General features: G+C 38.0%; 11 protein-coding genes across 14 annotated transcripts; 5 read left to right on the plus strand and 6 right to left on the minus strand.

Annotated features, from left to right (window-relative positions):
- Positions 1-1,577: 1,577 nt before the first annotated feature.
- LOC131979050 (mitogen-activated protein kinase kinase kinase 20-like) lies at positions 1,578-28,481 on the plus strand. The gene is made up of 12 exons (XM_059342937.1): positions 1,578-1,702; positions 3,385-3,574; positions 5,815-5,902; positions 13,503-13,604; positions 14,104-14,169; positions 14,291-14,319; positions 15,083-15,220; positions 18,524-18,610; positions 20,063-20,137; positions 20,228-20,334; positions 24,666-24,801; positions 25,553-28,481. Exons 2-12 carry the CDS (start codon positions 3,416-3,418, stop codon positions 25,862-25,864), a joined length of 1,299 nt encoding a protein of 432 aa, XP_059198920.1. The 5' UTR covers positions 1,578-1,702; positions 3,385-3,415; the 3' UTR covers positions 25,865-28,481.
- Positions 28,482-28,900: 419 nt separating this feature from the next.
- On the plus strand, positions 28,901-36,243 carry LOC131979284 (mitogen-activated protein kinase kinase kinase 20-like). Its single transcript, XM_059343229.1, has 9 exons — positions 28,901-29,126; positions 30,147-30,177; positions 30,264-30,403; positions 30,533-30,595; positions 30,695-30,784; positions 33,937-34,053; positions 34,169-34,243; positions 34,406-34,556; positions 35,486-36,243. Exons 1-9 carry the CDS (start codon positions 28,923-28,925, stop codon positions 36,241-36,243), a joined length of 1,629 nt encoding a protein of 542 aa, XP_059199212.1. The 5' UTR covers positions 28,901-28,922.
- Positions 36,244-37,653: 1,410 nt separating this feature from the next.
- Positions 37,654-42,031, plus strand: cdca7a (cell division cycle associated 7a). Its single transcript, XM_059342960.1, has 10 exons — positions 37,654-37,798; positions 38,829-38,969; positions 39,075-39,197; positions 39,286-39,486; positions 39,626-39,703; positions 39,885-40,076; positions 40,172-40,300; positions 40,397-40,546; positions 40,905-41,041; positions 41,134-42,031. The coding sequence occupies exons 1-10, from the start codon at positions 37,778-37,780 to the stop codon at positions 41,168-41,170; spliced, it is 1,209 nt and encodes a 402-aa protein (XP_059198943.1). The 5' UTR covers positions 37,654-37,777; the 3' UTR covers positions 41,171-42,031.
- A 45,841-nt stretch (positions 42,032-87,872) lies between these two features.
- sp3a (sp3a transcription factor) lies at positions 87,873-98,304 on the minus strand. Of its 3 annotated transcripts, none has more exons than XM_059343287.1 (7): positions 98,146-98,304; positions 96,593-96,690; positions 95,459-95,545; positions 92,541-93,774; positions 91,124-91,310; positions 90,840-91,036; positions 87,873-89,778 (listed from the first exon to the last, which is right to left on the minus strand). In XM_059343287.1, exons 1-7 carry the CDS (start codon positions 98,150-98,152, stop codon positions 89,486-89,488), a joined length of 2,103 nt encoding a protein of 700 aa, XP_059199270.1. In that variant the 5' UTR covers positions 98,153-98,304; the 3' UTR covers positions 87,873-89,485. The 3 variants fall into 3 exon arrangements, with proteins under 3 accessions (XP_059199270.1, XP_059199269.1, XP_059199271.1); XM_059343286.1 differs by having other exon boundaries at positions 95,459-95,554; XM_059343288.1 differs by lacking the exon at positions 95,459-95,545.
- Positions 98,305-105,915: 7,611 nt separating this feature from the next.
- On the minus strand, positions 105,916-161,463 carry LOC131979285 (obg-like ATPase 1). The gene is made up of 11 exons (XM_059343231.1): positions 161,449-161,463; positions 161,252-161,340; positions 154,326-154,469; positions 152,717-152,844; positions 136,155-136,330; positions 132,443-132,523; positions 131,978-132,075; positions 115,947-116,087; positions 115,304-115,400; positions 110,252-110,374; positions 105,916-106,238 (listed from the first exon to the last, which is right to left on the minus strand). Exons 1-11 carry the CDS (start codon positions 161,461-161,463, stop codon positions 106,137-106,139), a joined length of 1,194 nt encoding a protein of 397 aa, XP_059199214.1. The 3' UTR covers positions 105,916-106,136.
- A 3,353-nt stretch (positions 161,464-164,816) lies between these two features.
- Positions 164,817-166,763, plus strand: sp9 (sp9 transcription factor). Its single transcript, XM_059343131.1, has 2 exons — positions 164,817-164,937; positions 165,468-166,763. Exons 1-2 carry the CDS (start codon positions 164,917-164,919, stop codon positions 166,761-166,763), a joined length of 1,317 nt encoding a protein of 438 aa, XP_059199114.1. The 5' UTR covers positions 164,817-164,916.
- A 2,125-nt stretch (positions 166,764-168,888) lies between these two features.
- On the minus strand, positions 168,889-175,929 carry cir1 (corepressor interacting with RBPJ, CIR1). Its single transcript, XM_059343605.1, has 10 exons — positions 175,765-175,929; positions 174,489-174,583; positions 173,527-173,600; positions 173,376-173,389; positions 173,165-173,217; positions 173,016-173,064; positions 172,432-172,552; positions 170,922-171,028; positions 170,523-170,608; positions 168,889-170,094 (listed from the first exon to the last, which is right to left on the minus strand). Exons 1-10 carry the CDS (start codon positions 175,834-175,836, stop codon positions 169,374-169,376), a joined length of 1,392 nt encoding a protein of 463 aa, XP_059199588.1. The 5' UTR covers positions 175,837-175,929; the 3' UTR covers positions 168,889-169,373.
- A 916-nt stretch (positions 175,930-176,845) lies between these two features.
- On the plus strand, positions 176,846-181,784 carry scrn3 (secernin 3). The gene is made up of 8 exons (XM_059343028.1): positions 176,846-176,942; positions 177,780-177,952; positions 178,091-178,272; positions 179,106-179,305; positions 180,297-180,509; positions 180,610-180,772; positions 180,871-181,051; positions 181,163-181,784. The coding sequence occupies exons 2-8, from the start codon at positions 177,797-177,799 to the stop codon at positions 181,322-181,324; spliced, it is 1,257 nt and encodes a 418-aa protein (XP_059199011.1). The 5' UTR covers positions 176,846-176,942; positions 177,780-177,796; the 3' UTR covers positions 181,325-181,784.
- Positions 181,785-182,029: 245 nt separating this feature from the next.
- On the minus strand, positions 182,030-191,600 carry gpr155a (G protein-coupled receptor 155a). Its single transcript, XM_059343027.1, has 15 exons — positions 190,824-191,600; positions 189,672-190,071; positions 189,165-189,333; positions 188,898-189,053; positions 188,127-188,210; positions 187,891-188,011; positions 187,714-187,798; positions 187,327-187,417; positions 186,616-186,793; positions 185,377-185,466; positions 185,090-185,220; positions 184,554-184,649; positions 184,411-184,475; positions 184,141-184,278; positions 182,030-183,504 (listed from the first exon to the last, which is right to left on the minus strand). The coding sequence occupies exons 1-15, from the start codon at positions 191,284-191,286 to the stop codon at positions 183,309-183,311; spliced, it is 2,463 nt and encodes an 820-aa protein (XP_059199010.1). The 5' UTR covers positions 191,287-191,600; the 3' UTR covers positions 182,030-183,308.
- A 2,339-nt stretch (positions 191,601-193,939) lies between these two features.
- Positions 193,940-204,412, minus strand: LOC131979052 (acetylcholine receptor subunit alpha-like). Its single transcript, XM_059342940.1, has 9 exons — positions 204,370-204,412; positions 203,165-203,307; positions 203,031-203,075; positions 202,143-202,252; positions 201,475-201,670; positions 198,790-199,027; positions 195,310-195,533; positions 194,844-195,083; positions 193,940-194,758 (listed from the first exon to the last, which is right to left on the minus strand). Exons 1-9 carry the CDS (start codon positions 204,410-204,412, stop codon positions 194,630-194,632), a joined length of 1,368 nt encoding a protein of 455 aa, XP_059198923.1. The 3' UTR covers positions 193,940-194,629.
- A 5,661-nt stretch (positions 204,413-210,073) lies between these two features.
- chn1 (chimerin 1) lies at positions 210,074-227,352 on the minus strand. 2 transcript variants are annotated; one of them, XM_059342942.1, is made up of 7 exons: positions 227,233-227,352; positions 218,664-218,748; positions 215,496-215,669; positions 213,693-213,770; positions 212,726-212,863; positions 211,718-211,823; positions 210,074-210,888 (listed from the first exon to the last, which is right to left on the minus strand). In XM_059342942.1, exons 1-7 carry the CDS (start codon positions 227,245-227,247, stop codon positions 210,717-210,719), a joined length of 768 nt encoding a protein of 255 aa, XP_059198925.1. In that variant the 5' UTR covers positions 227,248-227,352; the 3' UTR covers positions 210,074-210,716. The 2 variants fall into 2 exon arrangements, with proteins under 2 accessions (XP_059198925.1, XP_059198924.1); XM_059342941.1 differs by lacking the exon at positions 227,233-227,352 and adding an exon at positions 220,593-221,404.
- Positions 227,353-227,842: the final 490 nt, after the last annotated feature.

The following is a 227,842-nucleotide window of genomic DNA, read 5'->3' on the forward strand; positions in this document are numbered from 1 at the left end:
TTTTCCACTCCATGCCTTAAACAAAATTTGTTTTATTTAAACATTTTTAAATGAACTGTCGTGTAAACAACAACCAACATATTTACATAAATAAAAAGAAGTCAAACCAGCCAAACAAATTTACTAACTTGAAGCTGACTCAATGAAGGACCCAAAAACATCTCTCCTCCTTTCATTTCCCTGAACACACTGCTGGGCAGTTTCTTGTCTGTCAGGATTTTCTGAGACTATGATGGGGGACCCAAACAAAGTAGGGGGGTCTGGGGGCGTGTTCCCCTGGAGAACATTTTTGCCCTAAAAGTCTAAATTTAGTGCCAAAAATTAAAGTTGTACTTAAGTACAGTATTTGAGTTACATTCCACCTCTGTTCCTAACATTTAACCCTCCTGTTATGTAGCGTGTCAAATTGACCCATTTCAAAGTTTAAAAAAAAAAAAAAAAAAAGGATTTTTTTTTCATAAAAATAAAAAAATAAAAAAAGTAAAATAACTTTTCTTTTTAAAAATCAACGTCATGTTAAATCATTGTATGTTATATGTAGATCTTTCCAATGTACATAAAAAAAGTTTTAACATGTATTTATATAATAATAACAATAATAATAATAATAATAATAATAATAAGGCCAGTATAATAATAGTACTATATCACAGTATATAGTAATAATAGTAATGGCAGCAACAGTATATGTATATAATAATAATAATAATAATAATAATAATTGATTTTTTTTGATTGATTGAGAATTTATTCGAACACAAAATAAAAGATGAACATTTAAAAACAAACGAACAACAATAAATACAAGGCAACAACACAAAATGAAACAACAAGACTCAACACTTATTTGTGTTCAAAAGGAGTGGGAAGAAGCCAAAGCTTATTAAATCCCACCCCTTCTCCCTATGTTAATTTACTATATTCAGTTATATAACAACAATAATATTTATATATATATATATGTATGTAGAACACATAGTAATGTAGTTTATAAACTCATTATTACCATTATTAACCCACATAACTTGTTATTAACTTACAAACACATAAGTACACATACACCCATGTAGTCATAATGAACAAACAACACACAAAAAAAGAAAAAAATAGTAATACATTTAAAAAATAAAACTAAACTAAAATAATAATAGTAATAATAGCATAATAATAATAATAATAATAATAATAATAATAATAATAATAATAATAATAATAATTATTATTATTATTATTATTATTATTATTATTATTATTATTATTAAAATAGTATTATTAGTAATAGTAGTTTCTGACACTTTTGGATAATTAAACATTATTGCTGTTCCTCATAAACGAACATAACAGGAGGGTTAAGGATGTGAAACAACATTTCAGTGGGGACCTCGACTGGTCCGCGGACCACACGTGGAGCTCCACCGTCCCAGGACAGTGTAGGAAACAACCAGTGAGGAGCTGGGAGTGTGTCCCGCTGCGGTCCGGCAGGGGGAGCTGTTGCCATCAGGAAAACAGAGACTCTGATGGGAGTCGGTCCAGTCGGTGTGAGCTGCCGCTGGAAGTTGTGCAACCAGTAAAACCACCGCGGAGTGAGTGGAAACATTAAAATAACGTCACATGAGATTTCCCGGAACTCGTAAGTTCATATCTGAAAGTTTGTAACCGGCGACGACCTGCTCTGAAGACGAAACATTCACACTTAATGTCGGTATGTATGTTTACAATGTCAGGGTGTGTAAAAGTTAGATACAGTTTTCACATGGAAGCTTTCAGACATCCATGCGAGTTAAGGCTGGCTCATAATGTGGACTAGCAGTAGGTTATACAGGATAATACACAGGTTTATTTTATCTTCTGGGCTGTTGGGTGTGACACATTTAAAGCAGTGTTTATAAAGGTCTGCTGTGGGAGAGTTATGACCGCACGTACAGTCATAATAACACTGAAAGGGATAGTAATGCATGTTTTTTCCCACTCTGGTATGTGTTGGTACAGTAAACTTTGGCTTTCTGAGGATTGTGTGTGCAGCACATCATGTTGTAGGATCAATCACAGTCCCTGAAAGTCAAAGGGGATGTCAGTATATTCAGTTTAATTTAGAATAAATCAGACAAAGGTAAGAATACTTAATATCTGGGAGAGAAAAACAGCATTTTTGCAATTTTTGCATGTAAAATTAACAATTAATTGGAGATTGAAACAATTGGCGACCTATCGATTAGTCGACTAATCCTTGCAGTTCTTAATGTCTGAATAAAGCCATGTAATCATGCAATTTAGCCCAATAATCTAACCCACACAGAGCATGACCAGCACAATGCACTGTAAGATAATTGATTACTATTAAAGTCTGCGTCTGTGTTTAAATATAACTCAATTTTTCAAATGTGATTTAGAAGCCGACAGCTCCGCCTACTATCTTCTCCCTTTGAGTGATTTATTCTTCATTTAGTTCTGATTACAGTAACTACCTGTGGTTTGACATCTGGCTATCAGGCCGTTATTGTTGCAATGTTTGCTATTAAGTGAGAACTGGCAGGAAGAAGTGCTGCCATATCCCAGTAACCCTGGCTTCTTGAGTGGACGGACAATACTGTGGGATGGTCCTCTGAGCAGATTGCTGTGAGGCTAAGTATAGCATGCATACAAGTAAATCAGCAGAAAGCAATGGCCCCCCTTTGTGACGATGGAGGCATTTCCCGCTGGGCTTGATAGCAATCCCAATGACGACCCAGGTAACAGCCTTTTAAAAGCCGTAATTGCATAGCTTGAAAAGGGAAACCTATGAACAAAAACAGAGCTACTATTTCCTGTAATGATGGAATTATGTCTTTTACAAGATGCTCTTATGCTCTTAGGGACAAACAAAAGGATGTGATAATCAATCTGTGTGGACTCCAGTTGGGGAGCATTACGTCTACACCAATACGGCAAGACGGCCTGAGAGAATTTGAGGTTTTCTCCATGTTTTTGCTCTCTCTGTTTGTGGCCTTACTTGTACCGAACACAGTAGACCATGCTGGAATAGTGTGTGACTTTGGCTCCATGCTCGCAGCATACCAGGCATGCCATCATCCTTATACAAGCAAAGTCTGGACCCTGAGCTCATTGCTTACTGGTACTGATGATGAGGAGTGCGTGCAGAGCAACAGCATGAAGAGATGGTCAGTAAATAACAGAGCTAAAGCCAGGGATATCATAGCGACACGGCATGCAGAATCAGCCTCGGTGGTCCCATTTCGGGCCATGTTGGAGTGTGCAGTCACACCCTCAAATGGGACGTTTCAGAGGAAGCTTTTCTTTGAAGCATCTTGCACAACAGGAGTACGTTTGTTTTACCACAGTTGAGTGAACCAGACTTCCTTCCTTCCCTGTGACCCCCTCTTTCAGAAGCAGAGTTGGTGCTGAGTGCCATTATGAGATGTCGTCTCCAAGCGCCTCCTTCGTGCAAATCAAGTTCGATGACATCCACTTCTACGAGAACTGTGGCGGTGGCAGCTTTGGGAGTGTGTACCGAGCCAGGTGGATCTCCCAGGACAAAGAGGTGGCAGTGAAGAAACTGCTCAAGATTGAAAACGAGGTAGGAGTCATAATTGCCTCTGCTTTTCATATACTTTTTAATTGTCAGTGTAGTAATCATTTTAATTGCCACCCCATTTAGCGGGATGTGGTGACTTCTGTACCCATCATTCATGGTCATTATACACCCCCTCTCTTACAAAAGTGCCGCGAAAAGAAACACTATTTCCAAATGAAAGAATGTATTTGGCCCAATTACAGCAGAGACTGTTCTTGAGATCTCTTTGAAAGCTCAGGCACATTGTCTTACAGACAAAAAAAGAATTATCTTTGAAATCTTTTCAGGGAAATTGTATTACATTTGTTGGCCTGTGATAGGACGTTCAGAAAGTGATTCATAGTTTCTTTTATGAAATTGTAAAAGATCACAGATATCCATTCATCTTCACTCAAGTGTTGGAGAGATGATTGTTCGGTGAAAATAATAATGTAATCCTTTCACATTGAACCAATTGTTCAGTTAATTACAGTGTTTGGCTACAATTAAATGAATTGGTTTTGTCAGGTTTTCTTTCTGGGCCAGTATTAAAGTGATAGTTCTGATTTTTTGAATTGGGGTTGTATGAGGTACTTACCTATATTCAGTGTAATACCAACAGTAGATGGCGGTCAGCAGACAGGAGTACTGGTATGGAAGCTAAGCTGTATTGTGCACAGGGGCAGCAGCTAAATGTATTTCATCCTAAAAAACATGATCTGTTTCATTTGTTATTTTACCTTGAAAAACACGTTGTTTGCTGGTCTACTGCTGCCTTAATCAGTTAGTTTGTTTGTGTTGTGTGACTTTGGTGAATTTTAACCAACCCTTTAATATTCAAAAGTGACAAAATAACACAAACAAATTAAAACAATCGAGGCAACAGCAAAATGACTGTTTTTGTCAAAGGTGTCTGGTCGCTTCAAAGAGAGCATAGACAAAGGCCTCAGCTCCCCGTCGAAAGGGCTCTCTGCTGGCAAATAAAAGTGGAGAAAATGTATTAAATATAGCCGAAACTGAAACAGATAGAGATTTCTTTAGGTGCTTCTCCAAACTGGGGGGCGTGTCTGCCGACTCCCATCTATTATAGGTAATACACTAAGAATGGATAAGTACCTCATACAACCCCACTTCAAAATCCAGTGCTGGAGACACTCCTTACTTTTTCTGTATTGTCAGCATGAGGTCGACATTTGTGCTTGCTAGTGAAATGCCAACAACTATTGGACGAATGTAACTTCACGCTCCACCAACCCTTTAACTTTTTATCTGGCACCATCAACAGGTTTGAATTTCAGTTTGTCCAGTACTATAGAGCATGACCATAAACTGTATAAAACTTCCATTCTTTCTAATGGCCAGCAGGGGGCGACTCCACAGATTGGATAAAAATCTATGTATAAAATGACCCTACTACCCACTTGATTTATTACCTCAGTAGACATTTTCTTAACAAGTATATGGCTGCAATTGCTAGGTCCCTACTTGACAGGTCCCTACTACAGCAATGTGTATCCTTGACACATTCAAATAGCAGTGAGCATTGTTCATTGTTTACTTCAAAAATATGGACGCTATCTTTGTTAGCAGCAACTTTGCATGCAGCCAGGTGCCGGGCGTGCACAGTGTTAACAAGTTCTGAGTCAAATCCACCCCCTCTTGTTTAAATATTGTCACTTCTGGCTCCAAAAAACAAAGATGCCGACCAAAATGCTAAACAAATATGTGACGTCACCTGCAAATCTGATTACATTTCCAGTTCCAGTTTAGTGCTAACAAATGCTAAACTCAGACATGTTACCTTGTTAGCATCAGCATGTTAGCATTGTGATTGTGAGCATGTTAGTATGCTGACATTAGCATTTAGCGTAACTGTATCCAAAATCATACAACCTTCGGCTAAGATTCTATCATAATTTCACATTAACTACTGTGTTCTTACTGCTTTCGCGTTGTAATTAGACATGTAAATCTTCATTTACATGAATGAAATTTCACATGTAGATTGTTAAATATGTATAAATTAATTATACCTACACAGGCGGTGGCGATCTTATTCGAAATAACCGTGAAAACACCGGAAAGTGCAGCATTGCAGATGTGTCCGATTTGGGATACAGTCTCTATAGCTTAAAGCACAGCCGGCTACTAGCATTGTTGAGTGTTTCTTTACACCCTGATATAATGATGTTCAGACATTTTTTTAGCAAAGACATTTATTTAAAAAATAATGTATGTTTTCATCTTGTGTGTTTGTTGTTCAGGCTGAAATCCTCAGTGTTCTCAGTCACCGTAACATCATCCAGTTTTATGGTGCGATTGTTGAGGCTCCCAACTATGGAATCGTCACTGGTAAGATTTTTATAATACTAAAGTCTTCTTATTGACTGTGTCATATGTACAGTATGTGTCAGTGATCATCAGTGTACAACAGAGCTGCAGCGCTACATCCTGATAGAAAAAGCAGCCGCTGAATCTGTTTGCATCAGTTGCAGTTTGCTCACCGCTGAATGGAGCAGAGGTTTCTATGGAAGCATCAGTGAATGCCAGAGGGTTCAGGAAGTGCACACATTGATACAGTAGTTGTGTGCCCGTGTTTTTTGTGTGTGTTCAGGTTAGAGGCTGAGAAGAATAAAGCTCATGTACCAAGGGGCCCTCGATGCCTCTGCACAAACTTTCACTTTACTGTGGAGGTGTCATCTAAGTTTTATTGTACTTTAAACTCTCTTTTCTGCTGCTGTTTTGTGCTTCTTAAAGTAATAGCATTGATCTCCCCTCAAAACTCCAATATTTGGATTTAAGATCATCAACTGGACTCTTTTGCCGTCCTACGTTCTCGTTTTTGGCAGTTTCTCAATTTGATTCTTTTGCAGTTTTGCTGACGAAGTATTTTTCTTTTTATACCCACATGCTGTTCAATGACACCCCAAACTACAGATCATAATATTTAGCATATAGTTTATGCAATAAGGGCTGCATCTCCCGATTACTTTCCAGATTATAAATAATCTGCCAATTATTGGGCTTCAACTAACAATTATTTTCATTTCATTTTTCTATCTCTAGATTACTTTGATTAAAAAAAGGTAAAAAATATTGATCAGTGTTTCCCTAAGCCCACAATGACATCCTCAGATGTCTTGTTTTGTCCACAATGCAAATATATTCAGTTTACCATCATATGAGCATAAAGAAACCAGAAGATATTCACATTTAAGAAGGCTGAATAAGAGAAATTCTGAAAGAATCGATTAATCGGGTTAATTTAATAGTTGACAACTAATTGATTAATCTTTGCAACTCTAGTTATTTTCTTTTTTGATAATTTCTTCATTGTTTTGTCTGTAAGATGTCAGAAAATAGTGGACAGGAGTCCCTTGGTAGGTGAACGGTTACAGTGTTTTGTCGCTGTTGCAAGCCATACCCCTCTCTACCTTTCTTCTTCTGTCTGCCGCTTTCCTGTAAACTGTCCAATAAAGATGGAATTGCCAAATTATATTATTTAAAAAACAGAAATTAGTGGCCAAATGTCCATCAAAATTTCTCAGAACCCGTTTTGTCCAACCAACAGCAGAAAGATATCCAATTAACAATTATATAAATCAACAAATGCAAACATTTTAGAAGCACCAACAACAGCAAATGTTTGAAAATGTTGCTTGATAAATGCATTTAAATGATTCATCAATTTCCAAAATTATTGGTAGTAGGTGTGTTGTTGATCAATAATCAGTTAATCAACTCATATTCAAGCACTACACGTCAGATTTACGACAGACACGTTAAGATTTAACTTGCAGTTGCACAAATGAAAAAAAAAATGAAACAAATAAAAGTCTTTTCATTAAATCATCAGAGCCCCTCCAGCTGAAAGTCCACCAGACAGCTCTGCAGCACAGATATCTCTCAGCCGACATGCAGATAGGAAGCAGCGCTATAGGCTCTTAATGTGTTTACTCTCTCTACGTCAAAGGCTGAACTACTGAGCCTCTTGGGCTGAAAGAAAAAATAGCACTTCTGTTCTGACATTGCCATTATTAAAAGGTCTGCGACATTCAAGGGTCACTGTGTGCTCCGGAAACCTTGTGACTCCCAACAGGACTTTAATTGTAGATTATTGCAGACAAAGATCGCTCTCACTCAAATCCTGAGCAGGGTGTATCAACTCCTCTCAACATGTGGCAATACAGACATCCCAGAGTGCAGCTCAAACACAGAAAGATGTGCTTTGTTCTGTTAGTCAATTAAACATAATTAAAGATCCAATATTCACGTTTCTCCTCACTAGATCTAATGTGTGTTTTATCTAATACAGTGAACTAAACTATTTCTTTACATTTATTGAAATAATCTATAATATAAAGCAAATGCATTCAAATACCAAGAACAAGAACAAGAGTTGGACAAATCCTACAAGCATGTTAAGTGATATTGTTTACAGAAAACATGTTCTTTAAAACGTGGCTTGATCTGTTGGATTTGTGCTGTTTGAGGTTGAAAGGTGAAAGATAAACGCTGAGAGATTGTGATTCTGCTTGTCTTCCTTTACCTTTGTACCTATAAAGATGTTGCAGGAAGAGCCCTGCATTAGTTTTTCTTTTTTTGGATTTGCAACAGACCTGATGTGAGGTGGTTTAGAGTGTGATGTGCAAATTGTAGAATTTAATTTTGCAGTGTTGGGCTGCTTATTGATGTAAGAGGTGTCAGTGTGAGGTTGTTGAAATGTCAGCGTCTTTATACTCCAGTGCTTCTTTCTTATTGGATGAATTATTAAGAAAATGTGGGTTTTGAGAGTAGGTGACACAAACACCAAAGCTGTGTTTAACTTATCAAAACAGCTAATTCAGAATTTTTTTTAGCTTTTCATACAATTAACAAAATTGGCATTAGAAAGAGAAAATGGTTTAACAAAATACTCCACAATCAAGACAAAAAGAAAAACATAATATAATTAAAATATAAAAAACTAAAGCCTTATTGTTGTTTTTGGCGGCCCCTGTGGACAAACCTGGTATTGTTTTCCTGAGCGTGTTGTAAAGATCTTGATCTTGTGCGTGCATTTATTTTGGAAGAGAGTAAATGAAAGACACAAATTATTTTTATTTGCACTTTTAATAGCAGATACTTACAGGATGCAGCGATGAGGTTATGTGTCGATTTGTGGCTATGTAGCATCAATAACTGTCATATGACGACAGTGTAATAAAGTTTTGTTATCGACCAGTGTAAACTCTGTGGACAGGCATTAAGAATAAATATATAGCAAAAGTAAATAATCTTCTGGCTGATGGTCTCGTTTGCTTATGTTGGTCATTTTCATGCATCAGTATTAAATTGAGACTCTTTAATAACAAGTTAAAAACTCCTTGTAGTTGCTTTAAAAAAGATAAGGAAAGTGGTTTCTACAGTTTAACTTTCCTGTCATCATGTTTACATCAGGATATATATTTTTCTCCACATCACCCACTGAAATATTTTTCCTCTGTGACATGTCCATTATTCTTTTTTTTTAATTTTGACAAAAGAAACGATTAAATGTGCAATTAAATGTGTTACAGTTAAACTGGTCTGACTCAATTCAAACTGGTTTGCCGCAGGTATCTGATCTGATACATTAACAAAGGTAGAACCACAGAACACAAGCAAGACAACAAGGAAGCATTAACAGCGATAAAGGCATTTAAAGGAATGAGCAAGATGGCAGATTTAAATCAGTGGTTGCAGGGTTTTTCCTGCTGAGGTCTATTTCTAAACCTCAGTGACAAATGAGGAATGCAGAGGTGACGCTCTGCTGAAATGTTGCATTACAGCATTATGAAACTTTGAGCAACTGCTGCCTCTAAAGAGTTTACATCTTGCAGGTTTATATCCTTCTCTGATTTATTTTCTTTCTTTCAACATTAGGTTATCTACCCGCTGTTGGTTGCATGTAAAGGTTTTGCACATTCTCAGGCTGTAAATGAGCCCAAAAGCTGAAACACATTTTTCTTCATTGGAAAAAGATTACGATCATTGTGGGCAGAAAAATCTAATTTGAAATCTTGTAGAGTCTGCACTTCCGTTAAATGTTTTGCAATACATTTTTGCTATGTAATAGCTGCGTGAGAGAAAACTTCATTCAAGGAGTTAAAACTCTTCAACAGTTGAAGGTATAATATGTCACATTTCAGCATTAAAATGTCTATAAAAAGACTAAACTAATATATTTTATTGGGTTGTGTACTTGCATTATCCCACAATGTTGAAACCCAGAAATCTGTAGTTTTATGTATATTTATTTTCATTATTTTGAGATCCACATTGGAAATAACTGTTGCATTACACTTCCTTGCTAACCTCTGGGTTTGACTAAGTACACAGTCGCCCATAAAGTTGGAATAAAATATTTTTACGTCTTTCCATGAAATGATTGTGACAATGTGATTTATTATTGACAGATAAAGTCTATATCTTCTCTTTATTAATTGTATTAATCAATCTCTTCCAAACATATCACACTGATATTAAAGCCACAATTAACAGAGGATTGTGTCTGAAAACAAACATATTTAACTTTATGGGCGACCGTGTATTTAAGCATGTTTTTTCATTCTCAACTCAGTCCAATCAATCAATCAATCAATTAAGGCAATGGTGCATTACATTTAGTCACCCCTCAATGGCATCAAATCCCTTTCAACAGCACAGAGACGTGTGTCGACCTGTAGGTCGGGTGGATTCTTTATACAGTCTGGAATTCAAGTTTACTAGAAAATATCACTGGTTTTGGGTGGGTTCCAGTAGTCCAACTTTCACTTCTTTCTTTTCTCTTTTTTTCTGTCTCACACACACACACACACACACACACACACACTCACACACACACACACACACACACACACACAGGAACACATGCTGACTGCATCTACATATTCTGCATAATTTACTCTGTCACATTATTAATTTTTAATTGTTAACATCTACAAAGATATAGTATATAACTATATAACTTTACAGCATTACATTAAAAAGCCTAAAAACGACTAGACCTGTGATATATATTTTTTTAAAGTTATCCACTGACATTATACCACATGTTTCCAGCAATGTAAAAACACAAAGAAATCTGTAATTTTATTAAAAGTTGCTTTGCGTTTCATTTGGTTGCCTGTCCTAATATTCCCTGTCAACACATGCTGAAACAATAATTCACGAGATGATGGCTCATTTGTCTCTGATATGGGGCTTTTGTCAAGGAGCTCCAAAAACTCTTTGCAAGTGTAAAATCAGGGCTGAAGTCGTGTTGCTGCTGTAGTATTTTGCAGCGGTGAAAGAGAAAGGTCTTGTTGTCAGGGAGCTGGTTGGTGTTTCTATTTATCAAATCAGAATGTAATTAGCACCAGATACAGGACCAATGTTTATGGCCATCCTGACTCTGCCATGTCTACATTCATCAGCTCTGTTATAAATTTCCTCTCTGTTGACATACAGCATCAGGCCGGGCATTTCCTTATTTCTAGCAGCCAATATATAATCTATCTGAGAAACCTGAGTGTAACAGGATCTGCTGTCACTCAGCCGCATCATAAAACTGATGAATTGAGGTTAGTTATTGTTTTGGGGTAAAGGTATATTTACCTGTGAGATTAAAACTATGATATTAGACTGATTCACACAGAAGAGGAAGATGAAATGAAAGTGCAGTGTAAACAGAGCTGCTGCAGGTAGCCATATTATCCGAGGAATGTGGATGAACTTATTAAAGTGCAAAGTGCAGAAGCAGACAAGTCTTCACCTGCACACACAGGTGGAGTCAGGTGAGCTTATTTATGTCTGCTGACAGCCAGCTCTAGCTATAATGAACATATGAAAACGCCATGCAGAATTTAATAACAATAAAAAACAATGCTGTGTTTTATGATTGTTAATTAGACTGCTGTCTTGGCGCCTGTGCATGTTTACATTACTCTGTTGGAACATGATTGGGTTATTATGCACAAACAGAGGTTTCCTGCTGTTTCAGCTGGTCTATCTTTATCCAAGCACTTTACCGCATCTGATCTCTTTCTACTAATAGCAAACATGTTGATTTGCCTGTTCTACATATCTTTGTGTTTGATCAAAGCTCTATCTGTTTGTCTTGGATTGTTCTGTGACTGTTTTTCAAAGACCAATAAGAAGTTCCCCATTTAAACACTAGAAGAAGGAGCAGAAAGTTTAAAGCTGGGTGTTGGAAAGCTTTTTTATGATCATTTACAGCATGTATCTGTTGGACTCAGCATGTGTGCACTTCAGGAACAGAGTTTACGTCTACAGTGTCAAACTTGAGGAAGTTGTTGCTTCTGAGTTGACAGGCTGACCATAAATGGACACATTCTTGTAATGCCTGAGGAACCGCCAATGCACAAGAATAGCTGGCTCTGAGCCACGACTATATAACATCTTCTGTCATGTATTCTTCATTCATTCTGCGGCACGAGAGAATTAAATCAGAGCTTGTGTGCATTAAATGTGTATTGAACGCCACCTCTCCTCTTTCATCATCATTTCAGCTGTGGTAGGCTTTTTTCTGGAAAAGGTAAAAAGATGAAAGAAGAAAAGAAAAAAAAAGGACAGAATTTGCAAAATTGTCTTAAGCTCCTCCCACCAGACGTGTATGGACATATGCATGTGCTTCATGCAGTAGCCTATGTTGTTATCCCGATGCAATTATATTGTAGCAAATAACGATTTTTGTCTTTATCCTTTAATGTGCTGATTATTTTGTTGATTAATCATGGTCTATAAACTGTCAGAAAATAGTGAAAAATGTTAATCTGCCTTAAAAATGTCTTGTTTTTTCAGTCCAAAACCCAAATATATTCAGTTTAATATGATAGAAAACAGAGGAAGTCTCCATATTTGAGTGGCTGAAAGCAAAATGTTTCTGCCTTTTTTGCATGAAAAATGACTGTATCGATTCATTGATTATTAAAGAAGTTGGTGATTATTTTTCTCTCTTTTTGACAAGTTGGCCTGCTCTGCAGTGTAGGCAGTTGTTTCTAATGCTGGAATACCAACCTGTTCTGCAGGATTTTGAATCCGGCTTTAACATCCAATGTGAACACACATCTGCATTTATAATAATATTAATAATAAACTTTATTTATATAGCACTTTTCAAAACAAAACGTTACAAAGTGCTAAACAACAAGTAAAACAAGCATACAAGACAGAAACAAGCACATACAAAAACCAACAAACAAAAAAAACACCAATCCCCCCCCCCCCCCCCCCCCCAAATTAGATAGGACAGTAAAGACATGTTAAAATTAGGCGATGTGGTAAAATTAGTAAAAGGCTTTTTGAAATAGATATGTGTCAAGAAGAGATTTAAAAGATGTCACTGATTTTGCAAGTTGAAGATCATGGGGCTCTGACCAAAAAGCCCAGTCACCTTTAGCATTTATAGAGCAACCAATAGGAGCGCCTATTACCAGAAATCACCTGTGATTAGCCAAAGTCCCCTGTCATGGGCTAGGTTTTCTAAAACTTAAAAACAGAGCTCAAAGGAGGTGCATAAGTCTAGTTTTCTTGCACATAAATTTAATTACAATAAGCTGAAAAGCGTTTATTGAATTTTGGCCCAATAACAAAACCCTGCCTCCTCTGGCTTTAATTTGTGTTGCAGAGTTGATAACTTGTGGGCTCCTTGCAGCTCCAGTTACAGTCCGTGATGATTCGAGCTCATCCACAGCGACAGCTCAGTGACAGCAGCGATCTGTAAACAAGACACTGTCAGCTGGCTTCCTGTACTCTGGCACAATCTCAATATTAAATTGTTTTCACGTAATGCTCTCACATATTGCACTCACACGTACAATATGACGCCTGAAGAGTGAACAGCTTTGTCTCTGCAAGACTTTTCACCATCACAAACTGTCAGTCGCTCCCAACGATACAAACTGAAACATGGTAATTGATTTCTCCACAGAGTACGCCAGCGGCGGGGCGTTGTATGATTACCTGTCCAGTGCTGAGAGTGAAGAAATGGACATGGGACAGATCATGACATGGGCTGCAGAGATCGCCAGAGGTAAACGTGACAATTATTTCATCTCTGTGATTGTATTAGGAACTAACAGCTAATCAGGTATGTTGTCACTGTGAAATAAAATGTATTTTTCTGTGGAATTTTTAAACTATTCGGTCTGTCAATATTGTGTATGGTGTTTGTAATTTTATATTTCTTATTATTTAAAGTTTTCATACTTTTTATATTTTGTTGCCTACATTTTTATTAATGATTTTATATTTCTTGTTAATATTGCTTGTTTCTATTTATTGTCATTTTATTGATGCTCCTTTCTATTTTTGCTGCTGTGACAATGGAAATTTCCCCATTGTGGGACTAATAAAGGATAAAATATCATATGTTATCTTATCTTATATTTTTTCTGAGGTAAGGCCTGTTTACAGAAATTTACAAAATAACAACAAATTACACACATCCAACTCTACAGATACAGCATTAAACAGCAAAAAAAGCAGTTTCCAGTGATCTGCCTCTGAAAAACTCTTTATTTCCACATTAGGAATGCACTATCTACATTCAGAGGCCCCTGTTAAGGTGATCCACAGAGACCTGAAGTCCAGGAATGGTAACAGATTTTCTTTCTTCTTTTTTGTGTACACCAAAAGCAATAATATTTGTGTAAACATTAATGCTTCATATTTTTCTAATGTGAATATACACTTTTAAAACCTTATTTTTTCTTGCAGTTGTTGTGGCAGCAGACAAGGTTCTCAAGGTAGGATTTCATTATGATTTAAAATCTGTAGAGTTTCATCTCAGATCCATTTTTCTGCACAATAAACCGTCTCCGATTCTTAGCTGAATGTTTAAACTTTTATCTCAGATTTTCAAAGTGAACGTGAGCATGAAATACTGGTGTGTTATTTACCTACAGTCTGTGGACACAAGAGGGCAGTGAATAACTTAACATGTTCAAAAAATCACTGTGAAAATCCAGTGAAAATGTATTCATTATGGTAGGTCAAAATGACCTCCGAGAGTGGAGACCTCTGCCAGCACCATGCATTACCTTATAATGGTAACAAAAGTGAAGGAAACTATGTCTCCGCCCTTCAAAAAATCACTGACAGAGACTAACAGGAAGAAGATTTAACAAAAAATAATGAAATTACATATTACCTTTTATATGCAAGACAGTCAGTATGATAGGGCAAACTATTCAGTTACTCCAAACACATTTTGAAACCTCTTTTGTGTCTGATGCATTATCGAGCCAATATATGAGAACAGAGTGTGCCAAACAGCAGATGAGTCCAGTCTAAATGATGTGATTACAGTATCAGTATCAGTAGAGACAGACATCTGTAGCAGCACCAGATGTACACTTGCAGATAGTTACAGACAGAAACTAATTCTGCATTGCTGGTTTGATGAGTGCATAGTATGCATGTTGTTGTATGGATGGTGGGTTTGGATACTAAAATCAACATTTTGATTTATTTGCAGTGATAATCTTGAGTCTGTTTTCGTCTCTTCAGATCTGTGATTTTGGGGCGTCCAAGTTCGTGACCCACACTACACACATGTCCCTGGTGGGCACGTTTCCCTGGATGGCTCCTGAGGTGATCCAGAGTCTGCCGGTGTCTGAGACCTGTGATACTTTCTCCTACGGTGTGGTGAGTGATGAGAAGGGAAGGAGGGGAAAGAAGAATTCTTATAACTCTGACACAAATTTTAAATTTCAAATGCTGCGAATACTTCAAGATTCAAAGCATAACCAAGCGGCAATCTCCGTGTCTGAGCAGGGAGGCAAAGCAGGAAGTGCCTTAAGCTGCATTCTACCGAAAATTCCAGCAGGGGGCGCTAAGTTTGGCTGCAAAAAAAATCTGTCCATTCATTTCAGTGCAAAATGAGAAAATTTCTCACTTGATTTATTATCTCAGAAATTTTTTTTAGGACAACACTAAAGTCTCAATCGCTAGCAAAAAAATTTCTTCAAGACAATTTGATGTTAATAGTTCTAATAATGGCCCCATTTAGAAGAAATTAGAAGATGAAGAATCATATGATTTGGGGCGTGGCTACCTTTGATTGACAGGTCACTAACAAGGCGAGCCGTCATCAGGAGAGAAGCAGTAGCAATTCGTATCCACGGCAACATGTCAATAAAGTTATATATAACATTATATAGATATAATATAATATAATCATTACTGAGTGACAAGAAGGGAAGGAGGGGAAAGAAGAATTCTTATAACTCTGACACATATTTTAAATTTCAAATGCTGCGAATATTTCAACTTTTTGTCAAAGTGTGACATTCAAATTCTAAATCAACATCTGAAGACTCATATTTTGGTGGTGGCTGTGCAGGATCGTTTCAGACTTGTGATCCAAAAATTTCCCAAAACTCCAGAATTCAAAACATAAATTTCCTCAGTACAATCAATACTTGTTTTTATGATTCTTACAATTGTGCATGTATCATTGGAATCATTAGGAAATTAAATAAAGTAGTGGGCAAATCAAAGTTGTCAAAATTCATTGAGAAACATAATCATTTCTAAACGTCACAACATGTTTTTATCCAACACAATATTCTGTTTCAGTGTATATTTGTTGGCATTTAACCAATCAATATAACAGCACCATAAAAAATTACATTTATATAACCACAATAATAAAAAAATTGGGTAACACTTTATATTAAGGTAAACAAATTCAACATTAATTAGTTGCTTATTAGCATGCAAATTAGTAACATACTGGCTCTTAATTAGTCATTATTAAGTACGTATTAATGCCTTGTTCTGCATGTCCTTATTATACAACCAGTAAGACATTAACTACGAGTTAATTCCCTCAATTACCTCAGATTTATTGCTTATTAATAGTAAGTAAGGAAGTTGTTGTATATGAGTTACAATCTCAATATGCTCTGCTTTGTATGGACTTTATAAGGTGTTAGTACCACAAGAATAGTTATTCTCCCTTAATAACACTCAATGAATATGGTCTGTTCTAACATGACAAAACACAAAACTACAAGCTGTAATAGAGTCCAAATAACTCTAAATTGAGTCTTTGTTACTTATAATATGTTCCCCACTAAAGTGACATCTTGATCATACTAATTTGCATGCTTATAATCAATTAATTAATGTTGAATACATGTACCTTAATATAAAGTGTTACCAAAAATAGAATTCAGGTCTTAAACTATTTAACCAATAAAGTTGACTTCATAAAAAAAAAGATCTGATTACTTACTTGACTAATTCAAATTGAGGATTTGTTCTTAAAAAATGTTTAGCCAGATAATGTCATGAAATATGACCAGAGACATTTGAAAAATTTGAAAATTTGAAAAATGTCAATACAAAAAGAGACATGCAGTACAGTCCTAAAGTCTCTGTCAGCCTTGTTCTTATAATTTAGAGTTCTGTGCACAAATGTGCCTAAGTATCACGACTTGGTCTCAGCAGCCAAATTGTCTTTCCGAGTCTACTGTCCGACTCTCTTTGTTCAGTTCAGTTTTGAAGAAGCGTACTGACCCTTTATACTACAAGAAGTAACTTTCAGCCTCTTTATACAAAGTTCAGAAGTTTGACTTACAAGCCAAAGTTGAGGAAAGCTCTGAAGAGTGTCTTTAAAGCTTTACTTTTACATTCTGGTTGATGTCTGTCATTTCTTTTATCAGTGAAAATCCAGTGAAAATGTATTCATTATGGTAGGTCAAAATGACCTCCGAATGTGGAGACCTCTGCCAGCACCATGCATTACCTTATAATGGTAACAAAAGTGAAGAAAACTATGTTTCCGCCCTGTGATTCAGATCTGCTCCATAATTTATCAGGTTCTTCTTTGGCTCTTGCTGCATCCTTCTACTAAGTTTTATGTAAATCATGTCATACGTCTGTAATCCTGCTCACAAACTGAACAAAAACATTGACAAGACCAGTGAGACTCAAAGCCTGACCCACTTATAAAACAATGCCTTTTATTTCTGTCTAAAAAAACAAACCTATGTTAAATTGAATCAAATATTATAAATACATTTGCAGAAGATGCCCTCAAGTCATTCATGTCTCAAAAAACACAACTGTCAGTCAGCCAATCCCACTGATATTTTCATTTCTGCATTTTTTTTCTTTGCTTAAGTGGACAATAGAAATTATTGTGACCTTTGCAGAAGCACAGCCTCCTTCTGTGTGTTTCGTCTTCTCTTGTGAAGTTGCAGTCGAAGGAAGGAAGTCGTTTCAAAATGGGAAGCAGCTACTCTTAGTCTTTAACATTCCAATTCCTGTTACAAAAGAGTAAATAACTAATAAAATTAATTAACAGAAATATGTTTCCTCAGGTTTATACAGGAGTTAGGATTTTACAAGCTTAACAGACAATGTTTATGATTGCAGTGAGTGCTTTCTATATCAGAGTTACTGCAAAATGAAAGCAAATTTACACTAAGTATCCAGTTTTCCTGCTCAAACACTTTTCTGAGGAGCTGATTTCTATAGTAAAACACATATGTGTAATGAGAGGCAGCTGGCAAGTGCAGAGATATGGTACACATATACAGTAGAGCCCTCAGGTGTTGGAAAAATGTCTCTCCTTCACCTTTCATGATCAATTTTTTCCAAAGACGCAGGTTGTTATTTCTGACTCGTGGCTGAATACCGACTGAAAAGCACCTAAATTATCAACGGAGAACTGTTCAAGAATCATGAGAGTCTTTAATTGTAGTTGAAAAATGTAAAATGATTCTTTTTGTCTATTTTGTATGTTGCATGTGGTCCCGAGGAAAGGCAGAAACATGTATTTAATGTTTATTTGAATGTTGAAACAGATAAAAAGCTCCTTATCTGTTAGCAATATTTATGTATTTATATAACTTTGTTTTTGTGTATACGCATACAGTGCATGTATGCGTGTAATTTTTACAGTATTACACTGACCTTTGCTCTTGCCTTCTGGGACAGGTGCTGTGGGAGATGCTCACCCGTGAGATCCCCTTCAAAGGTCTGGAAGGTTTACAAGTGGCCTGGCTCGTTGTGGAGAAAAATGAGGTAATCTGGAGTGTGATTGAGTGTGTAAACTATATATAGTATTGAACCTAGAAAGGGGGTAATCATTATTGTCCAGGTAAGTCAAAGTTTATTTATAGAGCACATTTAAAAACAACCTCAGTTGACCAAAGTGCTGTACAGTTATTACAATACAATAAAAATCATACACCAATACAGTAATAAATAGAAACAATGAAAACAATAAAATACTAAAAACAATAAAAAAAAGTAATAAAAACTCAATCTAAAAACAGAGTTAGAGATAAAAAAATAAAAGATTAAAAAGTTAAAAAAAGCAAAAGATTCTTGCCTAGCTGGGACTGAATGCCAAGCTGAATAAATAGATAAATAAACCTTCTTCACACTGAATCAATATTTTGGTATATTTGCAGCATACAGTGTGTGAAATATCTCGTTCAGGAAATAGTTTGCTTTCCTGACGAGAGTTAGATGACAAAAGGGAAACTACATACTATCATTATAGATAGTTTTGGTGTCAGTTACAGTTAGAGTGTTGGAGATATCAGCCGCCTCATCAGAACTATATGGCACTTTTGTTTTCTTGTGGTGCTTTAGCCGCCAAAAAATACAACTGAAACTCAACAGAAACGTCTCTGTCCAGAAATCATGAACCGGTTACTCAAAATAATCCACAGACCCTGTTGTGGATGGTTTCATATAGGAACTATTTTCTTTCTAAGAACTACGTCCGTCAACTGCATTATAGCAAAGAAGGAAGCGTGCACTCAGGTATGTATATGTGACAGCATGAAATTTAAACAATAACAGCGTCCTCCTTTGCTGGTCGAGCTATAAGTATCGAACTATTAGTTAAAATATAATCTTTATAAACAGATTATCTCTATGAATGCAAATTCTTCAGGCAACATTATCATAATTTGGTATCAAAAGTGCTCTGATTTCTGTTTTTATTCTGAGTATTAGCAGTGGTGGTGCAAAGTACATTTACTCAAATCCCACATATGTAACTTTATACTTCTACTCCACTACATTTTAGAGGCAAATATTGTACTTTTTACTCCACTACATTTAGCTGCCAGCTTTAGCTACTTTTCAGATCAAGATTTAACATGAAAAAATATGATCAAAGATTATGTATGTTTATTTAACCACATAAAAGTATATTAAGTAGTTAAAAATAGCTCTACCTTAACAGTAAAATGCTGCTTTCATAAATGCATCAATAATAATAATCCATTAATATATTTAGAATATATAAAACATTCATACTTGGGGGCATTCATACTTTTGATACTTTAAGTACATTTTGATGCTGATACTTTTTTTGAATTTTTTTTTATTGAATTACGTTTGAATGTAGGACTTTTACTTGTAGTGGAGTAATTCCACATTGTGGTATTTGTACTTTTACTTAAGTAAAAGTACAAAGCTCTGAATACTTCTTCCACCACCTCTGACTGTGTGTTTCAGAGGTTAACCATCCCAAGTGGCTGTCCTGCCAGCTTTGCTGAGCTCATGAGAAACTGCTGGAGAACGGAGCCAAAAGTAAGTGACACGCTAAGAAACATTAGCATGCGAACTGACAACACATGTTTTCATTTTAATAACAGAGCAAATGTTTGTGTGCTGATTTAGGAAAGGCCAATGTTCAAGCAGATCCTCTCCACTTTGGAGTCCATGTCTAATGACAGCCAACTTCCTCAACAGTGCAACTCTTTCCTTAACAACAAGGCTGAATGGAGGTAATGTGATCAGCTATTCTCCCAGGCCCAGTAAATGTATTTATAACTCTCTTTTTTCACCAATATACTGCCTCAGCTTAAGGAAATGTGCAACTGTTTTCAAAGAATGATGTGGAAATGTAGCTGATGGGGGCCGTGGAATACAAAAAAGGACTTGAGATCGTGCATATAGATCTTTAATAATTACACTGATAGCTCCATAAAGGCATGAAAACCTCCAAAGAATCATCCATCTGGATATACTTCCTCTCTTTACCCATAAGGCCCTAAAAATAATCACCATCTTTTTCAAGTAGAAGTGTTTAATTGGGTTGTATGAGCAGCTGGAGGTTTGGTGATGTTCAGCGCAGCCTGAGTCTCAGCTGTTACTTTATTCTCTGTCTGCCTCTCTGCGGGGCTTGTCTGTGCTCTGAGGTTTTTCCTCAGAAGTTGTGCTGCTGGTGGCATCATGTCCAGGCAGCCATCTGCAGGTGGAGCAGGTTGGAGTGAATCTCACTGCTGGAAAACAGAAAGTGAGAATGTGTGGCACAGAAAGATGCATTTGTTGTAGCTCAAGAGGTTTGATTGTATCAGCTTATCTGGCTGAAAGTGGAAGGAGAGGCGTGTGGGTGATCAGAGCAGGAGGAAGCTTCACCACAAAGAGGTGTTGTCTTGACCTCAGAGCAGCAAGATCTGCTGGAGCATCTCAGGTATCTGATTTTCATTACCCAGGAAGAAATATATAGAGCGTGTAGAGCAGGGCTATATGTTTATGGTTGAGGTGCTAACTTTTGGTCTGAGGGATGTTTGAGAAGACTTATATCCATACTGGCTGCACAGTACAGAAAAATAGTGACTGGGGTAGAAGTTGACCGATAGTATAATTTTTAAGGCTGATTTAATAACAATAGTCTGGATCTGGAAGATGCCAATTAATCAGATGATATCATCTTATCTCAGTTGTTCAGGACCACATTTTCTAAAATGCCAGAAAAATCTGTTAAATTGTTCAGGTTATTAGATTATAATGAGGAGTTTATCACATGCACAAAGATATTTTCAGCTAATTTTCAGCCCCATTGTCCCTCAGATGATCAGATATGGCCCATAGTATTGATACTTGTGCTTCGGCAGAGCAGGAGTAATCTTCAGTCTCATGCATTCGTAATTTTGGTAAATAAAAACTACACTGTTGCCCATAAAGTTGGAATTACCTTGTTTTCAGACACAAAATATTTTATTCCAACTTTATGGGAGACAGTGTATCTCAGGTTTGCAAAACATCGTTTTGGTGCCACTTAACTGATCAAACGATTAATTGGTCAACTTTTATTAGCGGGCGTATGCAGTATAACAAGTCGAAGAGACTATTGGTACATTTCCACCGGTCGATGGAGGCCATCTGAATGTTTTCTAAGGCGGTTGCGCAGTGTGTGGTGGGAGGCCGGTGGAGAGTTTAGAGGTGTGTTCGCCAGCATGAATTAGACAAGACCTCTTCTTTTTGCAAACCACGCCACGCAGCACGACGCAGCTGGCTCATGAAACCAAGTGGTCAACCTAGGCAATGTCGTTGTAAAATGAAACAAGTTTTAGCAGTGGCACTGCCTATTTCTTGCCTCAAATGTTTTCAGAACATTTTAGTGGATGGTTAGATTGAATAACACAAAGTTTGCAAACAAGTTGTTTCCTGTTTAAAATGTTAAACAGAGAACCAGGAGAACTAAACTGAAGTACAGCTGAGGCTGATGGGAATGTCTTTAATACAGTCAAGGATTACGTTAACATTAATAAACATTTCATGCTAGCTGAAAAGTTAAGGTAACTTTTATGTTGTTACACTTCATCCTGAGGGCGACATGAATGAAGAACAAAAACTTGATGTCAACCAGCATGTGTTGAGCAGTGCTACAGACTTTAATGTACACACTCACTCACTGTTAACTACTAAATAATAAAACATACTATTATTGGACTAAGAAGTAAATACAGATTGAGACACATTAGTTTAATAACTTGTCAAACTAAACAGGCATCTTCTGCTACACTCTGGACAAAATAAAAACAGACATTTCTTTGGTCATCTTGCAACAGTTTAAAAAACTCAATAAAAAAGAGAATTCTGCAACGTTCAGGACGACGTGGAATGCCAAATGGTTTGTCAGGAAAGTGGGAGGCCGGAGAACAAATTATTTGGGAAGTTGAGCAACAGTGGAAATTGTTTGAAGTGGGAAGCGTTGGGGTGGAGGCACCGGAGGACCGGGAGGAGTAAGGATGGGCTTTCCTGCCTGGACTACATGTGTTTATGAACAGAAAGTGTGAGAACTAAGTTTTTGTTGGGCTGGAGCACAGCATGGATTTCCACAACACACTGTGCAGCCCCACCTGCTGGGCAAAGCAAACTTCCCCCAACGTGAAGTGAACATGAGGCATCGTCCTGTCTTTGGCATTCAAAGCTTCAGATGAATCACCTTCTGACTGCAGGGCATCACTGGTGCACAGTTGATCTTGATTTAGTCTGTGTCACTGCTTACTGTCCTAGTCAGAAGAGTTTCACAACACAACTGCAGCAAAACATTGTTGAAACTCACATAATTTCCCTTTCTAGTGGAAATTCCAAAGTTTCCAAAACTGACAAATATCAAGTCAACTTTTTTATCAATGCTGCCACATGTACAGGACATACATAGAATTGAAATTGCGTTTCCCTCTTATCCCTGGTGCAAACAGCTGTAAACATGAAATATAAAATATAAGTAAAAGATATAAAATATAAATGTAGAAACGTATATACAAGCAAAAAGACATAGAAGAAAAGACAGTGGCAAATCTGTAAGATGTAAATAGCATAAATATGGCGGTATGATGACCATGGAATATTGTTATAATCCAAGATGTGCTGTGTTCTGTATGTTATGTGATCTTTGTTAAGTGTTCTTTTTTTTGCTTGTTTTGTTTCTGTTTGTTCGTTTTGTCTCTTGAAAATTAATAAACATATTTCTTTAAAAAAAGATGGCGTATGAACAGATTAACAGAATAAATATGGCGAATATTTCAAATAAACAGTATAAATAGAAACAACAGTCTCGATATCAGTATAAAGTATAAATAGAAATATGGCAGTATAACAGAATCTACAGTACAAACAGTGAGGTCTGTCAAAAAATAGAAGATGTTTACCGTGTAAAACAGTTGGTGCACAGCAGCATCATTTAATGGAATGATGCAGCCACAAAGCTCATAGAAAACACATAATGAGCCACATTGTTACACTGGATGAACATAAGCATTGTAGTTCACTGAGGGTGAGTAAATATACGGATTCTACCAAACTATTCTACTCCTTAGTGTGCCAGAAACATATTTAGTATGTCCCAATACATAGTATGTCAAATGCCAAAACTACCAGGATGACAGCTCATTGACAGAAGCTGCCACAGATAAATGAGCAAGTAGTTCAAGACACAGTATGACAGAGCAGTCTGCCCCAGTTGTATGCATACTGCATGCAACACTGTATACTTATACTACATAAGGGCAGCTGCAGTATGTACACTGTAAAAATGTTTGTAGAAATTATAGTAAAACACTTTCAATTTGCATTAGAAATAGGGCGTTCAATTAAAAACTAACCTTAGTAGACACTTAATTACCGTAAATCAAGGAATAATACAGAACTTAAACTGTAAAAATATAAAAAAACATTTATGTAAATGAATCAAGAAAAATACCATTATGTCACAAAGACACAATTACCCTAAAAATAACAGGATTAAAGTGTAAATTACAGTTTTTGCTGATATTTTCATTTAAATTTACAGTAGAAAACCCACTCACTGTATTTTTTTATGGTGAAGTTCTGGCAACCACAGCTGCCAGTTATTTACCGTAAATTCAACATTTTTTTTTTTTAAAGTGTACTAAAGGTAAGAGGAAAAGTATGTGATTTGGAACGCAACATGATGCAATCTCACATACAATCACTGCAGCAAAATCAGTCTCTCGGACACAAATTGTGTATGAGTCAACAGCTGAAATAGTCCCCAACAAGTGTACCATTTAGTCCTGTTGGAGACATTTTGCAAAACTACAGTGCCCAGCTGTTTTAGGACATAAATTACCTTTTTTTAAAATGTTATATGTCTGACCTATTGAAAAGAAATACAGAAATGGTCTTGGGGATGAAGGTGGACTAACACATTGTAGCTTACTGTAGCGTCTATGAAATGGAATATGTTGACAAAAATGAAAAATATTCAATCACACCAGCCTTAAATGGAAAAGTTTTTTTTCCCGTAATTTATGGGGAGATATCTGGTGCATTGATGACATTGCTCTCTCGCTGTGTGCTGCAGGTGTGAGATTGAAGCTACACTTGAGAGACTTAAGAAGCTGGAGAGAGACCTGAGCACCAAAGAGCAGGAGCTGAAGGAGCGAGAGCGCCGTCTAAAGATGTGGGAGCGCAAACTCATCGAGCAGTCCAACAGCCCGGTGAGTTCCTCATTATCTCCCCTCCACCTTGGTCCACCTTCACCCTCATGACGGCCACCACCAGCCGTCACGTGCTGACAGCAGCAGCGCCTCACGTCAACACTGCAGCGTGTTTCCTCAGTCCTGTCGGGAGAGGGACAGAATCCCCCTGATCTCCCTCTGGGGTGACGTGGAAATGAGAAAGCAATGAAATTAAAATAAAAAGTGTGTTAAGAAAAAAAAAACACATTAAGAGGACATCATGGGCAGTATATATTATTGGTAGGACTATTTATGTGCAGTGTCGTGCATGGTTGCCCAACAAGTATTTGCATCGTGATGCACAGAGTGGATTTCTCACTAGAATTCATATTGAATTGTGAGCGTTGCAGAATTGCATTTCACAGCTTTGCTGTTTGCTTTTGTGTCCTTGCATTTTATTTTATTTGCACGCAAAAGACACAACAAAGTGTATTCTGGTTTTCCTTGTTTGCACAAAAAACATGGTTTTCTCAAAATTGTGTGTGATCGAACACCTTTGAATCAAGTTGACTGTGTTTCCTTTCTCTTTCTATCTTGTTGTTCTGTTCGCTTCACTTTACCATCTAGTTTTCCTCTTGGGTTTGGGTTTAAATTGTCCACTTTTCTTATTTACACTTATTTTGTGGTTTAAAACTAATTACTTCCTTTTCTTTTCTTTTCTTTCTTTTCTTTTCTATCCTCTCTTCTCTTCTTCCGCCCCTGTGTCTCTCCACCTGTCTCTGCCTCTCAGCTCTTCTTACCTGCGGCTAAAAAGATAAGCGCTAAGTCGTTCTATCAGTCTAAGACGGAGGAATCAAACAGTTCACAGATGTCGTGTCAGATCACAACCTCCAGTAACGAGGAGGTCAATCTGCAGTCCATGATGAAAGGCTTTGAGGACATGTTTTCCTTGGACTTTGGCCGGCCCGTCCTGCACTCGGGCATGCAGGTCAACATGCAGGCCAGGCAGAACTCCTCCGTGTCGAGCAGTGTCAGAGAAGGACACAAAATCAACATGACTCTGGGGATGGGACGCTTCACTTGGTCTGACGACAGTGAATAAAGCTCTCTGTGTTGCCAACTGTCACATACTGTAATCCCACTTAATGCATTATTGGTGTCGTGGAAGCATTATTTCTAAATGAATTGCTTGTTAAGTCTTGATTACTCTAATAATCATGAGAAACACCAGAAACACATCTTGGCTTACTATTTCTTCTGCTTTGTTCAAGTTGTATTAAGGAATTGCTCAATGTAGCACAGCACAATATTATAGAATATATTTGTAGCCCTCCACCTATGGATATTATAGATGTACTTTGCTTTATGCCTAATGTACTGGATGTATAGTGCCATGCTGTGAAGAAAAAGCCACGTGAGCCAGTTGCTTAGAGGAGGCCAGGCTTTTATGATGAAGTGACATTTTGCTGACATTAAGATTGGCCAATTTGTTCTGGATGTGGTGGAGTGCAGTTGTTGAGAAGCAGTCTCTTACCAGGACGAGAAAGTACATGTTTTTTCCTCTGACTGACCCAGGTTCAAAACAGCAGGAGAGGGACTTTGCTGTGTGACTGTCAGCTTCATTCTCTCATTTCACATTTTACCTTTCAAACAGACTTATTTCTTAGGCCTTCACGTGTTTTAAAATATGAAAAATAAAATTCTGCACTTAATCATAAAGTGACTAATTTGACCAAATATGGATTTAAATTAGAGCTGGGCAATATATTGATATCATAATATGAGACCAGACATCATCTTAGATCATAATATGGCATAAGTATTGTCTCTTTGTTTTAAAAACTGCATTACAGAAAAGGGATGTTATTCTCTGATCTTACCAGCCTCTTGGAGCTGTTTGCCTTTGACCACTTAGTCAGTATATTCACATTACTGGTAATTATTTATCAAAAATATCTACCCTTTTTTATCCTAATTTTATCTTTTTATTGAGTTAAATCACAGTCCAGACCATCAAAGTAAACATTCATATATAGCTTATTAGCCTCCCTTATCTGGTCCTTATGTGAAAAATTGGTATAACAGAAAGTCATAATACTAAATTCACATATGTAATACAGAGGTAAGGACCAGTATTGTACACAGAATACAGGAATAATTAGACATAAATTGAAATGAAACACGCAACACGAACTGGGTGTGTCTTAATGTAATGACAACAAAGCGTAGATCATAAAAAAACAATGAACAGATGCAGACAACCTCACTTTAAACAAATGATGGTCGCACATTTGTAATGTACTCAGTCCAACATCCCCCTCTTTTCGAAAACACATCCTGTTGGAGATAAAATCGAAAAAGTAATCCTTTCCATCTTAAGAATGTAATAAATTAAGTCAATCCAGTCATCAATTGTCGGTATTTCTGGTCTTCGCCACTTCCTAGTAATAGCTTTCCTATCAGCAGCACTTAATCTCTTAAATAGGTATCAAGCCAGTAGCATGATGTAGCAATTCCTACTGGAAGGTTAAAAAATCTCTCTTCTATCTATTTAAGAAAGCACCAAATTGTCAACTCTTCAATATCATCACAATCAATATCAACTTGAGATATTGGGTCAAAATATTGTGATTTCCTCCATATCACCCAGCCCTTATTTTAATAGAATAAAAGTCTTCTGTCTGAATATTTTACGTACAGTATCACATCATAGGTCTAGCTGAATATTCGCCTAAAGAAAAATAATTAGCAATAATATCAATGTTTCTGCACAAAAAATGCCTCAGCCAGAAGTTTCAGTTTTGACCAAATACTGATTTTAACAGAATCCTTTCCTTCTGCAGACACTTTTTACGCAGAGTATCACATCTAACTGAATATTAGCCTCGAGACCTGCACTTTACAGTAGAGAAAATCGTATTAGCATTAGTGTTCAGTTAGGTATTAGGCTTCATCTGGGGGAAGGACATGCTTCCTTGAGCATAGCCCATTAAATTGTCCCCTTCGCTTGTTATCATCAGTCAGTCTCATGAGGATGTAATCCTCTGTATTCCTGTGTTGTTGCTTGTTAGCATCCTGCCATGAACTAATATTCCTATTCAAACGTCGCCTGTACTCCGGTGCCTTCAAGCCCTATACACACTAGACTAGACATAACAATTACCACTTACTAATATTTACATTTCCCTTTGTGAGATCCAGACACAATGGAAACATTCAGCCGCCTCGAGCTTCAAAAATCACACGACCAGCAGCTTCTTGATGTGACTTCTTTTCTCTCACTGTTTTGTCAATAAATCTTTCAACTCTATCTGTTTCATGAGAATCATGTTGTATTGCTACGATCATTACCAAACTCTTTATGGTAGAAGGCAGAACAGAGCGTGGATAATACCATTTCTATAAAATTGTAAAATATATCACTTCACTGGGGATTTATGTTGAGCTTTTTCTTGTGATATTAACTTTGTAACTCCCAGTGTTCATGCTCTGGTTACCCATCATCCACTTAGTCCACATGGGGGCAGAATTGTGTGAACTAAACCCAACTCTGAGACTTTTTTTTCTCCACACACACAAATCACAAACACAAAAACTGAGCTCCCCATTTTGAGTTTGAGAAAGGAGCACGGCAGCACGTTTGTGAAACACAATATGCTGCTTGAAAAGTGATGCTAAGTCACTCCAATGAGACTTTGGCAGCGGCAGAGTGTTTCTGAATCTGTTTACTTCCGAACCGCAGCACTGGAGGAGGCGGAAAACGCTGCAGGGCTGAGTGGCTTTATGAGGCGGCGGGCTGCACTGAAATGTATGGCAGCGACTGTCTATTGAGACCCGGCATTCAGCTCATAATCTGAGCTGTTATCAGATGTCGTGGGAAGAACACAGTGAATGGGGGATTACTCATTCATTTAGTCATCTTTCCTCCAATTTTCCATGGCATTATTTCTGTCATTACACACCAGTCTCATGATCACAATGATGAAATCTTTATTTTGGCTGGCAAGTTTCTGCCTGATTACATTTAATGAGCAATAAATGATTTATCATTCAAACAGATCACGTTAGATCAGTCAGATGGACATTTCAGTTTGATATAGACCATTAGAGGCAAGTTAATCGCACAGCACAATAACCGGAAAAGTAATAGCTTAGCAGACATGGAAAACATGGCTATTTTCCATTTTAATAACATTTGCTTAAGTTTTCTGATTTTTACTTTAAATTCTGTCTGTCATGAATACATTCATGTTTCATACTGTCTGTTTCCATCCATATGCTGCTGCTGTTACTTCTGTTTGTCTTTTGTTTTAATGCAGTTGCTGCCCACACTCGACATCTATACATGGACAGAGGAGCACGTGGTCAGTGTCATTATATTTACCTCATTTTACTCAGATATTAACACTGTTAGGACGGTTACTTTTCTATTGTAAGAGGTTACAGACTACTAGTTACCCTTTAAATGCATAATATAACTATTGCTTAATTATTATTTCATCAATGTAATGCAAATTATTACTTTTGATTTGTTTTGATGAGCAATAAAGCTGAAAAGTCCTGAAAAAGCATATATTTAAATAAACCATGCAGCGTTTAAAGTTCTTAACACTGATTTCTGCCAAACTTCTGTCACTGGTAAACAAACTAATGTAACGTTAGAGGCCTTTATTGATTTCAGAAGAAAAATACTGTTGAACAACAGCACTGAAAGGTGTTTTTGCTCAACACAGGTGTAAAACAATAGAACTGATCAAATATAACCTCCAAATTTGAGTTACAAGTTCTAGAAATGAGCTTTTTAGTTTGTAATCACCAACATTTTGACTAGTAACTGTAATTCAATTAGATATTTGTTTCCCAGTAACTGAAGTCAAGTCAAGTTTATTTATATGGCACAATTCATACGACAGGCGTAGACTCAGTGTGCTCAAATAAATGTAAACAAAACAAACTAAAGAAAATAGGAAAATATCAAACAGGACAAAATAAACAAAAATACAAATATAAAAGCATACAGTATAAGGTTAGATAACATGAAGTAGGTTATTACAGATATCAAACATTAAAATGAACATGACACATGTGTGATGCAAATGTATTACAATTAAAAGGATATACAATTCATATAAAAGGGAAATTAAAAACTCAACTAAAAGCTCATGAAAACAGATATGCTTTTAGTCTGCTTTTAGAAGAAGACACAGATGTAGCAGATTATTTCATGTGGAAGCAAGTTGGTTGTGCATTAGAATGAGCTACATTTATCTTGTAGTTAACTTATGTAAGTCCATTAGATATAACTAGTTACTCCCCAACACTGTATTTATTAGTGTACGTACCGTTACCATTAAAACTAATATATAACTGTTTAATTCCTTCAGTATTTCTGGATGCAGCAGATATTTGGAGCAGGTTTGTTCATTTACTTCTTTGCTATTTTCAGACTCTTTATTTGAGTTCTGTGGACTAAAAACTGTCCGTATCCTTTTCTCTCTCAGGCGAGGGAACCTGTGACATGCAGCTGTATGCCGACCTGTTTCAACAGAACGACATCACTGGGAAGAGGCTGCTACTGCTCACAGAAAACGACATGCGGGACATGGGGGTCAAATCACAGGGTCACATCATGCACCTCAAGGTAAGCCACAGCTCACCATTAACTGTCTTATTTCTCCTCATTCATCTATCATTTACTGGATGAGATCTGTGCTGGCTAATGTTTGGAATTATGAGGAATTATGTGAATCTCACATTTTCTCTTTGGCAGATTGAAATCGAAAAGCTAACGAATGATTACCTCGGGATGGTCCACTTCCCTCCTCTGTTGAAGGTATTTCTCCTTTATCTTCAGGACGAGTTGTATTACTGTTACTACTATTACTGTTGTATTACGTATTTGGTGCCTAAACTTTGTTTTTGTTCTCTCCAGGATGAGCTGGAGCAGGAGGTGCAGAAGAGTAAAACTGTAAATCTGGAGCTGGTGTTTGGGTACCACTGGAAACCAGGAACTGGGAAATCTGTAAGTTTGTAGTGTGACACACACACACACGCACACACACACACACACACACACACACAAACACATGCTGACTGCATCTACATATTCTGCAGCTGTGAGCATCAGATTGACTTCATCATTTGCTCTGTGAAGGGCAACCAAGGACAGTCACAGATAAATATTGTGTCCACCTGGGGCTGGGCGACATATCGATATATATTTAAATGTGAAATGGAATTAGACCATATCGTATATATCTATATAGTTCAAATTTGAGCTGTGATCCTTGCTTTATATATAAATGCAGCCCTTACTAAGGTTTGTCATATTTAGTTCTTTTGTAATGTTTGTTATTCTTTTCTCATATAAATATCTTTATTTCAGAAAAAGATTGGCCTATTTTATTTCATAGGCTATTTTTATTTAAGATATTTATTTATTTAAATGTGCTCTTTATGGAGCTTTGATTTTTTAAAAAGGTACTCCTGTTGTTATACAGTATTTATGTTCACTTAAAAAAATGGTTTTAATAAAACAACTTGTGACATGTCACATTTGGCGTATGTTTGACTGAACATTTGCTCTCACTTTGCAATAAAAACATCAGGATATATATCGTATATCGATATTCAGCCTAAATATATCGGGATATGACTTTTGGTCCACATCGCCCAGCCGTAGGTCTACCTAGATTAATAATTGTTAACATCTTCAAAGATGTAATATATAACTATATAACTTTACAGTATTAAAAAGACTAAAAATGACTAGACCAGTGTTTTATATTTTTTTAGTTATCCACTCACATTATCCCAAATGCTTCCAACAATGTACAAGTCTGTCATTTTATTAAAGGTCATGGTGCGTTTCATTTGGTCACCTGCTGTTGGCTTCATATCTCCTCTAGTTGCTTTAATTTATGGGAAAACACGGGAACACCAGCTAATATGTCAGAGATTATTAATAAATGGTACAATGTCACAGAATTACACTAAGTAACAGTAATACACCATTGTTTCTATCTCACAGCATAATTTTTCATTAATTGCTGCCATTTTGCATCTTACCTTATTATTATATCTTATTTATTGATAAGATATTTCAGTCAAATAATGTTAGCTACGGTAGCTGTATAGATAGTCGTATCATCTGATGGTAAGTTAGCAAGTTAGCATTATGTTAGCTCACATTACATTACTACTACATTAGAATGAAATGACATAACGTCAATAAACATAACGTCAATAAATCTTTAATGTCATCTATTATTTCTGTCACATTATACAGATTTACAGCAGCAGTGGTGGTTGTTTAACAGTGAAGACAACAATTCCCATGATCCCACGCTAATCACAACGTCGTTGAAGTCTATATTATTCTGATTGAGCGCCCCCTAGCGGCAGAAATTGCACACTGTGTGTTGAATAAGTTGGTGATAATTGTTCCTTCGTAAATAGCTGTAGAGAATTATGTTTTTGCCGTGATTGAATCAGCCTCCTTGTGCTGAAGCTGTTTGTTCTGAGGATTCATGATGATGGCAGTTACGCTGACCATTGAAGGCATCACTAGACATCCATAAAACCAGACAAATAAACATTTCATTCTCAGCCATGTACCACATCCACCTCGACTTGCTCTCAGCCCTTTGTTAGGGTCTCAAACTGTGGAGAAAGGGTGGCTCTTCACTTGCTGTTTGAATTTAATCAAAAATAGCCCATTTAGCCAGAAGTCATTTTCTTTTTAAAAGGCAAACGTTATTTAATCTTTCAGCTGTTCATTGTCCCATCATAAATAGTCCTCTTTCAGTGTGTTCGGCAGGGCTGAAACGAGCCTGCTAATTGCCTCCCATTTCTTCTGACATGTGGTGGTTTAGTGGGTAGAAAACACAGCAGGGAGAAGGAAACAGGAGGCTGAGAAAATGAGAGCTAATTATTTTCCCCTGCCTGGTGTCAGGTTCCGTGTCAGCCTTGTTTTTACAAACTGGAAGGTTTTTTGCACTAAATAAAACAAACCCGCACTGCATTTTTTTCTTCGCCCCTCTTTGCTGGCGATGTCATGGAAGCAGCTGCACTTCTCAAAGACAAAATGAGGGCCTGCGATTGTGCGGCCACCATCTGACAGCCACTGAGGGTCCCCTACTAATGAGGATATCACCGTGCAGCCAAGTGAAAGGTGCTGAATTATGTATGAGTTGTCATTAGACGCACTCGGGTCCTAGGCATCATTACCAGACATTGTTTCTGCTGGAGTGATTAGACTAGCACGGACCTGGGAGCCCCGGTGCGACCGTCCAGTGCCGACACCAGGCCAGCGCGGGGCCACTGGTGTGTTTCTGAGCCAGAGGCTTGCTGAAGCTTCCCCTTTGAGTCGTTTCCAGCCCCTGGGGACAATGCAGGAGAGGGCGAAGGCTCCTCAGACGAGTGTGTTAGTGCCACTCCTCTGATGTCTTTCTCTGTGATCACTACACAATGGATTGGCCTGTGCCATGAACCCTGTGTGGTTAAGCGGTGACCTGTAGCTCCGTGGACGGCTTTTGGGGATTGGCAGAATCATTACTGCTTCGTCAGCATTCAGTATGCAGGAGAAGAGGGCTGGGGAATTGAGATTTGTGCCTCCTAGTGAGGATTTGATGTGTGCCGCATGCAGCAACTCATGAGGAAAAACCTTCACCTTTATCACCTAAAATCGACCAGATTCCTGCTCCAAGAAATTAATCCTGGATCCCACCGAGAATAAAAACATCAAATGTTTGACAACGAATTTGCACTGCCTACATAAAAATATTTGCTGCTCTGTCTGTTTGTGTGTGTTATAGTATTTTATGAAATGTGATAATTCTCTGCAACATTAAGACATTAGTGCTGATTTTCATTAATTTTCTCAATGCTTTCATTATTGCATATAATTATGTTTAATATCATTAATATCATATCTTATTTTCCGTCCACTTGCAATGTTAGAATTCCTGTCCTCCCCCCACAATAAGAGGCTTTGTGGCCAATAACTGGCCACTACCACTGAACTACCTCTAGGTTGTGCTGTTGGTTTATATACAGTCACCAAGTTCTCCACACAGAATCCTGCAATTATAAACTTTTTTACAATCAGGTGTTGTGTCTGAGTTCACCAGACCAGACCTACATTATCTCACCATTGGGTTTTTTTCTTCCAAGGACTGCAAATGGAAAATGTACATGGAACTTGATGGCGATGACGTGGCAGTAACCTACATCAAAGATGTTGTCTTTAATGCCAACAGACAGGACATGGAGATCATGCGTATGACTAAGGTGCCGTAAAAACACACAATGTTGTCTTTGTGTCTGGTCGCATTTTATCCACATGATTGTTGTATTTTGGCTGCCGTAGTCAGATGTTTTATGAACTAATGTCATTGTAATGCAGCCCCCTTTTGTGATGGATAAATGGATCGTTGGAATACAGCAGAACCAGAAAGTAGAATACACAGTCAATTATGAGGTGAGTCATTTCAGCAGCTGTGAGAGGCTTCTCATGAAACAAAGCATCACATCAGACATTTAAAATATACATTTGAAAATGCATCAAATGACACCCCTGTGGAAGAAGAATTTGACACTAAATATCCTCATATTGTCCCTCTCTGTTGACGTCACACTTCAGAATGATGTCAAGGCACCAAAGTCGACCAGACACAGCTGTGCTGTGACGTGGAGTCACAGCGGTGGTCAAGACGAGATCAAGACTGTGGAGCTGCTCATCGAGACGACGCCAGCCAACATCGACTGGAGCCCCATGGACAAGTCTGTCCCTGGTAATTGTTTTATTTATTGTTTTTTATTTGTGACTTCCTAAAAACTTTTGGATAAGCCTGCAATACTGTAATCGAAAAAGTTGTTAATCATCCGAATGTTTGCCTCAAATTGACCATCATAACATTATAAGTACAAGAAAAAATGCACGACTGAATAATGCTCAAATATATTAACATTTAAATGGACTCAATCGTATCCAACAACAAATAATCCACTCATATGGTGGGTGTCTATATTCTGATATCAATTTAGTATGACGCATCAATAAATGCCTCAACAGGCTTACAAGGCAGACAATCAATTCCATGTACATTGTTCAGATGAAATACACAATGCCTTCATACTCGACATGCATCAAATAAACTCATCTCATGTTGTATATACTGTATGTATGATTCAGCTTGTTTGCTTAATTTTCCAATCTGTAGAATTAAAATCAGTCTTTACTCACTGAGTCCAACTTCTATTGTTGTGTTGGTCAGTTTGAGAGTTTATCAGCAGTCAGGTACTGTAAAAGTCATTTGAAAATCTGCAGAGAAGCCTAGTCCCTGTTGTAGCCATGCAGCAGTGCAAGGAGCTAAATTTATGCTCACAAAAAATAAAAAAGCCTCCCTGTTTGAAGCTCCACTTAGGACATATGGCACATGTTATGGCATTCTAATGCAAACATGAATGGAAAAGTGCAAATTAAAAGTAGTTACCTACATTACTTGTCTAAACTGTAACTCAATCTCTAACGTGAGAAACTCATGACCGTGACTCCACCTGTCAAGGTACTACAGAGAGTCACAGTTCTGTGACCTAAAGCATTTTCACAGCAAATTATGATTGTTGCTGTTTAATTAAATTCAATATATCACAACTATGTTAAACAGTATTGAACACAGACTATGCTCTTATTTTGGTTAATACCTATGTTCCTTTTTAGAAATTGATCCCACATGGATGTACGATGTAAGGAAGAGGCAGCTGATGACCCAGAATTCCCAGCCGACGACTGCTGCTCTGACTGCCTTCACCCGCTCCGATGCCCGCACTCTGCCTCAGTTCCTGTCTGCACATGAAAGCCAGGGGTTTTCTTATGCTGCAGCTGTGCGTCGCTCTCCAAACCGGGCCCATGTCTCTCCTTGGATCGACTCACGCAGCTCCTCGCCAACTACCGGCATGTCGGCCAAACTTTCCTCGCTCCATCTTGGTTCAAAGGGCAGCAGCCCTTCCAGCACTACGTCAGAGAGCGCCTCGGAGAGGGATCGAGACCGGCCACTCAGTGCGGGAGCAGTGTGCGACCACCGCAGAAACTGCTACTTCGGTAACACATTAACTGTGGGAGGGGGGCAGGGTAGGGGGCATGCATGGACCAATACAAGAGGTAACTATATTCATAATAAAACCAGCAAAACGTCACGACAGCCAGGGAGGCCACGCTCCAACAGTTACAGTGTCCCAGCACAGAACCGCCCCTCCACGATACCAGGTATATTGTCTGTGACTGGAAACCCCTGTGAGGAAAAAGAGGGGGCCAAAGCCAGCGATGGAGGGTGGATCAAAGTGGAGCGTCAGAAAAGATTATCACGTCCGGACAATAAACAAGTCAGAGGTCGACCGAGGAGGGGGGGGCAGGGGAGGAGGCCGCGGTGCTGGTGGGCGACATGTGAACTAACAGCCTCAAAACATATCATGCTCTGAAAAGGTTTTACATATGAATTATGTCTGCTTACTCAAAAATGAACTGCTTGTAAGAGAATCACACTGATGTATATATGTATAAGTTGTTTTTTTAAACTGAATCCTGTCAGGTTAATATATGATTTATTATTATAAAAATGCACAATTTAGTGTTCTTCTCTTTCTTCCTTCCTTCCACTACACTATCAGATGGCCACCGTTATTATGGTTGCAAGAGATTGTGTTTATTTATCTGCCCAGTGTTTCTCAAGTATTGAAATAAACTGTTGTAACACCCTTACCCCGAGATAAAGTGTTCATCTCCATGCTTGTCTGAGTTGCCTCTCTAGCGTCGTGCCTTTTTTGGCACAGAAATATTACATACTGATTCCATTGTTTGAAGTCATAAAAGATAAGATAAGATTGTCCTGCTAAACCCCAGAGGGAAAATTTAGTTGTTGCAGCAACAAGGACAGAGGTAAGTAAAGATAAATAAATAAAGTAATACATTAATAATATTGGTATTTAAAACTTAATTAAGAATAGACATCAAAGTATACAAGAGCAATTAAAGACAAAATTAAGAAAGTGGTGTAATAAGATCACTCATTATGCATATAAAATATTTAGCGTTTGTGTGTATTCATATATAAATAGACTAGTATTTAATGCACTACAACAGTCCAAGTTCTAGTATTGTATTAGGTAAAAGTACATTTTATGAATCCAGAAGTGCAAAGTTTCTTAAGATCTGGCATGCCCAACCACAGCCCTGCTATTGTGTTCTTGCTTCAATCATATCCACTTCCTGTTGTTTGTGTCACCTTTTTTTTGGGGCTCATCTCATTTTTGTTGCCAGTCTTTAGTGCCATCTTTTATTATTATACCCTTGCATTTAGCTTTATCAAGTTAAATTCCAATACCTCTTTCTTTGTTCCTTTGCCAATTAATCTCCCTCTTTTTATTCCTTTATGGATTGTAACACATAAAGTATAACATAAACATTGTTATTTAAAGTCTTCAAGTTTAGTTTGAGTTAAAGTTTCATATATTTCATTACTATGGCTTTTCTGCCAAAACATTAAAGTGACTGCAAAAGTGCAGTTTAAAACCCAAATGGTCTTTTAAAACGTGACCTCCTTGCAGTTGCAAAGTTGGACAGAGCTCAACATTTTCCGCGCCTTGCATGCAAATTCACAAATAAAAAATTCGCGCCACGACACAGAGCATGGAAGATATACCAATCCCATTGCTCAAATACCTTATAAATGAACACGTTTGTTACGTTTTATTATGTAAAGAAATACCTAAAACATACTTAAAATCTTATTTAAGAACGTCGGTTAATAATTTGACATCGGTTTTCTTAAAAAAGGGCGTTATTTAGTTAAAGTACGTGACTACATTTTATACACCTTCCAGGACTTTCCAGTGGCGCGGGAAATGAACATAGTGCTTGCTGGCTGCAGCTGCAGGTCCTGCATTGTTCACTGCAGAGCTGCTGCACGCTGTAACTCTGTACTTCTGTTTATGTGCAAAGACTATTAAAAGAATAATGCCTGCCACCCGCTCCAAGGTAAGAAAAACAACCTAACATTTTCATAACATTTTGCATAATCAGCACTATTGTGTTTTATTGCTTTTTGATTAAACTTCCTGTTATGACCACTTTGTGACGGTTAGGTTACAATTTAAATCCCACGTTACTTACTACCAACGGTTAACTTCTCTAACGTTTATTCAACGACTTTACTGACCTGAAACAGGATCAAATCAAGCAATCAAAGGATGTTAATGTTATTAAAATTGGCAAAATAAGCTATAACTAGTCTGTTGAATTATATAAGATAAAAATGAAGTTGCACCATTTAGGAACGTAAGTCAACTTACAAAAGTAAAAACTCGCCGGTAATGCTAGCTTGTTAATAGAAATAAAAGGGTCCATAACTTCACAATGCTTACATCTGGCTTGGTTTGCCAACAGGGGTGTGTCCAAGGGCGCAACTAAGTTAGACCTGAAACATGAGTTTATCGATTAACTCACCCAACCATTTAACAGTTATAACACCTTGACAAATTAAATAAGTAACGGTTAAGGCAAAAAACAAATGATTGATTCCATCTTTTTAAACGTTAATCTGTAATGGTAACATTAAACCGAACTGATAATATCAGTCACCTGATATCTTCAGTTAATATGTAAGTGATAATGTACAGCAGACAGGTAGTTATTGCAAAATAAACCCATATTGAGTAACGTTGAATCATCCTGAAGGGTTTATTTGGTGGTATGATCTGCTTGCTGTACATTATCTTGCTTATTACACAAGTACTTGCTAAATAGATAGATTATTTAAATCAAAATATTGATTTGATTTCTGATTTTGTGGTCTGTAATTCACAGCAGCAGTCTGCTATTGAGGAATAACAGACTGTAGAATACTGTAGTTGACCAATTAGAATTGAGTATTCGACCAAGCCATGTAATTATGAAGTCTAATGTTCTGTATTAACCATAGGTATTAACACAGAAACCTCCCTGTGCACTTTTATAGCCCTTTGTGAAAGGCTCTTATGTTTTCTTAACTTACCTGTATCACTTACAGACACTGGCAACCCAGTCTCTGTCCACCAGGATGAGTCTGAGGAGCTTCCGCGAGGTCCCTCTGGTGCGAATGGAGTCCTCCTCCTCGTGCTCTGATGACAGCTGTGACAGCTTTGGCTCCGATGGAGGCTTCGCAAACACGGTAAGGATAAAATATCTAAAAGTCTTCCCATTCCTATCAAATGTTGGTGAATATGTGGGGTCTTTGCAACACCATCTGTAACTAAAAATTGTGTCTGTGTTTCAGAGGAGCAACTTGAGGCCAACGAGGAGAATGGCGGCTAAACCAAAGGTGTTTAAATCTTCATCAGAGGAGGATGCTTGCAGCGGGTTTGACGAGAGTGTCATCAACAGTCGGATGAAAGCCATGGTAAGGTTAAAGGAGAACTATGATCGCAACATATTTAATTTTCTTCATGAGAAAGCTTTGTCTAAGCATTTATCACATTTTCTTTCAGAAAGTAGTCTCTGACTCTCCGAGACGTGGCCGCAGGTCCACCGTTCTGAAGGTTGCAATGACATTTCCCACCAAGAAGGTGGGCAAGAAGAGGCCTGCATCTGAACCGCTCCCTCAGCCGAAAGTACAAGACTCCGACTCTGAGGGAGAGGAGAACTTCATTAACAAGAGAGCCCTGAATATCAAGGAGAACAAAGCAATGGTACAGTTAGCTCTGTTTATTTAACATTGACAGCATGTGGTTCTTTAAACTGAACTCTAACCAGAACACTCTTATTACTCTCTCTATTGTCCTTTGTCTACTCATTCACTCATAATTTATTCTTCTTTTTTTTTTTTAGCTTGCCAAGCTCATGGCAGAGCTGAATAAAGTTCCTGGACTCTTCCCAGGACGGACAGCAATGTCCGCATCCACTACGGTAATTAAACCTGACAATAAATATTTACACACATCACTGCACAGGCTGTTTTCCTTTTATAGTTATACCCACGGAAAGTAATGCAATCACAGAAGTTTACTAGATTTGTCATATATTGTCAGACATCGTACAAACACATCGTTGCTGTCTGTTGATCAGTACTTTTTTTAAATGTCTTCAGCCTCGTCAGGCCCCTCGCCGCTCCATGGCAACTCCTAGAGCTCTCAGGAGAAAATCAGAGCGCCTGTCTCGACCCCACACACGGTCCCGCACACTGGTGGACGGACCTCCCAGCCCGCCTCCAGAGGAAGAGCCAGAGGACAAGTTCAGTCTGGTCCGCAAGAGCCGCTTCTACGAGGAATTTGACGAGCCAGTGAGTCATCACAAACAGTCTTTGTTGCCCTTTACTTTGCATCAAATTATTGTCCTATACAGTACAGACACTAACTGCTTTTATTTCATGTGCAGCCCCGCCGCCGTTCCTTCACCGGTATGAAGGCCATCCCTCATGTAGTGAGGCCTGTGGACGACATCACAGAGCTCGAGCTGCAGAGGATCTGCACCAACGTGCGGGAGAAAGTCTACAACAGAGACACTGTAGGTCCCACCGTCACTGTTATGATTAAAAGATTTGAGCAAATGCTTGTATAGCTCTTTGGCTGAATTAAAACATTTTTTTCTCTTATTTTTCAGGGATCCACTTGCCACCAGTGCCGCCAGAAAACAACAGACACCAAAACCAACTGCCGCAATCCAGAGTGTATGGGAGTGAGGGGTCAGTTCTGTGGGCCCTGTCTCCGTAACCGCTACGGAGAGGAGGTCCGCGATGCTCTGCTTGATCCTGTGAGTATCTAAACGTACAAGCTTTTTTTTTTAAACACTTGTATTCTAATGTGGTGGCTTAAAGTGCTTGAAATTAAGGTTGTATAGGACACCAGGGCTATTAACAGACACATTTTGAAACGCATAATTTTTATTTCTCTTCCGTAAGGGTGTCACAAAACACAATTTTGGTTGTTTACAGCACAAACACCTTGTTCAATGTGACAAAGAAGTGAAATACTCAGTGTACAGTATGTTATGTATATAAATATGTAATAAATCACAGCTGTAAGGTGCTGGAAAAGATTGACAATGCACTAAAAATGCTTGAAACAGTGTTTGTGAGTCTGACTGACGTGTTCATCCTTGTTCCCGGTAGGAGTGGCAGTGTCCGCCATGCAGAGGGATCTGCAACTGCAGCTTCTGTCGTGCCAGGGACGGCCGCTGTGCTACAGGAGTGCTGGTGTACCTGGCTAAATATCATGGATACGATAATGTGCACGCCTACCTGAAAAGGTGACTGAAACATTTGTATAATTAGAAATTTGTGTGCGTTTGTTTGTTGTGTCTATTTTTAACACAGAGGGTTCTCTTTGTCTTCTGTGCAGCTTGAAGAAGGAGATGGAGGAGGAGAGCGGCGAGTGACGTGTGGAGGAAGGAGCTGCTCCTGATTCTGATCCCGATCCCGGACCTGACTGACATTCTCTATGACCATTTTTAGATACGCACAGTCCTAATATTGTTCACGGCGTTTCAAGCATTATAACACAATGCTCATTGTTCCTGTTTGTGAAATTTCACAATGTTTTAGCGTTGACTGACATCTGGAGGAGGCGCACACAGCCAGGCCTCTCCAGCCTAAAGCTTGCTTTGTTTATGTTCTGCCACATATTTTCCTGCCTGTTTTTAAAGAGCTGAGCCGTCATTAAGACTGGTTGATTGTAAGCGAAGGTGGACCAAATGAAATTTTAGGAAAATGCCACAACCATAAGTTTCCCAAACATTCCTCTGTGATTTGAAATGTTTAATGATGATTGATGTACATATTCACATTACCTGTAAGCTAAATCATCCTTCCTGCTGCACAGAAATCAGGCTTGTTTAGATGATATACTGTATTTTACATTGTTTTAAATGTATACATTTTACGCTGCCCACTTGGACATGAATTTGGATTCATTAGTGCCTTTTTTTTCTTGCAAATTTATGCTTGTGTTTTTACAAGTTGTGTACAAAAAAACAATGTTTTCTGTGGTTGGGGTGTCCTGTAGAAGTGGCCCAGTGATCTGCATGCTGCTGAGGTGGTGCAGGTGGAAAGGGCATAGACTCTGGGGTCCACTGCGTCTCACTTCTAAACCGAGAGGAACTGTGTGATATACTACAGCGCCTGGTTAAATATCCTTCATTAGATAACTGTCACTAATGGTGTGGAAACAATTAGCACACTCTAATGGGAATCTCATACCTGTAAATCATTTTATCCTGTTAAAGCACATTCCCGCTCTGCTCCAGTCTCTTTGGCTCATTTTCTGCCTTACACTGTTAAGTAGGAATGGTTGAAGGTGCCACTGAAGTGGCAATAGAGTTATGGCCTGCATTTTCTGTTCAGAAGTGCGATACTCTACGCCGAATGACATGGAATTAACCTTTGTGTCGCTCATCGTGGAAATGTACTTCATTCGACCTGCACCAGGACGCACTCACATATCATACTGTTTCAAAATAATCAACGGTTGAGATTTCTTCTTCAGTGTAATGGCAGGTGGAGGTTATATTACTGCTGCTTGTGTTTATCAGGCAGGAAGAGTAATGCTGATGGGGTTCTCTGCTGTGGTGATGCTTGCTTTGTGCTCGTTGGGTTTACTGTACATTTTCATTAAAGTGTTAATCGCTGCAGAATCATGTTCTCAATTTTCTTTGACTTGACCATCGCTCCATCAGGAACAGTGGCAGCTGTAATTACTGCTATTGGAACATGGAGGAGAAATGGTGATGGAGGATGTTAAGCAGAGTGAAGGCTGGAAGTTTATTAACATTTCCACCACTGTTAGAATACAATGTGTGGTTATAGCAAGTTTGAATCCCTAATTTTATCTAGTCAAAAAGGTGACACCAGTTGAATTGGGCTAAATACACGGTTACAGAGTAGAACAGCACTAAGCTGCATTTAAGGTGCCACACAAACAAATATAATGATAGATGAATGATAAATTGATAACTTCTGGGAAGACAAACTTGTAGATATCACCATGAAACTATCCCCAGCTAATAACATTTCTTGACGAGTGTTATTGTATTAAGGTTAAGTTAAAATTAGTAAATTGTCTTATTAAATATGTGCTAATTTGTATATATTTTCCAGAAAAAAAATCTGAACATTGGATGAAGCCGGCTTCAAAATTCTTGGTTAGTTTTGCTGACAATTCAGATTTTGGAGTTTTGGATATATCTTTTTTAAATCATATATCAGAAATTACTGAGAAATGCCAATAAAAACGTGGTTGTCTTGCTTTTAAGTATAAAATGCTATAACACCATATTATAGATAGGAATGAAACTGGAAAGCTTGGTGTATGTAAGTGCAACTGAAATTGAGATTTTAACTATATGTATTGTAATATTCCATACAGTACAGGTGAATAGGGTAGATATTTTTAACTAATAGACAGCAACATGTAACCTCCCTGGTTGATAACTTAGATTAAGGCGTAAGTTTTTAACGTTAACGTTTAATTTTGCAAGTCAGTTTTTATCTCATGCTAACTTTTGTTGAATTTAGGAGAAACCTACAGATACAAATAGACTAATTGTAGCAACAATAAACATCTAAATGTGTCCTTTGGATGTTTTCTTGCCTCCAGTCTGAAAGAAGACATGTTGTGGATGCAAATAATCCAAAATTTTAGAAATTACTCACTGCATGAAAAAATATGCTTCTGCCTTTAGTGTTTCTGTCAGGAAAGCAACAGGAAAGTATGTTCACTGCCTTGCACAATTTAATGTTATTCAGTAAATAAAAAATAATGTTGAAATCAGGTAGGGTAGCAAACAGTGATTGTTTTATCTGAAATTAAAATTATTCTTTTGATTAAAAGTATAGTTTATAAAATATGAAAATTGCCTATTTTAAATTTTCAGAAGCAAAGGTGACATCTGACCAACTGTACAAACCCAAACATATTCAATGTAAAATGCTCTGAACTACAAAAGGCATTTACATTTTGGAGGGAAAAACACAAACATTTTTCAAAATTGTTGTTGTTGTTGCATTAAAATCAAGTCTAGTTTTTTAAATTAGTAACTAAATGCTTTCTGTGCAGTACAGTATTTAGCTCCATTACAATTTTTAGTAGAAAATGTCGCTGTGGCAGGCGAATAGGTGTCTGACTTTATGTCTTTGTGGTCTTAGTCTCACAGTGGCTCTGAGAAGATTTATTCTGTGTTCACGTTTTGGTTCTGGAGGCTGGTGCTAGGATCTGGCTCAGGGAATGAATATATATGTGTGTTGCTGGGAAGTTTATCTGCACAAAATTGACTTTGCCTTCTCACACACCCAGGTCGTGGACAAATGTGCAAAGGGAACCCCACACCCACCATGACTCAACATCCAGACTTTGAAGCAGTGTCCATTGGTCTTCCAGGTCGAGTCTGCACACATGGTCCAGTACTGAGGTGACTTTAAATTCACAAATAAGATTTTTCACACAGAACCAGCAGAAATGCCTTATAATGATCCCATGCAGGATCATTATATGTGCAGATTGATCCTATAACTGCTCTACTTAATCAATGGATGTTTTAATGATAATTAATTAAATAATTATTGGATTGCAGATGCAGCGATGACATTACCTGGAAAATGCACTTTTATCTCATCTCATTTTACAAATTCAAATCAGACTTACTGTTTGCTTTATGTCATTTATGGTGCTGGATAAAATAAAACACATTATTAGCCTTCTGCTATTTAAACTATCAATCAATAGTAAAATGATGCGCTGCACACACAAACACACACACACACACACACACACACACACACACACACACACACTTTACTTTATCTGCCATGTTTCTCTTTCTTGTTATCAGCTCATTCGTGGCCCCTGTGGCCACACAGTTTGTCTGGATCGGCAGTCCAACACTAAATGACATGCATTTCACAGCAGGTGTTGCAATGTGTTTGAGGTAAATGAAATGTGTTTTAGTCATATGGCTGGTCTTCACAGTCAAAGGTAGCTAATTACCTAGTCCTTATTTGACCCTCTCATGTATTACAATTAAAGGAGTGATGTGTAGGATTTATCTAATGGGGATATTACAGATTGTAACCAACTGAACACCCCTCCCCCGACCCTCCCTTGGAGAACTATGGTGGATTTTAGGTAACAACAGAACAAGAGCCAGTGTTTGGTTTGTCCATTCTGGGCTCCTGTAGAAACATGGCAGACTCAGTGGAAAGGACCCGCTCCCTGTGTAGATATGCAGGGTTTTTTCTCAGATTAACAAAAACAATTCTTAGTTTCAGTTGATTATACAAGTGACAATTTAATTACGGATATCATATTCCATTTTAGCCAATATATCACCCTGATGAGTTTGGTGGCAAAATCGATAACGTGATGTAATTATATAACGTAATGTCTGTACGGTAAACCTGGAGCCAGCAGCTGGTTAGCTTAGCATGAAGAAAGGAAACCATGGATGCATTAAGATTAAACAGAGAGACAGCTAGCCTTTTAAACAAATTAAATACATTAGTGTTAGTGAGTTTTAGGGGATAATTTCTTACCGTTGGACAGACCCCGGCTAGGTGTTCTCTCTGTCTGCCGTTGTTCCCCGGTGGCTTTGGATAAAAGCGCTATATAAGTGCACTCCATGGTGGAACGATTTACCAAAATCCATCCAATCTGCACAGTCTCTCTCAAGATTGCAAAGACCCGGCTCTTATGTAAACACCTTGAGTTTGTTATCGACTAATTACTACATAGTCAAGTCGAGTGATTGAGCCATTTAATGGTTTTTAGTCACTTTCTAGAAACAGTGTGTGTGCAAGTGAATAAAGTGACTAAACTGTAACGAGCTCAGAAGATTAAATAACTTACAAATCTGATAAGCAGTCTGCTATCATCACTAATTCCTTTTTAATTATTATCAAGTTTGTAAATCTGGTGTGTATTGATTACACAACTGTTGGCACAACAATGACACAAAACAATAAATAGAATATTATTGATGCTGCAGTTCGACACAGATATCGACACAACAATAAAGAACATAAAAAATGCCGGGTCATATTTTACCAGGCACACAAAAGGATAATTAAATACAATAATTAATAACCAGTTTATTGCATACACGTGTAGTAATTGTTATATTTTGTCCAGTAGAGCAATATATATGGAATAGTTAATTAAAACACTAATTATGGTAAATACTTACCATGACCGCACAGTTGAACTGACCCCTCTCTGACACAAATACATAGTAAATATATTGCAGTTTTTTATTGACTGTACTGCATTTATGTGATGGTATTTATACATAAAAATCATTACTACATGATGCTCATACTTTGTAACTTCTAATAAACAACTCCTCTTTTTTTCCCTTCAAAAGGAACATTTCAAAAACCATTATTAGTATAATAAAGATGCACTTGAAAATACTAGTCCTGGATTAAATACCAATGATCATCCACTTTGGGGTGATGAATATTTAGGGAAGTAATTGTTTACAACGCTCAAGCATTGAGCTGATCTGGTAATCAGGCTATGAAATACAATATTTATTCATTAGAGCAGATTTAATGAGGCCTTGCGGCGCTAATTATGAAAACCAGTGTAGCAGTAAATGAGTAGCGCACGGTGGCGGGCTGCGGGGTACCTGTAAGGAGGGACTGGGGGTTGAAGTGCCCTGAGTGCCATGGCACACTGAGCAGCAACACGCAGCCCTGACTGTGGCCGTCCAGCCCACAGCTATACATCACCGGACCTGCAGACAGGTCGCAGATGGGCCCCACTTCCCAGCATGCCCTGCTCTCCTGTACCTCCAGGAATAAAGCCTGGATTTCCCCCAAAGCAACCTAATGTCCAGATTATCCGTTTTTATCGCACGTCAGCAGACAACAAAGTGGGAAACGTGAGAACAGTGGTGCTTGAGGTGGACATGCTCGGCGCAGTGAGGCTTTCAAATATTGTGTCACTGATCTACTGCCAGCCATAAAGCTGAAACAGGTTCAGCGCTTATTCTGCAATTTCTATTTGTATGCAGGTCTTGGAGATATGTGGTAGGATTTCACAGCATAATATGGGTTTTGATTGACTGATATTTTCATTATGGCTGCAGGGTAGCGTGAAGACTGTTAATTTGCTTGGGAGTCCTGCAGGTCTACGGTGATTGTAGTAGAGCCAAAAGAAAAGCTGAATAAATGAAACTCACAGGGCACAATCACAATCTGTGGGTCAAAATCAACTGATTAATTATAATTTAGAATCAATCTGTCAGGCCTCTGTAATAAACACCCTTTCAGGCTTGCTGCTTAATAACCAGCTTTACATGGTACAAATGTAACGTGGTATACTGCGATACAGGCAAAAAGGCAGAGGTGTTACAGAGAAAACGTATGGGATAATTGGATAAATACAGATCCTGATGATAAAACGAGGAGTTATATCGACTGTTTCGTCATTTCTTTTGATGTAGCTCAGTAAGACAACTTTCCACACAAGAATCTCCCTCCTGCCTCTGACCTCTACATCCTGGAAAGTGTAGTGAGGAGAGTGCTGTTAAATGCACAGTGAGTGACTCTGGGTGGCAGGAGGCTTATGACATGTTCCTTTCCTCCTGTTCCAGCCTGCAAAGTGATGGAAACAGCAGTTTGGTCCAGGTGTCAGGGACATTATCAAAGAAAAGGGCTGCCTGCAGTTGCTCCATCTCACAGGAAATTGCCAACTCACCCTAACAAAGAAAGGCATAAGTGCACTTGCTGCTGCCTTCAAGGGGAGCATGATAAGATGACATTATAAATACAGAATTGTTCATGGAGGTGGAGGGGCAGCCACATCAGGCAGCTGAACTTGACAATTCTGTTTTTTGTGTGCGTCTAAAGCCCATATGGGGTTTATCTAAAACAAAATCAGCTTCTTATCCACTTGGGATTCATACATTTCGTGTTAAGCTGTAATTGTGAATGTTTGTATATGAAAGAACTCAAAGCTTTATGTAGTTTACAACTTCAGCTGCAAGAGGAGGAAGACAACTGACAGAGAAAAAAACTATACAGAGCATATGGAAATCATGCAAATTACATTATGCATGCTTAAAATACAATGAGTTTGCTGTATATAATCCGTTAACAGTGAGCCAAAAATAATAATGTTGAATTTTCATGTTTCTGCACATTTTGCACAGTATAAAATAGGGCTGCAGAAAACAATTGCTTTCATTATTTCATTTCATTGTTATCCAAATATTTTCTTGATTCATTGTGTATAAAATGTTACAAAATCATTTTAAAATGTCCATCCCAGTTGCTCTAAGTTCAAGTTGATGTCTTTTAATGTTTTGTTTCGTCAGTGTAATACCAAAAGATGCTCAGTTTAATATAATATAAAATAGACAAAAGCAGGAAATCTCCATATTCAAAAGGCAGAAAACAGCATTTTCTACAATTTTTGCATGAAAATTTAATCAAATATCAAAATAGTTGATTATTTATGCCGACTGACTAAGCAATTAGTTGACTAATTATTGCAGCTATAATATATACAACATGCATGATGGAGGTTTTGATTGCATATTCAATTAGACACAAAGTCTTTTCCACCAAAATACTTAGGAGTGGTCGTTGTCAGAACGATTTTTTTTTTAAAAAGAAAGAAAGAAAGGAAATAAGCCAATGTAATACATGCTTATGCTAAATAATGTGGACACGCTGCTACTGCTCATCAGTTCACTCTCATGATTCATAGTTCTGCATGGCACCTGAAGGGGGAGCTCTAATACAGGCAACTTGCTGCACTTTATCTTCCTTCAACTTTCAACAAGTCTGCAGGAAGTGGAGAAGAAAGTGAACGGGCTATCTGAGGTTTACCTCAAGTATCAGATACATTTAACTAAATAAAAAGACACTTTTAAAGAGTCTCATAGCTTAAAATCAGTACGGTTTGGTGCACATTTTGCCTCAAAAAAGAAGAGGTTGAGACTGTTTTTGCACCTGCAGCATCCAAGCTGAATATTCAGCGATGTGACAGGAGGACGATGACATTGTCTGTGCACGGTGTTGTGAAACTTCACATTCAATTACCTGGAGGAGTCCAGCACAGCAGCACACTTTGACTGTAGGAGGGGGAGGTGGGTGTAATTATGACCAGGGGAACACAGGGCTGTAATCTGTAAATCTATTCTTACCCTAAGTGAGAACTGGTACATTGGATTGATTTTATTGAGATCATACATTATAAATGGGGCATGGAGGAGCTTACAGCCTTGAGATGGTGGTGCTCACGTGCTTCATTAATTTTTACTTCATTAACTCTCTCCTTCAGACCCTTCAACTCACAATTCATTGCCGACCATGAATCCAGACTCACAGGCAAATGGACAAGCCCGGGACGACTTTCAGTGGAGTGGATACACTGAAGTAACGCTGTCAAAACAAATCAGTAACACATGAAATATACATAACCTCAGATCAATCCGTAGTCATGCGTTGAACTTGTGGCTTTACATAAAAAAAACCCAAACATGTTCATAAAGAGTAAAAGTATTCATTCCAGTCACAATAAGATGAAGTGCTATATCAATTTAGCTGTCAGAAAGTCATTATGGCCACAGAAACAAAATGCATTTGAACAAAAACACTGAGGAGAAAGAGTTCACCAGAAATCTTATACATACAGTGGGTCTTGTTAATTCCGACTATTGACAACAGGGCATTTTGGAACAATTATGAGTGTCACTGTTATTTTCAAAAATCAGAGACTGGTTTAAAATCCAGCATGATAATTACAGAGTCACATCTTTATATAGCGACTGTATTCCTGCAGTGTGATCACTTATTTCCGTGTTTACCACTTCACAAACCAAAAGGTGCTGCGGCAGTGGGCCTTTGTTTCACAGCAAGGTGTTTCAGAAAAAATTCCCCTTGGGCCCCTTTAGAATGGGCCATTTGTTTAATATTATAGCCTTAAACCCAACAATATCAATCAGTCATGAAAGCACCTATGCATGCTGCTCTGCTCTGCGTCACCATTAACTCCAGACAAGTGACGGCCTTCGCTGGCTTGCAAGGCGAGAGGAGGGAGGGTGTGCCGAGGTAAAGAGGGATAAATGGATGGTGTTGGTTTTCTTTTGACTGTTTTTTTTCTTTCTATTTTTTAAGTGGAAGTGCGTGTTTCGTTCTGAACAATAGGTGCAGAACTGAGAAAAGTTGTGGATTTTAACTAAACACATTTACTCAAACACAATTTGAAGGTATTTATTCATTTCATACAACTTTATACTTCCACTTCTCTTTTATTTTAAAGCTTTAATAACTAGTTTTGATCCTCTCGTGTTTATTTAAATGTTGTATCAATAATCGTATTGCTCTATGATATTACTAAATGTATATCATTATAGGTGACGCCACCCAGCTGTATATAAATGAGCTCCGCCTTTACCAGCTGCAACATTAAAGCGATGTAATAAATGCATCAATAATTATTAGAGATGCTCAATATGTATGCTTTTTCAACCCATATCGATAAATCCTTGTTTCTCATGGCTGATTCCAATAAGATAACCAATAATTTCACAATATTCATTTTAAAAACAAGTTCAGAATCTGTAATTGAGGGGTCAGAAAGTCTTAGATGTAGTGAGCAAAGATGGATGATTTCATATTTAATTGTTCAGACCAAACACAACAAAAACTCTTGTGTTCTTTTGATTTTTCTAGTAAAATACTTTTTTTTAGAGTGTTTTGCTTAAGAATTCAAATTAACACTGACATTATCTGTCAAATCAGACATGTCAATATATTAAATACTCAATACTACTGACCAGCTTTGTATTATCTGCCAATAAATTATTTGCTATAATTGAATTATTAGAATAATATAATATACAATATAAATTCACCATAAGTAGTTCAGATAAATATATCACGCATCCCTAAAAACATGATCAAATAATACAATATATAAGATTCTGCAACAGGCCATTCTGCATGATGCTTTTACTCAAGTAAAAAATCTGAATATTTCCTTCACTGGCTGAGTCTGAGTGTGTTTGGTGTTTTCACTAAAGCTGCAGGTGAGAAACAGTCTGTGAGATGAAATGTGAGATTACTGTAAAGATCCCCTCCAGAGAGACATGTTTTAATACATATATAATACTCCTCTCAGGGTACTGATTTGTGTCTGCCATGTTTTTCCCCCCATATAACTAGTTCAATTACTTCATTAAGAATACTTCTTCTCCCTTGTTGAAAAATGCAGAATATATGAATATGCAAACATGTTCACTAGTGCCTCATACTTCATCCACTCTCAGTGTAAGCATGCACATCCACACTATGAATACTAGGTGCTGGCCAGAAGAACATGAGAAATAGAGACTGCACACTAGATAATACTCTCATGAACATTATTTATTTATTTTACCACGAACGTGACGGTTTTAGCGTCATGCATCTGCAGACCTGAAGAAGTCTGAATAGACGCATGATGCTTGAAATGTTACCTTGATGGCAACATAAAGAAATATTATGATGATGGGAGTATTATCGAGTGTGCAGACTGTTTTTCTTTGTTGTTTTTCTAGTTTGGGATCATGCAAAACTAGTAGATGTGACAAAAATCCTGCTCAAATGTTCATGTTTTACACTCTTTAATTTTAATTTAATAACTCTTTGATTTAAGGTAAGCACAGAAAACATTTCCTCCTTGTGAAAACTTCTTCTAGGGTCAAACTCTGCAACTATGGTCAAACATTCAAAACAATAAGCAATACACATTTTGAGTCAAAGACATAGTTAAAGTCAATCATGCATATTTTTTACCCTATGAGGCTAAAATATCCTTACATGCTGAATCTGAGGCTTTGCTATGTGGCTTGAGTGCATCTGCGTTGAGTCCCGTATGGAACCTGTGAAGTTATTCAAGCTTCAAACCTGTTGTCAGACTCTTCCCTCACTGAGCATGAGAACAACACACATCAGTGAGCAGGCGCTAAGTGCTTCTCCTCTGAGGCAGCATAAACTTCTTAACATTTCAAATCTGTTACGACAGCTGTCCCGCAGAACATTTGTGAGCTCTGTTTCACCACACATGTTGAAATGATGATTCCCTCATTACATTTGCCATCAAACAATATCTCCAAAGCTAACAGTTGACAAAATCCAGTTAAAACATTCGAGGGGGAAAGCTCTTAAAGGAAGAATTAATGGGAGCAAAAGAAAAACAGCTCTTAGACAATTAGCACCAGAGACCACTCTATAATCTTAAGATTATTTTCACCACTTAAAAGCAGCACACATGGTTTGTATTGTGGCGGGGCAGAATGAACAACACTTGAGTGGATTTGATTTGGTCTCCCTAATCTGCATTTCCTTTAACATGCCTTTCTTCTGTTCCAAAATGTCAGCGTTGATCAAATCCAGCTGGAATAAGCCAGTGTGTGTCATCCCAGTTGCAAAATCCTTCACAACATTTTTCCCAAGAAGAGAGAAGAAAGCGTTTGTTCTGAGACGTGTTTCTAGTTGTCGCTTGTGACTCAGTGTTTATTTAATTTTCTTTGTGTGTGTTTTTGTGCATAAATCCTCTTGAAGTGAAGATGCATTTTACTGGAATCCCTAATATATGTATGTATACTGTAAGTGTTGCAAACATTTAACCCATAATGTAAACATCATTTTTCTGCAATAAAGTATTAGGGCAACTGTAGAAAGAAAAAAAGAAGTATGTCTTGGGAGGGGCAAAAATCTGCGGGAAAAAAAAGATTTCCAAAATGAAAGTCCATATTTACAATCTTACAAAACGAAGCGATGAGGAACTTAAAAAAAAAAAAGATTACATTTTATTTTTTATTTTTATTTTTTAATTTTATGACTTCATAATATGAATATTCAGATTTTTTCTTGTAAATTGGTTGTTTTTTCTGGAAAATGTAATAGTTTAAAGTGGCTGGACACTAAATTCAGAGCTTATGGATCGCCTGCATGCGGCACATGGCAGTTGCAGAGCTGGCGGCTAGGCTAACAGTGCTAACGCCAGTGCAAAGTCCTAAGAATAGCACAGTAGGATCAAAGCTAACAGTGTAACCTGAGGTGGAACTAGTGGGTGGCCATTAGGCCTCTGCAACAATCGTGTGTGTCTTGAAGGCGTTATTATCGATAACTGCTGTATGAAAGCAGTGCAGAGCGGTGGCGAGTGGGACACACATACAAGCACTAACATGCACATACGGCCAAACTGGCTTCCTGAACAATTTGTTGTTGTTTGAACAGAGAATCTCAGATTAAAACCTATTTTATACAGTCTATGATTAAAACACACAGCGGGTGTGTGACTTCATTCTCAGGTCAGGACACCATTACTCCACTATATCTTTACATAGTAAATAGTTATTTACTGCTATATTAATGTTCTGAATGTCCTGTACAGGCATGTTTTTTATTCTTAATGTCACAGAATATCTTTTGATTTTTTCTTACAAATTTATGACAAACTCAGAGAATATTCAAGTTTTTAAAATTATTATTATTATTATTATTATTATTATTATTAATAATAATAATAATAATAATAATAATAATAATAATAATACATTTCATTTATATGCGCTTTTCTAACACTCAAGGACACTGTACAATAGTTTTAACAAGACAAAACAGGGAATGAAAACAAGACACAAGAAATAAAACAAAACAAAGAAAGTGAGGTACGGTTACAGAAAATAATAAAACAAAGACAAAAGGAAGTGCAGTCAAACGGCTAATTTGAACAGATGAGTTTTGAGTCTGGATTTGAATAGTGGGAGAGAGTCAGTGTTTCTCATAAAGTTGTTGTGGTTTCAATTGTTCTAAAATGTAGACAGATCTAACCTAAACATCATCTATTATTTAAAATATTATGGATTCTTACTCATTTCATCAAGACCTTCATTATATCTGTATATAGAGACGTCTCATCGATGACCCAAAAACAGACAATCTAGTCTCCCCGTATGAAATTATGAGTTAAAATGGAGTGAAATTAATCTACAATTCATTTTTCCAGAGAACCCCCAGGGCAATCCGGAGAGGGCCCTCAGGGGTCCCCAGACCTCACTTTGAGAACCTCTATATTGGATCAGGTTAACAGAAACATCCCAAAGCTATGTTCATTTAAATAACACGATGTATTTTTGTGGATATTAAAAAAAAAACTGTAATTGCAAAATCAGAAATTTAACCCTGGGGCTGGTTGCTTAACCAAACATGCTTTGGCTGGTTAGGCTTAGTCACAGAGGAAATGTCTGGCACACAGATTGAATTTGTTCTCTCTGAAGTCAAAGGCAGGAAAACAATTAAGTGTCTGCCGCACATTTCACTGTGTACCACTTGACACAGTTTTTCACATCACTGGGGCAATTGTCTGCAGAGAGAGACGAGACAAAGCCATTACTTCCAATGTCTCGAAAAGATGGCATTGTTATTTTCAGATTTTGAAACATTTCAATTAAGCCACTGATGGAGATAATAAACATAATGACGGGAGACTTGTACTGTTGTCTTTTGTGCTGTCACGTCCATTCTCAGGATGGTTACTGCTGTTAAACCAAGGTGCATCAGAGGGAGCTTTGGTCCCAGAGGTAGATAGGTGTGTCTGTGTGTGTGTGTGTGTGTGTGTGTGTGTGTGTGTGTCGCTATCCTCCAGAGCCCCTTCTTTGCCTCCTCAACCTTCGTCTTTCATTCAACGTCGAGTCCTTTCAAAACAAGGTGAAGTTCAGCAAAGTTTCTCTGCAGAGATGATCAAACAGTCACATCACTAATGGCGACGGGTGACAGGGCCAGTGAATACAGATCAGCTTTAATTGTGGTGGGTCTTACTGCCACTGTCTGTCAATCTGAGCCTTTGAATTGGTGAAAATTTGCTCTGTTCATTCTGTTAAATGACGTATCCAATTAAATGCTTTAGAATTCATGATCTTCAGTCAAGGTTAAATGAAAGCAGTTACTCCTGTCAGTAAGGTGATTAAAAGCTGACTACATCAGGCACATTTTGTGCAAAAATTTAAATTTGGAACTAAAGCATGAATCTTTATTCATTATGTGCAGTCCTGCTATATAAATGTCCAGCACGGTCGCTCTTAATCACCTTGTTCATTTTAAATCTCACTTTAGTCCTTTTTATTAAAAGGCATCCCGGTATTTAAATGACAGTGTTTTACATATTCAGATCAAACTGTGGACAATTCAAAGAACTTTCTCTTCAGCAAACACGTCTTTAAAAAGCACTTTTTAAAAATCTTTTTTTACACCACAAACCCACATGTTTGTTGTGGAGAAAAAAACTGGCTAAGACCTTGATAGCCAGCCAGTTTAATATAATATAATGCAAAATAATATTTGTCCCATTACCTTTTTAACTATGATTGAAAGGATAGAGCACTTTCTGCGCAGCAAAACAAAGAAAAAAATGTTTTTGACAATTGGTTTAAATGAACAAGTGCACCACAGCAAGGAAATTAATTTCCCTCCAGCAAGATGAATGTTGTAGCGGGTTATTAATGAGCATATAATGTGCTTGTGCAAGTAAGTTTTCTGTGTCGTGATAAATGTGACGATGGAGGTGAAGAGCATGTTGACTAATGAGTGTTGTCCAGGGATCTGATCTCAGTGCCCACTGGGGAGAAAGCAACCGTCTGGATTTCACACTCCACATGATGTTAATACCCCGAGGTCCAGCAGTCAAGCTGCTTGTTAAAGAATCACCTCTGTCATTTCTGCGTTCCCTCTGACCCGTCCACGTCCAGGTTCAATTTATACTGTATATAATTGAAAGTTGTGTACTCACAGCTTCTGATACGATCTTATTTGCTTTGAAACAGCATTAACTGGTGATATGAAGTCAAAATCAAAGTCCTCCTCGCCCCCCAGTGAGGCTGTAACCTTTGGGAACTAATGAGAAAACTAATATTCAACCTTAGGGTCCCATGCATATTTAATAATATCTAAAAAAAAAAAAGATTGTATTTGCCTGAGAAGTAAATTCTTAGCAGATGTCAAAATAAACAGGCAAATTAAAGGGACTGTTCACAAAACAAAACCAATGTGAATATACAGTATATGTTTGTTTTAATAAGAAAACCTGAGATTTACTATTTCCCTTAAAAAAAAAATCACATTTCCACCTATAGGTTGTTTGATTGCAGATGAAGATACGTCAAGCAGAAACAATCAAATGTAAACTTTTTATTCTTTGTCTTACATCTATTAAAACTGTCACAAACAGCCAATTACAATAAGGAAAAAGGGCAAAAATCAGATATGATTTTTTTTGTGTTTACACAAAGTGTATTGTAAAAATTCTGAGAATGAGCAGCAATTGTTTAATATTTTCATATGTATAAAGGAGGCCCAAAAATTTGACTTTGGATCAATTGTTCAAGCAGCTTTTTACGACCAATATTTACATTTCATGTTAGACAGCGACCTCTAGTGGTCGTAGTAATTATGACGAGAGCAAAGCAGGAGCTCAGGTGACGTAGTTTAAAGATTGAGAAACTCGGTTTAGGATGGTCGGGTGAAACAAACAAAAGACTTTGGCCGATGTTTGTGTTCCATTTGAAACAAAAAGTTAACGTGGAGTTATTTCAACTTTACGCAAAAAAAATTACCTATGTCACTTTCTACGACATGTACATAATCACGCAACCCAAGTGTCATAATAAAATGTTATCATTGTATGTTTCTGCAAACACAAATTTCCAGATGCAACCAGCTCTAAGTAACACTAATTTTACAGCAGACTACAATCTTTCCTGAACCTAACCAAGTAGGTTTGTTACCTAAACCTGAAGTATGACCGTTTCACAGCATTAACCATTTAATTAAAACTGGGACTGTCACGTTTAAGTGAGAGGACGTGTTGATCTCTGCTTCAGGAAGCTCGTATTAAAGGGTAGGAACAATCGATCGATGTGGTTGTGTGAGTTGGAGGACTTGTTATGAAGTTATTTCATGCACAAGTTAAAATGATCATACTAAAGCTGTCACTTTGGTTTGTGTTAGCAAAAAGCATGGCGCAGCTTGTCATAAAAGTTACAAGGGAGAAAGAATGCAGCAGCAAACAAACATCAAAGGGAACAAAATTAAACCTCCATAGGTTCCTCTGTATTGACTCCTTTAGATACATAATGGGACACAGGCCTGAGGGCCAAGATGCACATTTGAATGACTGCCAAAAACATAAACTAGGCTCACTCAGGGGTTCATGGTGAATAAATAAGGCTGCGGATTACATCAAATCTCTTCTCAAACCACTACTCCTGCATGCCGCTCCCAGTGTAGAGACCATTTAAACTCTAGAAGGGGCCAAACATCAGCAGTTGGTCTCCTTTAAACAAGTCTGACTAAAGTAGAAAAATAAATAAAGCCTCCGGCGCTCTACTTTAATGTATTCAATTAACTGGGGTCCCTCTAGAGAACTCCAGCGCACACTTGGATAAAGAGAGAGCATATCGCCTGGAGATGAATACGCTGAATGCACTCATTCTGAAGACCATGATTGGAAATCTTCCTCAACAGGTTCTTACTTAATTAAACTTCCCTTCATCTGACTTTCTGTCGCTTTCGAGGGAAAATTGGGAGAGGCATATTGAAAGCCAGGGAAACTTTGTTCACTATTGCATGTTGTTTATAGGGCAATCGGGGGGACTTGTAGGGCCTGTGATAACCTCCACCATCGCCGTAGAAAGTCAACTCAGCCTGAAAGAACAGAGAAGTATATGAAATCTCCAATTCAATCATAGACAATTATGTGGTGAAATGAGAGAAATTCAGCAGCCGTCAAGTCTGAGTGGGAGGGATAATTATCTGGCAGTCATTACTGCTCCCATAATAGCATTTAACGACATTCATATACTGTATGAACATATTGCGCTTGCTGGAAACATGTAAGTTGAAAATAATCAGACCAAGCTTGAAAATATATGAAGTCCTCTGCTGTATGCTGGGAAATGTAACATGTTCATAATGTCCTTGAGTGAATGATGTGTGTTAGTGTGAAATTTATCTAATTATCTCAAATGTGTCTCGTGAGAATCCATTCAGCATCCCTTTGTACCTTATTTTCCCTCTGCAGCCCCATTGTGCAGCAAAGCCCCAACAGAGTTTCCTATCTATTAAAATCAATCTCTCATCACATCGCCTACCATCCACCATGTGCTGCACTTTTTCCATAACAAATCAACTTAATCAAGCTCATTAAGTGTCATTATTAGCTATTTATTGTTATCTCCCTCAATGTAGCACTGACAGGTCCACCCCGCCCACGCGTGTCCCCCCTGATACCGGGACATTTTGCTTGTCACAACGGTTCCGCACTCAGTTCTAATTGGCCTTTATTGTGTTGTTCCTGCAAGAAAGAGGACAAATGTGGCATCGTCTGCATGCAGAAGTTGCTAAAAAACAAAATCTGGTGAGGGAATAATGCAGGAAAATGAAGTGATATGGCGCAAGGACGCGGAAAATAGGCATGAAGAAGGTGCCCCAGATTCCTTTTGTGTTTTAAGTGTGGTGTTAAACACTGTGGACGATCCTTAATGCACCATGGCAAATGTATTTCCACAGCTGTCAGGATGATGGACAGAGGGGCAAGTCTCTCCATTGCAGCGGCGTGCCTCTACCTGCACACAATAGACCTGCAGGATGGGAGCGTAGACTGGTGAGAGAGAGGGAGGAGGATATATATGTGGAGGAAGAGGAGGAGGGGGGGTTTGAAGGGTGCGGGGAAGTTTGTCCCATCGCAGGAGTTATTAAGTTTGTCTCTCGGACACACTTGGTTTCACCAGGGTGCTCGTCCCTCATTCATAATAGATGCTAATCTGTTCAGGGCTGACTGATGACAGAGCTTCCTGCCCTTCATAGAATTAGTCCTCAGCTTTATCAAAGGACCCAAACTGCCTGCTAATTAGACTCATTTCCTCCAGCATGAATTATTTATTTCCATTGTAACTGATCAGAGGCGATTGTGACGCATCATGCTGCCACCAGTTTTCACACAGATGCGCATGCCACCACAAGTTCTCAAACTCTCAGCTCAGTACACAGAGTTTAATGGGAGCAGGGAGCGGTTCGACTGCTTCCTCACTAAATGAAAGGTTTGCATAGTAGTTTAAATGATACAACACCAATGAGCAGGTTCAAGGTACACATTAGTATTCGGGAGAGGTATACTTCATTATGAAAACACTCTGTATTTAAGTGCGTTGTGTTGCAATTAAGGGATACGTTTGCTTCTTTTTTTAGACAATACTAACATGATCAGCACTAAAAATGTACTCATGCTGTGTACTTTTTTGCGGTACTTCTCCTTTGACTAATTATTAAAGGTTAAGATAAGACTCTGCTGATCCTCAGGGGAAATACAAGCTACACAGCAGTATGTAAAGAAATTAAAATTAGATATCCACTGCAGCATTAAAGGGATATAACTTAATGCATCAATAATGTTAGTACTTTTACCTTTGGTAGCCCTCCTACAGACATGTTTTGAAATGACCCTGATATGATTAATATTTTCTTTAGCATTGTTTTCCCACAATAAAAGTATATTTTGAGGTTAATACTTTTGTATTTTTACTTGTAACACAGCATTTATATTGTGGTATTGCTACTTGTACATTAATGAAAATATAGGACCTTTTCTACCAATGTACATGCCAATATAAATATTATTACGTTGCTTTTTTGATTATTATTATAATTATTATTCCACAGTGGGAAAATGCAAAGTTTAACCAAAGTTAATATTTGGCTTTAGGAGCTACAACTAGTCAAATCATACCATCTTTTTGTTGTTGTTATTGTGTCTTCCTGCAGCTCAGCTAGAAACAAAAAAGAAGGAATTCTGCACAAAAATGAACAAAACTTGCCAAGAAACAGACTTATTTTTCCCAGTTATATTATATCAGCTTAAAACGAGGACTCAGTAACTAGCACTGTAAATACGAGGAACAATTACAGCAACCAATAATGCTTCCAGTCTACATATGAGCATAAAACAGTGTTTATAAATGTAAAGCAGTCCTTTAAATGAGAGACACTACATAAAGTTACACATGCACACCTCCTATAGCTACTGTATGCAGAGTGAAGGTTTATGGATATATTCCATAAGTTCTGTTCTCCTCATCAAAACATCCACTCCCTAATTACATCTACTTAAGCAATTTTGTCGAGGGAAAAAAAAAATGTTGTGCTTAATTGCATTACTATCTGGAAGGCAGAAATATGCAGAGCGAAAAAACGTATAGCAACGTGAGGGAACTGCTAATTAGTCGGATATTTGGTTTGCATTACCAAATAGCACATTACGCCCCGTGCAGATAGGAGGCTAAAGAGAGTGAGGCTTCTGTTCTTGAAACTGTAATCAAACAAAGACAGATGTACGGATAAACACTAGAGGGAAAGTTTGGAATAATTGTTCATCTGCTCCCTCTGTTCACGCTGATTCTTCTTCTTCTTCTGGCTTGTTATTGAAGCTCTGTTCTCTGTGATCTATAGGTGCCAGGTATCAGATAAATCGCTTCATATATATATCCAACCACAATACCTACTGATAAGGTTAATAAAAACAGTTCAAGGATTACAATAGCATGAATTGTGCAATAGCTGAAATATTCATGATGGAGCATTGTGCTGCATTACCAAAGCTTATATTTACAAATCAGCCCAATACAATGTGCTCCACAAGCCTGCCATTTTCTCCCTCGGAAGGGTTCTGTGCACAATGAGGCTCAGTTTAATCTCATAATTTGAAAGTTTATTCAGACTTTGAAGCGGTCTTTGTATAAAAAAAAAAAGAGATGCCCTTCTCTCCACAATAACACTTTAAATGCTCTTTTGCCCGCCGTTTTCACACGAACAATAGGAAATTATGTCAAGGCACGAAAAAAAAAATCTTTTATAATGAATACCACATTTAGTGATTGCAAATAATTGCGTTAAGTGGCTTATTTGCCTTAGGTCGGGGAGGGTGACTCCTGTATAACTAATATAAGGATCTGAACCCTCACCCTCACTGATGAGGCCTATTCACAGCTCGGCTGCCCTGCGCCCCCTCCCAGCTCCTTATTCTCCAACCTGATGAGGAGTGTGTTGTTAAAGTTTCAAAGCGAATGATTTCACACAACGATATTCATCCCTCTGCTGTGGAAGTAACGGACCGGTGTCGCTTCTGTTCTTGGATAAAAGACGCACCGGAAACTGAATGAGAGCATGTTGTTCATAAAATCTAAAAACCCTGCGTGAGTCAATGCTAAAACTACGTTAGCAGGTAGAAAAAACTATTGTGGACTTAAAAATCGGCCTTAAGTGAATAAGTGGAAATCTGAAATTTAAAAAACACGTCCTCCATTTTCACAAACCACTGACTTTTTAAATCCCTTGAGTGCAAAGTAAATACATTTTTCCATTGGCGGTACAGGGGGTTTCATTCAAATTACCTGTTTTGTGCTTTATTTTGCATTAAAAAATGTTCAGTCTATTCATTACGAATATGTCTGACTTAATTAGGGCCCGAGCAGGCAACGACCTGCGAGGTCCCTATTGTATTTCGAATGATTCTTTATTTTTATTCTTTGTCCCAAATGATCGCATTTTTCACTGCCTGAACATACCCCAAAACTCATGAAACTTTAAATATAAGTCACACCAGGCGAAAAATTTTATAATCTATTGTCATCCTGAATTTTCACCACTAGGTGGCGCTATTATAAAGGAAGGTGCGTTTTGGCTAATAACTCCCACATACTTCATCGAACATTCAAAATATCTACGCGTTCACTGAGTTTTGCTGAATCTCGTGATATAGCCCACGCCCATTTTCGCCTAGAGTTTTTTTTTCCGCAAATTCGCGAAATGTCGCAAACCTACTTTTTCGAACTCCTCCGAGGCAATTTCATCGTTTTGCACCAAACTTTGCACACAGCATCTATGGACCCTTCAAAAAGTTATTAAAAGAATTTTGATAACCCAAAGAATACTGAAGTTATTAAATAACAACAAAACAACAAGTTTTGTATAATAATGCACAAACTATCCCTTTAATCCTCAGACAGGACTCTTAACTGATATGTATAAGTTAGAAGAGGCAGGTAGCAATGGTGGAAAGTAACTATGTACATTTACTCAAGTACTGGACTTAAAGTACAATTTTGAGGTACTTTTATGTAACTTTATACTTCTACTCCACTACATTTTGAGGCATATATTGTACTTTTTACTCCTCTACATTTAGCTGACAGCTTTAATTACTTTTCAGGTCAAGATTTAAAATAAAAAACATGATACATTTAAAATGATTACCCATTTCTATAAATGTCCTTTTTACTTCTTCACATTTTTTTCAAATTCTTTTTTTTTTTAATTTTTAATTTTAAAATTTTATTTAATTTTACTTTTTGACTTTTTTTTTTCACGCAATACGCATGCGCGGCCCCGCTGCGCAATGTGTTTATGGATATGAGCTTTGGCTAAAAATAATATGCGCAATACTCTGAATACTTCTTCCACCACTGTCCTTTTTACTTCTTTACTTTTTTATTCTTTATTCTTTATTATTTTTTTTATTTTTTATTGATTTATTTTTTTAATTATTTTTTTTACATGTTTAATTTTTTAATATTTTAATATTTTAATATTTTTTAATAAAAAAAAAAATGTCTGCGCAACGGGGCCGCGCATGCGCAGAAGTGAAACAGGGCCGCGCATGCGCTGAAGCGAAACAAGGCCGCGCATGCGCTGAAGTGCAACAAGGCCGCGCATGCGCAGAAGCGCAGAGGGGCCGCGCATGCGTAGATACATAAAAGGTACATAAAAGTACCTCAAAATTGTACTTTAAGTCCAGTACTTGAGTAAATGTACATAGTTACTTTCCACCATTGCTACCTGCCTCTTCTAACTTATACATATCAGTTAAGAGTCTTCCTTCAGACACTGCAAGAGGATTAAAGGGATAGTTTGTGCATTATTATACAAAACTTGGTACAATTATTGTCAATGCCCTCCTGAGGATAACCCTTTAAGGTTTTATTGATCGGCCCCTAGGTGGCACTGTAGTGGCAGTCTAATTTCATATTTGGTACCGTGGCCACACTATAACACTTAAGGCAATGAAATTCATAGGGGTGGTATAGACTGGCCCCTGTAACGCAGACACCCCGACGGCAGCATGCCCCGACACGCGTGTACTGCGAGGGCCCGTTCAGTACTGCTTGCAGTCCTAGTTAGATTCATAACTGTGTGATTATAAAAATTGTAGAGAAATGCAAATATTTCGTATTCAGAAACTGTTCCTTTAAAGAGCCGCCAGGACTTCAGTAAGGTTGTGATGTCACATGTATACTAAATATAGATATAAAGTTACAACGCAGTTACAGTCATTCCCCGGCTGTAATGATGGTGCAGAGAGACCCAGAAACACTGACCAATCAGAGCAGAGCAGGCTTTTTAAGGAGGGGTTTTTAAAGAGACAGGCACAAGTGTTTCAGACAGAGAGGAAATACAGATGGACAGTATGAGGAAAATAAAGTGTTTTTGGAATATTAAAAGCCTATAAACATGTTCACGTAGAAATCCAAAGTACAAGTATGAACCTTAAAGTGAGTATAATATGTCCCCTTTAAAATTTTTAAACTCTGCATAAAGCGTACTTTTTTCTTCTTATACTTTGAGAACAGCTGATGAAACTTTTACTTGATCTCTTCCTGATGCAGGACCTTAGCTTGCAGGTTACTCTAAACTATTTTAATTAGTGCAAGAACAAACCTGAATAACTTCAAAACAGAACTATATTGCTTTCAGACTGACGTAAGAAACTCCTCTTTATTTTTAAAAAAATGTAATTCACCTCATACTGGTCTGCAGTATCGTTCACTCTGGCCCACATGATTTTAATGCAGTGCGAGTTAATAAAGTCCTAATCCCCACAGCTGTAAAGAGGCAGATGCAACATGTTTTCAGTTTGCTGTACCTCACACTGAGCTGTCTTTTTGCAAGTGAAATGAAAACTTTTGCAACATAAACGTCATTACAAAAAGACAAGGTTTTCCACGTGCAGTCAACATCTGTTTATCTCCTCTGAACACTTCAGCATGGTCTTGAAGCAATCTTTGGAAATAAATTGTGCTGTCTATTATTCATGGACACACGCCATGCAACATGAAGCCTACTATAAACACGGTTTCAAAACAAAAAAACTTGATCTGTTTTGTTTTCGGCGCTGACCCTTCCCATTTGGCTGTGTTCAGTTACAGTTTACCTTACAGAGAAAAAAGGCCTTCATGGATTATTAGCAGTATTCTGGCTGATGGTGGAAAACAAAAATATAGAAATGATTGCGCACATTGTCCTCCATTTGAAAAGAGATACCCAGGGAAATCATCAAGAGAACAAAAAAACACAAAAATTCAGGATGCTGCAATAATTACTTTAGGGTATCCAGTACTCTCTCATGGAATATATCAGTGGCCACCATGTCTGGGGTTTGACCCACAGTTGCTGGTGAAATCTCAAGCAAACAAGGGACAAGAAAGGAACCTCCCATTATGGACAGCTAAAACAGTCCCTGGATGAAAATTAAAGCCTGCACAAACTGACCACCTGGACAATAAACACACAGACTGTCAACAAGCCTCACAGTCAACTGTCTTCAATGGAAGAAAAGAAAATGTATTCAGCTGCTTATTATTTATATAAAAAAATATTTTGTAAGAATCAGAAGTTTGAAGGTCCTAATGTTCCAGAAGAGCAATTTGGATGTGTAAAATTTGGAAAAATTTGACATTTTATATTAAGGTCACATTTGCATTAGATTTGATGAATGTAGCAGCACAAAGCACTCTATCATATTATGTAAGCCTGAATGTATACATGTGATAATTGTTACACACGGTCGCCCATAAAGTTGTAAAAATGTTTTCAGACAAATCCACATTGTCACCATCATTTCATGATCAATTTATTTCAACTTTATGAGCGACTGTGTACATATTTCATTTACTTATGTGTGTTTATATTGGCAAATTCCTATTAACTCCGTTGACATAGCAACAAAGAATTAGACTCCTAAAGTATTTAGTAGATTTAATGTTAATCATGTCAAATATCTTAATGCACTTTTAGCAAATATCCCTATTTTAATTTCACTCTGTGAATAGACAGATTTTTTTGTTTTACTATTATGCTGTCAAATACACTTTTTTATTGTGTGCTCCAGTATCATAAGGTCAAAAGAGCTGTTTCTGTGGTTGGAGCCAGGTTGGACACACTGGAGGAGGTGGTGGAGAGATGCACTGTCAAGATGTTCCAGGCCATCCTGAAATACCCAGATTATCGACTACACAAAACCTTTATGGACCAAAAAAACAGCAGTGGACGGCTCCTCTCTCTCCGTTGCAGGATGGAGGGATTTAAAAGATCCTTTGCTCCTATACAGCCATCAGGCTGTCTCATTTCCCCCTGGGGATAAATAAAGTAATTTTGATTTGATTGATTGATTTGATTAGCAACGAACTGTGATTTTTAATAAATGCAATTTGGGGTTATTCACCAACACCAGCTCCTCTCTTGTGTGAATCAGAACTAACACAATAATCAAAAAAAGTAACTGACCGAAGAAGCAGTAAACCAGCAACTCCTGTGTTCTGCGAGGTAAAATTATGTTTTTTGTCAATGGAGCCTGGTGGCTTCGAAGAAAGCATATATATAACGGCTTCAGTTCCCCATCAGAAAGGGCTGTCTGGCGGCAAAGCTGTGAAAATATTCTAAATATAGCTTACACATAAATTAACTTGGCTTTTTTTAGGTTTCTTAAATATGCTTGGCTGCTGCCCCCATCCACAGCAGTACAATGTTTAGGTTCTGTGTAGTACACCTGCCTTTTTTACCAAACTGTGGGTGTGCCGACCGCCATCTACTGCAGGTAATACACTGACTTTGGATAAGTACCTCATAAAAGCTCACTTAAAAAAATCTGAACTCTCCCTTTAAATGGCTCTCGTGAGCCTCTGTTGAGCCTGTTGGACTGCCTGACCCGAACGCTGTTGGAACATTTGGAGGAAACTTAAATCCAAACCACAACACATTATCACGAGTGCAATACATTTGGCCATGAATGCACTCTGCGGGAACTTAAGCACACATTTTGGCAGCAGTAGTGTCATACTGAGCTCACCAGGACCGTTACACATAGTAGCACACTTCTTGGGATCCGTCTTCAAATACACCTGAGTGAATTTCATTCTGAAGTTACCGCACATTTACTAGAAATAAATCTTGTTTCAGATTTTACAAATGATAAACATGACCTCCATTGATGTACACAGTGTGCACGACGATTCTTTCATTTCTATTTCACTGAAATTAAATATGACTGATTCTTTGTCACGCATTTAAGAAGTCCTTAATGGAAATATTTGTAAGGAAGGAATGCTTTTATCTGTAATTTATGTGCAAATTTGCATAAATCTAACAGAAAGTGTGATTTCTAAGATGCAGGAAGGAGGAAAGTTTTGCAGTTCATATACAGTTCATGTAGTCACCGTAGGAGCCCGCACTTAGCCTATTAGGACTAGTGCCTCAGCAGCACGCAATTAAATGTCTCCATGCAAAATGAGCACTCAGGTCATGTTTAATGGGCAGAGAGCTAATAAAGGTTGGGGCTGAGCGGGAGGAGAGGTGACTCACCCTACAGTAGCAGCCCAAAGGTGTCTCGCAGACAAGAGCAGGGAGGGCCGCTGGTCGCCGTGCGGACTCCGGCAGGAACCCTATCATCAGAGACACATCTCATCAAGCAGCTTGCAAGAGCACACAGACTGAAATATGAATCTGTTCAGTGTGCTCGAATCACCTCAGCAACATGAATAAACAGCTCAAATGAAGATATTAACATGCACATGCACTCAAATTAGGGGTCTTGCAATATATCTCTATAACAACTGTGATATTTAAGAAAATCAAATATTGATATCATGTTAATACCACACACACACACACACACACACACACACACACACATATATATATATATATATATATATATATATATATAGGCATTTCCATGTTTTTCTTGATAATAACCAAAATGATTATCAAGAAAACCATGGAAAATGTCTAGATATCAGCTCTTAAATTAAACTCTTATGAGCAATTTTGTTTTTATCATTATATTTGTCTAAACAAATGTACCTTTAGTTGTACGGGTAATTAAAATGAACAAAAAATTGGAGTAAACAGGGGTGGTCTAATAATTTTTTCCATTTAAATAATCTAGCACGTCTGTTTCTTTCAGATTTTTAAAATCTGTTAAATGTTAAATGTAAAATGTATAACAAGTTAACAAAGAATTTGACATTTTTATCAAGATGATATTGTCTTCATGAATTATTTTGGCCTCAATAATCATGAAGTGAAATTCGTTCCTTTTAGTTTCAGCTCTTCTGATGTTATAAATGTGATATTTGCTCTGGCTGACATGTGCAGCATTACTGTTGGTGTTGTGCATCATGCTGGATGTTCATCAGCTGCAGCCACGGGGCTCACACGTCCCCAGTAATAGTGTAGACAAAGAGACAACATGACACAAAACATAAACCTTTGAGTCGATACTTTGCTTTTAATGGAGAAAGATGAAAATATCAATACCAGCTCATTTACAAATGCGTTTTGTTGCCCAGTTACTTATAGTTAATTGATTTTAACAACCACATGGGAGACGTAGCAAGAAATCAATTGAAGGGCCAAGTTAAGTGACTGCGTGACAGCTCATATTGTGGCCAATTCCACGTAGTCTAATCTGAAAAGACAATAATCCAAAGAGGACAAGCAGGCAGGAGGAGTGAATGTTCCAGCCTCCTTCCACAACAGCAATACCAAGCTGTCTGCCGAGGAAACATGAGATGAAGTGGAATAAATTCTCCTGGTAAATGTTATTACAAACAATATGCCTTCATGAAAAAGAAAAAGGGGAGAGCAATCTGCGCCGACTGACCATTCTTCGAACCGTTTATCAGCTTGAAATGCTATTTCATGCATTAATACTCCACAAACTGCATTCCCCCCAACACTTTGAGTACAAAAGCCCTCCGATTTATGATTACCAGTCAACTAAGCAATAGCCTGTGGCCCCCGCCGACACTCCACTTCCTTTTACTTCCCTCTACGGCAGCTCGTCTCAGGGCCCCTGCAGGTTCAGAGACAAGGCTGTCAGGGTAATGTGATCAAGGTGGATGCAGGCAGAGAGAAGCTAAATCGTGGCTGGGGGATGACATTCTTTGATTTTTAACCATTACAGAGTTTTCATAGAGCTGCAGTCAATTTATTTTATTTATTCTAATGAAGAGCATTAGGAGTGCCATACTGTGCTGCACTGCACATTGATCGCCTCGTTAATCACACTTTGCAGACACTCGCAAATCAAGTTCTAACAGCAAGCACTGAATCAAGTGCAATGAAGCATAAGCTCCTTCACAATTTATGATCTTTCAAATTGCATCTTTTCAACCATTAAATTGCAAGATACCATAAATTTTTATCCTCTCTTCTTCAGTCCTGGTATTGATTCTGTCGTGTGAAAAATAGAAGAGTAGTAAATTCAGGCAGTTAGACAGAATTTAAGCCTTGTCTTCGGAAAGGAAACTGAATGGCACAAGGAAGGCTGTTAATTTGCCATCGAGAACAAATATCAGGTGTGATAAAAATTTAAAAGTCCAACAGGGGCTTCAGAGACGTGGCTCAGATGGGTTTCAGTCCTCTACAACCTTGAGTTCTTTTACTTCACTACCTCTGAAATGCCAGTGCACCTTCAGGGTCTTTTACCTACCATTTTTTAAGATTAGGTACCTGATGTGCTGCAGAATTAGAATTAAGTCCTCAGTATGTATGAAAATGACTCGCAGACAGTCACAGAAGAAAGGACAAGAAGTGAGGACATGAGTACGAGCAGTCCATATCTGATGCTATATCTGCATATATAAACGTACACAGCGCCAATATTTCCTTATACTTATAATACTTCCCCTCCCTCTGAGCAAAAGCAGTCAGATTTGACTATAAAAAAATCCCAACACTTAGTTAGAGTAGTTAGAGTGGTCATTACATTTAACCCGTGCAAATCTAAAATGAGTCTTACCTGCCCCATACTGTTCTCAGAAAATGGCATAATTGTTCTCAGATTGCATCTCACTAACACCAAGCTGTAAGGAACACTTCAGACGCGTCAAACAATACAGTCAAATTAGTTCTCTGTGATTGAGCATGTTGAAAATCTATCCGGTACATTACATGTCCAGGAAAAGAAATAGAAGTGCTGTGAAAGAGTCTCAATTACCTTGATAAAGTAAAGGAGAGGCGAGAAAACCAGTCAAAGGCTTCCAAATGCGAAGGGTTAACCTCTTCACATCTGTATGGGGACCAACTCTTATGTTATGATTAAAAAGAGGGCCTGCTGTTACATGCTGCATGAAAATAACAATGCCTGCGATGTAAGACCCCATGTCACAAGTCAGACACATCTGCATGCCTGTGTGTTTTTAAAATCTGATTCATGTTACAAGAGAGCAGCAGCTTGATGGTTCAGGTACATGGATATCTTAATGTAAAGCGAGGAGAGACTGCAAAGGTTGATCCCTGCAAGTTTTAAAAAGCTAAGAGAATTCAAATGGTTTTGCAGACGCAAAAATGACATTTTCAAATGTCTAAATTAATTTTTTTACTCCTCAGAAGTGTGGAGAAGAAAGCCTTCACTGACCTCTGCACACAGGAAAGCAGAGCAGCCTTAATCATATAGCGCCGTGCCAGACAACTGCTCTGAAAAGGTGAACAGTAAAACTGCAGCGGCATGGCAGACAGGCGTGGAAGATAATGCTGCTCCAGTCACTTTCATGGGAGGTGCAGCCCCAACTCAGACGGCACACAATGTGACTCCACATCCCGGGAGAAGTAACGCTGGTGAGGCAGCAAAAGTGTTTTTGACACAGACCCTCCCCAAGGGAAGGCAAATCAGCAGAGGAAATAGCACGTAAGGAAAACAAACCATAATAAAAGGCATAAAAGCTCACAAACATTGGATTGATCAGACAATTACAACCCATCTGGCTTGTTAAACTCAATCTGCTATCACACACAAGCTGGCACTTTGGCTTTTTGCAGTTGGCGGTGCAGTTGGACTGTTCCCAGATCTGCTAACAGCTGAGACGTAAAGGGCGAGTCTGGTGGTAATCTATGTTCTTCTTATTATCAACAAACCCCATGAAAAGAGCAAACAAACAATGAGTTGATGCGATAAATGAAACGGCAACAAAGACTGCAGCGTCCTTCTTCGTCAGCCAGCAAATCAGACAGTTAAATCCATGATAACAAATGTTAACTAGGGTTGCAGCAGTATACCAGTTTTACAATATACGGTGGCATGAACATTGCCTGTTATAATACCATGAAGCTTTAGCTTACAGTATTAAAAAAACATGCAACTGAGACTTGCAAGTGCAAACTAAATTATCTGTATTTGTACTCAGAATGGGCTGAGCTTAAACCAAAACTGGGTGGGACTTAAATCAGAAGTGTGTGGGACCTAACCATAGACTGTATTTAGATGGATGACCTAACAGCTCTGCAAAGTGAAGCCAAAACATCTCCATCACCCCCTGGTGGCTGGCTGCAGTAAAAGCCATAAACTCCGCCCTCTTCATGCTAGCAGATGGTACATGGGGCAAACTAAAAAGTACACGTCTATTACATTTTTTTCAAAAGATGGTTCCTGTTATTTTAGGTAGTTGATATCATGCTGATGTAGCTTAAAAACAATTTTGATGAGTTGTAATTAGTTACTTGATGCTACAAAACCGGAGTGTAATGCCATGATGGACAGCTCGCATTTTGCTCTGATTGTGCCAGGCGGGGGTTTTGGGCGGGAACTTTTTACAGCGTCTCACTACTGCAACTCCAAATGAGGTCACCAGCATAAGATGGCAGCGACGAAACAAGCATAATGTGGTCTTATTTTATTATTTTAATTAATGAAATGGTCGTATTGTATCTTCATAGTGTCTATTTTGGGGTCAACTGTCCATTTGCAACTGACAATAGTCCCACAGTAAATGAACCTGTTTGAACAACAAAAAATGAAATCATACATTAGCGACTCATTTTTAAATATTATATATATAAATATAATATATTAAATATATCTTTAGTAAGAATAAAGGAGCTTGGGTTAATATAAGTGCCACAGACAATCTGGAGAAATCAGAAAGTATTATATTACAGCATTGTTGGTTTTGGCCTTTTCATGGGATTTGTTGACAAAAACAAAAATATAGATAATCTCCAGCATTGTTTGAAGTGCATGAATCAGGCTGAAAGTTTAAATCTAAGCAGGATGTTTAGCCAAAACACAACAGAACAAGCACCGCGTTCGTATCTCAATTTGACGACTAAGGGATCTTCTGACGCTCTGATCCATAGTCGCATCTGAACTCTACACAATATACTGCGCTCCTCTTGTGATGACTCAAATAGATAACTGGACCAAAACACAGTCTGACTCTATAGGCAAGCACATATCAACAAGCACACAATAGTGCACTCAAAAAGACACTTTCACCAGGCCAACAAAGGGAGATGCTACGGGGTATGACAACTTCTTGTGAACGACAAAATGCCGCCTGACAAGCTTTCAAGGGATGGTTGAGCTCTGGCAGATTACAGAGATCTTTATCTTTTCATAAAACGGAGTGCAGCATTTAAGTGCCAATGACTGAGAATACAATCTGAATTGTAAAGTGTGTCACAGCCATTACATGGAGATGTAGGGCCAGTAATGGTGAGAGTAATTGTGTGATGACAGTTTCACTGCACAGTGACATTCTCCAGGGCATTGTCATCATCCCTGACAGGTAATACGGGTCCACTGGGAATTGGGTATGTCTTACAGTTGGAGTTTCTTCTTCATAAACACCCACCAACCCCCAACCCATCTTTACTTACAGCTTTGTCAAACCCCAGAACTCGCAGTGGCTTTTCAATATAGCTGCGGGTCTGAGTGAGGTAATTAGATGTTAATGTGAAATAATGGAATCATGGCGGGTTGTTACATAGGGAGAAATGCAGACCTTGGCGTGATCTCTGAGTGAAAAGCACAATTGCTTTAAAATCAAAACATGCTGTCAGCGGCTCACCTAAGCAGCAGAAAATGCCCTGACTTTGGAATACATTACAATGGTAATTGCTCTGACAAAATTACCTTGTCTAAGATGAGCTCGACCAGACATCTGAGACATGCATGTCGATTGGCTCAATTTCATGATCATTGGGAGGCTGAAATCAAGGCCTTTATGTGAGAGAAAATCAACAGGGAAATTGACATAAACATCTCATCGGAGACATTACGCTGAATGGTGGAGGGAGCTTCGGTTTTACACGGCATTGTTACGAATCTATTTAAAGTGAAGCTATACTTTGAAAAACCCATTCTTCAGGAAGTGAGCATTTCTGCAAGACCTCAATGTGCGGTAAGTGAAAATTAAACACTGTGCATAAATTCTTAATCTGATATCTTGATTCGAGATCAATGCATGCTGCTCCCTCTAGTGGTTAATTCACCTTTTGTGTTTTTAATAAAATGTGTTTAACGTACAGCTGGATGTCACTGCCTCTGTCTTCGCTGCTGCATTAGATACCAAACCTGTTCTCTTGCATGTTTAAGAGTAACAAAAGGGGTTGAACAACAGCCAAGGCTGAGTGAAATGACTTAATAAACAAAAACATAGCATCATACACGGACTCCACCTTTGATTGTTAGTTGTGGCTCTTTCTGTCTGGGCTTTTCTTCACACGTATCAGGACGGGGGAGAGTTAAAATGCCTCTCGTGTCTGTGATCTGATGAGGATCACCTTCATCCATTTGAAAGGTGATTTCCGAGCAAAATTGTTTCTCCGAACACATGCTGCTTGAGCCGAGAGCACATTTTTCCAGCATGTTAACAAACATGTAATTTCCATAAACACGTCCAGTAATTGACAGCTTGATTTGGGCTCTGCCAGGGAGCTGACAGACAGTTCTTGGCTGCTTTAATGCAGGCAGCACAGGCTTAAGGCCTCACCAGGCTGTAATGAGCTTCTCAGGGCTTTGTCTGGATTAGACCAACAAGCACAGAAAAATATCACACAAATCCAATTCAACATTCTTCATCTTGTTAGATTACACTATGTACTGTAATCCTGAATTACAGCCACATTTTTAAATAAGAATTGTGACTAAAATTACATTTAAATCTAAAGTAAAGGCTGCCCTCACGTAAGGAACCTGCAGATATCAGAGCATAAGACTTTTTAAGACTAAATACTGGTTTCCAGGTAAATCATGTGGTGTGTTTAAAATGATTTCTCTCTGCAGGAACAATAGCATGAGTAAGAATGAACAGAAGTTTATCTTAAACTGAAACAGAGATGCATGGCAGTTAAGTATACTCTGTGCATGTTTGGATCAATGTAAAGGTAAACATTAAGGTTTATAAGATTTAATAATATATTATCTTAATATAAAACTATTAGACATAAATACATCAAATAAGATAAAATGTTTATGTTGGAATTCAAGATCTAATGAGTTCAAATAAAAGACAATTTGCTGTTTGTAATTCTACATTAATTACATTTTTAGACTTTTTAGGGACTTGAAGCATTAGTTCATTCATTCATTCGACCCTTATTGACATAAAATATTTCCTCATTTTTCTTTATGCTAACACTAGTTGTGACACAACTACACAACTACTGGTCACACTGTGAAATGTTTCAATATGGAAAAAACACTTGAAGCACAATGAAGCTTATAAAGATACTTCTACTGTGTTATAATTTGTTATAACATTGTATAAAAATAGTTAAAAGTACTCAAAATATAAAATATTCATCACACTTTATGAAATACATCATTACACACAATAAGGCATTTTATAATGTATATTTATAACTTATAAATATCATAATACTTCACAGCTGCTGGTCACTCACTGTCTTGTTTTTGTTAGTCTATAACGTATTATAAACATACTTATAATGTGTTATAGATTGAGGATTAGCTTAACCCTATACTCACATTATAATGTATTATAACACTGATTATACTGCAGTATAAAAAATATTATAATGTATGACAACTATGAGAAGTATAATGAACCTATAATGAGTGAGTGACCAGCAGTTATAAAGTATTATGATACTTGACCTTATAAAACAATACAAATGCTTTTTAATTATGATTACGATGATGATCACTATTAAAAGGCCTTATGAATATTCATGAGAGCCTATAACTATAATAACACAGTACTATTAGAAGGTTATAATACGTTATAAGTATGTAAATAATGCATTATAGACATGGCCTTCATATAGAGTGTTACCAAAAATATTTACAAAATGTTCACAACTGAATTGGATCAATAAACTACAAGAAGATTCCCAAAAAGGTTGGACAGTGTAAAAACAGAATGCAATGATTTCAATTCAATTCAGAAATTCAATGATTTCAATGCAAAGACTCATCATCAAACTGGGAAAATTGTTTTTTTTTGTACATTTTTACACTCATTCTGGATTTGATGCATTTTCTTTATACATTTTTTGCACATCGTCCCACTGTTATATGATGGATTTGCTCTCGTCTGTGTGCTGCGGCTGCAGACTATCTGTGGTCTCTACAGTGAAGCCTGCAGGATCTACAGGCAAAGGTTTGCAGCCTGAACACCAGCAGCACATTCAGGTCTTTTCTCCTTATAGAAAGTTGCGGTTGAAGAGCAGCAGAGAGATGATGGCGAGCACAAGAGGAAAAATAGAGTCTGATAAATCTGTATTGAACAGTGTGTGAAGGATGTTAATACATATTAATGGTGACAGGAATATTTGCAAGTGAATACACTGGCAAAGGGGATTAAACATAACTCTCCATAGAAGGGGAGGTATCATCACTCCCATTCTGGCGTGGGACTCGGCCGTATCAGATTCATCCCCATGCACATTGCCAGCAAACACTAAGCCCTTATCTCTCCACTGGGCCTCTCCGGAGAGTTTACAATTTCTCGCTTCGTTGGAGCCTGAGCTGAGCTTGTTACTGGCACAAAGGCTGAGAGGTGGCCTGGTTGAGAGCACAAAGCCGCCCTCACCTCTGGACGGACACATTTCCCTCAGATAACGGACGACTTGTTGGACAGCGGCACTAGAGTGTCCCTATACATTAGAATGACAGCCACACATCCCCCCCCACACACACTGGGACTCACAACAAAGTTAAAGTTCAGAGAAATACATGACACAGTGACATGGCTTCAGTAAAAGCTCCTTATTAATGAGTTGTGTTAGACGGGGCAGAGGGACGTGAACTCAGCAGATGTGCTCTGGTCCCTCGGAGACACTTTACCGTCCCGCCATGGCCGCTATTCTCCGAGGGCACAAGCATCAGAGACAACGTCCCATTTGCTACTCGGCTGATCGGGTTAACTCCCGAGGGGATTAATGATAGGAACACAGACATGAAATTTAGGGTAAATGTGCCTTTTAACCACACCAAAATGTATGTTCGGCCATTTGTAGACGAATGAGCCCATTTAGTAGTTAAACTTATCAGGGTAATGTCCATATATCGCTCTAAAACCTGCTCTTTATTAGCTTCAGTGTGAAAACCACACACACTGCTATCAATATCAGTGAATTTTACAGAAACAAACAACAAAAACAAGGTAATTATTTCCTGAGGCTGACCCTTTTCACAGTTGAGACACTGCAATGAAAAATACTTCATGAAAAGGCAACAGCTAATTAATCAACAAACAACTCCGACTTTGGATAAAACATAAACTAGTAAATTACGATTTCATTTCATCAGCGGCAAAGACGCAATGTAGCCTGATTTATTTTAGTGATGCTAATTGAAGCAATTTAAAGTAAAAAAAAAGGCTTTGAGCTTAATCAGGCGGTGATTTTACAGGGAAAAATAAAAACAAAACTAGGATTAAAATGTCATTTCAGTACCAAAGTATGGCTGGTTTTATTAAAATATGACTGAATTCTTCCTCGGAGCATAAGCCTTGTATATATTAATGTCCAGGGCAAATTAATACATGTGAAAAAAGTGAATTATTCATGTGTGGGTGACCCACAGAACTGTGCCATTTCTCAACATAAAGGTAATTCAAAATAAATAATAATTACTGGAGCAAGAAGTGTCTGTTAAGTAACATAAAGCTACTGTGATTTCAGGAGAGTTTCTTTATGTTTCACTGTCTCAGACTACAGAAAGAGATAACTTCTAACACTCAGTGACAGTAAATGATCAGAATACAGAAAACACTAAGGGATTAAGGGGTGGAAGATTTGGTCAAAATCTTCTTTCCTGACATAAGTAATTTCATATCTCAAAATATACCCGGTTGCCCATAAAGTTGGAATAATTTTGTTTTCAGACACAATCCTCTGTTAATTGTGGTTTCATTCTCATTGTGACATATTTGGAAGATATTGATTAATAAAGTTTTGAGAAGATATACACTTTATCTGTTAAATCACATTTCATGACAATAATTTCATGGAAAGAGATAAAAAATACATATTTTACTCCAACTTTATGGGTGACCGTGTATCAAGATACAGCATGTTTTCTGGTAATTTAAATAAATAATCTTTATGAAATAAGCAAAAAGCAAAGGCTCTTTTTGTATTCTCCTGTGTCAATAAACACTGAAAAGTACAGAGTATGTCCTAACTATAGCAATAGAAGCATCAGCCAAATGGTGAAAATATTTCCATAACACAGTTTGGCCTTTGTTTTTTCAACATTGTGATAGAAACAATATAGAACAACATATACAGCAGACATATTGTTTGATGATCGTGGTATATATCGTCATATTGCCCATCCCTACAGAGACTCACAAAAACAGGTTAAATGTAACAGAGTACATTTACACAGGTACTGAACTTATAAATTTGACATACTTGTACTGCCCTACAAAATCTAACTGCAGTAACTACACAAAGGGTGAAACTAAGAAAAACTGCTTTAAAGTTTTTTACTGGCCAGCCAAATGGATTATAGGTAGGTTAGTGATATGACACCTATTTGCACATGTATTGATGATGTAATTTTTGCGTTAAAAAATACTGACTGTTTATTTGACCTTTGACCCCAAACATGTAGAAACTGCACTCTGGTTTTCCTGTAAAAGGTTGAAATAGTAATGCATAAACAGAGTGCAGTAACTTCAATGTTGTTTCTTCTTTCAGCTTTTATATTTTGTTTTCAGTGAATGAACATTTTCAAATTGATTTTGTTATAATTGTATATTGTCTAAAAGTGTTAAACAACTCTATTCAAATATTTGTGTATTTTAGACTTGATATTATAAAGTGATGTTATATTTTAGCCTTAAATTCATTTTCTCTCACTTTTTTACTTGATCTCTATCTAGATAATAATTTCCCTATCAAATAAACTTATAATCTATATTACTCTTGTCTTCACGATTCAACACAATGAAGAAATACAAGGCTACACTGTATCACAGTCAAAGCAGACTGCTGTAAGTTTTGCTTTGGTTTTGAGTTGGATTTTGTAGTTACTGCAATTTTATATATCATTATTTCTCTGAAATAAAGCAAAATTGAAATCTAAAACATTTCCACCAGATAAAACGCTTCATCATCAAGGGGTTCATTTATAGTTATTGCTCATTTTCGACCAAAAATGTAGTTACTGCAGTTAGGCTTTGTAGGGCAGTGTACTTCAGAGGGAAATATTGTAAATTTTACTCCACTTCATTTATCTTCAAGTTTAAGTTACAGGTTCCTTTCAGATTAAAATTATACCTACAAAACATATAATGAATGTATGAAACATGATAACAATGCTTCATGTTTTATACGTTAAATATATGAAACAACCTTGGAGTAATATAATAGATCAAATCAGATCCACCTTGATGAAGTATGACAGCATCAGGCTAAATACACATGAGTGCAGTAACAATAACAATCCAATATATAATGGTAAAACACTGGATCTGTGCTATAATGTTAAATACTCTTTAATAAAGGTATTAGTTTTGTAAAGCAGCCTTCTCAGCACCTTTGGAGAGTCATATCAGCACAAAATTGGTGCACAATCCAAATGGACAAGATCTTTTTTCATTCCAGCCCAAAAGTTCACTGTATCAGCCGGCGTATTGGTATTCAGTATTTTTTTCTGCTCTTAAATCAATATCAGCTTAAAAAAATCCCCTATCAGTCAAGCTCCAGATCAATAAGATAAGTTACAGGTTCCTTTCTGATTAAAATTTCACCTACAAAACATATAATGAATCTATGAAACATGACAACAATGCTTCACGTTTTATATGTTAAATATATTAAACTACCCTGCAGTACATATTATAGATCAACTCAGATCGACCTCATTAAACTAAGACAGCATCATGCCAATTACACATGAATGCAGTAGTTATAACAATTCAATATATAATGGTAAAACACACAAAAGGGTATTTTTTGTTTATTAGCATAATGGGAACTTTTACTTTTTTATACTTTAAGTGCATTTCCAAAAAACCTAATAAAACTTGCATATTTGTACCTAATTAATATTTTTAATGCAGGACTTGCATTCTTGCAGTAGAGTATTTTCACAATATGGTATTGCTACATTCTACTTAATTATATACTTCTACCTGGATATAATACTGCATAAACTGTGCAGAAAAGCTCAAAGTGAGTTGTTGTATACAGGTTTGCATGCAGCCTTGCTTTGCTGCAGAGGACAATGACAGCATGAAAAATGCAAGTTATTTTATAAAAGAAGAGAATGGCAATATGGTTTCAGTAGGTTTTAAGTTGACAAGTAATATTGGATTGCTGCTTGTCTTACAGTAGGTCTCCCAGTCACAGCAATTTCAGCAGACATGTTGCTGAGACAGCTCTGGCATTGTTTTCTGGGACACAGTGAAATTCTATTTTCAGTTTTACTTGGTGCAGTAATTATCTGCATTGTTGGTGAGAATAAAGAAAATAAAGTGCATGAATATGTGCCGGTCAATTGGATTCTGTCAGTTCAAGCAGAATTGGGTACACAAGCGAGCAGCTTGCCAGCTTGTAATAACGATGGTGTTTGCGTGGAACAATTTCCTCTCTAAAACAGCTCATCAACAGCAGAGAGAGTCTGTCACCCAGGGTACGGAGTGACAAGTCTTCTGCATCTCCGTCTGTTATTAACATGTCTCTTACGACAAGCTCAATTATCTGACACTGCCCGTAATTTCCATTCCTTTTTCTGGCACAATGTAAAGTTCCTCTCCTTCATTTTCGAAGCTGGTCGTTTTGGATCCGGCAAATACTGATATAAGACATGTGTGGGAGGAGGAAGTGAAAACTGAGGGAAAAACATCTGCAAGTCAGAGCGAAGTTGCTGCAGGCTCGCTGTGCTGAGGCCTTCATCATTTGTTCTGTGAAAAAAGCCTGAATGCTGAACATGTTTTTATTACAAAAATGTAATTTGTTGGTTGAGGAAAATATAACGCAGAGAATATCTGTTAGATTCAGGATACAGATTTAATTGGTTACTTCCATTATTCTTTGTAACTTTAGCTAATATTAAATCTGATCAAAGATTTTATAAAAACATTCTGAGATCTGATCCATTACATGAATTTCTTATTATTATCTGCAGTTTTTGGCCTATCACAGATATATCAGTATTGTACATGTTTTTTTATGCGCCAATGTGAAAAGATTTTTTTTTTATTAAAAAGAAAAAGATTATTGTGCTGTCATATGTAGAAATGGTGTCATATAGCTATTTATTACTGAAATGGTCATCTATTGACTTATACTGAACACACAGTACTCATGATTATTTAGCTATTTTAGCTATTAGCTTTTTTATTTTCTCAGTGTTCATTTCTAGGTTTGGTTAATACACTGTATCTGTGCTATAATGTTCAATACTCTTTAATAAAGGTATTTGTTTTGTAAAGCAGCCTTCTCAGCACCTTTGGAGAGTCATATCAGCACAAAATTGGTGCACAATCCACATGGACAAGATCTATTTTCATTCCAGCTCAAAAGTTCACTGTATCAGCCGGTATATTGTTATTCAGTATTTTATTCTGCTCTTAAAATGATATCAGCCTCAAAAATCCCCTATCGGTCGAGCTCTATAAGAGATCCACCCAGAGCAGTGTACAAACGTCCCCCTAACTTGAGATAAATGCTGGTAAAATCTAATCTCATCCCTAAAAAATAATACTTTCCTTGATCCTTTGCCAGGAAGTTATGCTATTTCACATTATGCAGTATCAGATAAATAGATCTGTGGCAAGAAGGAATTGTATAATATCTATTTTATACAGTCTATGTATAATACCAATGAAGAGGCCGGCCTTCAGACTTCCCCTGTAACTATGAAGTGTATAAATACATAAACAAACATACATCCAACCACCAAATAACAGGAAAGTAAGAGATACTATATCTGGTTGCACATGTAAACTATATTATCAAATGCTCATGTGATTGTGCATTTCAGGGAGGCGAATCACCCAGTGACCTCTCTCAGATACTTTGGCAACAAGCAGTTAGATTTCCGAAAAGAGGAGGCGATTTAAAGACCCTCGAACTACAAGGAGAAACTGCTTATATTTTCACCCTCCAGACTGAATCGGGATTAAGCATTTTCTCGAAAAGAAAAAAGAAAAAATGGTGGTTTTATCATACTGGCCCTTCCAATACATATATACAGTCATGGAAAAATAATTAGACCCTTGTTTTATTCCATTTCTTGTTCAATTTAATGCCTGGTAAAACTAAAGGTACATTTGTTTGGACAAATATAATGAAAACAACAAATGAAATGGGAAAAAAAAATAATAATAATAAAAAAAAAATATATATATATATATATATATATATATATATATATATATATATGTGTGTATGTTTATAGAGAGAGAATGACAAATTCATCCTTTTACTAAATACAATATATTGTTAAAAGTTGGTGATGTAGAGTTTGATATATTGGGTGATTAATGCAATATAATGCTTCTCAATAAGATATATGTATGATATTTTAAAGCAAAGCTATTACTGTTTTAATTTTTTATTTGAATCTACTTTTGGATGTTTTATCCCCCTGGGTGTTTCGGAGGAACTCCATCTTATATCTTGTCAGACTGCATGTGTATAAATATGACTGTTTCCATTTTTTTTAAGCATTTCAACTTGATAGGATGAAAGCATTGTCATTATTAAACTTTTTTGGCATGAAATAAGTGTGAAAATGTGACCTTTCTTTCTTCATTAAAACTAATCAAGTGCTCAGAAAGAAGTAAAGATCTACATTAGTATCACTAAAAATCAATTTGATATCTGGAAAGCTCCTGAGCAGCTACTAAATGAACCTTGTGAAATTATTTTGTCAACATAACACAAATTGTTAAGGGAAAATTAAGTTCTTAATATTGTAACCACTGTTAACAAAAGGACAAAAGCAATTGTTGCAAATGTTAATCAGACAAGATTTCAGACGGCTTTGTAATCAGAAAGCTGGATATGTGCGACGTCTGACCTCAACAGTTTTTATCCCTGACCTGTATGTAGTGGAGCTGCACTCATTTACAATTTCTGAAAGGTTTGTACTAATGAAAAGGAAAGATGAAAAAATACAAATTGAGATGAAGGTGCTGCTTAACAGCAAGTCTTGATTAACTAAATAATGTAGAAGCTTTTGATTCATTGTAATGAACCATTCAAACAGCTTGTTTAAAAAAAAAAATTGAACTGCCTAATGATTATTTTCAGACTGTACAATCTTACAATCATTTTAAATAACTCGACTGAAATAGAGGATAAATGCCATTGAAATGACTGACCTCATAGTCTTCATATTTTGACACGGAGAAAATTTGGGTAGACACCTTTTCTCACCTCATATCTTCAAGATTTTTCTTTTTTGCCAAGCACGGCTCTCAATCTGGAAAGTTTAAGTCAGAAGCATAGCTGGTGACTGGGAGCGATTTGGGAAACGTTATGTTTTAGTGCGGACCCCGAAGGCCTGTCAGAGGTTACCTTACTGCTTCAAATCTTACAGCTCGACTGCCGCCACTCGTGTACGGAGGGGTGCATGATAAAAAGTGAAAATGTTCCACCAAAGTGAAATATCGCTGTAAGTGGGAGTGTCTGGGTTGCTGTGGGGGAACGTTAGAGGAAGTGGTAATGATGACAGCTCTAACTCAGTGCAGGTGCAGTAAAGCATGGCAGGTTGGTCAATTGCCCAGAACCCATTACTTCTCCCCCGAGACCAACCTTGTAATGTGCTAGGTAACTTCTGTAAAGGATTGACCTACTGTCAACAGAGAAACCTCTTAGGTTTTACATAAAGACACAAGTGTACCTCACAAGGTTACGAAGGCAGGTTAAGAGCGTGTTGAATATTGGAGTGTGCCGTTTGCAAACATTATATACTAAAATAGTGGTTTGCCTTACTATTAAACCAGCATAGCACATCTTTCTGCAGAGAACAATGGAGTAGTACAGCTACCAGCAATATATGCTTTGTCTGCATTTCATGGTTTATCCTGTAGGACAGGTTTGGCCTCTTGAACCGTAAGAGATACTTTGCATCTTGTAATCGCCGTGCTGGTGAATGTAAAATGCATGATATTGTTTCTCTCTTTGTGGCTTTACAGGAGCACTAAGCATTTGCGACAGTGCTGCAGATGGGAATAGGATGACCTTGGGTGTCAGATACATCTCTGTTCCTGTGTCATCTTCAGACAGCCACTGTTTGACCACTATCTACCAGATGCATTCCATCCGACACTTGTAACAATAGTGTAAATGGGACGAAAATTGAGCTCACCTTAAAGGCGGACTCCAGTCCTCTTGAAGGCTGAAAGCCCTGGATGAGTCCAGTGCCCAGTGGCAGCTCAGAGTCCTTGTTTTGCTCCCTGAGACGTGTGTAATCAGAGAGAAAGTCCAGCACAGATTACAGTCTTCAATCAGTCAGGGAGGAAAATGATATGTACATCATTGTCTCTGCCGCACATCCCAGGCACTGTCAGCCTGCATGCATATTACCTGTGTCAAAGCTGCCAGGGACATGACGAGAGAAACTGAGAGCCATCACGGAGCCGCCACTCAGGGGGGTGTCGAGTCTTCGAGCGCAGCAGCCAGATTCAGTCTCCATGGGGACTCTACTCTGACCTCCAGGATGTTGTTGACACCATTTAATGTACATTTTCAGATACAAAACGTCTCCTTTCATATCTGAAATCGTTTTCAATGGGCTGAATAACACTGAAGGCCAGCTCTTGTCACCAAAAGAGAATATTGAGCACACGCTTTCAGTTTATCCTCGACTCCAGTGTGGAGAAGTTGAAGCCGTTGTCACATTTGACCTTGAGGAGCAAAATAAAGACAAAGTTATTACATGCAGTGGGGGGAAAACTTTACGACTGCTGCGAAGAGCGGCTAAAAATTATCCCTCATAATCTTCTCATGGATCTCAACATCATCTTATGCAATTGTCTCCTTACTAAAAACAGACGCACGCTGCGTATGAGTACAAAGAACAACATAATGTGGAGAATTTGACGGAGGTGTCTCATTGTTGTCGATTCAATTTTCACAGTTGGATGTTGAAAAAAAAACATACATACAGTAAATGCAAAACCAGCAGGAGAGAGAAATTTTACAATAAAGACGGCAAAGACTGATCACATCTGAATCCCACCCTCCTGAAATAGAACACAGTCACACCATAATTTCCCTGAAACAAGAGTGTTTAATTTGAAGCTATGAATGGCACCTCTGCATATAAAAGGATGATGGAAGATGATTTGCACAGACACCATACTTTTAAACCCAGTGGACATCTTAAAGTTTAAACATCCACCCTGACTGACGCCGCCAATAATTGCCAAAAAATACATGAAAACTAAAGCTGTGGTTGAGGTTTGCATAATAGCCTCCCTGTCCCTCACCAGGTATCTGTTCACCTTGAGAAGTCCAACACCTAAACACAATGTCAACACAAGCACTTTCTAGCTCGACGATTCTGTTTGTCCTGCTGGGGCTCCAGAGGGAGGTCACCAAATTGTCTCTGGAATAAAAAAAAAAGGCGCTGACCTTCTGCTAAATTGGCCACACTCAGTAGACAGGGAATATCAGGTTATTGAGTTGATCCATGCTGTGTTTCCCTGCCTGGGGAAAATGATCTGCGCTATTGTCTGCCTTCTACAGTTGATCAAGGGCAAGAATGTGTCAGGAATGTAGAAACACGGGACACTTTTTTATTTATTTTACATCGTTTCAAACGTCCTAATGGTTTAAGAGAAAAACACCATTAGCACACTGCTGTAAACAAAATATTAAGCAGGGCGGTAAGTGCTTTTCACTTATAAAGAGACTTTCAGTTCATATCCAAGAGGAAATTAAATAAAGGTTTATGCTCCTCACAGAGGAGACATATTGTAAATAAATGCAGCTGCAGAACCCCAACAATTCATTGCACTGTACTTTCAAGTTGTTGATTCCTTGAGAACGGCAAATAATAGTCACTTTGCAAAATTGCAGGCCTATCCTTCAACAACTGGGGAAAACAGTTAAAATTGGGCAGGGATAGAGTAGAAAGCAGCCCTCTCGCTGAAGTATTTTGTATATTTGGGACGGTATAATGAAAGAAGTCATTTCTGCCAACAGTTCACATTACCTCCCAATGGTTAAGAACCATAATCCCAATAGCATTTTGAATTCTATCACAAATACAGTTGGAAATATTATTGCATGATTACAGTGTTTCTCTCTTCCTCTGCATAGTTATTGTATTTATGCATTTTGCACATGAATTGGAAGAGAAGTTGAGCACGATGTACAATTGCACCGCTATTCAAACTGAGCTAGAAAGAACCAAAGCTATTTGCTGCAATAAAAACACACAAACAACTTGTAGAGTAAACACTGTTTTTCTATCACAAAAACACAATACTGGAGGCGCATTATTGAAAAAGCTTTCCTTCTCTCCAAAATAAGACTCAAGTTGAATTGTGTTTCACTTCGCTTTTGCAAAATTCGCTCCACATAATGTTCAAACTACTCCAGTAACAACGAGGAACTAAGTGTGTGCAGTAAACACTTTGCCTCAACAAATCAAAGCACGTTGAAGATTGAAGCTACTTGTCTCGTACAGCTTTTTAAGGGGCAAATTCAAGCACTTTTCAAGCATTCTCAAGGTACCTAACCAAAGATTTCCAGACTCTCAGAGCTTTTATCATCCGAGCAAAATCATAGAGAAAGATTGATACATCGGTCAGCCGATATTGACAGAACATCAGTATATGTTGCTGATATACACAGTCAGAAAAACCTTCTTCTACAGAACATGTAATGTAAAAAAAAATTAAACTTGAGGTGACTCAGAAATGAGAAGTAGAATAAAATGTTCTTTTCTCTCACCTGCAGATGGCTGAAAAACAAAAGCAAACAGGCAGAAATGTGTGGAACTACTTCTCCAAAGATGATGATGTAGTAAATATGATACAATGTATAATATTGTTAAATATTCTTTAAGAGGTTTTTTTGGTGAAGAATCCAAATAGAAAAGTTGTATTTTCATTCCAGATCAAAGATTCATGACATCAGCTGCCATATCTGTCATTTTAGATTTTTCCCCTCTAAATTTGGTATCAGTCTCAAAAATCCTGTGTCAATCAATCAATCAATCATGAATTTAATTGTGAAAAACAAAGTTTACTGAATCTCTTTTACCCTCAGCAATTACTGTATATTATCACTTTGTAGCTACTTATATTAACTTTGTGTGTTTTGTCGGTTTAAATATTAAAAGAATTTGACTGAGTAGATGAAACACCAGATCATGTTGCAAATTAAGCATTTTTCAATTACAATAATTCATTAGAATTCAAGCACATTCATAACCTTGAAAACATAACAGCTAAAATTAAACATTTTCCAAACGTTTTACTTTTTACGAACCCTGTGCATCAGTGATTTTTTTGTCATAATTTAGAAACTACACATGGAAACTAGCTCAGAGGTAAACTGTTCTCTGCTCATTTTGTTGCAGGCCAATGCTGATGTAAATATTAAAATACACTAATAGAGATCTACAACAGCTTGTTGACAAAGTTGGCCTGCAGGTGGTCAGTTAAAATGATCATGTGGACAGTGTCATGCTCAGCAGCCACCCGATCTCTCTCCCTTCCTTTAACCTGCCGAGCTGCAGAGGAGGATCGCCCACTGATGGCAGCCTTTATCTGCAACGGCCAGAAGAGCCTTTCCTCTTCCTGTTACAATGCAATGGCACTTTGTCAAGCAAGACAAAGTTATCCTGGCTCTGGCACCGGACAATCGCCCTCTGTTTCCTCAATACATTTCCAACTGTGGGTGTGATTTGCATCATAAAAGCTGAAGGCAGACCATACACTTCCTCTAGTAAACAATATTCTAGCAGAGTATAAATCCCCCCTGAAAATTGCAGGAATATTCCTGAATTTGAGACCTGAGAAAAATATTTCAAAGGCACTCACGTTTTTCATATCTGCCGCACGTTTCAACTGGAAAACCCACGATTCTGTGCACAGATTGTCCCAGAGGTCTGTGTATCACAGATTCATTCCTGCAGGGGAGCAAAGATTATTACAATATTCAGATTACCGAGCAGGGGAAATTAATTGGACTAATTAACATACAAGTAAATGATGATACCGTTAACACATTTCATTAACTCAAACTGTCATTCTATGTTCCTGGTGCACTTGGTATTGCATTACAATGAATTGGATTCATTAAATTATGCAAATGAAAGGAACGAAAAAACGGACGAGTCCTTTTTAACGTTATAGACCACATTTTCTTACTCGTTTTCAGCAAATTGACTAAGACTCAAAAAGCATGTGCTTCTCACTCTGATTTACCAGATAAAGCTTTTCATAGACTACCATTTTAATTATGTTCACAGGCACTAAAACCAGGTAGGCTATAATACATTTTTAACTCCCTTATGCCGCCGTCTTGAGCTGCATATTAAAGAAAAAATAGCAACAGTACCTAATTAGTAAAATGTCCCATTTAGTGTAAGAGGCACAGATAGTGATGCAGCATGTGTGTGCTGCTGTGGGAAGGTAATATCGGGCTGATATATCCAAATATTAAGAAATTAGGCTGCAATTAAGGATTATTTTTATTATTGATTAATTTGGCAATTATTTTCTAAATTAATCAATTAATCACATGAAGTTTAAAATGTCGGAAAATAGTGAAAAAATGTCCATCACCGTTTCTTGGACTCTACGGTGATGGCTTTAAAACCCCAAAGATATTTTTAATAAATATGATATAAAACAGAGAAAAGCAGGAAATCTCCATTATTGAGAAGCTAAAAACAGTCTTTTCTGACAATATCTTTCTGTTGATCGACTAATCAATTAGTCAAATAATTGTTTAAGCTCCATAATAAAATTCTGCTACTTCTGGCAAATGATAGTGACAGAAAACTGTGGACACTATAAAATCAGAAACAAACCAGAGATGGTTTGTTCACTAAATTATACATGAACCTAAGGGATTAAACAAGAAGCCGGTGCCTCTCATGCTTCAGTGGGGTTTGTTCAAAGTCATGAGACAGTTATTTGTTCTCCAGCAGCAGAATATGTTCCTGACATTTCTGTGTGACATTAACTTGTGGTTAATTGAGGGTCCACACCTCCTGTTGGCCTCTGTGACTTCTGTCTTTATCTTAGCAGCGCTGCATGGGGGAGGTCAAGAGGTCAGACATACCTCTCGTCCTGCTCCCTTGGCTGTAGTGACATCTACTGGACTACAAATCCAGAAGGAAAGCTGTGGGGGGAGAGTGAACCTCCTGGCTTGGTGACAAGTCTTCGAAAAAACACAAAACAAAAGGTTTCAAGTAAAAGGAAAAATTCAAAGTTGTTCACTCATTTTAGTATGAAATATCAGACTGCTCTTGGAAAGCAGACATTGAACAACTGCCATAAAAGTGAAATAAAATAAAGAGAAAATGAAAGTAAATTCAAGTGTAACAGAAAGATTTATATTGATGTTATACTGACATAATTATACAGAAGATTTTTGAGTGAAACAAATCTTCAGTGTTTAGTACAGAATATAAAGTTGCTGTTCTAATGGGGGTAAAGTATAACCTCCTGAAGAGGACAACGAGTCCATGTGAGCAAAAAAACCCATAATATTTCATTATGTTTCACAAATATCTAATCAAATATGCCACCATAATTCACTGTTCAGTGTGTATTCAATTTAACAATTCAACAGTTGGAGGGGATCAAATAAAAAACAACCTAGAACAGGGGAATGCAACATACAGAAAAAGAAAACGTATCAACAGAAAGACAGAAACATTGTACATTTACTGACAATGAATATAAATGACAGTTTCTTGGGAAGTATACAAAACACTTTTTTATACAAAAGGATGAAAGTGGTGAGAATAGTGCTGTTAAAAAGAGTACCGCTTTCAGTAATACACTACATTTTTCCAACTGCATGATGGAGCAAGATACTGGTGAGAATTCTGCAAAGCTGTTTCTAGAACATGAAGAGGGGCTGAATTCAACGAGCACTGGTAACACGGTGACAGCTTCACCTCAGCTTTTGGTCCATCATCTTCATCATCAAATAACATTTCTTCACAACATCACCACCATGGCCCGAGAAGCTATATGGGTGATTTACTCTAACTATATCACACAGTCACAAGTCACCTGAGTTTGTAGTCAAATTTGGCCAAAAATTACCTCCAAAAAAGAAATGGCTTTACTTCTTCATATTACAATGCATGTTTTTTTAAGTCCTCCAGAAAAGATTTTTTACAAAAAACACATTTAAATTACATATAATGGAGCTATTTGAAATATTTTGGACTTTTTATATCACAAATGCATCATCTATGTAAAGCCCAAATATAAATAGCTGTTCAGTCAAAAATATTTAATAAGCAAATAATGTGTATCATATCAACAGTGTATGTTCAAGAGGAACTAGAATACAAAATTTTGATTGTTTTGATTTTCACTTGCAAAGTGTAGCAGGTGTGAGCAAAGTTAAAAAAGAAAAAAAAACAGGACTGCGAGGAGGACACTGAAAAAAAGACTGCATCATATTAAAAAAAAAGAACAAATAACATGAATAAATCTGCATGGACGTAAGCAATAACATGACTTCAGTTGAATAACATTAGCTCTACTGTGAGATTTCGTTTTTGCTCAAAAGGATGGAACAAACCTTTCCAACGACATCATTAGAATATACCATCAAAAAAGAGCGAGGAGAAAATTGCTCAACTTACCAATAATTTTTTGTGAAAAACACATTAACAAAAAAAAAAAAAAGCAGATTCAAAACTGAATGGCATCCTACATTTCCAACAACACAATATTGTACAAAATAAGGCATTTCCTTGTGTGTTTACTGCAATGTCTTTTTCCATCTTCTTTTAGTCTCCACGACTAGTTTTTCCTCAGTACAAACCGAGTGTGGACATGGACTGACTATTTCTGTGTTAAAATATATATATATTTATAATTTTTCTTCAAAACTCGAATAAAAATGCAGGTAGGAGTATACAGTATGAGAGAGGTTGTAGAAGTTCATAAGTGGAGTGTAAATCACTCCATGACTTCGCTGGCTGCGACCGTGGTGACGAGCTGGAGAGGGATCTCTGCGTTGGCCAGGATGTCCTGGGCGTTGCTGGAACCCTGCTGGATGTTGGTGAGGATGAGGGTGGTCCCGCCTGCCGTGGTGATGATACTGTCTGAGGACCCCGCGGATTCCATCGAGGCCACCACAGCGCTGCCAGAGTTCACGCCTTTTTTGTTCTGATGAGTTTTAATGTGCTTCGCCAGGTGGTCGCTCCGCATGAAACGCTTGGAACATTCTGGGCAGACAAACTTCTTCTCTCCTGCCAGACAGAAAATATAGTTTGGAAGATAAAGAGTTTGAAGCTGAATACATTTGGAGGGTCAAACATGACATTTGGCTCAAAGGGAGTGTTTCATAGGTGAGGTTTAAGAAAGTGGCACATAAGTTCAATGTTTGTTTCATGAATAAAATAATAAATGGCAGAAATGTCTAAATTCTTATTAAACTGATTTTTTTTTTTTATCAGTAGGGCTGTACTGAACAGTTTGAAGCTTCATTCATAGCATTGACATTCAACTGAATGAATCATTGTCCTGCACTACGATGAAATATGATTTTAAATGGCATTAAAATAGTAAATCAATCGAGGACTTTCAATATTTTTGAGGTTGATAACATCATATAAGATGATGCTTCTGATGTAAACAAAGTTTGAATTCCAGTCGGAAAAACAGACAATTAAATTGATGACAAATTGATACTATACGACCTTAAATTGAATTTATACTTGTAAAGTTAACTGTTAATACTTGCTCTTAATATTTGAGCTTGCAGCTGACAGCATAATGAAAGGCTACTTTAGCCCGTTCTGTCAGAGGCCTCACTCAGCCAGTGATACAGCCAGGGTTTATGAATTGGTCATATCTCTTACAGAAGTTTATCCTGGCAGTAAATGTCATCGGATACTGTATATCATTATGTCAACTGCAGGGAAATAATCCATAAAATTAAAAACAGTTTATGTGAGCTGATATGTTCAGACTGAAAGGGGAATCACGGGATGACAAAGCTGAAGAGCTAAACAGCTCTCTACCAGCATTTTGTGTTCTATGAATCTGATGTAGCAGATCCTGCAAATTAGACTCCAAAACAAACAGTTTTAACCCAATTCTGAACTGGAAAATTGCCACTAAGTCTTTGAAATCTGGATATGTTTTTTCACGACGGCCTCCAAACCTAACCTGACATTTTACATGTAAATCCAGAAGGGGACAAATGCTGTTATTTCCTACATGACTCGCACTTTGCAGGGCACAAATTAACACATTTTACTGATGTTTCCCTGATGTGCAAACACTGAGGGAGCAAAAAAAAGGGCACCTGTGTGTGTTCTCCTGTGTCTCTGCAGCTCGTCGCTGCGTGTGAACCTCTTCCCACAGAACATCCAGCTGCAAACAAAAGGTCGCTCCCCTGAATGCCAGCGCAGGTGTGCTCGCAGGTGCGATGTCTTTCCGTATACTTTCCCACAGCCGGCAATGTGGCAGATGTGCTGCTTCTTCTTCCCCGTGCTGGATCCCCTGAGAAACACAGGTAGGGGCGGTTAGGGTCCGAATGTGTTTATTTCCTATACAGAGCTGTAAGAAGCACAAAGCCGGCTTACTCACCTCCCACCTGACTCTTTACAGTTGGGGCAGGTACACGCCACCCTGCGCAGCCTCTTGCCCTCCTGACCCATCTGATCGTCCTCGTCCACCAGCCTGACGTGAAGGTGAGACAGATCGCTCGTGTTCAGGGTGGAGTCGGTGCTTAACTGCCAGTCCCCGGTGTCTGGCTCCTCTTTTATCCGAATGTCTGGAATGTGTACGTTAAAATTAAGCTCTGGTAAACTTATCAAAACGCCTTCACAGTGAGAGCTGCTTTATTATTCTGTGTGACTGACAGCATGGCAGCAGATTTCACAAGTAAAGCTCTATATTAAGCACAGTGATAAAATAATTAGTTGATTGACAGAAAATATATCAATGGCAATTTTGATACTTAATTAAACGTACCCCATGGACTTTTTAGCCCACATGAGTGGCAGGAAATGGATGGAAGGACTTTGCTACAATCAAAAACTTCATCACAATGTTTTGATAGCTATAATTACATAAAAACTCAACAAAAGGCGGCTTTTAGGTTTGGAGCCCGACCGATATGGGATTTTTGAGACCGATACTGGTTGCAGAAGGGGAAAATCCACAGATTATCAATATGGTAGTGAATTTTTGAGCTGCAGTTAAGATAGACCTTTTCTATGTCAATTCACCTAATTTTACATGTATACATCATCCATACAATGTATAACCATGTCAATCAATTCCAGAAATGAACAGTGGGAAAAAAAGAATACATATAATTTAAATAAACCACATGTTCTATATCAGTCAACTGATGACCATTTAAATAAATAATTAAAATAAAATAAATTGTTATCACCATTTCCAGGTTACCTCAAGCATAATTTTCTGCATTACATGTTCTATTAAAGAGGTTTTCATATCAGTGATAGATAATATTGGCCGACAAAATCGGCTGACCGACAAATCGGTTAGGCTCTCACATACACACAATGTATTTTAATGAGATGCTGAATGTCAGTTTTTCAAATGTCCCAGTAAGCCATGGCAGTGTGACAGTCAGCATGCACATTACCAGGACAGTAAAACTGAAGCAGCTTAATGAAATTTAACCATCATTAAGTTTATGATTTACACCTGCTGTGACATGTCAAAATGTCTTCAGTGAAAAAGGTCTATTGACTGATTTAGTGAGAAAAAGTTAGATTAATTGAACTGATTGTCACCGTAGTACAGATAATTTTACACAGCTGTCACTATGACCTGCTTTCAGCACCACAAACAAACATCCATTCACCTTTATTGCATTTGTGTAATAAGTGCAGTAATTAAGTACAGAATGGCATTTTAGAAGTAATTTGCTGAAGATGGGCCCTTTTGAAAGATGTCAAAGTGGCACGACTTTTAAACACAATTGCTAGAAAATAAAAATGAAGTATTAGTAATAAAAAAGCTACTGTACCTCCAAGGTTGTCTGTGTCTCCTTCATTTTGGGCCATTGTGTTGACCGTCACCGTCTGCAGGTTGGGGATCTGTCCTGTGCTGATGTTGACTTGACCGGAGCCCAGTGACAGGGTCTGGACTGGAGCCAGGGTTATCTGCTGGGGTGGTGTTGTGGGCAGCTGCAGGTTCTGCAGGTTCTGCACTCCCTGCACCTGAAAGGTCTGCCACTGTATCTGACCTGACGGCGTGACCGTCTGGGCTTGGATGATGAAGGTTCCCGGGTTGATCAGCTGCACGTTCTGCCCGCCTGCCGACACGGACTGGACCACCTGACCGTTGGTGGTCTGGATCGGTACCTGCTGCAGCTGGATGATGGGCTGAGCCGAGGACACCTGGATGCTCTGCTCCTGATTCTGTTGGATGTAGCCCTCCTGGAGACCAGAACTTGCGTCGGCTTGCTCTGATGACAATGAAGTGTTTTGTGTCAGCAGACCTGATTCGTTCACTGGAATGTGTAGCTGAGAGGAAGACGTTGGCACATATATCTCATGATTTGCATTCGAGTCATTTACTGATATTGTCTGTGAGAGGTGATTATCTGACTTCGCCAGACTCTCAGAGCCATCCACGGGCTGACTCGCCATAATTAGCTGGCCATCAGCAGTGACCCCTGTTGCTATAGTCTGAGCACCAGAAAGGCCGAGGGAGTCCAAGTCCACGCTGTTTATAGGAACAAAAGTGATGTTCCCGGGCAAACCCAGAGGCACATTAGTAACAACCTGACCCTGGTTGTTGAAGGTGGAGCTGCCAAGAGAAACCCCCTGCAGCTGCTGGACATTACCAGTCTGTGATATGAGGTTCTGGTTGTTATTAAGGATGTTTGCAGTTGATGTGACACTGAGACTCTGGCTACCGTCAGGCAAGATCTGGATCTGCCCCGTGGCGTCCTGAGTCAGAGTAGCTCCTTCCACGGCGGATGTGGAGAAGCTCAGCTGTCCATCTGCTGTCTGAATCTGAGGAATTACTTGGTACTGAATGTTAGGCACTGAATTGGCAGAGGAGGCGTCCGTTCCCGACGTCACGAAGATTGGCTGACTCTGTAAGTTCTGGAGAGGAAGAACATACTGTCCGTTGGATGTTAATATTCCTTGACTTTGGATCTGTATCATTCCAGCTTCCTCCTTTGTTGCTGTCGTGGGGGTTAACACCTCCCATTTATCAGTCCCAGTAAGCTGCACAGATGGATCTGATGTCTGAAAAAATAAATTATTGAAATTTAGAAAGGGATTAGGCACCTGTTGTTAATAAGTTATCTTAAGCAATGCAAAGCTCTACAAACTTATTGTCTAGCCTTTGTATACAGCCCAGTATTTTAAACAAAATAAAATTGGTGTAAGCCATTCACTCAATCAGCGTCAGGAAGTTGATGAGGCAAAGTGCAGAATGAGTAAAATTCTTTATGTAGGTAGATGTACCATATGAGCAAGAGTGTTTATTTGTTGCTGTGATGTCTTCTAGGTATCTATAGCTGCAATTCCGCTGCAACTACTCAACTCGTCCGTTTTATTTTTGTTTTCCCCATTAGCAAAAGTTATGGATACCATTCTGTACTCTTTTTGATACCACTTTGGTGGAGGTTCCAGCTGACTGATTGGTCAGAGAGAATCATCACTCCGTCTGAGATCCGCAATTTTTAAATAGCCATTTAATTAATTAATTAAATAGCTTAATTTAGAAACGTAACTTTATTCATTCTGATTTAGAATTGCCCATTTTCTATATATTGCCAATGACTGTCCTCTACATAGTTGCTGATCATGGATTCAGCCTATGTGTAATCTTTCTTCTGAGTAAGACACAATTAATCACTGAATAACATTAAACATTAAAACGTATAACCACTGAAAATAAGCTTTACAATTTAGCAACTACAGCATTAACATGTATAAATATACATCCCAATAAAGGTCTGAAGAACATCTGAGGACAACAACCTCTTTATAAGGCTTCCGCTGGCTCTTCTGAGTACCAACAGATACAGATAACCATGCAGTTGCTGATAAGCCTCTCATGAATAACCTCAAACGCCTAATCACACCTAACAAAAGAAACAATGACACTTCATCTTGACTTGCATTAACTTATCTTGAGTTTGTTAAAAGCTTCATTTAATTCCCTGATGCACTTGTGGTTGATGCTGCCATTTTATTGGAATACCTAAATATTAAGCTTGAAATAATAGAATATGTGTCAGCTGCATAAACAGCATCACATTAGGATTCCAAAATGTTAAAGTTTGATACAATACTTGATATCTGTTTTGGTGGCATGGTTTTTGAAAAAGGCACATAAAATAGGTGAATTTATCTCTTTTTCTTTTTCAAGAATCTACCCAGTGCTGGTACAGAAAAAGGCACTGAACCCATACCAACATGGTCATTGGGCTAAAATGTGACTGTAGCTATTTGTATGTTTTTTATAAATAATTAAAGAAGATTGCCTCATAAAAGATACTTTAGACAACCTTTCATTAAATATGGAATATCTGATTAAACTGCACTTAGAGCAATAACTGTATTTGCATTCAATATGTCATATATAGGGGGCACTGGGTTGAGCCCATGGACTGTATACAACGATTTGATACAGTTTGTTGTTTAGCCCCAGTAAATTTAGTCACATGACCAGAAAGTTAAGGGTGCCCTTTTTGAATCTGTTTCAGAAGTTTAACTGGTAGTTAAACTGGTAGTTTAACTAAAATCATTACAGTTGTAGCAATGAGATATACTCCCATTTTATGCCAAAATATAAAAGCTATAATCTCATGAAAACAAGTGCAAGCTTTAACTACACTCCCACCACCAATTTGGCTCAGCTGTGCCTGAGGACTTCACTTCTGCTGTAACTGTGTCGGATCAAGCAGAGGTGCTGACTTACCACATCAGCGGCAGCACCTCTGTCCACCTCTGACGACGGAGACCCAACCTTAGTGCAGGTGGTTGCGAGCAGGTCGAGGGGTGATGGCTGAGTGTCCTTCCCACAACGGGCAAATTTAAAAGGAAGAAAGTGGGTGACCATTAGTCTGGGCCACATAGAAAGTAAGACTCATTGCCAAAGAGCAAAGTCTGAAGGGAGGAGGTTAAAGGACTTACATGCCCTGTGTTAACCCCCCTGTGCTACTCTTCCTGATAGGGAATGTTAACTCTATGGAGTCTTTGGCTATTTAGTCCATTTTTGAATCCTTTTCATCCTGCCTGTATACACCACTGGTTAAATGCCATGTTGGTATATTTTTTTCAGCACGACTTTTTTTTAAAGCACAACTATATGACCTAATAATAATTGATTTTTTATTCTGACTTACTGGATCAACATTTTGAACCAAAAAGAAACAAAGAAAAACCAACATAAATGTGATCTTGTGATTGTGTGTGATCTTGTCATCCAACTCTGGTTTTTATTCTAGTGTGACTCTAGTGTGTTTAGCGTAACAATTATGGTTATTTTGTGTCTTTTTAGTGATTTTGTGTCTTTGCAAGTTATTTTATGTCGTTTTTAGTGATTTTGTGTCTTCTTCTGTGTTTTTTGTGTGGTTATTTTGTCTTCTTATTTTGTGTCTTCTTTTGGTCATTTTGTGTCTTTTGTGTCATTTAGTCCAACATAAAATGTGATTTTTATACAAAATATATTTGACCTTGTCTCCAGTTTTACTTGGTATATCATCATCAAACTGAAACTGGCCTCATGGAGTTTACAGCCAGAACTTTAGAGGTAAATTTACAGTAGGGCTGCACGCTGCTTTGTTTTTACGTCTGAATGTGATGAAGAAGTCATGCTTTGGCGCTTTTGGTGACTCCAGAGGGTTAGGGTCAGACTGGAGTTTACAGCCTGTCACTTCAATCACAGCTAAAGAGGCGGGATTTGTAAGCTGCCTGAAAGGAAGTTTAGCCTGAGAGAGTGAGAGATGTTCAAATGTTTGAAATGTGTGAACTTCAGTAAGCACCACTCAGTTGAAGTGGAACCGTAGCCACGACGTATAATATATTCATAACACCGAGAGGAAAACCTTACCTGATTGCCCCTGTCTTGCTCCTGCTGCAGAAAATCTCTTTGACTGCTGTCCACGTCCAAGGCAGCCATATCTTCTGGTTTCATCGGCTGTTCTGGGGCTGTGTAGTAAAAATCATATCGTCACAATGTTAAAATAATCGCCTAACTCATTTTTTCAAGTTTCGCAGGAAACACAAAAAACTTCACCAAAAGTGTAACATATGACATTTATTGATCATTTCACTCAGAAAGGATGTAACAGAGGGTGGCTATTGGCATAGTAATAACACTGTGTGTAAATTATGTGACTTAAGATAAATAAATGACTTAGGCAATTTTTTAAACATGCATTTGTGACATAAGCAAGATATGGTAACACACAGAGTCACACAAGCCTGTCAGAAACATGACATGACAAGTATCATGAGCATTAATGTTACTTCAAAGTGTCATTAATGTTCAAGACACATCCCATGTCATGTTTATGACACACTCATGTCACTCTTGTGTAGACACCTTCAAAATAAAGTGTTACCATATCGTCACACTGTTAAAATAAGTCATTTTTTGTCATAATTGTTTTTTTGGCCTAAATCATCTCCTCATGACGCCGGCCACCTATGGTAAAATCACCTACATCCTCAGTTGATCAGATCATGTGATTTCCTGTTTAAGATCATCACTTCTTTGACAATTTGCCACATTCATAGGCATCAGATAAGAACCCAGCAAAGACGAGCTAGACGGAGATGGTTTACTTATCAGTTTAGTTTATCAGTGTTTTATTGTTGACACTAATATTGGTAACACTTTACTCTAAGGTGTCTACATAAGAGTTACATGAGGGTGTAAAAAACATGACATGGGATGTGACATGAACATTAATGACACTTTGAAGTAACATTAATGCTCATGATACTTGTCATGCCATGTTTCTGACAGGCTTCTGTGACTCTTATGTAGACACCTTCAAAATAAAGTGTTACCATATCTTGCTTAAGTCCCAAAGGTATGTTCAAAAAAATTACCTAAGTCACATTTTATTTTGATTTAGGCATAATAAATCCGCTTAAGTCACACACTTGACATAGGCCATTATCTTAAAGGGGTAAAATCACATGATCTGATCAACTGAGGGTGTAGGCGATTTTACCATAGTTGACCGGCGTCATGAGGAGATAATTTAGGCAAAATGAACCTAATTTTGACAAAAATGACTTTGGCGATTATTTTAACAGTGTGACGATATAGCTTAGAGTGGGAACAGCCGAAGCTAACGTTAGCCAAACAAGCGTGATATTCAGACAACTAAAGCACTACCAAACGTTCGTAACGTTAATATAACATCTATAGACGAGCTAACAAGCCAATTGCACCAATTCACACAAGCATTAGTTTAAGGAGAGCCTAAACAAGCTAACAAGGTTAGCGAAGCTAACGAGCGCAGCTAACTTAGCCGGCGATGATTAGCACTATCAACGACCAGAATCCCTGCTAGCCTGCTAGCGAGCTAATTTAGCCTGAGGATGCTGTTAGCTTCACGTTGCTGAGAAATAAGGTGAGATATTACGTACCAGTCATTACGTGACTTGTCGTGAAATGGAGAGTCCTGATAGTCACAAGCCGCCGGACATGATCAGCACATTAAACTGATTGTTTGCGCCTAGAAATAAGTGATAACTGTCAGAATTGTTTCTATTTTGATTGACGGGCGGTAGGTAACACAAAGGGTGGGGCCTCCTGTGTTGACTGGGAGTGCTTGCGTCACACACAGGAAATCCCGCCCTCCTTCTTACAGATGATTGGTTGCTCGTTTTGAACGCCGTGTTGTAATTCGTCAGTTGGCACGTCAATCATCCTTTGTTGGATTCTTTTCCTGTTTATTATGCATTTTCAGATTTACAGTACTGGTGAACATAATACTGTTTGATTTCACTGACTTTCCTTTTGCAAAAGAAAACAATACTATATCATCAATCTCTCTTTCTTGTCTTTGAAAATTAAACCAAGCAATATATTAGGTCTATTAAGAAATCTACCAACACGAAAGCTATAAAAACTTTGAATTTATGTACACTTTACAATGTTTTTGTATGAAAGTTTGCCTCTATATTGTTGAAACCCCATGACGGCGTTTTGTTGGTGTATTGTCTTGTATTGCACCATGTTGCTTTAATAAAGTAAAAAAAAAAAAAAGATTTACAGAACTGGTGATGATGGGATCAAACCTAAATCAAACCTGTTCAGTGAGACAGCTGCTTGTATATTTGGTTACAATCAGCTGCATGTAACCAGGTTTGTGTCAAATTACTTTGAATTGTGGACTATTCAGTTACTAAATAGAAATTGCACAAACTTTTTTACTAACATCATCCTTTAAATGACAAAAATATAATCTAATCCAGAGTTTGTCAAACTGTGTTGAGCCAAGGGCCCCTTAGAAGATATAGAATATACAAGGGAGTCCCCCATGTATGTCCCTTGGAATAATTTGAAGTAAGCTATTCATTACACATCTTAGTTGCATATATATATATATATATATATATATATATATATATATATATATATATATATATATATATATATATATATATATATAAACATAATAGGCTTAATCTTAAAATATGCGTACTATAAAATAATAATAAATAAATAAACAACGATAGTAGCCCTGGGGCGTCCCGGTGGCTCACACTGGTAGAGAGCGTATCATTAAAGCCGAGTCCCTGCTGCAGCAGTCCTGGGTTCCAATCCAGCCTGAGGTCCCCCTGCCGCATGTCTTCCCCTCTGACTCCCCCCTTCTATCTGTCACTATCTAATGAAGCAGTAAAATGGCCAAAAATAATCTTTGAAAAACAAAACAAAACAAAAGTAGCCCTAGCCTGGGGCCTGGATAAAATAGGGTTAGTCTATAGAAACTATAAAGTAGTTTGTGTAAATAAGTGATGACTGATAAAAGTCTAATCATAAAATAAATGCGAGCCATAATAGATGTTATATTCTATTCTATTCTTTATATTATATTTATATAGAGTACCACAGACCCACTTTGAGAATCTGATTTACTCTTAATTCTCTTGGATTACTTTAAAGTCACACAATGAAAATATAGTACCCTGTACTGAAACATTTATATTTCTCAAAAAAAAAAAAATTCTTAAAAACATCTTGAAACATTTTTATTGTGAATAAAAAACAAAAAAATAAAAAATAAAATAAAATCTGATCAATTAAATTACCCTGGCATCAACAACATGTACTGTTTGTATTTGACATGTGAGATGCTCTTTCTTTAGTTTTGCCACATGGACGACTTTGCTTTTGTAACACAAGAAGAGCAACAACTCAGTCCTGGTTGATTACAGTTTCGTGTTATTTGTAATCTGATTACATAAACCACATTACATGAAATCCTTTACCCGAACCAGAGGCCTTATTAGATCTATAAGATACAGACACAGAAGTGCAATCACATTATTTTCCAGATACATGGGATTCATCTTCTTCATTTAACTCATTCTAACTAAACCTCAGGACAAACCACCTGTACAATCAGTGACCTGCTAGCTCTCACAATACAACCTTTTGTAAGGAAATACCATTATACCATGTGAGCATTAAGAATTTTAAATTTTAATTTTTTCTTCTAAATGTTAATGTCAACGTGCCATCACACTCAAACAATTTAATCAGTCATGTTGTGCTCAAAAAACAAAAAAGCAGATAAATAATTTCTTATTTAATATACCAATCCAATAAATTCTCTCTCCATTTTCTGAAACACAAAGATCTAATACCAGTGCTCTTTTCCCCAAATGTATACCCCACTGCGTTGCGCTTATTGTAATGTTTTTACAGAATGTACGATAACACAAAGGATTTTATTGCTTTAAAACCTGAGCTGCTGCTGTGACTGAATAAATGTAACTGATGCCACATAACAATACAAAAATGATAATGAAACAGATTTAATGATTACAAAAAATGGATTTAGTGTTTTTAAAGCACTGATACATGCCATTTGAATGAATCAGTGATGAATCTGAATGGTGGCGTTTATCATGGCAGGTTTTCTTTCTTGTGTTTCTGAAAACAAATCGTGGCACTTTCTTACCTGTGAAGAAGAAAGTGATCAGCAATTGAGTTTGTAAGATAAGATTTATGTTGATTACTTAGGAAAAAGAGGAACACAATCGAGACACAATCTGCGTTTGTATTTGACCAGATTTCTTCCCCTCCATCTGATTGTGCACAGTACAACATTGTGTAAGTGCATTGAAATGAGAGCCTGCATGCTATTGTACCTGCTCTGTGGCTGTGATGCTATCAGGACCCCACTTCTGAGTATTATTTGTGGTGTGTCAGTTCCTCACAGCGCGCGACTGCAGTGAGGCTATTTCTTTCAACCTTCAATTCAAACTTGGCCCATTACAGCCAGACTACAAAAGCACTTTCCGTGCACTCAGGAGCTCACGGCAGTGAATGGTGGATATTTCCAATCACTCTGCTGTCAATCCAAGTGTCAGGTAAACACAGGCCAATGGAAACAGCTTTAGAAAAACCTCGCAGCTGTGTCTGTCTTACTCCAGGAGTCCTTGGAAACGTATCAACAATTTCTACAAAGACCTCCAAGTTAAAGGGAAAAGTCAAATATCCTAAAAGCAGCTCAGATGCAACACCCGGTGGACGCAGTGGCCTACACGAGACATATAACTGCCACGGTGTTTGTCTTCAGACCTGTTAGTGTCTCCAGCTCGAGCTGCAAACAGAGGAAATGAGATTGTATTGACAGACCTCATATTCACCTCATGAGAGGAATCTGTGAAGTCTGTGGAACAATTACCCAGTGGGAGTTTCAGCACATCTAAAAGGATCCAGTGTGAAAGATATAACTGCAAATATGGGCAGCAATGATCTTCTCACTGCAAAGACCTGTCAGCTTTTAACTTTCTTTTAGTATTCATGTTGGGAAACATGATACAAATTAGATTGCATTATATTTTTTTAACAAATCTTCACAAAATAAATAAATCAGTAATAGAAATCAAACTTTATTTTTCAATGCATAAGCCTTATCTCTCTGTCGTCTAGAAGTGGACGTTTTTGTTTTGGCACAGAGGAAAAAATAAAATGAGTAACAGAGTCCACAATGGCTGTGTGTGTTTCATATTAACATATTGACAGTTGTTTTCATGATGGCCAGTCCAAGAGAGAGTGACCCCACCGAGAGAAACTGCCCTGCTGGAGACACCTCGTGGGACACTGTAAATGGGTCCTGGGAGAGATAAGAGAATTGAAACTGGTGCAGCACAGAGAAGTGTGGATGGAATACCAAATGTGTGTTATAGACTATAACTCTGAAGCACCTGAGAAACAATCATACTGTTCTTTGTTTGAGGAACTCAGGATTTAACTGTTATACATACAGACAGAGTTGCAGGAAAGGGTTTTTTAAATAATAATTTTGACTGTTGAAGTGCAAATACTATTAATATGGATGTAACATATTTAAACATTTTTTCATATGCATCTAGTATCAGAAGACAGGTCACTAATATGGCCGATACATATATAACATTTAGACAACAAACATACATTATCTAAAGTCATGGAAAAAAGTATTAGACCATTGTTTTCTTCAATTTCTTGTTCATTTTAATGCCCAGTACCACTAAAGGTACATTTGTTTGGAAAAATATAATGATAACACCAAAAATAACTCATAATAGTTTAATTTAAGAGCTGATCTAAACATTTTCCTTCAAGAAACCATGAAAAATGGCTAGATATCAGCTCTTGAATTAAACTCTTATGAGCTACTTTTGTTGTTATCGTTATATTTGTCCAAACAAATGTACCTTCAGTTGTACCATTTATTAAAATGAACAAGAAATTGAAGAAAACATGAGTGGTATCATAATTTTCCCATGACTGTACATATAGATTTATTGTTGAAAAGGGCGGTTGAGGTCTGGTTGGTACTTCAGTACTTTTTGGTGCCGACCAAACTGCCTCTATAGTATCAAGTATTGAAAATGCCTTGTCATTCAATATGAAATTTTTATTACCTAATGAGTAAATCTCAGTAAGCCAATAAGCATGCAGCATGCTTGTACCAAGATCAAATAATGCTGGTGATTGGCTGGTGCTTCTGTGCAAAAGGACACTAAATGCTTTGAGCAGAATGGAAACGATGTAAATAAAAAGCTATGGCATTTTGTGTGCAAAATCTAAACACTTCACTTGTTGAAAGTGCCATAATAACACAATTACCCATTAAAAGTAATGTGTGTAGTTCAGAATCGGACTATAGGCAATAAGAAATGCAGAAGTAAATGAAACTACATTTGTCAACTTTATATTGTAATTTATTTATGATTTACAGGCCTATTTCTGTCTCAGTTATAGTTATACCATTTAGAGATTTGCTTGTCCCACTGCTTTGGCCTTACTTGACCCACTTCATCATGCTGCTTTGAGATTTATTTCAAACTTGGGCTGCAGAACTCATCACTGCACATTTTATTCTCTGGTGGGATGATCTTCACTTGCTAAATATGAACAGGATGCAGAAGGCCATTCTAGGCAGATTAACCATGAATGCATGCTTTAAGTTGATAAATCTACAATCTTAGATAATTAGCCAGGTACGTGTGTAGAAAAAGGAGTCTGTTTTATTTTGGAATGACCTTCAGACTAGACTGCATTTAGACTCACTCATATCTCTTTTTGCCACAAAATGTTTCTGCTACAATGCATTACTAATGTGACATGTCTTGATGGCTTTTTGTCTGTACATGTTAAACACTATCTGTGTACATTTAAGCTCTTTGGTTGTGTGCATGTATTGTTTTGTATTTTGTTGCATGTAAGTAATCAAAACATATTCAACATGTAACTCTGCTGCCTAGGTCACCATTGAAAAATAGATTTTTATCTCAATTAACTCAGTTTTACCTGGTAAAATAAAGGCTAAAATAAATTCAACACTGAGCTGTTATGGCATTTGTTTCAACAAATAAATTATATATTGATAATACAACAGAAGTGAGAGGAAATTGTTGCATAAATTCTCATAAATGAACATGACGTGTTATTTTAGTCAAATCCTGATTCTATATTTTTCATGTCTGTTCTGTGCACAGTATATAGTGCATGTGTCAGACAGAGAAGTCACACAATAGCAATAATTACAACATGGCAACACTTTTATTGTCATCCAAAATAGAGATAATTTCCTCTCTGTAATGATATGATACAAAGCGTTTACAATAACCATTGAATTTCCCAACACAATCCCTTGTGCATTGTAACTGCTCCAAAAAATGGCGCAGTTATTTATATGTTTATTTGTTATAACTCATACATTCCTTTTTTTTAAGTTCTTCAAAGGTCTTTGGTGTGCGTGTGATTTACAACAGCAGGCCGTGGTCTTTTTTTTTCTTCCTGGGTGTGTATTTGAAAGCGAGCTTTCCACTCTGTGTCCTTCTTGGTTTGATGCCACTGTGGTTTGCCTCGGGGCAGAGTGGCACCGCCTGATTGATGGTGCTGACAGAACATTTGTACCAACAGAGAATCTGTCACATTTCTGGACTTGTTTTTATTACTTAAAGGTTGTACCAGTTCGCCTGCTTTAACAGCCCTCCTACGTCACCTGATACCATTTAGGAATACTTTATTAACTGGTACTTATGTTTGCATGAAAACTGAATAAAGAGTATTATAATTCATTAATTCTTGCCTCTCCTGACAGCAAAATTGCAGGTATGTAACCTCGAACCAGCCTGTTGAGGACATACTCACAGAACAAGATACTTTTTTTATGGTGTTTTGCTCCTATACAACATCTGCATGATTCTAAATAGCTTTATTACTCGCCCTGAGAAGATTTATTGTCACTTTATGAAAAACAAAATAGTCCTCGACCCAGACCACTGGGAACAACTCGTCAATCCCCGAGCCTCAAAACTACAGCAGATGAATAATCTTCTATGTGGGGTTTAAGTTGGCCAACACCACCACCACCCCGAGAGGAATGCAAAAACAGTTTTGTCTCAAGCCCCCATTGTGCTCTCCAGAGGATCTGTATGGTTTCACTTAGAAAACAGTGAGCCAAAAACAGCCTGTTGTTGTATAGAAGGCAGTATGTGAGAGCTGTAAATGTTGGTAGCAGCGACTTCTTTGGTCTGAAATATCTTAAAGTGATTAAAATCAGTGGTTAATGCTAAAGCCACCAAGCTTAATGTTATTTTATACACATGTTGTCATCCATCTTTCGTTGCATCTAACCACAATAAACACTATCCTATATTTTGCCACTGATCTCAAACCTTAAAGACTATAATCCACCTTATTTCCATGACAAACACTGTGCTTTGTAGTGCTAGCAGAGGCTCAGCTCCTTTCCAAAACTTGGATATGCAATACTATCTCCGTAAAATGACCATTTTTATTCAATCTTTTTGTTCCCATCAAAAGGCCATTTTGTTCTCTGCAGTCTTAATGGTTACAAGATATTCACCAAAGCACTGCTGATCTACAGCTCTTTGTTCGGACTCCCACGGAGAATACAATCTTACTTTGGAGCACTGCGGCTGCAGCCATACAATTCCATCAGCATAAACGCTTCACAAACACTTACACACAAAGTATAGGGGCGAGAAAAACACTACTTCAGACAACAGGAATCGTTTTCTGGTTGTAGACTGTGTCAACCTCTATTTTCATACTATACAGAATATCATAAAATGTGGACTTTTTTTGTGAAAGTATGGTTCAAATGAATATTTCTTTTATTTATTTGTAGGTGTGTATTTGCCTTCATTGTTCAAAGAGAAACTGTAAACATAACAAGGATGGCATTTTTTGTTAATAATTGAGGATTGTAGCAGAGTACTGTAAGCACAGTGAGAGAGAAAGGATATTCATCAATCATAAATGATTACTGCAAATGAAAGGTTAACTCAATCACTTTACAAATAATCACTTAGACTGACCAGTTCTTTTGGCCGAAACACCTGCATCCTGCATGTGCCCTTCTAAAATCAGCATCACTTAACAGATTTAATTATAATTGTCCCCTCTCGGCTACAGTCAATGTCAGCTGTGTCTTTTAATTCTCTAATCAGTGGTCGGCAGGACCGCTATCACCATCCCCATGCAGCTTCCCACTCAATACAGACATCCCAAAACACACACAGACTGGTTTTGTCAAATGTTTTATTGAGTGTAGACATCTGGGCTACTGTAAAACATGCATTATCTGCAGAAGGGGGAGAAGAGCAGGTGGCATTGTCCCCGCTGTCAGCTGTGTCAGGGCTGGCACCCGTGATGGAGATTAATGAGGTATCTGGAGAGTAATATGCTCCTTCAAATGCTGCTACAATTTGGAGTGGGGGCCGATCCTGATCTTAAATAGCAAAGCTGTCAGAGTTTACTGAACCTGTGCTTTGGATCAGAGGGGGATTTGATCCTACAGAAAGTAAGAGTGTGGCCAAAAGGGGGAAGAAAAGGGGGGTAACAAGCCCAAGTCAGATATGTAAACAAAGCCATTGTTCTTAGGTCACTTTTTCTTTGGTGCATTTGGTGCGTTGAACTTGAAAAAGATGATGTCTCCATCTTCAACAACATAGTTTCTTCCCTGTTGTCTGTATTTGCCTGCTGCCTGTAAGATAACAAAGAGAAACACATTAATGGTAGAGTACGTAGTACAACCCTGATTCCAAAGAAGCTGGGATGCTTTGTAAAACATACATTTTCTATTAGATGCAGGTGGGTTTAGTGGTAGGAGAAGGGTTTAGATTGGACCAAAAAAAGGAATTGAGCCAAAGCTTATAACAGAAAACTGTAAGGCCAAAATACATGTATTTATTCTGCAATTGTGCAGAATTGTACCTAGCTTGTGGCTAAAACACAACTGAAACTACATCTATTCAAAAAACAAAAAGGTATTTTGGTCTAATTCTACCCTTACCATTGGGTGGACAGATGGGGATAAAAGGTTAAATATATTGTTTGTTTTTAATTGAATATATGTCACAAAGGATAAGAAAATTATCACATACTGTTTTATTTATGTTTAAGACAGATATCTCAACCTTTTTGGAATCAGGGTTGTAACTGTATACATAATAAATAATAAAAGAAAATAATATAGTTCAGGATTAATATCCAATCTATTTTATCACCTACAATAACTTTACCCCAATTGCAAATGCCATATTCTCCCGCTTTCTCTCTTTCTCTGTCCCCCCTTCTCCCTCTCTGTCCAACACACACACAGACACACACAGACACACTTGCATCCATGTTTTGCTCAAGGGGTGCCTGAATTCCCACTGAGTGAATAATCCTCTCTTCTGCCCATTTCAGTTTCATGTGCACAAGCATAAAATGTTAATAAGTCTTTGATTACAGCACTATCAAACTTCTCAAGGAAACAAAATAAGTTCTAACATTTCTTTTGTATACAGTAAGTGTTTGTTCTCCTTCCCGGCAAACTCAAAAATAATTGACTTGAAGTGCTAATACGGACAGGTTTATGCATTCTGGTTCTGCACAGCGCACAATTAATTAGAAGAATCAATGTCCCTTTAAAGGCTCAGGAGACCATTTAATCCAAGCTCAATACCACCAGAAACACTGGATGGAGAGGGAGACAGGAAAAAAAAAAATCAATGGCTATTTGTGATTCCTGAGTATGTATTAAACCAGACACGTCTAACTGGTTCATTTGCACTTGAAAGCAGCCATCTGGAGCAGCAAGCTTGGCTTAAGCAGATATGATTACTAATAATGTGATATCCCCGTACACTGGCCCTATTCACACAGCCTATTCCCACAACTGGCATTAAATAGCACAGACTTTAATGCCACAGTCAAAAACGCTCCATGTTCTTATGAGGCCCAAAAAGGGATTAGTAAGAGAGCATGCAGTAAGGACCCGACACTCAGATCTCAACCTTGGATAACAATGGCAGAACTCCCCAGAGACCCACGCGTTTCACACTCTGTTTGCAGCTTATGATGGGTGTGGACAATACACTGCCGCTGCATTAAATTCTAAATACTTATTAAAAAAGGGCTTGAATAGTAAAGGGATTTAAATGTTTTCATAGTGCTTCCTTTTCCACACTGGTCCCCGCAGGTCCCTGTGTGTCAACGTAATTACATTAGTTGAGTCTGTAAGTGGGCACATGGAGTTGATGGTGGTGATAGTGGGGACTGTAACAGCATGGCTTACAGCTGCTGCTCACAAATGTCACACATAGCAAGGTTTAAGTCACTTCTGCTTTCATTTAATTAACGGAGAATTCAATTTTTAAATGTGTCTGTGGAGAAATTAAAGTGTAAAAAAAAGAAGCATCTTTGATTTGAAAGACATCCTACAGCGTTGATTAACGGATTATTACCTTCAATTACTAAATTACAGTTTGCTGATATGAAACTAAATTAATGACAAACCTAAAAACAACACTTGGAGCAGGAAGGAGATTTTGAAGCACTTTGCAAAGTACCTTGCAAAGGGTGGGGGGAAATGAATCGATACAATATAGTATCATGATACCTTATGTGGCAACAATGTATTGATACATGACATCAATATAATATTATATACATTATTAATATTGAAAATGCAAATTCAACTTTCTGGTTTCAGTCCATTAGATGGTGCAGGGTTGAGATGTTTTATTTGATCTATTTTCATTAAATAATTGAAATCAAAGAAAACTAAATCAGGACTGGGCGAAACAGCAAAAATCTCAATCTCAATCTCTTGATAACAATATATCAAGTTTTATTGTAAATCAAGGCTTATATAGTCTATATGGAATAACTAGTACATAGTAAAGCCTGTTGTTGTATACTACTGTGAATTAATTATTTGACAAATGAAAAGTACTGTTTATTTTCTCATTTAATTCACAACTTAAGTGCAAAATCGACATAAAAGTGAAATATTAGGAAAAAAAAGATAAATGCTCTTACATACATATCAGATTTTCTGTGAAATTTGAGGTTGTATACTATTGATTTAGACACTACATTTGTGTTTCACGATATCTCGATATATGATTTCATCACAATATTATTCCATTATAGGCCAATAAATGATCATATTGATTTATCACCCAGATAATAATTTTGCATTATTGAAATTAGCTGTAGAGTAGTCCACATGTTGGCATTCAGTTAAGTTTGAACTGTTTCTATTTAAGTATAGTCTGTATGTCAGGTGCAACATTTCTAACAGTTTTTTATGACAGCGTTGGTCAGTGTATCTGCTTGAAAATTTATTTTTGCTGTAATAAAAATGATTTAAGTTAAATAAACAGACTGACACAGTGTTCTTTTTGGGACATAATGTAATATATTCACATAATGATGCATGTAATGTCGTAATATATGCGTTTGCAATGCTCATTATATTGCAAAATGTATAAAATCCTAATCATATTGTAGCATGAATTAGGTGTTATGATATTGCCATATTGTAGGGCCTCTGGTGATTCCAATTATTGTACATTTCTGCAAACCACAGATATATTAAATCTCAGTGTTTCTGAACCACTGCATGGGTCACACATGGTTAATGTTGTGAATTTTATTTGGTTTGAGTTTGGCAACATAATTACTTTGTCAAGGTAAGGAAATAAACTAAGTTATATACGAAAGGTTCATATACAGCTTAACTTAAAACTTAAGGTAAATATTGCACAATATTTATAATTGCAATAAAGTATTAGTTAGTATTAGTTACTTAGTTAGTTATTATCATGATTATATCTATAGTAACTTAATTGTTATGTTAATATTGTGCAACCTTGATCCAAAAGAGTTGGGCCACTGTGTAAAATGTAAAAAAAATTAATCAAATTCAGAATTGTATATTGAAGTGTATAAAAAAACTAATTACATTACAACATTAGATATGTTGTTGTTTTACAGTTTTAAATTCAATATATGTCAAAAAGGATTAGCAACTTATGACTGTTTCTGTTTTATTTATGTTTTAGACAATGTCCCAGATATTTTGGAGTCACAGTTGCTTGATGGGGCCTGTGGTGATTCCCACATCTTGTACCTGCTGCAGTTGTTGTCTTTACAAATCCACCATGAAATCAGTTATTACCTCTGACAGCAGTGTGCACATGAACAACCCTACCCCAGTTAAAAGGTCAAAAACAAACACTGGCCATCATAAAAATAAGATATGCAAGTCACATTTCTGCACTACCCATCCATGAAACAGTCCTTATTTGAGGAATTTCACACTTTATTTAACTTGCCGCTTTCTATCACTGTCACATGCCCACAGTGGCTTGGGGATTTGGCAACAGAGAGCTCTAAGCTAACAGCGCACTCTATAGATCAGATAAATGCCTGGTGAGGTGGTGAAGTGCTACCTCTGAGAGAGACTGTGCTGAGCCGCGAGCAAGAGCTGCCGTCAGCCAGTTAAGACACATTGTGATAAAGATATGCACAGCTGGAGCAGAATGGCAGTGTTTAGAGCCAGAATCAGTTGGCTTGTCAGGAGTGGTGCTGGAGTGTGTGCAGTAATTTCTTCCCCTGAGTAAAGGTGAAGAGCAGTTTGCAGTTAGGAGCTGTGTGGTGACTGTCAGCTCCACTGATCACAGGAGACTTCCCCTCATCTCCTCTGGCACCCTGACTGCTCACCTTGACAGCGTTCTCACTGCCTTCCTCTTTAAAATCCTGGAATTTCATTACTTCCGCCATAATGAAGCCCTTCTCAAAGTCTGTGTGGATCTTCCCCGCAGCCTGTGGAGCCTTAGTTCCTTTCTGTCACGAGGAAGGAAAAGAGAGGACAAATGAATTGTTTTGGAGAAGATGGATTACAGCATGCGAGCGACATGGTGTTTGATAGGGTGATAGCGTTGTGAGCATCACTCAGGGGTGTTTTCAGTCGGGGGTATTCTTGCCTCAGTCCTGATTTCTGGATAGCTTTCCACTCGGCTGTGCCCTGCTAGGGCAGCCTGGACACCGATAAGGACCCAGCACTGCTATCAATGCCTTCTGATTCCCATTCCATGCTGGTATTGATTTCTGTCCAAGCAATCTCGCCTCATTGTGGGTCGCTGCTCGGCTCTCTGGTCATGACAGCAAGAAGACCCAGTGTTGCAGTGAGAGGCCAGGTGGGTGCAGGCCTCGCTGCATTAGACCTCACTATTCTGGCACAGCAGAGTTAAATTCAAATTCATTGCAAACCTTTAATAATATTTCACTGTGGTAAGTGCAGGGCTGCTGGAGGTGTCCTTAAATTGACTTTTAATAATGTTTTTGTCCTTTTTTTATTCAGAGCTGCCCCTAAAATTATTTCAAATGGCAATTTACAAAATAACAATTTAATACTTTTATTGATTGTTAGGTGTGTGAGCAAGACAGCACTTTAGACTGGGGAACAAATTCTGACTTAAAAAGATGACATTTACAACTATCTGTACACTATTAACACTTGTGTTAAAGTTATATAAGAATAGACAATAAATGTTCTTATGGGAGAATCACTATACTTTTGATACTACAACCTTATAAGTCCACCTGAACAAAGCATAATACTTCCTAACTTACCCTAATATGGGATCTTTGAGAGAGATTTTAGAGAGAGAGAAAAATAATCCCCAATTACTGATTTAATGGCAAATATAGTACATTTTTGAGATGGAATAAAAATAGACCTTTAATTGTGGATTGTGCATTTATTTTGCACCAATATGTTTGTACATTTGTATACACTATAGTTACAATGTATAAGGCTGTCAACAAATTCTAGAAATGAAAAGGGAGAAAATAAATAGCTAAATAAAATAAATTACTAAATAAACATCAGTACTGTTCATTCAGTATAAATCAGTTGTGACTACGAAAAAAAGTGAAAAAAATAATAATAAAACAGCTATATAAACACACCAGCATATCTTCACTATAATTCAATTTATGACAATTAAAAAAAAGAATACATAAAAATTTAATAAAATGCTAATCCCATTTCTTAATCACCCCAATCAATGTTTCTGCATTACATGCTCTGTAAAAAGAGATTTTATGCAGATATTGGTGCATATTGGACAATAGGATAGGCCAATATCAGTTTATAATAGTGGCTGTCCAATATATCTATCAGGCACTAATTATTAAGTTACTTAAGGAAAAAACTCTTAATGTATGACCTAATAGTTGTCGAATATGATCATGCAAAAAAGTAATTAATAAGTGCTTTGTTATGACTAATAAAGAGCCAATATGCTACTAATATGCAGACCAATAGTTAATGGAGAACATGTGTACCTTAATATAAAGTGTTAGAGTTTTAAATAAGACTCAAGGTACAAAGAATTCATAAAACACTAAGACACAACTGGTGAATGATAAAATGTGCAATTTATATGCGCTGAAATAATGCAGGGTGGAAATGACAAATGACCCAAATAAGTGACGTGGCTGCTGTGTATCATTATGACTCCTGCCTGTCGACCTGCTCGCTCTCTCTCTGCTCTGCAGCTCTGTGCTCAGGAACTGTTGAGCAGTTTTAATTATGTATATAATCAGGTTGGGGTCAACATATTTCATGCCAAAAGAATGATGCGTATTTAATGACTCTAATACATTACCATCTCTTTGCAATCTCATTGACGGAGTGCTTGTGAGTTTAACTACCATTAATCAGCATCAAGGTTTGTCTATCTGGAGAAAAATAGATTAAGGGAGGGATTTTTTTTCATACGGAGCATTACAAGAGATCCACATTGTCCTAGTTAAGAGCTATGCAGAGCAGGCTGATAGATAATGGTCACCTCGAGGCTGCCTAATAAAGCATGTTAAAGGACTTAGGAACACGACATTACTGAGTGTAGTTTTTACAATGCAAGATGTATTGGCTTAATATAGTTACTCACTGATGCTTACCTGACTAAATGCCCCTCACACACAATCAAGGCTGGCTGTAATCAGTTATGTCGACGAGGACAAGCGTGTTTTTGAGGATGCCTTTGAAGTGTTTCAGGACTTTTTTGTAAATAGCGAGGACATCAGTCATGCTGAGACGAGTATGCGCCTAAAACCTGGTGATGTCATCTGACTGAAATGTAATGTGTCTTGTGTAAAAAAATAAAAAAAAGGGAAGTGAGCTCACCTTTCCCTCTGGCCTGAACACAGACCTCTCAGTGTGTAAACAGGTTAACAAGAACTGTTTACAGGCTTGTGTGGACATGTTTGTTATCATTTGTAACAATACACATATATTATAAATATAAAATAATATTTAAATTTCTCTTTCTGAAGTCAGAACTTGATATTTCTGTTAAGTACAGCACTGTCTGATCCAGTCAGTGGCAAAATAATTCAGACAATTATTATAGAAATTGAATTTGCAATTCTGATCAAAATGGAATATTTTTCTAAAGTGTCAGCATGGGGCATCCTGTTGGCAGGCGATCTGATGTCCTGTGTTCATATCTGACCAGGAGGGGTTTGTTGCATGTTATCTCCCCTTTTTTCTCGCTTTCTTAACTTCCTGTTTCTCTTCTTTGTAAACAACGCAATAAAAGCAACACCCTGAAGTAATCTTTAAAAAAACAACAACAAATACCCAGAATGGTTTCCTGAGTCTGTGTTTTTCTTACATTTTGCAACATAACACCAAAATATCACACGCTGTGATGGATTCCTGTATTATTGGTGCATATTGTCATTTAAAGGGACACTTCACCCAAAAATCAAAAGTATACTGTTTTGGAGACATCTGCCTTATCTAGAATATAATGGAACTATATTGCTGGTCAGTAATACTTTAAAACTTAACAGCAATGTCTCTTGTAATATGTCTCGACCTGTTTAATAATTCCCAGACCTTGTATTGAGCAGCTTCATGTAGCAACAATACCAGAAAGAAAAAAGAAAAACAGGTCAGATGAAAAACACATATTTTTGATTTGGGGTGAACTGTCCCTTTAAGGGCACATTTGGCATTACAAATAATCTGTTATTCACATTCTGACTTTTAAATACCACCGAGTTGGGGATGTCCTCCTATGAGATAAGTGTTAAAGACATAAATAGCCAAAATGCAAAATGTTTTTTCTTCTTCTATTGGTGTTTAGACTCCTATTCAGCTCATATTCCAGCGTTGTCCAGTGTTGTCCTGCTGCATTCACCTCGGATGTGAGGTTTGTTAATACATCAATCTATATTGAGTCTCAGGGAAATTAAATTAAATTATCTAGCGAGTATGTTTTGGTGGTAAATTGTTTATAGTTTATAGCTGCACACAGGATCAGTGCCTGGACATTTACTTTCACTCATGATACTATTTATTTTAGTTTGTAATAAATTACCAGAACTAAGCTGAAAAAACTGGACATGTAATATAAAGAACATAGACAGCATGTGGAATATTTGTAGATGTGCTTTAATTTGAAGATAATTACAGGTATATAGGCTAAATTTCTAAAGTATGTTTTGTGGATTTTATCAGTGAGAATTCATTATTTTTCACTGAATATAAATATCTTGTTACGTAGTTTGAAATATTAGCAGTAATAATGTGTAATGATGACATCTGTGTATATTTAACAAAAGGATCTAAAATGTTTTTAACTTTTGAAAACATCTGCAGACTTTTTAAACATCTATCGTGTCCCACTGAATATATAAAATGCACAACACAAACACAGCTACTCATATCCTGTAAGTTTATGTTTTAGAGACTTCAAAGCAGGATCTGCTGTGATAATTGTAACTGATTTCTGTCTCATTATTGCTTCCAGATAAACGCACTTAGCAGCAGTCTATTCAACAAAGATATTGAACAGACACAACCTGAAGCATTTCCTGATTATTTTCAATTAAAATGTGAAAACTGCAGCAGCTTACATTCAGGGAACAAAACCTTAATGATCTGCTTCTTTGAAGAGTTGTCATTATGGAAAATTACAATGCTTTTTGAAAATGGTTGTCTAAGTTATGTTTATGGGATTGAAAGTAAAAAGTTTGATTTAAAATTGCAGCTCCTTGAAATATCTGACGAGGTGGAAGATGGATATGATTAAATACCACAGGATGCAAAAAGTTTTTCAAAAAGTTCCTCTGCAGTGTTTTTACATGATCTTATACTATGTCAAATATCTTATTATAAATGCAATCCTTCTGTTTTCTCAAGGATTTTTTAAACACAATACCAGCACGCAAAGCCAACATCTGTATTGATGTAAATCCTGCGATCCCATTGCACAAAGCTGTTGGCGGGCTGGGCTCAGTAAACTGAGACACACAGGGAGGAGGAGCCCCCTGCAAGGCCCACAAACAGTCGAATGAAAAGCGACATCAATTTTGGCACAGACAACCTCCGTCACACAGATTAGGCAGGCACAATGCACGGGCTCCTTATCTCCAGCGGCAGGAGGAGGGCAGGCAGATCTGCACAGGATGGAAACATTCTCATGGACGTAATGGGCAAAATCAATTGTTGCCCTCCTCAATCAATGTAGCCCCCACTTTCACTGTTCAGCAGCTCACCAGTAATTGAAGTTATCCTTGGCCTGTAATGACTAGCTAAAGCACAACCATGACAAAGTTGAAAGTGTGTGATATCAGTGAGGGTGCCAGCAGGGTGGAACGCAGGACACTGTGTGTATTCGTTTGTGTGTGTGTGAATGTGGTACGCACCCTCACGCTCATATGTGTGTGTGTGCACAGCAGGCAGCTGGCTCTTACCCGAATGGTCCATGCACGGACCTCATCTGGTCCAGCAGTGAAGAAGTACTCCAGCTGCAGGGCTGCGTAGCCTGTCTTGATGATCTTGCTCAGGGCACTGGTGGAGAGAAATTTCAGTTTAAATCGAGGGGTCTGAACTGTTAAAGTATTATTTATTGCCACTGATGCCGAGACAAAGTTCACTTCGGTGGCAAGGCCCCATTCATTCCAGTATAAACTCATTAAGTGAATAAGATGGGTCACTTCGTTTCACACAAGACATTCAACTCTCCAATGGTTTCTTTGATTAATTAGAAAGCTTGTAGACTCATTTAGCATTTTTAAGAATTCAACCCGATGCCTGCACCAAGAGAAGAAAAAAAAAACATCTGCTGTCACAATTTTTCTCTCCATAGAGGTTTTCACATGAGAACAATAAACCCAAAATGCCCAAGTTATAATTATACCTACAGATGACAGATGACAGTTAAAAACTTAATTTAGAGGAAAACCCTTTGACTGAGTTGTTCAGTAAGAAGAGGGATCCTTTGCTTTATAATGGTAATTACTCTGCCATTTATTATTCTATCAGCACATGCAATTAAAGGAGTGCATGGAGGACACAGCTGATAATAAAGTGTGGGGAGACTGAATGCTAATTAACCTCTGCGTCTTGTGCTCTGTGCAGTGCTTCTGCCTCTCCTCTTCACTCATGTCCTGTAGCTGGCTCTCCAGGCTGCCGCTGAAGGGGATGACCAGGGCTCCGGGGTCGTGACTGTCCACCCACTCCTTGATTTTCATCAACCTGGTGAAAAATCAACAGCCACAAAAAACAGTTTGAGGACTTGATTAACATGGAAGTATTTGTTATCTACTGGTGTATGCATATTCATGAGAGCAGCTGAACATAGGAGTGCTTGCAAGAGACTGCACTCCGAAGGTGGAACTTTATTTTCAGAGACTTTAACTCTGTTTGAATAAAAGTTTTCAACTCAGTATTTTGACTTGACATGTGCTCATATGAAAGAGCAGAGATCCACTGAGATTTAAAAAAGAGAAGTTACCACACAGTGGAAAACAAACTAAATAAGAGTCTTGCATTCAAAAATAATATTGAAGTACAGAAGTATTATCAGCAAAATATACTTAATGAATCATCAAAAAATGCTTCTTCTTTTACTAGAAGCAACAAAATCATTTTTAAATGAATAACATCATTTTTAAGTCAATATTTTATAACAAATTATTGATTTCTATAGTATTTAGCTGTGTAATAAACGTGATAATGTACAGCAAGCTGGTCATTATTGTGAAATAAACTGTGATTACCTTATATCTGTAATTAATAAATAAAAAGTGTTCAAGAAAGCAGTTTAAAAAAAGATAAAATGAGTCATTTCTCTGCACAGGAAATATGAAAAATGATAGTTAGTCTGTATTGAAAACAGGTTGGAATATTCTTATTGCACTAGTGTATAATAAATTAGATTTAAATAATTCAATTACAAATTAAAATGCCTTGTAAGATAAGGTATCATGTTTAAGGAGCTGATCATATAAAAATAATATGTAAAATAACTGGAGCTTTTAAATAGAGGTAGAGGAGTTAAAAAAACAAAATTTTTCTCTGAAACATATGGAGTAGAAATATAAAGTAGCAAAGAATTGAGATTCTCAAGTATTTAAGTACTGCGACTGAGCACAGCTATTGAGCTACTTTCCGTCCAGATCATAAAACAACATTCAACATTCAAATATTTGCCTAATTTTTCTTACTATTAAAGACAAACTGAGGTAATTCTCCTGAACTACATATGCACCATAAAGCCAGAAAAGAGACGAAAACTAACCGCTGAGTGTCTTCTTACTCACTAATGTCTTTGTCATTCTCTTTACCACCTGAGTTTTTCTCTTTTTGTCTTCCACCACAGCAGGACACCTGACATTGCTGGACAAAGATATCCTCACACTTAATGGTAACTCTCAGTCAGAACAATACAAGGGGGTTAGGGCAATTATGAGATTAGCCCCACAAGCTCTCAGGCTGGGATTGGACAGGTCTCAGAGAACAGCATCACACAAATCCATTTTCACACGGCGGCCCTGACAGAGCTCCTAGGCTGGATTGATTCTAAGGGGTCCCTGTCATTATCTGTAATCCCAGTTTCCTGTTTAAAGCCCATAAGAATCAAAGACTGGGAGGGACCCGACCACCTCAATACCACATCTATTCCAATAACAATGTCATCGCTTTATCACCTACAGCACCATATCACTGCTCCCACCTAATGATTATCAATATACAATATATGACAGGGGGAGCACAGTTTTGCTTTGATTGGATGTTTTTCCCAACAAGCTAGAATAACACTACAGGGTACATTTGAAATGCCTCATATGCTACTTTGTCTGTCTGTTCGGATGCACATCTATTAAGAGCCGTAACCTAATATTTCCCTTTCTGCTCGATGTGGAGCTGACGTTTGACTGCCGCCGCAATAAGGTAGTCGCCAATGTCTCACCAATAAAGGAGAGAAAAATAAAACACATTTAGTCAAAGCCAAAAAAAGCTGAAAACAGGAGATGGCAGGCGCTCCAAGAGGGGAAAAAATCCAATCTGAGATAATAACAGCTGTAGTTTGTCACTTTTAGCAGCACAGCTGTCTATTTGGTGGCACGTTATTTGCATTCCTCAGGTATTGCCTACTCTACAGGCGGCTGAATAATGATTCACAAATCACTCTCTCCACACCAGTCAAGGGCTGTGATCCTTTGAATAGACCATTGTACCTGAGACTGTAATTGGTGAAGACTTGACAGAGCTGAGCCAAGCCAGCCAAGTAACAAAGAGGCTCTTGGTAGAAGGCTGAGGGATGATTTTAATAATGTGAAGCCGAGACGGGGAACGTGAGCTGCAAATGAGCACGGGGGTCTCTGGGTCCTTGCACTGAGTGACACAGGACCAGACAAACACCTTGCCACAGGAACACGAAACTCCCCCTTCCCTCAACTCCAGAAACAAAGCACTGTCAATTAAGAGCTTTGATGCTCCGTCAACATGGCTCCCAAAACCGATTCTGTCAACTTCACTGCTGTCTACCCATGCCACTTTGCAATTTGTAATATTTATGTCCTTTCCAATTATTTGTCTGAAATTGTATGTGGATGTGTAAATTGGGGAAATGTTTATGTAAAACATGCGGAGGATCTTTTATCTCTCAGTCATTCATGAAATTGTAAATCATAAAGGTCTTCATGTAAATCCATATTTCAAAGAGAATCAGATTGTTGACAAGAGCCATGTTTTCTGTTCTGTACACCAAGGACTGTTTACTCTTAAATCTGCTCAGTGGCAAAGTATCAGTGTCTCCTCTCTTGACTTATTTTTTAAGGCAGGCTTTATTTCTTTTCTGCTTAATAAACAATGCATAACGGCCGGTAGGGTTGGACCAATAGAAGACAGGAAAGAAGAACAAAAGGTCCGATATAGTTTCAGGGACATCCTACTTTTAAATATAGAGGTTCCACTAATTAGACCCAGCCATGCAGAACGTGCATACTTAGATGTGCTAATAACTTACACTTAACCCCTTAATGTTGTGCCCCCTTTTAAACAGAATTGGGGGTGGGGAAAGTGGATATTTAGGGGGAGATAGCAGGTCAACAGTAGATACCACATAGAAGTGGTGTAAATCGTTTGGAAGATGGGAACCTGAAGATTAATTTGAGATGCAGTTTAGCACAGTGTCTCAAGTTGTTTTAGTCATAAATCTGTAATTAATAATTAATCAATGAATTAATTATGCAATTCCAAGACTGTGTAAGGACCCAGGTATGCAGAAATATAAATAGGCAGCAATAACATTAGTACTACATGAAAACATTGCAAGGTCTTTGGCTTAAACTGCAAGGGATTAGCACAAAGTGGACGTGTTTGTACAGGGGAGACTCGTGGGTACCCATACAACTAATTTCCATTCAGACATCTTGAAGGCAGGGGTCAAGGGACCCCTTTAAAAAAGGCCATGTCAGTTTTTCAGTCCCCAAATTTTAAGCCTAACGTTGGAGTGTTATTTCACCCTCTACCTGACAAGATATCATGTAACGGTTGGTACCTCGGCCTTAGTTTCATATGAACCAGTATCTTAGCTGTAGCTTTATAACTGAGCCCACTACAGTCAGTGAAAGAGAAACCAAGCAGGGTGTTTGAACAATAAAGGGTTAAGGTAGCTACAGTATGTGGACCTTTATTTATATCTTAATTTTCTGCTTAATATCCACATTTTTAAAGATAATAGATAAAATATTTGTTCATGTAAAACGTTTTAAAAGGTTGTACAAGTCTAACCACACACACACAAATCCAGTGAGTGAGATTGTGTGTGTGTGTGTGTGTGTGTGTGTGTGTGTGTGTGTGTCTTGTCAGTCTCCCATTATGTCCCAGCACTGAGTGCCATCTCTCACTGCTCGGTTAATAGAAAGATTCAGCACTTTCTGGTCTTGATATCCCTCTCTGAACAAATGATGCCTGAAATTTTTATTCTTTTTATAATGGAATTCCAATGGCCTTTGCTGCAAATCAAGTGGAAATTTTTGCATATCAAGTGGGAAAAATTAAATGTTAACCACGTTTTAATGTGATTAAGGGTGACAGGGACATTATTTCTGCTAATCATTCACCAGCTTGAAGGCTCAAACAAAGCTAAAGAACAAGCCATGTTTGTGCTTTCCCTGCTGCTCTCCATTCAATGAGGGGAATAGTTCTCTAATCACAGTTTTACAAATATTAAACATGATATGCATTTACTTTTGTTTGTTAGCAGATAAAAACAAGGCAATATGTACCGATGTGTGTTTATCTCACACCTAGAAAAATATGTCATTTTATTTCCTCTGAGCTTTAGATTTGATGCCTGTTGTACTTACAATACATGAAGCACAACATATTGTGAAATGAGGGAAAAAACAAAAAAAAACAATTGGAGCTTCCACAACAGGCTGGCTCTGAATGGAGATGTCCCACAGGGGGCCACCCTCCGGGGCTAGTCTATTTGTCTTTTTGTGTGGGAATCCTGAGGGGGGGATAATTCCTGTGTTTCCGCATGCCTGGGGCTTCCCTGGGCTTTGTCAGAGCTTTGATCTGCTTAAATGGCTCAGGAGGAGAAAACAATGGGAGTTTCTAAAGTACAGGGGCAGCTACCTGAGACAATGACCTGAGCCTGCGTCTGACATACATTCATACAGGTTGGCTTTATTAGGAGTGCTTAGCCAGTTAAGCCTGTAAAAGGTGGGCCATCACCTCCAGTTTCAGTGCTCCTTTCAGATGCAATTGAATGCTGACAGACCTGAAGAGTAATCCACTACCTGCGTCCACCACAGCTTCATCACTGACACACCCAACCCCGGGAGTGGAGAAGGGATGGACGACGGACGTCTGGCAAGAGGATTCAAATCATTTCAGGACCCTGGTCAGGTGATCCCGGCCCAGTTAGCCTGTGACGTTTGGCTTGTTTTTCTGTAACGTCACGTTATATTTAAAGTATTATAAGAAGCAGTAGCCAATATGTTTTGCTGCACTGTATTTAGGGCTGGGCGATAAATCGATATAAAAGATATATTGATATATGTTTAAATGTGATAAGGATTTAGACCATATCACATATATTGATGTAGTTCAAATTTGCACTGTGATTTTTGCTCCAGGTTCTTTTTATTTAAATGTGCACTTTATGGAGCTTTGATTTTAAAAAGGTACTCCTATCGTTATACAGTATTTATGTTCACTTAAATAAATGGTTTCAATAGAACTACTTGTGACATATCATATTTGGCTTTGACTTTGACTGAACATTTGCTCTCACTTTGCGATAAAAATATTGGGATATATATCGTATATCGATATTCAGCCTAAATACATCGGGATATGACTTTTGGTCCATATCGCCCAGCCCTTACTGTAGCTTTTCTTTCTTTCTCAGAGGCCTGAGACAGCACAGTGTGGTTCTCACAATATGTTTTCATGTTTAGGCTTCGTAGCTCATTGATACAAGCCTGTAAGAACAACACACACACACATTGTGTATCACAACCTTTGAATGAGACTTGAATAGCTGTTGGCCTGTCCGTCATTGGTAACTGGCCAACAGAATTGTGGCTCATTCTGACTGGGGTCTTGCAAGAGCTGTGAGTCCACTTTACCTGTGATCTTAATAAAGGCCTGCATTGGGACCAGTCTTTTTCTCCGGGTGTGTTTACTATTGGGCTTCCAATCTACGAACCTGAGAGACCTTAACAGTCTTTTACAAATATTGGTAGTTATGGGTTGCACTTTCTTTGGCATGTTTCTTAAGTTGCTTATTTGGATTTGTTCCCTACAGGCCTGTGTCTCCTATCCTCTCTCCCTCCACTGTACCTCTAATCTGCCTACCATCGCTGTAACTCCTTTACAACCATTGTTAAGGTTGTAAATCAGACAGGTTCAGGCCTTAAAAACACTTTGCTAAGGTTAGGAAAAAAGAACAGGGTAAGGGCATGGTCACACGTGCAAAAGAATAATTGGCAAATATTTGCCTTTTTTGTATTTCCTTTCATATTGTTGAGTCATGTTGAGTTTCACTTTGGTGAACTTTAACAAGTGAACTTCAGTAACTCCCCTATCCGTGGGTCTGTGAAAAATCCTACTTCCAAACATAACTTTTAACAACAGTACACATACTCCCGTCTCCTGGTTTGAAGTCCTGGGTTTGTTTCTGGCCATCCACCTCCACTCTGCCCCCCTGATGAGCTATGTGGCTTTTAAAACGATGTTGCTTTGTTAGTGGAGAAAACTTTAACTACGAACTGTTCATCATAAGGGGCTGGTTAGCACTCTTGCCTCACAGCAAGAGGGTCGCCGGTTCGCCTCCCGCCTGTGGCTGTTCTGTGTGGAGTTCTCCCCGTGTCGGTGTGACTTCTCACCGGCTACTCCGGCTTCCTCCCACAGTCCAAAAACACGCACTTAGGTTTAATTGGTGACTCTAAATTGCCTGTAGGTGTGAATGAATGAATGTGAATTGTCTGTATCTATACGTCAGCCCTGTGATAGTCTGGTGACCTGTCCAGGGTGTACTCTGCCTCTCGCCCAATGTCACCTGGGATTGGCTCCAGCCCCCGCGACCGAGTGCTGATAAGGATATGAATGTTCATCATAAGGCCAACCTGGATCATGGTTCACATGATACCACGTTTTTTCTCCATACATTAAATAGGATGGTTAGGCAAAGGGCCGGTATGTGTTTAAAAGGCCGACAAAATCTTTGTTTTGCCTTCACTGGTATCATAATATATAATAATATGGTGGGAAAATGGTTGCTTATCTATACATTGATCAAGTGGCCTCTCTCTCTATTGTAACGTATATGTGCACACTTTTTCCCCTGTTTTTTGTTTGCAAAGTCTCTGATTGCCTATTTCTCTCGCGAGATCTGGCAACGCATGTCTCCCAGCTACTACAACGGCACCTCAGCTCCACACAGGACCAAAGCAAAGTGCGCTGGGGCCGCCCCAACCAGCTGCACATGTTACTGAGCCGTTCCACAAATCTTGGCAGCTGCTGGCTTGCATGCCAGGCACAGACTCATCAAGTAATAAACCCGAGGTCCCCTCTGTTTTGCTGGTCCCCGGTTGCAGCGACGAGCATCCTAGAGGGTTAGGATGCTGCGGCACACAGCGCATACTGAACCCCCTCCTCTTCCCTTCCTCTGTGAAGGGAGACAGATATTAGAGGTATGAGCTCATGGTGGCTTTTGAGGCTGGGAAGTCGGGGGCTCTGTGGGAAGCTTTTCATCCTCCCAGTGGTGAGCTCCTGAGCGACAAGAGTGCAGACGCTCTCTGCTCCCTGTGGCCATGGCCGGATGGAAAGACATTACACATCAGTCTCTGAGAGATCTGACACATACACACACACACTATCTCCAATATTGTGAACTTCTTTCAGCCTTCAAAGCAATCACAGGCCGGAGGAAACAGAACCCAGCGCAGGCACAATGGGAGCAGCTTTAATTAAGAGCATCATCTCACATCATATCTCAAACAAACCTCGAGGGTGTGCTGGTAACAAGCTTTTTTGAACAACTTCTTCTTTGATAACTACACCCATTAAATTTTTTAAAGACAAATCTTGTGACTTTAAATGTTTGCACATGATAAAAACCCCAAAAAAACATCTCCCCCAGTTACGTCTTTTACGACGGCTGAGAAGAACACTTTATCAAAGCTGTACCCTTGTTTAAGGGTATTTGTGAGACGGGGGTGACGAAAAAAGGCAAACATCTAAAATTCAAACAGTAACCCAGAGGAGTACATTCTGCATCACCCAAAATAATTCTCTATATGGGGTATCTATGCTGTCATTCACGGCAGTTGACTGGGCGAGAGAAAATAAGGGGGCTGGGGTAGAGTGGGGGGAGTCATCAAGATGTGACAATTGTGACAAGAGCAGGCAAAGTGTAGCGCCGAAGAACACCACACGGATTTCTCCATCTCTTCTTTTTTTTTTCTCCTGGATGACAGCTTAATGTCTACCACATGCAATATTTATTCTCATCGTGTGTCAGACTGTCTAGCTGTCCTAGGGAGTACAAAGAATGCCACTTATTAGAATAAAAGCAGAAGGAAGGTAATCAAGGACATATGTAACATCAGCCAATCATGTCTCCTTGCAATCCTGCATCTTTTTTTCCCTTCTCCCCTCATTCATAACAGTTCAACAATAATCCTGATAATAAGCGTTTAGGAGCTGTATGTGGCAACACTAAATTCATTTATTTGTCTCATTAGAGCTGCCGGGGCCGCCGGCGACTCACTGCGGCATGTGTGTTCGGGCTTAACCTTATCGCAAAGATAATAAAAAGCACAGCTCAACAAAGCCAAAGCCATCAAAATGTATCATTAGACCGACTTGAAACTCGCAGACGTTCTTTTCATGTCTGCAATGGCAAACTTTTGGCTTAGCTGGGGAACATTTCCCAGGGTGCCTTCGGAAGAAAGCGAGCATGTTGTGCTGCAACAGAGGTGAACATATATGATGACTCACACAGTGTTGGGTTTGGGTCTGATAAATGAGGGAGAAGTGACAATCTGTATTGGATTCTAGAGAGCAAACAGATTTTTTTTGCGGGGTCATTAAAGAACAAACAAGAGGAGAAAATGTCTCTTTGAGCCTCAAGTTTAGGGTCTGTCTCATTAGTCACAACAACAGCGCTCTGTCTTTGCGACCAGGACACAACAAAGACAACGGGGTGACATGTGACATGTCAACAGTGTCCTTTCATTACCTGGACCAGGGACAGTCAATAACCAGGCGAACTGGACCGACAGCACTTTATTAGCACCATCTGTTTCAGTTTTACTATACAGCCTCTCCTGTTGTTTTCTCTCATTGAAAGCTAGCTGAAGGCATCCATTAGGACTGTTGCGGGCAGTAGGGTACACATCTTACCATGGGAAAGTGTTTCACAGGATCCCACACTGCACAAGGAGAGAGTGGACGAAATAAAAAGGACCAAGTGATCGTATATCTCCCTCACAGCTTTGAAAAGGGAACTGTCACTCCCCAGATACTAGTTCCTAAAAACTTGGATGGAGCCAGTGGTTTTGCACTCAATAAAGTTTCAGTTGTGTTTATGGGAATTATGGTTTGGAGTAGCTGAAGTGGGCCGCAGTGACTTGCTTTCATGGAGTGGCTTTCAGTGAATCATAATAGCCCCCCCCCATCTCAGTTTTTCTTCTGTCTCTGAATCTTGACGGGTGTTCAGAAATGGCTGGCTGTTTGTCAAAAATGATCACACAGAAAGGAAATGCATGTTTATCTTATTACTGGGCTTTTTCAAAACCCCAAAAATGCATATAAGAAAATACAACATTAAAGCTGAGCCCATGAAGGAGATATTTACCATATGATCTGTTTGGAGAAGGCGTGAGGGGAGATAGGTATGAGCTCTGGAGACGGCTGACTGACTGAGCTTCCTTTACTTTAATTGTCAAAGCTCCTCCTACAGGCCAGCGAGAGTATCAGACTCAGAAAACACATTTTCTTCTCCTTCTTTGGCTGGATTGCCACTAATTCAGCTCCAAAGATGTCACATTATGTTTATACTGTATTTGTCATCAGATGTTAAGGATTACTCTGATGTTATTTTATGTTTCTATGGTTACAGATATATATATTTGATTCAGTGGATGGGAATTTATTTTCCATTTAAAAAATATAACTGTTTATCTGTGTGTTCTTATCTCTTTTTATGTTTTTATTTCCTATGTATTACACCTGCTATGTTATTATCATGGGTTCTTATTGTGTGAGTTCCTCCCACTGGCTGTTGTTACTATTTAGATGAGATAGTTATTTAGACTGACTCAAAATAAACTACATTGTCCATGTTGAGGCCACACCTGTGTGAAGAACATGTTGCCTTTTTTTTAACGATTTAGCCACTATAATAAGGCTATTTAATGTTTCCTTCCTTGTAGCTTTTCCCCTCAAATTTTAGACGGCCTGGATTCCTGTTAATGTTGTTTTTCCACTGTTTTCCAGGAGCATCCTACACATCCTTTTGATCATTGGTTTAGTATACAGAGCAAAAAGTCATCTCTCTTTCATACAGAGTGCAGGCGTCAGGGACTATTTTCTGCTGTGGATTAATACACATTTCATCTGCTTGTGAGTATTTACAACATCAGGACGTTGTGTGTGGGACTGACTCAAAATAAACTGCATTGTCCATGTTTGTTGAATTAAAGGAGCACATCACTCAGTGCAACAGTGTGGCTCACCGATGTGTTTTTAATAGTTTTTGGACAACAATGGAGCGCTGTGACACAGAAGCTTTGGCCTCAGTGGAAACCTCTTAAAGCGATCACGTCTGTCTGGGTCAAATCACTCACTACAAGTGGATGATCATCACAACTGTCTTTTTCTTTATTTCTCATGCAGGTTACCATGTACTTCACATTTCTATATTTATAACATTAATATAAAATAATAAAAAGGACTGCCTCGTTATATACCGAATGTAATGAATGTTTAAAAAAAAATAAACAACAGATAATTTCAAATTGCTGTAGGGATTAAATTAATGTACTGTGTACAGGTATATTGCTGCATATAAAGTTACGCTGACTGTAGTTCAAATTATACCTCGGCTATAGTCTGAAATTGTGATTATTGTGCTGTTTGCAAATATAGTAACATCAGTATTGCAACTAGGCTTCTTAACCACAGCTTTGTGGAGGTTTCAGTGCATTTCTAAAATTTTAACAGGCCTGAAAATAAACTGTACGCTATCAATGCCAGACTGGTAGCAGAGTCAAAATATTCTGGGAGAAAAGTGGTGGTAAAGTGAGTTGTTGGTAGATTTAAGAATCCACCAGCTGCAGCAGCAGGTGGAGGAAAAAGTTAATTTCCACCTCTGGTTACCATGTATGAGAAATAACTGTAAGGGACTACTCGATTACCTTAAGCAAATTATTTAAAAGCATTTCTATATGAATGATTCTGTCACAAGCTTTTTTTGATCCATATAAGCAGTTCATCACTGTGACCTTGAACACTATAAGAGGCTATTTTATGGATCAGTTCATGTTGGATTTGGGTTTTTTTTTTTCAATAACAAGAAAAATACAGAACATCCTCCTTTAACTTATAATGAGTAAAGCCGGGGGTTGAGTCAGTGTCTCGCTTAACGACACCTTAACATGAAGCGAGGCCTTTTGTTGGGATCAAACCGGACAAGAACTTGTTGATCACAGGTCTTATGAAGTTCTGAGACACACTGATTGTTGTCCAGACACCAGCCGTCTTTTCAAAATGGCAGATGAGAGCACATACATGATGTACGGTTTTCTCAATTACACCATGCCAGACAAATATGTGGCGAATTAATTATGAAAGATCAATTTATGCCTTTGTGGCAGGAAAAAAAGATGATTAAAAAGGCTGAAGGGAAGAGCAGCTGTGGTATGTAACTATTTCAGCTGTGGTTTCCCAAACATAAACACAGAGGTAGCTAATGTAACACACATTTAGCAGCAAATTATGTTCAAAGAGATAAAGTATGCAATATGTTTGAGTGACAAAGACTCAAAGAAAGCCTATAGAGATGAGAAAGAGAAGTACACATGCCCATATGTACACGCACATTCTTACAGTACAGACAGACAGACAGCTGCACACACAGACACACACACATATACACACAGCTAATAAAAGCTCCAAGCAATGGTACCCTGCAGTTCTTACACTCACCAGGAGAACCCACACGGCAGAGGCACTCACAGACAGGTCACGCTTGCTGGTTTCCTTAAAGGTCAACTCATCTACTTAAGAGGCACCAATTTACTTTAATGCACATTGTCCAAAAGAAAAAGGAAAAAAAATACAGAAAAGGAAATGACAAGAAAACATCACAGTATATCTGGAGTATTCTCAACTATGCTTTTTTTTTTTACTGTCACAAAATGTGACTGCTTTTAGTTCTCTGAGAAGGATTGAATAAATATCTGATATCAAACCTATTAAAAGAAATAAAGACTGATAAAATTGGCGAGGCCACAAGCTTGTAAAATAAACAATAACTTAAGAGAAAAGTGAAAACGCTGCAAACACTGGGCAGGCTGCAGCCACCACATCGTCAACAGTGCTCTAATGACCCTCTCTAACACACAAACTACGGTATGTGGGGCAGAGAAAAAGTCTTCCAGGCTAGCTCGCTGACGCCGAGGAACGAGGAGAAAGCCTCTTGATAGACTCTTGTAGATGCCATTCCCTATCACGCAATGCCTCTCAGTCATAAACACATGACAAATGCGGCCTTAATCATTTTTTACGAGCGGGGATGTGCAGGGGGCAGTGCATGGTTAGAGGGGAGAGGAGAGCGGTGAGCAGCAGGCGGCCCCCTCTGCACAGAGGAGAGGGCTGTGTGGTAAAGTCTCCTCTGGAACATCACTCGGCCAGCGAGCCTTTGATCTCCACACCGCAATTACGCCAGCATCCAAATGAGCATGGAGTCGCCTCTGAAACAGACTTCAAACATGCACATGGACGCATTCTCATACACATACACATGCACTGTATAGGATTGGAGCCATGTGCTCCTCTCAACAGTAAATGATGTACTGTCTCCAGCAGAGAACCTGGGGATGAAAGGAGGCCTTGCTCCTCGTCTGATCCCTCCATTAATGATGGCTTGCTAAAGCTAATACTGTGTATTCTTGTCTAAACAAGGGCGGCCTGGTATGTGGTTCCCATACTCCAAACAGGATGATCTCGGTTAACAATGGGCTGTTTTTGGAAGCTCAAAAAGTTTGATAAAACTGCTGTAATCTGTCATGCGAGACAAAAGCTACTGCAGAAAACAACGCTGTGTCTCTACAAACTGAGTGTCTGCAGTAATACAATTTATTAACGTACATACATTGATCTCAAAAAGTAATGCTGGGTGGATCTAAAGGTAACAACATTAACCTAAAGCCTGAGGGGCAGCATGTACTGAACAATCAATTAATCTGGAATATAAACAGGATTGGGGAGTAGCAACTAACAGAATTACATTTTAAAAATACAAAATATGAGTTACTATATTACATCTTTATATTATATTACTGTATTATTAGGACCTTCGTCAGGAAGGTTATGCTGTCAGTTTGTCAGCAGGATTACAGAAAAACTACTGAAGCAACTGTCATGAAACTTGGTGGCTTGGGCCAAGAAATAACGCATTAAGTTTTGGAGCGGATCCAAATCATGGGGCAGATACACATATAATTTTTTGCCCTACAAGTTTGTTTTTAATTGCTCCAAAGTTCTTATAAGGCCAATATTTCATTTAATTTTTATGTGTGTGTGTGACAGTTGTGCACCTGTCACACAACAATGGCAAAGGAGACGCACAACCAGGAGTGTGTTTTTAAAATGGAAATAATCAGATTTGGGGAGTAGAAAACAACAAGACACAACTAAATGATTTTTCCCAGATCTAATGGTTGTAGTTGATCAGTAGACTTATTTTTAACTGATTTAGTTTTGTCCTTAAGCTCTTTTGGGGTGTTGAATATTATTATCTACTCGATCTTTGCAAATGTTTGTACACAGATATGGTTATAATAATGGTCCAAAATGATGTAAAATTGCATATTTGTAATTGCAAAACAAATGCAATAAACAACTGGGGAAGCTGGACCACCAACCATCAAATTTCCACAAACTTGAGGAAAAAACTAACCATACATGTAATTAAACTTTTTACTTTAACTACATTTTGCAGTAGCTTGCTGTTAGTTCAACTGAATCCACATCTGCATAGTGATTTAAGTTTTTTAATTACCTATAACCATTCTTGTGCTGTTAACTACTGACATTTTTTAAAATCATTTTTGTATTGTACCACTGCTTCTCCACTATAGTCGAACCTCTTTGACCACAGTAAGTCATAAGTATGGATTATTACTATTTATTCACAAAAGTTCGGAGAAGTTGTTGCATACTATTTTAGAAGTTAGGCATTTTATTTTATTTTTACAGTTTATGTATGACTGGGTAAAAGTGGACACTTTCTGCTGTTAACTCAACTGAGTGGCATTTTCTGCTTGCATGTGATTTTCTTGAAAATATATTTTGATATAGTTTTGGATCACATGTATATTGTCAATTTGGCCTTTTTTTCCTCTTTTTTTTTCAAAGTACTTTAAACTATTTTCTCCAAGCAGCTTTAGTTAACTACAGTAGATTTCTCCCTAGGGTGGCTTTGATGTAGTTCAACTTCTTCTCGTGTGAAATAATTGGTATTTCACAAAGTCATGCTTTCAAAGTAGCTTCCAAAACACTGGAAATAATAAGACTTAGATAAATGAGCTCTGCAAGATGGTTTTAAAGTTAAAAAAAAGTAATCCAAACTATTAAAAACATGCTAGTCTAATAAAAAATAATCTGATGGAATACGCCACAAAATATATTTTAGGGCATGTATTGAGTCGTGTGTAGTGGAATATGTGGTAAAGGTAATCCTCCCAACACTGAATATTAAACAGCCTTTGAAAAAACTGAACCTGTAAAATGGCCTGAATGGACGTCCTGAGAGACACAGATGAGATTGGCTTATTTACCTCATTCTAGGATTCGCCCTCTTTTCCTCCACACATTAAAGATGAGATTGCAATTTGTCTTGCTGTTTGCTTTGAATAGTCCTTAACCGTATCATCATCTCAACTGTGCCGGTGGAAAAACACGCGAGCATGGCGACAGCCAAATGGCAGTCTGGCGTCTCTGCTGCAGACTAGCTGCCATTAGGGCTGAGAGCAGCATTTATTGTACAATTAGGGCCAGCTAGATCTACCTGTAATCATCTCCATACAGGTGTGAGCTCCTCTCTGGACAAGGGAAGTGACTCATCACTTGTCAAACATCTACACTTTGATGTCGGCATTGTTCACCGTGGCGCCCTCAGGACACCTGAGCACTACTGTTTGGCTGTTTAAAACGCTCCAAGATTTATTGCGTTTCACACAGTTAAAAAAAGGCACACACACGCAACAAGAAAAAAAACTCTCTTCCTACTGATGACGGATGTTCCACATGCCATGAATCATTTGATTTATGAGTTCTCTTCCTCCCCCCTCCGTCTGACACTCATACTTTCGTGTCAGGAACATTTTTAACAAACAGTCATAGGTAAACAACTTCCCTTGTAATACAACGCTGCCAAGCAAAGCACTAAAAACAAATTTTGTAAGAACTGACACCACAAGCCTAGAGGGCAATTGGAAAAGTGCGATAACAATCCACAAGTTGGTGTTATTGACAAAACGGCTGTAGTGTGGAAAAGTAGCCCTTTCAGATATAATGGATGTCTAACACCAGCCTTCTAGATCTGTTCTCACTGTGGCCACATGACAACATTACTATAAAAAAGTGTTTGTGACAGAGCAGAGCTGGAAACACACGGGAGAAGTTTATTTAGTGCATTAAAGGTCATGCTCAGTTAGATCACATTATGATTAGTGTTGCACCCGCAAAGTAAAAGTGCAAATCCCTCGATATTAGCGTTAAAAGCCATTTCTCTTCAGTTCGCCGTGTATAAAGAAAGCCTCAGTTGTCAGTGTGATCTGTGGGAGTTTCAAGGCTGCTTGTAAAACTTCTGAGCAACAACATGTGAAGACAAAACCAAATATTTTGAGCAGAATATTTTGTTGATAGTATAACATTCAAAGAGTGTTATCCTAATGATTTATTGGCTGTCTCCAGATGATATTAATTACATGTTTGGCTTTGAATGTACACATGTTTGTTTTCTTTGTCCTTTAAAGCCTTCCACATGATATGACAAATTTTGATAGAAAATGGGGAACATATGCTAGTTTGTGCTTAATGAAGTGCAGAGGCTGGTTTGGGTTTGCAGGGCTGGATGTTGTGTTAGAGCTTACTTAGTGCCACCTCCAGGCAGATCCTCTCTCAAATATGACCGTTTCTGTCAGCAGGGGACTGCAGTCAGTAGATCAGCGATGCTAACTCACACATGCACACACACTTTTTATAGCTGAAATACAGATTCAGTCAAGTTAGTAGAAATCAATGTAACTCTGTACATAAGTAGAAGGAAAGCTCCTTTAGTGATGATTAATGAGTGCAATGAGTCGTCTCCCGCCTTTCTTCAAAGCACTTACCATTTGTTCTTCCTCCTGATGTAGTCTTTCTCAGAGAGGTTAACGAGGTAAATCATTGGTTTGGATGTCAAAAACAAGTATTTGTTCAACACATCGATCTGTGACAAAGACAGACAGGGCAAGTACTGAGAATCCAAAACTTCCCAAAGTAGCCTTTGAGGAAAAGCACAGACAGAGATAAGTGAAGCCAAATCAAATTAGGGTCTGGTGTATAGGCGCTGTGGGGAGCGACTATAAAGCCTCGAAATTAAGATCAGCACGGCCAGATGTCATTAGCTTGTACAAAAGTAATGTCACAATACAACCAACAAAAGACTGTGCATAATATTAACTTGTGATTTGCACAAAAGACAGACAAAAAAAAAGGGAAAAAAGGAGGAAACAGCAGTTGTACTTTTGGGCCAGATGAAAAGATTAGCAAGATAAATCACATTTATAAATTTGACTGTAACATCAAAGGCTTACCTCCTTGTCGTTCCATTCGCGATAGTAGCGGACGTGTTTCTTTTCATCCATTACCCAGCTCTTGATTTTGCACATAACGTCCTGTTTGGGGTTAAAAGAGAATGAACAAGAAGCCATTAAAGGAGATGAAAAAGAATATAAACCCAGCAGGGTATGGGGTAATTATTTCCTAAATGCATGGCATCCTGATGCCAAAATGAACAATGGCTGTGCTCGCATTCAAGCAGGAGTGGCCTGGCTTTGACAGGGATGGCATGCACAAGACCCCCTTCCCTCCTTTAAATCATGACAAAATGCCTTCTGGGGTGTCTCGCTTAGAGTCGCAGTTTTGAACATCAATATTCCATCGGGACTGTTTAATGAAAAGGATAGAGAGAGGAGACTAAATTGGAAAGAGCGGGGAACTAATTGGAACTTGGTTAGTTAGGTGTAAATTATTGGTCCTTCCTCAGGCACTTTGCAGAATGCAGTCATACTGAATAAGCACTAGTGAGGTACAGAACTAATTATTCACGGTTTCTTCTGGAGAAAATATTGAGCATTTCCAGCTATGTATGCCACATTCATTACTGAGGTACTTGTGGGTTGAGACCACAGGCAGGACTGGGTCTTGACAGGATCTGGAAGCGGAAAAGGGTGGGAAAATGGGAGGGAGGTAGTTATAAAATTTGTAATAAAGAAATTGAGCCTATTATTGTTGATCCAGCCCCACAGAAATTAGCGGAACACATTCTTTTTGTTCCTGTCAACTTGACCTCCCCCTTCATATAAAAACTCCCCCACCCCCTGCAACACTCCCCCTACCTCCTTTTCCCTCCCCAAACCCTTGCAGCACTTCACAATCATACTCCCTTTTGAAAGAACTGAGGAAAAAATCCTGCCAGAGCCTCAATTACACAATGGCAGAAAAAGCTCCACACACTGACCCCCAGCCAGCTGCATTCACTCTCTGCACATCTCTCTCCACAGGAATTCTAAAGGCCTTTTAGTCAGGCAGCCAGAGTGCAGCCAGCGGGAGAGAGCGCAGGAAGAGCTGCATACACTCCGCCCGCGCCGTCCCAAGTCTTCACAGAGAGATTAATCATCTGTGAAATGGAAACAGCAAACGGCCAGTGACACAGGCTGAACCCGCTCCAGGTTTCCCTCATCAGCTCGCAGCCGCCGTGCAGCGCTCCTCTAACAGGCAGGTGTTAATAAAAGGCATATAGGTCCCACAGGGGTCAAACACATATGCCTGCCACCATGAAGCGCCACTGGTGGGCCGGCTTCTTATTATTGTTTTGTAAGGATAGGGATTTTGAGGATTCACACGGACAAAAGCAATGAAACATTGTTCTTGTAAACACAGCACCAACAAAATGGATTTTAATCTTTATAACAATGCATACATATGAGCCCCTGTGCTGCTGCTGCATGCACATAAATTTAGCTGAAACTCACAATGAAATATTCAGTGACTTTTTCATCCGGGCAGCAAATTTAAACCATAATATGCTATTTTACAATAAATTCCAAATTTCTGATTTGGTTGTTTTTTTGCTTACAAAATACCATTTTCTTAAACAGCATATCTTCAGCTGTGAGCTGCAGCGTAGGAAAACTCAAAATAATAAAATCTTCACAGGTTTTTTTTTCTCCCCATTAATTTTGCCCCCCTACCTATCAGATAAAACAGCTGTCCTCTCCCTTACTGATATCTTTTTTAGTTTACAATAATAATCATCCCCCTATGCGTTTTGTTTTTCCAACAATGTTTCAGCAGGAAATATATTCAAAAAGAAGAGCAGCTCTGGAAACACTTTATGTTTAATTTGTCTCACATTCGTCTTTTAGGCACACACACACACACGGTCTTACACTATACGGCATAATTATATACTAATATATACAGTAGGACTCTCTCAGAGTGATAAGGTGTAGTGTTTCTATACCATCTATAATAGTAACATCGCACAGGGAAATAGCTACGCTGTCTATATTTCTCCTAAAGAAACCACGACATGCAGCATAGAGATTTATGTGGTTTTATCATAATTACTCCAGAATTTTCACATAATTTCATATATATTTCCATAAAGAATAATAGTTTTATTTTATTTCCACTAACAGAACATCTCAAATGTGAATATGTTAAAAAAATTTTATAGCACACAGCATAATGCAAACTACAGTTTCACTAAACCAGCTCTATACGTGTGAAGTCGCACATCATCACATGAATCATAACAGGTATACTTTGTGACAATAACATGCTATCTAAATGGTTTAAATAATTCCTCAAATATGATAGATGCTGGATAAAAGCAGTTGTTGCTCATGCTATTTCAGGCCACATAAAGACCTGTAGAGCTTACAGGAAACTGAGCGCAACAATGGAAATTAGATCTTATTTCAAAGGTCTTGAAAATCACTCAGTGAAGAGAAAAATCTAAGGAAGTAATCACCATCCACACAGAATTTCCCTTTTATTTCATACCACCCTGTGGCTCTACGGAAGAATGTGCAAGCACTATTGTTTCTTTTAAACTGTACATTTTTAGATGTAGTCTTGATGCACATGTTCTGCTTAAGATGCTAACATAAACATGTATATGTGTTTGTGCACAGCTGAGCGTGTCAAACGCTGGCCGCAGTCTGTGAGACAATCACACAATCCCTCCCATCTAAAAGCTTGCTGCAGCCTTTGATAAGCACCATTCTTTGCCATCTAAAGAGGTCTTCTATAGATTTCACTTGCCGACGTGTGCACAACCTTTGACAAGTAATGTATCATTTTTATTCATTGCCTAAAATTGTTAGCAATTATGTGCGTAAGCGGCCACCTGCCTAGCCTGAATGGCTCCTGTCTGTGGGGCTACAGGGGTGTGGGGAAGTGCTGTTGGCTGTAAAGGGGGGTTTTAGTCTGAGGGGAACCAACCAAACACGGGGCCTCTGCAGCAGGTGAAAAAGCCCCTCTCGTTAGTGTAATGAGTGGTCAGAGCCTCGGTGTGTCGGGGCCTGAAATTGGGCATGCCGCTCCAAGTGAAAGGCCAGATCCCCTCATGTGCGAGCCCATCCTATCCTGCTTGGATGATGGAAGGGCATCATGAGACATTTACAACCGAAATCGCTGCTAACGTTGGCTGCTCAGCCTCATTACCTTAACAATATGGCCATCTGAATGCATGTGCATCCACATACATTTTGATCCGACATCCAGGATGTGGATGTTTTTTTTCTGATCTTACCCTGCATTTGGCCCTGCGCCTCGCTGCGGATAACCCAAGAATCCTCTGTCAAAGAATATTCTAAACATTTACGGTATTCATAGCGAGGTATTGGCATATGTGTCACCCACTGTATGGCCTTATACAATTTCCCGAGCTGCTGTAGGTGTATAAGCATGAGCAAGAGCTGTGCCATGATTTGAGTATTACTTTAGATGAAAAGAGCTGTGTGGAAACACTTTCATTAGCCCAGTGCTGTGACCCAGGGTCAGCAGCTGAATAAGTAACTCTCTATTAATGATTTCTACAGCAGAAAACCCCTGACCCCTGATCACTTTCAATCTCAGAAAGGGAAAAAATGGGGCAGGGGGAGGGGTGAGACCTATTGGAGGGAGATTAAAAAAAAAAACATACTTTTTTTTTCTCCTTGGCCATGTGTGTGGGAGGGTTATTATTTGTGCCTTGCTGTGAGGGGGAGCAAAGGGCCTGCTGGGACATTGACTCACGTATTCTGGTTTGAGTTTCTTGTCACCGCCTCTAATGGCTGTCTTCTCCAGCTTGTCAATAATAGGGCCGATCATCTCCTCATCCTTCAGCCTCAGCTCCTCGTGGATGATCTCCATATCCCTCACTGGGTCCACTGTCCCCTCAACATGGATGATATCCTCATCCTCAAAAGCTCCTGCAGCGATAGGACACAAACAGAGAGAGAGAGCGACAGAGAGAAGGAGAGAGAGAGAGAGAGAGAGAGAGAGAGAGAGAAAGAGAGAGAGAGAGAGAGACAGAGAGAGAGAAAGAGAGAGAGAAAGAGAGAGAGTGAGAGAGAGAGAGAGAGAGCATCAATATAGAATTTTTTTTTCCCAGCAGCAACAACACTGCTTTACATGGACACACATAGTAGAAGCAACAGAATCACAGCTGAAGAATCAATGACATCGACATCTTGAGATCGAATGTGAAACAGTGATTAGATTTGGCCCCCAAAAATCATTAGCTTTTTGCAGAGAATATGGGAAAAATAAACATCCACATGAAAAAGCACAGTGGGAGTCACAGGAAAGTCATAACAAATACAATAAAATATTCAGGAATATATTTAATCTTTCTTTCCAGCGTGCAAGTGTCAGAAGTGTAAGAAACCAGCTAACAGTGTCAAAGTAAGTTCCACTAAAATTGGCTTTAAGTGCAACAAAACAGGCTTGTGTGTCAATCTGCATGAAGTGGGGAGTGTCTGGTCATGCATTTTGTACCACTCAGTCTTAAAACTATTAGCCATTAAGTTAAAAAATACGAGAAATAAACAAATGCGAGTGTGATTTAAGAGAAAAATGTCACCGTCCACAGACAGATGACAGTCTTCCCCTAATCATTTGTGTCTTAGCCGTCGTGGCTGGGCTGGTGATTAGGTAATGAGGCTCTGGAGCAGACCATTTAGCCAGCAGCAGCTCTCAGGACTCCTTCTGACTCTCCAGCAGAGCTCAGGGGTGAGGAAAGAAAGGGAGGGGGGCGGGGATGCACGGGTGTACATCTGTCATACAAGAGAGACGGCCTTTACCATTACCAGTGGCGACTGTAGTGGACTCCAATATGTTCTTTAATTTACAACCCATACAGCTTGTGCACAGTTGGTTTTATTATATCACTACTTTTGCAAATAAAAGGGGGGATTGCACACCAGTTTTGAGGGAGTATGTAGATGCTCTACTTAAGTAAAAGTGGCAAAACTGCAACATAAAATACTAGAGATGCACTGATACTGATGTTGATATCTGACTGAAATAGCTGGATTGGGTATCGGTGACAATGATTAGATTAGATCAAGATTCAACTTTGCTTCTTACCAGAAGTGTTTAAGGAGTAATTAAATAACATATGATACAGTATGTAATGAGGCAGATCTATTTAATTCTACATAACATATACATTATATACTGGACTTCTACTTCCTGCTTGAATTTTGACCAATTTTAATGTCTCAGGTGTTTCTTTCTAATTTAATTTTACATGTCTGAGCCGGGGTGTTGTTACTATTGTTACTGTTATGTCTGCTTTACTTTGAATATGAAATTTTGAAAATAAGAAAATTGAAAAAGAAAAAAAATGTTTGAAAAATGTGTTACTGCATTTAAAAAAGTTTACACTTAAATTATAATTCCTTTTTTTATTTTATTTTTTTTATTTACCAAGTTGCTAGTTCAAGGTCTATTATTTTAAAAATAAGTTACAATTCAGTAAATGTGTATGTGTGTATTTATTTGTTATTTATTTATTTATTTTTTACAAAAATGAGAAATAATTTTAAAGTCAAGCCTGGTTTACACATAAAAGGATGATCCCAGTTGCTTCCAAACAGTGAGACATATTTATTTAATACAGATACCCAAAGTTTGGGTATCATCAGGTAGGAAGTCAAGGATTGAAAATGTCACATAACTAAAATTTTGCAAGTATTATTTTCAAAAAGTATTTAAATGTATAGATAAATGCCCCTTTAGCCTGTTATTCTTCTATCATTAGATTATGATCAGCGATTCCAATAAGTAAGTTGCATTTTACTGCTGAAGCTTTTACTGTTGGGTAATTTGATCTATGACACTGCATCATATTTTATAAGCCCCTCATAAGATTTGTATGCAACACCTGTCAAGCTGGATTTATATGAGGCTGTTTATTTGGGATTAGGAAATGGCTTCACATGTTTCACAATTCAGTCAGAAGTGACTCGTGAAGTTTCACACTGTAGTGAAAAGGGAATGCCATCTCATTCATCAGCAAGTGGATGTCAGGTGACTGATGCCTTGGCTTTAAGTATTACTGTGTTGAGGGACACTATGTTTGGAATGTGCACGGCGGAGTCACTTAACCTTATCAACAATTCTTATTCACGTGTTGACACCTGAACAGTGAAGGTCTGTTGAAAGGTGAGGCCCTGCGAGATAATAACGTCACACAAGTGATTCACACAATTCATCACATCGCTGTCACATCGTCTTTCAACAAGTTCTAACAGTGATACATGGAGGAAATATTGATGATTCATAGTCGTGTGTCGCTGTCATGGTGGGAAACAAAATACCTAAGATTCAGGCAAAGTTGCATTATGTAGTTACCAGTTATCAGAGTTACTAGTGTAAACAGTAACGTTATCCACTAATCAGATACATCTCTTTGTTTTCTACATAGGATATTAAATCTTACACTAACAAAAGACCATCTCTGATTTTCAGCAATATCAGTCTTCCACTTTGGCCCAGACTAAAATATTTCAATAACTGTAAGATGCATGTTGATGATGTACAAATGATAATCATCCCCTGAGAATTAATTGTAATACGTTTAAAGGTCCCCTGGCTTTTCCTCTAGTGCCACTACGCAGCAAACTTTGGGCCTGGAGAGTGGAGCCAACGTGGACCTGCATTCTATCTAATGGCCAGCAGGAGGCGACTCCACTGGTTGTAAAAAGAAATCTGATTGTATTGAAGTTTATGGAAAAAAATCTATCTCAGTAAACATGTTCTTAATGCTTTGTAGTTTCAAGTCTTTTACACAGAGGTTTATTTTATATTTTATGACCCCATTTAAAGTAAAATACCATTTTGGTCACCTAAAAATGTCTTGTTCAGCATTCGGTTGTACTAAAAGACAACCCGAGAATTCTGCTGTCCGTTCATTTTACGGACCTTGCTAACCAAGCTAACTAGATAGCGCTATCTAATAACTAAGCCTTGCCCTCTCATCCAAAGATGATCACTTCTTCACTTCCAAAAAAACAAGATGGTGACAGTCAAAATGGCAGTTGAAACTCAAAGCTTCAAAAAGAGTATTCCTCAAACCAATGGTTTATGTCATAGTTACTATGTCCACTTGTCATATACGGTCTGAGCCACCATAGTTTTAATAGTTGGAAATTGGAGTTAAATATCTCAACAACTATCAGTTCCCCAAATTATAACCATCATGCTAATACCCTAAACTAAGATGTTAAACATGCTCGCATGCTCACAATAACAGTGCTAACATGCCTCTGTTCAGCACATCATGATGACGTTAACATTTAGCTCAAATTACAGCTTCACAGAGAGCTTGCATTGCTGTAGACTCTTAGTCTTGTTCATTATTAAGAACCAGTGCCTCTGAGAGCAGCTCTGAGTGTATTTCAACTGTAAGGGACACCAAATTGTAAACCGATCCAATATAAAGCCCTCCAATGATCATCCACACACCCAGAACATCATATCTTGTTCTTCTACTGGATTAAGGAGGGACACGTACTTGATTTTCCACGAAGCTAAACAACAGGGCTTTTACAATCTAGCATCACTCATCAGTCACGTCTACACATCAAGCTCGACAACAAGAGTGACAGACAACCAAAAATCCTTATTACTCATGCGAGTCAACAGAAGCTGTAGACTTTTGTGCAAGCTGTCATCCTGTGCGTTGTCCTCATGGTGAAATGAACTTATCCAATTACTCTTTGCCTAATCAGGCTGTTTTGGTTCCTCTCCTCTTGCAGAGGTACTCCACAGTATAAACAGTTCACTTACGCCGCACAGAAAGGGGCTAATCAGTGGAATTATTGTTTTGCTGCTCCAATTTGCCAGCTCCCTGTTCAGCACTGATTGGAATGAAAATTTGCTATTGTGTCTGCATGAACTCAGAAAATATAATGCAGTGTAATCATTTTGTTAGCTGCAAGAATATACATATATTATAAACAATTATGATGTACAGTTTTGATACACTGTGTTGCAAATGGAAAATGCATACGAGTATGTTGTTTAATTCAGTTTATAATAATGAGGAGTGGGGAGGTTTAAAACAGGTTCACATGGCTAATAAAGCACTCATGATTGGTATAAATCACTGTTAATGAAGGCATGACAAATGACAATACGTCTGTCCATTTATTAAAATGTTTCAACACCTTAAGCAAGCAGAATCATTTCATAACACATTTCCTACTATATTAAATAAGTAATCAATAGTTTCTAACTATTGTTATACATCATTAATAATAATAAAAAAAAGCTGATAAATCAAAATTTCAAAGAGCCTTTCAAAGAGCAGGAGCAGCTGATCACTCACTATTTAGTCATCAGCTGACACTCTCCTCTGACTGCCACATATTCCAAAGTAATTTGCTTTAATTAATTTCGCCTAATTTAACATTCACATCTACTTTACCGCCGTCCCATTCAAGGCTTAGAGCCGGAGAACAAATGCATGAGGTGAAAGAGAGGAGAGAAATCTGAGGGGGCAATCTCCACAATTAGTCCTTTAACAACTGGGTCTGGGTAGGGCTCCGTGAAGACGGCTCTTATGAGTCTGCGGCGCCACACAAAGCCACATGCAAGACAGTTAAAACATAGACAAAAAGGAAAAAGAAAAAAAGAAAGAGGTTGGACAGGCCCAGTTTCAGGAGTCAGGTCTGTCTTACAATGTGAATTTTACTGCTTTATTTCAAATAGTGTATGTTTTGAAGACACTATTAACAGGTGCTCCTTTATTGACAGAACAAAGGGATTAGTCTCCGGAGGGTGAGTGGTGTTCAATGGCCTGATAAGGGATCAGGCTAAGCTCTGCAAAATTATGGACTTACAGCAGCACTGCAAGCTGCTGCAGCCTGAGAAGATGAACTCCATGAAATTGCATTTGAATTAAGAACACATTTAAGAACATATCTTTCAATACAAACAAATAAAAGTAAAAACAACAAAACAATAAGTAATAAAGTTTAACACCTTAAACCACCAATAAGCTCGAGCTATATCATTACTTTTCTGTCAGGTACAGAGACAAGGCAGTCATCTGAGTCAAGGCCGGATCAATACTGATTGAGCTGCTTCCTCTGTTGTTGCTACCTGGGAGGATATGTGGTCAACATAATTCAGTCAAATTACAGTATTCATTGACTTCTAACTTCCTGTGCATGTTTTCACATGCAAGATGGGTAAGAGCACATCTAAAGAACTTGCATTCCTCGCGCCGCTTTTAAAATGTTCATGCAAACTCAGTGCCGCAATTCTCCTGGTATTCAGAGCAGTAAAAGCTATTTTATGAGTCTGTCAGGAAAAGCACATTATGGATGTGCTTCCCAGCATAGAAACACTGCCAATGCACACAAGGGTATTTATGTTCATTCAGGAAATATCTTCTTGACATTCATTTTAGGATACATGAAATCGACAGCAATTTGTAGTGCGCTGCTTCTGTAACAGAGTTTGTGGCATATTCAGCCTTGTTTCTATGTCAATTATGGCAAATACATTGGCTGCTAAAAAGCAGTTTGACACCAGAAAATGGAGGGTTTGAGTCCTTCGGAGAAACACTCATGTTTTCTACATGATCCCATCTTTCAAAATAGATCACAGTGAAATCACAGTGCTCGATAGTATGAATATCTGTACCTCACAAGGTGTTTGCAATTCCTATGTAATCTACTGTCAACTGTCGTGTCTCATACCAAACTGAGTATTAAAGGTGCATCTTTCCAAAATGTTTGATATCACTGACTGAAAGATAAAAAAAATACACATAGGGGAAAGCTGTCAGACAAGCCTGATGTGAGCCTCGGGAGGCTGCAGGTTTCATGAACTCCAGCTAGAAAACAACAGTGTTAATTCCCCTTATCATTAGCTTAACCTCTGTCATTCCATTTATTTTGTTAAACTGCGGAGCATGAGAGTGCCTTGATTGAAAGGAACCGCCATATGCACACCACTGTTGTCCCACATCATTCAGAGAACAAACCTTTTTAGATCCTTAACTACTATAGTGCTGCTGATTGCACAGGCACCAGCAATTTCCTAACCAACCGCCACCTGAACAATGATGTGTTCAGCTTTCAGGCCCTCCAGCCTTTCAAAGGTGAATCATTTCACAGTTTGGAGCGAGATCTCCATAGCAACTCCTCTTTGAAGGGTTTAGAATCACCATCCAATAATTCTATGATCATCGGGCCTTGCCATTCCCAGTGGTTCTTTTCACAGCGGACAGGCAAGGGGGGCATGAGGAGGAAGCAGGAAGATTCTACAGTCTATTTCAGGCAATTCATCTTGCAGCCCCATTAGAATTCAAAATATTGCGACCTTCAATCACCGGGCATGTTATCTGGAGCTGTGGCGATCTCCAGTCAAGATGGGTAGACATTTTGCTCTAATCATCCACGATGAGTGGAGGCTGACAAAAACTCTTCATTCTCGCTGAAGCAAAATGCTCATTTAAATGCTGTGACAGCACCTCAACACGGCCCTGAAAACACACAAAGGAAGGATGATCACCGCAACTAAATGATCTAGATTTAGAGTAGCAGTAGCGGTATTGCTTGAAACAACAACTAACATAAACAAAGAGCCACATACGTACAAGCACAGGGAAGCATATTTTTCTGAATGATTCGCAATGTAACATTTCCCCTCGAAGCATAACAAGACTCAACAGTAATGCAGGTGCTAGGACCCAGCTGAGTGTATTTTTGTCCAAGTGTGCTGTGGGAAGTGGGTCGCTTGATCTTATAAACCAGTTAACTTTGCTACAACAGGCTGAACATCAAAAAAGAAACAATATGATGAAATCCTCCATAGCATACAATGGTGTTAAAGCACTTCTTAGACTATTTTTAAAGTGCAACCGTCATTGCCAGACTGACATAGTTGTAATTTTCACATATAAATAAGGTGTAGTCAGGTGCATTGTTGCATTTAAATACCAGCCTGTCAGGTACAGGTGCACATGGATTCTAAAGGGAATGGTAGATGACACTTTGATTGGTTTAATTTATGTTATATACAAAACAAACCTATAATTAATGAAAAGACTCAATACAACCTTTGTCCCATTTAACTAGCAAAAGTTGAGCTAGACACACCCCTAATGCACTTTAGATATAGGGCCCAAGGTTTCTACATTAACGCAACTTGCACAAGTAAATCTTTGTACAAAATTAACAATTCACTTATACCTTGACATTTTTTCCATCTTTGGTAATTTAATGTTATTTCTTTCCATCAGAAGGATTACTTTGACTATTAATGACAGTTGTTTGATCGATAATAGCTCACCAGATTTCGATTTTTCATACAGGCTTTGATTTGACTGCTAAAGTTGCGGACTAGTTGTCTGCAAATTACTTAATCAGCTAATATTGCGAAGCAACCAATGCCAGATCCATGCAGTGTAGCTAAGTCACAGCGAGCTGGCTAACATAAATTGCAGACAATTGACATGAACAGAGTATATTTAGTAACAGGAAACCACTGTCCTTGATTGCCCCATAACGACTGCTCTCTGTATGAATTTTCGCAACTCCATGTGTAGCAATCAGCTGTCAGTCTGACGTCTATTAAAGCTTTGGTGGCAAGGATCAGTATTTATGGGGTTGTGCGTTCACAATGTTTACAAAAGTGAAAAGTTAGTAATGTATCGCCACTGTGATTGTGATCAGCACAGAAATGTAACTGGTTCTTTCTTGGCCTGTGCTACAACCTTAAAACAAGTTTAATTGAAATCAGAGTTGCAGTTTTTCTGTAATCCTGCTGACAAACAAACAATCAAACAAACGAAATCATGACCCCTAAAAGGAAACATCACCATCAATTACTAATGTCATTTTTCTCATTTTAATTATTTGTTGGACATTCAAGAAAACATCACATTGATGAGGAGATTAAAACATCTCAGTCATACTGTTGTAAAAGTTTACAATTATGTGTACATGTTTCCACTTGTTATTTATTTTTTCTTTATTTAGCATTATAGCTACAGGATACTTTTAAAGGCCTTGGGAGGCTTACATCTAAATCTTCTCTGTGGAAGATTTTAAGCAAGATTAGAATGACATTTCTAATAGTTACAATCGTTGTATAAATCAATACATCAACACAACAAGTGACTCAGCAGCTGAATTGCTGAGAGATTCATTCATTGCCTGATCTGTTTAGATAGTCACACACATGGAAGTCACTGGGCTGGGAGAGGTGTGTTGGATGTTTGTCAAGTTTGAGAATTTGTGGGTTGGTGAGTGAAAAGACAGAGTTCCTGGAGACCAGCCATTACTGGCGTCAGTGAGGAGGCAGGTTGGCTGTAAATCATCTCTGTCTGAATAGTCAATCCAGTTTGCTCATAACGCCTGTAGCTAAACAATCAGTTTGATTTGTTCTCTAGAAGCGATTAGTGTAGTGTGGGCTGACGTCTGCGTGATGCAATAACCAACACAAATACAATGAACTAACAGATTCGGCAAGTGAAGTGAAGCCAACACATTTAATCTCCTACTTTATATCATCAGATTCAGATATTCATCAGGTAATGATGATTTGTGTGAAAGTGGCTGACGATATTAGAGCTCTTTAAATAGTGAACATTGTTAGATTGAGTAAAAAAAAAAAAAAAAGAGAGACCAATTTCTGGAGAGGCACGAATGTTCAATTTGTTGTTGACTGACTTTGATTTGATCACATTAGCCCCACCACAAAAACTGAACTAGACCGTTAGCACCTAGCCAGATTAGATTCACAAACTAACACGCAGCAACTACAGCAAACTGAATAAAGTTATTAACATTCTCAGACGCAGTTAACTATCAGTACTTTTATTTGTTTTCATGAATAATGATCCTACATTGGAGTAAAATAGGCCTGTGTCTTCATTTATAATTAGCTGGAAAGCACAAAAATGCACATTTCCATAAGTCTGTCAGCAGTCTGTCAACTGCTGCATTTTATGAAGGTGTTTTCCAGGCAAAGCGGTGGCTCATTGGCTATCTGTCTGTTAGATGTTGTACAAGCTGCTGTTTCCACAGCTACAGTTGCTGTAGGCACAATGTTTATATTTACAGTGAATTTTGTGATTAACATAGTATTTCCTGTTCTAATAGTCGTCTTTGCAGATTTGTTGCCTTCTGTCTGTACAGTACTGTATTAAGCAGAGCACTGCCAACACTGAATGACTGTTATTAGTATCTGTACTAAAGTTATCATCACAATCAATGCACGACATAAGGCAAATAACAGAAAAGTTTAGACCTGCAACTAACAATTTATTTTTATGGTCAATTATCTGCTAGTTTTTCTCTCATTAATCAATCAACTGTTTGATCACCAAAACATCAGGGAACTGAAAAATAAAGAATGACATTTAAGTCAATATTGTATACATGGTCGCTGATAAAGTTGGAATAATTTTGTTTTCAGACACAATCCTGTTAATTGTGGTTTTATTTTCATTGTGATTTGTTTGGAAGAGATTGATAACGTTTTTAGAAGAAATACATTTTATTTGTCAAGAATAAATCACATTGTCACATTCATTTCATGGAAAGAGGTAAAAAAAAAACCATTACATTCTAACTTTATGAGCGACCGTGTAATACATATTTCTGTGAAATAAATAACTTTGCCTATAAAATAAAAAATACATAAAATGAACATACATGAGACAATATCATTTAATAAATAGGTTTTAATTTTTTTCTTTTTAAGTTTTTCAAAGGATTATTTTTATTTATTTCAGGGGAAATTATTTAATTCCTAATGGTACATTAATGTCATAGCTGTTTTTATTTCCTTTTTTTTAATGAATGTGTTGGGGTTATCTCATCATCATCATTCAAACCAAACAAAGGTTCAGCATAAGAATTAGCTAGCTAGTCTACGCCACCTAACTCCCCAAAACTATAGGACTACTTCACTGGGAGAAGAGCAAAGTTTTTTCAAAGGAACATTTTAATTTCTTTTTTGGGGAACTATTTATTTCATGGTAACATTAATTAATTTCATAAGCATATTACTGTTTATTTTTAGGCAAATTCATGTTTTATAGGTTTGTTTTTTTAATATTGACTGGCATCCCATATGAAAAAGGCCCATTACAGTTTCATAGAGTCCAAGGGGACATCATCAAATGTCTTGTTTTATTAACGAACAATATAAAATTCAAAGATAAAAGCAAATCCTCATTTTGAAGAAGCTGAAACCATAAAATATTTGACTGCTTTGTGAAATTAAAGTTCATTAACAATGAAGGCATTTAGCAAAAAGTCCAATTAGTAGACAAAAAGTTTCAGCTCCACTACAGATACAATAATGTAACATTTGATCAGGTTTATTTCCCTGAAAACATATAACATTACTTTATAAAATCTGAACTTTTCTCGTGTCTGCTTCAGGCAGTAGAGGAGGAGAGGGGAGAGCCTTTAACTTAACCAGGAGTTCAGGTGCTGAAAGCATGAATATCACAGTGAGAGAAGAGTCTACGCCAAAAATAACAGCCACTTTCCAGTCTGCTGCCCACAACCACAGCCAGTCCCTAACGATTAAATGTGCTATACCACAGTATCTTAAGGCTAGATTCTTACTGAGTGTCGTGCAACCGTAAATAAGTCTTCATTAGAAGTGAACCAGAGCATTCCTGCAGTGATGAGGGGGACACTGTGTGAGCATTCAAACATCTAATTGCTGGAAACCAAACATCTGGGAATAAGGCCAGGTGAGCTGGCAGGGTTGCTAGCGGGAAACAGAAGAGCAGATGAAGTAGAACATGTCTGTGTCTTGTCTCAGACAGTGAGGATCCAGTCGTGTTCCAGTCACTGCAGAAGCACTGGGAACACTTAGCCTGCAAACCATTTTGTTATGAGACCAGGGAGCACCAGCCATTCAACAGAATCAGCTTTCAGGATGTCATCATGCGCCTTAATAGTTGTTGGAAGGTATTGTTGAAAGCAAAACCACTGTTTACACAGGCTTTTCAAAGTCATTAGGGGTTGAAAAATATTCATAACGGGCACACCACTGGTGGAATTTAAGACATGAACTGGAAAATCTAGTTAGACTACTCCGTGGAAAAAGTGGAATCTTTAAAAAAAAGATGTAAATACAATACGTGGTGGCCTATTCTATATTTATTCCATGCCTTCATAAAAACTGCTGTTTTCACAACTTCTAAACAAATTAATGTATTCAAAGGCAAAATTGGAAGAAAATCAAGGCTAATTTTGAAAGTTTAACCTTCTATCTACCCATTTTTGGCCTGTCAAATTTCTACAATGCATGTTTTTGAGTGATGCAATACTTTAAAAAAAGAGGGCAGAGTATAGGGAACCACTAGCAATGCTTTAATTTGTCCCATGACCTCCAGGAAGCCAAACTGAAACTCTATTTTGCAGACTTTTCCAAAGGAAACAACTTTGCCATTTTGCGCCACAAAAAATCACTCAAAATGTCATTTCCTGGCCCTTTTCTATCTGGAAAAAATATATATTCCTACCGATAGGTGAGTGAACCTTCGTTTTTGACAGTTTCATACACTTAGACTGTTCAACACATTCATTTCAATGGGTTGTTGTTTCAATGGTACAATGATGCCAGCAGACAACTTTCAGACAAGAAACCAGTTAAAAAAGTTCCTTTTATAATGTTTTTAAATTTAAAATGTTATGTTGTGTACCCTGTTGAAGCTACTGAATCTTTTACACATTTATAAAATAAATTATGTTAAAATTAATTTTAAAAACTCTCTTTTTCACTTGTGCTATTTTATAGTCTATGCTTGTGCCCCGTTATGGTACAATGTTGCCTACGGGCAACAAACCCCAAAAACGTCCATAAAAAATAATTATAAAATTTCTTCAGATTATGTTTATTTAGTCTATTTTAAGACAACCACAAAACACTCCAATCCTTTTTTTCCCCTAACTTGCATCATAATGCGTACCATAGAGGGTTAACATGACGTTGACACTTGAGTGTCCCTTTTGTGTTGAGCTTGAGAGCTCCAAAAGTTGGTCATGTATCTCTGAATTTTAGTAACTAGGCGCATGCTGCACTTTCATGTCAACACGGACTCGAGGGAAGACTGGCTGAGCAGGTTCGCCTGTAAAAGCATCACTACGATTCTTCATGTAGAGACAACAGAGGTGATCAAATGGCCTTAAAATCATGGAAAGAGATGGCCACTGCACTGGTAGAAGAGAAGTTTAGCTGGAGGGTGTGAAGGAACATGAGAGATATTTGTCTATGATGATGATGATGATGATGGCTGTCCCAGTTGGTTACACATGGAGAGTAATTCAAACAGTGGCAATAAGTAATAAGTAAATAAATTAATTTACTTAATTCAAGTACTTAAGTATGTTTGCTGTTTATAACTGTTGCCTGGCAACCTACTTTCCTGACTTTTTCTCTTCATTTCTCCTCCACTACTTCTTGCTTATTCACAGAATACCACGTGGTATTTCAGAATAATTCAATAAACAGCATGTTTAGCTTAAATACCTCTGTGCATGGTCGTATTGTGCACCACCTTGTCTGGCATGAGTAAAATAAAAGTTTCATCAGCTTTAGGTTGTGTCCAACAGCTTGTGTCCTTAGTCACTGCTTCATGTTACTCACGCTGAGTATCTCTCTTCAGTATCTTTATAAACCCTTCTGCTAAATCCCAGACAAAAAAAACAAAACACCACTCCAGACACAAAAAGTGTGATGTTCCACAACCATATAATCACGCTATATAAAAGTAGTGGCTTCAGCATTGCAGTCTGCCTGACAACAGATAGATATAATTACAAAACAATGGTTAACTTGTGAAACATACCACATTGTTTCCAAGGACTTCACCAGAGGGGAAACAATGGCATGCCAAAGCAGAAGGAGCTTTCGATCTCCCTCTTTATGACTGTTGAGATGTTTGTCTGCTTTGTGTGAGTATAAACAAAAGAGTTGGTTTTGGGAGAGGATCTAACATATACCATGGGCCCGTATCAAAGCAAGTGTGGGTGTTTCTTAACCACATACATAAAGTTTAAAAATACATTTAACCAACAGAAGTAACAATAATGTATATATCACGTCATGCAAAGTAGTATCTCAAAAAAGTGAGCAAAAGAAAAGATACTAAAGAATAAGGTTGACAATATTTATGTTTTCTGACTGTCAAGTCTCATTAAAAAGACCAAAACCAACAACAAACTTTTCCTACTAATTGCATGTGTGCGATATTGCTTATTCCCCTGTGTAATAGACTTTTATTGTTGCCAAAACCACAACAGTCAGCTACTGTGTTACGCTGATTTCATGGTTCTTCATTACGATGAGCGATGATTGGCTCTGTAGTTTATTGAGTCAAATAGTGCTGGGCGATATGGACCAAAAGTCATATCCCGATATATTTAGGCTAAATATCGATATACAATATATATCCCAATATTTTTATCGCAAAGTGAGAGCAAATGCAAAACAACAGGAGTACCTTTTTTTTTTTTTTTTTTTTTTTTTTTTTAAATCAAAGCTCAATAGAGTGCACAAAAATAGCTTATGGAATTAAATAGGCCAATCTTTTTCTGAAATAAACATATTTATATGAGAAAAGAATACAAAATAACTAAATATGACAAACCCTAGTAAGGGGGGCATTTATATATAAAGAAAGATATTTTTTAGACTATATTGATATATGCGATATAGTCTAATTCCATATCACATTTAAAAATATATCGATATATTTTTTATATCCATATATCGCCCAGCCCTAGTCAACCCTAAACACTGCAAAAGGGGTGTCTAAAAACAAGACAAAAACACTAAATCTGAGGGAAATTATCTTGCTGCATGGACAGATAATTTCACTTAACAAGATTTCTTGAATTAAGATTGTTAAATCTAGAAATAAGTATGTTAAACACTTTAAAAAAAAGAAATTAACTCTTAAAACAACATAAATTATCTAACACTTCTAAATCTAAGTGTTTTTTATTAAGAACCAAATAGTTTGCAGTGTACAGACACTATCCTGCAGCTGTAAATACACAAGTAAAAAAAATAGTCGGTAATAGTTAGTAATGCATGTTCAAAACTGCAGTGAGATGTCTGAAAAGTATCAATAGACAGACGTGTCTCTGTAAAAAGATATCTGTTGCAACATCTGTAGGAAGCAGGACAAGGTTTTGGGATCGGAAGTGTTCTGGTTTCCGTTTATGTGCTTTTGGGGTCCAAGTAGTATTGTCCAATGCATTGAGTTTATAGCCGTCACACAGATGCCCATTTGTCAACACAGCCTCTGTTTGGTTGACAACAATGGTGGTTTCAACATGGAAAATGAATAGAAGTCATTCAGTGTTGGATTTGTCATTATTGATTTATATTTCAGAGTCTCCTAAATGACACTGAATTTCACCGCTGTATTATAAAGCTTCTATGAGGGATACGATCTCACCGAAGCTAGCCCCTTTCATACAGACATTAACTGACTTATTTAACCTACAGTCATGAAAAAAATTATTAGACTATTGTTTTATTCAATTTCTTGTTCATTTCATGCCTGGTACAACTAAAGGTATATTTGTTTGGACAAAAATAATGATACCAAAAAAAATAGCTCATAAGAGTTTAATTTGAGAGCTGATATCTGGACATTTACTATGTTTTTCTTGATATTAAACAAAATCATTATCAAGAAAACCATGGAAAATTGCTAGATATAAGCTCTTAAATTAAACTCTTAGGAGCTATTTTTGTTGTTGCCATTATATTTGTCCAAACAAATGTACCTTTAGTTGTACCATTAAAAAAATAAGAAAACAAGGGTGGTCTAATCAATTTTTCCATGATATTAAACCTAGATCTATACTATACTATACTATACCTATTTCATGAATATATTGCCAGATTGACTAATCTTTTCCTATAATGTGCTCACATTTAATGTCATTTTCTGCCACTTGCACCCACCAAACTGAAGGGATACGTTGCCTTTTTCACTGAGGTAAGAAAACATCCACACCCTCAAATTACTGTTAATCAGACTGTCAACAATGGCGGAAAAGGAAGTCTTGGCCTGTACATCCACTAGCTACACCAGAACACCCAAAAGGCTAAATTGCCAATGGCCTCTGAGACATGAGACAGACACAAACACATTGTTGGTTTTGATCTTCTGGATTGTTGTGTTGACAATCTGAAAAATATAGAATACCATCAGCCTTATCCTTTAACTTAAATTGCATTAAAAGGTAATTAAAAACTGCACAGACACCAGATCTGTTTATCTCCCCTCACATCTTGTCCACTCTGTAAATCATTTCTAAGTCTTTCAGTGGGGGGTCTTCCGGGTCCATTTCTCACAAACTTCAGAATCAAAAGCTATTTGAAAACTGTGCAGGAAGAAAAGTAATACATTTGTCAGCAATACACAGAGACAATGTAGGAACAATATAGCAAAATGGTCTTAATCTTAACCCTTTCTATCCGGACGTTGCACGCCGGCCACCACTGACTCTCTAATCAGAGCTCCTTTCACAGAGTGGGAAAGTCAATACCAGCATACAATCAGTAAACAAATTCAGCTATTTTTAAAAGGGCCTCTGCATTCATTTTAGTTGCTGTAATTTGAATTATTCTAGCGTGTAACACTTTAATTGTGGTAGACAAAGACCATGTCAGAGCCACAGAGGAATTTAAAGGGAGACCTGGGAAGTGATTTGAAGCCTGCCTCACTGAGGGACGGACTAGGATATAAGTAACAATTTACTGAGATAATCACATTCACAAAGTCACAGAAGGCAGTTTTGAATCATTCCAAATACATATATATTTGTATTGTTGTCAGCAGTATTATAAGCATTATTATTTTACTCATTATTAGAATCAAACACAGAAAATAAAACCTTCATCCTCACAGCATTTATTAATAACTCACTTACCTCCACTGTAAACTTAATCATGTTATAATATCATGCGGTGCTCCTTCCGAACTGTGATTATGTTTCCAAACCTCAGAATATGCTACTGATTGTGTGAAGTCTTAACTGGGCACAGACCCGTTCACTGTGATTCTCATTCAGGGAGCCTCCCAATAGGAAAGTGAGGTTTGATCTGGCTTCATTAATCCTGACTGTTATGTTGATTTTGGCACGCACTACACAAGATGCCTGCTAGCAAAGCTTTAGCACAACTCCGGCCTTTTCTTTTAAAAAGTTGGCGCTGGGTCTATTCAGTGTGATGAAATGTATCCAATGCAACTGCTTCAGCTACGGTATAACTGTCAATTGTTAATGATATGAAATCCTGTGACTCACGTGTCATGTGGAAGATGCCGTCGCAGGCGCTGATGTGGGACAGAAAGGCATTTCCCAGGCCTTGGCCAGCATGAGCACCTTTCACCAGGCCAGCAATGTCAACAACATTGAGGAACGCTGGGACTTTGCTGCAACCCAGGAAAAAAAGAAAAAACCGTCAGCCATAAAAGGCTCCAAGCATTATCAATATTATTTCAAACAAAAACAGAAACCGCTTGCATTATGCTACAATTCAATTCAAAAGTCCTGTAAAAAGTTTTACATTTGTGAAAATTAATTTTAATTGTGCCATATTAAACTCTGATTTTTAACTCCATGTTAGGTATTGTAGAGCCGTTTTTATTTTTATAGTACCTGGTGTATTTATTTATTAATAGCAGTGGAATCTGTTCTGCATGTAGTTTAAGGTAGGGTCATAAAAGTTTTGTATTATATCTTTAAAAATATGATTATGAAACAGTAGGTTTTATAAAAAAATATGATGATTGTCTTTTTTTAAACACACAATTAATGTTGTAAAACAGAACTACTTGGTCAGATTAAAGCGACAAAACTACATGGTTAAGGTTGGGAAAAAGAAAGGGGGTTTGGGTTAAATTAAACACTTTAGTCCAACTAATGAACATACAGTCATGGAAAAAAAAACATTAGACCACCCTTGTTTTCTTCAATTTTTTGTTCATTGTAATGCCTAAAGGTACATTTTTTGGACAAATATAATGATAACAATGAAAATAGCTCATATGAGTTTAATTTAGTCGCTGGTATGTAGCCATTTTCCATGTTTTTCTTGATAATAACCAAAATCATTATCAAGAAAACCATGGAAAATGTCAAGATATCAGCTCTTAGACTAAACCCCTACGAGCTATTTTTGTTGTTATCATTATATGTGTCCAAACAAATTTACCTTTAGTTGTACCAGGCATTAAAATGAACAAGAAACTGAAGAAAACAAGGGTGGTCTAATCATTTTTCAGTCTACTGGTTAAAAGTGACTTGTTTGTTGGACCCTTCCCCCACATACTTCCGCCCACCCTAAACGGACTTTCTCTGTCTTTATACTATATAATGTACATGATTATGTAGGTTATCTGTGATTTTTAGGGCATTTTTTGGAATATATCACTGCACACAGTGAATGAGAACACCCTGCATAGTTACAGTATAGAGCATATGCAACATAAGTAGGGCAGAAATGAGTACAAGCATGCCTGTGACATTTATATTGGTCTTTGAAAAGCAGGAGCGTAGTTCTTGTGACTGAGATTCATGCACTGAAATGCTCTGTGCTATTCAACATACAAATCCTTGTCAGTCAAAATGGGATCTCTCGCTAGTACTTTGTCAGCATAGCCCAGCAAATCTGAATTCAGTGTGTTTTAACAGCCTCTATAAATGTGTATGATAACCAGGTGTTGGAGGTTCAGATGATTCAGCTTCTTCCTTGACAGAAAACCTTGGAGTAGAGCAGCAATCATACATCATACAGAACTGGCAGCTACATGTCAACAACATTGTTACATTTTTTCTCATACCTCTTGCAAGAAGACCGTCAGCGACTACAGACCTGAAGTGTGAATAATAGGCGAACGATGAGACCACATACCTGGGAGGTTTGTGGAATTGGCAGAGGAAATCATAGCGTTCATCTGGAATGGGCACTCTGCTTTCATTTGGGTCAATGGTGCAGAAGGGGAAATTTTCAGCTGCAGCCTGACTCTTTGTCAACACGTTGAAAAAGGTTGACTTCCTGAAAATAAAAACAGCAGTGAGGTCAATCCATCTGAAAGTGCTGGGGTGCACAAGCTGATGGTTCAATAGAATCATCCTGAAACACTTCAGTAAATTATGCAAGATTGGCTTTTTTTTATTTCTGCACATGAAGGAAAAGGTTATTCTAATTGCTTGAATATTTGAGTGCTTGAAACAAAAATACTCTATGAAATACTTCGTCCAATTACAAGGTCAGATAATCCCATAATAGATCAATTGTACATGGAAGTGAGGGGCAAATTACATTTCTGATAGATCTCAGCTGTTGAACAGGATCAGCAAAACGCCGGCCCATGTTGTGATCACAGAGAGAGATTTATTTTCTATGGCACAAGCAGATCAAGTGTACTTAAAAATCTACAGACAATGGTGAGTGTCTAAGAGAAATAATGGCATGGCAGTTAACTATAATCCAGGACTTTCCATTTTCATCCCCTCACTCAGTGCTTCACATTGAAATGATTGTTTGTTAAGTCCTATAGGCATGAAATTGCTCAAGATGGCTAAAGTGCATGCATTATTCCTTACATAAAGCTAAATTGTTTCTCGAACATACTTGAAGGCTTTTCTTGGGTCACCTTGGGGGGAAAAGGAAAGACAATCCTCAGGAACACTACAACCACAGTAACTGTAAATATATTAATAATTACACGGCAAATTATTTATTTAAAATTAGAGTGTAATATGCTGGTCAGTGGGGAAAGTGTGATGCGTATTGGCAGCCAGACTTCAATGTGTTTTTCTACTGGTGGTTGGTAGAAACTCCTTTACATTAACATTAAGATAACTGGGGCAGATATCAACCTGTAACCTTGGACTGTGTTACTACTACAACCCCGGTTTCCGAAAAAGCTGTGGCACTGTGTAAAACGCATTAAAACGTATCAGTAAAATAAACACTTGAACAAACAGCAGTGTGATAAGAACTAGATCTGAAATGACAGACACCATCTTTGGGACATATTTTGAGTTTTTAGTTTAGTTCATGTCCCATCCACAAACATGCAGGAGGCGGGGTTTAAAACTTATACTGCAGCCAGACACCAGGGGGCGATCAAGATGTTTTGGCTTCACTTTTGAGGAGCCGTCAGGTCAGCCATCTTTATATACAGTCTATAATGTAAAGGGATCATTCTTAGTTAATGAAAACACAAGTATTCTTAGATTTGGGTGATTGATAATTAAATACTAATATTTTATTCATTTATTCAAATACAATACCCTAAATTCCACACACTGTACATTTAAGGTGAAAGATTGCATAGACTTATTGAGGTTTTTCACTACATTATAATTAATTAACTCTGCTATTTTAAATGGTATTCAACAATAAAACAGTTGGGGTCTGATTTCATAATGAGCCCTTCTACCAAAGAGTAGGGGGTTAAGAAAGGTTTTCCCTTTTGAAAAAGAAGACTAAGAGCAAAATACCAAGAATGCAAAAACTGGAAGACGAGAACTATGGTCAACACAAACACAATTTCAATTTGTGATTTGGCAAATCAATCCCTAATCACACACACAAACACATTTTCCTACATGATTAATTTCTTCATTTGGGTCAGAGAGCAAGGTCGACTACCAGCAAAACATGTTAGCTGCACATTTGCCGTATGTGTTGATATGTTTCTAATTAATTACATGAGTCTAGTTATGGTTGGTATTTGTATTACCAACATTTCATATCAGAAGATTCTAAATTATTTGTTTTTCTGGTTGAATGGCTCGTTAATCTTAATCAGTTTGGTTTCCCTCATGCAAGCTGCCTAATTCAGTTTTACAATGACACTGTTGGATAGTTTCATCAACTCTGAATAAATGATAAGGGAAAAATGAGGTGGACTAATGATCTAATGTGTGAAAAACAAAAATATTTTTTTCTACTGGGGAAAAATATATATAAATGCAGGATATATGTGCAAATGTGGGAATATTCATTATCAAGCATATTCAATTGGGCTTTTGGGACCTTTAAGTGATTATTTAGAGATTAACTGCTAACATTGGCTTTGTAGTTTATGTCTGCTGCATAAACATAGACATACCGAGCACAAGTGCTGAACGAGTCACACAAGGCCGACTGATGCACTTTGCAAAAAGCAGGTAACCATTAAATTCTTTACAGTCTCTGTGACCTGGAGGAGTTTTAAGAATGACTCAACTTGAGTCAGATAGCACTGTGCATACTTTACAATGTGTCTCAATGAGGGGTGCACTGAATCAGACTAAAGTTTTTTGTGCCTTTGAGCAGAGAGAGAACATGTGCTGGTCTAAGTGTTGAAATAGCTGCAAGATTGGCTGAATCACACTCTCAAGTTTCCCATGTGTGTGTGAAGAATGGTCAGTTACGCCCAACTAACAGCAGGCTGGCATTTGAACATGGTTCATTCATGAAGAAACCATGGGAGGGTTGACAAGTTGTACTTTGACACAAATGTGGTATGGCAGGCCACAACCTCAGTGAGTTCTACTTCTTATACCAGGAAGAAATTGTGGTTTTGCTGGGGTAAGAAATGAAAACACTGGACTCTAAAGAGTTGGATCTTTGTGCAATAAGCTCCGAAAACAGCTAAGCCACACACTGCATGCGAAGAAGCCCAATCCTCTTAAAAATAACTCTAAAGAGGGTTTATTCTGTTATCAATATCCTCTATCTGAATAGAACGAAATGGGCACTGTGAAAACACCCTCAGTCGGTCTACAGTTCATTTGGAACAATATCTGTGGCTTCAAGTTCACCGATTTAGTCCTGTAACTGGATAACGTCTCATCACGGGCCTTTCTGTCTCTTCAAAACCTGCAGTGTTCAGCTCCTGCAAAACTTTTTAAGTTACTTGGAAACAGCCGTTCTGCTGAAAATGCTCTTAAAAAATGTTTTAAAGAGCTGCAAAAGAATGAGGACCTGTCAGCTGAGCAGAAGATAACCTATCACTGTGGCCCTTTCCTGTACTTCAAAGGGGGCTACAGGAAAGTCACGTCAGGTCTGCCCTGTGATTACGCTCTGTCACTGATGATGCTGAAGGTCTTGGTAGACGCTGACAAGGTGGATTTATCTGACCAGGTCTGACATGCAGACAGTGTGTCAGCCTCTTAACACACACTGCGGCCATGTAGTAAAGATTCTTGTCAAGTAGTCCACCTTACAGATAAAAATATGTCACAGACTGAGATATTTCTCTTCGACACTTCAGAGATATTCCACCTGAGAGTCAACTTTTATTTTAAATGCTTTTTAACATTGTGTGAGCATCTATGCCTGAAAGGAATAGTTTGGATTTATTGAAGTGAGGTTGTATGAGGCACTTATCCATAGTCAGTGTATTACCTACAGTAGATGGAGGTCGGCATGCCCCAATTTTGAGAAATTTGTAACTAAGCAATATACTACTCTGGATTGGAGCAGCAGCAAAAATACAATTTAGTCTAAAAAAGGCCCAATTAAAAGAGTCCATATCAGTTTAGGCGTTATATTTAACATATTTTCACTGCTTTACCTTGCTGTCAGACAACTCTTTCCAACAGGCAACAGAAGCTGTTATATCCATCTCTTAAAGACTCCTTTAACAAAAACAGTCATTTTACCTCACAGAACACAGGAGTTGCTGGTCCACAGCTGCATTGATCGGTTAGTTTATTTTAGTGGCTTTGCTGTTTTAAAGGGTTACCTGGGATTTACCAAAGTCACGCATTAACACAAACAAACTAAACACCTGAGCCTGAGGTGGACCAGCAACTCCCTTGTTTGCAAGGTTAACTGCAATGAGTCCAGTGGCTTTGAAGGAACTTAAACTGAGCTGTCAGATGGCAAAGTGTAGGTGACTAAAACAGTTTGCTGCTGCTGCCCTCATCCACAGCAGTACATTGCTTCTGTGCCAGTTATTCTGTCTTCTCCAAACTGGGAGTGGCAAACCGCCATCTAGTATATAGGTTAAATACATAACAACCCCACTTAGAGGAAGAAGAAGAAGAAAACGTTTGAGTAGTTTGTCTTTAAGGTAGTGTCTCTTTAATTTCACTATTAGGTGCCCATTATGAACTTTATTTACATATACTCCTCAAACACACCCTAACCACCAACATAATTTATGCTATAGAGGAAAGAGATGAGATCCGGGTGTCTGATTTACATCCTGCAACTTTTTCTCACTGCATTCCTTTTGTTCATTGTGCTAAAGTGTTTAAGGTTAGTTACAAAAGGTAAGGTCATATTGGCAAGACACCAAAGCATATGTTGCACATTAGAATCATTATTTTAGTTGGAAAAAACAATAACAAGATGCGAACAAAGGAAAAAAAACACAACAGTGGATAGTTTTCTGACTGTGACTGTACTTTTTTCAGTGTGGTTCATTCTTAAACGTTTTCTGTAGATAACAATCGTGGACTGATTTCACTTTTCAGAACCGTAGGCTGGTTCCACGTTGTTTACACAATGTGGAAGTGCCTTAAACCTGCATTCTTACTAATGACCAGCAGGGGGTGACTTTACAGGCTGCAAAAATAAGTCAGATTGTATAGAAATCTTCTACTCACATGATTTATTATTATTTATGGTCTTAAAAATGGATGGCCGTGATGTCTGAATTCTCAAATTGTCAATAAATGATATAAAATGAAATAGTTTAGGCTAAATTCATCTCGTTCAGTGACTGACTTTGCTAACAGTGACTTTGCATGGCCTAGCTACTAGCCAGGTCCGAACCTGGTCTCACAGGAATCCGTGAAATAGCCACAGATTCGCTTAACTTAAAATCTGTGGAATAGCCACGGAATAACTCAAATTTCCGTGAAACTGACACAGATTTCACTACAATGCAAGTTAATGCTTCCATGGATATTTTTTCCTATTGGTTTGTTCCAAGTCACGTGACTTTTAAGGTCCCGGCGGACAGTTCTCTAATTTTTAGTGAAAAAAAAACAATATTTTGACTTTGTTTCTGCATAAAAATGGATTTTGATCACATTTCTAGCGAGAAATATATGTGAATGTACATAATCACTTTGTATGTTGGAATAGCCAAGGGATATGACTGTCATTAACTTGCATTGTAGCGAAATCCATGTCAGTTTCACGGAAATTTGAGTGATTCCGTGGCTATTCCACAGATTTTTAGTTAAGCAAATCCGTGGCTATTTCACAGATTCCTGTGAGACCATGTTGCCAGGTGCAGTCAGGTTAGGTTGTCCTACATAGTTTCCTCAGGTTCTCTGTCAGATTCACCCTCTTGTCTAAATGTGGTCACTTCTGGCCCCAATAAACCGAGAAGGCAATGGCCAAAAATGACAAAATCAATGCTTCAAAAGGGAAGTCCCACACAAACCAACTGGTGACACAGTTGCTACGTTCCACCTCTTTTATTACAGTGAAAAATGTAGAAAAGCTTCTGCACTTGGGAATAATTAACATAAGTATTGTTGTTAAAGTGCTATGGGCACTGATTGTATCTGTGAGTCGGGGAACTGATTCAAGCAATTAAGGGCAAATAGAAAAGACATGTTCAAAAGTACAGTATGTTTTCATGCAGGTGTTAATAGTGTCTGACAGATGAAAGCATTAAGTTGGGTTATTTTGAGTATGCAAGGGAATTTCATTCAGCTCCCTAAAAAATTCTGTGTGTTCCGTGTATTGTAGTAAATGGGCCGTTTCTGTTGAGTCTTATGCACTGTTGCAGCAGAGACTGGCCTGCAGGGTGGCCCAGTGGTACTGAGAGTCATGTGTTTGTTATGTTCTCGTGATGTGGTTCCTTTAGATTTACTCCCACACTCCAGGGATATGCAGGTTTGGTGACATATGAATGTGATAGTAACTATGTTTGACTGTATGTGCTTGATCGTATGAGATGTTGGGGATGTACCCCGACCTTTGACCGGGGGCATTAGTGATAATGGGGTTTTTACAACCAACACACAACAGGGTTAGTTATTGCTGCTTTTCTCTGCATTCATAGTAGCATGGTAGATTCATTATTGCCTGCTGTCATACAGTTTTATACAAATCTGGATGGATCATGACACATTCCAATCAATTAGATTAGTCACATAGATTCAAACTATTATCTCTAATTGAAAACACACTGCTGTGATAATAAAACCCACATTCATGAATCCAATACAGGATACACACTCAGAGGATTTACTGTAAAATGATCTAACTAGTTTATTAAAAATGATGATAGAGTCACTGGCTTGCCTTCAATCATCAACATGTATCTGCTAGAACACCCTAAAAAAGGTTTGGAGCATTTTGTAAAACTTTGAGCAGCTAACAGAAAGTAAAGACGCAGGGAAAGAAAGAAGAAGCTCTTGTGGGATTTGATCCTTGGCTGGTTGGGAACAAGTGGTTCCAGACACTTAACAGCCTCAGGAACACTCCTCTGGTTGTTAGGGAACGCTGAAAATTTTTCCGAAGACAGTTGTCTAAGTCACAGAATTTTCTGGCTCTCAGGCAATAATATACATCTAATATCATGTGCATCATGTTACATGCCATTCTGCTTGTTTCAGTATAAAGTGTAGTGTGCACAAAATGTAAAAGCCACCTCCTCTTGTCAGAGGAAGTTGAAGTTGTCGGATTTGTCTGTAAATCTAAATTCAAAATGTTTCTTTAAATCTAATTTCTACTCTGTAGTCATGCACTCTACTGTACTCAGCTTACGCCATGCCTTGCATGCATTTGTATTTATGGTATCATGGTTCGGATGTGCACAGAGCACATGCTGCAGCAAGCACTGTGAATGGTAAGAAGGCAAATTTACTTACCCAACATTGGGCAGGCCAACAACTCCTATTTTCAATGAAGTGCCAAACCTTCCAATCAGTGGTGGCGGCGTTGTTGCATCATCCTTTCCCTAATAAAGACAATGTGGAGATGTCTGCAGTCAGAACGAGCCAAATACCATTACATAATCTACAATGGATGCTCATTTTTGAATGAAGCAATTCCTCATAGCCTGCACCTTCTTTGGAGCCATTTCCCACTGTCAGTTTTTCTTCCACAACAGATCACAGACTCAGAGAAAACACCACATTCATTGACAGAAAATTGTGCTAAGCTAAGTCCTCAAATGTAACCAGGCGACTGCACTTCAGCTGGCTGGCTCCCCCGCGCTCAAAATAGTACATGCAGCCTCTGGAAATGAAAGTTGACACTGTAAGCTGGCAGGCTGACCTGTACTTCCAAATTTAGCTGTCAATAGTATCGATGCAGGTTGATGAGCTGCTGTGAGATCAATCTTACACAGAGCTGCTGGTTGAAATGTGTGTATTGAAAGTGTAGTTAATCTTTATCAGAGGCTTGAATGTGTTGTCAGCAGCTGCCTGCTTTCTATTAACATTTGAATAATCGGTCTTGACAGTCGTCTTACTAAAGACATCCACAAGTTGCATCTTTACTACGCTGACAGGTCCGAGCAATTTTGCCATTTCCCCTTGTGTTATAGCTTATCGACTTCCTGCAGTAATCCTTCTGTCAAGCAATTTATTTCACAGTGCAATTTAATGTATAGCAATTCTATTTTCCTCGCTGCTGTCTTCATTTACCTGACACCAAAATAAACAGTGACCTGGCAAGCTTAAAGTGCAAGAACAAACTCATGGGAAGCGGCAGATGAGACACAGACAATGTATCTTCAAGCAACAAAGAAAAAATACTGTTTTTATCAGCATCTTTGCATTCTAAACAGAATAAATGTGAAAACCCAAAAATATCTGTAAGAAAAGGAGGATATCTTATGTAAAAGCATCTTGACAAAATATTCATACTTGTGCCCACTTTTTCTATTCAATGAGCTTCCTCTGAAGTGTAATCGTCAAACACTGTGCAGCTTCAGCGCCACAGAAATAAAGTAAAACATCCTTGCACTCATAGTCTCCTCCAGCCCCCCTTTGAGAGAAACAGGTGTAGCCACATGAGCACACGAAATTACCACAATTAGTTAAATGTCCTCAAATAAACTTCCCTCAGCAGAAATACAAATTAAAGCACACAGGGGCACAACCAAAAACCATCGCCCAATCCAGCAGCCTGTCTGGTTTAACATGCAGAAAATGAGGCTCTAATAATCTGGATTTGAGGCAAGTGAGGCTGGCTTTGTAGAAAGAATTCAAATGAATAGGTCTGAATTAATCATTTATCTTTTGTTGATGGATGCACCCCCACTTAGACTCATCACAATAGATGCAGAGCGTTTTGTTCGACCAAATAAATCATTCCCATTGTTTAAGGTACATTGATCAATCTAATGGCTTGTAATAGGCTCCTAATTGCCACAGAGAAGTGCTCACGAATGGAGTCCAGAATTACAGATTCAACTCAAAATCCTCACTTGAATGACAAGGCGAGATCATGTTCTCCTCTTTTTGTCCCAAGTAAACACCATCTGAAAAATCTCTATTATTTTATTGTTCTAGGTTAATGTGACAAACACTTTAAATTTAAGGTACAGTATATAAAATACATTTATTGGTGCATAAAGAGTGTGTAATTCTTGTGCATAATTATTTGTTAGGATCATTTTTCCAATGTGAATGCTCACTCTGCTCCTTATTAAGATGTAACACTACAGAGATAATCATGAATATTAACATTTGAACAAACCGACACACTGTGAATTATCAATGGCGACTAAAACCGGTGACATCATGTTTTTTCTTCTTTTTAAAAATATAATAATTGTGAACTTAATTAAAGGGTGAAATCATTGTCCGATTTTTTCACATTACTAAAGTATAGTGAAAATGAAATGCTCTTACATTCTGCGATCATTTCCATTTAACGCTTGAATTAATAAGACTTATTTAGCAACAATCAACTTTGTTTATGTAGAATAGACATTTAATACTGTTAACAGCACTCTGTCAAATTATCATGATTGCAAAAAAAGGATTCAATTTTCTCGGCGGCGCTAAGTATTTGATGAGACTGATTTTTATTCACCCTTCCAAAGGTGGTGGTTTTAAAGCTTAAAAAAAAGAAAAGAAAAGAAAAAGGAGTATTTGAACAAATTGCGCCTGTGTTGATTGGCAGCATTCATACTCTATAATGGAGCATTATTTGTCCGTTTTGAATACTGTAATGCACATCTTTCGGTCAGGCCTTTCTCTGGAAAATTGCTTTAACTTTTAAAGGGATGATGGTTCACGTCAGAGCAGGTCAATTTTACATTATGCCATGATCCCCGGGCGTTTTAACAAGCTATGGGATATGCGGGCTTATTGCATTGTGATGATAAAAAGAAAAAAAATAATAATGAGGGTTCAGGGAAATTTTTGAAACATCCTCTTAATTGTGCACAATTTAATAAATGAGCATTACATTTTATTCTGTGCTATAAGACAGGCACCGTGCATGCTGTTAAAGCGTTTAATGGAGATGACTGGCGGCCTTACAGCAGGCATCCCCTGGAAGTGAAAACTTTTTCCGCCTATAAAATTATTTTAAAACACATTGCGCTGATAAAGCAAGCTGTCATTTTTAATTAACCCCTCACCTGCACTCCTCTAAAAAGTGAGCATGGAGGGAGGTGGGGGCGCGTGAACGCTACCACGCGCACGAGCGTAGACGCGCGTATTTTTTTTTTTTTCGTCTGCAAGTAAACAAATTGTAGGTTAGTTGATTTTTCGGTTTATTGCACCCGCTCATAAATGATCTAAACACGGCTTGGTTTCCGTGCCGTCATAGGCCTGTTTCTGGACTTCTTCACTAAACTTAATCCATGTGTGATTTTCCAATATGAAAACCAGCACTTTAAAATTTAAGATAGAGCCTATAACACCAGTTGTTTCCCCTTCGAGCATAAACTGTAGCGTGCCTCACACACAGCAGCAGCATGCAGTGGCTTTACGCTGCTCTGATAAAGTCATCAGCACCAGCAGCGTCCCTCACACATTGTTCACGATACTATGTGCTTAAATAGCAACTATTTCTCAATGACGTGTTGCGCATGATCTGAAAATCGAAAACTAACACAGTGTCACCACTATCCACAAATAAAATAAGTGAAAAGCTTACCTGTTGGAGAACTGACGTGAGAACTCAATTCTGCAATGAAAAGAGACATTGAGCCTTCGTGTGAGAATACATAAAAATAACTGTATGCATTAAAAAAAATACCAAATCGTGTCTTGTATGACAGTGTGAGCAGAGGCTGCACAACAGATGATTGACGGCGGGGTTTTTGGTGTTTCTGTCTGCGGTCGCGTCTCTCATTGGCTGACTTCATCCTCAGCCATGAATGCGGCTATTAGATTGGCTGCGCGTCCTCGCCAGCTGTACTTCAAAGAACACGCTCTCTACAACTAGGTAGTGTTGGGGAGCTGCGAGCCAAGAGAGAAACCGTGTGACCTGAGTCAAACACGGTGAAGTCTGAATCAAATTGGAGCCGTACAGCATTGCGAACACTCTCACCACAGCACAGACCCTGGATATGGCAACGTCTATACTTGGGGTGAGTCCGGCTTTGTATTTATGCGTAAAAGTTTTGCGTAAAAGTTATCGTAACCTGCTCTCCTCTGCAGCTGTTTACTGCCTTCATAAACACACATGCTCTCAAGTTTGCAGTTATGATTTCCCTACTGTGTTAATTACTTTTACTTTGCTTGTTATTATTAAAAACAAACAGACAAATATCAATAAAGGCGTCTGGATCAGTGTTGTAGTATTTTCTACTCACTGTGGGATATATCATAGCACATATCGGACGCAGTTATTATTCTGAGAAAGTTTGTAAAAAATAAAATAAAATAACGTATGTTTATTTATGTTACACACGCTTCTCCCTTGCCTCGAAACGCATTTATTTCAGCTCGAATTATACTTTCAATAATTAAAATAACTTTAATGTATTTATTAAAGCCATGTTTTGTTTCCAATCAGTCGTCTGCTTCCCAGATATCCGGGTTAATGGAAAATATTTCAGCAGTGTGTAATTTGTTGTTGCCCGTTTAAGTCAAACTTTTCTCTGTGTGTGTCTTTCAGGAAGAGCCACGGTTTGGAACTACACCTCTAGCTATGCTTGCTGCAACTTGCAACAAAATTGGTAACACCAGTCCCCTTACAACTTTGCCTGACTCGAGCGCTTTCTCAAAAGGTGGATTTCATCCGTGGAAGAGGTCCTCCTCCAGCTGTAACTTGGGATCCAGTCTGCCCGGCTTCACAGTAGCAACGAGCCGCGCGTCGACAGGACTAACACCGACCAGTGGCACAGGCAACAGCGCCTTTTGCTTAGCCTCCACCTCCCCGACCTCGTCTGCGTTTTCCACAGAGTACAGCGGTCTGTTTTCCAACTCCGCCAGCGTCACATCCCAAGAGTCTGGACAGTCAGCGTTTATCTCCAAAGTCCACACATCAGAGACTCTTTACCCGCGGGTGGGGATGGCGCACCCGTACGAGTCGTGGTACAAGTCCGGGTTCCACTCGACCATCTCCGGCGATGTTGCCAACGGTGCGTCCTCGTGGTGGGATGTCCACACTAACCCCGGGTCGTGGCTCGATGTCCAGAACCCTGCAAGCACCCTCCAGACCTCACTGCACTCCGGGACGCCTCAAGCCATCCACTCCCAGCTGAGTGGCTACAACCCGGACTTCTCCTCGCTGACGCACTCGGCGTTCAGCTCCACTGGAATCAGCCCCACGGCGTCTCACCTCCTGTCCACCAGCCAGCACCTGTTAACGCAGGACGGCTTCAAAACAGTCATCCCCACTTACACAGACGCTTCTGCCGCCAACGCCATGATTTCGGGGGGCAGTTCAGGAATAAGTAGCTCCTCAAGGTCGTCCAGGCGGTACTCCGGCAGAGCAACATGTGACTGCCCGAACTGCCAGGAGGCCGAGCGGCTGGGACCCGCCGGGGCCAGCCTGCGCAGAAAGGGACTCCACAGCTGCCACATTCCCGGCTGCGGTAAGGTGTACGGAAAGACATCTCACCTCAAGGCGCATTTGAGATGGCACACCGGCGAGCGGCCTTTTGTCTGCAACTGGCTTTTCTGTGGCAAAAGGTTCACTCGGTCCGATGAGCTCCAGAGACACCTCCGCACCCACACCGGGGAGAAACGGTTTGCCTGCCCGGTGTGTAACAAGCGCTTTATGCGCAGTGACCATTTGAGCAAGCACATCAAAACGCACACGGCCGGTGGAGGAGGCAAAAAGGGCAGCGACAGTGACACCGACACCAGTAACCTGGAGACCCCGAGGTCCGAGTCCCCAGAACTTATTTTGGAGGGGGTAAACCCCAGAATCACTGTAAAGGATCCGTCTCCTCACGACGAGCCCTAATGAGGCTTCACCCAAAATCAAATCAGACTCAAAACCTGCACAGCATTGAAAACGGGTCTTATTGACAGACAATAAAAGGAGAAAATATTTCAACAAGCGATTGCAAAGTCTAAAAAATATATTCTCCACATGGCGTAACGAGTACTTCATGCGTAAATCCATCTAAAGAAAACAGTGATTTACTGTAGGCCTTTGGGGATTTTTAGGGGCAACTTGAAAATGAAATGGATGTTTGCTAAAGGGTGCGCGAAACCTGTTGAACTTTGGTTGGACAATGTGAGTTCCATCTTGTATATTGACGACTAAACTCTGTGTTATTTTCATGTAAATGTTAGGCTATGATTGTTTTATTCGTGTTGGTATCCTGGAAATCAGGGAGTTTACTTTCGACGCACTTTGTGGATATGTATGTACACAGCTTTTTTCAAACTTTGGTTAACCATTTTATTTCTTTGCTAAAAAAATATCTATATATAAATGTTTACCTGTATAAAGTCACACGTATAAGACTTTCATTTTATCGTAATTAAAACATCTTTAAAAAAGGCTCTAATTGTGTGATGTAGATTTTATATATTTATTTTTGTTGAAATATGTTAGCTTTTAATTTGAGTGTTTTAATTTAATTTAGAATTTTATTTTAAACGTGAGGCTATTTTTTTTTTTTAAAAATCACCTATAATACATTGACTTTCACAATTTCCCCTATGGAATAAATCAATGTTTAATGCCCCGGAAAAAACATTTCATGCCCAAATGAAAATCTTGTTAAATGGTATTAATTATGACTTGGAGCACATCGCAGCCCCATGTGTCTTGTATTTGCGATTAGGGATTCGTGTCTTATCAAATATCTAATTAATCTCCGAGACATCTTTTGTTCATTTTCACTTTATCGGGGGGTTTCCAAGGGGGTTTGACGACAAAGGTCCCTGAATATTTATTCTAATTGTCCAAATTAACTGCTTTCATTTGCATAGCAATCGATGGAGCGCGAATAAGGATATGGCGTCTTTCTCTTTGCCAGAAGCCACATAGATGTTCTGGGAACAGTTTTTTAAACTTTAGAAAAAGAAGGGGCAAAGAGTCACATGCAAATGTTTGAATTTGAAATGCTCTTTGCTCAGCGCAGTCAAACGGTGCCTGCATGTTATTTGAATATCAGTGGCCCCGCATTGAAAGGGTTCAAGGATGCTCCCTGACTTCTTTGTGCTTACCCAGTGCAGCGTCCGACTCTCAAAGAAAAAGCCGGGGAATAATTACAGCGTGAGTCCAGGACTGGGAATACGTCAGGGAAAAGCATCTCATCCAGACACCCTCTCTTTTTTTCAAGAGGATGTTAAATTGACCAGAAGGCAATAGAGGGAAATTATTTTCATTTCCTTTTGTGCAACAGCGGCTTCAAGGAAACGGCCACATAGTGAAAACTACCAAATTACATAGCCAATTTAAATTTCTTCCAAATATAAAAAGCTAGAAGCAACACTTAAGGTTTAAAAAAATGTTTAAATTAGAGCTGTTAGATGGCACGTTTAAAAATTCAAGGCGATCTGTTTTCAGATAAAATGTAATTATTTATATATTTTTTAATTTATATTAAAATTGTGTATCGAGTCTACATTTTGAAGACTGTCAAATGAAATATGTAATTTTAGGCCTAAAATTATTGTGAACAAAAAGAGAAAAGAATTTAGGTTAAATAATATTTTTTTTCTATTATTTATTCTTCTCGGTTTCCCCCATATTGAAATATAAAATACGGGTATGTTTCAACATATTTATAAATATAAATAATAACATCGCTTCTATGTTTTATTTACAAGCTGGATATTTGGACAGAAATCATATTTGTTTTGTTTGACGCCCGCAAAAACACAGCAGGACGGATTTCACAGCTTTAGTAATAATTCAGTGACAACACACATTGTGCTAATTCATTCATGGAAACCGGCCTAAAATATATATTATATTAAAAATAAAAAGTAAAAGAGTTTATAAATGCATAATAGTAATAATTTGTTATCAGGTGCCCAGATATAAGACAATTTAGTACTAAGTGGGATTGCACTGGCGGCAATCAATCTACAGCCCATTTTTCCATTCATCGCAAAACAAACGCATTAAATTGAGATGGTTAAAATTTTAATCACAAAATAAAAGTCCAGATTTTCTTTTTAGGAATTAACAGCCGGCTAAGCATCACATCTTACAATGTCGATATTCCCAAACAGACACAATAATGAAAGCAAGATAATAAAAAAAACTGCTGCCATAGAAATAGTCTTTGCAGCGGCCAACTGACCATTTAAATGAGTCCAATATTTTCCCATCAGCGGATCATAGCTGTAAATTGCTTCCAATGGTAATCAATTAATTTAGAGCCCTACATACAGTACAAGACAACACATGCGTGCAATGAGCTGCAGCTACAGATTTTCTGTTGACTGCTTCCCTCTACTGGACAAACACGGGACCTGCTGCATAATATCTGCTATTTAAAATAGGGGGAGGCTGAGTGATTACCAAGAATACTATAAAGCAGTCATTGCAAGAAAAAACAAACATTCAACAGGTTTTGTCCAATATTATAAGAGGGAAGGGGAAAAACAGTCAGTGCTTTCTTTTTGCTCTGTCTTGGCTTCTCTCTCTCCTCTCCCTACTCCTACTTCTTCCCCTGCTCTCCCTTTCTTTCCTCCTTTCCCTGCTTCTGCTCCTCCCATCTGCTGTTCTGCCTCTCCTTCCATCTGTGCTACCTCTGTTCCTCTCACCATCTCTACTGTGACGCCCGTCTTTACCTCTGTCCTCCCTGCCTCTCTCGCGGCTCCTACTTCTGTCCAAGCCAGACTTGGAGCTGCTAGGTCTCTGCCTGTCCCTGCTGTTGTGTCTCTTTCTCTCTTGACCTCCCTCCAGCTTGATCTTGTTCTCTGGGCTGCGATTCCGACTCCTGCTCCTTCCCCTCTCTGTCCTTGTTTGTCTATAATCTCCGGACTCCTCTTCAGGCCGCTTCTGTCCAGTGTGAGGGCTCGGTGACCTGCTTCTATGAGAGGAGGCCTTTTTCTGACTCTTGACTCTCCGCTCGCTCTTAGAGCTGTTATCCCGACAGGAATCTTTTTTCTTGTTCTTCTTTTTCTTTTGGCTCTTGAACTTGCCATGGCTGTCTGAATCTGAGCCACTGTCACTATCACTACTGCTACTACTGCTGCTGCTATTGGAGGAGTCACTTGAGCTGTCACTACTCTCATGCTTTTTCTTGTGCTTTCTTTTGCTCTTCTTCTTCTGTTTTTTGCTCTTCTTTTTCTTGGCCTTCTGCTTTTCCAGCCGATCGAGTTTTCTGTAAAATAGGAACGCAAATGTTCAATTAACATTCTCAAGCAAGGTAGCGGATAACCATATAAAATTAACATAATAAAGTCTTATTAATATTAAATATTAATAATATTAAAAAGAACAAGGGAAAATGTGAAACAACATAAAAGCAATGTAATAATCAGATTTTTTTTTAAACTATATGTTTTTTTTGTCACCTTTTATATACAGTATATACTGATCTACAAATACAGGTTGTTGTTGTTTTTTTATTTTAAAATATATTTAAAACAAAGCATCACAGTAATTCATCAGATCATTTTTCAAAATTTCAATCAATATCAGGCTTAAAATATTTTAACAAAATAACAAAAACAATCATTTTGCCCTACTCCTTTAAGCTTTAATTAATTTTGATTTGTAAGTTGTGGTACATTTTTTTTTTTTTTTTACCTGAGGAGTTTCTGCTTTTGCTTGGTCGATAATGACTTCAGAAATTCAACCTCAGGATCTTCCTCCTCCTCACTGGCAACAAAATCCTGCAAAAGCACACAGCACATGAAAAAATGTAATTCAAATCAAAAAAGGACAACACACAGATAAATATGACTCTCAAAGGCACCTATATTTGTATACATCAGCTGAACACCATTGAACAATAATATAATGTATTTGATCAAATCTGTTCACTTGGCTTAACTAAATAACGGTCTCCTCTGCAGCATTTCTACATGCTGGGGACGTATCAAAGATATAGTTAGATTTTCCTCCCTGAAGGGTAGAGTATATATGTGTGTGTGTTCGTATATCATTCTATGTGTGCAAAGATGGGAGTGAGAGACAGACAATTACCTGTGATGGATCACAAACAGTAGCATTCCTATCAAGGACACATTTTTTCAGGGCAAACCCACTGTTTCGCATCTCCGCCATTAACTCCGAGGGGTGCATCGACGGACCTGTTAGCACAAATCACAGCCTCAGAGTCCCATTGATGTCAAACCCATGCCAACCACTATCTCCACAGTGGGAATTTCGGGGCGGCTTTGTTAACAGAATGGGACATCAAATCAACTCACTCCACTTCCGGCTGAGCAAATCATACAATATCATTCTCTGCCAAAGCAGCAGTTAGGGGAATCAGAATACACAATAATTACATTTTTTTTCTCCCAGCACAGGAGGGGGACCATTACAGCACTCCACCATCAACACCATGCACTGACTGGACTCTCCCAGGGTAAACATTATTACTTTACTACTCAACTCGCTGATTGCAGAAGTCAGAATCAGCTCAAGACTGGGAGCTCCAGCTGAAACCCGACAGGAAAGATACAGTAGGTGAACCTGCTGCAAAGTCAGACTGCAGCGAACACACTCGCCACAAATATCAAGCAGCACACACATTCTGGCTCCTTCTTCTTTTGTACTACCTACAATTATTCTACTGTTTGCTCCACTGAATGACAATTATTTTTAATAAAAATATTAGGGCTGCTCCATTTACGGCAAAAATCATAATGACTATTTTGGTCAAAATTGAAATCCCCATTATTTAACACAATTACTGACTTTGTAAGAGTTGTGTTTTTATTGGACTTTTAAGAAAAACTTGTCTTTTAAGTAGTGTATTTTCCTAAACTGAATATTATTCAAATGAAAAACAAATTGTAAAAAAATATATTACTAAATTAAATTAATTTATAAAATAATTTAAAAGTAAAATTAAAATGAATATGTTCTTGCACTTCAACAACCTCCTGAGAAACACCTTAACATATTGACAATATAAAAATGATAAATAAAAATATATTACACCTTAAATAACTCAAATTAAATCTGTTACAGTGCACTGCCACAACCTATTCCCAAACATACATTTTACATTTTGGTAACCTATACTCTATATGTTCCAGTCAGTAACAGGCAAATGCGCACCACTATAAAAGACAGGACGCCCTGGATCTATAACACAAGACAAAACAAGAGCATAATTGCCCAACAGAATACACCACAATAATCCTTTTATCTCAATTATCTTGTTTTCATAATCGTTGAAAGCCAAATTCGATTAATCACCCAGCCCTAACAAATGTTAATATCAGCAAGTAAAATGTCCACATATCAATTCAACTTTAAGGGATGCATTAATAATGTATCACTTGTTTTTATTTTATATTTATTTTTGTGCTTATATGCCTATGCTTATTTCAATGAATTAATTACTCCTGTTTAATTCAATGGCATCAAAACAAATTCTGTAAATAAAATGGTGGTGGTTGTTTACACACATAACAACAAAGGAACAGCAGGGGAGGAAGTTTAAAATGTCTATTTCAGACAATTATTGTATGTACTCTACCTGCTGCCTCTTCTGAAGCCACAGAGCTGGCATTGATTCCCGACAGCCCATAGAGAGGACACTCTCTGTCTGTGTTCACATGGCCCCATTTGTGACATTTGATGCATCGCACATTCCGCACCTGGAAAGTAACAATAACAGACATTATTGCAAATTGTGGAAATGTATACATAATTATTAAAACAGCACAATAGCCAATTAATCTTCCTTTTTATTTGGCAACACCTTATTATTAAGCAAAATCCATTCCATTAATGTGTTTGACTTTAATTCATGACAAGTTCTGATTTACTTTTTGAAAGTTTGAAATACACAGCAATGCATTCAAAGTACATTTCATACTGTGGTTCCCAATCTTTTTACCCTTAAACACAAATCAATTTCCAAATGTGACCCCTAGCGGCAACTCCTGGCTTCAGTGTGGACATAGTGTGACTTTTTTCTCAAACTGTTTCATTTATAGATTTTCAGGCACCTTGTTTCTTAATCTTTTAATCAACTTGTGACTTTCTTACATTTAACCCCCAGGTGGATAATCACTGGTGCAGTCCATATGCTTCAAATAAATAAAAATCATCACACACCTGGATACCAAACGGTTGATCTCTGATATTCATGTCATCTTTCGCATATCTACAGAAGAAAATTAAAAGTTAAAAAGGATGCAAATTCTGCATGAGCAGTTGAGAATAAGCAGAGAGATTTTATCTGCATTTGAAAATCAACTACTTACTTCTCTCGAGGAGCCACCTTCTGCCACTCAAATTTGTACTCTTCTTCCCCCTCCTGAAAAATTAACACATTTTTACTATGACTTTAAGTATGTAAACTCTTCTAATGTTATTATCTGTTATAAATTGGTGGAAACCAATGTAAAGCAAAGTCAACATGCAGAACATTTATACATATTGGGGAATTGTATAGGTTAATTTGTTAGACTTTACCTCTTTCGTTTCCTCTTCAGGATAGAAGATCATTTTGATGGGAAAAAAAAGTATTAAAATGTTAAGTTTTGTTAAGAATAAGGTGTTTTTTTTTTAATTGAGCATATTATTTATTAGGGATCAAAGCTGATCGACTTAAGTGATGATTTACCTTTGGATGCTCCAGGTGGAGCCTCATACATGAAGTTGAGGCCATTTTTAACACGATCATCCCCCATCAACAACCTAGAGAGTGAGGAAAAAAACATGTTTACTTTTTATGGTGAATATCAGCATTTACAACATGTGAGTTGGAGGAGGTCTTTGGAAAACGTCACCAAATGTAATGTTAAGTTAATAAAAAGCTTTCCATATATTGAGTGCAAGATATTTACACAGTATATACACATTAATAAACTAAAAATATATGTTTAAAATAAATCTGATCTTAAAAGAGCAATTCTATTAAAGGAACACTCCACCGTTTTTTCATATTAAAACATGTTATTCGGTCAAGTAAGACGAGTTGATACAGACCTCTTGCGTCTCAATGCGTGCACTCAATCGCCCTGGCGCACGGCGCCACTTGGCTAGCACTTAGCTTAGCCCAGTTCATTCATTAGGATCCAAACAGATGGACAGTTAGAAGCGACCAAACTCCTCCACGTTTTCACTATTTAAATACAGCTACACGAGTAGTTAAACGACCAAGTATGGCGACACAAAATAAAACGTGGCGCTTTTCTAAGCGGATAAAAAGGATAACTATAATGTATGGCGGAATAGCACTTGGGAGCACTTCGACTCGGTGCAGAAATATCATCACTCCTGAAAAATCTTCTCCCCCTCCCTCTCTGTGAAACATGACGGCACTATGTAGCTGTATTTATAGAGGGAAAACGTGGAGGAGTTTGGTCGCTTCTAACTGTCCATCTGTTTGGATCCTAATGAATGAACTGGGCTAAACTAAGTGCTAGCCAAGTGGCGCCGCGCACCAGGGCGATTGAGTGCACGCATTGAGACGCAAGAGGTCTGTATCAACTCGTCTTACTTGACTGAATAACATGTTTTAATATGAAAAAACGGTGGAGTGTTCCTTTAAGGTACAAGGTATCACCTGTATATTTTTCTAACCTGTTGTTGTAGGAATCCTGCTCTTTCATGTATGCCTGCATAAGATCTTCTTGCTTCTTCTTCTCGAAGGTCAGTTTCTGTTCTGCTATCCATACCTGTAAGAAAAAGTGAAAAGGAGGATTAGTGCAAACATTTCTCCCCACTCCTTAATACATTCCCAAAAACATTTTTGGTTGGATTACTTGTCTGACACATAATTACTTATATAAGTACATAACCTCCCCTTACAGGGTATTAGAGGGGAGATGAATAGTGAATTAACTTAAAAATAATTAGTCGATGAACTGAAAGTTGCCAGTAGCCATCATAAATTATGATAACCATTACATTTCCTCAGCATTTTAAATGTTAACATTTACTGCCATAGTTTGTCTTCTGTAGCAGTACATTGTATATACTTGAATTCTAGAAATTGGTTTAGATATTTTACATCATTTTATGTATTTTAAAGACAAAAAGATTAAACGGGAAGGTAACAAATACATTAATCAAGAGAGAGAAATCATTCTTAGCTACAAGCCTTAAGCAAATTATTTAGTTAAACATATAAACATGTAATTTATTGTTTAAACAATGTATTTAAGTGAGTTTGGATGGTTGTAAGGTGTATAAACAATATACATTTGGACTGATATGTACTAGAGGGGGCTCAGAGCCAATTCTTATCAAAAGGACATACTACGAGTGACATCCTAACAAGATAGTACTGTGCATATTGTATGATAAATCACAATAACAATCAGCTATTTTAGGGCAGAATGGGGTAAAAACGTTAGTATGTGTAGTCCAAAATAGTCCAATGTAATCTGAAGTATCATGATTTATTGGGCCACAATTTTAATAGACTATGCTTTCTGACTCATATAAAGCATTTATCTATGGCATTTATGATCAGTTAATACACATAAACACTTGGTCAGAATATTAACCATGGTCCTACTTTTAAAGACAATCTGCTAGCACAGTGAACTGAAGTTGAAGTTAACTTTAGGTTTAGCTACGACTAGCTGAACTTTAGCTACACTTTACCGACTATAAACAGTGTAAGCCATTTTAGACGGGTCTTCCATTGTTCATACAGATAAACTACTCTTTGGTCAACATTTTCTATCAAATACTTATCAACGGGGACCATGTTAGCTCTTGCTAAGAAGCAAAATGGGCTAGCAGAGGCAAAACATACTTAGCATAGCTTGTTTGCTAGCATGCTAAACTGATGTCTTCTGACGTTAGTTAGCCTGAGATTAACGCCAACTGTAGCCAAACCACCACTCACCTTTTTAATGTTTGACTTCGACGCAGGATGAAAATCCTTCTTACACATGAAATTTGCAAACGACTTCCCCATGGTTAAAACCCTCTAACGTCCACTGAGTGGAACAAGCGGAGCGTTTACTTTGGCTAACGGAGCCGTTAGCGTAGCCTCCTCCTCATGTAAACAAATCAGTCTGCACGAAGATGGTTTTATATTGGCATTACAGCGAGCCGCTGAATGTCTGAAGTCAGTTAAGCATTCAAATACATTAATGCGTTAAATATTGACTACAAACCCACCAAATCACACCAGATATATTAACATAAAGCAACATTGTTTGGGAAAAATATAAATAAAGAAGCTACACAATTTAATTGGTTTTGTTCATGTTATTATTATGCCTTTTGTGTTATTTTCCTATCATATACCACTTTTACACTTAATGTGTATATCTCCGCATATATTTAAATATATTAATTCATTGATGTTCATACCACTACATGCAACAACTTATTTAACCTATTAACATGCAAAAATATATTTTCTCCAATGTGCAATATATACAATGCAAAGTACTTTCAGAAAATAAACAACACAATAATATATATATATATAATAATGCCAAATAGCAGAAATTTATGTTATTTAATGTGTTATTTTTTTATATTCTCTTATTCTTATATCTGTTCATATATCTATGTGTCTGTATCTTGAGCTGCTGTGAAAAGTAAAATTCACCACTGCAGGGTAAATAAAGTTATATCTTATCTTATCTTATCTTATATTTTCTTTTCTCATCTTATCTTATCTTATTAAAGGGAAACACTTGACAGCTGCTTCAAAGACGTTATCTATTTTAATTATGGAAATAAAAGATTAAATGGCATGTTATTATTAACCAAATACTATCGGCTCTCAGAACTACATTTGCCATCTGGGATGAGGACAAGAAATTGAACTAACAAATGTAATGTGACAATGGGAGAAGTGTCATGATATTTCCATTATGTCCCTATGCTGTACAACCATAGTGTACAACACGACAGGCTAACTACAAATGTAAAACTGACTTCAGTCCGGTCACGTGACTGTAGTGTTTCCGTGTCAGAGATGTGAACTGTGACCAGTGAGATCATATGGAGACAGAAATGAAACTAGAAACTACCAGTGGCAGAGCTCAGTAGGACTGGCTGACATAGGTAAGGTTGCCTTGTTGTAGTGATTAGTGTAGCAGCATTAAAATGCATTGTAGCTTGTCTATCTATTTGGCGTTAAACAGCACACTTGACATTGAGCTCTAAAGCTGATTGATATCAGAGACGTGTGCTTTGGTGTTGTAAAGTGCATTGGTTGCTTTTGCTCTTGTCATATATCGTCATTTTTTCAAGTTTTGTAGGAAACACAACTTCACCAAAAGTGTAACATATGACATTTATTGATCATTTCATTCAAAAAGGATGTAACAAATGGTGGCTATTGGCATAGTAATACCACTGTGTGTAAATTCTGTAACTTAAGAGAAATAATCAGGCAATTTTTTTGAACATGCCTTTGTGACTTAAGCAATATATGGTAACACTTTATTTTGAAGGTGTCTACATAAGAGTCACACAAGCCTGTCAGAAACATGACATGACAAGTATCATGAGCATTAATGTTACTACTTCAAAGTGTCATTAATGTTCATGACACATCCCATGTCATGTTTATGACACGCTCATGTCACTCTTATGTAGACACCTTAGAGTAAAGCGTTACCAATATTAGTGTCAACAATAAAACACTGATAAACTAAACTAAACTGATAACTGAACAATCTCCCTCTAGCTCTTCTTTGCTGGGTTCTTATCTGATGCCTATGTGGCAAATTGTCAAAGAAGTGATTATTATTAACTGAGGATGTAGGTGATTTTACCATAGTTGGCTGGTGTCATGAGGAGATGATTTATGCAAAAAATGACTTAGGCGATTATTTTAACAGTGTGACGATATGAGTTAAGTAACCTTCCCAATCAATTATTTCTATTCACTTTCAGGAAGCTTGTGATTCAAAATGCGCCCATCCTCCTGTGACACCTTTGTGGCTTTGCCCCCCTCCACTGAGAAACAACGCATCATCTTTGGGAAGAACTCTGACAGGCCTTGTGATGAAGTCCAGGAGGTGGTGTATTTTCCTGCCAGAGACTATGGTGCAGGGGAGAAAGTTGAGGTAGGTGACACAGACAGCTTGTTATTGCCCTCCAACCTTCAATTTCCCACATTGTGACTGCTCTTTGGTGAAAGTGCCATTGGATAACCATTAACTCTTTGTTTTTTTGCCACTGTATCTTCTTCCTCTTGGGAACAGTGCACATACATAGAGATTGACCAGGTTGCCCACACTTATGCAGTTGTGTTGAGTAAACCAGCATGGCTGTGGGGTGCAGAAATGGGTGCAAATGAGCACCAAGTGTGTATTGGAAATGAAGCAGTGTGGGGCAGAGAGAGTGCAGATGGTGACGAAGCTCTTCTGGGCATGGATCTGGTCAGGTAAAGCCCCTATAAAAGCATTTTTTTGTATTACCAAGCCTCTGTTACTTGCAAAACTACCTGCAGCTTGAGGTGCAAAGGAAATTTAACAACATAGTACCATAGTGCAGCGGCATAGCTAACCTATTGTTCATTTTGTGATAAAAGCACCAAATTTGGTACATATATAGCTTAATATATTTAATAAAAGACTAGATATTAGGCCATTGCATATTCGCAATATGATGACCATGGCGGCCATTTTGGAAAATGGCGGCCAGCTGTAACAAGTAGATAGAACCTGGGCCGCCTCCAAGCTGCTGTTTACATGTTTTCAACACCACAAATATTAATTACATAAAAGTTCAAGTGAAATATATATTTTTTAAACAAAAAAAATTAAAGAAAATGCAACAAAATGTTGATTGCCTCTGCATGTTTTTGTAATAAATGGAACCCATTGGCGTTCCTATGTTCCGCCTGCAATATATAATAACATTATAATACGATGAGATGACCAATAACTTTGTAAAAGTTTGTAAAAGTGTGAGTGAGTATTTTATTTGGTTCTCAAGGTTATAGGATCTAGATTATGTCCATTATTGTGCGTAGGCCCAATGGCAAAGGAAAGTTTAATCAACTGCCGGTAGCCATTTTGAAAAATGGCTGCCACAGCAACCAGGGTCTGAATTTGCCAAATTTGGTGCTTTTATCAGAAAATGAAAGATTACTATGATATATTGAGCTATGCTGCCCTACTACCAACCAATCCTATAGTTGTGAGTTCAGAATACAGAATTCATAGATACTTATAGACGAAGCAAACATAAATCTGTGACTCTGCGATTTTCCAGGCTTGGACTTGAGAGAGCCAATACAGCTGAGAAAGCTGTGGATGTTATTTCTGAGTTGCTGGTGAAATATGGCCAGGGAGGATCTTGCATGGAGGATGATTCTGGCTTCACCTACCACAACAGCTTCCTTATCTCAGACAGGAAGGAGGCGTGGCTACTGGAAACATCAGGGAAGCACTGGGCAGCAGAGAGAGTGGAAGGTAATCAAAAATGATTACCAAAAATAGGACCCCATTTGAAATGCAAGGCAGTGGGTTCAAAATGCACCTTTTTATGTTACAGTATTACAAGTATAATATAATTTAAATCCACTAAAAAACATGGAAAGGAGCCATTCGGTGTAGAAAAGAGAAAAAAATAGCTGCTAATTATGTGCACAAAGGCAGGCACTTATTTCTAGAGGCACTGATATGCCTCTAAAATTAAGGGGGAAATAGTTGACTTTGAAAAATGAATTTTGGCAGCCAAAAGCGTTAACTATAAGGCAAGAGTGGGATGTTTGCATTTGTGGTAAATCAAAGTTGGAGCTTCTTATGGAAAAGCACCTGGGGAAGTTTGAAACATGTTGCAATTATGTTTCAACACAGATTAATTGCATTACATTATATTTTGTTTTATCAAGCACACACTGGTATCTGTATATATGCTGCCTGAAAAATGTCAAGAAATGCCAGCACAAAATAATAATGTTGGTTGTCTACAATCAGTGTCATCATGACGTGGTTTGTCCACCAGAGAGCGCTGTCAAGTTAATTTTTCAACTGTGAAATGTCCTACTCGGTACAATATCTTGGTTACAATTCTGCAATTTTAACATGATTTTTTTAAAGACTCAGATACAAATAATGACACTGGCCTAACAACACAGTATCTGTTGGGCTACAGTTGCAAAACCTCCTGAACCATGAACATTATAGTAATCCTAACCTGGAGAAGTTGACTGCACTGATGGTGAAGAAGAACGGCTCCCATAATTCCACATTACTTCACAAAGCCAGCAATCTCTGTCTTTGACCCCATAGCGGCAGAAAATTACATATTGTGCATTTAAAACCACCTTTGAAGAATGTGAAGTAGTAAACAGATGCAGAATCACCACTTAGTTTTCTGATAACATAACACATTATTTATCGTCAAATAATGCTTAGTTTAAATCTGAGTAGCTAATCATCTTGTTTAACCCTTCTCCAGGTGGATATCGCAACATCTCAAACGAGTACGGCATAACGACTAAGATAGACAAGGAACATCCAGAAATGAGGGAATATGCCAAAAGCAAGGGCTGGTGGGATGGAAAGACTCAGTTCAACTTTGCCACGGTCTACTCCTTTACGACTACAGCCAGAATAGAAGCCGCTGGAAGCCGATACTGCGAGGGGAAGAAGTTGCTGGAAAAGAGCAATGGTTAGTAACGCACACTTCACTGTGGAGAATTGACACGCACGAGCAAAAACTTACACAAGCTCTACCGCTGTTTATCATGTGTTGATTTTATTTACTGAAGGTCACATCACTGCTGAGACAATGATGGATATCCTGAGGGATAAAGAGAGCGGCATCAACATGGAGGGCATGTTCATGACGACAGGAAGTATGGTGTCTGTGATACCGACGGATCCTGCTCTGCCAGGGGTTCACTATTTTACTGCCACTCCAGACCCTGAAAGGTACGGCGCTTCATCACACTTGAGCTGATAAAGCAGCCTTTGAATACATTTTGACAGCAGTTAATGAAGATTTAATAAGTCATTCTTTTGCACAACAGGTCTGTATTCAAACCTTTCATCTTTTTGGAGCACATTAATATGACGAAGGAGACTTATTCTCCTACTTACGGTCCAAATGACCCCGTAAAGAAGAAGCCCCGCTTCCAGAGCAAGCCTGACCGCAAACACCAGTTGTTTGTCAAACATGAGCTGGTGGCTGCCATCATTGAATCCTACAAGGTTAAACAATTTAATTCAATCCTGAAATATAACTACATTTTCCATTCCACTTTGTGCGGCCGCTGTCTCTTGAATGTTTCCTTACAGTTGTTTTTGTGTGCGTGTCTACAGGACAGAGGAAAGAAGATCACGGAAAGTATGAGGCAGCTGGAGAAGGAAAAGATGACGGAGATGGAAGAGATTCTTTCACATGGTATTGACGAACCTGATCTTAAGGCAGATCTGTTCTCAAAATCTGTAAAGGAGGAGATGGCTGTGTACGGAAAAAGCTGAAACCACAAAACATGTCTTCAGGGTGACAGTAGCACTATATGACCTTTTACCTTTTAGTCAGGTAGAAGTACAAACTTGCTCGTATAATAAATCACAACACAACTGAAAAGTAAATAACATTGTGTAAAAAAAATAAAGCAACCCAGGATACTCATGTTGAACAATATGGACTAAATTGTTGCCTTTATTGAATCAAATCACTGACCATAAATACAGGAAGGAGCAAATTCATCATGTGATACATTTCATTTGTTATACAGGAAGATATTTAAAGTATCAATAAAAATGTGGCAATTAAACATAGTTAAAATGGGTTTACAGCAGGTTCTTGTAAATTTGAGGGTTCGGTAACATGTATTTTAAAACAAATCCATATCATAAATATGCAGCCTTTGACAGTTTGTGTGCTGCACTCTGTATTCAAGTATTTTCTTCATTAAAAAGACCATTTTCACACCAGTTTTCTCTACACGACTGAGTTAATTATAAACACCAACCAGTGCATTTAAAAAATGTAATTTAGCAATTACTTTTCACAGTCTGAGTTTCATACAGTTATCACTTATTAACAGTCATAACTATTTTTATTTTCAAGTTGCAATTTGCTTTGTTGTCCCTTTTAAAACCTAATAAAAACAACTTCAACATTTTCATTGCAACTTTAAGATCCCCCCCTTCAAACTGGCAAGTGGTTTGTTGAATCCGTGTGTTGTCCAACATAACCATGGTTACAGTGTAACTACTGTTCTACATCAGTGCAAAGTCATGTTAAACTGCTGGTCATCAAAGCTACTCGTGCTCCATTCTACAACACCAGTTAACTAACTGGTGGAACTAACTTAATCAAAAGATAAATTAATGGAAAAAGGATGCAGATTTAACCACATCTTCCCTTTTTTCTTTTGGCAAGTGGTTTTGGTAGAAGAGTGATAATACACTCTGAAGTGTCCCAGGAAAGGACAATACATTCAGCAGAAGAGTGGAACATTTTGCCTGCACATAGAATTTTTTTTATTTGAAGGCAGCTTTTTGCATTGCACTCCGACGCAGCATAAAAGAAAACAACTAAAAGTCAAAGTGCATGTATTGAGACTGCATAAAAAGGCCTAAAAGTCTTTTAAAAAAGCAGCTAAGCCTTGTTTAACCCTTGAAGATTGGCAATGCTCATTATGTTATTCTTAGAAATGCATATTATTTTTGTAGTTTTATTCATTAGTCCTTTTCAGTTGTGTTAATATTTTACCAACCAACTTCCCTGCAGATTAAAGCATGCAGAGATGTCACTACAACTCAGTCAAACAGACCCGACAGCTTGAAATGTAAATAAACTAGCAGTGTCCCATATTAACATGCAAGCGAAACTGACAAATGTTAAAATGGTTATTGTCCATTATGGACATCAGTGAAAATACTTCTTGGTTAAAATCTAATCTGCACATTGATGGATTATAACTGCCATCTCAAGTAATCCCACTTTAGGTTTTAACTCAAAATAAATGGTTCTGTTGAAGTGGCTAAACAGGAGGTTTACTGTGCATGTATGATCATCCGACAGCTCATATTCCTGATTGACTGTTATAGCAATGTTTCAGCAACTCAAGATGTCAGCAATTATCTTGAGAAGTTAAATGTTAAAATAAAAAATAAGAAATTTTACTTAAAAGATAATAATAATAATAATTCCCTTTAAGACCAAATCCACACGATGCATTTGGCCTCTTTGGTTTGAAAGTTTGAAGTCTGTTACACTAGTGAACAAACCCAACATCACAGTCTGCTGTGGTCTGTTCCAGCACCCAACCAGGATAATATGCTGCACAATACTGCATTGTGAAGTGCTGGACGGGATGTACGTTCAGAGTATGGCAGTGCAAGCACAATTTTTAATCTGGATAGGTTACGGTCAGTATTGTTCTTCATGTTGCCTGACCTCAACTAAAATGCCAATTACCTTTGGTAAAACAAGAAATGTGGACTTTATGTCTTATGCTCTGAAGCGGTAATGAAGGCGACTGTCTTGGAAGTCGTATTCCTGCCCGATGTGCTGGAGTACACCACCCTGCTGCAACTGTGACCCGTAGAATACCGCCTCTCCGCGGTCCTGAGCCAGGCCTACCTGCTGGAGCCACTCCACAAGTTCACACCCAAGAAAACAGTCCACCACAGTCCTCTTCCCACACCTGAAAGTAACAGGAAACATTCACCCAATGGTCTATTGACTTTTTAAAGGCAGAATGAGTAGTATTTGTCTGTTGCAATTTGAAAAATAAAATATTCTCCTCCCCATTATCTCCTCAGTGCTGCCCAAGCAGGGGAAAGCCGATCCCAGATTCATTCTTGTTCTGGAACAGGTTTTACCTGTTTGGCATTTTGCCAAATTGCTATATTTGTGCTTGGATTTTGTTTTTTGTCCAGCCCACATACACTGCATGATGTGGCCTGGGGGTTGCCCAGAAACGTCCCGAGCACAGTAAAATGAAAAGAGAAAATTCGGGGAGAGGGCAGGGTCTCTGCAGATACAGACACCACCACACACTGGGTCATGAGTGATGATTAAGAATGCTTATATCTGTGTCTAGACAGTTTTTTAGGAAAACCTTTCTCATTCTGCCCTTTAGGATAGCTACAAGAAAGGACAGAAGAAACAAATAGACCCCAAATGCTATAAGTATGATACATAAAGGTTAAGCATTTTTTTAAGTAATGTCCAATGTAAATACATACTAGAAAGTGTTTCTTCACACAGATGTTTATTTAAGACATTTTATCATCAACCTCTGACCAGAGCAGCGGTGAGTAGGACGGCGTGCTCTCACCTTCTCTTTTTGACAATGTCATGAGAACACTGGTCTTTGTGGTATTTGGTGAACTGGGTGCAGGTCATCCTAATTTCCTCAGGTAAATCAGTCTGCGGCTGCTCTTCTAGCTTCTTTCCGTACCACAGTCTGTATAACCTAAACACCATTCAACAAAAACAAAATATGAAAGTATTGAGTATAAAGAAGTGTGCACATAGTATATGTAAATACACAGTGCATACTGTATTTCATGCATATAAAAAGTTTTGTATCATAAATGTTCTTCACCTCTTTTTAAATGGCAGTATAATCAGATGCTTGTCCAGGCCAAACAGAGCAAAGGAGAGAAATCCCTGGTGACAAAAAACATGTCATGACACTGGTGCTGTGTGAATATAAATTATTAAAATCTTGGTATCTGGAACACAAACCTGCCCATAGTTAGCCACAGCACAGAAGAACTGCAACTCCAAGTAGAGTCTACCAGGAACTGGGTTAAAGAGCAACCACACGCAGCTGGACAGGTTCTGTCATTACAGGAATTCAGAGAAAATTTATGTTTGAGATGTAAAACTACAAAATCCTGTCAAAGGAACCAACTTAAACAACCAGTTGAGTGAACAGTGACATAAATGTATGTGTGCTGAACTGCCTAAATAAAATGTGCGTATTTACAGGCTTTTCTACATTTTTTAGATTAAGAGAAAACCATTAACCACACACCACAAATTTACTGGTATTTACAGGTCTTATTTAATCAATTTCTTATCTGTTAAGACCAATAAATAATAATCCAAACATAAGGATTTTCTTTGGAGAAGGCTTCCACCGATCAAGTGAGTGAGTTGGAAATTACACGGCTCAGCCATTTGTGTCTGATTTGGTTTGTGATGCACTAAATATAATGATGCAGGCAGTAAGGCTGACTTCATGTCACTGTAAAAGTGAAAGGTGGTGGTTTACTCACAGCAAGCAAGCTGACAGTCAGAAGCAAACACAAGAGGACATGACGGGCCACTTGTCTATCTGCAACCTGTTGGAGCTCCTCCACTTGGACAAGCAGGCAGTCTGTGGACTCGCAGCTGTTCTCACACAGACCTGAGGGTGGCAGCACAACAGAGATATGAGTAATATTGTGGAGAAAAACTACATTTCTCAATGATTGTTGTCGTTCTGTACTGATATGTTTGGGTTTTATTTACTGGGGTTTTTTACATGGTTAAACTGCATGTCAGTTGCTTATGAATACAGTACCTGGGAGTGTGGATGGTGTGTTGTTCATGTTCGTGCTGATGATCATGTCAGGCATGGGCTGGGGTGGCGCACATTCACATATGAGGCACGCTGATAACAAAAAGATAAAAGTGAGAGTGACTATTTACCATATTACTGAAATATCCTCCCAGTTCACACTGGAGGCAAACCATGCATACAATATATGAGGAATACAAGTAAAGCACTCAAATCCCTTACTTTGGTAAAAGTAGAAATACATTAATTTAAAAAAAATAATCCAGTCGAGGTGAATTCAAAATGTTACCTCAGTAAAATTAAAGAAGCATTATCAGCAAAACATACTTTAAGTACCATAAGTACTCAGTTTGCATAATGGCACCTATAAAAAGGGTTATGTTAGGATAGAATGTTATATGATCCCATTTTAAATACGTTTTATATCACTGGGTAGATTAGTAACACAGTACCTCATCGTATCATATTCGTATATATTTTTTCATGATAAGTAACGATAACTGTCAAACGAATGTATATTTTCCTCTCAAATATGGTGGAGTATAAGTGTAAATTAATTTTAAATGGGAATACTCAAGTAAAGTACAAGAATTGGACAGTCAACAAAACAAACTTGCAGAACTGGTTTTCATCTATTATAACTATAGACTAATAAATCCAACCACTCCCCTCTTGACATCTCCTTATAAAAGTAAACTTTTACTATGCTAGGCTCAATAATAAAATCACAGTCATGTGTTTCAATAGCATTGTTTGTGAGAGATAATGTGTTGCATTCCTTACTATAAATAATTAACTGAACATATCAGGAACTTCAGATATCATGTTTCCTCCAGATAATGACACCCAAAAGGTTTTCTTCCTGCTATTTCTTTGTTTATTTAGCATTTTTTGTAACTGTAGAGGCTTTTTTTACTCATGTACTTGGAAATGATCTGTGGGGGGAAGAACATCATACAGAAGTTGCATTGCCTACGTGGCAGTTTGCAGCAGACGACTTAGATAAGAGTTAGTCTTGGCTCTGGATTATTGATAATGCTCTTCTGTTCCTTTCAAGGTGAGTATTTACTGACAAAGCATTTTAGATGTTAGGACTTCCTGTGTATGCTCCGGTGATTACCGTGTGCTGTGATAAGCACCACCAAACCGTTGTGCTTGGTAACCCAGTATTTATCTAGTGTCGTCAATGTGTATTCAAACAAAATTAAAACTCGGTTAAATGGTTTAAATAAGAGAAACTACCTCTGTTGAGATCTCCTGATGGGGTGACTGGCTCAAACAGACTCTGGTCTTCAAGATTCTCTGCAGAATTTCCCTCTTGGATTTGGTCACTGTGGTCCCAGCTTCCTCTCCTGAGACACACAAGAGAGCAACCTCCCAGCAGTATGCTGAGGGAAACTACAACTGTGGTGCAGATTATCTGTCAAAAAACGCACATACAGACATGCAGACCTTAAGTAATTCCCTGTGTAACATATAACCAGAATTTAGTTCTAAACATTCCTAAAAATGAGCTAACATTATCAATAGATTGTGATGAATAGTTTTGACATTATGTCAAAGGCATCTGTGTATTTTGTTGCAGAGATATCCACTGCAATGATCACGCTGACCAGCTAGCCCTGGCCTGTCCAGTCTTACAATATCACCTGGTCGACAGCACACGTGAAGATAATAACATAGAAGTGTTATTTTGACTGAATCTCTGAATTTTAGCAGTTCGGTCGAGTTTTATTCATTCTTACCTGCTTTTAGATAGTGGCTTTTATTTTTATAACTGATGACTGTAAATTTAGACTGGATGGACTAAAAAATGTCGATCGAATCACTGTATTGTAACCACTTGGCATTTCTGTTATAAGTTAAGGCAAGATTTGAAGTTTCAACCATGTGGCCAGATATTACACAATGCACCTGGCAGAAAACAGGAAAGATTTCCGCTTCTGTTGTTACCTGTGATTTGCCGTAAAAGAATGTTGGGTCAATCGTGTCAGGAAGTTTCTCCCCAGAAATGAGTAACACAGCAGTTACTAAGGCTGGAGCCCTGTTAATATAGAGACAAAATGTCACTTACAGCACTAAAATAAAATAAAAATGTGAACCAGCTCAACAACACCAAATTGCAGATTAAATCTGGAAGAATCTAAAGAGTTTGTTTGATTATTTACATTCAAGTGAGGTGTCATTACCACTGTGAGATCACCCTCCTTTTTAAACTGGTCAGTTCTACTTAAGGGTAGGTTTCCTGGTTTTTGGTTGTGGCTCCAATTTTTGAGTCAGTAGACCAGAAAAACTAGCTGAGTTTCATTTCTGTGTTTCTTCTTCCTAAAAGTGACTCACCCCCAGCCAGCAATGACAAACACAGCTGGTGAAACTTTCACATCCTCATAGCTTTTCAAAAGCACAAGAGAGAGTGCTATTAGACCTAAAACGACAAATATGTATTACAGAATTAGCAATCAAAATCAGATAAATTAATGCAGTGTAATTTGAGGTTAATGTGCACACACAGCATACCTGGCCAAAAAAAGGTACTGTAGAGTGAGGTACATAATAATGTGAACGTCAGGACCTGCCCGACAAAGTTGTCTTCTTTCACCACAAATTTCCACAGAATCATCCCAGTGCAAGTTAGAAACTAGAGACCACACCAAAACAAATGCAGATATTTACTGATGTGAAACTAGAGGTCTTGTCAGTTTAATTAATGCAATAAAAAAATCAATTTAGAGAGTATGTGCAAGCGTACTCACCTGGGCCAAGAAAAGGTTCACTGTGAACATGTGAGGTAGCCTCTTGAATTTCTTACTTAAAAACATGACACCGATTGTCCACACCTGTCAGAGAAAACACATTTCCTGAATTATTCCAGCTACCTACAAGCTCACCTACAATAAGACTTGCACAGATGTTAAATGCAATTAATATTAAACATGGCTGGTTATATATATTTAAAATAAAGGAAAGTGTGACAATATTTAACAAAATGGGAGAAACACTAAACATAAAGAAATTAAGTACAAGATACTGCAGAATGCAAACACAAATATCTTTTATCATAATAAAAATGATTATTCATTGTTTATAACCACAAGTTGCAGGTTCCTTAGAGATAAGCTGAAAGAGGGAAAAATGAGGAAGTAGATCTATAAGTCTGTAAAGCATCTGTCTGCCCCCACATCCTCTCAATGACTGACTCTTTTAATGTCAACAGTGGTTCGAACATTTAACAAGAAGCCACATTTTGCGTTTCTGTCAGATGAGTGTGTCATTATTATAGTGAATTGTGCCATTTACTCACAAACTAAACAAACTAAAAATATTGCAGGCCAAACTGCTTTTAGTCATGAAGCCGAACATAACTTTTCCTTGACCTCAGTTTCGTTGTGCGGAGATAAAACACAAAATAAACAATAGAACCAGCTGATAAAAGTTTAGTTATAAAACGTTAGCCAACAACAAGTTTACATATGACACACTTAGGGCTGTCCCTAGTCACACATAAGTCTCTGGTTAAAACTTACCAGTGGAACCAAGCTCACTATGCTGAGGTTAAAGCTGACATTCTGCAATGAATTCATCCACAGCTGAGGATCCATCCAACGCATTGTCAGTAACCAGGCTGAAACGTACATTATTGGAGCTGACAGAAAAGTGCTGATCACCATCCCTGAGGTTACCTGTTAGGAAGCAAAAAAACCCAATTAGAAACAGAGTTATACATTTTTTTTTAAAATAGTCTGTAACTGAATGAGAGACAGGAGGTTGGCAGGTAGATGTAAGCAACTCACAACTTCTAGCTCTGCGTTATAATAGACAGCATAGATGGCCACACTTGGTGCAGTGGGAAACACTCCATAAAGAAAGGCATAATTGGAGAGACTTGAATGGTTCGAAGTGCTGCTGTTGCTATTGTCCAGCAGATCCACCATATCTTTACAAATCAGCGGCATCAGCAACCTGAAAGTCAAATCAAAAGGCTGGTGTCAGAACCATTATCTGAGGGGTTAGTTAACACTACACTGAAAAATGCAGTGCTACTAAAATATTTATATACACTAGCTATTATGATGCCATGCACTCCTGAGAACTCTTAACATGTCATCCATTTGGTAAAAGACTTGTGGTCTGAGAAAGGCCTGAGTCACCCAAACCCTCAGCACAAAACAACATGTTGGGAGCATTTTACAAAGCTCCAACCTGCTGACTCTCTACACTCCTTATAAAGAGGTCATATGATAACACTAAATCACCTTTTCCACAAACAGAGGTGCAGTAAAAAAAAATGTTCCACTCACAGTTTTGCTGTAATAAGTAATATCAGTGTCACGACTGTGGATCTGGTTAATTTTCCCATCTGTCCCACCATGGAGAGACCCAAGTAGAAGAGTGCTGCTCCCCCAAAAGAGTTGGCCAAGCCATCCACAAATTCAGCCATGAAGGGAGGAATTGTCTGGTGCAGGGCAAAATGGGCGATGATGCCGATGACAACCATGAACACTATAGGGTTCTTCAGGACCTGTAAAAGTACATGTCCCACTATCACGATTTTTCTCTGCTGGTGGTTTCCCTGATTCTTCCACTTCTGGATCTCACACAAGGCAAAGCCAATGGGGTTTAGAAGCATCAGGGACACAGGTGCAACCAGGTAGATGTACTGGAGGTACTCTGGGTATGTGCTCTGGTACAGGGCCTCAACTGTGGAGAAATATGAAGAGGAATGGGCTCAATATTAACAAAGTCAGCTTGGCACATCTGACTTGTTGGGGCATGCAGCATAATAGCAGTTAACAACATTGTGTTCAAAATAGAGAGCAGTTCTTGGAACTAAAGTTTCAAGTGAAATGAAACAAAAAAGATACTTTTGGAAACGTTATCACTTGATGATCATATGTGGAGAAAAGAGAAATGGCTTATGCAATAAATTCTGCAACACTTTAATGAGGAACAACTGCTGAAATCATACTGCTGAAGTTATTCAATCATGCGTAATTAGGTATGTTTATTTATTTAATAACAGCCTGCAAAGATTAAAAGTAGCCTAAGTTAAATAAACATGTAAAGAGACAAATGGTGTGCAGTTACATTTCTTTTCCCTCTCAAAATTTGACAATTACGCCTGTTTTGGCGGATTTCATGTATACATTTTCATTTCCCAAGTAGCTGAGCATAAGCATGGTCAGATATGTTTATATTTTTGCAGTACAAAATATTGAATCACACTTTGCTAAGAAATTATCAGACTTTTTTAAGGAACATTTTTGGAATGGGTGCAATGTTAATAAGTGTGGGCCGTGAAATCCAGTTTGCTTAGGTAGTCTACAGTGTTAACACATGGATAATTATACTTTTGGTTTGATGGATGGGCAAACATTAGGACAGCATGATTAGTTGTTGCAGCAGTGAATGAAAAGCACTGTGGGTGGCAGGCTTAAGGGCGTTATACTTACCGATAGGATATCCCAAAGCAAAGTCATTGCTTTGGGTGGCAAATATTGCGAAAAGCCCAGCCTTACTAAAGCGGCTCTCAGGACTGGAAACTATCAACGTGAGAATGGAGACAATGAAGAACACAGACACTTTGGCGATGAGGATGCTCCACAGGAATGGCCAGATGACGTTACCAAAGTCCAACAGTACCATGTTCTTGAACAGCAGTGCAGGGAGGGCAAACTTGGACACAAAATTCCCCAATCCTTTAGCTTGGGTGGACGTGATGATGTTTGCCCTCCCTGCGATGTATCCACATAATATTATCCCAAAGCACTCCAGGAGAGCCGGTAAGAGCTTGTCAATAGACATGCTGGAGGATGAGAGAGCGGAGGGGTCAGGGTCTTCTTCCCCATGTGAAAAGTTGTTGTTTCTGCCCAGTTGCTCCATCATGTTGATCATCCCTCCAGTGTCACCTGTCATGCCTGGTTTGCAGTCATGTTAATGTCCTGCTCTTCACTGCCGGGACACCGGAAGAGGGAAATAAGCCACAGTCAAAGGAGGAGTTAAAGTAGTTAGCTGTTACAGCTGTTGGTGCAAAGGTAACGTTTATCAGATAACTACGTAAAACGATCATCAGATCAGACTTAATGACAAATTGTAAACCGTACAGCCAATAAGCAATGCTTAATGTGCACAATTTCAGCATAAATACGGCAATTAACCCTCTGGAGTCCAGCTATTAATTGAAAATACACGTTTTATTTACAGTAATAATTTTATGTATATATATATGTAAATTTTCTTTCTAAAATGAAAACTATTAATTTTTAATTTACATAGAAATAGACTGTTTTGTAGTTTTATTATTTTTTGTGTATTATTTTTTGTGTGTATAAATGGTAAAAATGGTAAAATCAGACTGATAGCCAACTTTGTGTCGAGAAAAAGGAGCCATGCAGGTGATGTAAGGACAGACAGAAAGATGCTAAACAGAGACAGAAACGATGCATAGGCAGTTGACAAATTTGAACCAAAACCTCGTGGACTTCATAAATGAGCTCACCTCTGAATGGCTCCTGACGTACCATGTGTCAGTCAAATGTCAGTTGGAGGAGCCGTTAGCCAGGAAGCTAACTACAAACTCGTGACAAGAGTCTTGTTGTCGCCGAAAACAACTACGTAGAGTTACTTGACTTCATGACCAAACTTTTAAACGCACTGTAACAAAGGTGTTAACATTACTCCAGGCTACCTAACCGTTCACATGTCGGGTTATATAGGTATTTAGCCAGTTTAGTTCCCACCCAGCAACTTTCATAATCCCTGATTTGTCAACAACCAGTTCAACCAATCACATTATCCAGAAGGCGACAGAGGGCGGGGCTTTCTCCACCTACACACGTCAGTCAAAATGTTGCCTTCAGTTTTAAATAACGTCACCCTGTTAAATAATCGCCTAACTCATTTTTTTCAAGTTTTGAAGGAAACACAAAAAACTTCACCAAAAGTGTAACATATGACATTTATTGATCATTTCACTCAAAAAGGATGTAACAAAGGATGGCTATTGACATAGTAATAACACTGTGTGTAAATTATGTAATTTAAGAGAGATAAATGATCTGCTAACACTTTATTTTGAAGGTGTCTAAATAAGAGTCACACAAGCCTGTCAGAAACATGACATGACAAGTATCATGAGCATTAATGTTACTTCAAAGTGTCATTAATGTTTATGACACATCCCATGTCATGTCTATGACACGCTCATGTCACTCTTATGTAGACACCTTCAAAATAAAGTGTTACCAGATCTTGCTTAAGTCACAAAGGCATGTTCAAAAAATTGCCTAAGTCACATTTTATTGTGACTTAGGCATAATAAATCTGCTTAAGTCACACACTTGACATAGGCCATTATCTTAAAGGGGTAAAATCACATGATCTCATCAACTGAGGATTTAGGAGATTTTAACATAGGTGGCCGGCGATATGAGGAGATGATTTAGGCAAAAAAAACAAAAAACAATTTTGACAAAAAATGACTTAGGCGGTTATTTTAACAGTGTGACAATATGTAAATATAAATTCCACATAACTCCAAAAGCAAAAGGAGTGAGTTCATCATGTGAACTGGGGTTGAAACCAATACAGTAATTACATTATATATATTATAAATATACTTATCATCATACTGAATAGCATACTCTCTACTACCCCTGAAGTCATGACAAATAATAATGCAATGGAACTTTTTAGTTGAACAGAGGAATATGATTTTTTTCTGTTGGTCTAATGTACAGATGTTAAATCCAAGATGTTTGTGATGTAATGGAAAATTGTCAGAAGCAGAAACATACTCATTTTCATTCATCAAGTACGACACAAAAAGTATATTGTTTAAAATCGGCAGTCAATTTTTGGTAAGACAATAACACAATTTGTATTTTATTGCAAATCAACATTTTATAAAGGAACATTTTCATATATCCTCCCCTTATATAAATAGCATTTAGACTTAGTTGTTATGAATGTATTTTGTTTGTTGTTTATTTGATTAATATTTGATATTTTTTATCATTAAATAGTTTTGTATTGATAACTTTTAACATGTCTGTGTAATATGATGATGTCATTTATAGAAAAAAACCTGCAGAGAATTTTCAGTTTTCAGTTTGTTGTCTTATAACTATTTTTGTTTTATTTTTGTGTTTTGGATTAGTTTTACAACTTGCAACAGTTTTGGTTCAGTCAGACTGCTGTCTTTACTTCATGTCAGCTGGATGTGTGAATAGAAAGCTCTAAACATGCTTTGAGCCAGTAACGAGAATCTGCATTTGTATTTGAATGGCAAATATTGTTCATAGGAAAAACAAACACATCTGAACAGTACAGTGGACCAGGAAACATGTGAACGCTCTAAGAAAGGGTTAGAGGGAGATTTGAGTGCAACTAGTTTAATGAAAATATCAGCCATAAGTTTAACCCCATCAGAGTTCATATATGACTGTAGTGAATGGATTTAAATCTCCCCATTTACATTTTCTACCTTTTGATTTATGGATTTATTATTCTGACAGCAAAGTACCACACCCTGAAAACCATGCAACCTGACAAACCAGTTTTAATGAGTTGTTCCCTATAAACACATGTCAAGGAAAAAAATTTTAATCAATTCAACATTTCAATTGCACACATATATTCCATTATAAAAGAAAACAAAAAAACACTGCTCATCCATAAAATGTGCTGAAGTTATTGTATACATCATGACCTTTTACATACACAAATGCGACTGGAGATGAAAATAATTTCAGTTTTACATCATCTGTGTACCCTACTGTTCTGTATTGATTAACAGGTAATCTATGTTTCTTGATTTAATTAAGTGTCTGCCTCCTACAGCACCTCTGTGTTGGTCTGTGTGACCAACAGATCTTTTGTTTTTAAACGTATATGTAATTCACATCTTGGGGTGTTGATAGTTTCACTGTCTCCTTTCTACTTATCAATCATCTTAGCCCAGCCCAGACCTTTTGTTAAGCCTGTTGTATGAAATCCTGTCCAGAGAGAGAGACCTTATCTACATACAGCCCTGTTGTAAACTTCTGTCTCCACTGTGCAGTGATAACAGCTCATCTGAACCAGACACAGAATTGGACCTGAAAGAATTGTTCTTCAACACCAAGAAAACAGAGGTTCACTTTGAATGTTGCGGGGCTGCATTCAGTAGGTAAAAAACACAAAGGTTAGACATTTCACAATGAGCAAAAAAAACTGGTCATCCGACAATCAAAACAGGTTTAACACAAGATGCAGGCCTTTAGAGCATGCTCAGCTCAATGAGGCGGCCTGCGAACACGCCTAATGTGCCAATGAGACACACAGCCATGAACACACACAGCAGAATATGATCCAACACCATGGCCACAAACTTCCACTCCTCAGCAGCCTGGAAAGAGAAAAGGGACAAAGGTCACACACAGGAGAGCATGACTCAATAAATTAATGACACTTTCTGGATGAGAAAGATTTACATTGTTGGATTCCTCGTCGGATTTCATGGTTTCGGCGATGTACTTGACTCCTTCGATGGCACTGCGGACGTCAGGGTTCTTGGTGATGGGTGACTGGTAGGTAACAGAAGTGGTCTGGTTGCCAGAGATGTCTGAGATGTCAAAATCAGCACCGTAGATATTAGATTTAGTTGGCTTTTCCTTTCCTGGGCGCTTCATTGTTGAGAAGAACATGATGTTGGGAATGGTTTCAATAAAAACCTGTCACAGAAAGACAAAAGATATGCACAATGTCAAAGAATATACAACATCAGAGCCGATGGATTAAATGAAAATAAAGATGTCCTGCCTGCTACCACTAGATGGCAGTGTAATACAGGAAAATATATTCAGGATTGTTCTCTACAGCTCCAAGCTTGTATGACAGATTTCTAGTCATTCAGTCAAAACAATATAAGTCAGTATTTTATTCCCCTTATGTGCTCACCTTGCGGACCCAGTCTGGCATGGTGTGAGTGCTCGGGGAGCGATGGTGAGTGTTGATGACAATGACAGTGATGATGATGGAGGCAATGACGAAGACCATGGTGAAGAGCATGTACTTCCCAATGAGCGGTACAGCACTGGAGGTGGAGGGGATCAGCTCCACGATGACCAGCAGGAACACAGTCAGAGACAGCAGGACAGAGATGCTGAGGGTCATCTTCTCACCTGGGAGACACAAAGGAACATCTTCACTGCTCACACTGGCTTTTAATTGGTCTAAAACTAACAGGAAGTCAAGCAAAAGGCAGTTGCTTTGTAAGAAATATTTGTGGTCAATCAACATTTATACCAGGATCATGAGATGAGTATGAGTATGAGTATGGGAAAACAATCTCTCTTTAAGATTCATTTAGTAGCACAAGTTTTAAAACATATACTGAAAGGACCTTGACAGGATTGTTTTAACAGCTGCAATTTCCAAGGAAACAAACAAACTTCAATAAAAAATTTAAATTCAATTCTTTTGCTCCACACTGGGCCTAACGTAGCAACATTCTATTATATTTTGTCAAGTTGTTGCCTTCTTTTCTTATTAATTGCTAATATCAACTCTTAGGGACATAAAAATCATTAAAAATAAGTAGTAATATACAATCAAAAATGACGAGGACCCCTAAATTCAGACCATAGTGTTTGTCCTAAAATGTTTATAGATAAGTTTATTGATTTTATTTTTTTATTGATCCCCGTGGGGGAAATTTGTATGTTACATCAGCCCAGAGTACAGATTAAACAGGTTAAGATTATGGATGTCAAGACAATTGTTATATCGACTTATCGTTTGATATATAAAAATAGACACAATAGTTTTTTTCCGGACTCAATATATTATTGTTTACATGCGTGACTTTTTCTGCTTTTATTTTAAATAATATAATACATAATGTTTATCTCAGTGCAATTTTTTGTTACCAGAGCCTGAATGTTTTGTTTTGGTTGTAGTTTATTTATTTATGTTTTATTTATCTAGGATACTTTAATATTTCTTTTCCACATTTTAATTCCAGTGTTTAATATTCTTGAGATTTAAAAAATCATTGCTGTGGAAAAGGATGTATTTATTATTCTCTAATATTGTTTTTAAATTAAAACAACATTGATAAAACAATACTGATGTGTAAAATGTGTTATCATGACAAGATAGTTAAGATAATGAATTGAAATATAACAAAATAAAATACAAACAACAAAGACATTATATCCACTAGTGGTGTGCCAAACTAGTGGATATATACTGTGCACTGACTAAATATACATTATAAATACATATGTATAATGTGTGCAGTGTGCAACGTTCCACATGAGTTCAGTGCAGGAGAAAGTGGGGGGAGTAGACCGAAAATAGATGTTATCGTGAGAGGGAAGAGGGCTGATCAGCATGAACGAAGGTTGTAGTTAAAGAGGACATTGTTGTGTTTTCACAAAGATAATTAGGAAATTTCTATGTTATTTCAACACATCTTTACATTAAAAACACATTGAAATAACCCGTAAACCGTAGTGGAAAATGTGGGGCTGCTACATTAAACAGTATGTTGGCTCATGATATCAAAAACATGCAATCTTAATACATTGCCACAAGGGAGAGCTGTTGCTATGAGTAAATACTTCCCTTCCCGCGCCATCCAATCAGGATTTCACCTCTTGTATTTACACAACAACACAAAAGCTGCACTGTTCATCCACACCAGCAAATCACATTTAAAGTGAGAGGCATTTTTGTTGTTGTTTCTAAATCTGAACAAAGGCACACGTAAACAGATTCTGACACCATTTCAAAAGTAAAATGCAAGACATGTTGTTTTTGTTGCTCCGTAAGAGCAGTTATCCCAGAGAGAGCATCTTTTGGCACCAGCTTCTCCTCCACACTTTCCTGTCAGCAGCCATATCAGAAACTGGGATCAAGTGATGTATTATACATTAAAGCAAAGGCCTGCTTTCAGACATGACAGCACAGAGGGACCCTGGGTAATGAGGCAGACCCACACACTGGGAACATGGCCAGATGTGCACACAAGCAGTGCATTTCCTGCAGCAGCTGATGTAGTGACACCTCAGAATTAGGAACAAAGATTTGCCCATCATGATGTCAGTAATGATATCTGTGTTTTCATGATTTTACTCTTTTTTTTTTAACAATTTATACACAACTATTTTTGAGAATTGCCTATTATTCACATATACACTGCACATTGTATTATTTTCCGCAGAGTGTCATAGTACTGTGATCCATGTTAAAGAAAAAGCTTCAAATTTGGGTAAATAAGCTAATTTGCATTCTTGCTAGAAGTTAGAAAAGAAAATCAATACCTCGTCCAAGTCTGTGTGCTGAACATGAAACTACAGCAAAGACACAGTTAAGATTTGTGAGTGGAAACAGAGAGAAACAGCTTATCTGCTTCAGTCCAAACACAATAAAATGATCCTGCCTGCACCTCTAAAGATCACTAATTAACACATTTCATCCAATTTGAATAAAAAAGAAAAAGACTGAAATCAACATTTTGCAGTTGTATGGGGGGTACTGTGTGCTGTATGCAGTGATATCCTGGAGCCTTGTCGTCACGATGAGGGTGCCAGACAGCGAGCCAATTAGTGAGCCTGGATCAGTCCGAAGGTAAAACTAGCACCTCTAGAGCTCATTAATTAGCATATTACATCTTGTTTGTTTTATTAGTGGATCCAGGAGCAGTGACTTCCTGGAGTACCATAAAACCACAGCATTTTTGTACAGATTTAATAGTAGAGATATCTGGTGTGTAAATTAGTGAGTTTGTAGCTTGGAACTAGCCAGGCTAGCTGTTCCCACCTGTTTCCAGTCTCTGAGCTAAGCTAAGCTAACTGTTCAATTTCTTGTTAATTTTAATGCCTGGTACAACAAAAGGTACATTTATTTGGACAAAGTTAATGATAACAACAAAAATAGCTCATAAGAGTTTAATTTAAGAGTTCATAACTAGACATTTCCCATGGTTTTCTTGATAATGAGTTTGGTTAATATCAGGAAAACCATGGAAAATGTCCAGATATCAACTCTGAAATTAAACTCTGCCGAGCTATTTTTGTTGTTATCATTATATTTATCCAAACAAATGTACCATTAGTTGTACCAGGCATTAAAATGAATAAGAAATTGAAGAAAAATGGTGGTCTAATATTTTTTTTACATGATTGTATATGAGTGGTACCCAGTGGTTCTTATCTTACTCTCAGAAAGAAGCTAATAGACTATTGCTTTGCATGTAATTCCCTTCAGTCTCAGCAAAAGCAAACAGTGAAATTAACTGGAAAATACAAAAAAAGGACTGTTATCATATGGATAGCTGTCTTATTGAGCCCTGTGTATGATTTTGAACCTGCTTGGAGCAAATGAGAATGGTCAAAATGTGTGAAAGTGTGGAAAAAAAATGTGTCATCATACCAGAGTCTGTAGGAAGATAGAAGACGAGGCCGGTCAAGAAGGAGAAGAGCATGCAGGGGATGATGACGTTGACGATGAAGTAGAGCGGGAGCCGCAGCATGAGGAAGTGGTAGGTGATGTCCAGGTAAGGGGTCTCAGGGCAGCAGGCGTAGTACACCCAGTGCTTCCAGCCGCGGTAATCCTTCATCACCCACTCTCCACTCTCCATGAAGTTACTGAGGTCAGGGCGGTCACTGTCCTGGTGAGGAGAAGCAATAACAGGCTCATTAAATGACAATTTTAAATTCAAATTCTTTTGTCGTGTACACAGAATTTGTTCTACAAGATGCTGTTGGAGCTATTTAGTTCTTGTTGGTATTTAGTTGTCTCTTCAGTTTATTAATAACAATGAGTATCGTTTGATTATTCTAAACGTTTGTTTATTTTGATAATATTTTGTTTTGCTAGTTAATTGGTTAGTTTAATAACCATTATTGTTTAGCATATTTAGTTTACATATTATTTTTGTGTTTTATGGAATTTGGGTTGGCACCATGGGCGCCTGATGTTATATAGGTAGGAGGGTAGGCAGAGGGCCGTCATGCACCTGGGTGGGCCGATGGTTTTTTATCACCGTGAAGATAGGCAGCAGGAGCCATGTTTCTTTGTTGTCTTTGTTTGCTTGCTCGCAATGGATAAAATAAACTTTTTAGAACTAAAAATCTTGCATGGACTTCAGCTTCTTTGCCTGCGTACACCACACGCCCATGGTGCATCAGTGGCATTTTGATTAAGTTTGTTTTAAGTTTAATTTTGTTATTTTTTCGGACAAATTGCCACTACAGATGCTGTGATTTTAAAGGGGGTTGTCATATGGTGCAATATTTGTTAGTTTTCTGCTGTTAATTATTGTTCATTGTGGTGACAGAAGTTATCCACCCTGTAGATCTTATTATCTTCGCTGTTGTTTTCAGTTAGGCTTGTTAGCCAGCAGGAAGAACAGGTGTAGCATGGAAGGGTGCAGGGTGGGGAATGATTTTCAATTTTTCACTTTAGTTAATGTTGTGTGATGGGCCATGCCACTGCAGAGTGCCCTTCTAGTTCTTAATAAAAACCAGGGGGATATCACTCCAGTGGTACCAAAAAACAGGAGTGGAATGTAACTAACTACATTTACTTATTTAGTGTATTAGAGTATTTTCATTTTATGTAACTTTATACTTCTGCTCCAATAAATTTGAGGCTAATATTATACCTTTTACTCCACTACATTTAGCTGCCAGCTTTAGTTACTTTTCAGGTCAAGATTTAACAATTAAAAAAAGAAAAAAAAAAGAAATTAGATTTTTTATTAATTAAACGTAACAGTATATTTAGTAGTTAAAAAATACCTTTTGGGGAATTATTACACATTATGCTTACATACATGCATCAATACAGATAATTTGATAATATATTTAGAATATATAAAACAATCTGAGTGGGTCCTTTCTGAGTACTTTTGACTTTTGATACTTTAAGTACATTTTGATGCTGATACTTTTGTACTTTTACTTAAATACATTTTGAATGCAGGACTTTTACTTGTAGTGGAGTTATTAAACAAAACACAAATGAGGTTATTTGTGTTTTAGAGTTTGTAAGCAATAAAGAAGCCTCAGAGATGTCAGAGATGTTGTTCCAAAGGAATTCTGATGTTTGCTCTCATACAGTCATGTAAAAAATATTAGACCACCCCTTTTTCTTCAATTTCTTGTTCATTTTAATGGTTTTCTTGATAATAACCAAAACTGTCTAAATATCAGCTCTTAAATTAAACTCTTATGAGCTATTTTTGTTGTTATCATTATAATTGTCCAAACAAATTTACCTTTTGTTTTACCAGGTATTAAAATGAATAATACATTGAAGAAAACAAGGTTGGTCTAATCATTTTTTTCATGACTGAATATTTTGACACTGAAACCATTATTGTTTCCAACAAGTGTCGATTTACACAATTTGTACCGTTAAAGGCATAGTTTGAAAGCAAATTTCTCAACTATCCCTCCAAAGTAAGGGTCTTAATTAGGGATGCACGATATTATCGCCACGTTATTGGTATCGGCCGATATTGGCTGAAAAATGAATTATCGGACAGCGGCCAACACGCTGATATCCACCGATATAATAAACCGATTGAATAATGTGGTGCTGCTTACTTGATTAAATGCACAACCTCGGCTCCTATGTCTGTCATATGTTCGGAATTTTTTATTGTTTGCACATCACCTCTCTGTTGCACCTTAAGCACATGTTGTTTACTTATAATGTCAATTGTGAAATTGGCCAAATTTGCCCTGATTGTGGGTTTTGTTATTGATTATCTCAGGGAGAGCATCATCCAAGTTTTAAGTAGGATGTATCTTTTTGTATTTTATTTGAAAGCAATTGTCAAAAATAAGTATGCAGTTTTAAGCATGAAGTATTTTTCCTATTTTGCACAAGGAATGAATATTACATAACAAATGTGATAAGAGTATGCTCCATAATACTGTATGCTAATTCCACTACAGAAGAGAGATGAAGATCTCTGCAATTAGTTGTGTGGGAAAAAATATCGGTATCGGTATCAGTAATCTGCTAAATGAGTTGCAAAAAAATCAGCATATCAGATATCGGCAAAAAAAATCCAATATCATGCATCCCTAGTCTTAATAGAATTACAGGATTGACGACGACCAGGTTTCCATCGTAGGTCCAGGTGCCGAGCTTCATGCTGCAGTTCTGAAGGTCAAAGGGGAAATGCAGCACAATGATCTCACAGTAGCTCTTGAAGATGGCAGGCGGGTTCCACGTGATCAACCCTGTGTGCTCCAGCAGCACTTTGGTCTCATGGACGATGGCAAAGTCCCCGTCAGCACTGTGGGCACAGAAACACACAGACAGCATCAACATGGGAGGTAACAAGTTAAATGTTAACGCAGGGGGACATCAGGGCCTGAGGACGGGTCAGGGCTGCGGTCGCACCGTCAGCCAACCAGCGCTCAGCTTGCACAGGTTGTTGTGGCAGCGGAGCTGGTTGTCAGGGAAAAAAAGCAGCGTGTCAGATGCAGCATATGGTGAGAGGAGGAGGAGGAGGAGGAGGAGGAGAAGAGGAGGAGGGGGCTTCAATACAGAGTCCAGATTTAGCCTGATGAAATCTGAGCTTTCACACGCTGCATAGTGGAGTATAGGAAAGAGTGATTCAAAACATCCCTGATAGGTGTGTTAATTGTTTTCAGAGGCCTGGATGTTTGTGGTCACAGAGCTTATTGGAATGAACTAAAAAGGGTTTATTAATAAAATAAAAAAATATAAGAATGACATGGATCCAATATAGCTTCATGACATACTTGTTGTAGAGAACCAGATCAGGGCGCCAAATGTCAGTGGAGGGAACTCTGATCTTTCTGATGCCGCCGTAATCCTCTGGGTTCCACATCAAGTTCACATCTTTCCATTGCTGAAAAAAAAACAACCCACAAGAGCACACAGAACAATGGACTGTGCTTTAATTATGATCCTTATGAATGTTTTGTTTTATGGGGGAGAAAAAAGCAAACATAAGCAGAAAACATTATGCAGACTGTGACATTATGGTGGTGATACATTTTGTAAAGATAAACATTTTAAAGGAAATTATATTTTCTGAAGCACATTTCTGGTGTTTCATTCCTAATTTATGGGGTGCCATAAAAAATAAATCTAAGAAATGATAAGAAAATAATAATAAAAAATAAATGAAGAGAGATGAATAAAATAACAAGTTAATTAAAACATGCAGAAATATAGAGATAAATAAGTAAAATAATATAAATTTATATTGATTTATTTCTCTTTATATTTCCACATTTATTTAATCCATTTATTTTGGGGTTATATTTTTATTTTAATGGCACTCCTATGACTCCATACACAACTTTCCTTCTCAAATTTCATCTTATAATTATTTATTATTATTATTATTATTATTATTATTATTATTATTATTATTGTTATTGCTATATAGTTTTATTTAAATAATGTATTTTAAGCATTTTCTAAATATTATTATTATTATTATTATTATTATTGTTGTTGTTGTTGTTATTATTATTATTATGTTTATTCCTGTATTTTTTCCCTCCTTTAAAAAAAAATCATTAATTCTTATTAGTACATTATTGAGGCTTTCTGTGATATGATGGTGTGTCTATAACCTCTTGTAATGATATTACAACATTAACAAACGTGTTTCAAACCTGTTTCAGTCGCACGTTGCTGCTGACGATCTGGTTGACCTCATCCTGTGGATCCAGATAAACGTGTTTAGACAGCTGATGACAGTGAATCTCAATGCAGATGTGGTGATATAGTGTGTGGCATGAGCCCTCACCACACTGATGAGCTGGATGAGCTGAAGGCCCACAGTAACAACCACCGGGTCCTTGAAGTGGTTGACAGGACGGACGACCTTATTGTAGCCAGTGAAGAGCGTTTTCACCAGCCGTGTTTCATCACCGGAGGCCCAGGCTGCACCTTAAATAAAAAACACACCAAAGAGGCTCATTGTGGTTCACAGTTACTGACACTGGAAGCATTTAGACAGTGAAATGTGTCTTTCTTTGCTCCTCAAGCTGCCTCTTGAGTGTGCTGGAGAGTTATCACGGTGTGCCAAAGTAGAAAATCGCTTTAAGAACATCTGATACGAGAGGTGAGTTCATTTAATATGAGTTGAAAATAGACGTGACAAGTGTCCTACCATACGTGTGAATGTTTGTGAATACATGTGCATGTACTATGCACCAGCCCACTAGTAGTTGTTGAGTGTACAGTGTGAATGGAGTAAAAAATGGGCAATAAGTACACACATTTGTATGATTTAAGTCTATATGTTCATTTATTTATTATATTCAATGTTTTAAATATAGTTCCCAGGCTATGTAGCAGAAGAAACCAAGAGGGAAAAGCATTCAAGCACATGTCCTCCAACTTGTAGGCCTGTGGTGTAATCGTATGCATTTGCATATATATGTTTTCAGGGTCAAATTTGGCAATACTGCATTTGAACATGCAGTGGCACCCCTGTAAGGCTTCTAACAGAGATGTTCTTGTCCTCATTTCACTATGTATCTGTCACAAGCCACTGCAGGATCCCCTTTCATTTTTCAGCTGACCTTGAAACGGAGGTCATTTTACAGCAACATGTTGTTTGAATGGTTGAATGATCCTCCAGACGTTTAACTCAGTAAACTGAAATCGTCTGAACACGATTATTCAGGTGACTTCATGTGGTGACAGACGGACAAAAGGTTGAAAAGCAAAATGAAGAGAGAACACATGCCCTTGTCAATCAAAGAGCCGGTTTGCACTGAATTAAAATGCGTTCATTAGTCTTGTTGTTTGGATTGGATCAGCTGTCACCGACCTGAGCAGTGTCAATAAACATAATTAATGCAAAAAGGGTTTAGTAATTGTTTTTACAGACTCAAACTTTCTCTAACTTCATTAGGCTTTTTAGAATAAATTAAAGCAAAGCAGACACACACATATCTGCATGTTAGCAACACACATTTTCTTCAGTTTTAAAGGAGGTCTTACCTGCTAGAATGACTAGATGAAAAATGACAAGTACAGTATTCATTCTTGCCAATAAATCCAGGCATCCAAAACCAGGATCGAACTTCAACACGCTGCCCGTTGACCACTTGAGAATTAAAAAGGTTTGACCCACCTAAAACATTCTTTCAGCACTGGCAAATGACTTACTGTACGAGCTCCAAGCCCTCCACTGGCAGCCTTGTTGTTATTGTCTGACAGCGGATGTGAGTGACTGGCGGCCAATGCTTGTCATTTGAGAGGGCCACATTCTTTGTCATCTGTTATAAGATCAACATGCCAGAGTAATCCGCCACTGAAATATCCCATCGTGAACTTGGCCACACACAAGCTCGAGGTGAGAAGAGACAGCACATGCTCACTGCTCTTTCCCCTCAGTGACACATTATCCAGGCTGTCTTTAAATCTGTGTATCCACGTCCATATAATGTTGAGCCTCTGGGTAATTTTCATATGTACATAGTTACAATATCTGCTTATTTCAGTTAAACTGTGTGATAGATGTATGTATGACATGAATTAAAAATTGATTTTTTTTTTTTTTTACCTTAATCACATTTGACAGAATAATCACTCCACAAAGGCCTGTTTAGTCGCTGTTATAGAGCTTTAAATGGTGTCACATGATCAATATCCATCTGCTGAGGAGGATCATGTGCTGTGAAGCTACTGAATGAAGCTCTCCATGAGATTGTTTTGTCAAAAGCTCCGTCAGTATGATGTATGATCATGATCTCCTGACTCCTGGTGACATGGTTATGGTAGTGAAATGGTTATTTTAGCCACCAAAACAACCTAAAGAACAAAATTGCTTGGTTAGCGTTAGGAAGAATCATAGTTTGAGTATAAATAACAATGTGATGTTGTTAAATAAGTCATGAAATGTAATAAAAAATAATTATAATAATAATTGTCGCTCTTTGTACATCTGACTTCTTCTTTTGCTCCCATTATGTTCATTGGGGCCGCTAGAGCTTGACGCATTACAACAAGGAGGAGAGTCTGATACTTTTTTATGCATATCTGTGATAGGTTTGATATGATATTGAAGATGAATTTGACATATTTTTTTGCTTAATATATAGATATTGTGTAAACATCATTATTGTGGGTTCTTCTGCCATCTACTATAGTGAAAGCCTGGTTCGACAGAGAGCAGTCAATCACAACGAGAATGATGCCATAAGGCTAAAAACAATTCTTACATCAAAAGAAAAACAATAAGAGACAGAGCAGGAACATTCACAAGACTTTCTCAGATACACAGAAAATAAAAGGTAAAAAGGTAAAAACTGAAGTAAAAAGGAGTGCTAGGATAGAAAGTATCACATAAAAGCAAGTCTATAAAAGTGGGTTTTAAGAAGTGATTAAAAGAAGTTAGACTGATAAAACTATGTCCAGCTGCCCCCAAATTAATAATATTCTAATCTAAGATAATTCAGATGTTCAAACAGTCCTTTGTGTTTCCTGGGGCCAGGTGTTACACTCATGTCTCCTCTTTCACACTGCACTACCCCACTCTGTCGGGCCCGTGATGGGTCAGGCAACTCAATTTCCTCACATCCCGAATCCGTTCAATCAGCCAGTCACTCAAGCGCCCGCCTCATTCATCTCACTTAGAGACAAATGACCATTTTGGCAATGTCTGAATTAAGAGAGATTTGTTTCAACCCACCCCCTCTCTATCTCCAATCACTCTGGCCACCTGAATTTACACCATGTAAGCACCGCTTTGCCTTTCTTCAGGTCTGTCATGTAACACGGGACAAGCCAGCATTGTGTCTGCTCAGTGGCTCTGGAGTCCCAGGCGTTTTGGTGCTCTGTCCAGTGTTAATTAAAACACTTTGAAGGCTCTCGTGTGATTCCAGTCTCCGGAGGACTCTGAGCTGTGTGTTTATATCTGCTCTGTAAGTGATTAAATGTTCATTGACTCTGAATGAAAGCGTTGATGTAATATCTGCAGGGGGGTGGACCAAAACTGGACAACATACTGGGTGTTTATGCCTCGATAAAGATTAAGAGGATTAGAGTTTTCATAGAGGAGATTATGATGTGTGTTGAGTGGATGTTTCAATATAAATATAGAAATATCAAACATTGTATTAGCACTAGTAACATTTCCTGGAGAAAAAAAAAAAATAAACTGTTCATGTGGTTTCACTGTTGCCAAGTAAAATGTAATATTTTGGAAATATCTCTGCTGGTTTGTCTAATGTAATCACTGTAAATATAAATTCACATAGTATAGTAAAAAAAAAAAAAAGACCTTAACACTTATAACACATTGTTTACTGCAGCGTACTCTTAACTTGAACACTTATCTGCTGTACTCTACTGCCCTTACTTTTTAACTACACAGTGTTTGACTTGTGCATTTTATTATTTTATCTCTTTTCTTATCCTGCTGTATCTTATTTTATCTCATTTATATTTTTATTTCTATTTCCCTGTTTTAATTGACTGTTTTTACTGTTTTCAATTGTGTCTTGCTGTTTTAATGTGTATATAAAGCACTTTGAATTACCTTGTGTTGAATTGTGCTATACAAATAAACTTGCCTTGCCTTGCCTTGCCTTTATGATAAACCTTATATGATTACACTGTTGTGTGCTCTATGTGAAATACTATTAAAAAAATCTTGATTATGTTTCAAACAGAATAAATGTTTCCATTTTAAAAACTTCACATTGGTAAACTGAATATTTCAACATTTGAAAATGTATTCAGGTCAGCCGAGGAAAGCATTACCATCCAGTCAGCAGAGAAAGGTCAGTTATCTCATGGATCACAGCCTTTCAAATTTAGTCTCATTACTGTGAATGAGGCACATCCACCGCACAATGCATTTGGCAGACATTACTCCAGCGCAGGGTTATCACAGCATCTGACTGAAGGATAGGAAGCCTGATAGCTTTATTGGTGTGGTTTACCTCCTTTCACAGTCAATGCATGATGTAGATGAAGGTATGATATATTTAAAATGGCTGATAATGGCGGGGGAGGCTAAACGGTTGGATGAAAATCCAATTTTGCCACACAATCACCAGAGACAAGTCTGAATTCAGCTTACATTAACTCAATGTGATGTGGTCACAAAACCCGAGTGATTAAATGTCAAGCAGTGATTGCTTCTCAAATGCATTGTGGGGAAATTTAAAGCTAAAAAAACCTCAATGCAGAGAACGGCTGAATGTGAAGCTACAGACAACACAAGGTGCCAGACACTGTCTGCGACATCTGATTTTATATCTGTCATTAATAATCACACCTAAAAGCTCACATATCCACAAAAATATGATTTAAATATGGAATCAGTGTTGCAGATTGGACATGTTGATGTTAAACACTTATTTAAATTGATTTTTCACACACCTATAAATCCATCCATGTCATTTTTTAGCAAGCTGACATAGCTATGATGCATGAAAGAGGATATGTGTCCATTAGTCTGACAATTTTTGTAATAGCCTACTATTATAAGATTAAATTACTATTGCTTTCCCTCTTCAAATTGACGTCAAACGGTGAGAGAACGACAGACGAGCACGTGAGTCACATTCATCAACATCATAGCTACAGCATCCATATTTTGATATCCAGAAATTAACTAAAAAGAGACAGCACAGACTAAAATCAAGTAATTGTAAGTGTCACAAAATCAAATTATTATACATGTTGGCACTTTTGGTACAGAGGGCAAAAATATTGTGCAAATATGATACTGACTGTGCATGTAGCAACGCTGTGGGGAGTGAAAACACGATTCAAAAAAACAGATCAGTTTGAAACAGTGGTCATGTAATGAGCCCTTGATGGCTGTGCATGGCTGGTTCCTGGAAATTGCTTGGAAAGACATAACCTGTGGCTAATTAAATCTCAAATGCATAAATTTAATGTGACATTGTTTGCACATATAGCCAGTAATTAACGGCCTCCCAAGTGCAAGAGCATTGTTGCCTTAAGGTGTTGTGTGTTTGGTTTTAATCTCACAGTGAATCAGTGTGACTGATTTGTTGTTAAGGGGTTTATGGAAAATCACGTGACTGTGGCTTTTGGGCAAAACGTGTCATTCTGAATATGCAGAATGGAGAATAGGTCCATCTGCCAGGGTCATCTTGCAGCCACAAATGGATACGTTGCTCAGGTCAAATGTTTTTAGTAGCATTAAAAATGTATACGTTTTTTAATATACAAATGCTGTTACTGCTTTCCTGCTCTCCCTTTCCTGTCTGCCAGCCGATTAGTTTCTATTGAAGACTGGATTTTAACCCTCGAAGGTATGCATTATGATGCCAGTTATGAAAAAAAAACTATATATATATATATATATATAGTTTTTGGGGGGGTTAACATTGCACCATAACGGTGCACAAGTGGAAAAGAAAGTTTTTTAAATTAATTTTAACATAATTTATTTAATAAACGTGTAAAAGATTCAGTAGCTTCAACAGGGTACAATACATAACATTTTAAATTTTAAAACATTATAAATGGAACTTTTTTAACCCGTTTCTTGTCTGAATGTTGCCTCTAGGCATTGAACCAACAATCCATTGCCACAAATGAAAGTCTTGAACAGTCTAAGTGTATGAAACTATCAAAAATGAAGGTTCACTCACCTATCAGTAGGAATATATTTTTTCCAGAGGTTAAAGGGCCAGGAAATTACGTTTTTCAGTGATTTTTTGTGGCGCAAAATGGCAAAGCTTTTTCTTAGGAAAATTCTGCAAAATAGGGTTTCAATATGGCCTTGTGCAGGTCATGTGACATATTAAAGCATTGCTATTGGTTCCCCAAACTCTTTCTTTTTTAAAGTATCACATCACTCTAAAACATGCATTGTAGAAATTTGACAGGCCAAAAATGGGTATGATGTCTGAGGGCAACACCGTACCATAAAGGGTTAAACGGGTCACAAATCAGCAGTTATTTTTCAAAAAGTCAGAATAATCTCCTAAAACAGCTGGACACGGCAACTTATGGTGAACATTAGTCACACAGGAATAGAAATGACTATTTTCAGCGCGGATTAACACACGTGGTGTTTCAGTGAGTATTTATGGCAGCATGGGACTAACCCAAAATAAACTACAATGTCCATGTATGTGATCATGGAGTCAACCAGTGCAGGGAGGTGTTGTTCACTATAGCTTTGGCTACACAGATGGTATTTATTTGTGAGATACATTAGTTGTTGGTTTTGGTCTTTTCTTATGATTTGTTGACAATACAATAATTATCATATATTTCCATAGAATATTATCCTGTAGGGTGAAATAAAAGAGCCTACCACCATCTTTTTCTAGAAAAAACAAGACACCCAGACTTTATAGTAGATCAACTATAAGCCTGTTTTGTTTGAGTCTTGTTTTTGTAATAGTTTTGTGTCTCATTGTAGATTTCTTGCATCACTTTGTGGTTGTTTTGGTGTCTTTGTAGTTATTTTTTGTTTCTTCATGGTCATTTTGAGTCTCTTCCACAACTCCAAATAATGATATTACTCTGCATCTGCTAAATCTATAAATAAGCAACTGTTCACTAGCATGTTTGCAAATTTCAACTGAAAAAAAAAGTGTTTACAGCTTCTGTTGCCCCCAACTGACAATAAAAATGTGTTAGCTCAGGTTTAACCCACAATTTGATGCAAATCTTTATTACGTTAAATGAGACGACTCATTGTAAGCTCTTAATTTCTCAGGTTTAATAAATTAAAGTGATCATGCACAAGTTGTGTACAAAAACATTACAATAAAAATTAAATTCACAAATAATGCTGCTTTTAACACAATAAAAATGTTAAGGTCAGGCAAATGCACCAGTGTGTACACATTAACAGGAAAGGCTCATTCAACTACTTTAGGTTACATTAAAAACAGTTGAGGAGATAAAAAAATACAGCATCATAGAAATCACCTCAGAAATATCAGTAGCTTATTTTTACATCCAGCTATGCAATGTTTAACAGAAGAAAACTGCTCAGCGGGCAGCTGGGAATGTGGACTATAACTACTACAGAACAGACAAAAGCAAAAACACAGCGCTACACGATCTGAACACATGCTGGGTTACCACTACAAAGCAACAAAGACCTTGCACCATGCATGCTGGCCTGTCAGCTTCTAAAAATCCCCCGACAAAAATGGGGAGACATAGAGTACGTACAAGTTCATCGTCCACACCCGATACAGGGGCGGACAGACGTTAGGTCAGCACTAGTCCATACGCGGGGCATTTAAAAAAATGTATCAATCAGTGTAATACAAACGTCATTCAAGTCTTTACACAAAAGGATGATTAGATAGCCGTTCTATAAAAGTCCTGATCTGTGTTTAGAAGAGCGCGTCTTCATTTTTAATGAGCACCTCCACCACCTGTCTCTGGTAGCGGATGTCATTGAGGGCCGTCGCGGCGTCCAGGTTTGGTGCACGCATGAGGGTGGGTCCGAAAACAATGCCGAGGTTCTCTGCGTTCATCAGATTGAACTTCTCATTCTGTGTCACCCTGGAAATAAAAGTAGAAGTAGAAGTTAGAGACATAGACTGATTCTGGAAATAAAGAGATTTAGGGACTGTATGACAATTACTTTTGTGGTGAGCTGGACTGAACACTGGTTTAGAAAAAAGCAAGACCCTGTTACTAATCATTTCTTTAAAACATGCCATTTTTGCATCACAAATACAGTATTTATTTATCTATCAATAACTAAAATTGTGCAAAGAATCAGAAATACTGTACTTCAATTTAAAATGATAACTATATCAGGCTGTTCTTATTCACAGTTCATACTTAAAACCTATGAAATGTAATACATTATACTGTAATTAAAATTAAAGTCTGCATCAGAAAGGAAATGTAGTATAAAGAGCAACAAAGTCCATGTATGAAGGAGGTCGGGGTAGATCGATGGGTTAAAATAAACACAGAAATTTCACCCAGGGGGCCGCTGTTTGTGTACCGTCACCTCTGAATTTGAGTAAAAAAAATAGGGTAACAAAGGTAGCTATTTTATTTTTTATTTTACCAAAACAATGATGTTTACCTCAACCTAACCAAGTAGTTTTGTTAACTTACATAGGAAATGCACTGCAAGGGTTTACTGCAGGCGCAGGGATCATGTGTGTTGCTGGACATTTGTCAGACAACACTCGAAAAACTGTTTCTTTTTTTTAGATATCATAAAACCTTCGTATGAGGACAGTTGACTAAATACTTCTCTCCCTTAGTAAAAAAAAAAAAAAAAGAACAGTCATCTTCCTATTTTTGGAATTTATCCCCCCTCTAACTTTCACACAGTCCCGTACCTCCTGCAGAGTTTGACTGCATTACTCACCTTTTTAAGTGTGCCATGAGGTACTTCAAAGTTTCATTGTGCGATGGTGGCAGCAAAGCAAGAGCCTCGCGGAAAGCTTCCAGCTTCTTCTCTGGGTCTGTGAGCTCTGGACAGAAACAGAAAGGAGTGCGTTGTTAGCGAGGCCAGAACACTCTCTCTGACCCACAAGCAGAAATCAATGTAGTTATTTCCTGTGGGGTAATAAAAGCCATTAGTCTCTGAGAGGAAGTGTGAGGCTGCCTGAGATGGCTAATGCAAATTAACATTGTGAATGTGTTCTTGACTGTGGTGTTTTGCAAATTAGGGGCACAATTGGAGTTGAATACTTATTCACTCACTCGGGGTCAGTGTTTTTAAAGTCATTGGCTGATTCGGAGAAGTCCGCTGCATAATGCAACATTTCTAAAGTTCTGTTCAAACTGCAAGTGAGGAAATGATCCGATGAATGTTTTCCTTTTTCTCAATAACGACCTTAAAATCTGTGTAGGCAAAGTTCACAGCACAGAACTGTCTTTGTACTGGCAGCACCCACACACAAACACAGCCTCAGGAACAATCAGCAACTACAGTTGTATTTTAATCTTTCCAGCAAAATGGCAGGAAATGTTGTTTTCAGCCTCTCAGACATGAAGATTTGTTGCTCTTCTGATTTATATAATATTAAACTTAATTTCTTTGACTGTAAAAAACTGGGATGGATATTTATTTTATTATTTGACATTATATTAATCAATCAATAATTGTCCAATTCATTTCAAATGAAAAATTGTATGATCTGGACAGCACTCATATAACATGTCATGCAGTTAAAGGAGCAGTGTGTAGGATTCAGGGGGATATACTGGCATAACTATGTTTTCATTAGTGTTTAATCACCTGAAACTAAGCATCGTAGTGTGTTCGTTAGCTTAGAATAAGCCCTTCATATTATATCATATATATCTTTAAATCCAGCATGCACAAATCAAACAGGTGTGTTTCTCACTTATTTGTCTCGTTGTGACTTACTTGCAGCCTCGATGAACCTGGGGTAAGCATCGTATGAGATGATGGGAACAGGCAAATCCCTGAGGTAAAGTTTCAGTGCTCCCGCGATGATATTGATGTCTTCATAGGCGCTGACGGAGATGTCTGTCTTCTCGCCATCTGTGAAGATGTTACAACACATTTATTGAGCTTTTAAGTTGATTTACAATAAGTGCATGCAACCACGTGAGTACAAGTGCAAGAATCATGCAAGTAGATCAACTTAATCACATATGCTTATCTACTTCATGTGCTATATTTGGCTGCATGTGTGATGAAAGATTTTCACACTGTAGAAACGGCTGACAACAACACTTCCATATCACCTTGTGAATTGAGGAATAAAAAGATTGTGTTGCTGTGGGTGCAACAAAAAAAAGAATAAAATCCTCTCTCTCGCTCTGTATTTTGCAAAGTAGCTAGTATCATCCGCCTGGCCTGTTTTATTCTGACTTTCGCTCAGTTATGCATGCTTTCCAGAGCAGGCCATGGCCTACTTGTGCTGGCAGACTGAACATCACAGCGCTGTGAGCTGGAATGACACTCTGTCATGGATGATCTCCCACATGCGGATCTTGCGAAGAGTTTAGCCCACTGCTGCAGGGTTTTTCTTACAGTTAAAATTCACAGTGCGCTGGGCAAAGACAGGCTCATTCTCACTAAGTCTACTACTGAATCCCAACACAGCGGAAGAGTTTTTTTTCCAGCTATGTTTAAGGCAGTGAGAGTACATCCATGGTTTGTATCCCCTGAGGTCCCCCCTGTCTGTCCACACTGTGAAACCCTGCGTGAGAGGGAGACGATCTGCTCTCCCAGATGGACAGTAATCCTCCACAAATGTGTCACTTTCTCATTAATCTGAAGTGTTCTGTGTTTCTTATGTAACCCTAAGAAAGCAATGTCAATCATGACGGTATGAGCTGACAGAAATCTGTCAAGGAACACACACCTTTATCAAACGCCATCTTGACTTCCTCCAACGAATCGCTGAATCCTGATATTCTGTAAAGGCCTTCAGACTTCAGTCCTTCAGGAACAAACACACAAAAAAAAGCAACCTTTCAGACATCATCAGGGCTGTCATAAGTAATGTAGAATAATTCACCAGCGTATATCGCCTTGGGTAATTTAGGAAATGCCATTAAACACCCTTAAATATGCATAAGAAATTAAGGATAAAATGTCCACAATGTCACACAATGCAACAACATGGGCAGATGCAGATAGTTTTCTGCATCGCTGGGCAAAATAATAAAGACATAAATCAAACTTAGCTACAGACATATATTAGAGGGCAGACAATGAGGGAGCAATGAGTTTCCTACATAGCTGAATGATTTAACTGAAATGCAATCAAATAAGGCAGCAGGAAACGGAGTAATGTATTCCTCATTACACGTTCACAATTACCAGCACGCTCATCACTCCTCTCAGTCACTCCCCCCGCCCAAAAAACATTAACTCAGTTAGTAATGCAAGCAGACTTTTAACAGACCAAATTAAGAAGTGTATATTGGAGATCACTTACTATGAATTTATTGAATTAAGAGGAAAACTTTGAGCATCATAAATACAGGAAACAGGATCCTTAAACTTAATTTTAAATGTTTTTTCACAGGTTTTTATTTTTAAAGATTGTTTTGGCTGTCATTGTATTAGATATTTACAAAACAATTATCATGGCCAAAATAATTTACAATAATGATATTCACACGAAATCTCAAGAAAAATTTAAAACTGTTATAATGCTATCAGATAAATTAACATTTAGCTTTGTTAATTGTGCATTTTGTCTGTTTTTGGGCAAATTAATGACACTGAAAATATAAGTGTAGGTAGGCAGATAGAGACAGTTTGTAACCATAACTGTAAAAAAGGACACCAACTATACAAGCGAAAATTATTAGAGGTGCTGGATTATTTACATGATATTATATGTATGCTATGTGGAATATTTATGTCAATATTTCCATTTTTGAAATATCACATTTATCGTCAATACTGGTAAGTTACAAACCTAACATGAGCTAAAAGAAATGTTTTTAATAAAAAAACATTGCATATTATAATATATAATTAATGTACATAATTTAAAAAAAAACAACAACTTCCTGACCTGTCTGGACATTAGGTTGATTGGTTGTCAGAGAAGTATTACTAAATGTCTTTATAAACGCAAAGGAAGGCACTAAAGGTTTGGATCTTATAAGAAATGGACTATCAATTAAAGAAATCACTACTGAATAATTAATACTGAAATATAAATGCTACTTAATTCATAGCTTTGAACGTCTTATTTTGAAAACAATCTCTCAGAATATGGCACATTTCCAGAGGGAAAAGAATGCAATTTTCAAAGTCTGATATTATCATTTTCTTTTAGGCTTAGATTTCACTAAATTTGATTGGTTCAACTAAATTCAAGATATTAAAATTCAAACATTAACAATTCAGAACACCAGAGAATATCATTTGAATATTAAATATTCAGTACTGATTACATTTCAAAATTAGGCATTTGATTGGTTTTAAAATTGGATTGGTTTTGGCCTTTCTTTGCTCCCATAATTCTTCCTCTACAGTTTGCAGAATTTCTGCTATAATCCTTAAATGGAAAGCTCCCACTCAGCCAATTATTATCAGCATATCAGAGTCTAGTTTTATAGCTGTTAGTATTCAATTAGTCCTTATATCTTGGGGAAAAAAATGTCTTATACTGAACTATACATACACACGCACTTCCTAAACTGACCTCTGGACTCGATCTCTCGTATGCACATGTCCACCACCATAGGTCGCGCTGTATTATAAGCCTTCACCAAGGTTGTGAGGTCACAGCTGTAGACTTTACGGATGTGTCTGAGGTCTGGTTTGCAGTCGTTGGGCACCAGAGAGGAACACTGTTTGTGGACGTTCAAACCACAATCTGCAGAGAGACAAACAGCAGGATTAGTTCATAAATATCTGCAGCTATAAAAGACTCAAAATAGAAAAAGTGGTACACTGTAGAGTTGCTGTTTACTATTGGTCGACCACAAAACAACATCCTGCGGGTCATTTTATCTCTGAACTGAGGACTATTATGCAAATTCACAATCAACATCAGGCTCATTTGGATTTGGTTGGCTGCTTTCGTGTGGGTTTTGGCGTGCAGAAGAGTGTTAATTCCCTCGGTCAATGTTTGCCCCCTAAATGTCACAAGACCACTGGAGAGCTTTTCTCTCTCCACCACACATGGCATTGGAGTCACCTTGACTACAGAGCAGATCCAAAGTCACCTCTAGAGGGCCATTTGTTTATTAAAAAGAGTCAAACAAAGCAGTGATTAACCACAAGACAGGACATTAATCCTTGAAATATATATAGATAGCTATTTTTTAATTTGTATGAAAGTGTTTAATAGTAATTTAACAGCAGGTGAAATCCATTTGATGATTATTAAATGTGGGGTTTAATTCTCTTTTTTATGTTCTCTCTCTTCTATTACGATATTTTCAGACGCAGGATGCACCACACTGGGTGTTCAAATGGCATATTAGTCATGATGTCAGTTTAAGTATCCCACATTGCGTTTTGTCTTCAGTCACAGCGGATGGGGCCTGCGGCACAGCTGTTTCAGGGCAGGATTCACCTTGTCGGGAACAGAGGAGCCCGTGGAGAGCAGACGCAGAGAGAGAGACTGCAGCTCTGCTTTGTAACGGAGACGCATGGAGGGAATTAGAGGAACAGTGAAAACGCTGTGGCCTGGAGGAGGGATAGTCTGCGCTGCTGCTGTGCGCTCTATTCTTTTCCAAATCCAAGCTCACACACAATGGCTGTGGAAGCAGCAATTGAGGCGCTGCGGGCTACACTAGACCTAGTTTCCCAGACTAAAATGGGGCAGCTCTTCAAGCTCTTAGATCTTTTGAGCCGTCTCCAAGTTCTGAAAGCTTTTTTTAAGACAAATGCGGTCTGCTTTTTGATTCCAAAAACATAACAAATAAGATTTTCATCCATTTGAAGAATAACTTCTTATTAATTTTAAATAAAAATGCATGTGAAAGGGAAGAATCTATGCTTCTGGAAGACCTCAGACAATATTGAGATTAATATGGGTCCCTGGAGAAATTCACGCAGCCTGCATTTATATGCATTGATGCAGAAATGTAATTACTTTAAGAGATGATTCTCTTAAGGATATGAGACAGGCAGTATAATAGAGGACGGCCTGTCATCAGACATAGGTCTGCTGGGCTCCTGTTGGCCCTGTGAGCACACTGACGGCCCCTGGTCCCAGGTGGGTCGGGTGAGGGTGAGAAACGGGCCCGAGGGACACGGGGAGCCAGGAGACAGGGGATGCTGCTTTACTGCACCGTCAGCTCTGTCTCTGTTGCTATGGCGAGGAGGCTGCTGCTTAGTTTTGGCTAAAGGGCTTTGAGAAGAGGTTTGATGGTGGCTGGCTGCTAATTTCTAATCAGCACATTATCACCATGCCGGGATAAAACTGGTCTCTCTATGACTGGAGCTGGAAACAAAACGCACCACTTCTATTTGTTAGATGTTTGGGCATTTTTCTTAACCAAGCATTTAAGTTAAATAGGGGTTGAGCTGCTTGACCTAGCTCTTTGGTTGAAGCCGCTGAATTTTAATGTGTGTGGAAACAGAGCTCTTCCCCACGCTCCGAGCTCTGCTCCTCATTAAAGAGACATGCCAGCTTTGTTTTCCTTCATGGGCATGATGGGATGAGGCTGGGGGGCGTACTCTGATGAGGAAATGTGGCACAACAAGCACAAGCAGAGGCTGGCTTCCTGGCGTGCGGCCAAAAACAGTTCACACGTACAAAAAGAAAAGGGGGTGGGAGAACATTTTTTGGTATGCAAATCTGAGCATCATGTGAGACTTCGCTGCCCTAGATTCTGCTAGCTGTGGTCGACACTGAAGGAATGGCAACATAAGAGTTTGATAAAAATTGGCTTTCAACATATGTGCCATTTTTTTCATTGTTGTCAGCGTTCAAATTTGAGACATTAATAATTAACGCCAGCGCTCCCACAGATTTGTGTGACATACTTTGTTTCATCAATAAAACATCAAAGCGCACATCCGACTGTATTATAGCACTATTCTGGGATGGGAAACGGATTCCAACAACAGCTACGGTGAAACAGAAATCTCACATTTGACAAGCACGGGAAAATATAACGAAACCTTTTAGCTCAAAATAACAATGTGTGTATGTTACAGCTTTCACACAAAGCTTGGGAATATTTATAACAGGGTGAAAATGACTGAAGGTGAATGTAATTTAAAATATGCTCACACACTGTGAAGCACTTAATGACAAAATGCATTTAAAACAACACAAAGAACTGAGATTTATACATATTATTTTTGTCTGCTGCTGCAGTGGGCCTACGTGTTTACTCAGAATGCAGCAAATGTTTATCCATCAAAATCATGGAAGCAGAAGCACAGATAGTCTTTGTTTGTGTAATAATGACAACAAGATGTGGAAAAACAACCAGAGCCCCGAGCTAAGAAAAAATGAAGTCATTATTTCCAAAACGTATAAAGAGCTACTTTTAGAGCTAATAAAAATATCAGTCAGTGATGACTGAGTGCTGAATCTCTTTCTTCTGCTCGTTTGAACTGATTAATCCATTCACAAACCCAGCGAGGACAAAAAATAGGTCAATAATACGGTTTTAACATAGTGTAAAGTACATGTTGCATCATAGCTATAGAGCCCTCGTTTCATTCTATTATACAACCCCTAATCCACAAACTACTGTTGGGATTTTCGATTGCAACTCAATAATCCAGCTCCAGATGCACTAAAAACCGAGTAACCCATATACAGTAATGCCCTCTTTGGACACCATGTATGTTTTAAAGCAGTTTATATAAGGCAGTGTTGACGTAGCTTGTGTACAAGATGTACCTGCACATTTGACCCCTTGAGCCATCAGTCCCCACATGAAGCTGGCACAGTGTTCGCACCAGTGAGGCCCTCGAAAGGTATGGACCTGCAACAGAGAGGAGGACAGTGACGGATATTAGTGATGAAGTGCAATGAGAAGACAGTGGGGAGTTGAAGCCAGTGGCTCCATAGACACCACATCCCTTCCTTTAGCTGGTCAGGACACCAGCTGCTGGTGGCACCTTTGCATGTGAAGCTGCTAGGGAAATAAATGCCTAAAGAAACAAACCAAAGAATAGCTCCTTAATCATGAAGCTTATATGCAAATTTCTAGTCTCCTTTGATTGTTAAAAAAACTACAGAAAATGAATTCACTGTAATAAACAAATTTATATTTCCAGAGATGGAGATGCAATGAGGGGAAAAGAAGATAAAAATTTCAAGTAAGTAATATCACCATTATAACCTAGATATCATAGCTAACAATGCAGCTGAATGTCTTCCCCCAATGTTTGACTATATATACACTTAAATACACTAAAAATCAACATTTATGTCAGTTTATGAAGATGTTTAACTGTTTACATGTTGACTCTACTTGAGATTTTGCATCAAAATATGATGCATTTCCATATAGCCATGCTAGAAATAACATATATCCCAAAAACACTGAAACAGTAGTAAACACAATGAATACTGATCAATATGACTGAAGTGCTCTATGCTATAAAGCAGATTTATGAACATTTCATGGGCCTACATCCCTCAAATGTCTATTTTAATTGAGGCAGAGGAGGATTGTTGTTCAAACAGACCCTCAAACTGACAACAGTGAGGCGGGTGCAGCAGGGGAGGCTTCGGCATCACGGCACAGTTGGATATGACACTTCACCAGAGTGAAGGTGCAAGTTGTCAAGGTAACTTGCTATGGAAACAGTTGGATGCCAACTTGCAGGTGAAGGAAAGGGAGCATCCATACTCCACCAGGTGACAACCGCACAGCCAATCAGGGAGGCCTCTGGGAGTGAGAGTGAGCCACAACTCCCCCTGTTTTATTTGCATTAAGTCAACAGCAGACAAACAAGCTGTTTCTGTCTAGAGCCTATAATAATTGTTATCCAAACACCTGGAGTGAAGTCATCAGACATTTCTTTTTATGTTTACAGATTTGTAGGACGAGAATTTTACATGTGTCTAAAACATTTTTGCTGTTTATATGATCATCTTCTTTGTTGGTCTGTGACACGTACTGTATCAGGTCTTTCTTTTCTGTTCATAAGCCCAAAACATCTAACTGCAAGTGGTGAATGCTTGTATTTTTTAAGCAATTGTTTTAAGAAGCTGTGGTGTGGGAATAAAGGAGTAAAACTCTAGTTGTTTTGATTTGGAAAGTTTGAAATTGAAAGAGTTGTTTGAGTGTCTAGATGTTCTCCTTTATTAATTAGCTCAAATTATGCATCACGCTCTGTAGCAGCTTCCAACACAGGAACTTTAACATACACTGCAATACTGTTAAAGTGCAACATTCAGCAGTCCTACAGCGAACAAAGCAGCAGAAATACATTAGTAAGCATCAGCAGTTTGAAAGCCTTGAAGGTAATATTTCACCTGCTGCTCTCCATCCCATTAACCAGCCAAACCAGGAAGCCTGAGCCAAACAGGGAAACACTCCTCCACTGTTTCCCCTCTCCATCGGTCTAATCTCTCCATCTGGTGCTCAAACTAACAGCAGTGGTCCACAGACCACCCAACAGATTTTCTTTTGATACAGGCTCACTGGACAGACCAAAACAGCTCTGTTTTTCATCCCCTCTCCCCCCTTTTCCTCCTCCTCCTCCTCCTCCCATCTCTCACAAGGGAAGCATGAGAAGCAGCCCTCTGGCCACACATGATGAAATTAAAGCAACGTTTTGCAGCTGCAACAGCTGATAAGAGTTCTTTAAGTCTCACCTTAAAGTTGTGGACTTTCTCAGATTTGGGTGTCCGCTCGCTCTCCTTCAGCGTGGCTCTGCGAACCAGTGAGGTGAGTTGTGAATAGGCGAATAGTTTAAGTGGCTGCCAGAAAGTGGCTGGAGGTTTCTGTGGCCCCATCCTCATCCCCAGAGCTGCCGCCAGAATATCCTCCTGATTGGCCTCTCGCTTGGCCTTTTGCACCAGGGACTTCTCTTCCTTGTGAACCTCGTAGGACTCTCTAGATGGCATTCTGGTGCTGCGGTCTCCCAAGCCAGATGAAGGAACAACCCCGGTGGAAAAGTCCCAAAAAAGGAGGGGAAAACAGTTTGATGCTCAGGGCAAGTCTATAATAATATTACTTGCATTGTCCCAATTAAATAGAGACATCACAGGCAAGAAAGTGCAAAACTGAAATTAAAAAAAAAGAGTCTAAAAATAATTAAAAAGAATCCAAAAAGGAGAAAAAAAGGTCCTTATGAAATCCTCTCACAGCAGTGACAGTAGATGGAGTGGAGTCTCTGTGATAGGAGTGCCAGGTTTTATACAAAAGAGGTGCAGCCCTGTGTGCTCATGTGGTTCTCTGGGAACGTGTATGCAGATGAGCTGAGTGCTTGCGCTAATCCTCTCCTCCCTGTGCAGAGCTGATATTCTCCCTGGAACAGAGACAGCACACTATTGTGTATGGATGCCGTCAGGGCGGGCAGAGCGAGGGGGAGGAGTACAGAGGCGGACCCTGTAGTAGTCACAGCAGATTAAATGGATCCCACCAGCCAATCACAGCATGGACACACCGGCTTTATAGTAGCCACTACCCCGCCCCCACACAGCCATCTCCATCAGATATCCAAGAAGGGGACCCTGGCTGGGATGAAATGAGAGTGGGATGATAATGAGCAATGAATGAGTCATGCATCAAGAGTGGGCTGCCGCTGCCTGCACAACTTGCGACAGCAGTGGGCCGTTGGAGAGGAGCTATTTTCAAAATCGGGTTGCCACAGAAACTAGTCATGACCGAGACCACGGCGAGCACAAAAGCACCGAGCAAAATATGACATCATTGATATGAATGCATGCTTTGATAGAAAGTGGTGCTCTAGCTTTCCTAACCAGTAAAAGAGATTTCATATTCAAAATTTTGCATTTGGACTGAAAATTAAGAAAAAATCAAAACATATATAGGTAAAGAATAAACAATAATAGAGCATTGTATATAATCCACCACACTGAAGAAACAGCATTGAAATGTCCACTTTGAGACATATTTGTACAACTAAAACGGATTAAAATCCCATGCTAGTGCTCCGCTGAAGAAAACTTTATTTTTTGTGTTTTCTGTGATCTGTGAACTATGCAAATGTATTGTATATATGTATTATTATACATTAAAGATACAATGTATTACATCACCCACCAATTCTAGAAATGAAAACTGAGAAAAATAAATAAATAAAATAAAATAATAAATAAATTAACATAAAATAACAAATAAATTAAAAATAAATAAATAAATAAATGGATTAATTAAAAATAAATAAGCTATATAACACCATTTCTTAATCATCCCAGCCATCGTTTTCTGAATTACCTGTTCTGTAAAAAATGTCTGCATATTAGCTCATATTGGACAACACATTGGTTGATATCGGCATGTCTTTTTCAGGCCTATTTCCTTTTTATAATGCTGCCTTTCTTATGTCTTTTAAGCATCATGTGGAGTAACATTGAATTGCCTTTGATTCTTAAATCTGTATATAAACACACCCGCCTTTCCATATAAATATACAAGGTAAACACCACCCTGAAGATACAATACAAGATATTTTACATTGTTTAAAAACCTGTCTAGTTTAATAATTTGTATCATGAATCAATATTCACTGTTACCAGCAGCTTCTTGCATTATGATAAAATATACAATAAAGAATTTAACAACATGTGTGTGGAAGCTGGGAGCCTTTTCTTTCTTTCTTTGTCTGAATGTTCATTTCCTTGAGGTTTACACTGCCTTGTGTTGTGTGCATGCAAATGAAGTATTAAATATAGCATCTTGATAGCGATGTGGGAAGAAGGATCTGCAACCTGCTTTTGTAATTCACACTGCAAGTCAAATGTGATTATGCTCCCACGTCTCAGACTCAGCTGTTAAAGTGCAGTGTCCTCACCTTTTTACAGAGGACAGCTGGAGAGGAAGTGACTGTACAGACTCTCCTTCAGAAATCAATGAGTGCTGTTCTAGCTCCCGCTGCCCCCACCTCCACAGAGAGGTATCAAAATGAGAGTTGGAACAGCGGAGGGGAGCAAAAAAAGGGGGCTTTGAAGATCAGTGTACTTATGTAGAATGGGATCCCAGACTGTGGTGTGTGACGGTGTATGGATCACAACATGAAAGACGTAAAACAGAGGGCTTCCAGTGCAGCTCTCCTCTCTCGTGCTTAGGGAAAAGTCTCTGCTCGGGAGGGTACCTGAGAGTGGTACAGATAAAAGACAGTAAGAGCCTTTTATATGCACCCGTTCAGCCTCTCAGACCCTGAGCACTTTAGAGGGTTTTGCAGCGTAATTGCATTGCCTGCTGTTAAGTGCAGAACGAGAGCCTGACTCCCAGGATGTGGTTTACTTTGAACGCAGTGCTAATTGACACTGATTGATTTGCTTGTTTTCCAAACATGTCCATAGACGGGACTCTGGAGGACGGATGTATAGAGTACAGTATCTTTTACATCTCTCTGATGTCCATCTGTGTCCAGGCTGGACATGTGAGCCTCTCCAAATGTGTTTGCATCAGTGGTGGAGGAAGTTTTCTGATCCTTTAAAGTAAACTGTAACTGTAAAGTAAAGTATTAAAAGTAAATGTCTCACTGTGCAGTTTGTCCCCTGTGACTGTTTTACTATCATATTTTACATCACTAGATTATTATTACTCATGCTTATGTAAAAGCAAGATTTTCTGTTGTAGTTGTAGTCAAGTTGGAGCTCACTATGAATTTAAATAATTATTTTTATTATGGGTTAATCATCTGATTATTTTTTTCCATCAATTGATTGATTGTTTGGCTTGAATTTTTTTTAAATACAGACAAATGCTGTCACAGTTACCCAGAGCCTAAAGTGATGGCTTCACAACCAACCAACAGTCTATAAACCTCTAAATTATTGCAAATACATTTTAAAATATCTAAATAATTACATGTTAAAGCAAGACATTTGTAAGACTGGAACCATGAAACCTTTTTGCATGAAAAACAACAAACAACTGATGATCTGAAATATTATCTCAGAAGCTCTTCATGTTTTGTGTGTAAAAAATTGTTAATTTGTCAACAACTCGTTATTAAAGCTTTCACATAACTATAGTGGAGTAAAACTACAATATTCAACTTTGACTTGTTGTGTAGTCTAAAGTTACATTCTCAAGTGAAATACTACAAATTTGCACCTGAGTGGATTGCAACATTCCTCTGGATTGGATATTTGGATTGCTACTTTTAGAGTTTAAACAATGATTCAGTCTTGCCATTTAACAATTTGAGTCAGATTTAACCCAAAAACCAGGACAACCTCAAAATGTTCTTTGTGTAAACTTTATTTCCTCACTCCCTCCTACTCTCTTGTAAGCCCTTAAGCTGTTGAAATGACTATTTCTGTGGGTTAGGAAGGTTGTTACATAAAGAAATGTTCTTCTAATGCACTGCTGACCCAGCACCGACATAAAGAGCCATTAGCCACAGCGATGTTCGCTCTCATGATCTGTGAACTCTCAGGGCCTTGATTCCTATCTCTCACATAACACTCTTTAAGAAACAAATAACACAATCTGTCACAATCTAAATCTTATGTCATAATTCACAGCCAAAGCAAATGCAAAAAAAAAAAAGAGATGCGATTTTAGTGATATACAAAGCATAAAGTCTTGGAATTGATGTAAAAAGGCGACTAATCTCAACCTCATCCTCGAGTAAAGCTGCAAATCATGAAGTTATGTAATGTTATATAACTGGAAATGACATCATGATGACGAGAGTGAGAGCCAAGACGTTATAATAGAGTCAAAGAATAAAGAGGACTGAAGAGGAACACTGGAAGCTTTCAGTCGAGCTACGTGGCATTAAACTTGTAAAATGAGCACAAGGAATTTGAATCTTGTCATGCAGTGCAGGTCTTCACACTATGACAGCAGTGGCTGTACTATAACATTATTCTTCCCAGTTAAAATTAAGCAAAATACACCAAACACATGGTTCTACAATCACTGGACTTGGTAGGAAGAAGACAATAAAGGAAAGAAAGCTGCATATTTTCAGCCAGCAGCACCGTGAAATACCACATATGCATAGCATGCAGCTCAAATGGTTGCTGTTTTTGCTGGGCTTGCAGGAAACCTGGAACAAATTACACCATATTTTACCGGGACAAATAGATTACCTGGATGTGGCTCCAACAGTCTGTGTTTTGACAGTGATGTATGGGAGGCCGCTATCACGCTTTGCTATTCACACAGCAAGGTCAAAACATGCGTAGGACACACTCTATACAATGCACAGTGTAGTGAAGCTTATAGTCACAGCCGCATGTTAAACTGCCCATGATTTTACTATTGAGAAGCAAAATCTGTATGAAATTAGAAGTGTCACAATCCTACCAATTTACAATTAAGTTAATAAAAAACAATTCAGCACTGAAGGCTGTGCCATTGTTAGATTACTGAGTCTTGATCCGTAAACATCATGTTTTATGCTCCCCACAAAATAATAACAATATATATATATATTTTTTTAATTATTATTATTTATTTTTTTCTGTATGTTTTTGGTGTCTGTCTCGGCTGTTGTGTTTGTATTATATGTTGAAAAATTAAATAAATACTTTAATTATAAAAAAAGAAAAAAAAGAAAATTTGAATATATTATAATTAGACATTTATTATTATTATTATTATTATCATCATCATCAGACTGGTCGATTGAATAGACTAAATGATTAGTCCACAACATTGTATAAATATTTAATAAAAATGTAATAAATAACACATTATTTTAAATGTATATTAAACAAACTGTAAACACAGAAACAATTCGGCAAATGGCCGATCCGGCTTTTGACTTCAATAATTGATACTGAAAGCAATGGATTTTATTAAATATACACAAATACACAGTCACCCATAAAGTTTGGAATAAAATATTTTTTACCTCTTTCCATGAAATGATTGTGACAATGTGATTTATTTATTGGAGGATTGTGTCTGAAAACAAAATTGCCATGATTCGATCTGAGACACCTGTCTGCTTCTAAATGACCCATTCAAATAGAGGAATAATTTCCCCACTTAACAAGTCCTAATAAATGCCTGCATTATACAGTATTAGTTAGTTATAAACAGGTTTATATAATAACATATATATCTTTCCTTTTTTATTGTAAATTTTATATTTCACAGTCTTGACTTTTGCAGGACATCCTTTTTTCCCCTTTTCCCTCAAATGTCTTCCATGTGAAATTGCACTTCTTGCCGATAAACCTGATTAGATCCAGATCCTCAACAGTAACAGTGCAGTATGAAAATGTCACAAACACAGTGCTGAATATAACTCTGACTCAGTGCTTCAATGACGCGCGAGCAAGTCAGTGTTAACATTACTGCTGTCATGCTGCACACTCACAATGAGCTGCACAACCTTCACAGAAACCCTTTAAGAAGAAACCGTTATTGTGAAACAGTGGAGGTCTCACGACCAAAACTAAGTCCAGACAGTCATGTACAAATGCTGCCATTAATCCCTTCTTGAGAAACAATTTGGGTCCCACAAAGGCGTCTACTTTGAGAATCACCTAGTTTTATAAAGAACGACTGTATTATATGGAATGACAAATGGTTGTGGGGAATAATTAAAAGGCTTGAGTGGTCCTTTATCTCGGTGTGGCTCAGCAGAGAGCAGTTTCCCCCAACAACAATCTGAATACCGGTGCTTAGAGCATGATGAATGGCTCATTGTGCCTCTGCTATTTTGGCAACAGGGTGATGATAACAGGATAGGATGATTACTTAATGCTTTCGAATTTTGTTCTGTCTTTGTGTGTTTTATAGCAGAATAGCAGAGGAATGCCAAATCTATGGCATATAAAGAGATTTTGCTTATTTGCTTTTCCAGTAGCACAGCTTTTCGTGTATAGTCTTAAATGAGTTCATTTTCTTTCTTTTCATGGGAAATGTCCACGTTTGCTACTTTCCTGCATTGATAGTTGTACTTTTGCTTTAGTAAACTACTTTTTCCCAGCACTGCCTGGCTTTAGCTCATAACTGAAGATACACACATGAGATTGGGATCTATTTCTGTTTCATCTTTCTTGCAGAAGCATATAAACATACCTGCTCAAATACCGCTAATGCCATCACCCCTGATATTCCCAAAGTATTGTCAATATATACCCATATGAGTAAAACCACCACTGAAGAAAAGAGAGAGAAAAAAATCAAGAGAGTGAGAATATTAATGGTTTATAAATGCTTGAAAAGCTCCCCATGTGATGTGAGCATCCAGTGTGGAATATCTGAGTGCAGCACATCAAAGGCTCAAACGTTTCATAACCATCGATGGAGTTATATCAGCTATGTATTTTTTTCACTCTTATGTAACTGTACCTTACTCCTCCACATCTCAGAGGAGAATGAGATGAGACGACCCTGTCGCTTCCTGAAGGACGGCGCAGCTTCATGATCAGCTCTTACACAATCAGTGTCAGTCCTGTCAATAACAGGCACCTGGTCGGATTCACAAAGGTGTTCTTAAGATAAAACTTAAGACAATTCTTAAGAAAAAAAAAAAAGATGTTCCTAAGAATGTTCTTAAATGCTATTCACCATTTTTTTTTACTTAGGAATTGTCGTATGTCTTAGGAACTTCTTAGTTTTGTCACTTAGGACGTTCTTAGATTTTTAACTTAAGATCACTAGATCATTAATTAAGTATCATCAAATACAAAAACTGCCTCTGTGATTTTCTAAGAGTACATTGTAGTGTATTCTTGGAATAGGCCTACATGTCACACAGACTGAAAGGCCATTTCAATTATGTGTCAACTGCCAGAATAAGCTTTATGCGATGCATTCATTCTAAACTAAATATTAAATAAATCAAATAAATGTCATACAAATTTGTTCAAGTAAATACAAATCAAGACTTTTTACTGTAGCTGTTTTAAGACTGGTGAGGGCTTCTCTTAAAGTTGTGAAAAAAATATGAGAAGAAATC

Source organism: Centropristis striata, chromosome 10 (genome assembly GCF_030273125.1).
Source record: "Centropristis striata isolate RG_2023a ecotype Rhode Island chromosome 10, C.striata_1.0, whole genome shotgun sequence".
Lineage (NCBI taxonomy): Eukaryota > Metazoa > Chordata > Actinopteri > Perciformes > Serranidae > Centropristis > Centropristis striata.

Excerpts from the sequence above, each read along its gene's own strand:
- LOC131979050 (XM_059342937.1), top strand. The coding sequence starts at position 3,416 with ATGTCGTCTCCAAGCGCCTCCTTCGTGCAAATCAAGTTCGATGACATC. Across the intron at positions 18,611-20,062 it reads TCGTTGTGGAGAAAAATGAG|AGGTTAACCATCCCAAGTGG; the intron begins GTAATCTGGAGT and ends TGTGTGTTTCAG. Across the intron at positions 24,802-25,552 it reads TCGAGCAGTCCAACAGCCCG|CTCTTCTTACCTGCGGCTAA; the intron begins GTGAGTTCCTCA and ends TCTGCCTCTCAG.
- LOC131979284 (XM_059343229.1), top strand. The coding sequence starts at position 28,923 with ATGGAAAACATGGCTATTTTCCATTTTAATAACATTTGCTTAAGTTTT. Across the intron at positions 30,596-30,694 it reads ACTTCCCTCCTCTGTTGAAG|GATGAGCTGGAGCAGGAGGT; the intron begins GTATTTCTCCTT and ends TGTTCTCTCCAG. Across the intron at positions 34,557-35,485 it reads CATGGACAAGTCTGTCCCTG|AAATTGATCCCACATGGATG; the intron begins GTAATTGTTTTA and ends GTTCCTTTTTAG.
- cdca7a (XM_059342960.1), top strand. The coding sequence starts at position 37,778 with ATGCCTGCCACCCGCTCCAAG. Across the intron at positions 39,487-39,625 it reads TCAAGGAGAACAAAGCAATG|CTTGCCAAGCTCATGGCAGA; the intron begins GTACAGTTAGCT and ends TTTTTTTTTTAG. Across the intron at positions 39,704-39,884 it reads CAATGTCCGCATCCACTACG|CCTCGTCAGGCCCCTCGCCG; the intron begins GTAATTAAACCT and ends AAATGTCTTCAG.
- sp3a (XM_059343286.1), bottom strand. Across the intron at positions 95,555-96,592 it reads AGCAAGACAGGGGCAATCAG|GACACTCAGCCATCACCCCT; the intron begins GTAAGGTTTTCC and ends CGTTGTGGGAAG. Across the intron at positions 93,775-95,458 it reads GAGGTGCTGCCGCTGATGTG|ACATCAGATCCATCTGTGCA; the intron begins GTAAGTCAGCAC and ends TTATTTTTTCAG.
- LOC131979285 (XM_059343231.1), bottom strand. Across the intron at positions 154,470-161,251 it reads GTTGGCCTGCCCAATGTTGG|GAAGTCAACCTTTTTCAACG; the intron begins GTAAGTAAATTT and ends TTTTATTTTCAG. Across the intron at positions 132,076-132,442 it reads GCGAATGGAACGACAAGGAG|ATCGATGTGTTGAACAAATA; the intron begins GTAAGCCTTTGA and ends TCTTTGTCACAG.
- sp9 (XM_059343131.1), top strand. The coding sequence starts at position 164,917 with ATGGCAACGTCTATACTTGGG. Across the intron at positions 164,938-165,467 it reads TGGCAACGTCTATACTTGGG|GAAGAGCCACGGTTTGGAAC; the intron begins GTGAGTCCGGCT and ends TGTGTCTTTCAG.
- cir1 (XM_059343605.1), bottom strand. The coding sequence starts at position 175,836 with ATGGGGAAGTCGTTTGCAAATTTCATGTGTAAGAAGGATTTTCATCCT. Across the intron at positions 173,601-174,488 it reads CAGGATTCCTACAACAACAG|GTTGTTGATGGGGGATGATC; the intron begins GTTAGAAAAATA and ends CTCACTCTCTAG. Across the intron at positions 170,095-170,522 it reads CAAAAGCAGAAACTCCTCAG|AAAACTCGATCGGCTGGAAA; the intron begins GTAAAAAAAAAA and ends CCTATTTTACAG.
- scrn3 (XM_059343028.1), top strand. The coding sequence starts at position 177,797 with ATGCGCCCATCCTCCTGTGACACCTTTGTGGCTTTGCCCCCCTCCACT. Across the intron at positions 179,306-180,296 it reads GGCAGCAGAGAGAGTGGAAG|GTGGATATCGCAACATCTCA; the intron begins GTAATCAAAAAT and ends ACCCTTCTCCAG. Across the intron at positions 180,510-180,609 it reads GTTGCTGGAAAAGAGCAATG|GTCACATCACTGCTGAGACA; the intron begins GTTAGTAACGCA and ends TATTTACTGAAG.
- gpr155a (XM_059343027.1), bottom strand. The coding sequence starts at position 191,286 with ATGACAGGTGACACTGGAGGGATGATCAACATGATGGAGCAACTGGGC. Across the intron at positions 188,211-188,897 it reads TAGTGAGCTTGGTTCCACTG|GTGTGGACAATCGGTGTCAT; the intron begins GTAAGTTTTAAC and ends TTTCTCTGACAG. Across the intron at positions 185,467-186,615 it reads ATCAGGAGATCTCAACAGAG|CGTGCCTCATATGTGAATGT; the intron begins GTAGTTTCTCTT and ends TTTTGTTATCAG.
- LOC131979052 (XM_059342940.1), bottom strand. The coding sequence starts at position 204,412 with ATGAATACTGTACTTGTCATTTTTCATCTAGTCATTCTAGCAG. Across the intron at positions 203,308-204,369 it reads TCATCTAGTCATTCTAGCAG|GTGCAGCCTGGGCCTCCGGT; the intron begins GTAAGACCTCCT and ends TTTTTATTTAAG. Across the intron at positions 201,671-202,142 it reads GATCTGGTTCTCTACAACAA|TGCTGACGGGGACTTTGCCA; the intron begins GTATGTCATGAA and ends CTGTGCCCACAG.
- chn1 (XM_059342941.1), bottom strand. The coding sequence starts at position 220,844 with ATGCCATCTAGAGAGTCCTACGAGGTTCACAAGGAAGAGAAGTCCCTG. Across the intron at positions 215,670-218,663 it reads TCAAGGGGTCAAATGTGCAG|ATTGTGGTTTGAACGTCCAC; the intron begins GTACATCTTGTA and ends GTCTCTCTGCAG. Across the intron at positions 213,771-215,495 it reads ACGAGAGATCGAGTCCAGAG|GACTGAAGTCTGAAGGCCTT; the intron begins GTCAGTTTAGGA and ends TTGTTCCTGAAG.